General features: G+C 39.1%; 15 protein-coding genes across 22 annotated transcripts; 10 read left to right on the top strand and 5 right to left on the bottom strand.

Moving 5' to 3' along the window:
- Window positions 1-10449: 10449 nt before the first annotated feature.
- Window positions 10450-48600, top strand: grm3 (glutamate receptor, metabotropic 3). The gene is made up of 13 exons (XM_014998765.2): window positions 10450-10855; window positions 21432-21488; window positions 24935-25497; window positions 27093-27236; window positions 31162-31431; window positions 31792-32392; window positions 40260-40502; window positions 40607-40796; window positions 41596-41905; window positions 42023-42216; window positions 42329-42461; window positions 45410-45587; window positions 47481-48600. Exons 3-13 carry the CDS (start codon window positions 25186-25188, stop codon window positions 47555-47557), a joined length of 2652 nt encoding a protein of 883 aa, XP_014854251.1. The 5' UTR covers window positions 10450-10855; window positions 21432-21488; window positions 24935-25185; the 3' UTR covers window positions 47558-48600.
- A 6641-nt stretch (window positions 48601-55241) lies between these two features.
- elapor2a (endosome-lysosome associated apoptosis and autophagy regulator family member 2a) lies at window positions 55242-68361 on the bottom strand. Of its 2 annotated transcripts, XM_014998764.2 has the most exons (22): window positions 68047-68356; window positions 66030-66150; window positions 64212-64401; window positions 63977-64124; window positions 63760-63849; window positions 63142-63247; window positions 62855-63007; window positions 61600-61688; window positions 61328-61508; window positions 61105-61233; window positions 59758-59848; window positions 59575-59677; window positions 59337-59474; window positions 58767-59030; window positions 58494-58667; window positions 58206-58392; window positions 57621-57717; window positions 57423-57524; window positions 57167-57293; window positions 56829-57007; window positions 56035-56203; window positions 55242-55938 (listed from the first exon to the last, which is right to left on the bottom strand). In XM_014998764.2, exons 1-22 carry the CDS (start codon window positions 68140-68142, stop codon window positions 55870-55872), a joined length of 3003 nt encoding a protein of 1000 aa, XP_014854250.2. In that variant the 5' UTR covers window positions 68143-68356; the 3' UTR covers window positions 55242-55869. The 2 variants fall into 2 exon arrangements, with proteins under 2 accessions (XP_014854250.2, XP_087862421.1); XM_088006295.1 differs by lacking the exons at window positions 55242-55938; window positions 56035-56203; window positions 56829-57007 and having other exon boundaries at window positions 57215-57354; window positions 68047-68361.
- Window positions 68362-82067: 13706 nt separating this feature from the next.
- fam107b (family with sequence similarity 107 member B) lies at window positions 82068-99833 on the top strand. Of its 2 annotated transcripts, none has more exons than XM_014998773.2 (4): window positions 82068-82256; window positions 95756-95909; window positions 98631-98787; window positions 98899-99833. In XM_014998773.2, the coding sequence occupies exons 2-4, from the start codon at window positions 95782-95784 to the stop codon at window positions 99016-99018; spliced, it is 405 nt and encodes a 134-aa protein (XP_014854259.1). In that variant the 5' UTR covers window positions 82068-82256; window positions 95756-95781; the 3' UTR covers window positions 99019-99833. The 2 variants fall into 2 exon arrangements, with proteins under 2 accessions (XP_014854259.1, XP_014854258.1); XM_014998772.2 differs by lacking the exon at window positions 82068-82256 and adding an exon at window positions 94433-94605.
- A 2081-nt stretch (window positions 99834-101914) lies between these two features.
- Window positions 101915-104469, top strand: LOC106924861 (glycine cleavage system H protein, mitochondrial-like). Its single transcript, XM_014998776.2, has 5 exons — window positions 101915-102095; window positions 102255-102337; window positions 102416-102479; window positions 103119-103250; window positions 103924-104469. The coding sequence occupies exons 1-5, from the start codon at window positions 101945-101947 to the stop codon at window positions 104019-104021; spliced, it is 528 nt and encodes a 175-aa protein (XP_014854262.1). The 5' UTR covers window positions 101915-101944; the 3' UTR covers window positions 104022-104469.
- LOC106924860 (uncharacterized) lies at window positions 104466-113405 on the bottom strand. Its single transcript, XM_014998775.2, has 9 exons — window positions 111311-113405; window positions 109294-109942; window positions 108870-109181; window positions 108607-108779; window positions 107972-108056; window positions 107643-107875; window positions 107358-107552; window positions 106841-107066; window positions 104466-106754 (listed from the first exon to the last, which is right to left on the bottom strand). The coding sequence occupies exons 1-9, from the start codon at window positions 111530-111532 to the stop codon at window positions 106210-106212; spliced, it is 2640 nt and encodes an 879-aa protein (XP_014854261.2). The 5' UTR covers window positions 111533-113405; the 3' UTR covers window positions 104466-106209.
- Window positions 113406-121124: 7719 nt separating this feature from the next.
- On the bottom strand, window positions 121125-138904 carry LOC106924859 (zinc finger homeobox protein 3-like). Its single transcript, XM_014998774.2, has 10 exons — window positions 137215-138904; window positions 136586-137124; window positions 136238-136451; window positions 132981-133085; window positions 132732-132865; window positions 132426-132536; window positions 130801-130954; window positions 125963-130638; window positions 125212-125880; window positions 121125-125119 (listed from the first exon to the last, which is right to left on the bottom strand). Exons 1-10 carry the CDS (start codon window positions 138872-138874, stop codon window positions 125003-125005), a joined length of 8379 nt encoding a protein of 2792 aa, XP_014854260.2. The 5' UTR covers window positions 138875-138904; the 3' UTR covers window positions 121125-125002.
- An 8884-nt stretch (window positions 138905-147788) lies between these two features.
- gtf3c6 (general transcription factor IIIC, polypeptide 6, alpha) lies at window positions 147789-150665 on the top strand. Its single transcript, XM_014998777.2, has 6 exons — window positions 147789-147942; window positions 148664-148744; window positions 148870-148933; window positions 149397-149444; window positions 149547-149654; window positions 149820-150665. The coding sequence occupies exons 1-6, from the start codon at window positions 147919-147921 to the stop codon at window positions 149939-149941; spliced, it is 447 nt and encodes a 148-aa protein (XP_014854263.1). The 5' UTR covers window positions 147789-147918; the 3' UTR covers window positions 149942-150665.
- Window positions 150666-150899: 234 nt separating this feature from the next.
- On the top strand, window positions 150900-156270 carry calub (calumenin b). The gene is made up of 7 exons (XM_014998784.2): window positions 150900-151002; window positions 153134-153375; window positions 153493-153686; window positions 153804-153970; window positions 154054-154114; window positions 154525-154724; window positions 154920-156270. The coding sequence occupies exons 2-7, from the start codon at window positions 153155-153157 to the stop codon at window positions 155022-155024; spliced, it is 948 nt and encodes a 315-aa protein (XP_014854270.1). The 5' UTR covers window positions 150900-151002; window positions 153134-153154; the 3' UTR covers window positions 155025-156270.
- Window positions 156271-156864: 594 nt separating this feature from the next.
- Window positions 156865-165036, bottom strand: LOC106924865 (cadherin-related family member 5). Its single transcript, XM_014998780.2, has 16 exons — window positions 164936-165036; window positions 164635-164849; window positions 163632-163688; window positions 163454-163546; window positions 163281-163367; window positions 163087-163197; window positions 161624-161794; window positions 161400-161490; window positions 161219-161325; window positions 160927-161127; window positions 160335-160466; window positions 160079-160157; window positions 159795-159985; window positions 159165-159185; window positions 157682-158591; window positions 156865-157601 (listed from the first exon to the last, which is right to left on the bottom strand). Exons 1-16 carry the CDS (start codon window positions 164997-164999, stop codon window positions 157558-157560), a joined length of 2574 nt encoding a protein of 857 aa, XP_014854266.2. The 5' UTR covers window positions 165000-165036; the 3' UTR covers window positions 156865-157557.
- Window positions 165037-167440: 2404 nt separating this feature from the next.
- kcp (kielin cysteine rich BMP regulator) lies at window positions 167441-190210 on the top strand. The gene is made up of 46 exons (XM_014998786.2): window positions 167441-168666; window positions 169594-170120; window positions 170857-170929; window positions 171280-171584; window positions 171666-171840; window positions 173784-173857; window positions 174003-174096; window positions 174706-174788; window positions 174874-174967; window positions 175055-175134; window positions 175235-175320; window positions 175479-175569; window positions 176108-176207; window positions 176337-176422; window positions 176879-176972; window positions 177053-177202; window positions 177294-177400; window positions 177473-177566; window positions 177676-177849; window positions 177951-178033; window positions 178130-178223; window positions 179261-179443; window positions 179534-179704; window positions 179788-179961; window positions 180060-180142; window positions 180224-180314; window positions 180399-180481; window positions 180554-180727; window positions 181595-181774; window positions 181875-182139; window positions 182947-183029; window positions 183120-183213; window positions 183958-184131; window positions 184215-184297; window positions 184380-184500; window positions 184598-184680; window positions 185558-185657; window positions 185796-185884; window positions 186594-186696; window positions 186811-186953; window positions 187597-187769; window positions 188509-188620; window positions 188696-188797; window positions 188871-189035; window positions 189113-189407; window positions 189619-190210. Exons 1-46 carry the CDS (start codon window positions 168555-168557, stop codon window positions 189837-189839), a joined length of 6321 nt encoding a protein of 2106 aa, XP_014854272.2. The 5' UTR covers window positions 167441-168554; the 3' UTR covers window positions 189840-190210.
- A 987-nt stretch (window positions 190211-191197) lies between these two features.
- On the top strand, window positions 191198-198707 carry LOC106924868 (uncharacterized). The gene is made up of 18 exons (XM_088006776.1): window positions 191198-191302; window positions 192861-192953; window positions 193035-193187; window positions 193279-193367; window positions 193584-193759; window positions 193904-194042; window positions 194530-194640; window positions 194855-194974; window positions 195056-195158; window positions 195395-195518; window positions 196282-196529; window positions 196610-196904; window positions 196984-197277; window positions 197414-197673; window positions 197965-198147; window positions 198220-198324; window positions 198394-198485; window positions 198558-198707. Exons 1-18 carry the CDS (start codon window positions 191198-191200, stop codon window positions 198631-198633), a joined length of 2766 nt encoding a protein of 921 aa, XP_087862902.1. The 3' UTR covers window positions 198634-198707.
- A 968-nt stretch (window positions 198708-199675) lies between these two features.
- On the bottom strand, window positions 199676-206042 carry dnaja2b (DnaJ heat shock protein family (Hsp40) member A2b). Its single transcript, XM_014998788.2, has 9 exons — window positions 205846-206042; window positions 204091-204150; window positions 203561-203787; window positions 203390-203470; window positions 202789-202922; window positions 202490-202686; window positions 202216-202360; window positions 201324-201451; window positions 199676-201228 (listed from the first exon to the last, which is right to left on the bottom strand). Exons 1-9 carry the CDS (start codon window positions 205921-205923, stop codon window positions 201040-201042), a joined length of 1239 nt encoding a protein of 412 aa, XP_014854274.1. The 5' UTR covers window positions 205924-206042; the 3' UTR covers window positions 199676-201039.
- Window positions 206043-207922: 1880 nt separating this feature from the next.
- Window positions 207923-226200, top strand: ppp6r2b (protein phosphatase 6, regulatory subunit 2b). Of its 6 annotated transcripts, none has more exons than XM_088006293.1 (25): window positions 207923-208495; window positions 210997-211134; window positions 211249-211404; window positions 211511-211609; window positions 211885-212071; window positions 212995-213132; window positions 213213-213278; window positions 213431-213543; window positions 213615-213728; window positions 213886-214006; window positions 214110-214271; window positions 214847-215080; window positions 215193-215257; window positions 215337-215452; window positions 215537-215622; window positions 215697-215774; window positions 215857-215954; window positions 216037-216094; window positions 216227-216348; window positions 216773-216918; window positions 217010-217166; window positions 217552-217634; window positions 218928-219138; window positions 220272-220406; window positions 221291-226200. In XM_088006293.1, the coding sequence occupies exons 3-25, from the start codon at window positions 211277-211279 to the stop codon at window positions 221322-221324; spliced, it is 2751 nt and encodes a 916-aa protein (XP_087862419.1). In that variant the 5' UTR covers window positions 207923-208495; window positions 210997-211134; window positions 211249-211276; the 3' UTR covers window positions 221325-226200. The 6 variants fall into 6 exon arrangements, with proteins under 6 accessions (XP_087862419.1, XP_087862420.1, XP_087862417.1 ...); XM_088006291.1 differs by having other exon boundaries at window positions 207968-208495; window positions 211064-211134; window positions 216746-216918; XM_014998792.2 differs by having other exon boundaries at window positions 207968-208495; window positions 216746-216918.
- On the top strand, window positions 226059-231692 carry LOC106915229 (MOB kinase activator 2). Its single transcript, XM_014982697.2, has 5 exons — window positions 226059-226534; window positions 229016-229155; window positions 229238-229334; window positions 230125-230249; window positions 230339-231692. Exons 1-5 carry the CDS (start codon window positions 226452-226454, stop codon window positions 230575-230577), a joined length of 684 nt encoding a protein of 227 aa, XP_014838183.2. The 5' UTR covers window positions 226059-226451; the 3' UTR covers window positions 230578-231692.
- A 3159-nt stretch (window positions 231693-234851) lies between these two features.
- On the top strand, window positions 234852-243521 carry adm2b (adrenomedullin 2b). The gene is made up of 2 exons (XM_014982708.2): window positions 234852-235144; window positions 242205-243521. The coding sequence occupies exons 1-2, from the start codon at window positions 235053-235055 to the stop codon at window positions 242602-242604; spliced, it is 492 nt and encodes a 163-aa protein (XP_014838194.1). The 5' UTR covers window positions 234852-235052; the 3' UTR covers window positions 242605-243521.
- Window positions 243522-243972: the final 451 nt, after the last annotated feature.

Below are 243972 nucleotides of genomic sequence, written 5' to 3'. Positions count from 1 at the left end.
CAAATCTAGAAACAAACATGATAATAATGCTTTTCTGGCTTGCTGCCCAATGTTAAAGTTTTTCTTTACATTAAATGGCACAAATTGTAGTGTGTGCCGAAAAATTCCACAGTATGCAAAACCTATGCTAAGAGCAAGTTTAATAATCACAGGAGAGCCACATACACTTAAGCACAGATTAAATGCATTGTTTTATGACTGACTGACTGACTGACTGGGAGTTAGTGCATCATTTGTTCAGGGCTCTCCTTCAGCTCATCCATGCACTCTTATTGTCAGAATGTTGCTGCAGATCGCCTCATATCATTAATCAATTATTCACCAGTAGGCCGTTAATGTTTAATGAGTGAGGCTGCTGCGGTCAATTACTAATGAATTGTGGGCGTGGTGAGAAAGCTCAGAGAAGAAACCAAAAAACTACTCTGAATGGGTACATGTATACCTAAGTGAAAAAGGTAAACGCATTGTAAACAGACATAGATGATTCATGCTTTCAAAAAATTTACATATTTCATGCTACATAGATGTACGGCACTTGATATATTTTGTTAAACCAATACACTTCCACATGATTCTGTATAAATATACCTATAAAGACAAATATGAAAACACAAATTCAAAGCATTCCAGTCAGTAAAATTGTTTGCAATTTCAAGCAATTATGTGCTGTAATTTTGTAATTACAATCTTTTTTTTTATTCATCAAATAAATTGATAAATTACAAAGACCATCTAATTTCTCATAAGTTGGCAGCAAACAAAGTTCAAGTGTAACACACCCCAGACAGAAGGTCGTTCACATGAGTCATTGACAAAGTGTTTAATTTGTGTGTGCATGTAAGAGAGAGTGTGTGTGTGCATACATTTGTGTCTGTGTGGGACTGGTGAGCAGATGAACAGTAGACAGGTCAGTGCTTGTCCTGTGAAGTGTGTGTGGCCTGCAGTCTGTTGGCCATGCCTCCGTAACCAAGATAATTAGAGAGCAGCCCCCTGTTAGGAGCTATAAACAGCTTAAACACAATGCACCATCTCAGACACAAATTGTATTACTTTGTCATCTAAACTACATTAAGGACATTTAATAGAAAAATTTGTATATTTCTTTCAGCTTTTAGTAGAGCAATGAAAGACTTCCTCAAAGTACTAAAGTTATAACATCTTTAGTTCACTGTCGTCATGTACTCAAATGCACATAAAGAAACAAAAATAACCTGCTGACACTTTGAAACGTTATTAATTATTTTATTTATTCCATTTTTATTATAGAAAATCCCTCAAATCAGATAAAAGCGCTAATATTGATTATATACGGTAATTGACTTATATAACCAATTATATTTGATTGCATTTATCAAATATAATTTATTCTATTATCCATTTCCGTTTCCAACTTGGCCCAATCAGTTTGGATGGACAGCTGCTGAGAGGGAAGTTTTCAATCCTTCCATCAGATTCTCAATCAGATTTGGGTCTTGACTTGACAGCGCCATTCTAACACATCAGTAGACTTTAAGCTACTTCATTGTAACTCTGGCTGTATCCCTAAGAGTTGGAATCCTGCTGAAAGTTGTACCCCAGTCTAAATTTTTTTGTTAATCTTTTGCTTCCATTACTGCCCTCTGTCTATAGCCCCATTAACTCATTTGACCTTTATTGTCTTTACTGAAGAAAAAGAAGAAAACATCTTAATGATGTCATCACCATGGAGATGGCGTTGTTTGACCAAATAACTTTCTTCTGTACATTTGCTGTGGCCCCCAACATGGTGGCTTGTGGAAAACTGGAAATGGAACTTTGACAAATATATGTCCAGTAACCTATTCTAAAGCATTGATGATCACATTCTCCAGAGTTTTTGGTTGTAGCACAATCAAGTGATTATGTTGCCTTCAGTTGTCATATGTCAAGTCAAGTTTATTTGTTTTGGTTTATCATATAAAATGCCAAGAAGATTGAAGTTTAAACAAATGGGAAACCAATTAAACAGTCTAACTACTTTTGTGAGGCATTGTATTTTTTCTTTGGTCTCTAAAATAACAGACAAATTTACTGTTTGTTTGTAAAATAACAATTACGTCTTATGTCGGTGAAGAACTGAGGCAAGGGAATGTGTTCCATGCTGTTTTTCAGCAAGATTACCCAGAAATCCTCTTGCCAGATTTTGTGACACTTGATGGAGCCATGGGACAGATAAAAAAGGAAGCTATTTAACTTTGGAGCTAGTCCAGATAACCTTCTTAAAAACTCTGAGAGAGGATATTGGCTTTGATGGAAGCCACAGCCTCAGAGTGCACTTTTAATTAGGCTTTTCACAAAACAGGGAGGTATTTGTTTATAAAGAAGAATCATGCAGGAGTAACATTATGAAACCCATTCCTTTGCTATATTTCACACTTTGGGTTTTCTATTATTTCTAATTTTCAACCACATTCTTCCTCATCAAATACTATTAACTATAGTATTAGATTAAGGCCTTTGAAAAAGGGCTTGAAAAAAGGCTTAGGAAAAGTATTTTTATTTAAATTATCACAATATGTGTTTGTCTCTGCTGTAACTAGGGTGTTTTTTTCTGTTTTGGGATTTTCTCTGTTTCAGCTGTTTGCCTAAACAACAGGAAATTAAGTCAAGACCGATAGGAAGAGAGAAAACCAACAACAACTGATTACATTGCTTGAGCCGTACTGACAATACAGACAATAGGTTTTAAACTCCAGTTCAAAATTTCACGCATACCTTTGGAATGACTGTTTTTCTTTTTGTAAGATTATCCGCCAATTAGATCATATTTGTTTGTGAAGTTGTGTAAGTTGTCTCTTTACAAAACTTTGAGAGAGATAATTGTGTGTCATGCAGGATTTTTCCTAAATCTTGTACGGCAAGTAGGTTGTGGAGTTGGTAGAAGTTTAAAAAGTACAGTTCATTTATTGATTAACTGAACCAAGCTTCAGCTGGGTTGTTGATGGCCAGATCCTTCAGGAGCCTTCCACATATAGTACATATTTCTAGCACAATTAAAACCATTAAAAGGCGTGAATTATCTGTTTACAACTGTGCTAATCTGCTCCTGTGAAAATGTCAGTTCTCCTGGATTGAAAACCAAATGAATACACCTTAATTTTCTCATAAAATATTAAAGGACTATTTATTTATCCCTTAACCCTATTAGATAAAATTATTTGTGTAATTCAGAAGTAGGTACTTGGATTTTGTTCATATTTCGGCCAAACTGCGGCACAATTTCTCAAATCTCACATCAAATGCCCACAAGAGAACTCCCAAAATACAAGCGATGCTTATTAGCTCCTTATTTGTGTTTCTATCTAAACAACATGTAACGTCACCAGCCAAGTTAAATGCTTGTTGCTAAGCCTATTGTCTGACAGATACTCGGCACACTTCTGAGCATTCTCACTCCTCTGTTGCAAGTCTTCATCCGTCGTAAGGCCAGGACAGGACAGAGGACCATGGGAAATGAAGCGTGGTTAATTCTATTAATGCGAGGACACAAACAATCTGTGGGGAATCAAAGACTGAGGAAGCTAAATCCCAGAGGACCTTCTTCCTGTTGTTTGGGCTGGAGCAGTTCACCGTTATGAAGCAGACTGTTAAATTCCTCCGCAAGCCCAAAAATATACACGCATAACAACTCACCAGTGGAAATAGTTTCATGTTATTAGGATGTCCGTATTTATCTCGCTGATTTCTTTCTTTCTTTGATTTTTCCTTCATTTCTTCCTTTCCTTCTTTCTTTCATCCTTTCTTTCCTTTTTTCTTTTTTTCTTTTCTTTTCTCTCTCAGTATTTCTATGGGGAAAGGCACAAAGCTCTCTCGCTGAGCGACCCTTATGGGACAAAGCTGGTTTTCTGGGCTTTTTGCATATATGCATGCCATGCAGACAATGAGGCCTTTATTAGAGCGGCCAGCATATCCGAGCTGGAACGGCAGGGACCAGGGATGAGCTCCTAGAAAGCTGTGATTGACAGTGGGAACAGTGAGAAGTGTGCATGTCTGTGTGTCCGATTCCCACATCCACTTTCTCATATGTGTGTGTGAGAGTGTGTCACAGAGGTGTGAAGTGGAAGCTCTTACCCGTCTACTCCTTCAGTGAAGTAATCAATATCTTTCCCCGCAGTGTTTCTCCATACCATATGGTGTCCTGCAGGACATACATTGAAAACATCGCAGTCAAAACTTCCTGCCACAAGACATCTGCATACATAGCAGACAAAACGACACGCCAGGGTCTTTGAATGTAATCAAAAAGGGACCCTAAGCAAGTCCTCACATGGTGTATGTCTAAGCACTTGAGTAACTTTTACAATACATAAATCAGGCCTCTAGTCTGAGTGTTGGTCTGTATGTAGGTGTGTGTGTGCGTGTGTGTGTGTGTGTGTGTGGGGGGGGGGGGGGTGTGTGTGCGTGTGTGTGCGTGTGTCTGCGTGCGTGCATGTGTGTGTGTGTTTGAAATTGTGATGTGCATTTGTGTTGAGTAGAGAGAGAGAGAGAGAGAGAGAGAGAGAGAGAGAGGATGCTCTTTGACTCAGTCATGCGTGAAGAGGATTTTCTGTTCAATAGCAGCTTCAAACTTGCATACTTGCATCCTAATGAATCTTTGAGCATAATCATACAAACTGAGCATAGATGTGCAGATGTGTGTTTGCGCATGTACACACATTTACGTGCTTTTGCATATAACACCCACAAAGATCACTTGAGCTTCTTGTTTTGGTTCTGATGTTAGCCAAAATGTGGATGGAGAGAAGGGAGCCCTTAACATTGCTTTGCAAAATTTGTCAAACCACTTAAGCCTTTTCACATTTTGATATGTTACAAACACAGACTTCTCTTTATGTTAATTAAATTTTATTCTTTTTGCACTTCTGATCGTGCCATAACTGTGGAGTGGAGGGAAACTGCTATGAGGTTTTTAACATTAAAAAAGTCTGGCATACTTTGATACACTTAAAATGCCACATAGTGTTTAGAGGCCACTTGACTGGGCCTATGGTAGTTGTAGAAGAGCTGCAGAGATCAAGAGGTCAGATGGAAAAATTGACAAAACAATTTTACAATTTGTGCTCATATATGGAAGAGTGGCAAGAAGAAAATCATTGTTGAAAGAAAGAAACAAGAAGTTATGTTTGCAGGATGCCACACTCCAAACAGGGAAGTGGCCACACGAGACCAAACCCTTTTGACTTCTTCCATACCACTATATACAGTTGAAAGCTAACACTGTACATCAACTGGAACCTGCAGCATGCAAATAAAACACAATAGTTATAGCGTCATGCTTTGGAGGTACTTTTCTTTATCAGGAATTCTGGCTGGACCTTACAATTCCAGTATGTAACTTAGACAGTATGTCTTTTACATTATCATATAGTATTTCCTAAAACTGTTACCATGTTATGACAGCATAACATGAAACAGTTAATCTGTGGAAAAAAAACAGATCTTATGTTCCATGTCAGATCTTATGTTCAGAATGGCTCAGAATGGATTGACTACTTTGGCCTTAATACAGTTGAGAGTCGGAGGCTAGATCTGGTTACTGGGGTTCACAGAGCCTCTCCATCTAGTTTGACTGAGTTTCATCTATTTTTCTAAGAAAGATGGGAAGACATTTTGGTCTCTGGAAGTGCAAACGCTTCCATTTATTATAAAGGTGGTTTGACAAATCCTTGACTTGTGGGGGATGAATACAAAAGGACACAACTGCTTTCTTTGATAAGCAAAAAATAATTAAAAGCCATGCATGTTCTTCCGCTTTAAAATGTATTCTACTTTGTATTGGAGATCTCTGAATGTGATCAGCTCTAAAGCTGGATATTCCTCTCATCTGAGGAGCACAGCTGTGGTCTTGAAATGTGCTCGACTTAGTTGGAGCATGGACAGCATGCTTAGTGCAGTTTTCCCACTTATTTTTCTACTGACCCCAAAGAGTGTAATAATGTGTTAAAACATTAATGGAGCTTTTGCTTCAAGCAAAAAAAAAAAATTGAATACGAATTTCTGGTCTGCTAGATGTGCTTTGAGTAGGATGCAAGGACGCAGAGATGCTGTTGGATTCAGCACCTCACACACGCATGTAAGATATTCACCTGCGGGAGCATCTGTCTGACAACCCCACACCCCTCTTCCCTTACCTCTTTTCGCACTACATCAGTCTTGGACCTTACTCACTAAGGCTTGAGTTGTTGTTCTGAGAAGTAAACATGTGCTATGGGACGTGAATGGCTAAGTTATCTTTTTATCCAATAAAAATGTCTTCTCGCTGGATCGATTGTTGTTGCTAGGAGACTGAAGCATCCTTTGGCAAGGGGCTACATCTCTCCACGTCTGTTGTTTCCCTCCCGTCTCTCTTTCTCTCTCATTTTTTTCTCTCTCTCTCTATCTCTCACTCACTTTCTCTATAGACCTCGTGCACGCGCGTCCTCTTACACGTGCGCTTGCACATACACGCGCACGTCCACGGAGCTGGCGCGCTGAGCAGTGGCGCCCATCCTCTCCCTCAGTGCGACTCCTCCGAGGGATCAGGAGTAGACTAAGTCAAACTTCCAGAGGCTTAAGATTTGTGCGCAACCCTCGAAAAGGATTGAAGTCCTCAAGGTAGGTCCAACAATTTTACACATTGCTCACTGGCGGGCTGTTGTGAAGCAGTATAAGATTACAGGTTAGGGGCGACAGAGTGCAGAGGAAAAATTGACAGTCCGAGAGCGTTCAAGTGCGCGTCAGCCATCCGTTTGGTGGGGAGCAATTGCTTTGAACTTTGCGCAGGATTTGAACACCCAGTTGTTCTGCACGCACGTACTTCTTATGCTTTTCGTTTAATCAGATACAGATAGCGATCTAGGGGTTGTGATAGAGAGGTGGGGGGAAAAAACCCTCGGAGCTAATATCTGCAGGAGATGGAGGATAAAGATAAAAGGGGGGCTGAACAAAGAGTATCTGCAGTTGCGTATTTTAGTTACACCTTGAAGTTTTTTTGGGTTCAGAGAAACAGCTCTAAGGCATGTCCCTCAGCTTTAGGCGTCCCATAGGGAGACAGGGGAGGGGGAGTGCGCTTCTAAAGGCGTACAGGTGGATCAGAGAAGCGGATCAGCTAACTGTTTGTCAGCAGCATTACTCTCCCAACAGCCGCCCCGCACCTTGCGCCAGAGGACAGGCGCATGGACCAGGGCTTCAAAATGTGGCTGTCCTGATGTGATTTTACTGACTTTAGACAAGGACTCCTTAATGCCCGAGCAAATTCGTGGTTTCCATATGCAAATGTATTAATGTAGCAAATACGTGAACTTGAAAACACATGTGGTCCACAGTGATTACTCCCAAACCAACCTTATAATTTACCTGCAGTGGGGGCATAGGCGTAAATCCCGGGGGTCGGGGTGGGTCAGCCCCTCTCCCCCCCTCCCCAATCTTGGAAAAGTCTAGAATTTTATCTTTATCTTTATCTTTATCTTTATTATCCCCCTCGATATATAAAAAAGGCAATAGAAACAAAGACTGAAGTAAATCTGCCATTCATCTAAGAAAAAAAAAAAATTAATTTTTAGGTCCCCCCCTACTAATGTTGGAACAATGGTTCAGTCCAAAGTGAAGGAAGAGCAACAGCTGCGCTGCTGAATGGTACAGGCTCCGTTAGAGCCGCTGAAGTGAGGAGCTAGCTGTTGCTGTGGCTGTGTAGCACTAACAAAAAGCCCTCCAGTAAGTAAATAATTAAAGCAAAAGACATGTAACACTTTTTATTTACTTTCACTGCTCAATAGGAAGAAACACATTGGCAATAAACAGTTCGTTATTTCATTACTTTACCTGAATCATGATAGACTGCCACCTTATGCCTTGGAAATCAAAGCTAGCTAAACTGCTACATTGCTTTCATAGACTTAGCTCCTTTTCTGTCTAAGGTAGCCAATATTTAAATTATATTTAGCTCTCTAACTCTTACTTTAATAAGAAGAGTTTGAAACTGGAGGGAGCGGCTGAGCGTTAGCACTAGTCAACAGCTCCGTAATGGGAGCCGAGAGCAGAGGGGCTACTGCAGCTGACAGTAAAAAAAGAAAAAGTATGCCTTTATTTTTTAACATCTTCAACGTAGAGCCTTTAAAACCACAAAATAAATTCTGAATATTTTTCTAGAAAACGCTGGTGCTGACCTTTAAGTTTAAGTTATGATACTTCCCAAATATTCAGTTCCCACATATTTATAGGTCTTAACATGACCCCCCCAACCCCGAAATAAAAATAAAAGCTTAAAGCAACTCAAGTTATAATTTAAATAACGTATGACTTGTACTGATAACCACTGCAATAAATCAATATGTATAAGGAATTTTATTCAGTGGAGTTACTTATTAAAACTTACTTTTATTTAGAGCCTTAAGTTTTTGTAAAGGTGTAGCAGAGATGAGTTCTGTGACTCTGAACCAAACTCATATCTAAGCAACATTTGAATCTTAGTTTGAACAGAAAAATGTAAACCACATTTTACTGCAACTTTGCCAACCCCCCCCCCAAAAAAATTGCTCTCAAAAAATGTCCCTGTTTATGGTCTGCCCCTCGCCCCCAATAATGAGATGGGATCTACGCCCTTGAGTGGGGTTAATCCACTTTTATATGCTCAAATTTACCTGAAAGTATGTGACTGTTCTGGTTGAACCTATTTGTTTGCATTACACAACTGTCTTTAGATATGTTCCACCTTGTTCCACCCATTTAGATGCTAATATTTTGATCAGCTTCAGCTTTTCCTGAGTGAAGCTGCCAGCCCTTGGCTGAAATCACACCATTTTTGTTTTGCTTAAACAGTTTTGCAGTAAGACTTGATCACAGGAGTGGTGCAAATTGTTGGAGAAAAAGGTGGGGATTGACCTTTTTTAATTATAGCAAAAAAGGTTTGTAGTAGAAACAGATTTTTTTTTCTTTTTTGTGTTTGTTTATCTTTAGCAAAGTGTGAAATAAAGACATTTAATTAAACTTAATTTCTGAAGCTCATTTCAATAAGAAAAACATGTGTTAGTGTGTTTTGTAGCACTATGAATGAAATCTTTATATTTTCTGTTTGTATTTTAGGGATAGGATGAGCAAATTATGCATGTGTTACATAGACATGTACACCTTGCTTATATTAAATTAAAACTTTCCTTAAAACAATTTTAAAATACTCGTATTTCTAGTTTCATTTTATGCATTTAAATATTAGTTTATTGTTGTACCTCTGATTTCGTGCTTTGAGTCACACTGAAATACATTTTGGTGTGTGCAGGCAGCTGTTAAATGAATGTCCTTACCTGGTTGTGTAACTTGTTGAATAATCCATTATTTTTTTCTGAGCTTAAAAAAAAATATGTTTTTTTGTGTTTTTGTAAGGGCAGTGGTGTGGTGGGTGTTTATCTGCACTGTGTGGTCAAACATAGTGTAGCAGTCAGATAGTTGGAGCCATGGCTGGAAACCTGGTGGCCTTGTCAAAACTTGACGTCTTAGCGTGTTCAGTGATACATGTGGTGTTTGTGTTTGCGTGTGTGCACATACTCGCATATATGTCGGTGTGTGAGCTGAAAAAAAACAATCTGTTTTTTATTGGTAGCTATACGTACTTGCTTTTGAGATTATTCATCACTGTGTGTGTGTGTGTGTGTGTGTGTGTGTATGTCTGTGATTACATGAGCAGAAACGGCCTTGTAGGTTTGACACGGCTTCTTTCACTGGACTGCGTACAGCACAGTTCCCAGCATTTTACAGTATTAACACCATGCATGGAGTAGTACACGTTTTGTAACACTGTCACTTTTATTTTATAAGCTACTTTGTATAAAGAGGGTTTAGACATTATTTTGTAGGATATGCAGGATAAGTGAGGTAGCTTTACCTGAAAGGCTTTCTTCCATTACAGCTAGAATTGAAACATATTAGTAATGTCTCGATTCTATTAAGTATAATTAAATATGTGTTCTGACATTTCATTGTGTCATCTAAGTTTAAAATATTCTGGTAAAATGTCAAGGTCTCCCTTTTACCCCTGTACATGTCTTAAAGGGGGCTTAAATCCTAACAAAATTGTGTGGAAAAACTGAAGTCTTGCAGGGGCATGACTTCGTGAATTATTTTTTTGAGCTGCCTGAAATCATACGTTGGTCCAAAAACTAAAGTGTTTTTAATTTAAGAAAAAGAAAAACAACACATATTTGTTTTTAAATTATGATATGTGAATCACATTCTTTATTTGGTCAAATAAAAAAGTTGAAATAAGAAACGGAGGTAGTTTTTCTTGTATTTCTGTCGCCAGAGTTGTGTCGTCCACTGCAGACTCAAAAGTCACAAACTGTCATCTGTTTCTTTATATTAGGCTGCATATAGTTGAAAACCAGACCAAGTTTTTTCACATTTTATTTAATAACATATGTAATGAAAAGTGGGGTTTTTTATTATTTCAGCGGAGGATAATTGATTCTGTGTGATTTCTAAAGCCTTTTGTTAAACCTGCCATGACAACTGTGACAGAGAAAGGATAACAAATCTGAAAGCACATATACAATCAATCAGCAGCTGTGCCATTGTATGTATCATTCAGTAACAATCCAATTTAAAGGTTAAGTGCCACTGAGAACAACAGCTGAAGCTCTACAGGTGTATCAAAGGACTGATTTAGAAGCATTTTATGCCACTGTCTATTTTACTAACTTTATAAATGCAGATTTTTTTGAAGTATACGTAAAGACATGAATTGTCTAGAAATGTTTATGGAAACTTGTATGTCTTTTTTATTTCTTGTTTTTTTTTTTCCCAAAGATGAAAACATGGGGTCACACACCAGCTTAGCCAAAAGGACTCAAACACACTAAGAAAACAGGTAGGTGACCGTTTCACCTTTTCTAAAAACATGAACTGAACCAATTCTTGGAGGATTTCCTGATCCTTTTATCATTCAAAACAAACTTCTTCAACACTTTTAGGGGAAACAATTTAAGTGGATGTTTCAAAAAGGATTGCTGTTTTGATTGTAGTTCTGATGTTGACTGACTGCTTCGAATAGATATAGCTGCACTTACTTTTGAGAATGCTAAGCCGTAAAAGTGTAATCTTCATTTTTACTTACCAGAGAGAAAGATTAACATTTAAAATTTAATGTTAATTGTTCTGTAGCCTTAATTTAAGTTCATGCCTAAAAGGCAGTTGTACTCCGGGTCTCATTGCATGTCTTATTTTTTTCCTTGCCAAAGCCCTTTTCGTAGTTTTTTTTTCCCTTGACATTATGGGATTCTTCCAAAACTTGCAAGATTATGAGATTCACAAAACTACTTCTGAATTATTGCTCAATGATATTTGCAACATATCAAAGAAATAAAGGGAACATTTCACTTTAATTTTGTGTGTGGCTCCAAATCCAGGCCTCCATTGGTTAATAAATTTGATTTCCATTGATGATTTTTGTGTGATTTTGTTGTCAGCACATTCAACTTTGTACAGAACAAAGTATTCAATGAGAATATTTCATTCATTCAGATCTAGGATGTGTTATTTGAGTGTTCCCTTTATTTATTTTTTTAATCAAGCCAATTTTGACTCATCCATATCCTTGTATCGCCAGGGAGCCAATTCAAGCTATATCATAATTATGAGATAGCTATCTCATAATGATAGATATTAGCTCACTATTATGAGATTGTAGAGGCCTGTGTCGTAGGAGGCCTCAGAGAATGCTTTATGCAGACATTAGTCAGAGAAGAAGCTAAGAAGCCCCTGGTAACTCTGGAGGAGCTATAAAATGCACAGTTGAGAGTGACGAATTTGTTGAAGAGACATTTATGTTTTAGTCAAAAACCCAATTGCACTTTAGTTGTGATGTCACAAATCTGATTTGCTTTTTAAGGCAGCAAAAACAAAAGAAAAGAAAAAGAAATCATTTTCTTAAAAGGCATAAATTGTGACTGTAGTTTCATAGGACATACATGTGAAAATAAAGTGAAAGAAAAAAAGTGCTCTGACCAGATCAGACATTAAATTGACCTTATTGGCCTACACTCAAAATGCAATGTGTGCAAAACTTAAACTGTGCAAAACTTAAACTGTGCAGATGACCTTAAACACACTAGCCCCTCCTTGAAACACAGTGGTGGCAGCATCATCCTGTGGGGATGCTGTTGTTGGGTTGAAACAGGGAAGATGGTCAGTGCTGGTGAAAAGATGAACGGAGGAGGCTACATGGAAACCCTAAATGAAAACCTGGTAAAGGCTGCAAAAGTCTCGAGACTGTGGCAGAGGTTAATCTTTCAATAGGACAATATTACTCTAAAAACACAGCCACATCTATAATATAATGGTTTAATCAAAGCATGTCTGTTTGTTAGGGGGATTGGGCCAAGGTTCAAAGTTTAAAACTGTATCAGGACTTGAAGAATGTGATATTTTATGAATTGGAAAGGGACAAAATTTCAGTCTTGAGGTGGACATATTTCAGACAATTAGGAGTTCAACATCACTGAACGCTGGCTCTAAAAAGTGCTTGGAACTTCTTTTTACTCATTCCAGAAACTTAGAAAATAAATAAATAAAAACAAGACACTGGTTACTGGAGTCAAAAAAAAAAAAAAATATATATATATATATATATTTTGTATATATTTTAAAACACTCAATGGAAGATTTTCTTTTTGTTTAATCTTTTCCAACATTTTTCCATCTGCAGTAAAGGTATTGACATCAAAGAGACAAAACACACGCCATACATTTTTACATTTTATTTCAAAATATTTGAAAAACATCTGAGCTTTTCCATCTACTACACATAAAATCCCAATAAATACATTGACTGTTGTAATAGTGATATTGAGAAAGAGTGAATATCTTTGCAAAGCATGATAAGATAGAGATGAATACTTATTCTTTAGTTGAAGGGGAAGGATATTTTATTCTGAAAAAAAAAGTGTCTTTGAAGGCTTTTCCTTTGAAGGCCAAGTTGAAGTTCTTGGTTTGCCAAGTTTTTATTAAAACACTGTTGCTGCGCTCTACATGTTCCTTACACTGTTCTGCTCCAGTGAGGAAACAAGGAGGTGTCTGGAAATGACTGCTGTTTCCCACAGCTCGCCTCTCATCATCCACTACAGTCACAACATGCACTGAGCTGCACACGCAAACCCACACAAAACATTCACACATCCTGGTTTGCGTGCACACACACGCACACACGCACAGCATATGCATCACAATGTCTGTTCAGTGACACACTCCTGTTTCCTACAAGTACAGACACTCACACGTTCATACGTCCGCTCAGGGGATGAGGCAGTGAAAGGGCAGTGGGATGTACAGCTGTGATGGTGTGTGTCTACGACAGATCAGACTCTTTAATAAATGATGATCTGGAGGAGGAAAAATGTGTGAGTGTGTGTAAGAGTGTGTGCGATGGTGAGATGGATAGTGAAAGGTGCTTTTGTGGTCATGATTTGTTTATTCTCAAGACAAAAGCTTCCACTAAAAGTCAACGGGTGCATCTTTTAGCAATTTTAATCCCAGTTCTTAATAATGTCTCGCGGGACACTGATGAGACAAAGATCCTACAGTTGTCTAATATTTGGAAATTCGAAATACAACCAGCACCTAAAATTTCACTTTGTGGAATTAGAATTTTTTTATTTATTTATTTTCTTTCCTTCATAGTGTGACAGTTTGCTGCAGAGAAGAGCTCATATTGTTTTAGTAAGCACAACACCAACAGTGTGGGTGTCCACATCTTTCTCAGCAATGTCAGAGGTTACGCAGTTGCACATTACATGTTTGATTGTTTTATTCATTGACTGAGTTGGTTTATTTATGTCATAACTGATGAAATTACCTTTAACACGAGTGATTACATTGTACTCCATCAGCTCCAACTCTCTCCCCACTTTAGATTTGACAGAAATTCAAACCGCTGCAGCACACAAAGTAAGTGCCTGATCAACAAGTAGAAGATAATGGCTGCTGAATTTTCCACTAAAGTTCTAAGACCTTTTCTGTCCATTAAAATTTTCTAACAGTTTTTTTCCCCCATCTAAACACAAACACCCTTTTTCCCATGTGATTGATAGATTAAAAGCAACAATTGCCCTTTTAGTCCTCCTTCCCTGTTGCATCTGGTACAGTAAGTACCCTGGATATTCCCTGCTAATGAACAGGTCGAACCCTCTCCATCAGACCGCTCAGCTTTTCCTTGCTCACTGCTGTGTGGGCATCTGCTGCACACTCAGGAACTGCATGTGAGCTGTGAATGTCACTGGGAAGCAATCAATGTAGTTTACAGTATTTAGAGAAATGCTTAAACTGTAATTAGAACTTTTTATTGGGGCTGGACAGTTTATACAGTTTTATTTTCAATATGAAATTGTGTTTCTAACATGCTACAAGACACTGTTATGCTGGTTGAAATAAATACAATGATTGTGGGTTTTAATGTCCAGGGATGCCAAAGGTTATTGGAAGAAGAAATAGGCACATCACGTAACTAAAATCATAATCAAAATATTTACCAATACTATCACTGTCGCAAGATTTTCTAATATCATACTGCTTCCCACTCTTGTTAAATCATAAAGGAGCTGTGAATAATCGCACTTCTTTGAAAATTGGGGTGAGCCTCACTCAGATTAAAATACTGTCTGGCCTTTACAGTCAGGCAATCACTTCAACAGAACCAATGTACAATGTGAAGTAGACTAAGATCTCAAAAAATGAGACATCGTCCCCTGAACAGTAACCACAGAAACAAAGTTACTGACATCTCTCAGTTGGGTTAAACAATCAACAATAAATTTCTAACTTCCTGGAACATCAGTTAACAAATGGAGAAAACATGGAACAATGGAAAAGCTTCCTAGGACTAGCAAGCCTACCAAAAATAACTGCAAAAGTTCAACGATGACTCATCCTGCAGGCCATAAACAAACATCAAAATCTGAAGTACTCCAGGCCTGGTTTTAACTAAAATAACTACTCTCCACCAGAAAATCCTGCAGCTGTCAACTAATCTTAAGTGCTATAGGTTGTGCAGCAGCATAATTAATACAAACAGACACACATTTCCAATCTGAATTCCTTATTAAGGAACAGCCTAGTCAAAGTCTTTTGACTAGGCTTTTTTTGTCCAGTTAAGACACTGTTGCATGATTACTTTAGATAACTTACTTCTCTTAAGGAATTAAGTAATCGTTTAACTGTTGTATCCAGCATTTCAAAGGCATTTTTTAAAAGTTTGATACAGCCTTTCCTTGCCTTTTTGTTATTATTGGATATTTAGAACAAAATTCAAACCATTTTAAAATGTCACAAAGGTTTTCAAATGTGAATGTGGTTAAAAAAAAATCTATGTAAAAGCATTTTCTTTTATTTTTTTTTTTACAAAAAATATTTCTTTATTTCTTTGCTGCTTGATTACTTCTTGGGATTTCTGCATTGAATTTTCAGCATACAACCTCTGACATCTTAACCAGAAAAATATTTTTGTTAGAAGGAATAAAATAAGTAGTCCTGACTTTGGGATGACATTTTTAAAACCAGTTCTCTTGTTTGGCTTGGAACCAATAAAAGGCTTTCTTCTTTAGTTATAACCATCCAAGATTTTTTAGCAGTATAAAATTCTCTGTTGCAAAAGAAGACTTACAGCTGGTTGTTTCTCAGGATTTACCTTGAAGTAAAAGTACATTGACAAGGTTTCCCAATAAGAGCTGGTACCAGCAGTTGCACTTTGTCAGGTTGAAGGCAGTTGGTCACGACCTTACTGTCGGGACTGAAAATGATGCTGTGTTGGCTCCTTGTTTCGTCTAGATTAATTCCCGGCTCTTCACTTTATTCTGTCTTGAATCACCATGTTCTCCCAATGGCACATTTTCTTTTCAATTTCAACCCTAATGAAAAAAGATTGCTAAAATCATTCAAAGAATTTGCTTGTAAAACACAAAGCATTTGGAGAGAAATAGCTCACTTTTATTTCTCCTTTAAAGCTGCTGTCATATGAATCTTAAGTTGTAGATGTGGTGTTTGCTGCTTACTCTGTAATTAAGGAAAGTCAGTTTTCCCTTGACTGAATTTAACTTTTATGAAAATTATTAAAAAACATGCTGTCCCAAAACAAAGAAAATGTATTTTGTTCACAAATATTTGTTCAGCTAAATTGGCAGACATATTGATCAAACAAAAATCATTTATCTAGAGAAGGGTATTAAAAAATGACTTGCGCTTCAACATTAAGAGTTAACAGTAAGTAATGTACAGTTTTGTCTTCATTATTGTGTAAAGTGACTTGCGTAAATACAAAAATTACCACATTAATAAAACGAATAGATTTATAAAATGATTAAATGCTGTAACACATATTACAAAATCTGAGCTCTTTTCATCATAAATAAGAATTGTTTATATAAATGAAGAACTATTAATTACACTTCCTGACAAATGAAAAGGCTTAGGTTCAAATTAAAACTACAAGCCATTGTGTTGTGGCTTAAATATGAAAAAGTGAAATCCAGGAATAATGTGGAGTGCAAAACTGAAAATACATTATTTAAATTCTAATAATTACAGAGCAATGACTGCAGTAATTGGTTTTTACACATCACTACCTAACCTGAATCAACCCAAAACAACCAGCATTATTTCTAAGACGCTTTTGTGTCCGCACAAGCCGATTATATGCATCTGTGTAATTTCCTCAGATGACTGTGGTCGCCGTTCTCCATTTTCCCCTCCTTTGTAAGTGCTCACCCCCGTATATCAACCTGAGAGATGACAGACCAGCGTGTGTGTGTGTGAACATAATTTAAGTAGTATGCGGTGAGACCTGTAGCATGGCAAGGTTGACTGATGTGTCGCGATAACTCCCAGGGTCATTACATGACAGTTAAGTTGATAGATTCCATCCACAGAGGGGTAATTCTCCATCTGACAGGCTTGCCGTCTTTTACGATGATGAAATGTGGTCCTGATGAATGCTTCCATACATTTCACCACCACTGGTCTGTTTTTAGGCTGAACAGACATTCCTATCCAAGTCATGTCAAATGAGTTGTGGATCATCAAAACTTGGGGAATACACAGTGTGAGGAAAATGAAGACAGAAACTGTTCTCACTCAGAAAATCGTCAAGACAATGCCTCGTTATGCCACTGTGGCTGTACTGTGGTTATTCCTGTCGTAGCAAACATAGACAGGCTCTCGGATCAGAAATTTGTGGTGCAGAAATTTTACGCCCTTTTAATGAATTATGGAAATAGCAAGAAAATGAATGCAGAGTTCAAAGTTGTATACAATATATAAAAAATACCTGTATAATAAGTACAGGCCATGCTGTTTATTCCTAAGCTTTTCTTCTCCTATTTTCCACAGTATTTGTCACAATACTTGTTCTTCACATTTTGTGGCTTTGCTGTGATGCACTGCATTTCAAACTAACTCTGCCAAGTATGTAGCTATCAAATTGTTCAAGGATGTACAGAATGCCCTGATTGGTTGAGGGTATTTTTTTAGAGCAAATAACAGAGATGACCTATTGCAGAGAAACAGAAGATAACTCCTATTTTTATTTGAAAATACCCTTAGCAGAAAATTCCGATCTTGCCAAAATTGCAACTCTTGCGGAAGCTTGTAAAAGAAACAACAATTTTAGAAAGCATTCTGTTGACTCACAAGAAAATAAAAAAAGGTGAATATGCCTCCTATTAAATCTGCCATAAAACAAATTTCAGAAAAAAGCATCGTAAAGAGTGTAAAACATGGTTGTGGTAATGTTATGGTCTGGTGCTGCGTTGCTGCTTCAGAAGTTGAGCCACTTTCTGCAATCGTATAACTGTGAAATCCGATCTCCAACAGAAAATCCTGAAGAAGAATGTCCAGCCATCATTTCATGACCTTAAGCTCAAACACACTTTTGATCCAGGGCCATAGGTTCACCCCTGAACAGCTCAAACAAATATGACAGTTCGGGGGGAAAAAAACAGAGTCTCTATCTACATCACTGAATCGTCAAGGCGGCAGAGAATGCAGTGTTGTCCCAAGTTGACTGTATCATTTGCTGACCTGTTTGCCCACTAGTCAAATTGCTGTGGGTCCACCAGGGGGCCTGCCTTCACACATTTCAACACCAGTTGCTCAAAGGATTTCATGACCACAGAAGTCAATCCTGTAATCATTTAATCCTGTGATGGTGGGCTTTTTGGGGACTGGGAAAATGGTGGCATGCTTGAAGCAGGAGGGAACCTCCCAACAGCTCCAGAGACTTGTGGAGGATCTGAGTGAAGAAGAGGCTGTCAAGCAGAAGAGGGACATACTATCAGGTCCTGGAGCTTTCTTGGTCCTCTGTCGTTGAAAGAGCTTATTTATATCTTCCTCAGTGATCTTTAGTGTAGGCAGGGCGTCAGAGTGGAGGGTGTTTGGGAGTTGTAAGGGTTGCAGATAATTTTTCTTTCTAAAACAGGGTTATTGGTTTCAAAAACACCCGCGTACCCACAGGGAACCATTTTCAGATTTTTTTTTTTTTTTCATTCACACAGAAACACAGAGACCGGCCCACAACACTGTTCACTTCCCAAGACATTTAAGTGGCACCAAAGACGGAAAATGGGAAATGCGCATAAAGCAGTCGCACGAGGTACATGATAAGCATGACAAGAAAACAAGACTGGCAAATAACAAAGTGGGGCATTGAAGAACTTTTTGCAGTAGTTTTGCAGCAGCTGCAGCACAACCACGAATATGCAATCCACCACTGTTGTTGCTGTGCATAACGCGTAGGACACATTTGGGGTAAGAGGTCAGGTTCGATGTCAAAACGTCACAAACACGAGGGCAAAATGTTCACTCTGGAACCCGTTTTTTTCTATACCTGTTTAAAGGCCATTTCCATGGCAACGCAGGACAAAAATGTTTAAGATAGACATGTGGACTGTGTGGGAATGGGCTGTAGGATAATTGGTTGGAGGTGTGAGTTGCTGGGGTTTTTTTTTAAACCATACATCACAGTGTGGGTTTATGGGCATCTGTAACCAGCAATGTCATTCAAGCTTCTCCAAACTGCTGCTGGGTCGTTAGCTGAGAAGCTGTTTTTTTAATCATGATCAGAAAATTACCCAGTTGATTTGTTCATTTCTACTTTTGAGTGTATTCTTCAACAGTGTATTGGAGAATCACTAATAAAAGACTATATATATATATATATATATATATATATATATATATATATATATATATATATATATATATTTTTTTTTTTTTTTTTTTTTTTTTTTTTTTTTTTTCCAAATACTGCAATGTTAGCTCATCAAAAAGTTAATTTTTTCACAGGGCCATGAATGCAGCATAAGATGAGTTACTCCACGCTTGCTTCTTAAAAATAGTAATTAAGATATAAAAATAAGGTCTTAGAAAGAAATAGATGCACAAAATCTGTCTCCCTTCAAAGAGACATAAATCCCATCTCAAATGGAAATCAAACTTGTGCAGAGTATGTACTTCTAGCATAACATAACCCCATACCTGTTTATCGATGCATGTCTGGACATGCCAGCTCTTCTTCTCACCTTTTGTGAGGAGAAAAGACTTAACCCAAATGCTGCCTCATGCTTCTCCACGTCATATGCTGATTTCGGAGTTGTAAAATTACATTGGAAGTGTTTTCAGTCAAAACAGCTAATTGAACATTAGTGAGAACGTAAAGGTTGTGGGCATTTTGAAGTTAATCATTTCTTGTGTTCCAAAGCATTTTGAATGAGTTTTTTTGGGGTCAAAAGTGACGCGAATAATTCACTCTGGATGCTCCCGTGCAGTCTAAATTCTGGAGCACAAACTGCACATGAGAGCACAGTTTAGCCTCTGTGGCCCTGAAGCACAACACTTCTTGCGGGGGTTGATTATAATTCCATTTTAAAAGCCCTTCTTTATCTGTCCCAGCATGTGGATTGCACACTCTGCGGCGCGAAATTATGACCATGCAAAGCAAAAATGAATGCAATTTAATATTATGAATTTCAGTGGTGTGCGAAACGAAAGAGAGTCGATTTTTATGTTTCTAACATGGCATGGCTTTTAACCTTTGGACGTAATTCTGCTCACGGAGTAGACTGATTAATCAATAGAGGAAAGGCTGAGCTCGGAGAACCTGATTATTGACTTTGATTGGTAAATGAAAAGGGCTCCAACCTAAGTAAGCCAAGTACTAAAACATCCAGGGCACACACACACAGAGACCCCCTCACACACATACGCGCACACACATAATACATCTTTCTATCTTCACTAGGATTTTGCATTAACTTCCATTCATTTCAGTATCCTAACAGAATTTCTTCTTCTAATGGGGGCTGGGTTTTGGGCCTCATGAGGAGCAGTGGCTCCTCACAACGTAGTATTTATTTGCAAAATGGGCCTTACAAATTGCTGAAACACACACACAAAGCTACTTGCCAAAGCAAGTTGTTCTTTTTTTTTTCTTACTGGTGTGTGCTGTTACAAAAAGGGAAGAAAGGGTGTGCATTGTGTCTTGCTGCCCACTTATTTTTTTTGTAGTTTGTTGTATCCTTCTGTCCTATTTATGGATCATCAGGCTTTTCCCCCTTAAAGTGTACTTTGTGAATAATTAATGGTCACAGCCCATTGCACCCTTTAAACTGAGTGAAGTCTAGGACACCATGTAATTGTTTAGTGAGGGCTAAGCAAAGGTAGTCCTCTTTTCAGACATTTATCAAGAGGTAATAATGTGTTTATTTTCCTTTCCTTGCATTTAACCATACAAAGTGACAAAATTAAATATGTAAAGATCTAAAAAGTGTTTCACTTTACGAAAACATTTCCTTTTATATTCAGTCCTTTAACGGACAGTTGCACATACTGTATCTTCCCTTCCTGTCAGGTTTACGTTGCTGTTGCATCTGTGAGTTCTGTTGTATTCACAGTAGGCCAATAAACAAGCATACACACGTGCACACACTGTGGAAACAGACCAAATACACAAACACACATGAGATGCGGGACTGTCTCTCCTCTCAGTACCGCGGTCCATCGACCCTGTATAGCTGCTCTCAGCTGGATACATGTCATCCACAGCAGCCGTGCCTGTTAGGGGAGACTGAGAGCTGTGGAGGCTGCAAGGGAGGTGGAAATAAATAGAATGAGTAAAAAAAGAAGAAGAAGAAAGGACAGAAGAAAAAGCAAAAAGGGGATTCAGGGAGGAAACAAATGTGAGAACCCGAAGATGAGTGCCGTGCCCTGTACGAAGCTGACTCACTGACTTAGGGAGGTCAGAAGGGAAATGGGGTTTTCTGTCAGATGTTACTCTGCATAATAACTCCCTGGCAAAAGGGTCAGTAGTACATCCTGCACTTTCCTTGTTTTTTATTTTATTTTCAGTCATCCTTGCAGATCTGTTGCTAACCCACCATGTGTGTCCCACACATCTCTTTAAGGGGTCTGAGGTGATGCCATGTGCCAGCTGCGATCTTCTTCTAATCTTCTCAAATCTGGTAAGGCAACTAATCACTCACTGGAAACAGAAGTCTATGCACATTGTCCCAAAACAAAGCCCTCCTGTAAAATACAAAAAAAGCTCGATTAAAAAACGAGCTGAGGCATTTACCAATCGATACCAATTTCCAGCTTACATTGACATCTGATCTTGCTTTTTTTTTTTTTCCTCAAGACTGTAACTCAAAAAAGAAACAAGCTTGCTTCAGACTGCCTGACAGAGGAAGTAGTTTTGAATCAATTAAGGAACTTTCCCAATTTATGCATCAGAGCATGTCCTGAACTTTTACATTACCTTTGATTAAACTCAAGGAGTGTATCAAAGTACACTTTGTTTATTGATGTGTCTGTTGAACTAGAATGGTGGGTGTCCTCAGTTTTAATGCATGTAATGAATAGGGAAAAAAAAGAGATTATTCCGTATTTGACCTGCCTCTCACCAGTCAGAGTTGTTTATGGAAAAACTGTCCTATTCTAAACTCTGGTGGAGTGATCTTTGTATCCCTAATTAAAACTTGTAGGAAAGGGGGAAAAAAAGTATAAGACGTTTAAAATTTACTCTAAATTTTATTCCCTGTGATTTGTAATTTAGATAAACTACGATGGTACCAAGACATGTGGTAGGCAATGTTTCTACATCCAATATAGAAACATTTTGTAAAAATTCATAGTATCACAGTAATACATGCTTGCTACATACAAGCACATGCTTACTATGAAGGATTTGCTGAAAATTCCTTCTGCAAGCGATCGTCCACTGTTGCTACTTGCTCGTTCAGGAGGAGAGATGGCTGCAAGTTAATGACTCGTTGCAATCCGCTGGGAAAACGTTTTAAAATAATAAACGGAACTTCACTGAACTGCTTGATAAAAAGGATTAACTGGAATTTATTTTTGTTGAATTGAATTTACTTTTTGTAAAGCGAATGGAATGTAAAGAGTACATAGTTTCATGATTTTTAATATATTTGTTAATAATATATTTTAGTGATTTTTAGTGACCTGGAGAGAAGGCTACAAATTATATTTAAACCTTACGATAGTTTCAGATGGCCTTTAGTGCGTGAACTTAATTCTACACTGCATCCATAAAATAAAATTACTTATCAAACAAAAAATGATTTAGAAATGGTGCTCCATTCAGAGTAGCTTAGGAAGGAGAAAGTTTAATTGGAAAATGAGATCAGTCATTTTTATAGATTTCCTGGCTTAATAAAGACAAAGAAGTATTTGCAATTGAATAAAGAGGCTCACCCACACCAAAGCTGCTGTGATTTATATTCAGCGGTACAGTAGAGAGTAGTGAAAAAAATTTTTTGGTCTTTGAAATGGATTTCTGTTGATTTGATTTCATACAGTGTTGTTTCTCTCAACCCATTTGCCTTTGCACCTTCAATAAGGTAATAATGAAGCAAACATTCAATTTCCTTGAAAACCTTAGGGGCAATGATAAAAATAATGTTACATATTGTTTGGCAATCTTTTTAGGACATTACTTGTAGAAGATGCAATTTGGAATAATAATCATACTGTCGGTAAGGCATTAGAGGAAACACTTAATACAGATCCACCTTCCATGGAGAACATCATTTTTTTTATAAGTAAATATTTTCTCAATCCCTTGACTGCTCGTTTTGACTTGTTCTTCTCTTATAATACTTTTGGCCTCCCGTGTTTAATTGTACCCATTGTGAAAAATTTTTTTAAAAGGCCATTACAGCCAAAAGCCATTTCTTATTAGTTTTTTTTTCTTTTTTTTCAAGAGAAAGCATGACTGGTACTCTTGAGTGTGTTAGCATAGTTAGCTAATGTTAATTAATTAACAGAATGATGGTTCTTTGAGTTTTGAAAGTCATCCAATCAATATAATTATTAAAATAATTATCACTTTCAAAACGATCCCAAATTGTCTATTAGAAACATTATACTTTTCTCAAAAGAAGGTGAGAGAGTCTGTGTTCTTGTTTAATGAAATCCCAGTAATCATCCTGTAAAATGCTTCCTGTTCTGTATCTTAATGTAGACAGATCACTCATATTTAGATTAAAAAGAAACTCTGAAGGTCATGTCAAAACTGTAAAAGCTGCCATCTTCAGACACTGTGATATTTGCATCTTTTTTTTTGCTGGTATTTAAGTTAGACATTTCTTCCTCATAGTGAAATGTAATAGTGGAAGCCACAAGATCTGACTCATATCCAAAATTTGGTCATTCCAGCATCTTGTTTAGAAGTTTCTTTATCCTTTTTATCTTTCAGATTAACTTTGCTATGCACAGACAAAATGTCTCTTCATAAATTCTTCAGTCTGCTGCACTATGTTGTACTACAGACTTCTTCATAGTGATACATTTTCAAATGTTTTGTCAAAATCATTAGTGCCGGGTAAATGACCTAAATGCAGGACTGTAGGAAGTCAGGTATATCATCCTTTGAACTGAATTTTACAGGAAAACATCTAAAGTATTCAGGGACTCAGGGGAATAATTACAACTGGCTACAAGGGGGTTGATTGGAAGCAGAAACCCACCCTGTGTTTGAATTGTAGTGATCCTCCGTTCCCATTTGTGGCACCGTGTGCAGATTTCCGCTCCTCACTTTGAATCAAGGATTTACATGACTATGTAAAAAGAAACGGTGAACCATTTACAGGGGTAATATATTCTCGTCATATAATGAATTTGACAAATACTGTCAGTGGCATGGTAAAGTTAAAATACTTTTGTGTAATTGGATCTTTACAGTTGGGCTTACATATCAGATTTGTTTATATATATATCTTAGATTAACAGATTAAACAAGAGGTGGGAAATGATGGGCAGCAAAGCTGTTGAAACTCAGCCTTAATTGAGTCATAAGCTGTGCTCAGCAGCATCAGATTTTGTTGGCCGTATTGTTGTCAGATAGCATCTTTTATGGTAAAATCCATTCAGTCCTCACACTCTAATTATGCAGGGGAGAGTGGGAGTAATAAATATTACACACACACACACAGATACATGCACACATGAACTGTAAAACATAAAACTTCATGGGCAAGGAGAGAAATTTTCAGAGGGAGATCAGATTAGCGGAGCTTCTCTGATCTGTGGCATGAGAATACTGGGCTCATGTATCAACCAGCCATCTAAGCTGGCGTATCCTGTCACAACCAGAGGCGCACACACACAACTAAAATATGCAATCACATACACACGCCGTACAAAAAGTTTTTGTGAGTGATGCAATAGGGCAGGAGCTCGGGAGAACCTCTAAGCAATTTGATATCCCTACACGGCTGAGTTTTTGCTGTGAGGCACGAATGTCTTTGAGCCGTTGTTAACAATGTCCTCAAACCCCACCACAGGTCTGGTGCTTCATTGTACTAATAGCAATTTATTGTGAAGTCTGTGTAATAATTGGGATTTTTTTTTACCTCCTTTTCCTGCTCTCCCTTTTACCGTCAAGGAGACTTGATGGCCAGATGGTTTGCCCCTTCATGTGTAGTCCAGTTCAACACTTCCTGACCATTCCATGGGCCACGAGACAACGCCAACATCCACGGCCACAGCTTGACTCAAACCCTCTGCGTTTTCTGCTCCTCCTTTTTTGCCCCTCACCCCCAACATCAATCTCTGCCCTCTTGCTCTCCCCCGCTTCGACCTCTGCTTCTGCTCTCACCTCACATTTTGACAATCCAAGTCCTCCCTGAGCCCAACATGGTGTCCCACCTTCCCTCTTTAGTTTTTGTCATGATGTGTCAAGGCGCCCTGCTGGCAGACCCACCTCAGTCCCGCCGTGAGATCCGCATCGAGGGCGACCTGGTGCTCGGCGGCCTGTTTCCAGTGCACGAGAAAGGGGCTGGGATGGAAGAGTGTGGGCGCGTGAATGAAGACAGAGGGATCCAGAGGCTGGAGGCCATGCTGTTCGCCATAGACAGAATCAACATGGACAGCACCGTGCTGCCGGGCGTCTCCCTTGGGGTGCACATTCTTGACACCTGCTCAAGAGATACGTATGCGTTAGAGCAGGTGGGTGAGCTCAATTACTTAAAAAAAAAACCAAAAAACTGCATAAGTGGATGTTTCTGGGCATGGTTTGAACACAGGTTCTGCCTCTATGCTGATAAATAGTCAGCACGCATCCTGTGTGTAGACTCTGGCGTTTTCAGTTGCATCAGTTGACATCTACAGCTGAAAATAAACACACACAAAAAAAGAGAGATCTGCAAAACAGTGCAACAAATCCAATTTGAACTGAGAAAAACGGGGATAATTAGAACTACATATTCAAGTGTTCTATGACTCGCTTATTTGAAATTTCATCAGAAATGGGCCAAAGATCTTGTCTCTGAAGATAAACGTTAATGCTTGAAAGTGGCAGACTGAAGCTGTTTTCCGTTAGGAAAATGAACCAAATTACAAGAAAGATTACTGCACTTTGCCTCCAGGAACTGTTATCTTTTAATAAAAAGACTGTATATTATCTTGGCACATCCTCATGCATGTATTAAACAAGCTTCAGACTCATTCATGAAAAACGTGGATTCTTGACATTTAGTTGCTCGGATTTGGTGGCACATTCATAGCTAAACAAATATATTTCACCACACTACCTGTTCCTACTATTTTCACACCTCTTTAACTTTTTCAAAATGTGTTATGTTAAAGCCACATGGGAATTTTAAGTATAATCAATATTCAGATTTTCTTTACTGAGTCATGACATTCTAGCACATGTTTGCTTTGATCGTAAGCTATTCCCTTGTAGCGAAGGCTGTAATCTCAAGTATTTTACAGTCTCTAACAGATTTCTTCCAGAGTTTATATGTTTAGCTCAGTCCATCTACTTTTCAACTCATCGGCCGCCCTGTTCCTACTGCAGGGAAGCATCCCCAAAGCACATTGTTGCTGTCACTATGTTTCACAATGGGGGTGTTATGTTCAGGATGATTTACAGTGTTGCTTTTTTCATCATTGTTGTTTTTTTTTTTTTCCATTTTGGTCTCAACTGGTCAGAACAACTTATTTCACATTTTTGCCTCATTCTTTTCATTGCTTGTGAGAAACATTCAATAGGACTTTTTAGGACTATCTTTCAGTAATTGGCTTCTTCTTGTCACTCTTCTGTAATGGCTGGCTTGTGCACAACTAATAATTGTCCTGTTTGCTAATTTTTCAACCCTATAAACAAATAACATGAATGTAAGAGATGTATTGATTGCGAGTTGACCACTTTTTCATCAGTCATGTCTTTTATTAGAGTATAGACATCTCATCTGTTCTGTTAGTTTTCTGGATATGAGGTGTCCTTTGCATTTTTAATTCAAAAATACATTTTTGCAACTCTACCACTCTACATTTTCCTTTCACTTAACAAGGATACATTACATTGTGCTGGACCACAAAATCCCAATAAAATATATTGAAGTCTGTGGTTGTAATATGATAAAATGTGAAAAAGTTCAAGGGGTTCTTCTGCCAGGCACTTGTTCTGTTACTGTTATTCCAGAGGGATCTAATTTGAATCACGGACCTCTGTACTGAGGAAAACATTGAAAGCCCTGAACATATATTGATAATCGTTTGTTCAAAGAGATGAAAACCCATTTTTGAACGATTTCCAGGCTCTGGAATTTGTGAGAGCCTCCCTGACCAAGGTGGACGACACAGAGTTCATCTGTCCTGATGGGTCTTACGCGCTGCAGGACGAAAACCCTCTTGCCATCGCAGGAGTCATTGGAGGATCCTATAGCAGTGTTTCCATACAGGTATAACATTTACTAATATTAACAACATATTCAACACTTGGCCCCACATTACATCTTTATGAGCACCTTCCTGATTTTTTTTTTTTTTTTTGCATATCAACTTAAGGGTTTGGAAGCTGACATATTCCGGCTACCGTGGTCTGATTGTGTGTTAGTTAGCGTGCACATACATATTTCTTTGAATCAAGTTCAGTCAGCATGTTCGTCGGTGTTTCCCTAACTCCTGTTGCTCTTGTCACAGAGCTGGGTGATTTACATAGTTTAGCATAAAACCTTTTTCTCTCTTTCTCCTCTGTGACTGCACAAAAGCCTCCTCCTATCAGTTCTGAAATCCCTAATCTGAGCAACTGTCTTTCAGTCTCCTCAGCCTTTTCTTTTTCTATCCCTCTCTCTCTCTCTCTGCCTCTCTCTCTCTCTCTCTCTCTCTCTCTCTCTCTCTCTCTCTCTCCTGTTTTATGCATTGGTCTTTTCATGTACTTCAAATCTTTGCTTTGTTCTGTTTCATTGTGGGTTGTCTTTATGTGCATCCACAGGCATTCCCCTTGGCTATTAGGGAAGAGATCAGTGTATGCTGACCTCAGCCCCCTTCTCCTCCTCCGTCCTGGGGCAGTCATTGTCAACATTTTCGCTCTGCCTCTTGTCCTTCCTTACCCATTATTATACCTTGTCTCCTTTCACCTTATTCTTGTTCCCCCTTCTTTTTGCTTTTGCCATTTTTAACGTCTGCTTTTAGGTGTGAGTGTGATTCACAGGACCTTAACGCTGCCCTACTTTCTGATCTCCGTCCTTTAAAGATTAGCTAGCTACGCCTCTCTGCTTGGCCAGCGTGTCTCTTGCTTTTTAATGAAGTCGTATGGAATTATTTTATGTTGAACCATGCAGTTCAATGCCTGGAAGGTATTTACCGAGCAGTCATCGTTATTCCCCTTCATTTATGTGTGTGGATGCATCTTAGTTTGTGTGTGCTGATGTTTGTGTGCCCGTGCTGGAGTCTGAGCCACATCCAGGTATTACTCATTTTATGTTTCCCTAAATATATTTATACACAGTCACATCATGCATATTTTTACTGGCAGAAATAATTATGTCTACTTAGCCTAAAGTTACCCCATTTTTAGCATAAAGACATAATTCTTTTAAGTTCAAGTTTAGAACAAGGATTGGCAAGAATCGCTCAATGCTACATCTTCTGAAATCATAAGTGTGCCTATGTGTTTTGATGCTTTGTCACTCCACTGCTCTGTTTTTCCTCTTTCCATTTTTCTCAGTCAACCTGTTTCCACATTATTACTATCTTCCCTCCCTGCTTGCTCCCAAGAATAAAGCGAAGTGAACTCGCCGTGTCCCCTCAGATAAACCGTGTTGGTAGATGTTGTCGCTGTCTGGTGGCACCTCACAGAGCAATCCAGTTGCACTTCTAAGTGTGACCTTTAGTGACAATTAAGTCAACACCGTTCGTTGCTGTTAAACTCATAAAACCTTCCTAGATGGCTAAAAGCAGGCATCAGTGTGACTGTGGCAGTGTAAGAGTGTTTGCGTGGATTCCAACCTGTGTGCCGTCTACTGAGCTGTGTTATTAGTCTAATAGGATTTTGACATGTTGTCAAAACAGCTCATCAACTGCACCATGAATGAGATACAGAAAAACCTAGAGCAATGCACTCTGGAAGGATTAGACTGTAGAAAGTGCAACGTTTCTGTGTAGTTTGTTGATTTGTGCGTGCAGGTTTATGATGTATATTTATGAGTCTGTCAGGATGAGTGTGCGTAGCAACTGTGTTTGCATTGTTTGCGTTTGATCATGTCCTGGGATTTATGGAGAGAGCATGACTAGATTCCAATCATCATGAAAGGAATATGTTACGGACACCATAAACCTTTTAATGATCTCTGTGTCTGTTTTATGGATGCTGTACAGCACCGGTGCCAGTATCCTGCAACTTTTAGATGCATCTCTTTTCCAACATACCTTAGTCAAATGAATTAATTCCCTCATCAGCATGCCATTCAGCTCTGCAGAGGACTGGTAATGAACTATTGATTTGATTCAGGTGTGTTGGAGAAGGGACCCATCTAAAAGTTGCAGGATGGAAGCTCTCAGGGACTAGAGTTGGGCATCCCTGCTCTACAGTTTTGTTTAAGTTTCTGCATAAGACGGGAGTTTTGTGAACGGAATAAAATTTAATTTAATTTTGAAATTGGAAACAGTATTCAGTGGGTAACCCAAGTAACAACATAAAAAAAGAGAAAATAAAAGATAGAATAAAGCAAAAACACAAAGCAAACTGCACAAAAATATATTTTCAACTATTTAATTAACAGGTCAGGAGAGAATTAGGATTAAATGTGCTCTTATTCTCACCTCTTGGCCAGAGGACATCAGTTATACTATTGATTAAAGATTCATTTTGATTAATTCCAAAATTTGAATAACACAGAAGTAACAACCGAGTGACATTTACTGAATATCTAACATCGTCCTCTTCCCAAAGGAAATCCAGACCTTCTCCGGGAAGGTCTGGATTTCCACAGTTTTGACTCCACACGTAGAAATCAAAAACATTTTGAGTAATGCACACAAGAAGAGTTTTGAAGCTGGAAACGCCTCTTCAATTAGGATTCCGCTCCTCTACCAAAACCATGCTTTGAATATTTCACAGCAATTGATTATTTTCTTTGCTCTGAGCAAAACTTGTGCTGTTTAGAAGTTCACTAAATCAGCAAATTTTAATATTACAATATTTACCGCAATGCTTGTTTATGCTTAATGCTGCTGTCACACTATTACCTATCTTGCCATGTATGCTGGCATATTTAAAAACTGTATTAGCATGTATAAACATGAGGAAATGAAGGGGATTTTATAGAACAGCAAGTCCTGTTACCTCTTTGAAGTGTGTATTTCTCTTTTGAAATTCTCCTGTCATTGGCGCGTTATCATACGGGCGAAGAGGCTCATGACTCAGGGCAACAGAACTTGGTGGATGGGACTAGAAGGGGAAAAAGACTTATCCATCAAGAAGGATATTCATTATTTTATCAAATAATTGTTTTTCATTTTGCATTTTATTTAATCTACTACAGATCTGGATAAAAAAAAATCACATAGATTTTCTTTGTTCTTACTAGATCAATATGTTATATGATATTTTAGGCCATCTAAGAACAAAATTTCAGTACTTCATGCATGTCCCAAAAATATTAGATGAATTATTCTGAAAGTAGGTCAAGCCATCACTTTTATGTTCTGTTTCAAATGTTCTGCATGACGTGGTGAGTAAATCTTCATCAGCAGAGAGAGAATCTTCATTATGTAGTGTGAGATTAATATAAGTAATGTTATTACTAGGCCATTGCTGCAGTATTCAAGCAGAAGTTGTCTGAATGCTAAAGTGATGGTACATATGCCGAATGTGCGTCAAAGGTGGCTGTGCGAATTCAATACTCCTCAGCTCAGTTTTTTGTGAATACATCACAGTGGATTTATGCAAATGCCCCATGAACTTTGTGAATAACCTAAGTGTTCATACTTTATCTCCCATTTTAAAATACATCATACCTTTTTTAAATTTGATTCTAGTGTAATATATTGGCCCTCAGTGGAAAACACTTCACGGCTTTACAACAGTGCATAAAAACGTAAAATGCATTGAGTGAACTGTTTCTTTAGGTTAACAGAACAAAGCTGACTCAAAAAAAACTGGCTCCATTGTTGACACCTCACCAAGACATCTTTGTTGTAAATGAATTTTATTTAAAAAAAAAAAACTGTTTCCCTCATGGGTTTGCATTATCATTTGTTGGAAAAAAAAAAAAAATCATGGATAGAGAATGACAAAATGTGTGATTCATTTGGTAAATTTGTGTAGTACGTTATAAAAGGTTTCCTGTGATTTATACCTTATTCTACTGTCTATTCTTGCAGGTTGCCAATCTTCTCAGGCTCTTTCAGATCCCTCAGATAAGCTACGCTTCAACGAGTGCCAAGCTCAGCGACAAGACCCGCTATGATTACTTTGCCCGCACTGTGCCGCCTGACTTCTACCAGGCCAAAGCCATGGCAGAGATCCTCCGCTTCTTTAACTGGACATACGTGTCCACTGTGGCGTCAGAGGGAGATTACGGTGAAACTGGTATAGAGGCCTTCGAACAGGAAGCACGAATGAGGAACATCTGCATTGCCACTTCAGAGAAGGTAATGAAAGAAACAAAAATAGCTTAGAGTCCAAATCTTAAATCGTCACTGCACCAAAAAGACTCACTGAGGTGCTAGATTTATAAGTTTCTCGTATTTTTCCTTTATGGCTTATCTCCCGTTCTTCTGAATTGGGGTTAAAATTACTGTGTTATCAGTGCTTCCCAGTCAGTGCTTCCCAGTCCCATTTTCTTATGTCATTTACGACAGAAGTGAATAATAGCGTGAGACTGTTAAACACATTTTCTTGCTTGTTTTTCTCCATTAAATGATGATGATCACGGATTGCAAATAGCATTAGAATGGAAGAAGCATTTTGGGGGCTTTTTTACACTCCATAAATCCCCCGTTTTTCTCCAGGTGGGACGTTCGAATGCTAAGAAGTCTTACGAGGCCGTAATCCGTCAACTCTTCCAGAAGCCAAACGCCCACGTGGCCGTCCTTTTCCTGCGCAGTGATGATGCCAGAGAGCTGATTGCAGCTGCCGCCAGGCTTAACACCTCTTTCATTTGGGTGGCTAGTGATGGCTGGGGCGCACAGGAGAGCATTGTCAAGGGAAATGAAATAACTGCTGAAGGAGCTATCACACTTGAACTGGCGGCAAACCCTATACCAGATTTCAACCGCTACTTCCTGAGTCTGGACCCTGTCAAAAACCACCGGAATCCCTGGTTCAGGGACTTCTGGGAGCAGCGGTTCCAGTGCTCCTTGGGAGCTGGAGGCTTAGGCCTCGGGGGAACACCTCTTCCGCCGTGCGACAAAAACTTATCGATGGACCAGAGGTATTTCGAGCCAGAGTCCAAGATCATGTTTGTGGTGAATGCAGTGTACGCCATGGCCCATGCCCTCCACAACATGCAGCGGAGCCTGTGCTTGAACACCACCAAGCTGTGCGACAGCATGAAGGCCCTGGATGGGCGCAGACTCTACAGGGATTACATTCTTAATGTCAGCTTCACAGGTAAGTGAGCAAGAGCATGGGTGAAGAGAGTGTCGAGTTCCAGATAAGGTGGTGAGAGTGGATGAAGCGAAGAGAGAAGCAAATGTTGGAGAGGAAGGATACAAGATAAGAAGAAGTAGACAGGAATGCGAGTGTAGTGTCTGCTTAACGGTCGTCTAATGAACGCATGGCTGTTGTCCATCTTCTACGCCACAGAACATGAAAAGTACTGAAACAGATCCTCTTAATTGCTATGTATTGTCAGAGCCAGCTTGCCATTGACACCTTTTACCCATGCGTAATTGATACGACACTACAAAGTTGCTTTGAGGAATGAGAGCTGCAGTTAATCCATGAGCCATATTCTTCTCTCTTACACTAATGAGATTGTGTGTGTGTTATAATAGCTCCTATAGCATGCAGCTTGTCTGTCTGTCAGTCTCTGAAGAGTCGAGAGAGAGGAGACAGAGGATTGGCTTGACTGACAGATCACGCACAAAGGAAGTGTTATAAATAAACTGCTGCATCTCAGGGACTGACACAGGTTTAGAGGTGCTTATTCCCCCACCAACCGTGACCAGAAGCAGACTTCAAAACACCCTGGCAAACAACATTAACAGCGGCTTTGCCATGGGACATTGGGGAGAGTGAGCAGGAGGGATGGAAAGAGGACGAGGGAATGGCATCATCCATGAAGGTTTGGGGAGAGAGAGGGGCTTACAGATAAGACTGACAGGCAGACTAAAATGAGAAGAGAGAGTTTGGGGTAAGGTGAAAAGAAGTGAGAGGAGAAGTAGTGAGGAGAGAAGCGAGGAGTGAACAAACAAGAGCTGCAGCGGATCCCGAGTGGGAAATAATGCGTCAGCTGAAGAACACGGTTTTATTTGAAATGTTCCCATCATGAAAATGTGGGTAAGTAAAAAAATAAATAAAGTTGACCAAATCACATCAAAGTGAACAGTACTCTCCATTTTAGATAGTTGTGTATAATATTGATTGAAATGCCTCACATTACCTCCAGTAAAGCACAAGTGAAATATGAAATACCAAATTAAGGGCGATTTTTATTAGCTATCATACATTTATGCTATAAAGGTAGCATAAAGTAGTATAATGTGGCAAAGTAGTTGGAAAAAAATAACAGTGCACAAATAAATCAATCTCATTTTTGTTTAAGTTTTTCAAAAAGGTGAGAAAACAGTTCTTTTTATTTTATTTTTTTACAGTCTCTCATTTCATCTGGTGGTCCTCATGCAAATACAAAAATCTATGAAATTCCATCCTTTATGACTTTACAAACAAAATGAATGCTTCATGAATACATTTTTTATTGTTTTAAAATACAGTACTCCCTTTTCAGTTTAAAACAATTCAGCTCATGTTTGACCGGTCCAACTCTTTTAAAATTTTAACTGCGACCTTGTAGTTTGGCACCGATAGGCAGGTCCCTACTCCGTCCAGCAGCAGTGCAGGTTGCTCGTTATGCAAAGTATATTGAACTGTTTGTTTTTGCTACACTGTCGTCCTTAATTTTTCTTTTTTACAAGTTGCAAAATTTATATCAGACAATTGTTTAAAGAGTTGTCAAAGATTCATCTATATTTATTTAGTTTGTTGGTTCTTTTCTGGTTTATTTCACACCAGAAAAGAACCAGCAGCCAATGAAGTCATCCTAAAAAAAAAAAACAACTAAATACACATCCAAGAGTAACTACGGGTTTATAAGAAATGACAAAATAACTTTTAATGTGTAATCTTGTTAACAAAAAACATCAAAACAATGTTTCACTTTGTCTCACCGTTGAACAGCAAAAGAATATGTCATATACTTTATTCATATGAAGGATGTTTATGGCGTAGATCTGGAAGAAAATCAAGAAGATCATGTGATTTTCCTCACTTTTCTCTCTTTTCTGTGTTGCCGTCTCTTTCTCCCGTTACCTATCAAAACGTCTATGAGATGGATGTATTCATTCAGGGGTTCTATAGCTATAAGAGCTTGATTGTTATTCAGTTTAAGTGAGTTCAATATGACAGCACTTATTTTCAATTGTTGGTTTGGCCCTGAATGACTCATTCTCACTGCGCTGTATAGCAGATACAGTGAGTGGAAAAGAAGGTGAGGAGTGTTGAAGTTTTAGCTGCAGCATCACTATCCGCAGTGCTCTCAGTCAGAACTGGAGAACCAAACCTCCTCAGCGCACCATAGATCTAATGCACACACAGATTTTATATTGCATCAAAGTTTTATTCCACATGTGCTAAAGTGGTATCCTCTTTTAGTGGCTTTCCTTTCACAGCACAGTGGACAGTGTCTTTTACTGTAATGAGGTTGTTTTGTTGTGTTTCCCTGACACTTTATGTGACGCACTGATGCAGCATGTTGTTTGGTTAGGAGAGTGTTTTCAGTCGCAGCTCTCTTCATCTAGTCTCGTCGAGCTAGTTGCTATGGTAATAAAGCCGACTCCATTGCCAATTGTTGAGGTGATCTGGTAGATCACGAGAACCGCTCCGAAAGAACTAGCAGCAGACAGTGGGGCAGATTTGTGCATTTTGTGCATTTTTTATGAGTCCTTGTTACATGAGTCAACCACAAGAACACGGATAAACATGTGCCAAAAAGACACATAGACAGGAATCTGCGAAACAGTCAGCTTTTTTTTTTTTTTTTTTACAGAGGCAACTTGAAATGCTTGCTTTTTTTTCTGCCAGCATGGAATTGCAGACACCCCCAACCCACACACTTCTCAGAGCCATCATTCAACTCCCACCCACCTCCCCGATCTGCAGCAAACAGATCAGTATATACACACATGCATGCAGTCTCTGTTCAAATAGTGGTGATAGATGTGATATTCCCCCTTTTCTGCACTGTGTGTGTGTGTACATGCATGAGCGTGTGTGTGTGTGTGTGTGCGTGTGTGTGCGTGCGTGTGTGTGTGTGTGTGTGTGTGTGTGATATGTCTGTGTTAGCAGAGGCGGTGTGCCTTCAGGGCCATATTGAGCACAGAGCTTACTGCAACGTTCAGATGCAAGTGAACAACCTTCACTCATTCTCTGCCTTGTTTTCACTTGACTCTGTCTCTTAACCTCCATCCTTTTGTCGCTATTTCTTTGGCTTTTTAGTCCTTCTTTTCCCTCTATCTCTCCATCTCCTTTCCTGTTTCTCACCTAGAAAACATCCCACTTTTTCTACATTCAGAAACAGCTCAACCCACACAGACTTCACAAGGTTGCTCTCCTTCTTTCAGCTGTCTCTCCACACCGGTATGTTCCGCCACCCTTTCCTTTTACTTGTCCTTCCATCCTTCCTTCACCCATTCTTTATTGATTCTTACCTCTGAAGAATTTCCTCCTTCCACCTGTATCTCTACTAGCATGACAGTGGTTTTTGGTACTTCCACTGGTGTATTTCCTCTCTTTTACACTTGTATTCACCTGTCTCTCCTTCCTTGTCACTTTACTTCTTTTCTTGCGCTTATCTTGTCTCTCAGCCCATCCCCCACCCCAGAACCTCCTGTTTTTGGCTGAAGGTTTCTTTCTTTTGTCCCGTCTATCTCACCCATCTTTGTTTCACTCAGGCCTTAGGTCTCCTCTGCTTTCCTTCATCCCTTCCTCAATCCAGACTTCCTTTTCTCCTTCCTATCTGTCCTCTGGCATTCCCTTGTGGCCTTCTGCAGTGTGACCCAGGCAACATCTCCATCCTCTGGGATTGAATCTGCTGGGAGAACAAAAAGCTAATGGGATCTCGCTTTTGTTTTCACTTGTGACATACGAGTGCATCTTTGTGTATTTATGCACGAGTGCTGAGGGATGCTTCTGTGTCAGACACGCACTGTGAAATAAAAGAGGAAATCATTTCTCGACGAGACTCTGTAATTCTCTCTTCGCCCTTTTAAAAAGACTTCTTACTTATTCCTCCAAAGACCGCTTGCCTTCTCTGTCTCCCTGCCTTTAACACCAACATACCCCCTTGGGCCTTGCGTTAGCCCTTCATGGCTGAGGACATAATTAATTTCTCACCTTCTGAATGAAAAGTCTGTCTTCACCATGCTTCTAATTAAGCCAGAATAATAAGGTGTTTCTCAAGTTAGTAGAATTGCTAAAGTGTCTCACTTTAGAGATGTTTTCATGCAGAGGATTTCCAAACTAACTGCATTTGCTACTTTTTTTTTTAAATTGCCCATTTTGTTTTGTTCAATTTTTGGTCTTTATGGATTTTTTTGAATATCCTTCCATTAGCTTAGCTCAGTTATCCTAGCAGGGGTGCCTATCTCCAGCAATCAGCAGGTGATAGGTGGCGTACACCCTGGACTGTGGTAGGAAGCTGGAATTTTCTCTGGAAAGCTCCACGCTTAAAGATCCGAGTATGGGATTTGAACCCAGATCCTGCAAGGCAATGGTACAACCAACTGCTCCGGTGTGCAGTCCAGATTTTTAGATATTCTTGCAAAATTCTCACATTTTTCTTGTCAAAGCAGTGACTTTAATGTTTTGTTTATTCATTCTTGTCGTGTGGAGTTGATCTAGATTTTGTTTGCTTTTTTATGTGTTAGTCTCACTTTTTAAGTTTTGTTGAGTGTTTTCGTTGTTGTGGTACCCTGCAGTACGTGGTCATAAGTAATCAACGCGCCTTGATCCTCAGTTTGTGATTTCCTGCCTTATATATATTTGGCAGGAATATATGTTTGAGTTGACCTGATGCTCTTCTGAGCTTGTTTTACACTGTGTGTTCAGGGAACTGTGTAGATGAATAGTCTAAGCCAGATGTGTCCAACTCCAGTCCCCAAAGACTGGTGTCCTCCATGTTTTACATATATCCATACTCCAGCAAAACTGTTACAAAATAGTTGAATTTACTTTTGCTTTTTTAAGTACCTATAATGGTTAATTTGATTTCTTTCACGGGTTATTGGCCTCATACTGTCAGAACATAGTGTATTTTAACAAATACGTAAGATAACACATTTTCAAAATGTCATCTTTATTTAAATGCTAAAAACAGATACTGGTGTACATTTTTCATAATTGGTACACTTTTTACATTGTCTTCTGATATTTTGAGAGACGTTTGTCACATTTTCAGTCAGAAAATAGTGTCTTGGTAAAATAATTATAAAATTTCAAGCTCTAGTAGGGGTATGAGTCATTTTGGCTTAATTGTGTGTGGCAAATGAAAAAACTAAAATCCAAAAAAATAAAAACTACAAAAAGCAAACTACTTCAAAAGTAACAAATGGATATTTAACAATCTTACCAATCAACTGCTTTCATTTTCTCCTTTTGGCACCTGCCCTATCCATTTTCAGACATGCAACGTAACACAGACCTGTCCCACTTCATTCTGATTGGAAACTTTACAACATACTTAACAAACTTCACATACGCAAGCTCGGCGTCTGAGGCAGGACAACAGTCTGTAGTCTTACAGGCTGAAGTTGTTAGTGGATGTGTATCTATGTATTTTAGACAACCTGTATATGTTTAAAGGAACGGTATTGTGTATTTTCCAGGCATATTGCCATTTTGTAGCTTAATCAAGTATCTACATTACCTTCAGTTGTTATAAAAACGCACTATATATTAAACATAATTTAACAGAAGTTTGACTTTGTGATGTGACACTTTGGCCTTCTGTCTCTTTAAGAAGCTCATGCTCTTTCTGACACTGCCTTCAACATGTCATCACAACCATGTTTCTCATTATGCCATTTACAATGATTATGAGCAGTCTTAGACTCATGATAAGCTCAGCACCAGGTATTTGTTAACTGCTGTTTTAGATAAGAGAATAACATTATAACATGATGCATAGCTTAAAAAAGTTGATTTTATGTAATACCCCCCTTTAAAATTTTGATTATAGAAAACGTGGAACATATAATAAAAGTGCATTTAATGTACGTATGCAAACTTCTGACCTGCAATGTAGGTTTCTCTTCACTGTGGCATCTGGGTGGAGATTCAAAGAGAAAACATCTACCATCAGTCTCCAGTACATGTCTCTCCACTCTGAGGAGTCATAGAGAATTTCACTGGCTCAAACTTGCACTCGCAGACACTTTCTTGATAAGACATTCTGTGAACTCAGCATATCCACCTCCATGCAGTCAATAAGAAGTCGGGAGTCCTAACAATCTATTTACTCGCCGAACTTGATTTTTGGGTAATTCAAGGACAACGCTGAAAGGGACCATCAGAGGCATCTGTAATCTTTTAGGCTGCTTTACATGTAATTACCGACACACAGCTCATTTGGCTTCAGCACACATCCAAGGTCCTGGCAACACATATTTTTGATAATTGGCTGGCGGGAAAGTCTTACTGAAAGTGTGTTTGTGTGTCTCACTGGCAAATAGCCTGGTTTACCTATTACTCTGTGTTATTTTGAAGACTTTATTATATGGCAGCTGCTGGGATAATGATTGATATCTCTTCTTCATCTTTTGATATTATCGCCACATTCTTATTGCAATAATTTAGCTGTCAACTAACCATTTAGCCCCAAAATTCAAATAAGACTTGACGCTTTGTATTTCCTGTGACAGAGGGGAGGCAGGAGGAAGATAAAGGGTTTTGCTGTCTCTGTGATTTATGGATTTCATAAACGCTAACCCCCTCTGCTGCCATCTGACATGCCATTCTTCTCTGAACACACTGAGCTTGCACAACAATTGGATGGCTTTTGCTGCTGTCAGTGCCACCCATTTGTACGTGCTTGTGTACACGCATGCACGCGGAAGCTAACAGCAGGGTCAAGGCTTTGGTTCTGTCAGCACAGCCTCCCACTGAGCTCAGAGCAATACCTTAGCTATCACACTGGAAGTACAAGCTAATGGGGTTCCCACATGCATTTGTGTGCACATCCTCACAGAAAATCTGAAGGCTTATTTGCAATCTGTTCTGATTTATCCTACTGATCTCGTTCTGTATGTATAAAAATTGAATTTGACCTGCAAATTCTTCTGTCAGCCCAAGCACAGAGTGACACTAGGAAGGCGTTGCCATGTTATCAGTGCCTCTATCTACAGAGGGGCTGAGAGTCTTGTTATATGTTGAGGAATCAAAAACCTGGCATATCTTGCACTATCCCCAGTCGCATCATCATTTGACAGGCTGCACTGTATAACACATATCTCTATGTGTCAGCAACATAGATTTGATTGCTCCGCTATAGGGACAGATGTGGCATTGTGGGAGAGACACACTTTGTCTGAGTCAAAAGGACGAAGTGTCAGCACTATCAGGTCGGATACTGCCAACAATGCGTCAGGTTACTGTTTTCCCAGTCCAAAGTCATTTTCTCCTTCTTTTTATGGCTTCAGCATCATGCCAATTTTACAATCTCCTTTCTTCCCACATCCTCGGGGTAGATGGTAATCCTTTCATAACAACATGTATACAAACCAATTTGGCAGTTTCAGCAGTGTGCCTCCCTCGCAGAGGAGACACACAGGCTAATTCCATCAATGAGTGGGTACTTATTACATTGCCCAGGGTCTTTATTCCTGTGCCTTTATGACTATATGGTTTTATAGACAGAGGCTTAACGATGCCTTTGGTGATACACATGATCAGATAAGATATTAGGCCAGCGAATTTATCCCTATGGTACCTTGGAGAGGGATATGAAGCCAGTGACATGCATATCATCAAGCATCACTGGCTCTTGCAGCCTCTTTGCTAATATCTGAAACTGTCTGGTTCCCAACAATAAAAACATAATTTAAATGGCCTTTGTTTATTTCCGAACTCATAGGCCAAGGTAGCTATTGTTTATTATCTGGTGTCCACAGCTGCTTTTAAAAAGATTAGCTACAGCAAGCATTAATGCGTTTGTTTATTTGTTTGCAATTCCTTATCTTTTATCTCCTCTTCCCCACCACAGCCCCTTTCTCCCCTCCAGGAAGTGAGACGGTAGTGAAGTTTGATTCCCAGGGGGACGGCATGGGCAGATACAACATCTTCAGCTACCAGCGTTCTGGCGAACGTTACGGTTACGTGCCAGTAGGTGAGTGGGCAGAGAGTCTGAGTCTGAACAACGATCTGATTCGTTGGCCCAAAGAGGTGCTCCCAACGTCACAGTGCAGCGACCCCTGTGAGCGAAACGAAATGAAGAAAATGCAGGCAGGTAGGAGAGGGAATTCTAACTTCTTTTTTTTTTGTCAAAATGAAGCTTCATTGATTTTCTAGGTATGTTCCTACACACACATTTCTCATATTATTGTTCCCCAGGTGAGTACTGCTGCTGGATCTGTACGGCGTGTGAGCCTCACGAATACCTGGCTGATGAGTTCACCTGCTCACCTTGCGCTCCTGGCCAGTGGCCAACTGATGACCTCACATCCTGTTACGATCTTCCTGAGGACTACATTATGTGGGAAGATGCTTGGGCCATTGGTCCTATTACCATTGCATGTGTTGGGTCAGTGAAAAACACATTTTTTTCTTTTTAATCAAGGAAAAGATTTTTTTATTTTTTTTTAGAAATATATGCAAATCTGCCAACATATAGATACATGCAGATTTAAACAGAAGTTAAACAAAAATAATTGCAAATCAGTTTCTGAAATATTTCTCAAGTTTGGAGGGTGTTTCTTTTTATAAAAGTATGATCATATCTTTTTGAAACTTAAACATAGTAATAGTAGCTGGATTTTAATGTTTAATTAACATATAGATGAGTTTTTTCCCTTTTTTTATAACTTGAACTCAATATTTCATTTGATATTTAAGTTCTATGTAAAGACATAAAGTACAGTATATATCATGACACATGCTCACTACTTCACAGAGTGGCAGAAGAAAACAATGATAAAAGAAGTTCTGCCACAAGTTATACGTCATGATCAACAACATGTGAGTCATGCTGTTGATAAGAAGATGGATAGAAAAGAAAAACATATTTTTGCAACCGTGTGTCACCTTTTTGTCCACTTCATAATTACGCACAGCTTTGTTTTGCTCTGTCACATTAAATTTAAATAAAAGATATCAAAGTTTTAACATAACACAGTAGGACAAGTAATACTTTTTAAGGAAATATACATACTTTTTTCTTTCATTAAGCCAGTAGACAACAAGCATTCCTCCTCTAAATGCTGCCGACAGAATATTTTTGTCTTTATTATTTCTAACATTTCTAGTCAAGCAACACATACGCAACATAAGCTCTGCTGTATGTTCACACCATTGATTGTCTGATTCATGCCTCCCCTCTGCAGCTTTGTGTGCACTGGCTTGGTGGTTTGGGTGTTCGTCAGACATAACAACACGCCATTGGTGAAAGCATCAGGCAGAGAGCTCTGCTACATTCTCCTCTCCGGAGTCTTTATGTGCTATGCCATGACTTTCCTCTTTTTGGCCAAACCTTCTCCGGCCATATGTGCCCTGCGGCGCCTCGGCCTGGGCACGTCGTTTGCTGTGTGCTATGCTGCCCTGCTGACCAAAACCAACAGAATCGCCAGAATTTTCAATGGCGTGAAAGACGGCGCGGGCACAGTGAGGCCGCGCTTCATTAGCCCATCCTCTCAAGTGAGTGAATGCTGCATCCTGTCCATCAATCTGCATCAGCCAGAAGGATGGAGAGAGTAACTGAGACACAGAGAAACTCGGTGACCTTAATTCTCCTTTCTTCCCCCTCTTTGTCAGGTATTTATCTGCCTGAGTATGATTTCTGTCCAGCTAGTCATGGTCTCAGTGTGGCTGCTGCTGGAGGTTCCTGGGACTCGGCGCTTTACTTTACCGGAACGACGACAGACTGTCATCCTCAAGTGTAATGTGCGAGACTCCAGCATGCTGCTGTCGCTGGGATACGATGTGCTCCTGGTCATCTTGTGTACTGTGTAAGTTGTGTTGGAGTCTCAGAAAGTGACCAGCTGCTAAATTGATTGCCAATCCTTTCATTCTTTGTTTCAGACATGAGATATTGGGTTTGTGTTTTTGTTTTTTTTCTAGGTATGCCTTCAAGACCAGGAAGTGCCCTGAGAACTTCAATGAGGCCAAGTTTATTGGATTCACCATGTATACGACATGTATAATTTGGCTGGCCTTTCTTCCCATCTTCTATGTCACATCCAGTGACTACAGGGTATTTTCTGACACACGGAGAGGCATGCTAATGTGCTGAAAATTTAGATTCAAAACAAAACGGCTAATGTCTAAATCCAGAGTTACTCACCTGCAGTTTTTGAAACAAAAGGAAAAGGTTTTCAATCCAAAAAAGAATAATTTATCACACTTTTTGGCAAAATCATTTTCAATTATTCATATTTTTACATTTAACAAAATAATGTCTTCCCAGACCAATATTTGGTATTGAACTCTTAAAGATTTATTCAAAAATGTAAAAGATTTTAGGGCGTATTCACACAGGTAATTATTACAGTTAAATGTTGGCAAACCTGACTTTGTGCATTGTACAAGGGCAAGACTAATCCTAAATAAAATACCTTCAACAAGCAAACAGTGTTTCTCTGCACCGATGCAGTTTTTTCACTTTTAAGTGAGGTATTATGAATGCATCTAGAGGAAAGCCTACCCATGTCTATTTATTTATATCTATGTTCATAACAGCTAGAGCAAATTGCCTGATATTTTCCAAGACCATAACTGGTGAACATCTGCTGAAAGCTGGAGGTAATTTTGGTACGAAAGGGGAAAAAAAGAAAAAACTGACCTGCTGTGCTGCTGGATTTTCAAAAAGCATGATTAGGAATGTCACAAAAGTTAGAATGTATTATCCACCCTTGGAAGTATACCCAATATTTTTGCCCATTTTTTTGTAATCAAATAAATTGTTAATCAAATAAATCACAGATGATTCTTTTTGTTCCCACTTTCCTACAAGTTAGTGCAGTATACTTACTTTGACATGCAGCAATTTTAGAATCATACATTTTTGAGAACCAAATAAATTAAAGTGATGCGCTTATAACCTCTTTTTAAACCCATCTGCAAAATCACGTTAGATGTAGAAACATCATTCTGACATGATTTCTTTAGTCACATGTTAGGGTTTTGAGAAGCGCCTCATCAAGTCACCGTTTGGAGTTCTTTGTATTATTTTTTTAATAAAAACAGAAGTAAATTTCATCTATGATCACTTCTGCACCTTCTGTCTTTATGCATAAAAAGAGGGTAACTGTAACCTGTTTCAAAAATAGGTGCGATAGATTGATCCTCTCTGTCTTTATTACTACCAGTTTCCTCAATCCACAGAAAAAAAAGCTAACAGTGTCAGCAAAACAGCTGCAAAAAATTTAGGAAATTAGACTGCACATACGTTATACAAGAAGGATTAATTACCAGAGTCAATTTACAACAAAAAAAGAAGAAGAAGAAAAAAAAAAGTTAAAATTCTTCATGTTGAAATCTTTTGTAGTGTAACCTCAAAATAATACTGAGGGGATCTAACTTTAAAATTCTGTAAATATTGCAATGGACTGACGACCTGTCCAGGATTTACCCCGCCTCCTGACTGTTGACTGCAGGAGATACACACCGCCCCCCTCATGACCCTACAAGGACAAGCGTGTTACATAACGGAAGGAAGAATCTGTAAATAAAGATAGTTTTAAAGCTAAAAATAAATATTTTAAAAAATCACTACTTTCTAGCTATGCCTTATTGCAGTTCCTTTTCACTCAGCTTGATTGACAGAAACAGCCAGGAAGCACAGGGCACAAACAGGTGCAGTGGCAACTTTAATTTGTAGCTAATCCCATCCGCAGATGTCCCAATTCTGCTGTTCTGAGGTGACAAACAGGCTCCGCTAAACTGCTGACACATGTCCAGACTCACCATCAAAGGCGAATGAGTGTTCGTCTGAACAGCAAAAATCCTGAGTGTACACCTACACACCTTAAGTAGACGTGTTCACAAACACAGTCTGTTCCAAGGGGCATGAGAGAAGTGGTGCTGTCTGAGCTGCCCATTTGATCCCTGAATAAAAGTAATTTTTTATTATTTTGTTTTGGCCGTGTCTGTCCTTTTAAATTTGTCTTTCTCAGATTGAAAAAAGAAATATTTCTAAGAAATCTTTCTTAAAGATTAGTCTAGCGCAGACACAATGTCCTCCCACACTCATAAATATTTACATAAACAGAGGAGATGTTGAATTGTTGATTACTGACAAATGTGCTCAGCTGTGCTGTGATTTTACTTGCTGTAACACTTAGTGATTAGGGGAGCCTGAGCAGAGCTTGCAACAGACACCTCTGCAGACATGTGATCAAGAGACTGGGACAGTACTTAGCATCGATTTACACAATGAACCGCGTAGGACAAACTTAAAGTGAGCAGCAAGAGTCTATTAAGTTTGGCTTTTGTGTTCTGTGTTGATTAAGTCTTTATTGATCTATTCAGTAATTGTTATTCTCAGAACTGGTGTAAGGTAAAGAGATCTGAAGACAAGAGTAGAACTCTAGTGTCCTACTGGCTCTATTCATGATTAGGAGTCGGATGCACTTGTATCTGTTTAGCAGCATTTTAATGTTTCATTTTAGAGATCAGTAAACCATACTGATGGATTGGGTTTATCTACAATAGTTCAAAGTGCCAGAAGCTTCATTGTATTTACTGCAACAGACCAGCATTATTGTGAAATGGAAGGAACATGGTGGATTGTTTCCCCCATGATCTTCCTGCCACCATGGTTAACCTTGGTTATGGTGTGTTTAGAGTGATGTAGAGCAGGAGTTCTCAGAAGTACATTTTGTTTTGCATGTAAGCCAAAGACTTCAGTTTTGTTCTCCTCAGTAGATTTACTAGGGTCCTTTTGAGGCAAACTGTTTGCACTGGATTTTATTTTGGTACAAGGGCTGAATACAAATGCATGGCTTGGCTCACTTTTCAGATTTTGATTTGCCTCACAATTATGCACTATTTTGTGTTGGTGAAATCATAATATACCACACTCAACTTTCAAAGTGTCAATAATTTTTACACTGTGCAGTCAACAGCTACTTAAGTTGTTTAACTTAACAAGCATAAACTTTATTAACAATTCAAATGATACTTTTATCTTTTTTTTTCCAGGTTCAAACTACGACCATGTGTATCTCTGTCAGTCTAAGTGGCTTTGTAGTCCTGGGTTGTATGTTTGCGCCCAAGGTCAACATCATCATGTTTCAGCCCCAGAAGAATGTGACCAGCCACCATCTTAACCTCAACCGCTTCAGTGTCAGCGGGGCTGCCACTACGTACGCATCTCATGGTAGGTTGTTTTTATTGAGATGGCAGGTTTTCTGTGACAGATGGGCTTGTTTGGCATCCACTGTTCAAAAGGATTCCATGCACTGAATCCTGAATTACTGGCACGGTATGTTTACTTAAAGTTATTGGTTTTCTAACCAATGTTCTTTTTCAAAAAAAAGAAACGAAACCCCAAAGTTAAATGTAAACACAGATTTTTCATTATAGTATTCCTCTGTTTCACTGAAAATTGTACAACAACGAAATATTCCAATAGCAAACTTTTACATTTTATTGACAAATACCGTATGTTCTAGGGGAACGTCTTGCCAAACAGTGACAAAGTTGTCATTGTTTGGCCACACTGACAACAAGAGTGTTTGGAGGAGTCACTGGAAGGCTATTAAACCTAAGAGCAGCTGTCGGTCAAAGTGAAGGAGGCATTATGCTGAGCGTCTCCTTCACTGACAGTGATCCCAATCATGTATCTAAAATAGTTCTGGAAAACATAAAGCAGGTTAAAACTGAGCTTCTGGAGTAGCCCTCATCAACTTTTTGAACATCTCTCAACTGCTTAAGAGATAAAGAATGTAAAGAAACCAACTCTATGACTTTCTATTAAATTGATCAAGGCCAAAATAAATTTCACATTCACACCAATGACAGGTGCATTTAAATTTTTTGACTGTTCCTTTCAGAACAAAAATACAACATGTGGGTGTGGGTTTACAACTGTCTTAATTTGATCAAAGCCTTCTGTTAAAACAGAAATATTGATCACCAATTTCTGTTAAATTGGGAAATATCAAGTTTTGCCAACATGATTTAAAACACAGAAGGGAATAAATGGCTTTCACAAACATTTTTACTATTATCTTTTGTTCACACGAGAAGTAAAAAGATTAAAGTGGCAGCGTTTTCTCATGTGGCCACAGGGAACAAACAGTGCTGATGTGTAGGACATTAGAAAAGAGAGGAGAGATTGCGCCTTTTGCGCACTTGATGTACCTCAGGATGGAAGTGGCGCTTAAATTGATTGGTTCTGGTCTCAGAAGCAGTTCACTTTTTTTTTTTTTCCGATGGGTGTTTGTCCTAGTTTCTTTGTCAATCAGTTTGACACGCACTGCAGACAGAACTCACAGAACGAAGTACAGCTGATCAAACAGGCAGGAATAAAACAACAAGGCCTATAGTGAGGATGGTGCCAACAAACCTGAGTAGTTTATTAAAAAGGCGCTTGAGGTAGATGCATTTTCTTCCTCAAAACTGCAGAGTGATTATGAGACATGAATACGATCAGAAGCTTTCATGAGAAATTCAACGTGTTTGTAGAAATTTTACATTTTGAATGTTGTTCAAGTTTGAAGCCCAAGGAGCTGTTTTCATTTTTGTGTCAAAAGTTGATTGAAAAAGAAAAGTAAAAATAAGAAACCAAGTACAAGGCAGCCAAGAGTGGAGTCAAAACCCAAGGAAAACATTACATTTTTTAGAGCAGTTGTATGTTAATTTATAAGGACAAAATCTATATAGTGATTTGTCCAGGTTGCAGGGCAATGAATGAGAAGTAGTACAAGATAAGATAACTCTTTATTGCCATTTACCCACCTACAGTGTAGTAGCACAACAAAATTGGTCTACTGATCCATATAAGGTGCATCGTGGAATAAGTATGCTGGAAGCAAGCACTAAACTTTGATGTACAGTACTGGTTCTGTTTTCTTTAATCACTCAAATATAAAATAATAATTCTTTAAATTATTCTTTTATTATTATAAGAAGACAAGGACATGAATCCAACAGATCAAAATAGGAGTATGAATCGAAAAACAACATTTTCCTATCCAGTGAAATGTTTTCTTTACTTATTAATTATCAATCTTTGTGTTTTAATCAACTTGTTCCTTCTTGTTCGTAGCTTCTGTCAGCGCCCACTTCGTCCCAACAGTGTGCAATGGGAGAGAAATAGTTGACTCGACCACTTCCTCTCTGTGACAGCATCCAGTCTGCTCTCTAAACCCGCCCCTGCGACTGTTAGCCAAATAACGAACATTTTTCACCCCGGCTCTGTTTTACCCCCCCCTTTTTCACACAAACACTCTTTTACACACGCACAAACAAACACAACCACACATACTGAATACAAGCAAACGCCTTCCTTGTGGACTAGAACTGTGTTGTTTCACAAATGTAGAAAGTGTGTAACTATAATTAAATTATTTTCTAGGGATGTATATACATGAAATCAACATTGTTGTACGTAGAGAAACAAAAGAACAAAAAAAAAACCTGTTTTTAGGAGGAATTTTTTGGAACCTTTGTTTTTGATAGCTTTGTTTCAATGTAAATAGACATGAGCTTAAACATGGTAGGGGGACTGAGTCCTTCCATCTGGATGCACATTTGTGGCTCTGCTTGCCTCACTGCAATACCCACAGACTTTTGATTCTCATGCTTTTTTGTAGTACATCATTGTAATAACTAACTGTGTATGCATTTCTAATGTGGATCTGTACATTTGTATATTATACTACTGACGGTTCAAACAGCACAATGTCAAAGGTCTTGTGACACTAGAATGAATGTGGAAAAACAAAAAAAAAAAGCTAAAACTGGACAAACTAGAACAGCCAGAAAGGAAATTGAAAGGGAAAGAAAGGAGAGAGAGAGAAAAAAAGAGAGATTCATTAAATTTAGTGATATATTTCTGTTTGAGAATATATCATTTTGCATCTTGATAGATGTTTGTTGTATTCTGGATCTTTGTAAAAAAAAAAAAATCCTTCTGTGGCTGTTTTGGCAGAAAAACACATTTTGCTTTTGATACAAATGTTCCTATTTTCTAATTATGGAATCCCTTTATCTAAATGGCCATAATTCCAGACGTGTGTTCAGCAAAGCATCGCTTTTTCACTCCCACTCCTAAACTGCTGCGTCTTTTAAAGATTGCTGTGATGTATTACTAATAATAATGAATAGCTGCACTGAAAAGACAGTACTGCTAATGCTTTATATAAGCCCCAAAGAACAAAAATAAATCAGTTTTTCACCCAGTAATTGAAGTGCCTTGCAAAAGAATTCAGATCCCATGAACCTTTTCACATTTTGTCCTGTTACAACCACAGACTTCAGTGTATTTTAGTGGGACTTTATGGGATAGAGCAACAGAAAGTTGTGCAGTGAAAGGAAATTATGCTAGGTTTTAGCACTTTACAAGAGGTGTTGCTTTCATTTTCTGCTGAGTACTTGTAGATCTACGTTTAGTTGTATTCACGGCTGCATCAATCAAATTCTTTGGGGTATATCTTTACCAGCCTTGCTCATTTGGAAACTAAAATTGTTGCTCATTGCATCTTTGCAATGCAGCTCAAATTGAGTCAGACTGAATGGGTGTCATCAGTAAACTGCAATTGTCAAGTCTTCTGACTGTCATTGTAGCTCTAGCTATATGTTTAGTATTGCTGTCTGCTTGAGGATGAAGCTCAAACTAAGTCTAAAGTGTTTTGAAGTCTCTAACAAATTTTTATTCAAGATTCCCGTGAAATCACCTGCATTCATCTTCCCATTAAATTGACTCGCTTTCCCCAACAGTGCTTACTTTTACTTACGATAAGTAACAGCTGGATAAGTAACTGTTATCTCCTCTCTCCTCTAAAGATCCTCGGACCCAAGCAACACATATCTGGAGCTCTTCCACTGTCACTAATAGCTTCTTTGAACAGGGCTAAAGTTACTAATCATAACACTGAATTTTCACTGTAATTTTAAAATGACTGGCTGTATGTGTATGCCACACTTTTCAGATTTTTATTTTCAAAGGGGACCTATTATTTAAAATTCACATGTTTTTGTGCTTATATCTGAGTCAAAATGCTTAAAAAAACAACAACACCCAGCTGTTTTCAATTAACTTTAAGTTAATGTTTCTTGATGTCTGGAAAATGTGCTGTTTCAAAAAACTCCCGATTATTAAGTAACAATAAGTGAGCACTGCGCCGTTACAAAGCAAACTAAATGGAGCTCCAGCATGTTTGGTCAGCTGGTTTTACCGCTGTGTGTGTTGCACAATGGCTGCTGGACAAGACAGGTGTTTTGTTGTTGACATACCCTCTAGAAATGGTTCATCCTTGATGGTTATGCTGGAGTCTCCGCTTCGAATTCTGATTGGGGGGGGTCATAGATGTACGATTGCGCATCTGCTTTCAGCCATTTTTGTGTGTACAAAGTGTGAGTGTAAACGTACTAAGGAGTGCAGCCAGCAGCACCTTATTTGTATTTAAAGTGAGAGAAGACCCTAAAACAGCTGTGAACGGAGATCAAAATAGACAGAACTGAGAAGATAAACTGTCATTATCTGCGAATGATTTTGTGCAAGGAACGCGTTTCGTACAGCTCGTTGGTCTATCCCAGTGGTCCCCAAACTACGGCCCGCCTCCACATTTGGTCCGGCCCCCTGAACAATACCAGAGAGCATTCAGATTTTTTTTTTCATATACCGTATTTTCCGGACTATAAGCTGCTTATATGTGGAGTTTTCTTCAATCACCAGGGGGCTCTTTAGCACGAAGTGAATCATTGAAAGTCAAAATTGGAAATAAAAGAAGAAAGCGCCCATTAAAACGGAATTATGTTTTAATAGGGAATTGAAATTTGAGAATGTTGTTGATCAGTTAAATAACATTGAGGGGAAAAAGAAGATTTTTCTTTTTAAAAAAAATACTGGGATCATTGTGAGAATTTGAGGTATAGATATTAGGATCCAATAGATGGCAGTAGTGCAACAATAATGGACGCAAGCTGCTGTTGAAATCTGAAGAAGAAGAAGAAGAAAGCGCCCCTTTTCATTCAGCACATGCTAGTAGCAGACACGAAGGATCAGCACTTTTACTGTTACAGTTACCGTTCGGAAACTACCGTAATCAGTTCAGTTAAATCTAATCTTGGCAACTTTTTCTTTTACAACCGTAATAAATGTGATATTCAATTGACCTGTTATGATTCAAATTTTGGGTGTGTGCCCCCCCCCTCCCCCGCCCCCTCACTGCTGCTGCTGCTGCTGCATCGCTGTGGAAAACTTGGAGCAGCAGAGGTATCTGTGGCTTATATGTGTATGTTTACTGTTCTTTTTAAAAAAACTTTGGGGTTGCGGCTTATAATCCGGTGCGGCTCATAGCTCGGAAAATACGGACTATAATCCTTCCTAGATTTTTTCTGTGAAGAAGAGAGGGTTACTTGATTGTGCTTTCTGGAAAACAATAAATTTTTACATTTAGGCACTCCTGCAATCGTCACACTTTTTCTGTTACAAACTGACTCCGGCCCCCCACCAGAGAACGGAAAAGTTATGTGGCCCTCACAGGAAAAAGTTTGGGGACCCCTGGTCTATCTTAACTTGTTAAACAAAGAAAAGTATGTCCACTCTAAAACCTTTTTAAAACCTCATATCTTTATTCTTCCATTTCATAATAACATATATTTTTATGTTGCTCTATTACATAAAAACCCAATAAGGTATATATTACGTTTGTAAAGTCACAAGAATACTTTTGCAAACCACTGTATGAACATCGCGTTCTTAATTTGTAAAAAAAAAAAAAAAAAAAAAAAATCAACAAAGTAAAAGGGTGCATTTTGCTGAACACACATTGAATTTTTCCACCTATAGGGGAATAGTAGCTTAAGATTCATACCCCATAGATACCATCTGTGGTGATATTTTGAATATGGCTATGTGCCTTAATGTGTGTTTGATAGATTGATGTTGTTAGAGATCAGTTTTACACTACTAGCTCCAAGTCTTTGTTTGGTAAATGTAAAAAAAAAAAAAAAAAAGAAAAGAGAAAAAAAAAGTGGCCTCGGTATGAAGACCATGCCTCTCAGGCAACAGCTTTGTTTTCTGTGAAGCCCAGTGCCATTGATTGTTTGCCTAATGTAATGGACCAGTAACTCCGACAAAACACAAACTTAAACTGGCTTTCTCCAGTCTGACATAAAGAAAAACAGGAATATTTCAAAAATGTATATTCACTCCCATTCCACCCCCCTACCCCCCCCCCCTCCGCTTTTAACACTTTTAACACAGTAGTTTCAGGTAAGGAAAGCGAGGTGAGGGGTAGACAGATAGGCTACATCATTAGGAGGAATTCAGTGAGTATTTGACTTGTTGAAGTGTACGGTTTACAAGCTTGTGTTAAAATGTGTTTACGTTGGGAAGCACAGTGGAGCAGCTGGCTGTGGCAGTCCCACTGAGGCTCAGGAGAGGAAACAGAGCACATTCTGTCCAGCTGCTGGCTGATCGCTGCTAACAAAAGATGTTAAGAGTAGAACAGATATCCATAACATAGCATAAAAAAAAAGATGAGGTCATTCATGCAGATGCAAATGTGGCAAGAAAGACTGTGGCCTCTCTGTTGCTATTAATAAGATTGTTGAATAAATTCAATCAAAAATATGTATTAGGTCCTTAGGAGGAAACTTAAATAGCTGAAGATAGTGGAGTAATTTATTACAAATTTTATTTCAGTCGTTTGATTTTCCTGAAAATATTTGTTGGATTTAGGGATAGTAGTAATTTATTAACTGATCTTAAATGTTTACATATAATATGCTGTCTAAAATAAAGTGTGACTGTTACATTTGATGTTTTCAACAGAATGTGATCAGAATCACTTTTTAAAAGCTGTTTTGTCAAGATTAACGTCGACGAAAAGAAAAGAATAAAACAACAACATACGACGTAGATGTGGGGAGAACTTTTAGAGATTCCATCTTTTGACTGGTCAGCATGTTTGCACTGCCTCCTGCGACTACTACACTGAATGATAAATGGAAAGAAATTTCAAAGGATGTGTCAGGAGGAGGCGACCTACATTGGGGTGTGTTTGTTAGGTGCAGAGTGCAGCGGGAGAGAGCGATGTGGCAGAGGAGAGGGATGCTGCTGCCGCTGCTGGATTATGTAAAGCACTCCCACAGCCCAGAAGTCAGCAGCGCCTCTATGGAAGCTCAAAGCATCTCGGAGATTCACAGTGTTTGTTAGAAGAAGGTTTAGCCATTCACTCTGTGGTCCTGCTCTCACAAGATACACACCACATGACAGGTTGTTATGGGCAACCACAACCAACACATTCAATGCTGGAATGTCTTAGTTGTCAGCAGGGCTGGGAGAAAGGGTGATGAGTGGCTGAGTAAAGAGGAACAGAAGGAAGAGAGATATCTAAAAAAAAAAAAAAAAATGGCTCGGCGGTTCTGATCCAAGTTGGCAGAGCCCAATGAGATCGGGCTAAGTAAGGCCCTGTACTCACGGCTTTTTAATGGGCACACAAACAGAGCACTTAACCCTGATTCTCCACTCATTTAGTCCAGAGACCAGTCCAAGACAACAGTCTCACACTCTTCTCTGACCCTCTCGCTCACAGTCCCGCCTCACCCTTCAACCTTTCCCTCACCACCTTTTGTGCAGCCAAGTCGCCGCTCCGTGTGTGAAACTTGTGACTGATTCGGTCTCAGCCAGGACCACCAGAGCCAGAGCGACAGACTGGTGGCTCACACTTGAACTGGAGCGCTCTTCTGAAGCACATGTCGTGGAGGCTGCTTCGGCGAGGTTAGAAAAGCGATACAGGGGATGACGGACAAAAGGATCTGGGAAATGAATGTTGGGAAGTTAAAATTGAAAACTCAGATGCAAAGAAATAGCATTGCTTCAGTACTCATTACCTTGCGGAAATGATCATTTCATCTCCCCGATAAATTAATCTGGAGACTTCTTTAATTGGTTTTCCTCATGAATATCCTTTTGAAGCAGCCATCTATTAAGGACACTGTTCCTCTATTCAGACCTTGCCAACTGTCATGTGCTTTTACAAAGGTCTCCATGCTGTAGCCCCCCTCTATATAACAGAATGTGTCCCTGGCCTCTGGGCTTTGAAGCAAGAAGGGATCTCAGGAGACAAAATGAAGCGGATGCCGATCTGAACTCTGAAACTGGCTGGTCACAAAGCAATAGATCCTGCGTTTATGAAATGTGCAATAAAGAGGCTGTGATGACATCATAATAAATACCATGAAGCAAACATCTGCTGTTGCCTCTTCATCCCTCTCTCTGCAGTGTTGTGGTCAGCCACCTTTCTGAATGCTGAGAAATGTGTAGGTAGATTTGTCTCATCAGCAACACCATCACCTACACACACAAACACACATAGGCTCTATTCACAGAGTTTGCTGGCAAATGTTTAAAGACATCTCCAACACTCGGCTTCATCTGTTCCCACAAGTAATGGCACTCCAATTAAAACATCTACTGGAGAGCTCCCCAGTTTTGGAAAATGCATGCCAGTATTGAATACCAGTTTGTTAGAAAGGAGGACAGTAGTTTAAAAAAAAGAAGAGGAAGAAGTGGAATACAAGATGAAGCTGAAGATTTTTTTTTCTGTCCAGTTGTTGCAAAATCTGATTTTTATATTAAAACAAGTAATTTTAGGGAAAAAGTAGAGTGTTTTTATTTGTGTATTTTTACATTGGTTTAATTATAGTCCTTTCCTCAATAATCCTTTAGGGTTGCATCATAATTTTTAAAGTTCACATAAACAGACGAGGGTGAGGAGTCTGTCCATTTAGCTTTGTAGTGAGCTCCCTCTGCTGGTTGGCTTGGATCACTACACCATTCTTGTGCCTTCACTGGTCCCAGCTGCGTAACAAAAAAAAGGGAGCCAGTGCATTTTATGTATTTTTACTGGGATCTTATGTGATAGAACAACAAAAAGTGTTGCATGATTTAAAAAAATAAATACTAATTCAGATTAGTGTGCACAAAGACACAACACATGATTTTTTGTGAAATCTGTGGTTTTATGAAGCAAAAATATAAATGCTTGGCCATACTGACCTTTGTTACCTCTTAATTAAATAAGGAAAAGACTGACTCAGATACACCAAATTTTTCAGAAGAAATGGGCAAAACTCCAACCAATTTTTGTGAGAAGCTTGAGGAAGGATACCAGATATCTTTCTAAAGATTTTATTGGCTCTAGTGGCCTTTATTTGAGAATGCTTAGAGAGAGAAGTGGGTAATGAGAGAGGAGGAAGACAACAATGGTCATCAGGCCAGGACTTGAACCTGTGACAGTTGCATCAAGGACTACGGCCTCAATGTACGGGTCATGCTTTATCCCTGCACGCAAAGACAATTCATAAAGTGTTACCAAATATGCTGAAGGTTTTGTTCTCTCATTATTTTGCCACTTAATTCTTCTGGGTAATTTTAGCTAACAATATTAGTCCTGCAGTCAGTTCTGTATAACTGATTCTTAGATTTTGAATGCCCTGTACTTTTCCTAATCCACCAGATTAAAATCTTCTTAACCCCCTCCACCAAAAAAAACCAAAACAAACAAAAAAACATTTACATTTATCATTCTGTGAAGTAACCAGTTCAGCTTTTCTTTCCCCCGCAGTCCCACTGTGGATTACATTGTCACAGTTCCTTCCACTCAAAGGAAAGGCCTACCACATTTTAAATCAATGGAATATTGATCACCTCATTTGGAACAAATTGCTTACCAATGTAACTTCACAGCTGATTCACTATTCAGTTAAAACACACACACCATTGTCTGACAGACTTCTCTGTAGCCGAGGTCATAAAACGACTTTGAAACTTGGTAATTAAATGACACAGAGTCAATTTCTACATAAATATGTCTTTTATTTGAAGCACAATCTCAACAGCTTTATATAGCATGTTCATTTTCAGTCCTTTGTCTTATCTCTCTACTACAACGTCTTCAACAAAGCAAAATAATCAATAAACCAAACAAACAAAAGTGAGAGTCATTATTCTAGACCAAAGCAAACTGATGTGAGAGTCCATCTATGTGATATGGAAAGACACCAACAGTCATTGTGTGTCTTGACATCAGGATCTCCACAATAAAAAAACAAAAAAAACATTACAAACAATTAAATAAATGTACACAAAACTGAACAAGAACTCTCATAGGTCCTCGTATTACCCTGAGCTCTCCAAAACACATTTTCCAACTAAAGTTTGAGCCAGAAAATGCTAGAAGTGTCTTTACACACCTGTGTCACAGTACTATGGCTCTGTTGTACCAAGCAATAAGGCCGCCATGATGGTGTGACTTTTTTTTTAACCTGGCTTTACATGAAGAATGTAAAAAAAAAATTTTCCATCTGTGCATTTGTACACACAGGTTGTGTTCCAGGTACCAAAGCTTATAACGGGGACAGTTTTAAAGCGGACCACCCAGTGAAAAGTGTTTTCCCTCATTACAGCTTCTGCTCACACAGCTCTAACTCCAGACCAATGCCTTTGAGTGGGACGAGTTCAGCTGCACATTTTCATAACGCTCTCCGTTTCCCTGAAAGCAGAAGCAAAAGTGTTTATTCTGCAGCTGTCTGAAAGCTTTTATCACGGCGAGACAGCTCTCTGTGTGTGACGGTGCTGCGACTCTCACCTTGGACGCTATAGCTTTGAGTTTGCCGAACAGTGAAGGTTTGGTATACACAACTTCATCCTCCATGTCTCCTTCATTCTCTCCCTCCATCACAGCACAGCTGTCAGCGACCGGCATTTCACACTCCTTGTTGGCAGACATAACCAGCCGGGAGTACTTGTACTCCAACCTTCCGGAGACAAGCAAGAGAATAAATATCAGATAAGCAAGTGTGTCCAAAATGAGCAGCTAATGTGACAACAGGGAAATGAGGAACAAAAGAAAAAAAGAAACAAGAAGGAGCAAAAAGCACAAAAATGATTAATGAAAGCACGATGAAAAATAAACATGAAAACTAAATGACAAGGAAACAAAGGGAAGGAAGATGGGTCGAAGGAAGAGAGACGAAAAGAAAGTAGGAAACAAGAGTAAGCAGAAATTAGAAGATCTTTAAAAGAAAAAGGAAATGAAAACGGAAAAAAAAAACAATAGGAAAATGTCAAAGGACAAATGGATTATGAAGGAATGGTAAGCAGAAAGAACAAAAAGAGGAAAATGGAAAAATAGCAAGACGAAAGGCAAAAATATAAGATATAAGAAAGATGAAACATTAAAACAGAAATTGATAAAAGAAAAACTAAAAAGGGAAAGAAAGACAATCTAAGGGAAAGAAAACAGTTGAGTGAAGTCAATTTAGGAAAAAAAAAAGAACATGAGGGAACCGCAACGAACAAGGATGATGAATAATGAACAAAAGGGAAGAAAATACAGGAAAATAAAGATCGAAAGAATCTTGAGGGAACGTTGACAGGTACCGTTTATTCTTCTTCCAAAAGTAGCAAGTGAGGCAGACGAGCAACACGGCAGTAAAAATCCCCGTCCCCGCACCAAGATGAACCCAGAACTCCATACCCTGACATGGCACAGTTTTCTTATCAGGCAAGGTTACGCCACCTATACACAGCTTTGGCTCAGTCCACACATACAGCATGTCCTGAGGAAGAACAAATATATTTAAAGAATTACGGAAAGCCAGGACAGGACCCTAAAATGCACAGGCTTGGATTAAAACCCTTTCATTTTTCTGATGTAGATTCTTTAGTATCTAAAGTTGAATTTGTCTGACTAAAGACACACACACATGCACACACACCTGTTGTCCTCCTTTGCAGACTCCCTCTATCAGATGATAGTCTCTCATTGTGCATGTAGGACAAGCCCCTGAACTCTCCCAAAAGAAATGAAAGGTGCAGCCATCGCATGTTCCTTCAGGGCACCGGCTGAAATGGCCAAAAGAAGACCATGTTACTTCTCCAGCAGCATTACTCTTCAGTCTGTGACCTTAACAGCAATGATAAAGGTCAGAGGTATTGCTGGAAATAAACTGCAGCAGCAGAGAAAAGCAATACCTCGGAACAGACAGCACTCCTTTAGTGCTCATATCGGGATTACAGCGAAGAGTCACCACTGTGCTCCGACCTGATTCACAAGACGAAGTTCCCTCAAAAGATCTTAGGAGAAAAAAATAATACAGAAGAAGCATACTTTATATATATTGAGTTTTCGGAGAAAAAAAAAACAAAAAACATCTGATATGACAAAAATACCTGAAGAAGAAGTTGATATCAGGCACTTTCTTAGACTTCTGAGGAAACAAGTCTGGTCTTGCTTTTATTCCTTCAAGATTATCATCTACAGTTGCACCTGGGCAAAAAAAACAACAACAACTACAACATACATTTAGCCCTGCAGGCAGCAGGTCATGGTGTCTTTCTGCATGGAGTTTCTATGATGTTCCTGTGAATGTGTGGGTTCTCTCCAGGTATATTAGGTTAATTAGTTACGCTACATTTGTCTTAGATATTAGTGGATGTGTGAGAATGGTTGATTGTCCTGCGTTTCTGTGTTGCCCTGTCCAGGGTGAACGCCGCCTCTCACCAAATGACTGCTGTCGATACACACCAGTGGCTCCATGACATGGATAAACATGTACAGACAACAGGTGGATTGACATTATGTGCAGATTGAGTTTTCATTACACTTTCATTTGTATAGGGGCCTATATGCAAATGCATTTCTGTTGGCTTTTAAAGGGGGGGAAAAAAGGGCAGAAGGAAAAAAAGAAAAAACAGCAATTCTATTTATTCTGACTGCCGCTGGTTTTCACACTAAGTAATTCAATGTTCACTTACCAAGAAAGGTGTCAGCCAGGTTAATGGACTGCGAAGAGAGCGCCGCGTGGAATCCTTGTCTGCTTGCTGGGATTATTGTTGACTGACAGATGAAGGTCTTCACAGCGCTGGATCCCTCGGCTTTCTCACTCTGGGAGCTGGAAGCCGACACGTCGGTGGTGTTGTCTGTGCAAACCGCCATGCGATCCTTAAAAACAAGAGAAAAGGGCGAAAGGCATCCATCTGTGAACGAAAACCTTTAACTGATTGCGTTTATTTACACGTTGCGGGGGGCTTTTCTGTGCACACCTGTCCTCCGCACAGACTAATGTTGAACATGTGAAAATACTTGGTTCCCTTGGAGGTAAACTTTGGACCATTCATGAGCGATCCTGCTGAGCCAAGGGGACTGAAGTCAAAGCTTAGCGTGACATTGCCCTCTGTGTGGGTAAAGTGGCAGTCGCTGTAACACAGCCTGTGGTCCTGGGAAGCACAGACACGGTTTTTATGGTTAGTTTTTCCCCCTCTGGCGTCCTAAAATAGGGAAACAGCATGATCCATAAATCTGCACCGCTTACAAACCTTATCGCTGCGGCTCGCTGGCCCACAGGCTTTGCAGGCGTCAGAACCCGGCGTTGCGTGCGGCTCGAGGTAACTGTTGCGAGGACACTCTAAGCACTTGCTGGTGAGTGTGTCTATGTAATGTCCAGGTGGGCAGGGCACACATGCTGAGCTGGAGAGCTGGGTGCTGAGGGCACAAGCCCTGCAGCTGGAGGACACGCCATCAACCGCGTTAGTCACAGTGATGGAGAAGATGCGCGCCACATCATTGACATACCGACGTACCTGAGGGAGCAAAACAGTGTCAGAGGTCCTCCATTGAACCTTAGTTGTGAGACAAACCTGTATTATTAATTATTATTATTATTGTTGTTGTTGTTGACACCCATAAATATAATATCTTTCTTCATAGATTTTTGTGGAAACCAGGGTATATCTTTAGAAATAAAAGTATGTGATGACAATCTCCCTCCTTAATCTCCCTCCATATGTGGTGTCTTGAATATATCATGAAAAAAAGAGGACTTTAATTGTAAACCAGTAATATTATCCATATCGGTGTCCTGAGTAAAGCTGTGTATTCGTACTTACATCTGAAGGTTGGTTTGTCCTCTGGAAAGCCCACGTGTAGGAAACCGCTGCATTTTTTAACATGGTGTGTGTGTAGGTTTGTCTTTTTTGTGTTTTCTCCCACGACTGCACAACCGTAGTACTCTCCCTGTTGATATCCTTAAAAGTGAACATTAAAAAAAAATAAATAAAAATTACTCTGCAAGCATAAATTTATGCATTTACAGAGCAGCGAAGCTGTGTTGGGAGGCGCTCTCACCATCATGAAGTAGAACTCACAGTCTGCCATGCACGAAGTTTCAAATTCAAATGTGATGCGACCAAATTCTGTCACTGACTGGCTCGACTCTGATGTAGGCAGCCTGATGGTCAATGCGAACGGAAACGAGTGGAATCGGTCACAACGGACAGCTTTGGGACAACACAATATGACTGCACTCACTTGAAGCCGGGAACATGGATGTTAAGGATGAGATAATCATTATCAGAGCTGCCGGCTCCACTGTGAATATGATCTCTTGCTGCTTCCCAACCTGAAATAGTCATCAACAAGACATTAGTTTATCTTATCTGGTTTTAAATAAACAGCTGCAAGAATGTAGACGCTTGTCATTTTTCAAAAGGGTTTGGCTTGAAATGGTCACTTGGCTGTCTTGAGATTCTTTTAAAGGTTGTGACATTGTTTCGTTCCTGTCCCTGTACCTGACCATGAAATCATTTTGTGAGTGTTTTTGTGACAAAACACAAATAAAAACGTGGGCAAAGAAATAATAGTAAAAAAGACATAGCTTATTTCTCTTATCAGTTAAGCATTGTTGATTAACTATTGAGATCAAGTATCAAAAAGTTGCTAAAATCTCACCTGTAGTTAAATTGTGCATTATTTTCTGAAGATTTTAAAAGTACAGCATTTCCGTTTAGCTGGACTTCCCTACTTTGTCCAGCTGGCTCTTATAAAACATACTAGGACCCAAGATCTATCAAATGAACTCAACACAATGATCTGTAAAGAATCATTAATTGTTATGAAGCACACGTGTCGGAGTTAGCTCCTTTTCTATAACCTGCAAAGCACAACAGGAAATCACCAAAACAGGAAAAGTATGAAATGTCCAAAGGTTGAAATGACCAGCATCCCAATAAAAAACACAAATGTTAAAATGGTAAATGAAATAAATTTAAAAAAAACTAAGTTGACTACAATGGGAAACCTTAAAAGACCACAGCAAGTTTGATATTTGTATTGGACATATAATTATTATGATTTTTTCTTTTTCTTTAAATATTCCTAAAAGTTGCAGGTTTTATTCACTGGCATTGTTCGGCCATGTAAAAACCCAGAGATGATAGATTTAATTAGTTTGTAAGAAAATCCAAAACCAGGACACCATGGGATGGGTAATGTTGCTTTTCTTTCACATTGTCCAGCAGCTGAATCAGCTGATTCTGCTCTGCTTCACACCAGAGATGTCTGAGGTGGCAACAAAAAAACAAAAAACAAACATACAAGCCAAATCACAAAAAGCTGCCATTTCAAGATCAAGTAGATCTTAAAAAAAGGACTATTTTAAGAGAAATTCTAGAAAATTTGGATCAATAGAAGGCAAATCTGAAGAAATAAAGGAATATTTAGCCATTTGTAGAGCAATTAAACTTATAAGCTTGTACCAAAACAATAAACTACCAAATTCTACTAACCTAAATAAATTCAGAGGCTCAAACCATAGAAGGGGCGGAGTCTTTTTAAACACAAAACACTAGATTAAAGACAGCGTGTTAGACCACCCACCATTCATATGGTCACATTTAGTGTTGCCCACGTTGAAACAGGAGGTCTTCATGTTAGACGGAAGAACATTCCACCATTTATACTCGTAACCCAGGATGGGCTCAGTACCAGCTGGACACCGACTGCATGCTGGAAAACGAACAATGTTAAAAAGTACAGCTAAGATGACACGCACAGGATGACGGTGGGAAAAAAATAAATTAAAAAATACACAAGGTTTTACGTTTCAGTCCGTCAGAGTACGTCCCGGCTGGACAGGGGGAGCAAGTGGCCGTGTCGTTGTTATAGAAACCAGGGTTACAGGGGGGGCATTCCTCCTGTTCGCCACTCTCGGGCAGCGCTTCTGCTCCAGAGATGCCCTCTAGACAGATCTTGGGCTCAATCCACTTATATATGACCTGTGTCTAACGTTACGTAAAGTGACAAAGATCTCAAAGTGAGATAACGTAACACGCCCACTCAGCATGTTTTGACAGGTGTCATCTTCTCCCTCACCTTTCCTTCGTGGTCACATGGTGTGTGAATCTGGAAATAGTCCTTTTTGGAACATGGAGGTCTGTTCTTGCACTCAGACGATCCTTCCTCTGTCAGGTAAAATATGATTATCCAAAGCAGAAGCATTAGAATGGGGAAAAACTGAGAAAATATTTTCTACAAGGATATTATAAGTACAGAATAGTTTGCCATAAATTCCTGCCAAATAAAATTTGATTTATTTTTTAAAATTAGATTGATAATGAACTAATTAATCTCTATCCTCAAAATTCTACAATAAAAAGCCCATTATGACAATGTGGAATAATGTTTCTATGTTTTACACATTTGTTAAGAATAGAAAACCAAGAAATTACATTTACACAAGTATTCGCTGCCTTTGCTTAATACTCTGTTGATCCACTTTTGGCATACGGTGGCACGAGCTCAGCACAACTATGTTTAGGAAGTTTCACCCATTTTTCTGTGCAATACTGCTCAAGCTCCATGAGGTTGGATGAGAGACGTCTGTGCGGCAGTTTTCAGATCGCTTCAGAAATGTTCAATTGGACTCGAGGCTAAACTCTGACGTGGCCAGTTCAGGACCAAGTCACTCCTTTGAGACCTCGGCGACGCACTTCGGCTCATTGTCCTGCTGAAAAATGCTGAACTTCATGGCAAAGGCAGTAAATACCTTAATAAAGGTGATTTCTTAGTTTTCTATTTAATAAAAATAAAAAAAAGAAAGAAAAAAAAACTTGGTTATGGATTAAGGCAATGACATAATATGAAAAAAGTGAAGCAATGTGAATACTTTTCAGATGCACTGTACAATACAAAAACTCAATTATGTTGAGAGTCGTTTTGTGAAGCAAATCCCTCAGTCAAAATGATATCTTAGGTTTTTAAGCACTTTACATTCTGAAGCACAATGCTTACAGTTTCCAAGAACCTTACAATGTGGATACAAAGTGTAATTGCTGTGACAGAATCATGGTTGTAGATTTATTGTTTAAAATCCTGGCTTTCAATCTAGAGATTTCAGTAACTTGCACTGGCAAATGCTCTAAGTCAACTCAACACAGCTGCATTTGATGATCTAATGGCCCTGGTCTGCAGTGGAAAAAAAATGGCCAGTGAAGATAAAAATTCAGGGAAAATAAGAACTAAAAAAATGTGTCACAGTCAAAATGCATCTTCAGTCGTTTTCTGTTCATCATAACAGTGCAGTGATTGTCAAATACTGAAAGATTTGCGTGTGCCTAGCATGCCATACCTGCATACTCAGTGGTAGTGTTGCATGGGGTGCATGAACTGGCTCCGTGGCCAGAGTAGGTGTCCCGAGGACAGGATTCACATGTTGAGGAGCCCGGAATGCGACTGAAGCTCCCTGGCTTACAAGGAAAACACTCCGATGTGTATGCAACACCTTTTGGATAAAAAAAAAACGACAGGTTGGGGGGAAAAAAGGTAATATTGGATTTGTTTCTATAATTTTATTTAATTGACTTTTTCTACACAACCAAAGTGCAACCGACACGGACATTATCACTCTTCTCTGACCTTCAATTTGAATGTTTTTCAGCAGGACAGGCTTCACAACACTGGACCTCATAACAACACCTCCTGTCCTCCAGTACAAGATGTTGGTGCCAGATTTCAAGTTCACCTAGAATACATGTTATGTATGCATCATCAGCTTGCCATAAACAAAGTCTGTGTTTAGAGCAAATACTTTAGGTTTTCTTAACAAGGATGGTTAAATTGCTGAAATAGATTGACTTTTTCATGCAATACTTGTGGTATCAATTCAAATGGTTCGAAAGTGTCGACAAATTAGTAGAAGCAATGTAAATGACATGCTATGCTGCCACACAATCTTCTCGTAATGAATGCCTAACACCATATTCCAAAAAAAAAAAAAAAAACACTAGTTCAACAGATACATTTGAAACAGGTTTAAAATGCTTTTGCTCACACTCCACAATTTGAACTAAGCACTATGATCAACCCAAATGAATTATCTGGTTTTATAATCTGTGTGGAAAAATACTGCAAACAGCCTTTTGTAACTTTAGTATCCTCCTGTGTACCAGGAGGCTTCCTGCTTGTATCCACCCACGGTTTGCTACTCAGAGCATTTATTTTAGAAGAGCCGGGCAAGCGGCCAAAAACACCTACCGTGTGGGTTCCCCATTCTCCATGATTAGTGAGCTGGAGCCACTTTGTATTACTTGATTGATCCATCTCCTGACACTGGTCATTCTGAATCTGCACACACACACAAAAATCAGTAGATAATTCTCTGGTTCTGTTATTAGCAAAACGTCTTGCATAATTAATACCAATAAGATTGAGACACGCTTGTACTAAAAGAAAGAGCTTGTGGGTTACTCACAAAGAATTCAAACAGCAGACTTTTATCAGGATACTGATACTCAAAGCTGACATAGCCCTGCTTTTTCAAGTGAACAGCATAAATAAGAGAAACTGTACACTCGTCCCTGTTGGATTCAAGATAGTTTCCTTGAGGCACCCAGGAAGAACTGTAAGTAAAAGAACAATGTGAGTAAAAGTGCGGTATAGGTTGCAATGCAGTTTTTTTGTTTTGTTTTTTTGTTTTACTTAGTAACCTGTTGCAGGTAGGTTGGGCATCTCTTTTGGGATCGTTCCCCAGAGAAGTTGCCACGCTCCTGAATCCAGCAGGCATGGTATCCCATTGGTCAAAGCGGATACCGCTGCCGAGGGAGTAGCTTCCTGCCGCGCACTGGGTGCACTCCTGAGCAGACATCTCCAGGAACTCCCCAGCTCTGCATGAGAAGGCTGGGGACACGAAATGAGACGACGAGGAAGAAATGTTCAATAAATAAACCATTTCTCAGCCTTTTTCCCCTAAACTATGTTACATTCAGATACCCTGAGACAGACTAAAGCTGACAGACAAACAGCGGTGCAAATCACTGCTGCACTGCAGCGATGGAGGAACTTAATCCTTACATCCTGTTACACACTGTGTCTGTCTCTGCGCTATTTTCCCCAGAGCCATCAAGTCGTGGTGCCTGGGTTTGTTTGACAGTGTCAGCTTTTCCTCATACCTGATCTGGCTTACTGACAAAACAATGGAAGCCAACAGCGTTTTCGGGGAAGTGTGAGAAAGATATGCCTCCGACTAGCAAGAGTGAGTGAAAAGGCTTATAGGCGGCATGTTTCCACTTAATCAATCTGATGACATACCGGGTGAGAATTATGCCAGCTCATGTGGATCCTATGAACTGCTGTGAACACAAGAGACGGTTGATCTCTAAGTAAAAATAATAGAAAGCTGGAGAAGGGAGAAGGAAACAAAAACAAAACAAAACTAAAAGTAAGAGCCTCCCTGCACTGCAGAAACATCTGACACCATAAAGGCATCTCTTAGAAAATTTTGTTAGCTTCCATTTTGTGCAGCATGAAGAAAAAGAACTAACAAGGTTCATCTCTCCTTATCTGGCATTTGTCAATGCAACGTTACACAAGATTATGTTTGAGATAATTATCAAGACAGTAGTTAAGTTATGTAACAACACAGGATAAACAGGTTGTAGATGTATCTAAGACAATGCCTGCATTACTACCCTGCTCAACATCCACATTCATTGCATAGCTAAATCCAGGCTTCCTGGTTCCACTGTCAAACGCTTGTCACGAGGGCAACGTCCCAACAAAAAGGATTTCAGACTTTCTTAAATGTCAGGGCAGATTGAGAAAAGTTGTAACATTTCTTACACTTCTGTCTGTAACATGGAGCTATCTTTAACCATTTCGTTGAAAAAATTAAATGTAATGTTTCTGTTATGAAACAACCCAGCTTTTATCTCTGCTACACAAATACAAACATATGCTTTAGCGTCAAACACAGAGTAATATGTTACTCCGTAGCCAGTTGCCCGAGTTAATTGTAACATGTCTTGCGTTAAATTGCAACATTATGACATAACCTTGACCTTAACCTGCCAATAACCACTGGAGAAAGGCACCAGCTCCCCATCAACCTACAACAACAATAAGCTGGTATAGACAATGGACGGATAAACAGATGCTGCTAAACCATTAGCACTGATAACTTGCATTACATATAATTACTCTCACACAAAGGTAACATGATCTTAGTTTGATTAGCTTACCATCAAAACCTGAGATGGCGCCATAAATAGATACTAAATAGTAACAATACTAACTTGCTGGAGGCCAGGCGTTCTTCTATAAAGACACAATCTGGCCACATAGTAACATACAAAGCACAAATAATATAGTTATTTTTCTTGCAAATGCAACAGGGCTACTGTGTTACACTTTATGCAGTAAAGATGAGGGATGATAAATTGATAAAACTGTGGACTCCCTAATCAACCTCATACTAAAATATAGTCAAAAACAAGTGTTAGCATACACTCCACGTGATCCCAACTTACTGCACTCTGTGCCCCTCACGGGTTGTGGTAGTCCGGTGCAGAACCCGGGATTCTGCGGGATGGCCACTCTCCACCGAGATCCTGTGCTGTCACACTCTGTGTACTCATAATAATAGTCAGTCTGTAAAGAAAAAAAAAACAAACAAAAAAACCAGAAAGCATCTGCATAAGAGATCACACAACACAACATCAAACAAAGAACCAATCGGGGGCCAAGGCAGGTCATCACTGTGAGGTGGGCGGGGGAGGGAGGGGATTCACACCCAAAGGAGAGCGCTGAGTCACCTCACTGTAAATATCCGGCAAGAGAGTGCTGCTGCAGTCGCAACAAACACTGATATCACTTTCCATGTCCACTTGGCTTAGAAGAACCCTAACAAGACATGAGTGCCTGCTCTGGCTGCTATCTGTCCAGCTCTGACCCCTCCTCAGGCTGGGACACATAACATACTATCTCCATGCAGACGGCAGTGGGGACAACGGCATTTTACCAGGAACTGTTCTGTCTTTGCAAGAACAAAGAAGGGAGGCCTACTATTATAATTCACCACAGGAGATAAAGCTGGGAATAGCTTTGGTGCCGTGAACAGCACTAAAGTCAAATTACATTGACAATAAAGGAAATGTAGCACATATCTGAGGCAAGATACCAAGAAAGATAAAAAAAAAAAGTAAATCAGGATCATAGTTGCATTCTAATGACTTGTGCTACTGTGAACCCTAATCTTCTCTTTTTACTGTCAGTAGTTGTAAATAATCACAGATTTAGAAGTTTTTCTCTTTAAAAAAAAACAACAACTCGGGGTGCACCAATTGCAGTTTTCTGGTCAATTGCCGATTACCGATCTTTTAAGAAGCCTAACCTGCCGATTCCAATTTTATCCAATACCAATTTTTTTTGTCTGAAATGTTGATCAATATAGCCAGAAAGTCGGTGAACTGGCAACGGAGGGGTAAATATTGCTAACTGTGAAGATGCAGACATGACCTGGTAGGCCGATCTATCAGTCAAACAGTTCTCACAAGAGAGCAGAGGTTTATTTTAGACCTTTACCAATGTAGATAAGATCGGTGGATAAGATTGGCTTCACATGTATAAATTGGCCAATCACTGATCTCTCTAAAGCAAGAAAATCAACACAAACAAATCGGCTGACTGATAAATCAGTGCACCCCTAACAACTAGCTAGAATTTTGTATAAATTAATCAAGCTTACTTCAGATTAAGTTTGTCCCATATGAAACACTACATCATAGTCAGTGTTTCTTTTTATTCTATTTTATTATAAATGATGATTTCATTAAGAGAAAATCTATCCTCCCAGAAACAAGCTCCCATGCTAGTTTTTGTTCTTCTGATTTTAGCCTTTAGCCTTGTATTTTGTAAAAAATTAAAATTAAAATAAATTTAAGAAAAAGAATTATGGGAAATTCATGGAAGTTCAAAGTGTTTTCTTTTCAAAAAGACATTTGGATAGTGATATAATCTACATCATCCTTCAAAAATCAAGGTCACTTTAGAGAATTAAAGGCCATAGAGCAAAGGTTCATCTCCTCTGTTGGAGGAGCAACATTTGAGCCAATAATTTAGAAGAATGTTGCCCCTATCTGGTGCGCTTATGTGTGTCCGTGCTGCCAGCCTCCTCTGAGGAGGTGTTGAGGGAAACCAGAGGCACAGGGAAGGAAAGGCCAGTCCATGCAGGAAACTGATAACAGCCTGAACAGCTCTTACTGGTGAAGTTCAACACACCCCAGACCTCAAAGTAGATGCATGCTATGTTGAACAAAACCACTGCAATCAAAGCGGCACGGTTCCCCGGCCATCTGGTGTAAATCGACAGCAAGGGTCTTACCTTAAACACATCACCATAAACCAACCCGGAAATATGTCATCATCGTATTAATCGTTTTCGCTCATCACTTGATTTGTTTAGCCACCAGTCAGCGCGTCTTCATTTTTAAATGCCAGGTTTGGCATCACTATAAATGCCCAGAAGACAACCGCTGTTTTCCTCACCTCAGTACACTGCCGCTGTCCTTTGGATCCGTCAATGAAGAAGAGTGTGTAGAGGATGAGAGCGCATCGGGCGACGAACCGAGCCGAGGACCGCATTGTGGATCATGGAGAGAAGCATCAAATTTAATTTTTGAAATGAAAACAACGATCTCGATCCAGTAGGACTGCTTATAAATGAAATCAGAGGGATAAACGCTTGCTCAGCTACCCCTCGACACCTGCTTCTGTCGCCTGTCTAGATGGCAGATTGTCAGCCCGGCCTCTCCACCTGCGATTATCCTCAGATTGTGTGCGCTCCAGGGGCTGGCTCTCATCTGATCCGAGCAGGGCTCTGCAGAACACCACTTCCGCTCGTATGTCAAAATAAAAGCCGGATAAGTGCGCACAACAAGGATTACTCTTATTTTGCAAACTAATACCATACTGACCTGCCAATTTGAAGTATCACTAACCTTACAAACATTGATGTTGATGTTGACTCCACAATTTTCCTGAAGAACCAAAATTGTGATAATGTATTTTGAAAGGAAGATGTTGTACGAGGCGCGTTTGTGTTGACTTAATGAATCTGCATTTTCACATTGTGAGCGCTTTGGGTTGTTTTGGATAGTTGGTCTGTGACTCTGCAGTGGAAAGATAAACGCTCAAAAACGTAACACATTTAACTTGGCCATCTCTAATACTGAAAAAAAACTGTACGATTTTGGAATCTAAATAGAACGCTCGTAGGAGCGTCGGACTTCTAGTATCAAATTCTTATGTGATGTAGTTCATAAAAATGGGCACCAGAGGGCGATCAGACTTCACGCCAGCCGTTCAGTAAGTAGTAGAGCTCACACAGCTCACCGCACAGCTCAAGAAATTAGAATGTGTTCAGATGAGGCTCGTTTGTGATATTAAAATACTTCTTGAAAATGCCAACTTTTCAGAAAGAGTGATTGTGTATCTGTTGAGTTATTATTATTATTATTTTTATCCATTCAGATGCAGACTTGATTATGGGCTTTGGATCATTGCCTTGCTTCAAAACCTAAGTGAGCTCATCCATAGTTCTAACAATTACAGAATGCCAACAAATTCCTAAAGCATCAGAACATCCCAGGCCATCACATAAGCACCATTATGTATAACTATCTGTTTGGTGTTCATTTTCTCAATCTTGCAACTCTGCAATGGATGCCCGTTCTGCCCATTCCAGAGCGCATTCTTCCACGTGTTCCCTGGAGGAATTTTTTTGGTGTTAACTTTGTTTTTGCCAGAACAGATTAGTGACATATATGTTGCCTTGTTGACACTCTCTGCCACATGAGCTGTGTCTCTCCATCTGTCTTTTGGCTGCTTCTCTGATTAGTGTTCTCTTTGCCCAACCTGTCAGGTCATGTGAACAACCATATTTTGATAGGTTTTATTGTTGAGTCATACCCTTCTCATGTTCAAATGAAGGCTTCATGTGATGTTCGAAGCTTTGAATATTGGTTTGTAAACTAGCCCTGTTGTATGCGTCTCCAAATCTTTACTGCTGACCTGCCTGTTGTTTCTTCTTTACTTTACTGTTTACCACTGTTCTCTAGTAAATGTCTGAGCAACAGCTGCCCCCGTGAACTCTATTTACTAATTAACTGACCTCAGAAGGTAGTTGGTTACACTTGATTTTATTTAGGGGTATTAGACAAAAGAGGGGCATAATATAAAATGCATGCCACACTTTTTGACTTTTTAAAAAAAATCCTTGTAATGTTATAAATATGAAAAAATTGGTTTGCAAGTCACTGTATCTAAAGTAAAAGTGAAATGTTCTGTATTGAGCCATTATTATATTTAGTCATATATCTTATAAAAAAAATAGATATATGCCAGTAAACCAGGCTTGATAAACAATCGATGCAGAGCATTTGTATGAATATTTAAGTAGCAGTCACCCAATGGCAGACGAGTTCACCCTCTCTCACTCTTTTCTGTGAGGAGTGATGCCAGTCTGCCTATCTGCCCCTGTCGTTCTGCCTCATTCCTCCTTTCTCTTTATCATCTCAGGGCTATCACTTACAGCATTTGGCTGTAACCTGAGCTCTCATATTCAACCATCTGTAACAGCCCAGGCCACAGCTCTGTGATCAGATGAGCTCATTAATTAAGGCTGGTGGAGTGTAGGGCAACTGTATTAGTAACTGACCCTGAATCAGATGGTAACCAGAGTCTAAGCCTGGAACCATGTGGGCCCACCCCAGCTTTCAAGCTCACAGCAGCCCAGGAACTACCCATCAGGGTAATGAGACACCCAGCAGCTAACACATAAAAGCCTAAAGAAATTCAAATGTATTCAGGTAGTCAAGGCAGGACGGAAAAGAGGAGGGTACAAGAGGTGAGACGATTTCTTAACTCAAGGATAAGATTGGACTATGGCTGTGTCTGGACACCAGGGTAACCATATGTTTCTGAGGATATTAAGGCTAGAAGTGAGTCTTTATTGAAATAGATATTTGATGGACTCTACAAACTTACTATGTATTTTTTAATCCTCACATGAAGGTTTCAGGTTTTTCTTATTTGACAGAAGCTATTCCCGGATAACTAACTGTGCCTCAACATCCAATGTCTCTTGTATCCACCTCATGTCAGTGAAAGTAAGACTTACCTTTTTGTCTCTCGTGGTCATTTCTCATTCTGCAAGCATGCACGGACTTCCCTGCTCATCTTTAGGCCACTGTTTTGGTAACTCTTCTGATGTTAACACTGATTCAGCACCGTCTGCTGAGTCAAATGGCTCCGTGAACAACAGAAACAATAATGGACTTTCAGCAGCCAACCCGGTCACATCTCAACCAGCAGAAACCACACTCAGCAGCACACAGGAAGAGCAGCATAAACAGCTTCAGAGGACTTTCACTTGTATGTCCTCTAATTCTAGAAGAAGCAGGAACCTCAATGCAACCAAGTCAAACTCTGGCTGCTACTTGCAGGATAAAGGTGAAGATTCATATTTTGAGTCTCCTCCAGTGGGCACTAACCTCTCTGAGAGCTCAGAAGATGAGCTGGTGTTTGAGCGAAGTCCAGAATTGGGATACTCTCATATCCCAAGACCCTCCATAATTATCAGATGGCCACAGGTAAGAAAGTCATAAACTTTAAGTTGCCTTAGCAAAAAATAACAAGTTAAGTTCATAAACATTATGTAAAAATCGAGCCCCAGTTAAATAAATCGTACTTTTTATGATTATATTTGTGTTTCATATTCTGTGTGTAGCTTTTGCTTACTGCAACACCACATGTAACCACAAGATGGCATTTAAACTCTATATAAAGTTGGAGACTGCATGCTTTCTGAGGAAGTCTAACTGACAGAATCAAAGTCAGCCATTTTTTCACAAGAGTGAAACTGTGTAACTTACAGTTTCCATTCTGTGGTTAGAGAGTTCAGTGGCTGTAGACAAGATCTCACTAAAATATGTTCTGAGTCCATATTCAACATGATCTGAGTACCATAATCTCTCCTAACATCTGTTTTTTGTATGTATGTGTTAGTTTGCGGCTGCTATTACTATGTTGTCATTATCTCATATTCCATGGAAAATAAGTATGAAAAGCAAATTTAGAATTAAAAAAATGGCAAAACTTCTAAACAAACATTTACATAATATGAATTCATAAGGACCTTAAAGCACAAAAACCATCATATTTAGGTCCAGATTATGTATTTCAGTGATTCTTGAGAATAGGGACAAAACAGGTCCTGGATAAAGCACAAAATTTGAATAAAATATACACAAAATGTATTTTTTTCAAATATCTGACTCAACTAACCTGGGTCATGTGAGCACAACAATGTATATTTGCTTGGTATTTGCTGAATATTTTTATATTTTAAACATTGTAATTGGTGGATGATGCCTGTAAAAGCCTTTGTCCAGGAGCAGAACTCAATACATTATAATAGTTTAAAATAATTACAGAAATACTAAAATTATATATTGTGACAATTAAGTATAAGTAGTAATATAAATAATTATAGAGGTATCAATAAATTGAATTAAAAATCATTTTTATATATTTTCCAACTCCACTGATTTGTCCCTAGTTTTTGTCAACACCGTCAGAAATGAAAAGAATGTAAAAAAATCAGGCATTATTGGGGGGCACCAGAACTTCTGAGGACCCCATGACGTCGTCCTTTCTCTTCCTTTGCTAAGGGGGCTTGTTAGCTCTGGTTAGCTTAAGTTATTCTTTTGTTTTTTTCTTCTGTTTTATTCCTAAGTTGCTTGTCACAACCATGATGTGTCAACTCCATAACTGATAATTTACAAAACTTTGATGAAATTTTGTGAAATAAAAGCTTAATTTTGGTAAACTGTAAAGATTTCATGGACCTGACGAGCTACAATATGGCCTCCTTCAGAATAACATCCTATAAATTGAGGTAGTTTGGCTTTTTTTCAACTCCGTCAGATGTCAACTCCATCAGAGTTTTTCTGACTCTTTCAGTGAAATTGTTGTCAAATCTCACTTAATTGTGCAACTAATTCATTTTAATGTATTTTACATGAATTGCATTACTTCACATGTACCAAGTTTTTCATTTTATTCACTAGTTTGTCACCACCTTCAGTTCTGTGTCAACTCCGTCAGGCACTGTCAACTCCGTCACATGGACTTTTTGTTGTTTTTGGTTTTAAATAATATTTCTTTTGTTTCTTGAGAAGCATTGTCCGTAAAATGAGTAAAAATATCACTAATAGGGTCATTAAAAATTATTTTTAATTTATTTTTGTCAGATTGTGATGACAACGTACTAGGTCAGGTCGATTAAAAATGTAATTTTAAAAAAAAAAAAATGTTGCAACTGGGAGCCTGCACCTTAGCATCTTTACATTTCCTAAACATTATTTGTCATATTTGCATACATAAGGTTGAGAAATAACAAAAAAAATATGGGAAAATTAAAACCCATTTTGTCCCTATTCTCAAGAATCACTGATTTTTTATTTTAACACCTAGGTATCAATATATGCGATATTATTTGTTCTACAGATATATTAACCTCTGCCCCAGTCTCCTGTGCAACTCCGAGCTGGTTTCTTAACACAATAGTATAAAAGGTATGCTGCTGTACTTTTTAAAATTGCATAAAAAGACTTGTTTTATACTATTAAATTACACACAGGTTTAATTCACTAATTTGGTGACTTCTGAAGGTATTTTATTTTGCACTTGATTTTACTGAGAGGTGTCAGAGTAAAATGGATGAGTACAAAGACATCACGGTTTTAAGATCTTTCTTTAAAATGTATGGATACTTTTCTTTCTACTTTACTTCTATTATAAGTTGTTATGTGTAGTTCTGTCAGATAAAAACCCCAATAAAATACACTGAAATGTGTTGTTGGAACATGACAAAATGTGAAAAACTTGAAGGGATGTTGATACTTTTGCAAACCACTGCATATTTCAGAAAGAACATGACAAACAAAAAAAGTACTGACATTTAGAAAATAAAACAGGTTATTTTCTGTTTGTAGAAGGCAAACATCTACAAACTATTAATGTAAAAGCAAAAAACATCAACATCATTACCAGCCATAAGCACACTGTTATTTTGCTTTTATTTTTAAGCTTGTTGCATAATTTTAGTTTTTGCAAGTAGTGACAGAAAAGCCACTAGAGTTTCAAAATGTTAGGTGTTCCTTTTTCTTGCTCGGTTGTGTAACAGGTGGTTGAGATATTTTTGTTGTTTTGTAAGTCTGATCAACAATGGATAATAAAACAATTTTTGCTGTGAGTTTCATCTCTGGACCAATTAGTCCAGTTCCACCACAGTTTATTTATTTATCCAAGAGGGGGGTGACACATAATGCAAGCTGTATCCCCAGGCTATAATCAATAATGTTGATCAGCTTTTGAAACTCCAGGAGAATTAGATGTAGGAGGAGGGGCGGGTTTCAGATTGAACCAGGCTACTTAATCAGTGCAATCTGCTTAGTGCTTCTTCATTCAGAGGGGCATTTCTTATCAGCTGATGTTTGAACATGTGTTGGGCTATTCATCTCATTAGGTCATTATGCAATCAGCATAAACACAGTGCGCATTAATGGAGACGATCAAACAAAAGCTTAACTGTTTTCTAATTTTTAGACCCTGAACTACATTTTACCATAGCTAATCAGTTTTTATAAACAGGAACTTCAGTTCAAACTTTGAACGAAACTGCTAAGAGCCAGCTCCATTTAGTAACAAATGTGCTGAATTACAGTGAGTTACAGAAATGTTATTTAAGCATTTTTGTCACCTTCTGTGGTGTGAAAAGAAAAATGTCAGTATAGTTGTTACTTAAGTAAGCATGTGCAACATCCACACTGGCTTCCTCTTGATCTTAACGGCAGGTTTAAAGAAAGCAGATAAGTTCATTTGATCAAACCATATGCAGCAGCCTATATGAGCTGACAACACACAGCCTGACGCTTTACTAGCTCTAACCCGAGGGTGAAAATTAATGTCCAATCTGTCGCAGTGCTCAGAGGGCGGTGAATGTGACAATAATGGCATTTAGAGAAATGAGTAGAAAACCATGACACAGTAGGGCTTTTTTGAGTAGTAAAAGTTTCTGCAGTTTCTGATTCACTCATTGGAATTTCTTGTTTAGACATACAGTTTATTATAGCTTTGATCTTTGGGGCCTGTATCTCTGCTTGTGTGTCCTTATCAGTGAAGCGTATATTTACAGCACGCCTATCTCTTCACCCTGCTTTTGCACCCGGACAAGTTTTATAGAGCACTTCCTCTATCCAAATTTTGCTCCAGCATGATCAGTCAGATTATTATAGATGCACAGTAACAATGGTTTTATTGTTCCTCAAAATAAAACGTCCCTCTCGTAACAGTTATACACAGTGTTTGATGCTGTTCACACAAAGCTGAACTACTGTGGCTATTTTATCGTAGGGGAATAAAGGTGTTGTTCTTATGATTTTTAAAGTCTGCTTTTGAAAACAGTGGCAATCACAAAGTTTTGGCATAACAAAGTAACAGAATAAACTCACTTTACAGAATGATGCATGTTAAAATCTCAAAAATTACAAAAATACTCACCCCATTTCAATCAAGGATTTTAATATGCATTTTCAGTTGGTGATTAGTAATCATAAAATCTTTCAATGACTCGTAATGCCACTCACTGCATGCTCTTGTTATTAGTCATTGATTATAATGGGAAGGTGAGCAGGATTTTTTATTGCCATAACAGTATAAAGTTGTTTGATAAGATAATTTACTGGGTATTTCCCTTTTCTATCTTAATCATTTCTCATGCCAGTTCTCGTAGTTTTATAGATTGTTCTGTACAGAAAGCCAGACTTTTTTTTTTTTTTTTTTTTTTTTTACAATGATTTCACCTCTTTAGTAACACATTTTCACCCACCATTCCTACACAGTCCTTAAAAGTCTTATGCAATTTTCTTTTAGCATTTTCCAGATCTGGATAAGTATGGGAACAAGAAATGTGAGAGTGTAAAAATTTTTACATTATTATGTAATATTGTGTTATAAAAGAGGCATTTTCTCTGTTGGAGTCTAAATAACTTTAAATTCAAGTCCTACAGATCCTGTGAATCTTCGCATTATAAAAGATTAAAGGTAGCAAAGTTCACTAATTATTCAAATACAAGCTTCAGGGGCTGGTGTCCTGCAACTTTTAGATAGGTCTCTGCTTCAACACACCCGAGTCGATTAATGAGGTCATTTTTAGGACTCTTGAGAACTTGACCTCAACTAAGGAGCTAATTCAGCCATTTGATTCAAGCGTGTTGGACCAGGGACACAGGACACCAGACCTCAAGACCTGCATTGGAGGACTCCTGCTTTAGATCTGCAAAGCTATGAAGTGGCTCTACACTGTGTTCCACAAATTGAATGCCAATTTCAGAGATGTGCCGTTTCATTATATGTGAAACATACAGATCATGAAACTCATGAGACCCGACTCCTATTCAGCTGTTTTGCGTATTAAAAAAACTTTTATTCAAGTATCCCGAATGCTATAAAACCTGCAAAACAAACTTTAGAAATTGAGCGGAAACATTTGGAATTTAAAAATGAAATATGTGTAGGAACCCAGTATACATTTCATTTTATTTGAAGAGATCAAGTCAAGGACTTTTTGAGGTGTGATGTCCGTTAGATAAATATCTTTGTTATTCAGTGATGACCTTGCAATGACTGACAGCATCCCTTTTCATTCTCTTCCCACATACTTTTCTCAGGAACCAGAATTCCAGGAAGCCGAGTCTGACAGGTCGGATAACAGGGAGACAGAGGATGGGGGGTTATCAGGTATGGAAAACAATACAAGCTTCTTCCTTTTTACTTTCCACTCTCTTATCCAACTCTGTATCTCTCACACAGGAGCCGTGGGGTGCAAATTTGAAAATGGAAAAAGTTCCTGATAATGGAAGGGCAACTTAGATTTTCATGTGGAATGAAAATGTTGGAGTTCATGCAGTTATGCTCCCTGTGAGCCAACATATTATTATGGAAGATTTTTTTTTTCACTCCGCGACCTGACTGTTTATGAAAGACTCGGGAAATCTTTTTCCGTCTGTGTGTAAATCCTGGTCCAGAGGAAAGAGCAGATACTCTGTGTGGGTACAGCTTTTGCGAGTGTTTCTCTGTGTTGTGTGTGTTTGTGTGTGCATTCTCCCACCTTGCCTGGATGTCTGGGAGGAGTTGAGTGCTGGCGGTTACCTTGGGAATGAGTCTCGGGGCAGAGCAGTGGGCGGAATGGAGAACTATAAATGGGTAAAAAGATGGAGCTGAGTGGCCGATTAATAATTTGATTGAGTGTGTACATTGTGTGTCTGTGCAGATCTTCATATTGTTAGTGTGAATTTGAGGCTGTGGCTGAAGACGTCCAGTGAGTAATGAAAGCTTTGTAGGCCTTACATTTGCATCCATTTGACAAACATCATGATCAAGGGATATGGAGGTGGTGTTAGGAAGGTTTATCTATCACTGAAATCAAAGTAATCCACTTAAAACTTATTATAAACATACTGTAAAGCAGTACAGCATAAATGTTTCTCAGAATTTCAGATGCAAAGAAATGCATCTGTTTCATTAGTTTTCATAACGTTTGAAATATTCAAATTGGATCATGTTTAATATTTTCCTTCCGGTCTTCAAAATTGATATGTACATATGGAGTTTTATGCAAACAGTCAGTGGAGTAACCGTTTATCAGCATGAAAAAAGAGGAAAAAAACATCCAAAATAAAGTATGATAATCAAACCACACAACTGAGATTAGTGCTTTACTAACCTAGAACAGTGTATTAGATGCTTTTAAAGGATTAGCATATTTAACTGTCCCTCTGTGGTGGAGGCATACATACACAGGCACAGATATAGACAAAGATAAAACAGTAGAACATCTGTTACATCTGGCTCTCTGAGAGATGCTATAGTGATAAAATGAACTCAGGAAAACTGACTAACACCCCCCCCCCCCTTTATTCCAGTGAGAACATTTCAAACAATACAAGCAGGATTTTTGTCCCCCCCCACAACCTTCTGAGGATAAAGCAGGGGAGATTATGATGCACCGGGGGGAGCAGAAGCACAAAACCTCCTCTATGTCCCTCTCTCACATACGCAGAAACACACACAAGCACACAATTGTCACACTGACCTCAATTTCCTGCAGTCATGGTCTGTCCGTGTTGTTGGAAGGGTCTTCCTGCTCTCTGTGTTGGAAATCCTGCTTTTGCAGCTTATTCACACAAACACACAGAGCTCAGTGGACAATCACAGGGAGGTAAAAAAGTGTCTTGGGCTTTCCTCCAACATATTTTCACCAGTAGCATTTGATGTTTCTGCTTTGTTTACGGTTGACTTATGAAGTAACAGTGTCAATAAAAGAGCATGGCACACATTTCCCAACAGGACTAAAATCCCAATACTACATTATAAAAACAAATATTGTCTTAATATTATATATTAAGTTTTATGTAACGTAATATTTGGTGTATGATTTTCTTTGCATGCCTTTTTTTTTCTTTTTTTAAGAAAAAGTTATCTTTGTTATAATTTTATGGTTGGAAGGGCTCTCAGTCCAAAGTTTGGGCTTGAGACAACGGACTCATTTAAAAATAAATCTGAATGATTTGACATGCAACAGTTAGAATTATGCAAAGATCTGTAATTGTTAACTTTACTGTATCCTAATGTTTGCATATGATCTCTGGCTTGACACTCGAACACATGCAAACCCTGGCGGATGAGCGAGCATGCAAATGCAAGAAGCGGTATTTGCTCATCCATGACTGAAACAGTTTTTGTTTCAATGCGATGAAAATATGTTCATTCTTGTGTGACATCATTGATAAAATTGTGTGCAAAAGAAAAACACATGCTTATGAGGTGAACTTCAATAACGCCGTACAATTACACAAAGAACATTTTTAAAAAAATTGTCTTGAAAACAACGCATCGCCAATTTTGAAGCTGTTGTAGTCAACTAATCTCAAGCAGCTGTGAGGTGTCATCATCTCCATTTGGTCCAAAACATCCAATAAATTTTTCTGACATCTTGAATTGCTGGCAAACGTTACCCAAAAATGTGGTCAACGAGTAAAGTTATTCCACTAACCATCCATATAAAGTGAACAAAGTAGCAATGTGTATCTCAAGTAGCACAGAGTAAAAAGGGAATGCAGACAACTATGCCTGCAGAATGAAAAAGCATCTATGCACATCAGTTTATAAAAGAGAACCAGAAGGGAAGTGGCTAATGAATCTGGAGAAGAAATCGCTTCACAAGTATACAGAGAGGCTGACGCAGCATTGACCTCACAAACCACTTGGAGCAAGCGATGTTGGGTGTGTATGGGTGTATGTGTGTGTGTTAGTCTATCCCTATTCTTATGTGTCTATGGGGAAAGGGACATTGGTGTGAGTCATCCAGCAGTGATTGAATTATCTGAACTTTGGCTGAACACTCACGGGGAAGTAAGGGAAAAGCAGCAATGGCTGAATACATTACCTCAAGCATTGGAAAGCTCTAAAACAGACAGATTAAGAATGGGAGGGTCATTCAGTTTTAATATTAAAAACTTTATTAACTGTATTAAAGCAACATGCAATGCTTCTTCGCAACACACACCAATGCAGACTCACAGATGAGCTCAGAAAGACATGACCTAACTTGTAGGGAACTAATTGGAAATTTCTATTAAATCATATGGACCATTACTTAAGTCCAGAGTATCTTGCGGTTTTCTCTTTTGTGTCCATGTTCCCTTGGCTGTTTTTCTGTCATACATCAGGGAGGAAATGGTAGAAAAACGAAAAGTGTTTTTCACTTTTTCAACTATAGATAGTCTCAGATTCAGCAAAGAACTTTTTTGGTCAGATAGACATATGTGGTGACTACACCACTGCTATAAACACCCAGTCATTCATAAGTAGGTCAAACAAGCTGGGGTGGTGTTTACGCTCACCACAATTACACGCAAATATTTACAACAGCTCCTTTGTTTAACTGTGTGCTTATCAGCATTGACTACCTACAAGATTGCTCTGAGATGTTTTTCATAAATTTCTTGGGTATTTTCTATTGATTTTAATTAGTTTTACTGGAAAAAACATAACATAGAAATTGGTTTGCCTTTGGGCTTGCTTGTGTTTACAGAATGATCTCTCTGTCACCATAGTAATAAGATAACAACAATATCCTATTTGAAGTCGTAAAACAGAAAGAAAAATAAGGGCACTTGTGCATACACTGCGCAAACATTTGCTCAAACCCTGAGAAAACATGGAACAATGAAAAAAATATCTGTGTTAGAAAATTGTGCAAAGATATTTGTACTGGTAGAGAGCAAGAAGAAAGCAATCAGAACTCATTCTTGTTACATTTTTTCCTCAAAATTTTTCAAAAATCACTCTTTAGAAATATTTTTGCCGACCAAGCACTAGGAGCAGAAGTCCCTAAAGCCAGCCAGAATATTGTTTACAATAAATAGGGGATAATGTGCTCAAACACTGTCCCTCAAACAAACTTTTTTTTTTCACTTACTCAAATCAGTCTTTTGGTGTGTCACTGCCAGGCTGCTGTGGTTCAGAGGAAACACAGTGAAACTTCCCTGAATCTTCAATGAAACCTTTATGAAACCTTTTCTGGAAACAAAAGAAAACTGAGAAAAGCAACGTCTCTGCTGATCAACTTGTTCCGCTTTATTTCAAACTTGTTCCACTTCACTCCACTTCAAAAGGAGCTTGTTGCCATTGCATTGTGGAAGTGGTTTATGACACCTGTAGCAATAGTTTAATCTGTATCACAATCTGATATAGCTTTTAAAACAACCTTTAGACGAGCTATTGTCAGTTACTTGGGGAAAAAAAACTCACTTTTACCTATAAAGGACTGATGAGAATAGTATAACATGAAGTACTCTAAGTTTCAACAGCCGACAAACGTCCTCACATTTTGTCACAGTACAACAGACCCTAATATATGTTACGACAGAGTAGCACACAGTCCTAAAGTGGAAAGAAGGCGCAATTTATTTCAAATATCACTGCATACTTTGGTTCAACAAGTAAGTCTGAGTAAGGGCTCTATCAGAAGTTTCCATAGTTTATCATCTGCTGTGTAGCTGCTTGTTTATTGTCCAAAACTGAAAGCAGCAATCAAACTCTTTCCAAAACAATAAAACCTGTGATCTTCTCCAAGTACATTCCCCAAAACACCAGTATGTTTACGATGCCTGTACTTTCTCACACAAATTGCAATAAGCAAACTTCCTCACACATGACACAGTGTTTATTAGAAATACAGGGGAACAGCATTAAGAAACGGCCATGTTGACAGTTGTTTGTTGTAAGTTTGTAATTTTCTAGTAATCGTTTTGATTCTAGAACACAACTATCTGCATGCACACACATCCCTAAATTTTGCACATCTGTTTCCTGCTTGAGAGTAGTTCTTAGCATGGTGGCCACTATAGGGAGTATCCTCTGTGACGATGATGACCCTTTCCATGACTCATGCTATTGTCTCAGCACAACTCTCTTAGTCAGCCCTCTCCAGAGTTATGAGAAGTTACATAGGAATGCTTTACGTCTGTCTTGCCCATTTTTCTCGCTCAGTGTAAAGTTCCCTTGGGTTGTTTCGTGCTTCTTTTCATTCCAGTAAACTTGCCATTATAGTTGAGCAGAAAGTTCCTCAGTTCCCCCAATAGAGACTGAAACAAAAGCAAATGCCTTCTAGGAGCATTTTCTTGTCAGTTTGCCCCTAAAATAAGCAAAGCAATCTGAGGTGACAGCTCATGATAAAAACTAGGGGTTTCAGTGAGCTGATTTAACAGAAGGATGGTGGATAAGCAGATCCACAGACCCCAGAGTGGTAAGAAGATTATTCCTTATCACACAGAATGGATATTCAGTTAATGGCAACAACAAGCAGTAGTCTGATCTGCTGTAATCAAAGAAAAGTGCAAACAAATAACTCAAATGCAGAAAAAATCTCAAACCAGATTGCAGAAGACAATGCTGGGTTGCAGTCAAGTGTTGGAATAAAGCAACCAAGAGAACTTTAGGAGAATGTTATAGAATGATATATAACCTAAGCAAAACATAAAAAATGCATTATTTTTTTCAAATATGATCTATTCGATTTTTGGAACTATACCTCAATAATTCACACAGACGTACACAATGGGACAAAATAGCAGCCCAGAGCTATGAAATGAGGTAATGAATTCACAAATCAAAACAAAACGTCTGTCAGCTTTATAATGTCACACTTTAACTTTTAGGTGGAAATTTAGCTTCACACAGAAAATGTGTTATGGCATACTGTAAAGAGTTATAGCTGCATGTTTGAGCTGCACGCGCTACATCTCCGCCCCGCCCTGAGCTCGTGGGGTCCCCCCTCTGATCTAAACCCGCGAGCAGATGAAAGAAAAAAAAGCGGTTAAAGGAGGCGGGGTCAGCTGATTGCGTCACAGAACCCCTCCCTCTCACTTTAAATTTACAATTTCTATGGGCTCTGCCTGAGAGTCCGTGTGTGCGGTGCGCGCTCGAGCTATTGAACAGTTTTCGCTGAAGGAGACACACCTCGACCCGCAGAAGTGTACCGGAGACGCACTAATGGTGCTCGAACCACTTTGTCATTTTAAATAATAAACGAGCAGAGTTGGGAAAGTCGCGTCGGGTTCTACTTTGAGGTAGGTGTACGTGTGTGTGTGTGTGTGTGGGTGGCTCTTATTTTTTACCCCCTCTATCGTGAGGGGTTGTTTTACAAGCGCACTAACAAAAGCAGCACGTTTCAGCTGCCTGTCCCACCCCGTCTCTATACAGAGTAAGACGCCCGAGATTTTGGGGGGAAGATTAAAAACCAAAAAGTAACGAGTTTGGATGGAGTAGAGGTAGAATGAGACGGCAAAACACAAACTCTTGCTTCATTGTCTGCTATTGTTGCGGCACGGGACTGTAGACCCGGGACAGTAGAGCACAAACACGTTGGGCTGTTATTGTTCAGCTCATACAGACAGTAAGATATTTCTCAAAACCGGATGGCAATCTAATCTTTAGGGGGGGAAATGAATGGAGGAAAAGGGACTTGTTTACTATCTCTATTAGGCAGATGCATAGAGATTACATTAATAAACATAACAGAATCATAGTTTAGCTCAGTTCCATATATTGAGGAATCTTTTAGTTGGAGGCAAGTCATAAAGCCATATCCAGAAAAATATGCAGCATTCATAAAAGGTTTATTTTTGATTCACCTTAGTCAAGTGGAGTGTGTGTTTCACAAAGCAATGAGTACTGCTCCCTGACAGAGTTGACAAGCATGTGCTGTCGTCATGCAGGCTGACCAACTGTCAGTTGCTGTTTCTGCGTTGTCTTGAAGTTGTGAAATTTCTATATGCTTTCTGTCAAACTTTAACACTGAGCAAACAAGGGGGTGGAGAGGGGAACCCAACTGGTGCCAGAGTCTGTGTGTTTTCTGGGTGGAGACTTTAGGGCATTACATTCTTGCAAACACTGGTAAACTTACTGTCAGGTGAAGTAGTTTTAAATCTGGATTATAAGGGGAGAAGTGGTAAAAGAAGAGGGTATGAGTAAGCTTTGAGCAGCGTGGTTGCACTTCGTCTGTGTGTTTAAAAAGAGGGGGGAAATTCTCGCACATGTGTTAGTCATTTGGAGAGGAGTTTGCTGAACGATTTACATCTGTTTTCTGATCTTTGAACCCCCTCCTTCCTTCTCCTTTCTCTTGTTTCTCTCGGCGAGCGTATCTTGCTTGTCCTGCGTTTCCAGTAAAGGCAGATGCTGTCACCTTGTGATAGGTGGGCGTTTTCAGCCGAATTTTCTTGTCTGCTCCGTCATTATTATTGCACTCCAAGGAATTTAAATATGTGAATGAAACTGAATAGTTTCCTAGCTGAAAATGGAAAGCATTCATTTGTGGTTCTGGTGAATGTGTTTGCACAGAATTAGGGTTTAGGTTAGGGAATGTGACCTCGAGAAAAAAGTAGAAGTTTTAAGGTAGTGAATAGGTAGGTGTTTGTGTTTGTGTGTGTGTGTGCGCGCGCGGGCATAAGAGCTGTATTTCCAGCAGCCACACGTGTTGATGCTGTCCACCATAGCCCAGCTGATCTGTGTGAGGGCATAACATTTCCATTGCTCAGCAGAAGGCCCTTATCCTTACAACCTGCAATGCAATGTTTAGGATGAAGCTATGAACTTAGATTTTTGTTGACATTTTACATGCTGGCAGTGAAAACTACCTTATTTGTGTGTGTGTGTGTGTTCTCTCATTAGTGAGCGTGTAAATGTGGTTTTGATGTTACCCCACATCTTCTGCCTGTTGGTTTGAGTTGGTACAGAAATACTTTGTGTTCAGACATTTGTTCCTCTTTCATCTGTTAAAACTGAGAACTAAAAGCCTGTTTTTTATTGATACCAAACTTGCATGGTTGATGCCACACCTTTGCATAGTTTCTGCATAAAAATACGAATTTAAACTTGTCTGCTGATCAGCTACTAGATTTTGCAGAGACTGTGTGACAACACCATGTCATTAATTATCAAACTATTGATTTTTTTCTACAACAGATTGCTCGTCATTGCTCGTTTTCCCCCAAACCAGGCAAGCAAGTTTAGTTTAGTTTAAAAATGGAAGTCTTCTCCTTCTATACTGTTAAGTTACGGGTTTTGCATAGAACATTAAAACACCTTTTTATTTCTTCTGTTATTATGACATAATTTTGGTATGTCTTTCTAGTTTCCTTCAGCTGTACTATGTCTGCATCGTTTGGTATTAGAAAAACCTGGCTCTTTCCTGTCTCTGGCTTATTTACTGGTGCATCTCTACTTTGTATGTCAGTTGACTGAGACATGATGCAACACAAACACAATTGATGCAATCTCTGAGACCTCCGGCAAGCCAAAGAATCTATTTACTTTAGCGCAGTTTTGTTGCTATGGCGCAAGATGATCACAATCCAGGAATTGATTGATGGCCAGCTGATCACAGGCTTCTCTGTGTGTTTGTTTGAATGCCTAAGCAGGGAGTGGGGTTAAACAATTCATGTAAAAGCCAGGCATGCAGTGACTTGTTTAGTTGATTAACTTATTGAGTAGATACTCAGCATGCATACAAAGTACTGAAGCCCAGGCATGGATGTGCGCACCTAAAGACAGTGATCTTTCCAAGAGAACTGCATTGATTTTCCTGCTCTTATGTCAGAGCTTCAATCACAATAAAGCGCCATTACTGCACTTGCTGGTTTTGCATCATGCCCACACGTGGACTCTAAATGCTTCCTTCTTTGAGGCTTGTTAGGCTGAAGGGAGGTTCGGGGTGAATGCAGCTTGTATTGACGTAAGTACTGTGAGAAAGAATCAAAATTTATGACTTCATGTACAAGCAGGAACATGCAACTAGATAAGAAAGTGCTCTCTTTCTTACTCAGAAGGCAGGAGTCTGACGTTTTCTGTTTTTATGTTCTATTCACAGTAAGCAAAAGTTGAATGCGGATTAAAGAAAAAACTACATCATTAATTTCTCTTTTAACTACTATTATAATTGTTCATATCCTTTATGTTGTATTTTATAAGGCACCAAATCTGAGTGAACAAAGAATCTTGATTTTTTTGGCTTCTTTGTTACTTCACAGTCTGTGTGCACGTGCCCACTTCTTGCACCCCTGTATGTTTGCATGTGTGTGTGTGTCTGTGGGGTTTGTCTGGTTGCTCAAGGTAACAGTTGTTATTGGGGTTTTCTCTGCTGGCATGTAAACAAAGGAGAACCTTCCTACCACTCCCCGTTGTGCCCAACAGCCAATGAGATTTGAGGTCCCAGCTGGGTTCAGCCAGTAGGCAGCCAGGATGGGCGGGACTCTGCTCCATGAGGAGAAAAACAGCAGTTAAGCACAAAGCTTTGAATCTGGAACTGGAAGACACAGCCATAACAAAGAGTCTTTCCTTACAAATAAACAACCCTTCACACTCCTAAGCAACACACAACAGTATTCTACCTATCAGAAGTATTCACACACCTTGAGCTTTTCACTGGAATTATTTGTATTTATCTATATATCAATCTTTAGGACAGGCAGCTGAAGTGGCTGCAAGAGGAGGTTAAAAAAATTATTTGGCAATATGGCTAAAAAACTTATCACAATATAAACATTTCTTATCAATTTATCAGTTGATAATTGATTTGTTTTGAACATCCAAAATACTGCCAAACTACAGTAGTTACGTGACCTTTTGTTTTTTTATACACAATTTCCTCGTGAGCTGTTGTACTCATTTTCTCCTTTCGCTCCACCCTGTTCTTTTTTTTTTATTTGTAAGCAGTTGTGGGGCACGGTGGCAAAACATGATATTGCTCCAACATACTGAGGAATACTGCATGCATTCTGTGAATCGCACAGACTCTGTGCACTGTCGGCGGATGGTTGAAATTTCATAGTCGAGCGTCTTTATTACACAGATTTTTCATGACAAATTCCTTCATTTCCCGCAACATGAATGGATGGGAAGTTTGATGAGCTAGTTGGGTGCCTAGCCCTGTTTCTTTTCACCTGGGGTAGATGCCACACACCTTTGACTATATTCCCCAGAATTCTATGCAACTCTAGATCAGAGTTCCTTGATCACGTCTATCACAATAGATATTATTGTTTTGCCCCCCAGCCCTTCCTTTGGAGGGCTTAAGACAAATGTAAATATATGTTTAAAGCCTAATATTTTCCTTCTGATACATAGTTATGTGCTACTTTGTGTTGATCCTTTACTTACCATGTAAATGGCATGCATGAAAGCTTGTGGTTGTAACATGACAAGATGTGAAAAAGTTCAAGTGGCATAACTACTTTTTTCATTACAGTTCATTAGTATTGCAGTTAGAAGCCTTATATGAAATATTTAAGCAAATGTTTACATCAAAGTCCACCTGGTTTTGTACTGTTGTTCCCGTTTGTCTGGATTCAATACAGTTGTCATGCTCATTTGTCTTCTGATGAATCCACCTGCTCTCAATAAATCTAAATATATATATTATATATATATATATATATATATATATATATACACACACACACACACACACACAGGAGCATGTGTCAGGGCCAGCTGCGAACTGGTACAGAACAGCTTTTTGTATTTAAGTCACAGTTGTGACCTCAGCCATCCTCCCCTCTTCCCAACTGTGACCCTTCACCAGTTATTCAGGACAAGTGTTTAAGCTAGTAGTTTGACTCCCACGACTAGATCTGTGCGGGTGCTACTGTTTCTGTTCATGCTTACTGTTGTGTGCCCACAGCAACAATCAGTGTGCCGGCTCATCACATTCCTTCTGTGACTCAAAGTCATGTCTGTGCCTTTTGAATCCATCCCATTCTCTCCATAATCTGCCTGACCGGGGGGCTTATACAGTCTTCACACAAGCCATTGCGTGAAATGACTTAAGTCAGCAATGAACTGAACTGAAATGCCTAACAGTTTTATTTTCAACTTTTAAAAAAGCTGTGATTAAGTTATGTTTGCCTGTGAAACATTTGAACAACAGGAGGTAAAACTGTGGCATGTGATCATATCTGACTAGACCTGCATATTTGAACTTATATCATCTGCACAAAAGAAGTCTTGCTAAAGAAAAGGGACAAAAGAAAAGTATCTTTTGCAGATCAATAAAAAAAAAATCAAAGCACTGTGTTTTGTTGACTAAAATGTGGGTTTAAAAAAGGAAGGTGGGCAAAATTTGCTTATAGGGCAGTAAAACAGTGCTGCGGTTGACCTTTAAAAAAAAAAGAAGTCGTTAGCTTAAACAAAAACGGGAACAAAAGAGTCACATTGAAGTCTCTGCAGTTATTGTTTAATTCTTCCTAATTTTCAATGGCCCTTTGTGTATGAAACTCATGTAAAGTTTACCTTTGAGTTTGGAAGTATGACACGTCTCAAATTCTAGTATTACTCAGTGACCAGAAACAAAATGATCTGCATCAAGTCTAGTCTTTGCACTGATGAGATAATGAAAATTGTTATTCTCCTAATAGAAATTGATAACGTTTTTCCCCCTAAATGAGCTTTCTGATATTTGAAATAGGTCATTTCTTCAGCTTTACAATTAAGAGCCGAAGCATTATACAGGGATGCAGAAAGGTGTTTCCTTGCTTCAGCCCAGGTGATTTCAATTGACAGGTGTTTGCTGAACTGCAATTAACTAAACCCAATGTGCAGGGAAACATCTGAAACATGCTAAGCAGTCTGCCTTGAGGACCAGGGTTGGGAAACACTGATTTAGAGAACATCTGTTGATGTTGGTTCTCAAGTCATAAGCAATCCCACTAAAGAGAGCATTATTAAGGCAAACCATCTACTAAGTTAGCATTTAAAAGCTTTGTTGTCAAGTCCAAACAGCACATCTTGTAAGGAATGATGCACTGGCATGAAGATTTAAGACCAGATCCAGTAGAAAAACTAAAATTACATGTGAAGTCTGACGCAACAGTTTGCTGTCTAAGATTAGTCCAAGAATCACAGAACTTTGCATGCTTTGACTGAATGCTCTTCACCAGCAGGCCAGAATGTGGCTGGGTTCCATAGCTCGCTATAAAGCTGCCTTATTGCCCCTTAAATACTTTATGTATCCCCAGACATAAACATACTGCACAGCTGGAAACTGAACTGTCACATGACGCAATGAATTATTGTGGGTGTTGCAGCGCATTTGCTTGTCAGTGCTCAGTGAACCCTAAAACATCGGACTGTAAATTTCCCACACCCCATTCATCTCCCCGGTGACATTGTTGCATTGTGGGAGAAGAGATGGCTGTTCTGTAGAGGTCAGTACATGACGAAGCCCACAGAATTCCCCTGCTCTTCTTCTCCGTTGCTGCATACCCCCAACTCTAAGGCAGGAAATGCAAAACAGATCTCAACCCCCAAACTCCCAAGCATGCTTTTGAAGAGACATATTTCTCTCACTACCCCACCGCCCCTTAATTTTCAACACTCTATAGCCAAATCCAAATCTATGACTTTTAATACATTAGACAGAGAGATAACGCTATATTTTGAAGAACCACTCCTAAACTTAAAGTAATCTCTAGTAGAGTAGTGATCACATGTTATAAACAGCCAGCCACGTTTCTTCTGGGATGTGTTTTCACAGTCTTGTGAATGAGCATGTATGAACACAGGATTCTTGGAAATGATCTCATTGTTATGGCTCAGCCTTCAAATCTCAGTCACTCGTTGAGTTTTTACAGGACTCTAACTCGCATACACTCTTGCTCTCCTTCCTCGTGTCCCTCCTGAACTGTCAATTAAAAGGCCATCTATCTGTGCATTTTAACTCGGGCCTCTTCTTATTTATGGCTCATTGGCCGCTTCATTAACGGACAGGCTGGGAGATGTGTAGCCAGATCCGTCCAGTTTGTAGCACGCAGCAAGAGGGAGGGCAGTTTGTATGTGACACCTCAGGGAGAGAAAGAATAAGGGGTGGGGGTTGTTTTATGGGGGGGTTTGATGACGCATTTTCCCCCGAGGGGGTGGACTTCCCATCTGTGAGTGGGTAGGCGGATAGATTAGGGGAAGACGGAGAAGGGATAAGAAGCAAGGGACTGAGAAAGTATAGATAATAGAAAACATATGTAAAACGTGTTCTAACCTGATTTACCACTAAGTGTACTGTCACAGAAGTGTTTCTTCCTCATAAAACCTCTATAAACAAATGCTTTGGTTGTTAAAATCTTCACGGTTGACTACGTGGGTGTGGTCTCCCATGTGTTCATGACCAATGACAGCTGACTGCCCAACCCCACCCTTTGCTGTTCTGTTTGTCCCTGTATCCTTGAAGACAACTGTGGGCTCAGATGGTGAAGAGGGGCACAAACTGCTCTCATTACCCTGATCTTCTCTGTTCTGGAAATCTGTAGAAGGAAGAAAAAAGGGGTCATTTTTGACTGAGAGACAAATATAAGGCCAATATTGGCCTTGTATTTTCCTTTTTCCCCGTCTGCCTACCCTGGCAGAGATCTTAACATAATTCCCTCATATAATTTAAATTCTCTTGCTTCTTCTTCCTATTGGTCGACTTTTGAAACTTTCTTTCCATGTGTCTCCATAGTTTTTATATGGCCAGTCTAGATTCTCATCTCCATCCTTTTTTTTTTAGCCTTCCTTCCAATCACGGATAATCTGTGAGAGCAAAGAGTGGCTTTTTGTATGTGTCATTCATCCGTTTCAGAATGGACATAGAAATACAAAAGACTTAAATGAAAATTATATCACTCACCTCTGCCACCCTGTAAAACTTTCTGTTTAGCAGGTTGAATTGGATCTCAGTGCAACTCTAAATGCGTTATGGATACAGACTTAAGCAGCCATGATTTGCTCACGATGTGCATTATCCCAACTTAACAGTTTACTTTCCAAAGTGATTTAAAGTTTTACAACTAAGCATGGCATCAATTAGAGTTGCACAATATAATAAACTGCAAATTAAATTTACTAGGAAGTGACGTTTGAAAAGTTCTATTTCAAATGCTATGCATTAAAATTGTGCTTTTCTGTTAGATTTTTGAATTTGCGTGATCTTTTGCATCTATTGATGTCATCGTTGCACAATGTAATAACACAATGATAATGCTATATTTGCCTTATGTCATGCAGCACTCTTATCAATGTACTTGCAGAGCTCAAGATGGATCCTATAGTTTCTGTTTTTGGTGAAGATGCCGCAAACAGGCAGATAATGATGTCCGGTTTTCTTTGACATCTGACTTACTGATTCATTTCCCCTGAGGTCTACAGCACTTAAAAGACAAAGATGTACTGTAGGTACTTTGATACAGTTTTCAATTCAATTTAAAAAATTAAGAAATGGTTTGTTGTTGATTGATGTCAACAAGCTGAAAATGTTGTGAGTTCCCACTTTTTGCTACTTAAGTAAAAGGGACATTGTACATAGAGGAATATTCTCAGTGGATGATGAACAGGTGAGACTCCTGTTCAGTTAAAAATTTAGACAGAAAATCATGAGATACTTTATTGATTTAGTTTTGTTTTCATTCTTTTAAGTCATACATGATCTTACAGGGAGATACAGAGAGGATCAATTGCGATTAAAAAAGCAGTATGTCCAAAAAATATACATATATATATATATATATATATATATATATATATATATATATATATATATATAACATTTATATTTACATTTTTTGTATCGCTTCACTGCTGAAACACAATCAGAAGTGTCGATACCAATGCATAAAAGTGTGGGAAGGTGCTACATTGGTAGATTTTCAATGAGTCAATGCCGAGTCGCTTTGCTTCCCTAAGCATGCTGTTATTATCCTTGAAGCAGTTTAAAATCACTTTTTTTCACACAGCTTACTCAACTATATAATGTTCTCACTTCCCAGAGGAAATGTTAGTAAGTCTTGTTAAAAAAAAAGTTTTGGTTGAGGCATGAAAAGTTATAAGGACTTTTTTGGCCTACTCCAAGAAGCTGAACACTCCAGGGTATTTTATAAGCTAAAAGATTACATCAGCTCAGAACCTTTTGTATTTTGCACTGACGTTTAATCTGTGGGGTAGATTAGGCAAATTAAGTCTTCCACAGTGTCTGCTATGGCCCTCGCTGAAGTGTTGGAGCTGCACTGATCAGACGGTAGTCTTCAAAGGAGTCAATTAAGGAAGTGTGCTTAAACTGCATGGAAGTAAAAAGACAGTTCGTATTACATGTTTTATAAGTATTTTAAAATAATCTTGAAAGTACTGTATTGCTTCATAACTATTTTATTTTCTCACATTGGTTTAAAATTGTGGACCAAGTCCTCCCATCTGATTGAATCAAACATCAGTCACTGAGTTTGGATCCGGTGTGCAAATGGCAACGTTTCACTTTAAAGTGAACTCATTTTATGAGCTGCTACTCAGAATAAAAATAAACTGAAATGATCAGAGCTGTAACAGTTACTTAAAAAGTTAGTGTAAGCTGTAGCTGTTCTAGGGTCATTTCTGGTGGTGCTTTTTCTATATATTCATTCATTTATTTCTTTATTTTTAGTGGTTAATCTTTTTTGTTGATTGACCACTAGAATTAAAACGCTTTAAGCTAATAATATAGCCATTTTAAAAACTTTTTTTTTAAAGACACTTATTTCAGTTTAACATTTATTAAGTCATACATTGCAGCTGACTCAGTTGCTATCACTCATTCTTCTTTAGCGCTGTGAAATCGAATGAAAATATTAACAGTACCGTATTTCTACCGCTACTTTAAGAAGCACAGAAATTAGCTTGTATGATAAATGTACGCTGCTGTTGGCTCATGCAGCTGAGCTAACCACAAGTGATGCAATCAGTTGGCACAGCACAGGCACTCTGCCCCTCTAAGATCGCTCCCTTCTATTAGCTCTAATGCAGGCTGCAATCATTGGGTATATTTTCACACAACCACAAATGCAAAACCGACTGTTGATTTACTTCATTTTCTATCAAACAACCTTGCTTTTTATTTTAATTTTATGCAGAAAAAACAGAAGAATTGTGTTATTTAACCAACACGCCTGGATGAACGTTTTGTAACCGTTTTTTTCCACTTCTACTTCTGTTTGCGGTATTCAAAATAGGATATTTTCTATCATTAATCTCTAAAGTTTTAAACAAGATCTCAGTCAAGCATTTGGAGGACTGAAGGGAGGGTTTGACATTAAACTTCCTTTTCTGGACTCACTGACCCACTTTTTCTTCTTGGTTTCTATTGGTTTAACCTACAAATCATTTCGTCTTATCTCTGAATGCTCGAGCATAGTAAATTATCCAAATTATCTTCTTCGTGGATATCTTGGAGATGGTCCCCTTGAAAGCCTCATTATCTGTTTTTGTCTGTCTCTGTAGTTAGGGTGTGTCTTCAGAACTAATAAACAATCTATTTTAATGGAATCCTGGAAACTGAAACAATCTTTCACCCACAACGTCTGCAGTTTTATGTAGATCATAAATTGCTTTATTTAATGCATGGATTGAGTTCCAGAGAAGTGGAATGAAATTATATTTTCCAAATATAAATTTTTCTGGGACATGTTGCCGTTCAAAACATCACAAAGCATAAAAAAACTGTACGCCTTAAGAAGCCATCAAAAATTGTCTGCATGGACTTTGCTGTGTCTAGCGGCTAAGGGGCACCAACAGGGACATAAAATAAAACATGTTAAACATCTAATTATAAGTCTGGCTTTAAGCATCGCTCCAATTTGAGGGTGCATGTTCCTTTTGAACTCCCTATGTTACTTCCTCTCTCTTCCTGGGGCACAGAGGAAGTAGCAGCAGATGTGTTACGCTATAACAGACACCGTGACAACACTACTGGTCTTTAAGTTCCCTCTGCATTTGCACAAACCACCCAGCATGTACTTCACAGCTTAATGAACTGCTCCTACAAATCCTCACCATCTCAGTTTATCCTGTGACCACAATGTCTCATAATACAAAGAGGCAGTCATGTTTATTTTATTAATTACAGAGTTGAGATGTCTGGTTTTTATTACTATGTTCTAAACATAGTAATACAAGTGGAGAGTCACACTGTTATGATTTAAAGCCGTGGTTCCCAAAGTTTTATTACAAGTGTTGCATTGGTAAAGAGCATGTTTTTTTTTGTTTTTTTTTCTAAGTTGTGCCGTCCTGTCAAACATTTTTAAAACCTTGTCATTTTTTTATTTTTTATTTTTTATTTTGGATGCATTCTCTAGTCCTGTCTTCAGATGTAAACTTAACACACAGCATAAGTAGTTGCTCTCATTTGTTCTTGCTTTACCAATATCTGTCTCCATACATGCTGGGAATCATAGACATTTTCTACACTTTATTTATTTATTGAAGTTAACATCAGTTTGCTTGAACATCTGATTTATTTTGGCTTTTTGTTGTCCATTAAATAAACTAAGCCATTAGCTGAAGCCTGAGGTCCATCTGAGGAGTGATGAAGCTCAGGTTCCACCACTTCTACTTCTATTATATAGTTTCTAAAAACTTTATGTAATGAATTTGCTGAAAATGCATCAGAAGATTTCTGACTGAGGCATTTAAAAGACATTTCATAGAAACCACAAAATCATCATGACCAACTGAAACAACATGTTGTTTTTCCTCGCAGCATAAATTCAGTCCAGAATAATGATATTATAATTTACCTTGCTTTGTTCATGTTGGGCTTTTTTTGTTATGTAACCAACATGATTTAGCTGCAGTGATGCAGTGACACTGACCTCTAGTGGTTTCTGTGTATCAATACACTTTTCTTCTAAATGTAGGCCATGTTTTGAATTTGTGGATACACTCCCCCCTCATGCTTGTTATCAGCACGTGCAGTGAAACGCGTTATCGGTTGAAACTGGCTGTGATTGGCCCGCTCACTGTTTGTTTTCAGTCTGTCCTTATCGGTCACAGACTGTGACCTATCAGAAGCTGCATGACGAGGCAACATCTTGAAATCACAAGCACTGGCAACAAGGATGCTGTTGGTTTTCAATGATTCCTCAGCCAGCCTGGGAACAGAAATGTGCATCACTTTGCACTGCTAATGAAAGATGGCTCCATCTGACTAAATGTTCTTTTAAAAGGTTTTTTTTTTTAATCATACCATATCCGGTATTGTGCTCACCAACAGTTCTTTGTTCTATAAATCAATGACTCATTCATCAATAAGGAAACAGAAATGGTTTCCTTATAGATTGGTAGCGATATCTATTGAAAGTGAAGGGGACAGAACAAATGAGGGCGGGAGCGGAGACGGAGTGTGTGTTGGTGTGTGTATGTGTGAGAGAGAGACGGAGAGAGAGAGAACTAGCTATAAAACAGACTTTGGACTCCAAGCAGCTCAGTCAGAGACAGCTGTGCAGGACGAAGCTCTGCTTCTACGCGAGGCTCATAACATTCTGACAAGCACAACGTGCTTTAATTCCTTTTCCTGGAAAACAGATTTTTAATCAGAATAAGCCAGGATGGCGACCATGTTCAGATATCCTGTCTTCCCTCATCTGCAGGGTGAGTTACTTGAGAAATCCGTTCTGTACAGTTTGTACACTTTGTTTTTGTGGTATTTATTAGTGGATTTCTTAAATCTTTTGTGACGCTTTAATACATTTTAAAGGAGGAAATTGACTTTTATGCTGTTTCATAAGCATCTTTGAACCATCGGTCCAGATTTAAAATGTGTAAACAGTAGCTTCGATAAAAAGTTATATATTGGGAGGTTAAGTACACTCTGATAAGGACAGCAATCCAACTTGCAGTAAAACTTACCCTTGCTTGTTTATACCATGTTTCGTGAATAAATTAATGAGAAACAATTTCCCACACGCCAGCTGTGTCGGTAACTGTTAAATTGCATAACTTCCTCCTGAAAGTGGACAAAAAACTTTTATTTTAAATGATTTTTTTTTTAAAGAATAAAACTGTTAATTATGGATCCTCGGCAAATCTTTATATTTTAATATTTATGTATATTTGGGAAATAAATAGCCCTTATTTTGTATAGTTTAATTAACGTTTTGGCCAAAGGTCCGTAAGCCACATCTGGAGTGTTTAAAACCTGCATCAAAATGTATGTGTATCTGATTCTGTGCTGTCTGGGTAAATCTGTTGTGTTGCAGATGTTTCTTTTACCACATGACAGGAGAATGAAATGTTCAACCTCACTCAGTCTGGAACAATTATGTAATGTCATCACCGAGTCCCCTGATGTCAATTCAGAAACTTATGTCAGAGTTTTCGGAGCAGTTTTCCATTAGGATTTGAAAAGATTGTTGATTTTTAAAAAAAGGGGGTTTCTCTCCGATATTTATACACAATGGTTGCTATGATGTGGTTGCAGGATTCTGGTTTGTTAGAGAGCATGATTATTGAATACTCATTTCATTTATATAGGTCTATGTTTATTGTATTAAATGAACAAAAATGAAAGCTCAACTTTAAAAATGTAAACTAAAAAAAGTCTGTATATTTTAAAATAAAAGTATTATTATTATTATCAGTATAAATTAAATCTTATTATCAGTTTATATTATAATCACACTAAGTCTTAATGTCCAAAAATTGCTAATATGAGTTTGCTTTTTTTATTCTGTATCTAAATCCGTATCCCAGCTAGACTTGTCACAACGTGTCATTTTCTCATTGTCCTCTGTCTCTGCAGATCCGTGTGGTCCTGGAAGGAGTGTCATGGCAGAACCAGACTACCTGGAGGGAGACTGTGATGAGCTCATCCAACCCAAAAAGCTGAATAATCCAGTCAAGAGCTCCCGAAACCACCAGGACCTACACAGAGAGCTTATTATGAACCAAAAGAGGTCAGGAGATAAATAAATAATCTTCCAGTCCCTTTTTTTTTTCTAATGCCCTCATTCTTATCTGTTTGCTTGTGGGTAGGAACAGTTTTTATCAGTTTGTGACTGCAATAAAATATATCAAAGTGTGAGTCCCATGCATTTTAAAGATAGTGATTTAGTCATTTATGGCTCAGTAAAACTTTCTAGCTGGTCGTTACCTTGATAATATCATAACAATCACAAAACGGGGGGAAAAAAAAAACAAAAAACATTAGACTGCATCCAGATCCTCACTAATTTAGTTTCATCTTTACTAATGGAGGAGTAAAGATGAAGCAGGGACGTTAACTGAATCCAGTTAACGTCCCTGCTGGTGTTCTAATCATCTGCAGACAGAGCTGATGCTTTTGCTGTGTCACTTTGGCTGAGCTCACTGATTCAACCTCCAGCAGCATCATTAATTGGCTTAGTATGCAAAACTTTCACCAGAAGTATTACATAAAAAAAAAAAGTATTGTCAAAAATGGTTATGTAAAAGTCCCACGCAAATGCAAAAGCACCTGATTGCTTGTTGTTTGAAGGCGATATGAGCGCCCATCTGTGTGGATGTAAATGCACAAGTTCCAGCGGCAGTGATCATCCTATCAGCACTGAATGTTTGTCTTTTTTTTTTTTCTCTCTCACCGTGCAGCAGTGGCCACTTTGTGCCTGAGCTATAAATAGCAGTGTAAATACTCATGATGCTGACAGCTGCTCCATCACAGCATCCCTGCTCTGTCTTTGAACAGGTCAAAGACTGGGATCCAATTTGTAACAATGAAATCACATCAAGATTTAGTGGGGGGGAAAAAAATAGTAATACTAAGCTGACTTTCTAAATGGTGCAGAATATTGTTTCTATGGGTCTAGACAGGCTGAAGCGTGATTTCTGGGGGAGTTGAAATGGTTTGATTGAGCTTTTAGCACATTCTGATATAAAGAAATGTTGCTTTCACAGTGGATTAGTCATAGTGATGATGGTGTGGAGGAGAGGCAGGGAGGGGTGCGTGGATGGATGGATGGATGGATGCATGGCTGGATAAATGGATAAAAAAGAAAAGAAAAAACATGTTATGTAATCAAGATTACAAAACAGTCTCCAGCTGAGAGCCTTTCTCTGCCTCTGCTACCTTGGCGACAGTGACCCTACCCCACGGAAACCCTTAAAGAGCAATGTGTGAGAATGTCAGAAATCGTGTCTCTTTTTGTTAGGAGATGTGCATGTGGATGAGGGTGTGGGTGGGAAAGGGGGGGGTTGAACAGCTACTGATTATGTAAAAGCAGAGTGATGTAAGCATCGTTACAGTCTGTACTGGAAACCTTAAAGCTGCCCAGTCACGTCTCTTTATCGTCTGCTTCGCCGCAGCGTTGCTAAGTGCTTTCATAAGACATAAAAAAAACAAACAAAAAAAAAAAAACAGGCAGATTAACTGCAGCAGTGACTCTACAGAAACTGACGTCTTTTTGTAATTTAACTCCCGTTGCATCTTGGAACATTTTGAGCCCAGTTATGTAATCCGTAGGATCTAATCATGCATTTAATTAAGATGCTGCTGGTGCTGTACTGTGGGGCAGGTAGGAAGACTTTCAGTCAGGATTCAGTTCAGAAAGCAAACGGTCACGAGAGAAGTCCGATCATCTGAATCAGAAAGTTTTTAAATTAAAATGACGGGTGGAGTGTGATGAAGCACAGCCTGTCACAGTAAGAAGTGACTTTGCTGTGGGAGCTTTGTGTGTTGTTTTACTCTTTTCCAGTCAGTCTCTCTCCTTATTCTTCTGTTTAACAATCTCAGCTCTCCTCCCCCACGTATTCTTTAACTTGGAGAAGTTTGGTAGATTACATAACTTTGTTCCTCTTGGCAAAACGATCTCACATTTTCTTAAGATGACTCTATCTTCTGTCTTAGTCATGCACCAATCCCTCTAGTTTCCCTTCAGCTTATTTGAGAGAATGGGAGGATAGTTTACAGTATGCAAGCAAGCAACTACAGTGCCTTGCAGAACTATTCATACCCCTTGAACCTTTGAGTGTTTTGTTACTTTTCAACCTGAAGACTTTCAGGTATTACGTCAGGATTTATTGTGACGACACAAAGTAATGCCTAGTTGTAAAGCTGAAGAAAAAGAATGCACATTAAAAAAAAATTATTGATAGGAGTAAAATGTTGAAAATTATAGTGTGTGTAAATGTTTACCTCCACCACTTTCTACATTTGTAGAGCTGATGAAGACATACTGCAAAAACGTGATTCATGGGAGTAAATATGAACCTCATATTTTTTAGATTTAATTTGTCAGAGATTCTGAAAAACAATATATTGTCTTTATTCATGTCAATTATATGCTACTTTTTTTAATGCATATAATCCCTCTAAGACACATTGAAGTTAGTGGAATAAAATGTGAAAGAGTTGAATGGGTGTGGATACTTTTGTTTCTCGGACACAATCTCCAATTGCCTTAAAATCAGAATTTTTTTGGAAACATGATCGTCATGTAATCCAGATGATGTAACACAGATATAGTTTGCTAACTAGAACGAGGTCATGATGTTCATCTGTTCTGAATAAATCTCCCAGAAAATCGCCCCCTGAACGCGTTCCGGAAATTCCATAAGCTTGTAGTGCCACAGATTTGTTTAAGCTTGTTTCGTGAAACATGTTGTCTCTTACTGATTTGCTGCTCTCTCTGTCTGTTGTAAAGGGGCCTTGCTCCTCAGAACAAGCCAGAGCTCCAGAAGGTTCTAGAGAAGAGGAAGAGAGAACAAGTTATCAAGGCCCAAAAGGAGGAGCAGGAGGCTCACAAGAAGAGAAGCGACCTGGAAATAGAGCTCATGAAAAGACAACAGAAACTAGAGCAGGTAAATCTTCTAACATATCACTCTTTTTTTTTTTTTTTTTTTTTTCTACCACTTCAAGTTCACTTTTAATGGTACACTGATTTATTTGCTTTCTTCATTTCCGTCGCCCAGCTTGAACTGGAGCAGCAGAAAATTCAGGAGGAGCAGGAAAACACCCCTGAGTTTGTGAAGATGAAGGGCAACCTGCGCCGCACCAAGCAGGAAGCCGGCGGTGAAGAGCAAGCCACCTAAAATCCAGCCGGGGTGTCTGGTTCTGGCTGACTGAGAAGCCAAGGAGTGTGTGTTGTGTCTGTGGTAACACGGTGGTGACCTGACCAAGATGATCTTGGCGTTCCCTTACCCAGCTGTTCCTTCCTGCAGCGAGGAGAGAGACTTTAGAGACTAAAGACCCCCACCCCCTACCCCAACCCCTTCTTTCTCCCTGCAATGGACCGCCAGCACTCGCACCTGTCCAGCAGTACTCAACACCCCCACTCACAGGAGGCACCAAACACAGACATGTTACACGCTTTTCAATATGGGCCAGCAAGCTTCCAATGAGCTCTAGTGGAGGAAATGAACCAAACCCAATCTGTCTTTGCTCTTTTTCTCCTCTGCGAGCTGTCGTTTCTATTTCCTGTTATCAGTGTTGTCATTATTGTTTTTGTTGCTCATATTCACAATCATAGAAAAAAAATCAAAAAGTGGACACTGGATGGACTCTTAAAGCTGTGTAAAATAAAAGCCAAACAAATGTGCTTTTTGTTATTTATGTTGGTAGCTTTTAGCCCAGGTGTAGGGGGAGGACACTTTTAGTCATTCTGTGTTTTATTTTGTTTTACAGCATAGCATATAAAGCCAGAACAGGACAAAGGGAGTGTGAGGTTGTGTGAAAATATGCTTTATGGTTTTATTTTTATTTTATTTTTTTAATGTACGTGATATTTCCTCAGCTAATGCAATTGTAAGCAATAGTAGAACTCCCAGGCATGAGAGGGATTTTTTCTTTATATATTCTATTGTTTTGTATGAAAAAATGTCTTACTTAATAAATAATTTACATTTTATTTGGCTAACATGCATGTTTGTGTTCTGTGGGTAAAACCATGTAAGCCAAAGACTCTGAGTTGACACTCTTGTCTGTTCACTTTGAAATAAGACACCAATCTCTTGTAATCCTGCAAGGAATAAGCGAGTATAGAAAATGGTTAGTTCTAAAATAAGCATCCCTAACAACAGCCTGATGAACGCTGCTGGTTTTCCATTTGATTTCACACACAACTGTTCATTACAGTGGAAATGGAGATGTTTTCAAAACTTATCGCAACTATCAACTATAAGATTTGAATCCATTATGTTCACAATAAAATTGTGTGTATGTATGTATATATATATATATGTATATATGTATTAGGGATGTGCCGATCAGGTTTTTTCCTGCCGATACCGATCACCCATGAGGGCCGATACCGATACCGATCACATAATTATTATTATTATTATTATTTTTATCATAAACCCTACCAGTTACATTATGTGGAAAAAGGAACCATGAATTCACCTTAATTTAGACAAAAACTTGTTTTTAATAACTTTTTTCAAGAAGAAAACTAAACAAAACAGGCATTGTGCAAATTGTACTGCTATTGATAATACTATCTTTAACAGACTGATAACATATGAAGGCTCTGAAGAGGCTAAATAATACAAAGAGTCAAAATAAAACCTCTCAACATTGCCAAAAAAAATTCAAGTATAAAACTTAACATTCAAAGGCAAAAACAGGTTCCATTACAATAAACAATCCAGAGTTACTGAATGAAAACTTCCTGTTAGCATGGCGGCTAGCTGATTACTGCTAGCTCTGATTGGCTGTTTCTGACTGAGCGGAGTAATTATACAGATCAGGGAGGAGATCAATAATTTTTTTTAGAGATTATCTGTCTCATGTTAGGACAGCAAAGTTTTAGTATGTAAAATGTATTTTTTTAGGTTAGATGCTGCAGCTTTAAGCAGGTTCGGTGTGAGTCACTACCAGGTGGAGCAGAAGCGGCGCTCCGTCTGTGAAATATTACTACCTGTAGCGTAGCAGCGGTTCAACAGGAGAGCAGAACCAGCGTCTGACATCGCAGCTCAAAGACTTAAATAATTTTGCGGGTTATTTGTTTAGCTTTCTGACCGTCATGCTAATCCGGGTGAGTGTTTGTAGCTGTGCGCTGCTTTACCTGCTATCTGATCCTCCATATGTCTTTTTTTACTGCAGTGAGCCTCGATGTAGCCAAACTCCGTCAAGTATGGCATTGTTTTTATGTCGTATTAGCTTCGTTGTGTTGATGCATTTTGACATGCTTCAATTTTCCGCCGCAGCACGCAAACTTCTCCATTCACTCAGGGCGTTATAGTTCCACATCTCTTAGGATTTGTTGCTGCGCGTTTGCGCAGAGTGAAGGAAAGAGGAGACCAGCTGCACAGGCAGGCTGGAAATGAGATGATCGGTATCGGCAACAAGAGCCAATGATCGCCGATCACCGATCATGCACTTTTTCACGAAAATCGACCCGATTATGATCGGTGACCGATCGATCGGCACACCTCTAATATATATATATATATGTGTGTGTGTGTAAAATAATAAAATTTCTGTTTACTAACATGGAATTTCAAATCTGAAGAATTGCATTAAGGTTGGATTTGGGAATTTGAAATGGGAAAAAAAATACCTTTCTATGAAATTGGAATTAAATCTAAGATTTTGATACAAAGTCTCAAATAAAACAAGAGTAATCAACTAAATATTTGCAATGAAACTAGATTTTAATTTTAAAAAAGCATTTCAAATCCAATTTGCAGTAATGAGGAGTGTAAAATAAGTTCTGAAATCGTGTTTCAAATCTTTAATCAACCACCTATGTTTTCATCATAGGTGGTCGCAATATTTTAAGGTAAAATTTACACTTGTAACTGCAGATATATGGCACCATTTAATACATCAGTATAAAAAAATACAATTATCTACTTTAGGTATTTTTTTGTTTCCATAAAGAAACCTTAGAACTGCTTTAAAAAAATGTTTACTTGTATCTCAACCATGGCCAGTGGATGGCAGCAAAGCGCCTTTGACGCCTCTAAACACACCGCAGAGTAAGTAGAGTACCTCGCTCATCAGATAGCGGCAGAGATGGCCGCCTGTGGTTTGTTCCGCTCATTTTCTTCCAACTTTTCCACAGTTTGGCCCTTACTTACCCGCTCACCGCTGCTCTCTCCTCTGAGACTGGCACCTACAGCTTATAATGGGAGAACACTAGCTTCTTCAAGCCGATTATCAGCAGGTATTTGTCCCTGGATTTGTTTAGACTAGCACGTTAGCCCACAGTCTACACAGCAGCACCAACAGGAGGGGGGGAAGGACATGCTAGAATGTCAGCTCTGCTACATGTGTGGTTAACACATGCACCAAAGACTACAGAGTCTGTTGTTTTGTCTTACAGCACTTAAATTCACAGACAAACACGAATGGATTCGAGTAGAAGATAACGGAACAGGTACAGTCGGCATCAGCAACTTTGCACAAGTAAGTTTCCAATCTCCCACATGCCCTGAAGTAAATGATTTCAGAGTGATCTTTGACCGTGTTGTCGATCACTTGCAGGAGGCGTTGGGAGATGTAGTCTACTGTGGGCTACCAGAGGTGGGAACACAGCTTGCCCAGCAGGGTATGAAGTTTTCTACATGGTTTTGTGAACCCAGTTGCAAACGCTGGATAGTCTTAGCGGTGATTTTTTTTTTTTATTTAAACATCACATGTTACTGCTTCATAGGAAACACCAGCTAAATGCCAGAAAAATTCAAATTTTATGTTGCAGGGAGAATTTTCTGGTAAATGGTTAAAATGACTGGTTGCTATCAGCCATGTTTATGATACTGGTTCTTAAAAGAGCCATTTTAGTTTAGATATGTCAATTATCTAAACCCGACATATTGCTTTTAAACTATATCAATGAGCTTCAGTGGCACAGTTTAATGAATAAATCATTAATATATGTATAACTTACATAAACTCAGAAATGTCTCTTAAATAGAACCATTTATCCTTTTAAATTTACTGTGCAAATAATTCAGAATAGAAAACAAAGTTAAACTTTATTTAAAATTATTTATTTGCATTTATATTCATGTTCCATTCATTTAAATAGTTTTGTTTTAACTTATTAGAGTAAGACCATTTTATTTGTGCTATGCTTTAGCATGTGGTTTACAAAATGGGCTACTGGATAGGGATTTCCCTACAGCTAAGATATGGAAATAATTCTAAAAAAACCCCAAAAAAAACAAATATGTGCATATTTTCTCAGATGAGTTTGGAGCTCTGGAAAGTGTCAAGGCAGCAAGTGAACTTTATTCGCCCTTGACTGGAGAAGTTGTAGAGGTCAACACACTACTGGCAGACAACCCGGGTTTGGTCAACAAATCCTGCTACAAAGATGGTGAGTTTGCTCACAGACTGATACTGCACTTCTGTCTAGCTGACGCATTAAGCTCTGTAAAAAAGGAGACAGTTCTTGTGTTCAATGAAAAAGTATGTTGAGTTGCACAGTTTCTTTTCAATGTGTGTAATTCCTAAATTGTTAGCTCTAGATGTGAAACACACCAGTCCATAACACTGGAGCATTTAGTTAAAGAATAGCTCAGCTGAACAGATGAATGTGTTTTCTGAAACACAAGCCTGACAGTTTAGCTTTAGGTAATACTGCTGCATGTGTTCAGGTAAAGAAAAAAAACATATTTCATATGCATCTCAAGAAAGCAAATGTTGCTTTTAGTAAATACTGTTTTTCTCGAGGCCACATGATTCTTTTGTTGGTCAATAGATGGCAGCATTGTACAAGTATATCATTATACTACTAATAATAAAAACTTTCCTTTTTTACTCCTAAAAAGAGCCTAAATGAAGCCAGTTTGATATAAAAACAATGCAGTGAAGTTATATAATTAACTATAATTTTTAAAATGTGATGCCAACTAAAACAACTCTTGGGTTTCTTAATTTCTTGAAATATATTCTAAGAACTTTATTGTTTTGCACAGTGAAAGGATATTTTTTAACTCATGTCTCAGCTCGTTCATTGTTAAATCACATCTTACCCTGATTTCCTTTAGGTTGGCTGATGAAGATGACGATTGCAAAACCCGCTGAGCTCGACGCCCTAATGGACGAGGCAGCATACGAGAGATACATCCACTCCATCGAGGACTAACCTTTGGTTGTTTAACGATTATTATGCTCCTGCTTTATTTCCATCATTACTGGCAGGGAGGAGCATTTGATGTGCCTCTCAGTTCCATCACAATGCTTAGCATCCAGCAGCAAAGGTTTACAGCTCTGTACTGTTGATCTGCCGGGGCTGTAGAAATGTGAACTTTAGAAAGTCTTTACCTACTGAAAACGACTGACTTTAGGGGACCTCTCAGTCTGCACTGACTAAAAAAAACCTGACTTCTTACAGCTACACAATCTTTAAGCCGACGAAAAGAAATCAAGTCATTAAAAAAAAAGCTTCCAAGCATTTCAGTCAAACCTGAAATTCAGCCTTTGTATACGTAGACTTAAAATGCACTTTGGTCTTTATGGTATTAATTTGGTTTGTGGACACTGTGGATATGGGACCTGTGTAATAGAAAAATAAACATTTCCTTACATGTTCAGTTTGTGTGAAGTTTACTTCCGAACTTTCAGACGGTATCTTAAAAACAAAATCGGTTTGCAGTTTGTACGTCTTTGGTTGTCGTCGTGGCTGCACCAGGTCATACAGAGAAACATCCAGCTTCCAGCATCATGTAAGACACATACAAAATGTTTAAAATGCAGCAATACAGGAAAATGATAACCACCTCAAACTAGACCTATGGCAACCAGCATGCCCTGACAGCAGATAATGGGTGGAGAAACACGGCAGCTTTGGCTTTAACAATTGATGTGACAACAGAATAAACTGTTGAGGCTTTAACGCCACATTAGGAAGAGATGCATCTGTTGGTTAAAGGTTTATATTATGTGATTTTATATAATAGCTTAGTGAAGCTTTGCTAGATAAAACAAAATGCAGCTTTTCCACCAATGGGGGTAGGAAACAAGTTCTCAATATTTTATCACATTTTTATGCGAAGAATCCGCACAAAGCAGCAGGTATTTATAGAATGAAAGAGAAATGATGCACATTTGATTTTTGGGGGGTGTTTCCAGATGAAATTCAATCTGCCTTCAGTAGTCGTGTAAATGCTAAATAGAGTCCATCTGTGTTCAATCTTGGTATAAATACAGTTGTTCTGATAAGGTCTCAGAGGTTTGTTAGAGAAATAACATCATCATGAAGAACAAATATCAAATTGGAATACTTAAGGACAATGTAGAAGATTTTACAGAGCATTGTTCACACTGTGGCACACCATCAAACCTATCCAGACATCTCCATCCCCCTGAACTGACTGGCCAGGTAGGAGCAGAATTGAACAGGGAAGCAACAAAAGAGGCTCTTATTAACATTAATGGAGCAGCAGAGATCCGTAAGTCAGGTGGGAAAATGGTTGTACATTTCAAAGATACAACCTTTGTAGAAGAGAGGTGAGACACCAGGTGGGAGAAGATGACACCGAAACTGGACTTTCTGGCCAACATGTACATTATGCATGGTTGAAACGTAATATTGGGCATCACCATCCACCCATCCTCAGGGTGGATGGTGGTGGCATCTTCATTTTGCAGATGCAGGGACAGGGAAACTGGTTAGAGTTGATGGGGAAAGTGAATGGAGCCAAAAGCAATCACTGTTTTCCAGGAAGAAAAGCTATGGGAAGCTAAAAATATCCTGAGGTTTACAAGAACAACAACCACAAAAGCAGCATGCGCTGCAGTGGAATGGATTCAATCAAAGCATATACATGTCTGAATGGCCCAGTCAAAGTTCAAACCTAAATCCAACTAAGAATGTGTGGAAACCTAAAAATTGGTCCTCAGAAAAATTGGTCACAGACTCTCTTCATTGTAACTACTTTGAGATTAAATTTCCAAATCCAAGGACTATGCATCAGTTTCCTTCGACTTCATAGTTGTGCACTACATTGTATTGATGTGCTATATAAAATCCTAATGAAGTACATTGTGGTTATAATGTAGAAAAATTAGAAAAAGTTTAAGAAGACTTAATTTTCCAAGTCGCTGTATGTACAGGAATTTGCAATACAATAAAGTACACTGCTGTCTGAACCAACGTTGTAGTGTGCATGTAGAGGGATGGAAGCTGCTTGTGGAGACAGCTGCTCACTTTAAAAAATACACCAGCAATGTTTTAAAACCCAACCAAGACAAGTAAATTTCTTAACTTGCACTTTTTTAACATTACAATTTTGTAACTTCGATCCTTGAAGTATTTCCTGTTCATCTCCGCTTCAGTTCCTTGAAGCGATGGCGCCACCGGGTATGACAGAGAACTTGTCCTTGGCTGTTGGAGTCCTTCTGGCCCTTCCGCGGTTTGATGGAGCCGGAGGGAGCCCCTCCATTCTGCGGTAATCCCTCTCTAGTCTCTCCTGTCTCTGTGCTCCCTCGTACATCACACTAGCTGTAAAGTCTGTCTCATTTAGGAACGCTATGGTCTCGTCCCTCTTGCGGCTCACGTATCCTTTCAGGACAGCGTTGTAAGGGTTTGAGGCAGCATCTGCGTCCGGGTCTTCCAGCTGGTGTTTGAATTCCATGCGGGTGATGACAGGCAGCAGGAACTGTTTGCCCTCTGTCACCACAGCCCCGTCCCAGTGAGACAAACCTAGAGCCTCAGACACAAGGCGTTTGGGCAAAGGCACCAAATCACAGCCTGAGCACTTGTCAACATACTGTTGAAACTGCTTGCGCACCAGAGCCACATCTTGTAGAGATTTGCTTCTCTGCTCCTCTAGATTAGTAACTATTCGTTCAGGATACGTCTGGCCAAACACCACACCTAAGAGGCAACAGATGTGCAGAAAGTGAGTTAGGGCCCCTGAATCAGAAGGTGTTGAACCTGAAAACATTTGATAAATTTCTCACCTGCTCGCCGCAGCATGGATGCAGGACACTTCCAGGGTTTGTGTATGAGCTCGTCTGGCAAATCAGCAAGCTCAGGACACCATTTCCTGACATAGCTGCCGTATGGGTCACAGGTCATTGCTGCATCAACTGGATGCATCACGAAGTTCCAGTGATCCAGGCCACACATACCACCGTTCTGCCACATCATAGCATCGATAGCAACATCTGCGTCCACGAGGGTGTCCTGAACATGAATAAATACTTGATGCGGTTCAGTAAGTTTTAGGTAGGTTTGACTTTGTAATGTTTTACATATTTCTCCCAGTCAAAGGTAGGGAGAATAAAAGTTTCTTAAAGCTGAGTTCTGGAGGTTTGAAGATTTCTAAATATTAAGCATTTTAGATAAAACCAGATATGATCAAATGCAGTTCAAGTTTATGACAAACCAATGAAATAGCCCTTTAGATACAAAGTTGTAAGCTACAAATCAAGTTCCCAAAATAAGAAAACGCTTTTGTACCTGCAAGATTCTTACCTGGAACCAGCGATAGCCCTCTTGCCAAGGCAGATGGAGATACGCAATGAGAAAAGATGCTACCACATGTCGCATGTAGTTGTTCATCCAGCCTGTCAGCCACAGCTGCCTCATGGCTGCGTCAACCAGAGGGTAGCCGGTTTTACCTTTCTGCCAAGCCTTTAGGTGGTGGCAATCAGTGCTCCAACGTAAAGCCTGCAAGTAACAGAAAATTTATAATACTTTGTAATTAATACAAAGAATTACATACATTGATAATGTGCTAATATAACAGTGTATCTTAACCTTGTATGGAGGTCTGAGTGATTCCCAGGGTAGATCAGGAAACAGTGTTAGCTGCCAGTAAGCCAAATCCCTCCAGGCCAGCTTCCGCTGGAACTTTGGGGGTCGACACTTGGCTCCTTTGGCATCCCATAGAAGCCAGCGTGGACTGAGCTGACCGAAGTGCAGGTAGGGAGACAGACAGCTGGTGTTCGGAGCATCTGCCCTGCCTGACTCTTTTTCATATCTATACACACCTAGAAATTGAAGGAATAAACATACGCAACTATTTAATGGCTTTCCAAGTAAAACTGCAATGCAATTTATGTTTAATAGACACTGAGACGTCTCACCATCATGAAGAAAGGCTTCCAGTTGGGCATGTGCGCCATCTTCACTAAAGTCCCAGGACTTGCGAATGTTTGCTGCCCAGTCAATCTGCAGGCAAAAATAAGACACCACCATCACATTACAACTGCAAACCTCAATGTATTTCATTAAGATATTAGGTGATAAACCAACACTAAGTGGGTTTTTTTATTAATCAGTAGGAAAATGGAACAGGCTTCTCCATTTTTTTCAGAAATAACTAAATAAAATCTAAAATTGTGATGTGTATCATGTCTTGCTATAATACCTCCAGATAAAATCCACTACTGCCTTCTGAAGTCACTAAAATCAGGAGAGTTGTCCTCTGTGTATTCATCATAGCTGTTTGATAAGGTTTCAGAGGTTTGTTGGAATACATTAATGTTCAAACAGCATCATAAAAACCAATACAGATTTGAAGGACAGCTTAGTATTTTAAAAAAGTGCCAACCTTTGAAAATCTCAGCAATTCAATTTATCATCTGCAAATGCAAGCACTGTGGCTCATTTGTAAAGCTACAAAGACATAGATTCCAGCTAAAAGGAGAGACTGGGCAAGGAAGCAGCAAAGAGGCTTTTTAATTTTTGAATTGTTAAGTTATTTAGTTTCTCGGCTCACAATCGTGCCGTCCTTCCTGCGTGGCATGCGTGCGAGTCCAAGCATATCCAATGGGACACCTTGTGGCCAACGGGTAGGTGAAGGAAGAGACTCTGGTGGGTCCAGAGGAACACCTATAGAAGCTCCTGGGTTTTGTCTGCAGCAGTTCATGAAATGAGACACTGAACCTATGCCTACATCACAGAGGAAAAAAAGAACAACCTGATCAAAATGTTCACATTTCATTTTAGCTTTAATATAAAGTGAATTTTGTCAGTACAAACCTCTGAGCCCCACACCCTCTGTGCTGACAGAAAACGGATCTCTGAGACAGTACGAGTGGAACATTTTACATTCAACGCCTTCTTTGTGCAGGGCTGAGAAGACCACATCATCCCTCTCCTTCAGCCACGGTTCGTACAAAGCATTAGCCATCACAGTTTGTGCCCCGGTCTCCTTTACTAATGTTTTCAGCGTATGCAGAGAAGATCCGTCTTTGTTCCCGTCTCCACTGGCGTTGAGAAAGATGAGATGACTGCCAATCCGTTCCAGGGATGCACAAAAGCAAGACAAAGCCTGATGAAGCCAGTATTTACCTGTTAAATAAAGGACATTTAGTCAGTGAATACATTGGAGATTAAGATTGTATCAACTTTCAGCTGCGTGAAAGCTTTACGAATAAAATGTCTCAGTCTTAAGGCAACTTACAAGCTCCCCCCATAGCAACGGTGACCCCTGGACCCTCCTCCTCCTCAGGACTCCAAATAAAGACAGGAATGACAGGTGCACCCAGCTCAAGACATCTGATAAGAGCAGGGTTATCACAGAGTCTAAGGTCTCTCCTGAACCAAAGTAAAACAGGTGGTGGCGCTGATGGAGAACGGGCTAAACCTACAATCTGCTGGGCAGCTGCTTTTCGCCGTTGCCGCCTATTTTTAGAACGTCTCGGTTTCTTTGATAGATTCAAATCTCCCTCCTTCATAACTTGGCCACTTATGGATGCTGTGTTTGGAATAGAAAACGAGGCAGAGGTATCTGGAACATAAAGAGCCTGGCTTGTTCCAAGTGATTTGTTAACACCTTCAACATGTGTACTTTTATAAGTTTGGTTTTCTCTGAAGTTCTCCTTACAACCGGACATCGACTGCGCCACAAAGGCACTCTTTTCTCTGCCAGGTACATCTTCTTGTTGGGTGCAACTGTTTCCCTGAGACTTTGCGCTTGAATTACGTAGAACGCTGCTTGCATTGACGCCGACTGCAGGGTGCAGGGATAATTGGTTAGGGGTTGATATCTGTTGATCCTTCATTTCCAGAAGCGAGAGAGCCAGAGCAAGCTCCAGCTCATCATCCTCCATCTAGAAAAAATACAAAAGAATGTGGGTTTTTAATGAAAACAAAAAGATTTCAAATATATTTGCACAAACAACTAATTTTCTTTTTGAGGGACTACATCAGAAGTGTTTGACTCCGATCATTAAGGGTCACTGATATGTACGTTGTAGGTGTTTTATGGTTCCGACACAGTTAATTCAAGTGACTAAAATACCTCCTCAAGTTATCCAGAGGCCTGGTAATGAGCCTATCATTAGTCAGGTGTGTTGATCAAGAATGATATCTGCCATTAAGGCCCAAATGTGGAGACTTTGGGCTTCAAAGTCTCAGATACAGTGTCCTAAATACACTGTGCCTTAATTGAGCAAATTAAAAGTAACAATTTTAGCACAAACAGGTTTTAATTTAGGCATGTTCCAAATTCAACCCTGACATCTCAAATCCTCAAGAGATACTGCTTGCAACTTTTAGATACATCTCTGCTCAATCAAATGGTTGAAAAGTCTCTTCTGCATGCCATCAAGTTTAGCAGAGGCCCGGTAACGACACATTCATTTGATTTAGATGTCATGGAGCAGGGATACATCTAAAAGTTGCAGGGCAGTAGCTCTTGAGAACTGTAGTTGGTGACCTCTGACCCCAGACCATTCTGCTGTCAAATCCAACAGATGTTTTGAGTGATCAGAGACGTCTGAGAAAAAAAATTTTCAAAAAGAAAATTTAGGAAAAACTGACTATAGATGCTGACAGAAAAAAAAATAAAGTAATGGAAAAGTTTCACAATACACACATTTAGTTAAACACAAAAATAAGTAAGCTGTGTGATGCTGTTTATGATGAAATGCACCTCATGGGAGAATCTGAATTAACCTTTTGATATGTACATACCATGAAACAGGTTCTACGACATACTGACTGATTAGGACTGAATACAAAGACACGCCACACTTTTTAGATTTTTATTATTTAAAAATAATGCATAACTTACTTTACACTTCACAATTATTCACTGCTTTGTGTTGAAATAATACTTGAAAAAAAAAACATTTTGTACAGGTGTTATTGACAAGCCTAGATTAGTGTTAACTTTTTTCTAGCTAGCAAGAATAGCAATAATTATGAAACAAAATTGATGACATAGATAAAAACTTACAAAACAGCTTGATGTAACTTAGTTGTAAATTTGTAAACTATAGTTGGAACGTTTTAAACTTACCTGTTGCTATTTTGCTCCAAGGTTAATTATCACTACAACCCATTTATTAACTATGTGGCTTTTGAGTAACTGCTTTTATGTTGCTGCTTTTTAAACCCACATTATAACCCATTAGCTGCTTCCATTTAAAAAGTGGACACACGTTTTTAATGTAGTCTTTTTTTTCCTCACTGACCTTTGAGAAATATTCCTGGTAGATGGAACTGAGGACAGAGTGCAGCCGGATGTTGGCCGTGGACAGTGGCTTGATGATGGACAGAAACTGTGAGCGGGTCTCTTGGTGCCCCAGGACGGAGACACACATCGCGAAGAAGACCTCCGGATCTTCTCGTCCCACCAGCACCTCCCTCAACATCTGTCTCACCGCAGCTTGGTCACCGGCGGCTGAGTGAGGCATCTTAAATGTGAAAAGTGACGGTATAGTACAAGTAAAAGTGTGTTAAACTGGCGAACATTACGTTCTCTGCCACCAGTACTCGTTACCAAACACCAGCTGACTAGTAGTTACAAAAGCCGTGTGTGTGTGTGTTTTATAACCTATGTAATAAGTTGACCCTACCAGTAGGGGGAGCAAAAACGTAACGAAAAGCAGACCAAAAAAAAAAAAAACGAGTGCCGGTTCTAACCATGTGAGTAACCGAAGGAACTCCTTGTTTACATTTCATTAATTAGATAGAAGGTAGAGCCACATAGATGAATTCATGGTTTAGAAAAGTCATTGTCTGCAGCATCGAGGCTTCCTCTGCTTCAGTTTTTTTTTTATTTTGATTTTAACAAATCAGGCAGAAAGTTCATCCGGGGGCTCCAGACGTCTAAACAGAATCAAACATAGTGGTGATAGATGTAATGTTGCTGTGAAGTCATGTCCTTTGTGTTTTATTTTATTTTATTTTTTGCAAAGCTTTAATCTTGACAAGGGTTTGTTCCTTTTTCGCTGTGCACACTGTGATGAGAAAGCAAGAAACAAAAAAAAAAGAGAAAAAAAACAACAAAGCCAGGAGACAGTGTACCCAGCAGTGAATTTTTAATCATGGTCTGCATTCCCTGCTGTTTAAGGGTCGCTAAGTAATTGATTTTTTCTAATGAGACAACGTGCAAATTTTGAACATAAGCAGCAGGGGGTGGTGCTTTGCCAGACTTGTGGACCAACTTGCAAAACGAAGAAAAAAAAAAAGAAGATTAGAAGCAGTATCAAAAATGTGACTTTAGACTTCAGCGCCAAGGGCCTGCTTTTTTTTTTTTTTTCTAACTTCCATGTGAAGAGCAGTGACAAGAGCACTGGTATGTGAGGAAGGCAACCCAGAAAGAGAGGAAGAAGGGAAAAAGATTGAGAGAGAGGGAGAATCAATAGTGTTTAGACAGAGAAGTGGAGTCTAAGTGTGTGATCAATAGAGAGCAGAGAGGAGAGATTAGCTGCTTTTCTCCCTCAAACTAACACTGACAAATTGGTGAATTGGTGTATCGGCCCTTGGGCTAAACGGATTGACCTGCTGTTTCCATGTTCCACCGTGTACTGTCAATAAAGATCTGTGTTCGTTGCGACTCTCAATGAAGAGAGTGAATGAAGCACCAGAGGAGAGGAAAAGGCGAAGGGACAGCAGGAAACAAAATGTAAGAAGTGCAACCTCAGGTAAGGCTGGATACACACAAAATGTCCTCACCTCTGTCTCATTAACAAACACGCGCATTCACACGTGCATCCTCGTGCACAGCGTTATAAAACCATAATAACATCTCCAGGAAAATTAATGGAAAGACAGATTAAAAACTAAGTGAGGAGAAACGGGGCAGTGGTGTAGCTATTTGCAACTCATAAATCATCCTGACACACCCACGCGCATGTCGACACACACACACACACACACACACACACACACGCATACACACACACTCACACACGTACTGTAATTAACCACAGGCTATTTACTCTCTCCTGCTGTAAATTAGACATGCAGACACAGTTATTACATTAGGGGAATCTGCCATGCAGAATGCTAACAGGAAGAGGAGGGTGGCGGGACACACAGGTACACAACACAAGCAGCTCATATAAAAATAAACACACACACACTTGCATGTACACAAGAAAGAAGCTATGGAAGAATCATAGACTGACAGGAGTGAAAATGAAGCTGCAGCACAGAGAATAGGGGCCCCCAGCTCTTTGTTCCCTGCTGCATTTCATTATCTGAAACGCCAGCCGACACACACACGACTCACGCTCATACAGACACACACAAACGCACCTCCCCCTCCCCTAAAGCTGTCTGCCTTCCACTCTATGCACACCGCATACACACATAAAAAAAGAAGAGGAAAATAGAGATACTGCGTCAGTGCCATTCACTGGCATCTGGAGTCGGTCATGACAAGCATGTCTGCATGGTCATCTTTAAATCAGCAAGTGCAGAAGCTGCTGCTCTGAGTCTTCCTCATCTGTTCCTTAAAGAAAGCACTGTCCCATAACTTCCATTTTTAAATACAACAAAAAGATATGTGGGTTTGATTGAAGAAAGTATTGGTATTCTATCCGGGGGAGCTTTTAACAGTTTTTCTTTTTTTCTTCTTGCAGCCTCTCTGTATGTCCTCTTGTTTCCCCTGCCTCCCTCACCCCTCTCTGTCCCTCTGTTTTCCCACGGTGATCGATAGCTCATTACAATCATTGACTGCAGCTCATCAGCACCTGTTAGAACTGGAGAGACGGAAAAAGGCGCACAAGGCGTCTCGAGATTATCGATAAGTAGTCGGATCTACGTTGAATTTGGCTTATAGTTTCGAATTGGGTATTTTCTATTGCACATCCATCGCTGCAGGTGTCTAGTTTGCCTCTGCTTTATGGTCCGTGGTCTTGGGGAACATCTTATTATGCAACTCACGTGAGTACCGTGGTTTGTTGCTATGGTGATTGCCAGGGGAGCTGGAGTATTATAGGTGTTTATCCTAGACAGGAGAAGGCTACTCTCTGTCTATCAGGACATGCCACACAGTTTGGACCACACAATAAGATCAACACATGCAGTCACATGAGGGCAAATGAAAGACATATTCAAATGCAGATGTGAGCAAAAACACAATTTTGTTGCTTTGTTCATTTCAAACATTGATATTCCAAGGAAAAAGTAACTTTGTATAAACACAAAGCTGTTGGTTTAATGCGTTGCTCCAAATGTTTGTTTTTGGAGAGGATAGATTGTGAGCTAAAAGAGGGAAACAGAGAAAAATGGGTCGAGTCAGAGAAGCTATTAGAAACTGCACACCATAGTTAAAAGCAATGAAAAATGTGTTAAAAACAGAATAAAACCTCCAGAGGTCCCCCATGGATTCACGCTCAGGATGTGGTCTAAAGAAAAAAAGAATATTGGCGTGAGTGTGAATTTTTAAGGAAAAGTGGATATAAATGGGGGAACACAATGGCGGCTAGAAAAAAGCAGAAGTGTCTCCCTTCATGCATAAATTACACACATCATTTACATATTCATTATGTTTTGTGTTATAATGAGAGTATTTGCTTAATAGCTTCACCACCACTGGCAGCTTTTGTTTGACACAACAGAATTTAAAGAGTGGGGGGGAGAAAAAAGAGGAAAAACAAAGGATCATAGGTCATCTCCGTAAAGTGGGTGAGGTCAATGGTACACAATCAATTTTACTGATAATCGCATCAATCATAATGCTGTATGGTGAGAACAAGCACAACCTGCTCAGGGCTCTTAGAGATGTGAAATGAAGCAAGGAGAGAGAGGGGGGTTGGTAAAAGTTAATTAAAACAACACAGCTTTCTCCAAACTCAGGGCTTTGGTCGTCCTTCTCTTGTCTCAGTGGAATAAGTAACCGCAGCTGTAATTACCTGCAGGGCAGCCACCGAGATCATTCCTTCAGGTGCTAAAATAGTCCTCCAGATGACAATCGAGACAGACAATTTGTGTCGGTCCTATGAGGGAGAAAAAAAAAGTTCCAAATGTGTCAGTGAATTGATGTTGGCTGTGTGGGCAATGATATGTAATAAACTGAGAGAGTTAACGATTTAAAAAGTGAATAAATGAAATTAGCGGAAGAAAGTGGGACGGAAATGTAGAGACAGGGGGAAGGGCAATGGAAGAATGAACTACAAATGAGAGCGATGGCGGTGGCAGGTTGGCACAGTGCCATCCAGTCAGGACTGAAGCAGGGGCGGGCATGGGCATGGGCGAAGGGGCGAGGAGAATAAGAGTGAAAGACGAAGAGAAACAGACCTCCACAGTGCTTCTATGATGCCACCTTGGCACAGGCAGAGTGGGGCGTCATGAACGGGAAACCGGGCAGGGAAAAGGACGATATGGAAAAGACCCGGGTAAAGCGGAGCTTTGAAGTAAGTGAGATACCATCTTGCAGAGAATGACTCAGACGTGAATGAATGACGAAGACATACAAGGATGCTGAAGATGTAAATGAATGATTCTTTTAAAGTGACCATCTGCTTTGAATGTACTATGGATTCTGAAAATGCGATGATCATTTTGACTTTTCGTCCCGTCTCTCTACCAGCCACAGCGTGCCAGCCAGCGGGTAGTGTGCCAGTTTGTCCTCATGGCATACCCGAAGCACTTAAAGCAGATGGCGGAGAATTGTTGCAGTCAAAAACAAAGGGACTCACCTCAGAGGATTTGCCTCTAATCACTGTTTGCTCGGACAAAGCCAAGAGGAAGTGCCCGGGCAACGGTTGCCAGTGGTTGTGATGGCATCTTTTGACGGTTTCGGGGCAAAGGAAGGTGGCATGCTGCCAAGGCAACGCATTTGTAAACAGAAACATCCATATGTTGAGCGGAACATTTCAAGCGCCTTGGATATTTTTGGCAAAAACATTACTTCAAGGGAAAGGCTAAAAAGATAAATGGCATCACGCCAAAGAAAAACCACGAGGCATTTACAGGCGCTGTCGAAAGCTGTACTAGCAGGTGGAGAATTGCAGCCCAAAAATAGTAACAACGTGGTACAACTACAGTCACAAATGGAGCTTTTGTGAGTGCGTGGCTCAAGAAGCCCATTGCCTTGCTGCCAACTCGACCTTGTGCCAGCTGCTGCACTGAAGGGAAGGTTGCTGGACATTACATGGAATGAAGAGAAGTGAATCTTCCATTTTTACTTAGAGAGGAAGAGAAATAATGAGCAAAAGAAGTAAAGGATGTGGAAGGAATTTGTGCTTAACGAAGAACAGTGGGAGTGGGTGGACGGAGATGATGAAGAGCATCTTTCCTGCTCTTGCACACCTGGGATGTTCTTAAAGGGAAATCCCCTCAGACTGCTATATGTGTAAAAGGGAGGGATGTGTTGGCATCATCTCCAGGGTGTCAAGCTGTGTTTCTCCACTGCCATCCAGGGAGGGTGCTGCTGGAGTCATCAAGGGCGGGCAACAGCCTGGGCATCTCATCTGCAGCTAATTAACAGCCACACACTAATTCTAACAGCCGATCATAATTAGTGATTTAATCGCTCGTCAGCGCTCTCCCCCCGCCCCCCTTAAATTGCGCCTCCTATTTGGACACGTGCGGATAAGCCAAGGAACGCTTGATCCCAGCCCCCACCTCCCTCCACTCTTCCTCGATCCGTCTTTTCTTCATCCTTGGCTCCAGACTCCAGTGGGATCTTAATTAAGCCTGGGCTTCATTATGCAAATGGAGTACAATAAGCGACAGCAGAGGTGGAGTTGGATATGGACTGAAAAGGAGTGATGGTAGTGGAAAGCTGGAAATGGAAAACATGTGAAAACCTACAAAAATGTTCTTCTCATGTTACTGTGTTGCAGCAATTGTGTGTCGTTCTAACATGGATTTCTTCAGTGCTTGCGCTACTACCACATGTTGTCTGAGAGCAAACACCTCACGCGATGAAGCTCCATAGCTGCTGCCAAGGGGAAAACTTCCCTGAAACAACACTGGATATTCAGAATGTCATCTCTCACAAAGAAAACTCTCAAGGGAATCATGACAATGAACCTCTTAATATCACCAGTTGGCTGGATACGGAGAGAGATGGTAGAGATAGGGGGAAAGAAAAGGAGGCAGACAGAAACACTGACAGTGGCAGCAGCATGGCAGCTAATGTCATCTCAGTTTAATCATCGCATAGGATCATGGGGTTCATGAAAATTCATTTGCATATCATTAAATGGAGAGAGGTTATTTGGTGCGGGCCAACAAAATGGGATTGGAAGAAGGAAGGGGGTGAAAAAAAAGGAATAGTCGGGCTCGTTATTAAACTGCAATGTTTTATAGTCTGCCAGCCGATTCATTTAATTTGAACGTAATTAAAATGTGTCAGGCTCAATCAATCATGCCAACAGGGATACTATCAATGTATCAGTCTGAAAAAGGACTAATCAGAGGATATGCACTTGGACACTTTCCAATAACAGTCATTGAGAGTGGGCCATAATCCTCTGGAAGCTTGACCAGTCTCCTTCTTCAGTCGACTATGCAAAAGTGCAAATACTGTGTATTATGCAAAAGCTGTGAAAGATTGTGACATGTTGTGCATTGCTTAATGAGAGGGTGTGCCACTTTGTTCAATGTTGTCATATTGCCCTTCATGTTTTCCTACTGTTGTATTTTTGGTGGAAGAATTTCTCAGGCATGAAATGGAGCCGTCTGCACCTGGACATTTCATACAAAACATGCATCTATTTGGAACCACCAGGCGGACATTTCGCATAACTATTTTGACAACAGATGATTTAAACTACATTTCTAGTCTCTACTAATACTCTACCACTGTGAAATATGGTCATTGTGACTGCAGTAATTAAAATATACAAGCATTATTGCTTAGGCTTTTGGTTTTGTCAGTGGCTCCAGGTCAACTCACCCCTTTCCCAAGTCACATCCCCATTTCTTACACACATTGCCATTTTGCACTCTCTTATTTCTGTAACAAATTAATATATGGAAACTATGTTGTGTAATACATTTTAAAGCTGTAAAGTATTTTGTTAAATTATGATTAGAAATGGTCATAAAAAATACTCATATTTCACATTATCTCATACACTTTTATTTTTAAAATGGAATAAGATAATATTGACACCACTCTTTCTGTTTCCTGTGGTTTTCACCGCAGTGTTCCCTGTTGAATCTGATGAAATATGACAGATTATGACCACTAATCAAACCAAAGGAGGTTTAGGCAAGCTCCTGCTAGTAAATATTCTTAATTGGACTCATGTCATTATTTTACTACAGTTTGAGTTGAAAAGACATAATATTTTGACTGTATATTTATTGGTTGTCAAAGGGAGTACAAATCACCTCCTATATAGGTACACACTGATGTGTTGTTGATGGAAAACTTTCCTCAGAAGATGACTATATTTCATATCTAATAAGTTGGGTTTGAAATGGTCAAAACTACCAAAATATGAAATATTTTAGAAGAATGATGTGCCCCAAGTGGGAATCGCAATCCAAATAAGCCAAAATATTGTGTAATAGGCATTTTTTCAGAAAATTAACATGTAAGTTATACAGTAAATTTGAGATTTTCTTATACATTTCATAATTAAAATGCCAAACTACAAAGAGAAATAAACTCACGCTGCATGGTTTGAGTACATGAGTATAAAATGGTTTGTTTACAGGTGTGAAACAGAAGTAGAAAAGGACAAGAAATGTTAAGCATGTACAAAATGGGGAGTACACATTCGCAAAGGAGGAAATTCATCCTAAGCTCGCAGTTTCTTTTTGTCCAAGGTGTCCAAGATGTCCATGTTTGGCTTGTATGCGGATGCCAGTGTGCATTCCTCATTTGCATAAGTGATATAATTAGGCCGCCCTTTTTGAATGGAGATCAGTTTGGCAACCTGGCAATCACTCTCACATACATACAGTCATGCACACACATAAACACACTGCAACATGCGCTCACTGGCAAGACCACCCCACACCTCATTCCCAATATCACAGAGGGTCTGTTGTCTGTGAGCAAAGAGTGTAAAGATTAACATAATCCAGCTAATAAGTGTGAGTAATATTCACACAGAGACGCGTGGCATAGACACTCTCCTGCTGATGCGTATTTGTATCTCATTATACATGTAAAGTTCTGTGGCCGCCTGCCAGTGGGGTAATGGGGGGCTGGTTTAGCGTAGTGGGAGGCATGGAAAAGGGTCGCCAAGTGTGGGTCACAACAAACATGTGTAAGTTGTCCTCTCCTACTTTTGAGAAGAACCAGTATAGTTTTTATAGAACTAACAGGTAAGTAAAAGAGAAGCAGAAATAATAATAATAAAAAAAAACTGCTATTCCTTTTTTATTTCTACAAAGGTGCAGTGTCAGTTTTTAAGCAGAATGGAGGAATTATAAATAGTGTATTTGCGCTTACAGGCTAGCTCTACAACATGATTGATTGGGATGGTGTGACGACCATTAAAAAGTCATTTAAAAGATGGATAGGGACCACATTTCCAAATAAAAACCACTTTATACCTGATGAAGTGCTGAACAAACTCTTCTGCAGAGACATTTACTGATTACTATTGAGGTATGAGTGAGTGTAATGTGGGAAGCGATGTATCAGCTGTGGGAGACACCAGGGCGACAGTCTGCAACACAGTTAGGCAGTGAATGGTGACACTGACTTTTATTAAAGCTAAATTTGAATTTTGTTTCAATTAAAAGAAGGACAGATATGTAAAAAGAAAAAAAAGCATGGATTGAAAAAAATGGCACAAACAACCTTACCGCTGCATGCTTATTAAATTCTATCTGATAGTGCCATGGCTTCAAATGAAAGCTTATCCTCAGAGGCAGAAGGTGTGTCTGCATTTGAGCTCTGTCTCTTTAAGTCGGGGCTCCACCACCGCAGCATGCTTTGGGATTCATGCATAAACATGAGCTGGCCTTTCAAGCTCTCTCCTCACATAACCAATCTAAATCTAAATGAGCCCCCACTACAGATACACCAGCAGGCAATGACATTACCCCCCCCCCTTCCTCACCCCCATCCCCAACCCCCTACTCTACTCCACTACCCCCAGCGACACATATACACCAGCAGGCAATAATTTCACGCCGTCCCTCAAAGCCCCCCCATCCCACCACCTTCCACCTACGCTCCATACACACACATTGCACTTGTACCCCCTTTTTGCCGCAACCCCACCAGCTGCACAGTGCTCATTTGATTAAGAGGGGAGGACAGGGAGAAGGAGAAATGGTGGGGGATCACTTTATCATGATGACTTTCTAAGATGGCTATCATCCAATACGAAGCTATCTCAAAGCCCTCTTGTGTGTTTACTTTGCTTTTGTTCTCCACATGTATCTGTTTTCTCTTCCCTCCTTGCCGCCACAATCAGATCATAACAGCTTCACGGTTACATTTTCCGCTGTTGCATTTCTGTATAGCAGCTAAATGAACATCCCTCTTTCAAGAGAATATGAGGCAGATACCAGTTAGGATTTGACTTGTGACTGAGAGAAAAGCAGCATTCCAGTGCTGCTGCTTCAACCAGATGGAAAGTTTGTTTGTCCTTTTCAAGAGAAAAAAAAAAACAGAATAAAATCCACTGACTTACACCGTGCTTTTTGAAATGTTTCATATGAATATCAGTTTGTCCTAAAGGTGCTGCAGTATGCAATTTTTCCTCCCCTTTCTCCCAGAGTCGTAAAACACATTATCATCATCAGCAGCAGGAGCAGCAATGTAATTCATCCGAGGTCGTTAATATTCATCATATCATTTAGTCACAAAGGAAACTCATCTGGCTGAATGTCAGAGATGTAATTAATGAAGTGACCCTAGAGGTCAAGGCTCCATTCACGAAATGCCTTCCACACTGAGCACACACACTCTCTCACACACACACACAGAGAATTGCACACCAAATGCTTTTCAGCCAGATGTACCCCAATACCAAACACAGCACCAGAGACCCATAAGAGAGCTGATGCCGTTACATAGAACAACATTCATAAAATGACTTTTCAAAGTGAGACTAAAGGGATGACACCAGAGCGTGCACCAAAGCAGACTTTATTTAGCTCAGTGGAGTAAGGAGGGGAGGGGAAGAGGGAAACACACAGCAACATGGGAAAACTGGGGTGGGGGTAGAATAGAGACACACTAAACCACTGGAGCAGGACATAAGGACAGGTGCACATCACAGGTATCTTTTTGGTCATCACTATGGCAACAACATATCCAGAAACAAAATTTAAAGAACTGTTTTACCTACAGCAAGGTTAACAGAGTCTCTTCATCATTAAAGGACTCCAATATGTACATCTTACAGTCACTACGATCAAGAGAATACGAGAAAAATTAAATCTGAAATCATCGGTATAGAACAAAAAAACTGCCTTGGTGGTATTTGGAATGCACATTTCTGCACAGAAGAAAGCTCATTGGTATTGTCGTAAACATTGGTTAGTTTAAGAACAAAAACATGACAGAGATTTTCAGTCCATATCCTTTGGAAACTTGGCTGTGAAGTCAGTCGGAGTCAGCAAAACTGTTTGAGCTGGACTTACTGACCAAAGACTTTGCAACACAGAAAGACACCATACAAATGGAGGTTTTGGGGCTTAACTCCTTCAAACATCTACGCAGTATCTTCATATTCACTGAGAAGTTAATGCCCAAATAAAGTTTATCTTAAACTGGAGGCCTGAAAAAAAAAAATCCTAATAACATGAAATCTATTTTTGTCTTATGAGTTATACGATACTGATCAAGAAAACCTGATGGAATTGAGCCCCACAAATCTACAGTTGAAACCAGATGTTTGCATATGCTGTATAAAAAGATGCCTGACCTTTTTTTCTTTCTCAGTGTCTGACATTTAATCAGACTAAATCTGTGCTGCTTTAAGTTCAGCGGGATTACAAAAATTGCTTGGATTTGCCAAATGCCAGAGTAATGAGAAATAATTTGTTTGCTTCATGGAAAAAAACTAAAGGAATCATTCAGGATATAAAGAAAATAATTGGGAGCTCCAGAAGTCTGGTTCATTCAAGGGTACAAGATCCATGTATTATGCATTCTGTGGTCTGATAAGACTAACATTGCTTAAAAGTGTTTAGTTATAATGGCCATAAATGCACTGTGAGGAAAAAAGGAGGAGGCTTGTAAGACTAAGAATACCCTTAAAAATGTGAAGTCCGAGATGGCATTGTCCGTTTATGTGGTTGTTTTGTTGCAGGAGAGACTGGTGTGCTTAAAAAAGAAGGCATTATGAGGAAATAACATTATGTGAACATTTTTGAAGCAACATGTCAAGACAAAGTTAAAGCTTGGACATAAATAGGTCTCCCAAGCAGAAAATGACCACAGTTGTGCAGACAAATTAATTACTAAGTAGCGTAAGGACAAATCAGTGTTTTTAAACTGGCCGCCACAAAGCCCTGATTTCAGGGACAGAAAGATTCTGGGCAGAAAAGGTGGAAATAAGCAGGGCGACCTAATAATCTGACAGAGTTATAGAAGTTCCATAAGGAGGAATGGGTCCAGATGTCAGCTGACTATTGTGAAAAGCTTGTGGAAAGAAGCCAAAAACATTCGGCCCATATAATTCAGTTTTAAGGCAGGTACTATGGAAATGTATGAGACCTTCTAATTTTGAAGAAAAAAAAAAGTTTAGTCTGATGGAATCTCAGAAACTTTAAAACTATGTTTTATTTTATAGTGTTTGGGGGAAAAAGAAAACATCTGGTTTCGACTGCATTGCATTTGAACAGAATGACAGAGGAGCATTTTATCAACAGCATCACAGGTATTACAGTTTGTAGTCATTAAAGCCTAGTGGTAAAGCGATCAGAGCATGCATCTTTCTACAATATCATTAGAAACTACAGTACATTAGCAGCAAACTGGACATCCTTAAGGGCTGAAGTTCAACACTATGGTATAAAAGAAAAATAAATGCAACATTTCTTAAGAGAAGTAAAACTCTTCAACCGCTATATTACAGACTGCCATGGCTCTAGTTTGGGGTTTTGGTTACAGTCTCCAGTGTGCTTATGAGAGGCAGAAAACAGTAGCTTAGATACAGGGACTCCTTCCTTCTTTAAAAACAGCAGTACATCATCAAGTAAACAGTAGCGCTTATTTTTGTAGTTCATATGGTTAAAGTATTATCACGTCTTTGGATTTTTGTCTTAAAGCATTAATTATTGTTTAGCTATTATTGTTATATTATCATTATTACAGGTAGAATAAGGACTGGTAGAAAATAAACAGAGAGAAAAAACAAAAAATATCAGGCATGAAGGGAGGAGACGAATAAATTAAGAGTACAAAAATAACATTAATAACATCCAAAGTGGGTTTTTTCCCCCCTCAACTTTGCAGAAAAGCTCAGTACATGTGGAAAAGAGAGCTACGTGTCAAACATCCAATGAAGTCTCGAGTCAACCATACAAAAGCTAAATACTGTACATTTACCCCTCACATTATTAAACACTTTAGTTTTAATAGTTTTTTGTTTTTTTTGTAACAATCTATCACCCATAGGTGAAAAGCTCAGATCTTTGAAATGCACAGATGTTTGTGAAAATTTCCTGACATGGTTTGTCCCAAGTTATAACTATAGGTGTCTTTTGTTTTAGAAACAGATCATTACAGTTTGAAGATCACATCTAAGGAGGAGCCATGTTGATCTGAGCATAGAAAGCTTTACATTAATCATATAACATTGTTAAGCCATTGGTATATTCAAATAAAATGGAAAGGCATTAATTTACCTTACCTGAACATATGAAAGCTTGTCTTAATCTTTTCATTATCATGACACAGTTATATTGAAGCAAGACAGTTTGTGTCAATCCATAAGATTTTATATTAAGAAACTATTACTAAACACACACAATGTAAATTCGAGTTTGGTTAGAGTTTTCATATACAGTATAATGGTTGAGTGCTATAAAAAATAGTTTACCCCTTTTTGGGACAAACTGGCCTTTACATACTGTGCTATTTGGGCTGTTATCCACTAAAGGAACATACAAGGAGCCACATGTACAACAGAAGACTTATCATTGGCTTTTGGGAGGGTGAAGTGGTATTATAGCACCACATCAGTCTGTTGGTACTCACATTACCTCGGACAGCTGCAGATCTCACCCCTCACCATACAGACGTCCGCTCTGCAGTTTGTTACTGAAAACAAACATGTTTAAACTAAATAAACAGACATATAAAATTTTGGTTATGAGCTTTGGAATCTGAGACAGTCTTTACAAAAGCTCTATGCAAAATACCCATAGGTATTTCAAGGATATTATTCAGTTATTTTTCCTTCTTCCATTTCCACTGCTTTGTTTTCTTCAAGTCTTTTTTTTTTTTTTTTTTTTTTTTTTTTGGAGTTCGCTATTTACACTAAAATCTCTTCAACAATTTATTTTCCAACCTTGACCAGACTGGAACTACATGCTACACAGCTAGTTATCTAGCAATGTCCGGTGGAGGGCCCACTGTGAGTCTGTCATGCAGACTGAGAGGTAGACTGCAGGTCTAGCTGGGCAGTGAGGTCACATACTTGAAGAATGCTCTTTGGCCTCTGTGGCATGGTGTTTTTTTCTTTTTTTTTCATATAAAGATGGAGTTTGGTGTAAGAAGGATACTGGAGAAGAGCTTGTTTCAACAAGAAAGGACAGACTGGGAAATAGTTAAGGAGTAATATGAAAAGAGGAAAGCTCTGGTAAAGAGGACTTGGTTTGGGCTCTCCTGTACTAGTTAAGAGAGTTTCTCTTTGGGCCACTGTGGCTCTGCATCTTTGGGGTGTTCAGGTTATTGGTTTGGCAGCAAGTAGACAGTAGACTCAATGCGGTATCTCTGGAGTCAGAAGTTGGAGGAGGGCTTTTACTGGGAACATATTTGAAAGAAGCAGTCTGCCTTTCTAAGCCCTGTCTCTCTCCTCTGCTCTGGCTGAAAGCTCAGCTTGTTCCCTCTCAGCAGTCTCAGAGGTCAAGCTCCTGGCTCTCTTCTCCTTCGCTCTGGCATTCTGGAACCACACCTGTGAAATTATTTTCATTACTATGTATCACATGCTGAACTTCACAAGCTTGATTGTCAATCTTTAATATCATTTGGTTGCTTTTTACTTACCTGGACCACACGTGGGGGCAATCCCAACTCTTGGCCCAACGTCTCACACTCAATACGGTTTGGTGTGCGGTGGTTACTGTAGAAGTTTTTTAGCTGAAGTACCTGGAAGTGACTCATCTGTGTCCTTTGGCGCTGCTGCTGATGGTGGTGGTGCTGTTGCTGACTTTGTGTCTCACTCCAATCTGAGCCTTGATCCCCGGATATTTCAGGGCTTGAAGAACCTTGGTCAACCATACTGCAACTCTCCTCACATGGGTAGTCGTCATCATCATCCTCATATTCATCCTCTTCTTCTGCATTTTTCAGGTTGGCGGAAGAAGAAAAAGAAGCCATTGGTGGCTTCAAGCTAAACTCTTTGTTAATCATGTCATAGCCAGGGTTGTGGATAGGGGTGGAGGAGATAGACGGACCTGGTCTTTCTGTGGCAGATGTCATCGCCATCACAGTCTGTCCACTGGATCCATTGCCTATTGACAGGTTGTAGCCTGCTCTTTCAGCCTCCGCCCAGTGGCGTGATCTCATATGAGCATCAAGAGCACTCTTAACTTTGAAAAGAGCCCTACAGAATGGGCAACGCAGGTGGTTCAAACCAAAGGTGAAACTTGATCCTGGCCCCACTGACCGAAACTGTCCTTTTCTTTCTCTTGCCCGTGTGTTCTGAAACCATACCTGTGAAAAAACATTGGATTTCTTAATGTTCGGCATAGTCAACAAAGCAAAACGATTTACCTACTCATCACTTAAATCATACCTGAACTACGCGTCTTGTGAGACCCACATCTCGTGCAATACTCTCAAGGACTCCTCTGGTGGGGTTAGAGTCCAAACTGTACCTCTGGTATAACACTTCAAGCTGTTCTGGAGTGATGGTAGTTCTCTGACGTTTATCCCTCCTGTGCTCATCTTCGACCTCCCTATTGCCTCTTTGGCCTTCAAAACTAGACTCTGATATATGTTTTGAACTCTGCTTTGTGGGGCTCAAAGAATTGCTAAGAGTGTTGCTAGAATGATCAGAGAATGTGTTCTTAATTTGGATATTGTTCAAGTGTGAAATCATGGGATGTGTGGGACTGGGGTGTATCTGGGACATGGCCCCTGAAAGCATTTGACTTGCCATTAAAGTTGGGTTTGGATGAAGCATCATGTAAGGCATGGGTCGGTCTGTGAATCCAGAGTGTAAAAGTTGTACCTGGGACTGAGCTGCCAGGAGATGCCTAGTCTGATGTTCTTGCCACAGCTGAAAGGATGGCAAAGCCATTGGGCAGAGACTACACTGGAATTTTGCTGGGGGTTGAGGCTGGGTTTCAGTTGATAGGCAAGCTGTTGTATCAGGTGCCCAAGGCTGAATTGTTTCTGATTCTGGAGCAGAGGAGGGGCTTGGTGATGGGTCAGCAACCTTTTCACAAGGTTGGGTTCTTGAAGGACTGCATGTAATTTCCTGGTTTGATTTAGAGTTAGTCAAGATTTGTGTTGTACTATTTTGTAAAGTGGATGCAGCACAATTCTGGGGCATTTCTGCCAGATTTCCAGGCGGTGAATCAGATACTGTTTTTAAAGTCTGAAGGACTTCTTTGTGTTGTGCGTCTGCATCTAAAAGTGTACTTTGACTGTTCCTAGAAACTGGGCTCATGTTAGCCTGAGTAGAGGTTATTTTGTCTTCATGTTTTTTTGTAGCAGATGTTTGCTCACTTTTGGTTGTGTGAGGCTCATTGTCGGAGCAGTGAATGGAAGAATCAAGGGAAGGTGAATCAGGGTGGGAGTAATACTCGTAGGTCAAATCCATTGAATTTTCATCATGAGGGTTTACTTGTCCTTCATCTTCATAGCTGTTATCCTGATGATCAGCATCAGTCGTGTAACAACCATCTCTTTGTTTGTTGATGTTGTCAAGATTGCTCTTTCCCTCTGCTCCGTCATCTGATCCACGGTCTTGATTCTTGCGAGCTCTCTGTCTTGCATTTTGGAACCATACAACAATAACTCTGTTAGGAAGGGACAAGATAGCAGACAACCTATCGTATTCTTCCTCTCTAGGGTAAGGGGTGGCCTCAAACACCCCCTGCAAAGTCTCCAGCTGTTTTTCTGTAAAACGAGTTCGGGAAGAGCGTCTGCCTCTCTGGGGCTCTTCTATCATCTGGTGTTGTGGGGAAGGGTTGGTGGAAAGGGCTGGGGAAAGTGAACATGGAGAAAGGGTCAAACACTGCTTTTTGGTTGTATCTTCTCTGGAATCATCCAGTGCTGTGGTTGGGGGATTGTTAAAATTGTAAGGAGAATCCTTGTCTCGCTGGCGCTCTTTAAATAGTGTGTTGCGAAACCAGTGTTTAATTACTTTGTGAGGCAGACCTGACAGACTAGACATCTGGTTGATCTCTTCATCACTGGGAAGACTATTAATATCAAAGTGTTTCTTTAAAACAGACAATTGATCTTCAGATATTCTTGTCCTGGTTCTTTTAGCCTGCTGTTGTTCTGGTGTGCATGGGCTGACCTGGCTTTGCTGTCCCGTTTGACTATGCTGTGGTTGACCAAGCAAACTTGTGTTAAGCTGTGGAGAATGGCTTAGCAAAGCTGAGCTGGGTTGAGGTTGCTGGGCAAGCAAAGCTGGGCTTAGCTGTGGCTGTTGCCCTATGAGTGCTGGGTTAAGCTGAGATTGGTAAAGTTTAGCCAGCTCAGGGTTAATGGTTGAGTCTAACCACGGTTGAGTTTGGAGAGCCATAGACTGCATCACAACAGGCGGTATGAGTGGTAGCTCCATGGGAAAAGGAATTGGTGGAAGAGGAAGCTTCGGTATGGACAATGGGGGTATGGAAAGCTGAGACAAGGAAAGAGGAAGCATGGGTATTTTAGGCAATGATAGAGTTATTGGAGTTGTAGAATGGGATGTAGCTGTACCAGATGTATCAGGGATTGGAACCTCCTGCTGTTTAGGCTCTTGTGACTGAGAAGGGGAAGACTGAGTTGTTACAACAGAGACAGTTGTTTTCTGATCTTTTGTTGTGGCACTTGCTTTATTTATTGGATCTGAAAATGGTGGAGTTGGTGAAGATTCCAGTTTTTTCACATGAGTCTTAGTGTCTGTTGGGGTTTCTGGTTCTTTAGCTATGGTAGAAGATGCAGCTTGGGTGGAAACAGCTGAATTCTCTACCAATTTGTGCTCGGTAAGGGGGTACATCTGGTCATACTGTAGTCTATATTCTTTGGAAAATTTCTCCAGAGCATCTGTGGGAACCAACATTCTGTGAAGATACTCCTGGTGGCTTTTTAAAATCAAGGCATTAGAAAACAGCTTGCCACAGTTTCTGCACTTTTCTCCAGTTTCACAGCATTTTTGCTTTGTGTTTGGAAATAAATTATCTTTATTTTGTATTTTCAAATCTATGTCTTTGTTGCTTTCTATCCCTTGACAATTGTTATTCCATCCTTCCATTTTCTCAGTCTGTGCAAGAGTAAATTCATTTTTTTCCTGGTCTGAATACTCTTCCACCTTGCTTATGTCAGCATGTTGTATAACCTGCAACTGGTGTCTGTGTCTGCTTTGTAAATACTGAAGGGCCAGCTCATAGCCATAACTCTGGAGCAGAGCTCGTAGAGGCTCCCCATTCACTGCAGCATAGGGCACTCTTGGAGGGGGACATTCTGATCCAAGATGAGTAAATGAGGAACGAGCCACTTCCTGCTTCTGATTCTCCTTTTCCACATGTAGCTCATCTGTTTCTTCCTTAACAATGGAACCATCTTGTTCCATTTCCATTTTATTCTGCTTGTTGGAGGACCCACTGTAGATCACATCAACTTTTGCTTTGCTTAGTGAATGGTCAGTTGACTGGTTAACAGTAGTATTTGAACTTTGTTTTGGGTTGGGTTTCTGCTCTGACTCAGACTCCCTTTTAGAATCTGTCTTAGTCTGTTCTTCTGGAATGACTTTAGAAGATACTTCGAGACCAAGATCTTGGTTCTTCATACTTAACTCTGGGTTAAGCTTCACGTCTGACAAGTAAAATGGTAGGAGTAGTTGTTGTTGAAGGGAAAGCAGGTTATCTGGTGCCAGTGAAAAGTGCTGTTTAAAGAGATTATCTGGTCCTAAGGGAAGGTGATGGATTGCCTGGGACTGAAGGAGTGCTGTTTGCTGTTGTAGTTGAGCCTGGACCTGTGCCTGAGCTAGCTGTTGCTGCTGTAGTAACATCAATTGATTTCTTGATGCAAGAAGCTCTGCCACTCTCTTTTTTGCTTGCTGAGACTCTGCTGGGTCAGAGAGGGTGGGTTGAGTATCAGTGAATAAGCTAGAGCCTACTAAAGATGACGTTGAAACACTTATCCCATCTGGCTTTTTGGCAATAGGCAAACTTTTGGATGTTTCCTCTCTGGTAGCGGCAACCTGGGCAGTGGAAGAAGGGACTGACCCTGGAAGAGCTAAGCTTGACTCTGAAGTCTGTGTTGTTGAGTTCTGGGCAGCACGAGCTCGAGTCTGATGAAGAACAGAGCGAAGATGGATGTCCAGTGTAGAACTCTGGCTATAGCCTACTCCACATAATCGGCAGCGATAAGGTCTAGGATCTGGGCCACGAGGGGCTTCAGGAGCTGTAGAATTTGTGCCAGAGTCTTGCAGGGCTCTTCTGGCACGATGGAGATGAGATACAGAATTATAGTGCACCAGAAGAATTGTTTTCTGAGTAAAAGATTCAGAGCATATGGTGCATTTATAAGGCCTGGATGGGTCTAGATAACGATCCATTGTTGGGTTTGAGCTTTTCTTGACAAGAAGGCTAGAACTAGGTTCTGATACAACCTCCTCTGGTGATCCTTTCTCAACCTCAGTTGAATTCTCCTCAACTCCATTAGCTTCATGGACAACCTCCTTCTCTTTAGCTTTATCTTCCTTTTGTTCTTCCCTCACCTCAATGCCAAGGGTTTCTTCATCTATCTTGTTATCATCACCCTCTCCTGCTTCTTCCCCAACTTCAGGTGATAAACTGCAATCTTGCTGTACTGAATTTATGTTATGTTCCGTATATGGCACAGTGTGTGGTGCTAAGAGAGCATTCTGTCCCTGTGTGCTGTCCTGTTGCGAGTGCGTGTTTTGAATGTGTCTTTGCAGGGCCTCCTGACTACGGCATTGTCTAGAACAAAGGGGGCACTCTGTCGCCGCCCTCATGGCATGGTACTGCCAGTGCAGCTGGAGCTTCTCCTGAGTGGGAAATGCCAAGCTGCACCTGCTGCAACGAAACCGGTAACCATGACGATCCGAAAGGGGAGAGGGGTCGCTGAGAGGGGAGATGGGTGGAGAGGAAGGAGGTGTCTGAGTTGGGGACTGAGGAGCCAGAGTGCCGCTTGAGGGGTGACTGGCGTTGTCTTCTAGGGGTGGGGTGAGCAGTGCTGTGACATCTTTGGGTGCGGCAACATCTCCCTCAGTGTTCTCTACTAAGATACCTGCAAAATACATCAGAAAAGATTATTGTAAAAATTTAGTCCAGAAGAAAGTTTTGAGAATAAGCAAGCAACATATTTTTTTTTCTTTTTCAAGAAAAAACTGTGTTATATAAATAATGTTCTGTAAGAGTTCTAAACAGCTCTACACATTGTTTTACCAACCTTTATTTTGTTGTGAACAAACAATAGACCCTGCAGTATGGGAGCACTTTGCATCATTGCTCTTCTTGGTTTTAGTGTTCTGAATGTTGTTCGTAATCAAATCCTGTGGTTCTGACTCCAGCAGAGGCTCAAGCTGTTCCGTGGATGGTGTCACCTGGAAAAAAGTAACACATTATCAGTTGTCATTGCTTCTAATTTCCAGGCATTCTAAGAGGCCATTTACCGACTGAAAATAAAATGAATGTCTGGCATTGCTGTGCTTTTTTAATCTAGCAATATGAATAAAACATGTCTCATTGTAGAGTAAAATAGCAAGCAAATACCGAGTTGTACAAAGACAGACGCATGAGATTACTGTAACAATATCATAAAACATTCAAACGTATTGTTAAATTTTGCACCTCCCTCTATAGCAGTGCAAGAAGCAAGACGCATCAGTTTGTTAATAAAAATACATGGTTGAGATATGTGTCTCTGCCCTTCAGTTCCATTGCCACATGCCCCAAGGGTTTAATAAAACTTTACTGAGCTGAATAATTAATTTATTTAAAATAATTCGTCATATAGGAAACCCCATCCTCTCTGCTTCAAGCAGTGAGGGTAAATAGTATATCTATGCAAACAGCTAGCCACCCTGAGGAAAGGACAGAGAGCCAAAGATGAGATTTACATGACAAGTCTTCACTGCGTAACAGCTTCATAGCTGCAAAAGAGAAGAACAACCACACATACACACTGCAGAGAAAACTGAAGGTCAGACTTAATCTAGAGAGCGTAATTGGAAAGCAAGGTACATAATGGCCATCATCACCTCAGTCTGAATTAATGAACCTCAATTACTATCAGAGAGAGTGAGGGAGGGGAAGGTGTGGAGGGATGGAGGATTGGGGGGGCCAAGGGGTGTAGAATATGAAAAAGCGATAGACCAAGGAGAGGGAGAAAGTTAGGGGGCAAAGAACACAAAAAAAAAACGCTCTGGAGAAAGACAGTGAGCAAGGGAGGGGGTAATGCATAAAAAATTGAGAGAGGGCTTGGGAGAGACAGCAGGAAAGGGGCAGGACAGAAATTGCAGAAAAAGAGTGATTTGTGAAGCCGGGTGTGAGGGGGGGGGGGTACGGCAGAGGGGAGAAAGGGTGAAAAAAGCAGTCATGAAGAGGAGGGAAGAGAGCAAGAGACAAAGGCCACTTAGCATACAGGCCAGGGAGATGGAGGATGGTGATGTGGATAGATGACCGGTCATTGTTAGTTGGAGAGACACAGTAAAAAGCATGGGGGCCCCTTTTTAGCTTGACTGCACTTCTGGTAATAGAGGGCTACTTAAACATGCATTATAGAAAGACTGGCTTTTCCTACACTCACTCACTCAAACCTACTCTCTTTCCACTCTGCAAGACGCACACACACACACATCCACAGAGAACACGCGGCTGCATCAAAGATGATAGCGAGGAGCTACTTAAACATGCATTAAAAAAAGCGCCTGCCTTTCTCTCTGGTGCCTTCTTAATGGAATTGTCTCCCTACATTTCAATCGTCCCCCACCATCCCCCATTGCCTCAGCTTCTCGTTTTATTTTACTTCCTGATGAATGAAAGCAAAACACATACACAGTTGCACACGCTTACCGTGCTGATGAGCTTGTCTACGCAGTCTTGCGCCACACTGTGCACGTGTGTTAGATGAGGTCGAAGGTGTGAGCACGGGAGTCTAACCTGGCACAATGGGCACTGGACAGTCTGAAGGAGAAAAATAGGAAAATTTAACAGGCACAAAAAATGTATCTATTTTATCAGAATTAGTAACAAAAAAGGCATCATATTAAGTGTCAATGAAGTGTTATAATTTAGCACTGCATTTATTTTGTACTTTATTTCATGCTATATTTACTTGCATGAGCACTTTCAAATTATTAAACTATTTCAACTGCTTGCCTGCTGGTTCTCGTTTTGCTGGTGTATTCTGGGGCGTTTGGTTGGGATGGAGGTTTCCATTTCTTCATATACAGGGGACGACCGCTTTGCTGGAGGCATTGGATCTCTTCTTTCTTGTTCTTCTTTTGTTTTTGCTTCAAGTAAAAGTATACACATTTACAGTGGCTTCAATTTGCTATGGACTGTATAACTGTTCTATAAGTTGAGTTATGTGTGAAAGCTTTGAAGAATTTGTAAGAGCAGCAATACCTGCTTCCTCAGAATTTTTTGCCCCTAAATTACTTGTGTCTTTGGTTGTGTCCAAGGGGTCAGTGCTGGTCTCACTGAAACTCTCCATGTCCTCGATAAGCTCTCCTAGGACAGGACAAGTAATTATGATATGCAAACATAAGACCTTATGTAATACACTACAATAAACAGGCTAATTGCATGTATATTATTCTCCTGGCAGCACCTTTCAAAAAGACCAATGTATTTGAACCACACTTCATTCCTCTTGCTTGACTGCAAACTCTATTGATCACAAATTGATTCTGCATTAGATTCTCTCAGAGGTGGAGTAGACCTAAAATGGACTGGCAACACACAATCTCGTCTCAATGAGTCTTAATTTGCAGCAAATCAAATTTAAGGATAGATTCATTTTGCAAATGAAGCGTTGAACTACTTATTTCAGGGGTTACGCAGTCCACACACTCCAGACAATATAAATACAGCATTTCATCTTAAGCAGTCTGTAGAGTAACGACTAATCTCCGCCTCCCACAGTCTTTTTCCAGCTGATCTGTTTTAGTCCATTGATTAGCAGGTGCTAGTTAGCTGTTGTCAGGGGTGATTGGGGATATAACAAGGATGTGTATTGACTAATCGCTTTGTTTGATCAATATCCCAGCAACAGCCATTGCTCATTTTCTCACTGTTTTCATCTCAATCCTCTGTTTACCCTCTGGAGTCAGCAATGGTTCAGAGCATTAAATCAAAGACACCCTCAAATAGGCATGGGCAGGTTATCAGTATCCAGGTACACCAAAATAAAAATAAAAAAAAACTAGGATTTCAAACCCTCTTCAGTGACACAATTTTCTCTGGATATAAGGTCTTTTGATTAGAAGTCATAAAAAAAAAAGCTGGATCAACTGGAGGACTGCAGATCAGCTTGCTGAAAGAGGGATACTGCATGTCTCCATTGCTTACAAGAAAAACAAATTTCTTCTTTTGAAAATATATGTATATAAGCATCTATATAGAACTTCAAACTTTACCAGAGCCCAACTAATTAACCTGGTAATATTGAAAAATGGCAAGTAGGTAGAATACTCTGCACTATCTGCATGTTTACTTTAAAAACTACTACCAAATTTACCTAGTGATCATTTTGTAGTTTTCTTTAAGTCTGTTTAGAGAATCAATCAATCAAATTTTATTTGTATAGCACATTTCAGCAGCAAGGCATTTCAAAGTGCTTTACATAATTAAAATAAAAACAGAAAGAGATTTAAAGAAATCAAAATGACAATAAATAAATGTCACACATAACATTATGATGCCAACTATGATAAAAATCTGTTAATACTTTTGCATAACCACGATTAATTGTAGCTTTCTTGTTTTAAAAATACTTAATCATATTGTGTTACACTTTAGTTGTTTTTTTTCTTCTTTTTTTGTTACTGTGATAGGGTGGCTAAGTTATAGAATTTTGAAGGTAGGAAGATTTCCTTGGAAATTTATGTGAATTTAAATTAATACATTTCTGGGACTAATTGGAAATAAACATGGGATTTAAATCATTAAAGGAGGTCCTAGGGTTTTATATATTGCTGGGGAAAATATATTACAGCATAATCTTGACTAAACATCTGGATTTCAGGCAAGTACACTTGAGAATATCTGTGCTATTTACACACACCCTACTCGGGGCAACTGAGGCAACACATTTGGACTCAATCATAGAGTGAAGTAATTAAATTACTCATAGAGTGAGTAATTTAATTACTCATAGACAATTACATGTAATTACATGACAATTACAATTGTCATGTAATTGTATCATATAGTATATATATTATCCATATATTGACATATAGTACAAATGTGTACCTTGAAAATATCCCAATTAACCTGCAAATACCACATGATAATGTATTAATAAAGTAGATGGCTATATGATAACTATGGTGGTAACTGTAAACTGCAATTTCTAGCGTATGTGTGTGTTTAAAGGTTTATTTCTATTTCTTATAATTGTTATTCAATTTGCCCATAATTCACCAAGAACTTTTGGAATTATAATATTTCCAAAATTTTCCACCTTATAGCTGCAGTATATAACTTTTATAAAAAAATGTTTTCTATAGTTTAAAAATTGTCACCATGTAATGATAGCATGAGGTAAATGATCTGTGAAAAATGAAGCTCCTCTGCCTTCTTCCTGTGGTAACAGCTCCAGGTGAAAAACAACCAATCACAATCAGGAGGAACGTCTCAGTGCTGTCAGTCATGGTGGTGTATTCGCTGTTCAATGTGGTAATGACCGGAAAACTGTTTATCCATCGCCATTGAGGGCAATGCCAGTTAGCTTGAGCATTCATGGCAGGCTCTGCTATTGGGAAGAAGCTGTCGTGTAGCAGAGAGCAATTGGGAAGATGTGAGTAGCACCTACACAGGCGTGATTAACAGAGCTGAGATCCTCCTGGCTCTGATTAGTTGATTTTGACCAGGTGCATTTCTGCAGTTACCACCGGGAACACTAGGAAAAGGCAGAGGAATTGTATTTTTCCACAGATCATCTGCCTCATACCATACTGTAATGCCGTAAATAAAAAAAAAACATTTTTTTTTAAAGTTACATACTGCAGTTTTAACTTCCAATGGAAATTTGCCTTAAATTTACCAGCCTTTTGCAACTCTTTGAAATTAGGTAACACTTTATTTGAAGAGAGGTGAATAAGACTGTCATGACACTTTCATAAACATGACATAACACCTGTCATGAACATGAATAAGCCTTCATGAATATTTATGACTGTTGTCATAAAGCGTCATTCGGTAAATTATGACACTTTTAATACAAAGTTGACATTATTCAAAATGTCTTTGTTACGACAACTTGACATTAACCAAGAAATCATTACTAATATAAATTTGTTATAAAAGTATTATTGATTGCACTTTAATAATTAGGTAACTTTATGTTATTAAAGGTAAAGTTTAAACAGTAATGATTTCCTGGTTAATGTCAAGTTGTCATAACAAAGACATTTTGAATTATGTCAACTTTGTATTAAAAGTGTCATAATTTACTAAATGACGCTTTATGACAACAGTCATAAATATTCATGAAGGCTTATTCATGTTCATGACAGGTGTTATGTCATGTTTATGAAAGTGTCATGACAGTCTTATTCACCCCCCTTCAAATAAAGTGTTACCTGAAATTATTACGTTTTTACTGAAAGTTAAAGTGAGTATCTCAGCATGACTACCCACACATCTCATAGTCTCACCTGTGATGCCACGTTGGCATTTTCTGATGGTAAAAATGGCTGCCAGCTCTTCCCCACCCATTGGCTGCAGCTGAAGTAGCCCTTCTCTTTGTTGATGAGCTGACGTTTGACTGTGTTTAAGTACTTGAAGTTTAGAAGAGGAGGAGTGGTTGCATAGAAGACAATGGAACAGCCATGAACCTCCATCAACCTCACCATCATACTGCTGCAGGAACTAAAATTTAGATTGAAAGAAAACATGGATTTTTTTTTATTGTGATTATTATTATTATTTAAATGCAAGATTTGCTAATTCTACTGCACAAGGATTCTGGAAGGAATACAATCAAATGTGTTTTTGTGCCTTACTTTGTATACTCGAAAGCTCGCTCCGTGTTGTGAAGTGAGAGAATGTCCCTGTAGCTTCTCCAGACTGCTTGTTACAAAGTCACATAGGTTGCACCGTAGCTGGATGGGGTTGCCCTTAGCAATGAGGGAGGCTCCCTCCTGACCCCTGTCTCCGCCCTCCTGGAGGTGAGCAGCAAGCTGGTAGCGGGTGCGATGTCTGTCAGTCTGGCAGTGTAAGGAGAAGTTGGCCCTCAAAGGGGTGGTATAGCCACACAGTCTGCAGTGGCAACCACCTGCAACAAGGGAGCACCACTCAGACTGAGGCAAAGAGCGGGGAGCATTCAGGTGTTTCTCTACAGACTCTAAGCTGTCGGAAGAAAAGCACAAGCAGACAAGGCATTGGAACACGCCCTGGGAGAGGGGTGCAGTAGGAGACATAGACGGGGCTGGAGGAGGAGATGGGGAGGGAGAGGGTGATGGAGTGAGCGTAGACCCAAGTGTTACTGGTTGTTCTGGAACCTGCTGACCAGTCAGTCGCATGTTCAAGGTAAGCTCAGCACCTAAAAGGAAGTAAAACAATTACCCCGCTTTATAGAATCTTGTGTTTAAAGTAAGTTATGTTAGGATATATGAAGCAACACATTCCTCACCTGTGTTTTGTAGGTGTTTGAGATGTGGGGCCAAACCCCTGCAGTGAGACAGGTAGTACCCTCTCTGGAGCCGCAGCATATTGTGCGTGTGTTTCTCGCTAGTGGTGTGTATGCGGAGGTTGCGAGCGATGCTGGTTTCATAGTCGCATACATCACATCGCCACCGCTTACCATGAGAGTGGGAGTGAGCAGGTGATGGGATTTTAGCAGGCTGGGCTGTGGGTGTTGGAATAGCGAGTGTGAGCTTGCTGTAAGGTTGCTCATCTACTGGGTGACCACTGGATGAGTTGCTGTTGTTGGTACTGAGAGTGCTTTGCATTTGACTATTTGCATGTCCCCCATTTTGAACATTATTTAGATGTTTATCAGATTGCATGTGAATGCTAAGGTTGCCCTTCGATGAAGTAGCATAGTCACAGACCTCACAGCGGTAGGGCTTGTAGCCGCAGGCATATGTTTCACCTCGGGCCAAACGAGGATGGGGTTTTCCCGAAGTGCAGTACCCACATAGACCTTGTGATCCGCCACCACAGACACACTTTCCCCCAGAGGTGCCACACACACACTGGCCTCCTGTCTCTGGATGTTTCTCCTTCATGTGAACTTGTAGTGTATGCTGAGACTTGTAGTGCCAGTTACACTTTGGGCATTTGAGAGTCTTGCAAGAATTGCGTGAGTGCATTATTGTCATGTGACTGGTCAGGGAGTTATTAGAAATGTCTTGGTTGAGGCTTTTAGGGACACCTTCTTTTTGTTCTTCTTTGTCTTTTTCATCATCCATCCCTGTGTCTAACTGACTGTCGTTTGGTTCTGGAGCTTTGGCACCATTTCCATTAGAAATGGAAGAGTGAGGAACCCCTGCCAGCACATCATCCTCTGTGGGTGCACCGACAGGATCTGTACCTGCTAGTGGAAAAGCCATAGAAGACTGCTGGGATCTAAAGCTCTGTGGAAACCCAGAAATCCAGCCCTGATCTCCCTTAATGTCTTTTACCTCTGTCTCGCTCAGCAGGGCAGAAGAGGATGATGGACAACTGAAGTGCTTTGGAGAGACTGAAGAAAAAGGGAAGGGCTTTGGACAAGAGGAGGGAGTATGGGAGGACTTTGGAGAGGCGGCTGTTTTGCTGTCGAGTGTGCCACTGGCCTTTGCAGTGCTGGAAGAAGAGCTGTACTGGCTCTGTTGAGGTAATAAAGAACATTTGGATTTGGTTTGACTTTGGTTTGAAATGGCCTCCTCCTTTTCCTCCCTCTCCTCCATGCCTCTGCTGCTGACTGCCGCTGGGAGGTCCCATGTATGTGACGTCTCTACCACACCTTCATGCACCTTTTCTTCTTCTTCCCTTTGCCCTGACGAATATCCATCCCCAAAGTCTTCTTTAAACCCATGCTTTTGATGCACTCCTGTCTCCGGCGGATGTCGACATTCTTCTTTCTGCTCACCTCCCTCTCCAGCCTTGGACCCCTCTGCGCCCTTCTTCCCCTGTTGAGGCGGGGTCAGGGATTCTTTGGCAGGGGCCCTGGCTGAGGTATGAGAGGATGACCCCTGCTCAGGAATGACTGCCAGTGTCAGAAGAGGAAGAGATATAGCCTGGGGACTGAGGTCAGCATCTCTCTCTTCTCCCCCCCCTCCATCCCCTCCTCCTCCCTCATCGGTGTCCATACCAGAGGCTACAGCTCCCGCACATTACCAGACCACCTGTGTATTTTGGATAGATAGAAGATAGACAGAAAGATTGGAAAAAAGAGAATACATGAGTCATCTAAATAAAATTGCATAACTGTGAAGTCATTGATTAGATTCCTTGGATAGCATCTGTTCAATACAACATTCACAGTGCGCAATCCAAAGGCTGGTTACCCAGGGGTTAGCGTTAGCCCTTAATGGGAAAATCAATAGCATGAGTGCTAAACTGGGTAGAGGAATGCGGGTAAAGGCTACACAGGAGGTCTATAATATTCCTCAGAGGATAGGATTAAATAAAGAACAGTATGCTTCAGAGCTAGAGGGCTTCCATGGAATTGCCACACAAGATAGACGAACAGTTTTTAAAGCCATTATATTAGTCTTTGAATCTTTAGAGTGCATCAATGAACACGTACTGTAAGACAACAGAATCTTTTAGAATTAATTAGTTAACTCTTTATGCTTTTCTTGCCAATAGGCTTGCTTTTGCTAAAATTGACCAGGTTTTCCAATTGTTCAAATAAAATAGAAGATTGCATGTGGTCATCCAATTTAATGACTTTTTTTTTTGTTGCATTTTTTATGTAACATTATGCTTTTTTTTCACAATATGTATTCATGCACATAAATACCATGTCCTGGACTTCATCAGGAAAATCATTCATTTTCACCTAATTTATATATTTGTGATACATAATAGAACATCTCATAAGAAAGGTAAAACAACAACAACATAAAACCCCCGGCATAATGTAGAACAGCTTTCCTTCCAGTTAATAACTACTGACATTGACATGTTTTCAATACATGATGCTAAATAAGTTTTTGGCCTTCATTAAGGTTTTAAAACAATTGAACTAAATCTTTTTTTTTTTACTTCATAGATGCCCTAAAAATAGATGAGGACTCCTCCCTCTTAGGTTCCTGACTGACAGCTGAAATGCCATTTGACACAGATCCATCTCTGTTAGTCTATGTGTGTCTTACAATCTCATCACTGACCTTTTTCTAATCAAGGTGAGACCTTCATCTACCCTTTCACCTTCTCCTTCAACCAACCATCCCCCCTCGTCCTCCTTCTTAAGCACCCCCAGTCCTCTCTTCTGTGTCCAGCCCCCACCCCCTCATTTCTTTCTGCAGCTCCAAGATATATGGCTCATATCGGTACCCTGATAGTGCTTTAATGCACTGTGTTTATGTCACAGGCCACAGACCCTTGCCCACTGCAGCTGTCCACTGTCCTGCCCAGCGATCACTGAGGGGGCCGAGCTGGGCCTGCCAGCAGCTGAGAACAGCCTCTAATCTGATAAAGATTTTCATTTACACTGTAATCAATAACCCGGGGTCTATCGGCAATGTAACTATTTATACAAGCATTCCTGGCTCTGTATTGATCACAAGTGCGGGAAACCATCATTTAGCGATGGGTGTATGTGTGTGTGTGACTCTATGATGGTGTGTGTTAATGAGTGCTCATCCTTTTGTGCTTCTGATTCTGATTATGTCAATTAAGTACACTCACCTGAAATTAAACATGCATGAGCTTATTACAACCCCATTAAAGTTGTTTTATATCAGTGTTCAAATATTAATGCATATTGCAGGTTAGTTATTGCTTAATAATCCAACAATGATGCCAAAACATGCAACAAAAAAATAATATGCCTAGGTTCCCTAGTTGGTGTGTGTGGGTGCGTGTGCGCGTGTGTGTGGGAGAGAGAGAGAGAGACTGTGTGTGTGTGTGTGTGTGTGTGTGTGTGTGTGTGTGTGTGTGTGTGTGTGTGTGTGTGTGTGTGTGTGTGTGTGTGTGCGTGCGTGTGGTAGTGTGCAGCATAGAAAGGAGAGGCAGGGGTGTGAGGGGCGATGAGAACCAGACAGAAGAGTTGTGTGGATTTACTTTATTTTATTATAGGACATGGACTCAAAGCTGGAAAATTACTTTTGTAAAGACTCGGTGGATCACATTTAAACACCAGCCTCAAGGTAAACTACTAAAATGTATTCTGATTTTTCTTTTATTTCCCCCCCCCCCCCCCCCCCGGAACCTTGGTTGCAAAAGGGGTGTCTGGTACAAGAAAAACCGGACAGGCAGCATGCATAGTTCACGGACCGACTATCCGAGTCTTTTACTTCTGCTTTTGTTTACGCTGTGTCCTACACCATAGTAGCACTTTCTGATGCAACTGAATTGAGACCGATCGCGTTCAGTGGCCGGTAACAGGTGATTTGATTTGCAAACACAACAACTAAACCCTGATCTGTGAGAATTACTGGCTGCATTGACCGAACGCCTCCCCTCCTTCTCTTCCCCACTCGGCCGGCTCGCTTCCCTCAGCTTCCCCGGAACATCGTAAACAAACGACACACTTACATTTCTGCAGCTACTCCGGCACAAAGCTCCGCGCGCTGAATATGTAGTAGTCCAGAAAGCAGTCTCATGGAGTCTCCGCTCATTCCTTATGAATGATCCTTTGCTGTGTTTTAACGGAGCCAAGAAGAGAAAAATCGGGAAAAAGAAAGGTGGGGGAGAGAGAGAGAGGGAGCAGCGGGGTCCAAGTTGTTTCCAAACAACAGTGTAATTAAAGCTACATACAGAGGTTGTAGTAAACAGAAGAGATGGGGACGGAGGGGTTTGTGCGAGCTCCAGAGGTAGAATGAGTTCTGATCACTGAGGGGAGGAAAAAACACTTGGCTCTTTATTCCTGCTAATTAGTTTCCTTCAAAAAATGGCTGAGATTATGCGCAGTGCGCATGTGCGTAATTGCGCAGACACCGCTAATTAGCCCGTTTGGATCAATAGGATTCCGCGAGAGAGAGAGAGAGAGAGAGAGAGAGAGAGAGAGAGAGAGGCGGAGAACCACACCGGAGACTGCCTGGAAAGACGAAAAAATATGGAAAGTATTAGATTTTACAGCTTAAATTATGACTTTTATTTTTATTTATTTTTTTATCTGCGGATGAAAATTCAGCTTTAGATTCCTCAAACGACGCGAACATGAAATGTTAAATATTTTATATATTTTATGGGGAATAAAATCTTTATTTCTCACAAAAACGAATATAGAACACGGTAAGACAATAGAATTTACAATGTAAAGTCGAGGGGGAAAAAATACCACATTCTTCAAAAGTAAAAATCCGACCTGCAACAAAATGTTACAAAAACACTCACAAGCCCCGTAGGACGTTTTTGTAGGATGTCATATTGACACTTATACTCCAGACGCGACGCAATATTCAAAGGATGGCCCATGTTTATAGACATACAATAAACCTAATTATTTTTTAACAGTGCCATATCTAGATTTTCAAAGTGATTTCTAAAAAAAAAAGAAAATTAGACGTATTAAAATTACTTGATTACATTTTTTTTCAAAAGTAACGTTTTTATATAAAACAGAATCAAAAGAAGACAGTGATTGTCTAAAACGTGCTGCTGTTTATCTTTTTTTTTTTTTTTTTTTTTTTTTTGCTTGAGCTGATTGCGCAGGCTACATTTCTGATTTAAGTTCCATGCATGTGCCTGAAAATAAAATAATTAAACGTAAAAAGTGGGTGTCCTTTCCAATGTTTGTCCTCAAACAAGACCTTTAGGCGTTTTTTCACCCTTCTTCTCCGATCGTCAGTCCTCGCTGCTCAGCTTCATTGTTATGATAATGCTATTGTGAATTTCACGCTGGATGTGCAATCTGTCGATCGTCCATATATTTAAGTGGCACAAATATAAGATCAGATCGTATGCTCTGTCTCTTTTTTCTTTCTTTTTCTTTTTTACTTTATCTTTTCTTTATTCCTAAAGTTATTGTTATTTAAAAAAAAACGTAAAGGAGACTAGGTAAAATGTCCTATGCGGAAACATAATGCGTAATATTTAGTATTATCATATCACAGTACTTTAAAAAAACACACAGCAATGCAAGGTCATATATTAGACAAGGAAATAGTCTAATATATAAATATGTTTGCATATTTTATTCGTAACTTAAATGTTCTACTGTAATTGTGTAAAAACTCAGCTTCTCCCTTTCTCCCCAATTAATTTAGCGCCAAATGATTTGTCTTGTGCGTCTGTGAAACATCATATAAATATTTCACGATTCGACTATGTTTGAAGTGATGATCTGGCAGAGGCCTCTATCAAAGACTGCAGGTTATCAAAACCATAAATCACTGCCTGCACTGTTGTCTTTAGGCATACATGGATTTTTCTCTTGTTATGGCTGCCGTTAAATCGGAGACAATTTGTCATTTTTCGGGACAGAAGACCACGACAGTGAATGGTGGCGCGACTTTCAACGTTCTGCTCCTTATGCTGGCTCTGCGCGTCAGTCTAGCGAGGGGGGTCATATATAATGAGGATATGGTACTTTCTCAATTTTAATTGAAAAGTAAATAAATAAAACTGCAAAAAAAAAAAAGATGTCATTAAAGAAACCCAGATGTTTAGAAGCTTATTCTATGTGTATTACTATATAGGCTGTGATATTTTTTTGCTTGTAAAAGATTTGGCTTTATGCAGTTGGTTTATTAGAATTTCACTAAAACATATCACGTTATTCTGAAAATAATCATGCATATTTCTTAGCCCTTTTTTATGCCAAAACGCAGCTGGACATATTTAAGTGTGGAATATGTGGCAGACATGGTTCTTACTCATAAATATGCAAAGTAGTTTATGCATTTGAGACACTTTTCACAGATATTTTCTTTATTGGTTTACATTTGAGTTTGTAAATTCAGGACACACGAGTAAAGATCTGTTTTCAGTACAAACACAGTGTTGTGCTATTTTACTTAAATTAAAAGTATTACAGCTATTACTGCACCTTGCAAAAATATCCTTGGAACTAAACTCAGTTTGGTCTCATTACAACAAATTTCATATTTCATTTCAGTTTTATGTTACAATCAATACAACTAGGTGCAGTTAGGTGGATTGAAAGGAAATTATATATTATTTTTTATATATTTTTTTTCAAATATAAATCTTATTCCGATACTCCTCAGTGAAATTCCTATAAAGTAAATCCTGATGTGGCAGCATGATGCTGTGGGAAGTCTTCTTTTTTTTTTACCCAAAAGGGAGGGAAGTTAGTCAGAATTTACTGGTAGGTATAGATGAAGTTAAATACAGGTCAATATTGAAATAAAAACAATTGGAGCAAATTCTCCCCCTCCAGCACCTACTCTGAACTTAAAGCCTTAGCTACAGGGGAACAGCTTAAAATAATGGTTCAGTCAAAGTCCAGACCTAACTGGAATTGAGAATCTATAGAAATAGCTGCTGTTCACAGACATTCCCCAACAACTTTTCCTGAAAGTGAGATACTTTCCAAAGAATATGCTAAATATAAATTTTTAGACATGCAAAGTTGGGAGAGGCATGTTCCCAACTTCCAAAATTGCAGAAAAAGTTGATGCAACAAAGAATTGACTCAGAGAGACTGAACACAAGGGCACACTACTCTTCCATTCACATTTTTATCGCAAGGCAGTTTTAGAATAATTTCTTATTTTTCTACCATTTCACAACTATGCACTACTTTTTGTTGGTCTGTCACATAAAATCCCAATGAAACATTGAAGTTTCTGTTGTAATGTGACCGAATTTGAAGAAGTTTGAAGTTTGTGAATATGCTGTGTTCGCATACATATTGTTCACACAAGCAGATTGTGCTGTAACAGGCACTGGGTTGCCGTGCCCTTAGGTGTGTGCCAGGGGTTTGTTGTTTTCACTGTAATATATAGTTAGCCCTTCCACCAATTTACCCTGTCAGTGCTAATGGGGCAATTAACCATTGTGATACCCCCCAGGCAGAGCCGAAAAGCTTCCCAACTCCAAACTTGTCTTTATGACATTTATATGACAAAAAGTGGGGGAAACTGGGGACCCATCTGACACCTTGGAGGGTCCTTAATGTCACTCCCTCCCTTGCTCCAACCCCCCCTAACTGCCCCTGGGTATGGCACCACGCTGGAAGTGTAATACATCATGTACAGTAAGAGGCACAGGCTGTCTCCAGCAGGGAGAAACTTTTGTACTACTGCAGACTTACACGCCGAGTCGTGTTCTGCATTGTTCTAATTGTTAACACCCAAACTCACAGTTAACATCCTCAAGCCTGACCTCTCCCTTCATTTAACGGCTCTTCGGTGTCTGTAGGTCCTTTTGTCTGAGCTCACATTCCACCTGTCCTTCTTGCTTCCCCAAGGAGGCAATAACCTCACTAGCAAGAGCTTCCCCCTCGAGCCGTTGTCATAGTAACTTGTGGGCTGGTCGACATGACAACCCCACCATGGTCCAGAGATAGATGATAGGGCAGAAATGGGGAGGGAGCATGCACATGGGGGATTTGCACCCAATTTAATTTGGTTTCCCTGATTCTGATTTTAAATGGAATTTTTTTTCTCTCCCTGTTTCTCTTTGAAGGCGCATCAACCTGCGCTACATTCACACAGGTATTTATAGGCCGCAAAAGCATACGCTTGCTAAGGCTTACGGCACCTGGATGGCCATTGCCAGAGAAATACTAATAGTTTATGTTTTAGTTACATAGAATATCATAGAAAGTGCCATCATATTGTGCTTTACATTTTTTGTTTCGTAAAAATACATGAAGGAGTGTTACTTTTTACTGCCGTGGCTTTTAAGTATAGGGTCTTGCAAATTTGTTGCTATTTCATATTTTGTCAGATTATAGCTGCAAACTGCTGTGTATTTAATTGAGATTTTATATCACAAGGAATGACAACTTCTTTCTGAGAACTAATTACTACTTCAATTAAAGCTGAAAGTCTTTTGGGGTGTGTTCCTACCGGCTTTGCAGCGTTCTTCTTTACCAAATTTTCCAAGCTCAGTCGGTTTTGTTTAAGACGTGGGCAAATAACAATTTGTAAAAATAAGAAAAAGCATCCCCATAGAACGACATGGGGATGCTTATCTAAGTTTCAACTTATGTTGTGTTCAGTGTGATGTACACAGTTAGTTTTGCACTCCCAGCGTTTTGTTTTGGTCCTAAGGTCACATTTTTATTGTACCTGGTTACAGGACCTTGCTCCTCATGTCCTCTAAATATCTGGAATCAAAATGCAGGCAGGTTTGCTTGTTGCTATCTATTTACTTAAGTGAATTGTGAACCTAAACATTGGCAAATGTGGAGAGATTTTCATTAATGCAAAAATAACTATATCCTTTTCGTTTCGCTTGACTGTCATGCACTGTCGGTCTATCACAGTAAAATAATGACAATAATATACACTGAAGGTTGTTGTAATTTGACAAAATATTAGAAAACTCAGGAAATATGCAATATGTTGAAGTTCTCTCATTTGAGTAATAAATCCAGTGTTGGTTCTTTCACTGTTTCAGATCATTTCAGAAGAGGAACGTGCCGATGCACAGCAGCAGCAGCAGGAAGGCTCTCCTGTTAAACCTCAGCGTCAGCACCTGGTGATATGCTGAATTTGTCATAGGCTGTCAAAAACAGATCCAATGTTACTGCAGTCTGTTCTGTCAATATGTCAGTCTTGCTTGAAAATTAATTTTAATGGTTGGAATAGGCATTGAAATGCCTCAAATGTTAAAGAAACATCAGAAGGCCTGACGCTAGCTCAGCTAACTGGCTATTCCTTTCAGCTTTCCCCTAATAAAGTTGTTTCTGAACAGGCTTGTTATTATCAACCGGTTTTCCATCAGATGAAGGACTACAAATAAACTTTTGAAAACATTCTGATTGGAATGGAATGATATTATCCAGCCAATATTTACTTGATTCTGTAAATGATGTTTAAATTGGGAATGTGTGTATTTCCTTTCAAATTATTACTTGTAACAGTTTTGTTTATATTCAGAGAATCATTTTTGAAAAAAAACATATCATATTCCATTAATATATTTCTACAGGTATTGGCTTGTATTTGTTCACAAGAACAATTATCCCTCTTTGAACTTTGTTTCTGATTTGATTTGATCAGACCCCCTCTTGTTTGTGTGACGGTTTCCCTTTTATTGTTATCATGATTCATTTGCTTATTTTCAAATATGTTTGATATGTTATTCATTTTATTTTTTGTAGCCCCTGCCTTGGACAGATGAATTTCCCCTTGGGGATCAATAAGGAGTATCATCTTATTTCATTTCATCTCATCTCATCTCATATCATCTCATCTCCATGGCTGTGGCTTACTGCAGTACGGCATTTATAATAATAATGTTGGATGTACATGAGAGTGCCTACAGCTAGCCAATATTTAGAATCAAATTTTAAAGATAGATAGATAGATAGATAGATAGATAGATAGATAGATAGATAGATAGATAGATAGATAGATAGATAGATAGATAGATAGATAGATAGATAGATAGATAGATAGATAGATAGATAGATTGATTGATTGATTGATTGATTGATTGACCACATGTAAAACTAGTCCACTCATAGTCCATACCTAAATCTCAATAAGAATACCTGGCAATATATGAAAAATAATTATTACAGATAATCCCCATCCAATCGGACTGAACTTGAGCTATTTCATAAAGAAGAAAAGGCAAACGTTTAAATCACTAGTTCTTTAAAGACATAAACATACCCCAAAAGACTTGTAGCCGTTATAGATATATTACGTATTTACTCAGGGTGGCTTGTCATACTTTTTTTTTTTTTTGCATAAAATGCACCATTTTCCCCTCAATTCACAATTATGCCTTATTTTATGTCATAGAATTGTATGCCAATAATTTGCATTAAAGTTTGTTTCTGTAATCTCAAAAAATGTGAGAAGAATGCTTCTGCAAGGCACTATACATAGATTTTGAATACATTTGGCTGTTATCAGATCATTCTAAAAACTAAGCAACAGTGTCCTCTCGTGAGTTAAAGCGGAACTGACAGGAGCCAGCCTAAAGTCTTCTCCCGGCCACCGTACATATGACAAAATTAAGATTGTGGTTGTGAATAATAATGAAGGCGTTTGAACTGTAATCTGTGACACTATTGCTCATTTTTAGGTGTTTGGAGATGGAAGATGAATGGGAAGAAGAGGTAGTAAAAACAACGATTGTGCTCGCGTTTAGTTTAGACAATAGCCACACTGTTAGCTTCACATAGCTAACCAGTTAGCCAAAGGAAATTGTTAAGTATGTGAGATTTTCAGAATTAATTATTATGTTATTGATGGAATTTAGATGATGATATTCAACATTATGTAGTTTCAACATAAAGAAGTCTTCTGCCGTCTGTTGTAACCAAACAAATAATGTTTTTTAGCATGTTTTTTATAACACGATGCCGAAGTTGGTATCCCATTCTTCATTTGCAATTTCACTGTATTTAACAAAACGTAATCCGCTAAAAATGTTAAATATTTGAAATGCTTGAGAGTGAACTTAATTGTTATAAACGCATTTCATATTCTATCAAATATTTAATGTAAGGGGCTGAAAGGTGCCCTATTTTTGTTTTCACAAATTCAAAAATGTTTTTCCAAGTCATGTACTGTGTTTTACAGAAAGTGCAGAGTTTAAATTATTCAGATCAGTATTTTTAGACTTTGGACTAAAAACAATCAAAGACTGGAATGACTGTTTGATAGATGCCAAATCTGAAGCTGCAAATCAGACTCAGGTGTTGTTTTAGGACTTGATCCCCAAACTGCATGTCTCCTTGGTTTCATTCTATATGTGGGATTTTTAAAATGTGCAGTTATTGTTAACTAAAAGTTTGTACATCCCAGCATCATTGACTGATTTTGTGTTGCCTTCAGGAGCAGCTTGTTGTGGTGGAGCTCTCTGGAATAATCAACAATGACTTTCTGTCCAAGTGTCGGACCACTTGTAAGATACTGGTGAGTTTTTGGTTATTAATTGTGTGGATTATGAACCTAAATTTTAATTTCAACCAACTTTGGATCACTGTGCATTGCCGCTGTTTGATCTTTGTCTTTTATATATATATATGTATGTGACACAGGATATAGATAGTGAAAGACCCATGATGCAAGTTGGACAATATGTGTTTGCAGGCGAATATGAAGGTAAGAGCAAATGTTGATTTGTTCTCTTCCTGGAAATATTTTCAGACATCTTTTCAGTGTTTTTAATCCATTATTCTAAATCTAATGTTTAGTCAATATAAAAGAAAGTAGATTATGTAGATTCTTTAATTTCTTAAGTGGCCTCAATTTCCATTTGGACAGTCTTTAACTGTGAAAAAATATTTCAGTTTCTTTTATAAAAATCACAACTCTTGCTTTAATTCCTTTTTAGTTTAAACCAAAATGCTACTCCCATTACCGTAAGGTGTTACATAGCTTATGTGTGTGTGTGTGTGTGTGTGTGTGTGTGTGTGTATATATATATATATATATATATATATATAATAGACAGCAATGCTTGATTTTGTTTTCTAATGAAAACATGTTGAATCTTGTCAAATATTTTATCTTCTAAAAATATAAGGTAAAGTAAAATTCACACAAAATCTTATCTTTTTTTTAGATGCATTGGGAACTTGTGTACTTTTTGAAGAAGCAGCACCAAGAAAAGGTGAGAGTCAGCTCAAAGGATTTAATTGCTTTGCAGTTTTACTGTGAATCAGATATGCTCAATGTGTTGTTGCTTTTTTTTGTTGTTGTTTTGTGCCTGCAGGACAAGCACACAGTGGCCCTGGCCTCAAATACATGTGCCACACTGTTAAGAAGTTGACGATGCAGCGAATCTTTCTCACTGAAAAGATGGAGGATGAAACAAGTGCAGGTCAGATAGAATATCTTGAAAAAATATCTGCGTTGATTTCTCTTTTATACAAATGTTTCTGCTTATCTTTTGCACAATAGAGCTTATATTATCTGTTTTGTATTAGTTGAATGACCCAACTTAACGTCTCATCTTTGCATAACAAAAGTATTATTTGTGTTCCAGCAGGGGGATATGATGACAAACAGGACACATCCTGCATGTCTAATGAAAGCGAAACTGACAAGACGCATGGCATGGTAGAAGAAATTTTGAACACAGATTTGGAAGACTCTACAGTTGACTGAGATAGACATTTCATATTATGGCTTCCATGTGTGAGGATAAGAAATTTGTCTTTGATTTATTGGTTTTTGCACTTCTACAGCAAAACAAGGACATATTTTTGTTCTGTGTAATAAAATTAATTACTTAATTTTGGAAGACACAGTTATGCCACCTCCTCATTGAGCTTCAAAAATATCCCAAATCTAGTAGTTGTTACAGAGTGTAAATGGCTGAATACTTTTTGGTTGATATTGGATGTTTTTGATTTTCTTTCATGATTTTTTTTTTCTGGTGTCAGGATTTGGTGTAAGAGGCCTCACAGTGGGATTCACATATTATCCTTGCACCCTTGCGAAGGAAGCTCATTGCCACATACTAATATCTCTATTTTCTATTGTTAATGCCTCTGGAAGAATGGTAACAAATAAATAGCAACAAATAGGGTAGTGTGAATGGAGGTCCTTCTAACTTTTTATTTCCAATTGTGATAATTAAAATTTACTAGACTTAAATAGTTTTGTTTTGCTCTTTGTGCTTAAGTTGTTCCAACTTGGTAAAAAAAAAAAAAAACATATATATATACTACTTTACTTACTTTAAGCACGACAAAATTCAATTGTTCATTTTAATTAAATTATTTTGAATGTGAATATCTTTGGTGCATCAATGTTTTTATTTTTATAGAGTTTTGTACTTATTTGTAAAGTTTACAAATTGAATTGATTAATAAAATTTGTATGCCAACTTCGGAACTATTAAAATTTTATTTTAATTATTTTGTGTTATTGTTATTTATTTATTATTTATTAATTATCAAGTAATAAGTTTATTTTCAGACAGTCGTCCCCCCAGTAGTGTCAGTTTATGAATGAACTAAATGTTATTGACTTTGAGGACGTGGCGGTTTTCGTCCAATCCAATCAACGGTGCTCTCCTGAAGTGGACCAATCAGCCGGCGACATCACATTCGCTTTCTCGAAGCCTGATTGGTCAGGGTTTCGCTTGTTCACAGGAAGTGCACGGGTGTGTTTCCTAGGGGAGGGCCTAAAGCGTCAACGACGAACTTCCCTGGAAGACACCGGTGAGTTTTCCTGATCACATATGGAATAAGATAACGAACGTTTGGAGAAGTTAAATTATGTAGTTACGGTTTTTAAAAGATTGCATGAGTTATAATATGGAGGCTCATTGTCTTGAGTTTTAAGAGGAAAACTGCAGGACAGAGGATGAAACTGTCTGTATTCTGCGTTAGCCAGATTGGGTCAACATACATAATGTTGGAACTGTTGCTTTGATTGAAAATAACGGTCCGCAGTTAACTACTCTTATTATGGTAGAGACTAAAAGCGATCAGAAGTGCACGAATGAGAACGATTTAAGCATTATGTTGGCACTGAAGGCTAATCTATAATCGCCACAATGAAGAGCAGTTAGAGGAAAAAATACGTATTTTTCACCTTTAATTTATTAATGCTTTTACAGGTACATATCTCAAGTAACTCAAAACTTTTGCTAATATTGTGAGAAAATGGCAGATGCTATTTTTTGTTACTTAAATTAAAATCCCTTTGAAATATTTATTAAGCAAACAAGTAGATGAAAAATATGTGTTGCTCTAAATTCACTATGCTCGATGCTGTAGAAACACAGCTGGCTTGGAAACACCAGAGTAAACGGTAGAAAAGTGCAGCCTGTTCTGAATTGATTCTAAAGGGCGATTTCTTACCGACAGTTCCCCATTAATATATTTCACATAAATGTGACAGGTTCTTTTTCTGAACTTCGTTCTACTTTGAATTTCTTGTGCTTAACTGTAGTCACAGTGGCTAGTAATGTTTGTCTCTTGCGGTCAGAGGTGCTGAGTTCTTGACACGTTTTGTGTTACTACAGTACTGAACATGATCTGAATTAGACGTCTCTAAAATCAATAGCATTTGTCCCCACCACCAGAAAAAGTTAGATCAACTATTTGTTGAAAATATACAAATAATGGGAATATTTGCTGTTTTAGAGTACAAGTTCTATGTTAACATTTAGTTTTATGTTTAAACGAAGCAGCAATGATTTATCCAAGTTTGTCAGTAGTTTAAATGGTATATCTTTTTTGTTTTTAATCTACATACATGAACTTTGTATCATTTAAAATTCTTTTAAGGATTTTTTTTTATTTTTTATAATCGTCCCAATTTCCCTAATCTAATTTCCATCTCAGTTGCATTTTTAAAGTAACTTAAAGCTTTTACTGTTGATATACATTTGAAGTAATTAAAAGGTAGGTTTCTTAGTTTGAAGCTATGTGCTTCACCACACAATGCTCAGATGCTATACAAGTCTTTCAGTGTAGCTGATACTTTAAGTTGTATTGCTCAGTTTCAGTATTTAGACATGAGAGTTATTTTCGTATTTTTGAATGTAACCCATCAGCTGTTAGCTTTGCCTTTCTTGCACTTAGTTATCTGATTTCGGAGCTAGTTTTCTTATAGTGTTAATGTGTGTTGTAGTCAGACGCACAGGACACAATTAGTGTTTATGCTTTTGTATTATTTATTTTCCATTTTGTTTTACTTTCAGTAGCAGTATTGTTTCTGTATTTATTTCCCCATACATTACAATTTTTTCACGTTGATGCAAATCCTGTATTAGGCTTCATACTCATTCAAAACTTTTATAATAAAATCACTCAGACTCACTTTAGATATAGTTTGTGACCTCAAAAACTTCTCATTGTCAGTTTTTCAATGTATTTGGTTTTAAATGGTTATATGATACCGAAAACCAGCTTCCACATGAATGTATCTCTGGTGACATCATAAAAGGCAGCTTAAATGTACGCTGAATGCTGCAGAATCTCCATCTTATAGTCCCAAAGGTTGCTTGTTTGCAAAAACATTTACTAAGGCCAGATGATCAGCTCAGTTGTGTGTGCTGAATTTATTTGGGTTATGCGTCTAATATTACGTCCGATACACTAAAAGTACTAAAAGTAGAACAACTGGGGCTTGCATCAGCTTAAAAAGATTTGCAATAGCTTTGGTATTTATCTGCAGTCTGAGTCATAAACTTCTGCTTTATGCAGTGTTGGGCTAACGGCTGTGATCAGTGAGGACAGAGTGTGTATCATCTTTTAAAAGTACAACGTGAACCAAGATAAGCATGACACAGGACAATGACTACAGCTTATGTTGTGACTTCCGCTTCATTTTCTGGCATAGTTCTGTTCGAACAAACTCAAAATGGAGCTGCGGCCGCTTGTGATGTGCTTCGCACTCTGCGTGGTTTACGCCACCAGCAAACCAACAGAGAAGAAGGACCGCGTCCACCACGATGACCCTCTGAGCAACAAGGAGCACGATGATGCCGATAACTTTGACTATGACCACGAAGCCTTTCTGGGACAAGAAGAGGCAAAGACCTTTGACCAACTCACGCCTGAAGAAAGCAAAGAGAGGCTTGGGTAAGATCATCACAAACGTACATTTTTTTAGCAGTCATCATTAACCTTTTACGCTGTTCCTTGCTCTTAGCAATGACTTTTGTAATAATTTTTCTGAAAAAATGTGTTTTTCTGTAGCATGTTGGTAGAGCGCATCGATGAGGATAAAGATGGCTTTGTGACCGTTGAGGAGATGAAGAGGTGGATTAAACATGCACAGAAGAGGTGGATCTATGACGACGTGGATCGTCAGTGGAAGAGCCACGACCTCAATGGCGATGGAATGGTGTCCTGGGAAGAGTACAAGAATGCTACCTACGGATATGTTCTTGGTACGATTCCATGTATTATTCATTTCACTAGTTTCATGTATACGTGATATTTTACATGGAAACTCATTTAATTAACAGTTTAAAAAATAAAATAAAATCGCGGCTTTTGATCTGCAGATGATTCCGATCCTGAAGATGGCTTCAGCTACAGGCAGATGATGGCTCGAGATGAAAGGAGATTCAAGATGGCCGACCTCGACAAAGACACGAAAGCCAACAAGGAGGAGTTCACAGCTTTCCTTCACCCCGAGGAGTATGATCACATGAAAGACATTGTGGTGCTGGTGAGTGATTTACTTTAACAGCTCTTAGCAGATGATTAATGATATATTATCTATATGCTTAGATGTCTTTAATTTTTCTGCAGGAAACTATGGAAGACATTGATAAGAACGGCGATGGTTTGATTGACTTGGATGAATATATAGGTGAGTTCTTACAGCTTGCTAATATCATTGAATTGCCCAAAAAAACATTTTTACAGATCCCTAAAATAGAATGTATACCCTTGAACTTGAATCTATTTACGTAAAAAATCAACACAATGTTGCTGATCATTATAAAGATCAGTGAGGACAGAGTGTGTCTTATCTTTCAAAAGTGCAATGTGAACCAAGATAAGCATGACACACAGATGCTTTTATCAGACAGGACAACGACTACAGCTTATGTTGTGACTTTTGTTTCATTTTCTGGCATAGCGACAAACTCGGAATGGAGCTGCGGCCGCTTGTGATGTGCGTCGCTCTCTACGAAGGGAGAGAATTCAGAGTGTTTTCCACACTATCGCCTCTAATTTCTTGTATTTGTCTTCTTTTTCTGTTGCGTGGGATCCTAGGTGACATGTATAACCAGGATGGAGACAACACAGAACCCGAGTGGGTGAAGACCGAGAGGGAACAGTTCACTGAATTCAGAGACAAAAACAAGGACGGAAAGATGGACAAGGAGGAGACCAGAGACTGGATCCTACCCAGTGACTACGACCATGCTGAGGCCGAGGCCAAGCATCTCGTATACGAGTCGGACGGAGACAAAGTACGGAAAACAGTATAGGAATGGCTCAGAAAAAGACGAGTAGAACTGTTAGAATGATCTAGCTTGTATATTAAAAAATGAAATTTTATTTATGATTTTAACAATCTCTAAAAAGGCATTCTGTTGTAGCTAAACGTACTTATGTGATAAAATACAAAAGAAAAAACTAACTGTATGACTGTTGCTCTTCCACAGGATGGCCGTCTGACAAAGGAAGAGATTGTCGATAAGTACGATCTGTTCGTTGGCAGCCAGGCGACCGACTTCGGGGAGGCTCTGACTCGACACGACGAGTTCTAACACCCAGCTGCCTCCACAGACTGTGTGCTCATCTTGTGTTTTCGCCACACCGATGACTCCTTCCACCCAGCGTTGAAGCAGGATGAGCTCACCTAATCCTACGCCACGGACAATAATTTATTTAATTTTCTGAATGTGTCTCATCGTGCACACACTAACATTCTACATATATAAGTTTGGTCAGTGCATTGCGCTTCCTCGATTTGCTTGATTATGCTGTTTTATTTTGTTTTTTTTGTAGAGACTTGGCGAGTGATAGATCTTCGCTGCTGGGCTTGCAGTTTTCTACAACCCGTTTATCCTTTTTTTTTTTTTTTTACAAACCACCAAAGTTTAAGTTTTCAGTCTGCAGAGGAGTTTATTTTTTCGAATGCACTGGGCCTATTGCTTGGCCTAAACTGATATACTAATTTCCCGTTCAGATGTCCTTCATCGCTTCACATTATTTGAAAACGTGGTTATCTGTAATGCGGCTGCTTAGAACCAGAACTACACATGAAATTCCAGTTGCTGCACCGACCCATTGGCCTTAGTGCAATACAACATTTTAGTGATTGTAATTTTTTACTTTCTGGTTCACATTGACAAACTCTATACTTTTGTAATAGATGAAGGATTCAAGCTGAATTTGAGGGACAGTTGGTTCTGGATCGGATCACCTTTGTTGTTTTACCTCAGAACCTAAAAGAAAATAGGATGTACTCCTGGCTGATCCAATCTGAAACTGGCTTTATATAGACTGTTGGTTAAATCATCAAAAGCTGCTTCCCGTCTTGTTTTTTTTTTTGTTGTTTTTTTGTTCATAGCCATTTCAGTTGTGTGCGCATGTGAGTGTGTGTACATATGTTACTTGTATTTTTGATGACTGATTTTGCTGAACGTTTTTATGGTAGTTTTATTTGATTTAGCTGAATTACTAACTCACTTGTGTGCCAAGTAAAACAAAAAAAAATCTTTGAACAGTTAAGGGAAAAGTACTCTTCCCTCAAAGTTTTCCTTTCTCACTTTTGTTATGCTTATATCATCACTATCAACATCTATAACCACTGGTAATAACTTCTTTGTTTGCATCGTTTCTGTGATGTTTGAAAATTTGTTCTATTTTTTACACTGCTCACTGCAGCGACAGGCAATTGACTTGTGAATTTACTGAAAATAAGTCAATGGCCTGCAATCTGAGCACTCTAACAATCAGGTTAAAGTTTTTTGACTGAGAACAAAGTCTCAATAAAAAAACATAAAATTGGTTGACTTCTGTTTATTTCTTTTATCCTGCTTAATTACTCGGTTGCATAAGGTATAGTATTTGCGTTTGGGTTTTCCACTTTCGGACACTTCTATATTTCTGTCATCTAAAAACCTAAAGGTAACTTCAGAATTTCTGTTAAGAAAATGCTTTTTTATGTTTAACAACATAGAAACAATGTCCGGCTTCAGATCATCCGCATTTAACTCAAACAATCTTGAGTTAAATTTTCTATTCGTCGTCGTATTGCTTTTTGAGTGACAAAGAGCAGAAACTTTTCATTTAATTTGTGTGAATGACAAAACAATTAGTGAACTTTCCTAAGTTTAAAGAGTCACAAGTTCAGATAATTTTCTTCATGTTGCAGCTCTAAAGCTCGCACAGTTTTGTCTTATAGTGGGAACTTTTCAGCTTTAGGTAATGGGTTGGATCCATCCATCCAAGCACACTCAAGATACACATCTGTGGTTGTTAACTACTATTCATGTGTAATTATACATCTCTTTAAGCAGGTTAAAGTGCAACCATTGATGTGTTGATTAAAACCTACAAATGTCACAAACTTCCTTTCGTCGGTGTAAAGTAAACACTTCCTTAGACTGAAAGCCTTTATTATTGCCCTGAAATTTAATGTTTCATACAAATTATTTTACAGCCGCGATGAAATGGTAACCATAGTTTGCAGATTATATTAAAGAGGACAAATTGTTTTAATTTATGCAAATAATAAAATGAAACATATAAAATATGTATTTTATATGTTTCATTTTAACATATTTTTTGCTCAGAAAAGAAATCTTATGATTACATTAAAATAAAACAAACCTTGAGGTAAATAATAAAGTTGAAAAACAAATATTACATTTACATGTATGCTTAGTTTAGAGCTTTGAACAACGCAGAATAAATTTGGCTTTACTTTCCCATGTGGCTTTAAATGTAGAGATTTTCCTGACTTCATAAACGCAAAGTTTGGAAATCAACCAGCATGGAAACGGGTCAGTAGTCATTGACTGGCAAGTATGGATATTTGGTGAAGCTTTAAAAAAAATCGGCCACAAAAACAAATAAAAATTCTTTAAACACCTCCTGTCAACTGCATTAGGTTTTCATTAGTTAATGTTATCTAAACAAGCTGAAATATGTAGAGTAAGCATTGTGCATTTTCTCCACTTGATTGTATATTGCTGGGTGTTTTTTCTTCTTGCACTGACTGTGTTGTAATCCATTCCTCAGCAGAACCTGTCCGGTGTTTCTTGATGCTCAGCTCAGCGGTCCATATTCATTTCACCTGCTCCATCTTCTGAACTCTGTTCGGTCACTCTCGGCATCTGTAATAAAATCAACAAGTGACTTCTAACTCTAAACATAAAGGGCCTACAATAAGAACAGACGCCCAGCAGCTTCTCACCTTCGCTGTTTTTGTCCACATCATCATCACCTAGAAAACCGTCCTCATCCTCATCCTCCTCTCCACGACTGTTGAAGGTATTTCCTGAGTTTGTCGAGGGCCTCCGGTCCGGAGACGGGCTTTCGACGTCTTCTGTTGGATATATGTGGTCCAGGGAGGTGGAGGGTTGGTCTGCCTCAACATTTAGAGTCTGTCCTGCTCCCGCTGGTGAATCTGGAGGGGTGTCAGTTGGGGATGTGTCTATGTGCACCAAAGTGGCTTTTAAAGGGCCATGCTCCGGGGTGGGAGGAGGCGTACCTGTCTCCTTGGGGAGTGGTGGTGACAGTGGCGGCGAATGCGAGAGGGTCTGCTCATTAGTTTTTGGAAGTGTGTCGTCCATTTTTGCTGAAGTCGTTTCATTGCTGGATGGGGAGGAGGGGCAGGGTGCTGACTCAGCAAGGTTGTTTGAGGCGCTTGTTTCCACATCCTGCTCATTTAAAGGAGAAGGGTTGGTGTCTTCCTTTGTTGCTGGGTCTAAATTAGTGTTAGACTGTTCTTCTGAAGGCCCTGAGGTCACGTCACACGGTAGGTCAGCGTTTGCCTTTGGCGGCCTGCCAGCATCTATCACATGTGTTGGGCTCATATCCTCCTTGGGAGGGGGACAGTCGGGTGAGCCACAGGAAATTTTGGTTGCCGTAGAAGCGTTGTTATTTAGGATCACAGGACTTTGCAAGCTTTCAGTGGGAAGTGGGGCAGGGGCCTCAGTAACACCAGCTGCTGTTGGTGAAGTGGGCCCTGTGCAGATAGGAATGTCCTTTGTGGTATCACTGTCTGGTTTGTCTGGGAAGCTAAAGGAAAGATTGCAGGTACCACATTCCTCATTTTGGAAGGATACCTCCTCCATATGTGGCATACCAGTACGATGATTCACCTGAGGAGGAACCGACAGGGGGAGAGCCAGCCGCTTGAGTTTACATTAAGCAGTTTAATTTATTCCTGCCAGTGGAGCGATTCATGCATGCTATGACAATCAATGACATAAAGTTTTGCTAAAATCATCTGCTGATATGAAATATGATTTTCTGAGTTCAATAACTAACATCTACCAGTGAGGGATGGCTATTTTGGGATCATAATCTCTTATGTGTCATAAGAATGTAAAGGCTCAATGTGGACCTGAATAAAAACAAATGAAAAAGGGGTTAACTTTTTGAGCTTCAGAAAAATAATGTTATCAAATACTTCAGCATTCTTCATTTGTATTTATTGCCATAATTTATGAAAATACCTGACTGAAAAGACAAAAAATGGATTTGTAGTAAGTGTATATGTACAAAAATAGAAATAGGAAAGCTCAAAATTGTGTAAACTAAGGAATGGATGTGTTGCAATGAATTATGACACATATAGGTATTATTTACGGATTGTGAAAGGAATGAAAAGAAAGGGGAAAAGGAAGGAAAGAAAGGAAAAGAGTTAGGACTAGTTTTAATTAAAAACTTACCAACTGGAACCAGCGTAAGCTCTGTGGGAGCGTAGTACAACAAATTTTCAGAACATACGTATATTTCAATTGAATTTAACAATAATATGTCACTGATATAGTTGTCAACTTCACTGGACTGGAGAGCTCAAATTCAGTTGACTGTATTATTCTGTAGAAAGTTTTGGATTAGCAATAAAGTGACTAAAGTCTTTAACTCTGAATATCATGGTCCAATTACCAGAATCAGTTCCACTGGCCTCATGAAGGCCTTTCATAGTTTTCACTTTGTCTTTTCAAGCTTTTGCTTTTGTCTTTTCAAGATTTTGTCCATTATAGTTGACGGCTTAGAAGACTCAATGCAAATTGAGTTGTGTAAGCTTTTAGTCACTTTGACCCAACAGACCATTTCTATCCTCCTGCAAGCAACCTTTCCAGATGCTGGTGCTGCTTCAGATGAGAGATGGATGATTCAGTTTATGGCCTCACACTGTGAGTGCATGTAGCTGTGATTCTGATGCCAAGGAATGCTTTCTAGCACCTTAGCTATAGTATTTAATGAATGATAACATGTGCCAGGTTGGCATCCCTTTCTTCCGCAGCCATTCTGTTACTCATCACTCAGGCAACGGGAAAATAAAAGCATCTCACCACATTGGGGTGCTTGCCCTGGGCTACACAGCCTCTCTCCAGCGGGTCTCTCATTCCTTTGCGTTTCCTCTTCAACCACATCAACACAGACAGGATACATCCGATTGCACCCATGAACGCCATGCTCAGGAAAAGTGCTTTGCCCACAGTGCAGCCTGTCAGGCGTTCATTTACCAGAGGACTGTGAGGGACTGCAGGGCACATAGAGAAACTTTTTGTAGTTTGTTTGTGGCCTGCAGACTCATCAGAAAAGTTGCTACTGCTGCGTCAGCGTGGGAGCTTACTCAGTTGTCCTTCAGGTAACACTTCCACTACTACAGTAGAATAAGCAGAGTCACCGGATTCCTGGTCAACAGCCATAACCTGGAAATGTGTTTAAAATTTGTAAAACATCAATGTTGTCGATACATTTGTGAAATCCCGATTGAGAGATTTACGTTGAGCTGTGCAAAACACAGGAAACTGTTATTTGGTTGTGAAATAAAAATGGTATCTAAGCTTATTTAAGAGTTTGCGACATCAAAGTTAAGCAAGGCTCACCTCCAGAACGTGCTTCTGCTTCGGCTTGAGATGACTGGTCTTTGCGATCAGGAGTCCGCTCTGTGTGACTTGGTAAATATCAGTGTGGTTGGATGTAGCGCCAAGGCTAAAGTAGATCATTGGATTGAAACCCTATGAGTGTTTTTTTGTAAAAAAAAAAAAAAAAAAAAAAAAAAAATCTCAATTGTCAAAGAAACAAAAAGACAATTTCATCAAGAATTTTTGCACAAGTTGTATGGTGCTTTGCAAAAGTAGTAAAACTCCAGGACGCATTTTGTCCTGTAACAACCAAACCTGTGATCAATTTAATTGGAATATTTTGTGATAAACCAACATAAAGTAATGTGGACTTGTGAAGATTCAAGCGTACATTTTCCATGATAACCTCTTGCCAAAAATCTTCATATGGTTTGCATGGTAATAACATGCAAACATGTTATTACCAACATGTTTGCATGTTGGTAATAAATAAATTTAGAACCATATTGGTCTATCAGAAAATATAATAAAAACATTTTGTATTTTTAATGTGAAAATGTTTAAGGGATATGAGTGCATTTACAAAGCATTGAGGGCATGCTTTAGAGCTCACATCATCAAAGTCTTGGTCCTGGACATTTAAAATCAGAGCTCTGCTTCCGTACGTGTTGACCAGAGAGGCTGCACTCTTTCCAGCAGTGACGAAGCCGCAGTATTCGGGCAGCTCAAACTCTGGATGAAACTGGTTCACTGCCAGAAGCCTGACCAGCACTGTTGCAACAGAGTACTTCCTGGGATCGTCGTCCTGGTACGCCTGCACACAATGTTGAAAACCGTGGAAGAGCGATGCGGGGCTTGGCGAATCTTTAACAAATTGTCAATTTCCAGGGGGAAACAAATCTTACCATGACTTGAAGATGCACAACAGGAGTTAGGAGTCTGTCCTTTAAACCCTTCATCAGTCTCAACTCACCGGTCTCTCTGTTGATACTGAAATGCCCACCTTCATCTTCTGACAGAATTACAGAATCGCTTATGTGACATCTGCACACCTCAGACTTAAACCTATTTTATCATGTGCTGTACCTGAGAGAATGGCATAGCTGATGGAGGAATTGATGCCTCTATCTCCATCCACCGCATGAATGGGACCCGGAGAAAATTCCAGCACAATATCCTGTAACGTGATATACATTTGTGGCACTGTGAATCAGATATATCTGAAGTCTATCACTCGGTTATCAGATGTTTGAATATGTAACATTAACTAAGGTAAAAGTGCATTTCAAGAAGGGTAAAGAGAAGCTGACCTCTTCTCCCTCTGTGACATTGACCATGTACGTGGGGCTGGTGCAGATTCGACTGGTCTCATCTTGGAACAGCAACACACAGGGCACAAACCGTGGGTACTGGTCATCTCCATCCTGAACCATGATGGTGACGTTGGTGCTGGTGTTGTAGTGCTCAGCAGTGTTCATTTCCTGCCACAACGACAAACTAGTGAGATACATTGTTCAAAGAAAACATATGGTCAAACCTAGTTTACATATACATATTATTGGCAGGAATGTCATATTCTTTTGTGGCTTTTAATGGTATTTTGAAACTGTTTCGAGGTGAACTAATATCTTAGTTAAGCACAAATCTGGCTGTACAAATTTGAATTTATTCTGAATTTTCTATAACTTATCCAGGATATGGATAAGGAAAAATATGCAGACTCAAATATGACAAGCTAAAAAAAAAAAGTAGAGATGTTTGTGTTTGCTCAGTTTTTCTTTGCTGTAGAAATTCTTCTTGGCAATAAAACTTACACTATTCAGAAAACTTGTTCATTTGCCCTTGAATCGCATCACATCTGTAAAGAAAATGGTTCTCTGGGTTTAGTTGTATAGTTAAGCATGTAGGTGCGATGGTGTGTGGTGGTATTTCAGCACAAGGAGTAATTTCAGTGCAGAGCTATCGAGATGAAATTCTGCAACTAGTGTCAAACCCACTCTTAGAGACAGAACTGCTAAGATGTTGCTGCTCGCTAACACAGGGGGGGATTTGTCAGAGACTACCTCCAGAAATTAGGAGGTGGAGAGGATGGACTGGCCTGCCGGCAGTCCTGACCTCAACTCCACATACTTGTGGGTTTCATTTTGATGTGGTGCTCATGCGAGGGAGACCAACAGAACCACACTGGCTGTACAACGTGTAAACAATCTGGTGGTTGTGTGTTCAGGTTGTGTGCAGTTGTTCCTGGCAACTTCTGGCTCCATTGTTTGTTAAATGATTAAACAGCTGAATTAAGTCTTTTGTCTTTTTACTTCAAATACCCAATCCAATGAAAGACATCAAATGAGGGTCAAAGTCAGAATAAGCTATTTTGCACTGGCAACGAGTGATTTAGATATTTTTCCATAAATGACATGAAGTATTTTGGGAGGAGTCAAACTGTGGAAATGTTAACTGTCAAGCTTAGTGGTGGTACTGTAATAATGGTGATGGTTTGTTTTTATGCCACTGCTACTGCTGCTGCTTAGCCCATAGTTCTCTTAAAACAATCATAAAGGTTGTTTTTGTATAATTGGTCAACGTGAAGAACAGAATGTCTCAAATGTACAATTAAAAGACCCAAATGAGTTTGATCTTTGTGTTGACCATGGCTGTCAGAGCATGTGTAAGTCAAACTCCATCATCGTTTGAGTGGGATAAGAAGCCTATACTGCTTTGAATCAACTAAAGCCATTCATTAAGAAAGAAAAATAGTAGTAGTAATGTTACGAACAGAAGCGTAGATGGTGACAGTGAGCTGAGTTTTAGTCTCGTAATCCAACGGTTTGGAAAGGATCACCTCACCACTGTTTGGCCGATCAATCTTGAAGTACTCGGCGTCAGGCTGTAACACAGAAACATAATCTACAGTCAACGACTGGTTTCTCTTGTATTTATTTATTTTAGTGGTTCGAATGTCAAACTTACGCTTGTTTGGTCAATTGAGTAAAGTATCTTATCATCATCAGCGTCCAAGGCTTGGACAGTAAAAGCCACAGCATTTACTGGAGTGAGCTCGATAAAACAGAGACAGATAAGCAGATAAACACCCTTCACCTGAGAGATCGATTTAAATCTCAAGGTTAAATTTGTGCTCATACCTCGTTCAACCTAAGTGACTGTACACTTTTTTCTGAAAACATGGGTAAATTGTCATTCTCATTAAGAATCTCCACCATGACTCTGTAAACTTTCTACAAGAAAACCAAAACACATTCAAGTTTTAATTTGCATTATCATAAGGAGAATCACAAAATAGAAAAATGTTTTAAAATGAACCTGAAACATGTCTTCCTCATAACATGATAGCTCCGCCATTAAGACTGGACCAAGAGTCTGGAAGAGAAAGGACAAATGTGGAAGTTGAAATATATTTCAATGCCTGTGACACTTTCAACATTGACAAGGAGTTTAAATCCTTGTGGAAAATGAAACGTAACTATTAACTTTAACCTTATGTCAACTGAAAACAATCAGAGGATCGAATCAGACACAAACACATTAAAGGACCAACAAAATAAGCCGTGCTTAATTTCTACAAAATAAAAAAAGAACATGTAAAAATAGAAAAATGTGTGGAACCCTGAAATAACACCTTTTGATTCAATTTCAGCATTCACTGTTCTTAAGTTTACACACGTTATTAGCTACAAAGAATAATAACCTAAAATAAATAAATATCAGTTAAGATTGGCTCATTTGTCACCTTCAGCTAAAGCCATAGCTGGTAAAAGGTTAAAAGGGATGAAAAGAATCTTATTTTACAAAGGTAACTGTCAGGAGAAGGTCAGAACAAAGATCAAAAGTAATATATTTACACCAATGCACCCTGAAGACAGACAGGCGTCAAAAGTTGAAAACTACAGTGACATTATGACAACAGAACTTTTCTCCATAAAAGATTAAGAGACAGAAACTGTTCAGGGAACCTATAACTTTTATTTTATCATGCATTTTTGAGATAAATTGTCAGGTGTAAAGAGAGTGAAAGCCAGAGGGAGAAACAGCTAATCTGGTTGACCTTCAACTGGGACCACTTCAAGGCAGCTTGTCTGGGAGCAATTTGACAAGATAAAACGTGAGGCCTGAGGACAAGGTTGAAGGAATTTTTCTTTGTAAGTTTACTCCAAAATTCCATACAACTCCTTCATTATGATGCCAATCTATTATAAATATCATGATTAAGATTGCAAAAATAACAAATATCACAATTTAATTGTATTTTCTGTTAAGGTAGTCGCAAAACTGCTTGAATACTGTTAATGGAAACACATCTAATTACCTCTTGGTCAAGAACTTTTTCAGCTGACGTGTTCAGCCGGATGTTTCTTCCGTCTAAGTAGAACCAGTCAGCATCCCTCCCAGACAGACTCCACCGAACCCCTTTCAGGTCCATGTTTGCCACAAACTCGGCGACAGTGTCTCCCATGAGGCTGTTTTCTTTGATTTTTGCTAACACATCCTGGCCATCTGAGCATTCAGACCAGCCAGACATACCTAACAAAACAGACACAAAAGCAGTGAATTAGGAGATGCGTCGTCATGAGATGCTCTCAGAAATCTTGACTGCAAAGTGGCCATACCTGCAACTGTGTGCAGACTAAGCAGGACCAGCAGACTTGAAAGAGTCGCCTCCGCCAGGGCCATTCCTCAGGAGCTTCTTCTCGTTGTGTAAAGAGAGCAGAGACTGCAAACACAATTAACTAAGCAATGGCATGTGTCCATCTTTTGTCAACAAACTTTACTAAATACACTCATGGATGTGTTTTAAGAATCATCTTCAGATTAGGAGTCCAAAAGAAAAAAAACACAGACTTCTCTGTTATGTAATTATCTCAAATCCTCTCTAAGTGGGTTTCTGTTGTTTCTATTTTGCTCTGACTTCACAACTCTTGCTGATTCCCTTTTGCTCAGAACTTTTAATTTATATATACTGACTAGGCACAATATCTGTTGATGATTTCTAAAAAAACAAACAAACAATTTCTTGGTATTTATTTCTCACACTTCATGTCTTAATGCTCTGCCCAGTTTCATTGACTTTATCAGGAATTTATGTTGCGTACTTATCTGTATTCTTTTTTTATCCAGCTTGATGGAGTAAAACTGTAATCACATTCAGATCGTCTATAAAACACCTCCGCAGCAGGAGTGAGATAAACGTCCAGTTGCCTGCCACTACTGGCCCAACTTATCTGCATCTGATGCGCTACCGTCTACACTGTTAAAACACTTGAGCTGACTGACCTGTTCTTGTCAAATCCCTTGCGGCTTCCCTGTCAGCCTCCACCTTCTTCTGACTTGTGACGGACCCAACATCTTTGATCCCTGAAATGCTCAAAAGTCAGTATAGACAGGGAGCAAAGGTACCAAGATGCTTTCAGGAATAAACAATGGCCAGTGGAAGATTAAACTGCATGTCACAATCACACAAGCTAAGTCCCCCCCACTAGGCTCCCTACACATTAAAGAGCAGACGACAGCTTATGCTGTGTGACCTGGGATAAACGTCAGCTCAGAGGCTGAAAACTGAAGGTGGGGCTTTATCTGGTGAAGACTCCAATCAGATTAGAGGTGGCAAGAACCTGACTGCAGGTTCAAAGATCAGGCCAGGGGTGAATGTAGGGGATTTGCCTATCACTTGACCTCTTAAAGCCAAGAAACTCTTTACATCTCGCTCCACAACAAAGCATCGTTTCTTTTTATTTACAATTAATGCCTATTTCAAGGTGCTGTTCACAATAACAAACATCTTTGTACTTCGCATAGCCTTTGCCTGCTGGATTTATTCAATTAGCAGCATGTGACAAACTAATGGAGCCTGACAAGGGATTAGCTATCAAATGGCGGCTGTTTATCTTGTGAAGATTAACCTACATCCCTTTACACTCTTGTCACAGCATGCACAGGCATGCAAACACAAAGACACAAAACACATGTCTGCGCATATCTTTAAAGAACCCTGTGATAAATGGCTGTCATCTGGCTCCATGGAAATATTTTGGTTAGTGGAGACTTGTGAGAGGGGAAAACTGAAGTGTCTGAAGATTTCTAGTTATAGGAGGGAAAATGGTTGAATTGACTGTGTATGTCTTTTTTTCCAGACATGGATTTCCCAGATTGGTCCTTTTTTAATTATCCATCACTTTTGGTGACTGCATCATACGAGTAAAAAGAAATGCATATCGATCTACTGTGACCAGACTTGACCACTGGATGTCAGCAGAGATGTGGCTGAAGGATGAGAGAGATGCTTGACCCCTTGAACTTATTCACATTTAGTCACATTAAGCTTCAAACATTAATATATTTATTGTGATAAATGAATTAATTTCACAAACTGCCATTAAAGTGTGAGTAATAGAGACATGGGCATTTGGATACATGTATGTATTATAAAAATACATTCTTGTCATATTTATTTACGAATCCAGTTGTTCTGGGAAGGCTTCAGAAAACTGCTGGAGAACATCAGTGAAAAAAACAAGATAAGGAAGATCAATGAACACACCTCATAGGACATGAATAAAGTTATAAATAAATAAAATAAAAATCATCACTTCTTCCAGTATAACTATCAGCATCAATATACAACTAGAGCCGAAATGGAGGGATTTAGATCAAATAAGAATCAAAGTCCAACCCTAAATGCAGCTTAGAGTCTGTGGCAACATTTTGAATTTCCTGTTTTTCTAACCTTGAGATATTCTGTAAATAAGAACCATCAAAACATACAATTTCTAAATATGCACAAGGGGAGCAGATATATCCAGTGGGACTTGAAGCTGTAGTTGCACTAAAAGATGACTATAAAGTAAGGACTCCATCACACACACCACACTTTTCAGATTTCTAATTTCAAGAATCACAACTCTGCACTTCTTTATGTTGATCAATTTCAGGAATTTGAAGGCTGCGGTCGTATCATGATAAAACATGAACAAATTCAAGGGGAATGAATGTTTTTGCAAAATACTGAAAATATTTTTTTCTTAGTTTCTCAGTGATTCTACGGTAGGTTCCAGCATTATCTCTAGTCTACCTTTTTATCTAAATTCTCAATCAGCCCCCATAGGCTAAAAGCTTTAAGCACTTCAAAGGATCTATGTTGGAAAACATGCAACCTCTGGAGCCCATGTGGGGAAGGGGGTGAATTGTGTTATTACAGACCAAGAGGCATGAGTCACAGATGAGGTTTTGTTTGGTATGTGGAAAGAGAGTGGGAAGATCTTAGATCGGGTCCAACCATATTGTATAGATCTCCTGCAGTGGATGTTGTGAGAAAACAATCTGACATCAGAGCGATGACAGAACCTCTGCTCTTGGGAATCCAAGAGGAAACACCTGGCTGTTTTTGAAGTGCTATCCCTTACACAACACTTAATCAAGATATATGGCCACATTTCTACCAGTAAAGTGTAACATTTGCTGCTGGAGGGCTCCTAATCATCAAGAAGATCTGGGAGAATTGTTGTGGAGACCGAAGAGGTTTGGTGCACAGTGGGATGCATTCAGGGACTGCTTCCAAAAGCAGTGAGACCAGGCTGTGTTTATCTCCGCCCTCTGTCTTGTCTCTGCCTGTGCACACATTCACTCAACATATTCTTCTTCAGCATGACTCCCCTCCAGTCTCCAGACCAGGTTTTAGCTGATTTCCAGAACTGGGGTCTTATAGGAAATCAACACCACTGAATGGTACAGACTCAAGTTATTTTCCCCTCCTGCAAAAAAAAAAAAAAAAAAAAAAAAAAATAGGCGAAAACAAGAAAAAAAAACTAGGGAACAAAAAATGTACTCAGAGACATCCCTGTTTGAGCACAGAGAAAATAACTTAGTGACCTCCCACAGATTAAGCACCTGAACATTTTTTACCTAAACGTCTACATTTTGACACCCCCATTCCTTCGTTTTATAAGAACACATGCACAAAAAGTTGTTATTGTGCTTCAATTTACTGCAAATGGTGAAACAAAGGCCCCGAGGGGGATTCAGAGTGAGACTGCAGAAAAGTGACGCCCTGCCTGTATCCAGATGTTTTATGTTTCCCTCCGCGCGCTCTCTGGAGAGCTCTGACCGCCGCGGAGGAGCGCTGAGAAGTGCCAGCTTGCACTTTGTGGCATCCGATCGGGCTAAAAGGACAATGAGCGCCAGACTCTTCATATGAACTGGTCGGGTTTTGATCCATGTTCTCGGTCCTGAAGAATGGAGAGCAGCAAACTGAGGACGGTGCTGCTGCTGCTGCTGCTCAACTTGCATTTGCTGTGGACGTTTGTGATGTCTTTGCGGGGACACTCTGCCCCGAACCGGGAAGATGGTGAGATTCTGCATGAGTCGCAATCAAATAGAGGAATTTTTAATATCTAAGTCAGTGTACGTGTGAAAGTTTAACATTTAACGCAATTTAAAGCACGCGCTGAGGAAATAAGTAAAACCTTTGCAATCACATAAGAAGTATTTTATCTTTATAACGCTTGATTTAATTGACAGTGCAAGGCAAATTCATCCAAAGAACGGATCATTGTAATTTATATTGAAATAAATCATAGATATATTTTGTAAAATGCATCAGGCGTTACATCCAAGTCATTACTTGCAATATAGATGTAAAGGTCAACATTTCCTACTGAGTCAGTAATATTTTATAATAAGACACGCACTATTGAGATATATCATTATGTCCACTGCTGTATGTGACAGACTGCTGTCAGTGCACAGGTTCACATTTCTATCTTTTTGGCTTAATTTGTTTCAATAATTCAATTCAAACAGTGAAACTTATCTTCATAGATTGATTGCAAACAGATAGATGCATGCATGTAGGTATTTCTTTAAATTTTACCAATTAGAATTTAGTCTATCATAAATTTAAATGGCCTTTTAACTGAGACCATTTTAAATAAATATTTCAACACCAAATTATATATTTATTTCCCTCAAGGGATAGACTGCTGACAAGACAACTGTCAGAGCTTTGTAAAGTGCAAGACATGTTCATCTGCTTCCAACCCAACTGTTCCTGCTTATTAAATAGGAACAGCTTTTGACAGTGGAAATGTTTTCTTACATGGTGTTTATGGTCCTCCAAGCGTACAGATCAGACTGATAGATGTCTATGAAGCAGACATGAGACTGTCATAATACTCATTGACATCCTCATCCAGAATCCACTGGGTCTTCATTCACATGCCCTGATGCTGTGTAGATTAATATTTTTTTTCCTCTCTCCTTTCTCTCTTTGTAGCAATTGACCTTCTGTCAGCACTAAACCTATCTCAGCACAGAAGCGGTGTTTCCAGACTGCAGAGTCCAAACGGCTTGATGTATAAAATACGTCACAGAGCAGCTTACCTGATCCTCCCTCAGGAATACTCTGGCTTCCTGCACTCCAACTTTCAGGGCAGCATCGGAGTGCATTTGGTTGGACGTCAGGCATCAGGATCCAGTGCTACCCTCTTTTCTCTCTCCTCAGCGACCTCGCCTATACTCCAAATCATCTCCTCCACCATCAATAACTCTCTGCATTTGGACTACCACTCTGCTGGAGTATCACTCGCCAGATTTTATTTTCCAAAGAGAAATCCCGTCCGTGGCGGCGAATGGGTGCAGTTGGCCGTGAGCCTGGAGCCGGATAGATTGGTATTTTACGCCGATTGCCAAGAACCTGTTGTTATAGGAATAAAGAGCGAAAACAGGATCCGCTTGGACGTTTCGCGTGATGTTGTCATTGCTCTTGGGAGCACACCGGGGAAAAAAGACAGCAAATTTATTGTGAGTTTCATTCACATATAGCAGAGAACCTTTCAGTAATATATTCCCTTCAAATTTTGTCACATTTTTGTCCATCACATCCATTCACAGACCAACACAAAGTGAAGAGTATTACTTGGATTTAGGTCTGGACTTTGTCTAGACCATTGCATACATGGATGGACTTTGATATAAACAATGCTGTTCTAGCTTTGGCTTTATTTTTAGTGTTATTGTCTTGCTAGATGAACCTCCTCACAAATCTCGAGTTTTTGCATGGCTGTTTTCTTCTAGAAATGTCCTGCATGTCACGCTCCTTACATGCAGGTACCAATGCTCCTAGTCCTATGTCTATTACTAGGAGCTCGTCTTAGTCCTAGACATAGGACTAGCTGTATTTCCTACCTGATGTGGCGAAACTCTCACAGATTTCTTTCAACAATAGTTCCTTGTCGTCACACTTCTTCAGTTAAACACATTGTTTGGGCTCATGACACAACATGATTTTCCATGCCTATTGGTTTAAAGGAAATAACAAAATATAACTGAATTAATTCTATGTTATTTTTACATTTTTAATTTTACTTTGTTGGCCTGTCTTCAGTGTTCCAGGAGTTCTGATACTGAGTGATTGAAGACACATGCTGCAAGCATAAATATTAAAGATGTCGTAAAACTTTAAAAAAATAAAAATAAAAAAAATCACAGGAAGAGGTTGTAAAATACAACATTTAAAATGGTTTCTGTGTCTATGCAGGGATATCTGAAGACAGCTGAATTATCACTGGAAGCATATGTAAGACGTCCATGGAGCTGTGACAACATTACAGGTGAAACATTTAAAAAAGCCTGAATGTAAATCTGTTTCCTGACAGGATTTGGTACGTAGTTTGCCTTTGGCTGCTGTGGGATCCCCCTGATATTTTTTTATAGCATATTTTTTTCTCTCTCACTTTTTCAGCCTGTTAATTTGCTGTACTTGTATTGTCATACCAGCATTTCAACTAAAAAGTTCCACAGCCAGTCTGTTTGTTATTCCTGTGTGGGTCTTCATTTTGTGGTCTCCAGGATGTTTGTTTAGGGTTCAGAGTTGTCATACTGTTCATTAAAAAAAAAAGTAGAAAAAAAAGTAATCCTTTGCTTTCCTTTTCTCCCACACATGGCCCATTTCCTCTTCAAGATGACCTGCCTCTGCCTCATTACAAAGACACACATGGTCCAAATTCCATAACTGACACCAGTCAAATGTTCCAGCATGATGGTTCACCCAGTAAACATCAAACGAACAACAGGCCGTGGGAGGAAATCGACCATTATCCCGGGGACGTCCAGGCAGACCAGCAGCAGAGGGCTGCAGCTCTGGGGCCTCCAGGATCTCCTCGTGGGGTAAAATCTGACTCTCCGGAGCAGAGAGTGGACAGGCTGGGGGTACTGGAGAACAGGCTGGAAGAGATGGCCCGTATGCTGGATATGGTCAAAGCTCAGGTGATCAATAGAGCCAAAAATATTTTTACTTTTTCAAAAGTATTAAACCTAATACAATTTTCTTTTCTTGGTCTGTACCAGAACCAAGATCTACAAACCCGTGTAAACCACCTGGAGGGATGTGAGTGCGTGAGGCGGCGATGCGTATGGGAGGGACATGAAGTGGAGGAGGGCCGGCGCTGGCAGGCTGACCCCAACACTGTGTGTTTGTGTTCGTCTGGAAAGGTCACATGCCAAACAAGCAAAAGAGATGGAGGTAATTTAAATCTGTTCATCACCTTATTTATCATTTCCAGCCAAGGATGCACATTGAAGTTTTATTATAGTGGTCCAGATTAAAAACGCTGTTGAGTTTCAGAGGATTGGCTCTTTAAAATAGTTATAACGCTGTTAGAATTGAAACGCATGTTTTGTATTGACCTTTTAACACCAAACCAAGTTTCATTGCACCTATCCCCCCCAAACCCAGGACACTTAAACACAAAAAACTCCCAAAGTTATCCAATTTCTTATGACTCGGTGATTTATATACCTACATATAAGTATATGGCCTTGATTGTACTGGTTAGCACCCACCCCAGACAGTATTTAAGCCAGTATTTCAGTCTGGATAGTTGATTTGGTTTAAAATCATATGAATCAGGTCATCCTCTGGCTAAACAAATTGTTATGGGTCAATGCATCATACATATATGATGTACTGGCCCACTTCAGTATGTTATAAAGGTTACTGTTAACAATTTTACAGTGTTAGAACAGTGTTCATCTGGGTTTAACTGGGGTGAAGCAGAACTGCTCGGAGCTACTCACCACTGTAGATCCATACTGGAAACATGTTATGCTTAAATCTGAATCTTACATAAGGAGTTTGAAAAAAAAACCTTCAGATGACTAAATCTAAAATGAGAGAATCTGAAAACAACAGAGCAACGTTCTTCAGCGATTAAATGGTTTAACTATTAGACCCAGACGAGTTGTCAGAATAATAAACTGCTGCTTTGTTGTAAAAATGTGCCTGAACTGGGCTTTTGTGAGCGCAGTGAAATTCTACACAAAATGTGAGAGGCGGAAACACTGATAAGAGGTCAAATTTAACTACTTTATGGTAACAAAAAGATTATTTTGAGAGAGACTGATTGCACGGCGAAGATAAAACACTGCTGCATTGTCATCAAAATGTACAAGCACAGTGTAAATTATTCTTGAGTAAATTGTGTTAGCTGATTTAAATTGAACTTTTAACATTAAGAACAACTTAAAGCATCCTTTACGTGCTTCAAACACTATTTGAATATTCCATAATTGATATTCCTTCTTAGGATATGGATTAGAAAAACTTAAACCTTAAAAGTTAATGGACAGTTTATTTAGATGATCCAGCATTGGATCCCTACACATTTACCGATGGGGCATGTAAAATCTGATTTCAGCAGGAGTCCTGATGATGTTCGCTGTTCAGAATAAAAGTCTTTTTCTAGCTCTGCTGGTTATGTGGAGATTAGGATCTGGATGGGAGATTATCACTGCTCTATGGAGTTAAACAGACTGTATATCTCTATCTCTCACCCTTAATCTTTTTCCTAAATGTCCTCCTCTTGGAGGTTAGAGGAGCCAGTGGCATCAAAATGATAGACAGCACACACATACACACATGCACACATACTTTGATCTCACGCATGTTTTTGCCGAGGAAATGTCTTTTGGCTACTGGCACAGTAGGCAGTCCCACCAGCCCATGCCTTACTCTGTGGTTCTTGCTCTCACATAAACAAACACATTGTTTCTGTCCTCTGGAGTGCTGTCATTAAAGTAATTAACTGCTGAAATGTCGTAGATGAGTGAAAATGACATTTGATGAGGGCTTTGATGTGCTGCAATATTTTTTTGTTGTTTTTACAAGATTTTCTCAGCGCCCTTATTAGAGCGATGGACTTCTCTTTTTATAAGGAAACCTCTAGAAATGTCTTCTTGGGCCCGTTTCACCTCTAGCAACTTTATGGTCCTAATAGAGCTTTACAACCTGTCTCTGGTATGCTTGAACATAAGGAGAACAAAATCTGTGGAGGCAGATGAGGACAAAGTGCCAGGCGGCTATATTATTTTACCCAGTTGTGCAGTCATACTCTTTACCTTTGCATAATCGAACAGCTGGAATTTTCAGTTGGACCCTCAAACATTAAAAGTGTGTGTCATCTTTAGGATGCGAGACAGACAGTCAAGTTCACAATGTATCCTATGAGGTTCTCGATGGCTGCCAGACATGCACATGTAAGGTAAGACTTTCACACATGGCATTCACAAAAAAAAAAAAAAAGAAAAAAAAATTTGTACAGTCTGTTCTGTTTTTGGGTCAATGCATCGTACAAATATGATATACTGGCCTACTTTAGTCTGTTATAAATGTCTTGTTGGTACCAGGGAGATAACAGGGAGTGCCCTCCGCTGCCGTGCCCCTCAGTAGACTGCACAGTGCAGGAGACGGTGCCTGGAGACTGTTGCCAACAGTGCAGAGGTGACTGTGCTTAAAATGGATACAAAAATCAACACAAATTCGACACTTTAGTTTCTATTATGATGTGATTTTTATTTTTGAAGCAAACCTTTGGTACAAAATAAATACTGTAACAGCAATTAGCTTTTAGCTCCATGAATTATATGTTATACTTTACGGGTTTAAGAGTCAATGGGTTTCATCTCATTCTCCAATTCTCTAAAGAAATAGACATCACAAAACCATCTGTAGCATTTTAGTTTATCTCATAAAATTCCAGGAAAATATATTCAAATTTGTAGTTTAACGTAAGAAGATGTGGAAATGTAAAAAAATAAATAAATATAAAACTGACATAGTGTAATTATGCTGTGTACATAATTCATTGTGTGAATGTTTGTATAAGCGGGTCAGTGACAGATTGTTGTGTAAAGTACTTTGGAGTCCTCAGACTTGATAAAGCACGACACAATAAAGGCCATTTACTGAATACATAGTTTCTCATAATCTAGCATTTAAAAATATCTTTCTATTATGAAACACAGCGCTAATCTCAGGATTTGCATATTATTTTTAACTAACTTAATGCTTGGACGCAGAAGAACCATAACCTTAAGTGTGTCTTTGCAGGCTGTACCCACTCTGGCGTCAGACATGACCACGGAGCCAGATGGAGGTCAGCAGAGAATCCCTGTGATCTGTGCTCCTGTTTGGTGAGGTTGAAAAGTAACTATCTGCTTGGCGTTAGCTTACTTCCAGTCTTTATCTTTATGTAATTCTGTTTCCTTCTGGGATTAGGAAGGTCATGTTCACTGTGAGAGGGAGCAGTGCAGCACCCCTTGTGAGCACCCCTCTGCTCCTCCTCCTAATAGCTGCTGTCCAGTTTGTCAAGGTGAGTTTTTTGTTTGTTTGTTTGTTTGTTTACCTGTAACTGTAATATAGAAAGGATGGTCTATATTTGTGTGTGTGTTTCATGTAGGCTGTGGTGTGAATGGACATGAGTTCCCTAATAAAGCTGTAATTCCTACTGGAGACCGCTGTCAGGAATGTACATGTGAGGTATGCGGTATCTGTGTTAATGAACAGTTTTTCTTCTTTACATGAAAATATTAAATGAGGAGCAAGACTACAAGGTGCACATGTTCCCTTTCTCTGCTAGAATGGAAATGTAGTGTGTTCAGCTCTTCAGTGCCCTACGTTGACTTGTCGCAGCCCCGTGCATCCTCCTGGTGACTGTTGCCCTCGGTAACAAGCATTCATAAATTTAAGCACATTACTTAAAGTTGATTTGTGTCAGCTCATCTATTGATTTCAAATGTCCAGGTAATAAGTTTGTAGCAATTCGTCTCACTTTTTTTTTTTTTAATTCTTATATCTAAAAATGACTGCTGTGTGATCTGTAGATGTGAACAGTGTGAATATGAATCAGAGGTCTACGTGAATGGTCAAAAGTTCTCATCCCTGACCGATCCCTGCCTACATTGCCACTGTTCTGTAAGTGGAAATATGTTTTCTCTTTGTTATGTGATGCTTATGAAACTGGATTTAAAAAAATTGCTGATGCTCTAGAACAATGATATTCCAACACTGTTGCTTCCAATCTGCAAAAAGATCAGAGGTAGAGGTCAGAGACAGATTTTTTTTTTTCTTGTGAAATAATTTATCTTTGCAGTTTTGTGTTATGGTAGTAAACAGATTTTCAAATTGTTTTCGAGCCAAATTCTTTGTATAGATATGTGAGTAAATGTTCAATATATTTTAATATAAACACTCTTGATAAGATTACTGCTCATACAGAAACAAATGAAATATGAGCTGCTCCGCTTTTGTTCTTGAATTTAGTCAAAAGAATTTGCTTTAAAAATTGTTACATTTGGGTTTTGTTTACATTTGGCAGAGTATTTTATCTTCTAAAGAGTTTAAGTGAACCAGATGCTGTAAGTTGATCTGTCATGCATTTTTAGATAACAGATATGTGACAGCGTGCAGCAGCATGTGCAACATTTGATCCCATCTCTAATGTGTTTCTTAGGAAGGTGAGGTGTCTTGTGAACGAATGGAGGCCTCTTGTCCCACAGTACACTGCAGTCATCCAGTCAGGAGAAAGGGAGAGTGCTGTCCCATATGCAAAGGTCAGAATAAAAAAAATCTGTCATATTATGTCTTTCCTGCAGGTATGTAAACACTCACTTTATCTGGTTTAAACCTCAGGAAAAAATAAATAAATAAAAACTACCATGGATTTGTGGTTGTTTCTGCAGAGTGTGAGTTTGACAGGAGAGTGTATGCTGATGGAAAAGTGTTTGTCCCGCCTGGGAGTGGACCCTGCCTGCAGTGCAGGTGTAAGGCAAGTCTGTGCAGCATGCACCAGAGGAAATTACACAATTTGGAATTTTTGCCAAAATTCGTAATTTATGAAAGACTTTTTAAACTGACTTTATGTGCATTTCCTTAAAAATATAAAATGCACATTTTGTATATTCTGTGTATTATGTAAACTTTATACTATTTATATAATTCTCAACAGAAGTTTACATTTAGTCATCGACATGCTTTCAGCTAGACACCTGACCAATCTTCTTATCAAAATGCTGTAGTTCATTTAGAGCTGTTGGTTTCTTTGCAGTGCCTTGGCTTTTAGACGCAGTCCACACATTCTCAACCGTGTTGGGGGTTGCAGCAATTACCAAACTGGTTTATTCAAAGTCTTAAGTATATGTATGGAAGAGCTGCCACAAACAAATATGCTGTATAAAACTATATAAAACAAAGGATATGTGGAATTTATGTGTTTTTGATCCAGACCGGAAACGTAATTTGCTATGAAGAAAAATGTCCTCCAGTCCGGTGCTCTAATCCCACCATCGATCCTCATCTTTGCTGTCCAGTCTGCAAAGGTAATTCCACACAAGCGCGCAGTGTCTCACGCACTAACAGAGCTACAACTCATCAGTGAGCACCTTGCTCTGTGTTGTAGCATGCGTGCTGGAGGGGGTAGAATATGAAGACGGCTCCAATTGGCAACCAGAGGGTCCGTGTTCCAGTTGCACCTGTGTGAACGGGGAGACATTATGTTCAAACACACAGTGCCCGTCCGCTGAGTGTTTACATCCCAGCAAGATCCCGGGTGAGACTTGGCGTGTCAGAGACTGTTTTCTTTGGATGTGTGCAAATGTTTCATAGAGAATCTTAAACCTTCAAACATCTCCTTGTCTCAGGTTCCTGTTGTGAATTTTGTGACAGCTGCACTTTCAACCATCGAATTTACAGCAACGGACAGAGATTTACGACCCCTGACCAGCCCTGCCACATATGCACTTGTTTGGTTAGTACTTAACCACAGAACAGAACAATTTCTTCCTTTACTCCTGCTGACAAATTCCCGTCTTCTCCTCAGCATGGGAGCGTTCGCTGTGAACGACAAGGCTGCCCTCCACTAAACTGCACCAATTCCTACACTCCTCCTGGAGAGTGCTGTCCTAAATGTCCAGGTATTTATTTTAGATGGTGGTGAATGTTTTTAAAAAAAAAAAAAAAAAAAACTTGACCTGCAGCTGCGTCTGAGTCATCGGAATTACCTTCTTTGTTGTTAATTGCCAGACTGCTCCTTTGAAAATCGTGTGTTTGTGAACGGAGAGGCTTTTCCTAACCCTGTGAGTGAGTGTGAGGAGTGTACCTGTGTGAGCGGAAGGATTGACTGCCATCAAACACGCTGCCCTCATGCTCGATGTAACGCCCCTCTGCCTGGAACATGCTGCCAGAATAACTGCAATGGTGAAAAAAAAAAAAAAAGTTACATTCTTTTTCTCAAAGTAAATTAAAAAAAAAAAAAAAAGATTAAATAAGATTTCATCCACTTACTTTCTACTTTCTAGGTTGCAGCTACGCTGGGAAGGAGTATCCCAATGGACAAGACTTTCCCCATCCAACGGACAAATGCAGGACATGCAGTTGCATAGTACAAATTAGCGCGCGCACACACGCACACACACACGCACACACAATTCTCACTTAGAGCCAATCTTAGAACTGAACTATCTGTCTTGTGCTTCAGAATGGAAATGTCCAATGTCTAATGAGGAGGTGTCCTCCACTGCAATGCTCCAATCCTAATATGATCCCTGGAGACTGCTGCCCACAGTGTCCTGGTAAGGATGTGAAATAACCAGAGTTGCGAATGTGTTGTTATTATCATCAGCCACAACATTACAACACCTGTCTACTTTAACCGTCAGACATTAATTTTAAGGACAAACTAGCAGATTCAGAGAAACATTTCAGGACCTACAATGATGGGAAACTCTGGGAAAGAATGGTTATGATTTTACTTTTCATCATCTCATGCATTTGAGTACTTGAGTCTATTATTCAGTGAGAAACAAATCCTCCCATTGAGAAAACTATTCCTGTATAGTAAATGTAACTGAAGTAACTTTATGCCTGGGTAAAATAAATATTGAACACCTCACAATTTTTGTTGGCAAACATATTTCTGAAGGCACTATTTACTTGAACAACCCAAAACAAATGAGTTCAGAAATTAAGTTATATGCAATAATGTGAAATGACAGACAAAAATGTTGAATACACTGATATTTATTTAATCCTTTGTAAAAAAAAAATAAATAAATTAAAAAAAAAGCCATTTTTGATAATAACCACTTTAAGATTCTTTCTGTGTTGAGATAAAAGAGAAAAAAGGTAAAACCTCAGGTGTGATTTTGGCCTATATATGCATACATATATAAGAATATATACATTTCTTAATATGGCATTTTTGCTTTTCAATGGGAAATTATCAAATTAAAGGTTTGATTATTTTTTTCTTAAAGGGGTCTCAAATGTCTTTACAAACTTAAAATTGTGGAAGACAGCTGACTGAATACTTGAGACCAGATCAAAACGCAACAAGAAAGTCTGTTGCTCCTGAGTGATTGCATTAAAAAAAAACATTTTGAGTGGTTTAAAACATTTGCACAATGCCATTCACACCAAGTGTGTTTGCTATGTTGACTGATCAATTTGCTTAATAGGTGCAAATTGATGGACATCCTTACAGCAAATATACATTTTAATTTGATCATAATTCGTTTTCTTTTGGCTCATCTTTGCATGTTGTGATTCACATTAAGTACATGAAGTGAGAAGGTTTATGCTATTTGTTTTTATATATATGTTGCTTCAGATCCTCCATCAGACTGCCTTTTTGAGCAAAGGTCCTTTAGACACACAGAACGTTTCTACCACCCGGCTGACAGCTGCCGAACATGCACCTGCAACAACGGGACAGTTCGGTGTCACCGTAAGCCCTGCCCCTCCGCTCCATGCTCTCAGCCCATTACACGGGACTGCTGCCGGACGTGCGAAGGTACACATTCACCATCTCCTGAGGTTGCAAGATAGAAACAAACCTCTGTTTATGCCAGCTTTGTTTATCTGCGATATCCTTCCCGGCAAGGCTGCTTGCACCAGGGTCAAGAGCGAGCCAATGGAGAGACTTGGGAGGATCCCTCGGATCCGTGCGCTGTCTGCGTCTGTCACGAAGGTTCTGTGCAGTGTGAAAGAAAGCGCTGTCCACCGTCCAACTGCAACCACCCAGTAGAGACAGACTGCTGCAGGTCCTGTGACGGTAAGAGAATAAAACCTCTAACGGCACTGACACTCTGCAGAGGGAGCAGCTTTTGGAGCAACGTCTCAATTTTCTTCTTGCAGGATGCACATTTCGCGGTAAAGAATATCCTGATGGCACCGAGTTTGCTGATGGCCAAGACCCCTGTGGTGTGTGTTATTGTTATGGAGGAGACATCACCTGCACTAAGTTACCTTGTTATGGAGATTGCAGCCACCCTTACAAACCACCTGGGCAGTGCTGCGGAGAATGTGAAAGTGTGTTTTTTTTTTCATCCAAATTCCCCTATTTTTTAATTCTACATCTGTTCTCTTGGTCATAAGTGTGACCGAGTCTGCATGCTTTTATTTGCCAGGATGCTTCTATAACGGCGTGGTCCTCGTCAATGGACAGTCCGTTGCTGATCCAGGAAACCCTTGCTCTGAATGTGCATGCCAGGTACCAACCTCGCTAAAAGAAAATTGTGTTGTATTTTATTTCTTATTAATACATTGTGGGGTGGGGGGATTCAACCTAAAGAGTGGTTCAGTGAGATGTTCGAGGATACCGTGTCCAGCAGCTCCCTGTCCTCATCCTGTCACCAGCCCATGTGGATGCCCCGTCTGTGACGGTAACCATCTTATAAAAAACTCAGAGCTCAGGTTCTGTAGCACAACTCAGTGACTGACTGAAGCATCACTTTGTGTGCATGGAGGTTGTCATTTCCAGGGTGTTACCTATGCTGATGGCCAGGTCTTCCCAGGGGGAGAACAGGAGTGCCAGGACTGCACGTGCTCAGTGCGTGAGAGAATGTCGTCTGTTCGACTGATGCAAAACACTCTGGGCTGTTTTTACGTTTTGTTTTTGCAGAGAGGAGAGGTGGTGTGCACGGCCCGAAGATGCCCTTCTGCACCATGTGCACACCCGGCTCTGGATGGTTGTGCGTGTGGAGTGTGTGATGGATGTAACTTCAATGGCCGGGGCTGCTACAATGGAGAGCAATTCCCACATCCTGAAGACCACTGTCAGAGCTGCTTCTGTCTGGTAACACAGGCGTATACTTTCACCTGTCTGTGCGTTTTCAATTGGGCTTTTGATGGAATTCACATAAAGAGCAATTGCATCATTTTGACCATGTTTCATCCATTTTCACTTTATTTAATAAACTACTAAAATTGCTTGCATGATGCATCATTCACATCACTACTTTAGGAGTCATTCTCTATACATCTCCATCATCCATTTCTTCTTACTTTTTACAGGATGAAGAAGTATTAGTGAATGTATCTAACTAATGAGCTGATTGTGATTATATTGGGAATGTAATAGAACGGCTGTGATTGAGCCAACCCGTCACATTACTGTGTGTGGTGCCAGTCGGCTTCCCCAGAGTTCAGGCCACATCTTCAGTGTCTTCAATGTTATTCAACCACGTTTTTTAGAGCTTCCTTCTTGATGTTTGGCCGTTTGGATTGGGGTTTTACCACAAGGTCTTTTCCAGTCAGCAGCTTTCTGAAAAACTGAGAGGATGGCACTTGTGAGTTTTCTGGGAGAACAAGATGAGCTTCTCCTGAACTCTCCTCAGTGGGTTATGGACCCACTGTTGGATAGCTGGATGATGGGTCTGCCATCCTAACAACTTACGACTTGCCTACAAGTCACTGTTGGTGATCTGATCTTAGTTTTGCATTGTCTTTTAAGCTTACATTGCTTTGGGGTTGTTGTTGTTTTTTGTTTTTTTTTACTTTAACATCTGGCATATTTCCTGCAATTCAAAATGTTTTGTTGATGTATATAAAGCTAGATTCTCAGTTACCTTACAACAAAGAAACGGTACCACTTCAGGCACCATTTCAAAATTTGAATGTATTATAATTAAGAATATTTACTATTCTTTATTTATTTGTGCAGAATGGTGGTGTGGTGTGTGCTCAGACATCTTGTCCAAGCACTACCTGCAGAGACCCAGTGATGCCTCCAGGGGGGTGCTGTCCTGTCTGCACAGGGAGGTGTTTCCATCAGGGTGCAGAGCACGAGTCTGGCTCCACCTTCACATCACCATCTGATCCCTGCTCGACGTGCACCTGTCTGGTCAGTCTGACATTTTCTGCATAAAACAATCAAACCGTCTGTTTTATTGAACAAGTTCCTCTTGTTGTCACCTTCCTCTTTCGCCCTTTCTTCTGATCAGAATGAAGTGGTGACCTGTCAGAGAAGACCCTGTCCAGTTCACTGCTTACATCCCATGCCCTCTGATACTTGTTGTCCTGTTTGTGACGACTGCTTCTATGAGGGTGTTGTGCACACTCAAGGTCACACCTTCGCATCCGTGTCCAGTCCCTGTGAGCGCTGCACTTGTGTCAGAGGAACAGTTTCTTGTGTTCCTGTCGTCTGTCCACCGACACCATGTGATCAGCCCGTTACCGAGCCAGGACAGTGCTGCCCGGAGTGCACAGGTGATTTTGGACATGTCTTTAGAAACAAAACACACTGAGTTATTTCTGTATAGCTTTTCGACCTGGAAATAAATCACCAAATCTATGGCATCGGGTGAGAGACTTGGAATTTCCTCGAGAAAACTTGAGAAGTTAGGATCTGTTGTTTATGGTTTCATAAGTCTGGATTTTTTTTAAATGTTCCTACATTTCAATCAAATACTTTTGGTTAATTTTAATATACTTTTATGTACTAGACAGACCAACACTGAGGGCCTGAACTTTAAAAGATTTGCTTGAACAAAAACAGTTGCAAACTCGGTAGCTATCTCAAACTGTACTAGCTTTGTTCAGTCTCAAAGTGCAAGGAGTCTATCTGTGAATTTTCAATCTTGCCTTCGTGAGTATACAATATAGATACTGATCGCCTGGAAGTGTGAAATTCTAGGAGGAGGATATTCAAATGTAATGACTCACCACCCGCAATGCCATTTTTATGTGTTCTGTCTTTGGCATTTTAGGCATTCCATATGGAGGAGATGGTTGTCTAGATGTGTCAGAACAGATTTACGCTACATAAAGGATGTCAGTCAATTGTGTCCTAATTGTGTGATTGGCTTTACTAAATTAAGACTACAATGTAGAAAGCCCATATTGATATAACTGATATATTTTTTCCATATGGTGTTTGCCAGAATGATAATACAGATTATTTGCAAAAGCTTAGTTCAAAGCCAGAAGTTTATGTTAATTCCCTAAGTATTTAATAAGTAAATTTTAATGCTCGTTAGGAAGTGATTTTTGTCTCCTTTATGTTTGTGATCTCAGTGTGTGAGCTGAATGGACACAAGTATACTGACGGACAAACATGGGCCCTGAGTTCAAATCATTGCTCCACCTGCAACTGCAAGGTTTCTACTTTGAGTTTGGCTTCTAATTCTTTATCTTCCTTGTAAGTCGATATCATTTCTTTTAAATACTTTTCTGTCTTAATCTTGCAGAAAGGTGAAGTTCAGTGTGCACCTCTGGAGTGCCCCAAGCTGTCTTGTCCTCACCTGGTGACAGATCCAGGTTCCTGCTGTCCCCACTGTAGAGGTAAACAAACCAGTATAAATCACAAAGATAATGGGTATTGTAAATCAGAAAGAGTTTTTGGTGAAATTTCAGAATACAGTCCAGGCTTTTGCAAAGCTTAGAGGTTACGTTTCTAGAATTTACCAGGTCATTTCCTGGTTCTAATTTGATTCTTTTCCTAACCAAGCACTTACTTCCCTGGGGTTGTTTCTAGAAATCATCCAGTCATTTGTCATAATCTAGCTGGTATTGTCTGGACCTTTGAGGTTACTTTCTGGAACTTCTTAAGTACTTTCTACAACTTACCAGGTATTTCCCAGTGTCTTAAAACTTATCAAGTACTTTCATGAAACTTTTATAAAACTTGCTAGTTATTTTTCAAGAATTAACCAGCCACTTTCTGGAACATGAAGGGTACTTTCAGGACATTGGAGGCTCTTTTCTTATAGAGTTTATCTTTTTTGGGGGAAGTTTAACTTTCTCAGAATTTATCAGGTGCCTTCTCAGACCGAACTTGGGACTTTAATTGAAATTAGAAGTTGCCTTCTAGGAGCTTATCAGGTACTTTCCCAAAACTCAGGTTACCTTCTGAAACTAAATAAAAGTGCCTGGTAAACAGAAACCTTATTTCCTGAAAAAAAAAAAAAAAAAAAAAAATCTGTAAGTTTCATAAAAGTACAAGAACATTTCCTGGCAGACCTCAGAAGGTGGTATATTTTTAAAATTACATTTTTAAATTGTGCTACAAAGGTTTTTATTTTTCAGGTTGTATGTATGGAGGTGAGCAGCATGCGGAGGGTAGCAGCTGGTTTGCAGATTCCACCCCCTGTATGACTTGTATGTGTGTGAATGGAGTGACCACCTGCTCTGAAGTACATTGCGTATCGCCATGTGTCAACTTCATGACGGTGCCTGGGGAGTGCTGCCCAGTGTGTGCTGGTGAGCAAATTCACTTGATTTCTTTGCTTGTCACATGTTTTATCTTTTTTTGGGGTAATGTTATCTTGTTTGTTTGGGAGAAGACTGCATATTTGAGGGCAGAGTGTACGGTCCAGGGGACAGTTTCCATCCTGCCAGTGATCCCTGTCAGATCTGCACGTGTGAGGTAGGAAATTATTTTGGGATGTTGACGTTATGGTCATATCCATCCATCCATCTAGTTGTGATTCAATCTATTTCTTCCTTAGGTGATGCCTGATGGACAGCAACACCTGAAGTGTTACAGGAAGCAGTGTCCCAGCCTAGTAGACTGTCCCAAGAGCAACATCTTATTTTCAGGACCAGATTCCTGCTGTCCCGTCTGCGCACGTAAGTACTAACATTTTGTAAAAGAAACTGTTGTTTCACTGTTGATCAGAGCCTCTGACACGTTGTTTTTTTTGTTTTGTTTTGTTTTTGTGCTTAGAGCCTCTCACTAATTGTACAAGCAGACTGATTGGCAACGAGGTGCTAGCAACAGATGACCCCTGCTTCACCTGCCAGTGCAAGGTAATATAGCTGCAGCACTTTAGTCTGCTGTGTTACAGGTACAATATGGAGATAATGGTACACAGTGCTACACATTTTTTTTTATGTGACAACCATGAAGTTTTTTTAATTGACGTCTTTATGACAAATCCACAAAAGGAACATAAAATTGTGAAGTGAAAATTCTGCAAAGTGTGGCAGCATTTGAATCCAGTTTCTCTGCCGCTACTGAAGACAAGCATCCCCACACCATAATGCCACTACAATTATGTTTCACTATGGGAGGGAGGCTCAGGATGATGTGCTTTATTGTTTTTCCATCCCAGATCATGTTTTCTTTGCTGGGCAACTTGTTCAGTTTTGGACTCGTCTGTTGGCTATGTCCATAGCAGCAAACTGAATTTATTTTCATTTTCCAACTACAATGAGGCACCATGTTTCCCTGTGAACAAATTCTCCCTAATTCTGCATCTCTCCACATCTCCTCCACAGTTACCATTAGCCTCTTTGCTGCTTCTCTGATTAATACATATTGGGCTGGTGGCCATCTATGGCAAAATTTTGCAGTTATGACGTTCTCTTCCTATTTTCAGTAGATCGACTCCAGTGCTCTTTCAGATGTCCAAAACTTGAGATGCTGTTTTGCAACCCTACTCTTTGTAACACTACTAAATACATTTAAGTTTGAAGTTGTAATGTGACACCATAGGAAAACATTCCACAGGAGGGGATGTTTTTGCAAGTTACTGCACATTGTTTGAACTTACAGTAGAATATAATGTGACATTTTCTTGTAACCTTGAAGAGGGCGTTAATATCAGAGTAATTAAAAAAAGATTTTTTTTAAAACAAGTATTTGTCACAGTCAAAGCATTGAACTAACACCTTTTCTGTGCAGGACCTGACGTGGACATGCCTGCACCAAACATGTCCAACGCTAAGTTGCCCTAATGATGAACATTTCACTCCCCCAGATTCCTGCTGCCCTGTGTGCAACGGTGAGAGCTCATGTTATAAACTGATCACACCAAGCACGCATTATAGCTGAACACAAAATGATGTATGTATTTGTAATATATTTCAGGTATCAAATAATTTTGTATCTTGTTTTTTTTTTGTTTTGTTTTTTTCTGCAGAATGTTTGATTGAGGGTCAGGATAAGCGCTTCGCTAACGGCGCCAGCTGGAAGGACTGTGACAATGATTGTGTCACATGTGTTTGTAATGTAAGTCAGGCACAACACGTAAGCTAACATCTGCGTAGAAATATAATTGGCTGCAGAGAACATCAAGACAATAATTGATACAAGAACATATTCAGAATGGCGGTTCTACTAAAGAAATCATTGAATGTAGGATTGAGCGACTTCGATGTTGGTTCCTTCTTGAATTTCAGTGTTGTGATCTGTGTTTTTCTGTGTAGTTATTTTGAGATTTTCTGTGTTAAGTCCTGTTTCCCTGTGAGTCTCTGTCCTGTCCTCCCCGTTGATTGCTTCCCAGGTGTGTCTCATTCCTTGATTACCCCGTGTGCATTTAAACCCACCTGTTGTCTTTGTCTCTTGTCGGATCCTCGTTGTGTTGTGTCGTATGTCAAGCGTTACCTGTTTCCTTGTGCCGTCAGTTGTTCCTCCGTGCTGTTCTCCGTTGTTCCGTGCTTGGACTATTATCATTAAATTCATCATTCTTCATCTTACCTGGGTCTCCGCGTCCTCATCCTCACCACCTTAACCACACATCATGACATTCAGAGCATGAAAGAAATTCAGTACAACCATGTATAGATTTATAACACAGGGAAAACAACGTTGGTATATTGAATCGTTATTTTTCTTACAATGTATTTAAGTTTTCATAGAGCTCATCTGTGTTCATTTGATAATTGTAATGATTATTGTAATGACCCAGATACCTTGTTGTTTTTACATGTATCGCCAGTTGGGCCATGTTGAGTGCAGCACTGAAGAGTGTCCCCCTGTAGTTTGTGTGAATGGACAAACACAAGTAACGCTCCCAGGAAAATGCTGCGACGAATGCCAAGGTGTCTGAGGGAGCGAACAAAAAAGGCTGCTGCTGTACTGCATGCTGGATGTCTCATTTTAGTCCTCTGTGTGTATGTTTGTAAAACCTTTTTTAATGTGTGCTTATGCTTCAGATTCAAGGGAGTCTTGTTTGTATCAAGGAACCCAGTATCTCTCTGATGAACACTGGCAGGTGGATGAATGCACCAACTGCATGTGTGTGTCTGGAGACGTCCACTGTCGGAGTGAACGCTGTCCTCCTCTCACCTGTGCAGCAGTGAGTTGAACCCAATCAGAATATATATGTAGTATCCAATTCTGCCACAAATGTTGCCATAAGACTTATATTGCAAAATCAGATACATTTGTTAACAGTTTGCATTGAATGCTTTAACTTGAATGTGTTTTTTCAAGGTCTCAAAAATGCAATAATTTTTGTAAAAAAAAAATGTTTTGATGTAACTGATCCCGCTATCAAATTTGTTGCCACCCTGAGATGATCTGTCGTCTTTTTGTACAGCTGTACTGATAAAACAAACAGCATATATATATATATTAATTAATGATGTAATGTTAGCAGCTAAAAGACACACAAATGAGTCACATTTCAATCAATTAAAAAAATGTAAAGCATGCTTTCTAATCAAACTGAATTGATTTCTGCCAACAAAGACCATTTTACTCAATTTTATTTTTGAGGCAAAGCAGCTCCTGACATTTCTTTTTATATTCACCTGAACTTTAGACATAGCATGCAACATGTCACAATTTATATAGTAAACATCAAATGGACGTGCACATCATCCTTGAAAGTCGCCTTAAAATGACAGGAAAAGTGTAAACGTGTTTCACTTCTGATGCTTTCCTTTCCTGTCAAAGTTTGATCACTGGTGAAACCCAATCTATCTGTTTGCTGACAGGATGAGAAGCCTGCAGTAATTCCAGGTTTGTGCTGTCCACACTGCCTTCCTCGTCCAGCTACCTGCATCGCCTTTGGTGACCCTCACTACCGCACCTTCGATGGACGCATGTTTCACTTCCAGGGGACATGCACGTATATCCTGACAAAGGACTGTAAAGATGAAGACTTCAGGTGAGAGGATGATGAGTTTTTTTTTTTTATTCATAGACCCATATCCCAAGCTTTGAATATCCCACAAAGAGCAGTATGCAATTAATTTTTTGAGAATTCGATAAAAACATGACAAACCTTCAGAGACTCGGCTGTACACTCACACTGACAGGCTGGGCAAAAATGAGCAGAATCAGAAATATATTAAGAGAATGGTAGCACTTTATTTGAAGGGGGGTGAATAAGACTGTCATGACACTGTCATAAACATGACCTAACACCTGTCATGAACATGAATAAGCCTTCGTGAATATTTATGACTGTTGTCATAAAGTGTCATTCGTTAAATAATGACACTTTTAATACAAAGTTGACATTATTCAAAATGTCTTTGTTATGACAACTTGACATTAACCAAGAAATCATTACTGTTTAAACTTTACCTTTAATAACATAAAGTTACCTAATTTTAAAGTGCAATCAGTAATTCTTTTATAACAAATTTATATCAGTAATGATTTCTTGGTTAATGTCAAGTTGTCATAACGAAGACATTTTGAATAATGTCAACTTTGTATTAAAAGTGTCATAATTTACCCAATGACGCTTTATGACAACAGTCATAAATATTCATGAAGGCTTATTCATGTTCATGACAGGTGTTTATGACAGTGTCATGTCAGTCTTATTCAACCCCCTTCAAATAAAGTGTTACCAAGAGAATTAATAGAATATCAGTGACTCATTCTTTTTTGTGCAGTGTTCATGTTACAAATGATGATCGTGGGCGTAAAGGAGTGTCCTGGACTAAGGAGGTGGCCGTCTTTATAAGTGACGTTGCTGTGCAGTTGCTCCAAGAATTTGTCGTGAAGGTTTGTGTTTTCAAAAAGCCGAAAGTTGACAACTTTTGTGAAACATGTTGACTCAACGGTGTTTCTGTTCTTCAGGTGAATGAAGAGGTTGTGACTTTGCCTTTTCTAAAAGAGCCGTATATCTTTATAGAGCGGCAAGCCAACACCGTCCTACTCAACACTAACATTGGATTAAAGGTACAGTTGTACCTCAAATCTACTGTAAACGTTCAATAAGAGGACACAGTTATATATCTGTTGGTCCTTCTAGGTGCTGTGGAGTCCCCGTTCACACCTGGAAGTGAGCGTGCCAGGCTCCTACAAGGAACGCACCTGTGGTCTCTGTGGAAATTTCAACAAGTATCCCCAGGATGACCTCCAAATGTCCACCGGCAAACTCACCACCTCAGAGTCTGACTTTGGCAACAGCTGGAGGGTATGTTTAATAGACTAACAAAAGACTGTCATATAAAATCACGTTGTCTAACTTGCGTATAAAACGTCTCATTTAAGATGACAAACGGAAACCATTCACTTTCATCCTGTCGACCCGGAGAAGATGTCGATCCCTGTGCTGGATACCAGGCCAGGAAAGGGGCCAACGCCCGCTGTAAAGTTCTCAAGTCTACAGTCTTCAAGCCCTGTCACCGTGTCGTTCCGCCTGAACAGTGGTACGCCGCCTGCGTCTACGACCTCTGTGCGTGTGGGGCCAGTACTGACGAGTGTCTGTGCGACGCACTGGAGGCCTACGCCAGTCAGTGCAGAGAAGCAGGAGTCATCCTGCAGTGGAGGAGCACATCACTCTGTGGTGAGTAAAATGTAATCTTTTAATCATGCTTACTAAGTCATAAAAATGGTTTGGGACAGCTTTCAGGGCCTTTAGACAGTCACTGTTTGACTGCAAATCAATAAATTAGGTGTCCATAAGATACGGTAGATACGTCGATCCCTTAAAACGACAGACATCACATTGTTCCCTGTTTCTCATTATTTTGTTTCTTTCCCTCTTTCTTCACTAGCTGTGGGCTGTCCTGTGGAGCGGGGCTTTGTGTTTGACGAATGCGGGCCACCTTGTCCCGTAACATGCTTTAATGTTGACGTACCACTGGGAGTGATAGAGAGCCACTGCTTCAAGCCCTGCGTCCCTGGCTGCCAGTGTCCTGCTGGTCTGGTTCTCCATAACAACTACTGCATCCAGCCAGAAAAATGCCCCAAGATCATTCATGGTGGCGCTTTGTGATGCTGCAACTGTTGGTACCAGATGCAGGCCCACTCAGATGCACAAAGGCACACTCCGCTGCCTCTTTGTTGACCCCAAAATGTATCTGAACTATATATATATGGGTGTTTTGTCTAAAGATGTAATTGACTGATGATAAATGTGTTTTTATAACTAGCACTGAGTACTTACACCACAGATATTTTGCCTACTTATGGTTACACTTTTGCGAGGCATTTTCTATAAATATTCAAAAGTGTTAACATTAATTAAAAGCACTTGTTTACTATACAGATTAAAATGTGCAATGTCTGACTGTATGTACGACAGGCTACATAATCTCAGGTTCACTTCATTTTGCAATTTTAAAATAAACAAAATTCCAACCATTATTTTTGTTTCCTTTTCAAATTAATTTGCTGTTTGAGGATCAATTTGTCCCTGATATTCTGCATCTCTCATCATTGAGGAAAGATGCAATTCAGGTAATTAAATGAAATGTTTCATCTGTAAAGGTTTGCAAAGGTATTTAGAGGAAGTTACATTAATGAGACCAATAGGAATCAGTGTTTTGCTGCAAAAGTATTAATTTTTATGTCCTTTCATTTCCTTCTTCGTTTCTTTCTTTCATTGGGATCTCCATTAGTTGCAGTTCTCTGCATCTACCCTTCCTGGGTCCACACAGTCACATTAACAACCAAAAATACATAACATAAAACGAGCCTGGAAACGACAAATTAACAGTAACACATATTTTTGAATTATTGTTACTATTTATTTTGTTATAATTCTTTTTACAAGCGTTCAATCTTGTCTTACAGGCATATAAAGAGTACCTGGTTGTGTACGTGTCTCAGGAGAGTTTTGCTTGACAAAAACGATATCTTAAGATGATATTAAGATATGAAAAAATATTTTTAAAAAAAGATAAATGATTATTTTTTGATTAGATATCAAAAAAGATATCTTAAGATGATAAACTTTTCTTATTATTACTTAAACTCTGCCAGAAAAGTTCTTTTCTCTTCTATGTTGCATTTTTATGAAATGAATTTGTGTTTAATATTGATGTTACAGATGAAGCTCAACACTCTTTTTGTCACTAGAGAATTGAACAGCCTTTGGTTTGTTTTCTGTGTTTTTGTGTCACATTTCACTCTCCCTCTGCCATAAACATGGGCACTTTTGTTTCTTGGCGAACTGATCCGGCTGCTGTAACCTTAGCGATATTCTGTATAATTCATTAGCCTGTCGTGCGGAAAACATGGAGGAGGTAAGATGTGTCATCACTGTGCTGGTGCTATGTTTGTTTTTTCCTGCAAATGTCTAAGCTTGTACTCTTGCAGGATATTATTCCCGCTCTTCACCAGTGTCTCGGCATGTCTGCTGGAGCAGAGTTTTCCACTGAAGACATTAGTCTTCTCTTCTGCAAAGTGTTTCATGTGCCCTCGAGCAAAAGTGAAGCTGATGCAGCCATGAAAAAGGTAACAATTCTTACATTTCATAGCAAACTTTGAGCAGCAGCGTTTTACTCATTTATCCCAACAGAATACTATAGACTTGGGGCAGAAAAACTAAAATCATCATTGAAAATAATTCAAGCATTTTTATCATGCAGCAGAAAATGAAGAACGAATATAGAAAACAATACAGAATTACTTATTCATAAAGAGTAACTTCAGGGATTAACCCTTTCATGCATTAATTATGATAACTTCACTTGATTTGTTTCCTACTAAAATGTTCTCAATCATCTTTAGGCTTTGACGACTTTTTTTTTTTTAAGTTTTCAGTTACTTTTCATAGGGGTTTCCACATATCAGGCAGACAACATGTATTTAGGAGTAGAAATATGTAAGTGACAGACAAAATTACAATGAAGCATATAGATTGAAAATTATGCAGTGAAATCCAAGTTTGTTGCTAACAAACATTTTTATTAGGAAAAAAAAATCTAGAAAAATTACTCTTCACCCTGTCCTGTCCACATGCTCCTCTCATTTGTGTCCTTTAGGTCTTTGTAATCCAGATATTCCCAACCCCGGTCCTCAGACCCCTCTGTCCTGCAGTTTTTAGGTGTTTTCTTGTTTCACCCACCTGGTTTCAATTGATGGCTGATTGACAGGCGTTTGTTTTATTATTCCCAGCGAATCTGTCTTTACATTTATCGCTATCCTTCTTCTCTGAGACAGTCATTTGCACCGTCACCTTCATTACTTTCATTTGACATTTATTGTAGCTCAGCCACACCACATGTTGTTTTTTAGTAATTTGCTGCACTTCATTGTTAAATATAAATACCCTAACATTACACGTAACTGAATTAATTGCAAAAAATAAACATAACTTTTGGGTAAGAATGTTAATCTACTGAAAACAAACATTTTTTTTTCTGTAGAAAAAAAAAAATCACACATCTGCATTTGGGCAAAGAGTATGTGTTGGAACTGCTGTTTGGTATTTACTGTATCCAAGAAATATTAAACCAGATCGATGCAGCTGCTTAATGAACACAGGCACATAAAAACAGACATTGATGAAGTGAGATCACAGTCAGGTAAAAATCCAATCGAGATTCCAGAAGTTATAAAATTCTTGATAGAAATCTTAAACACTTTTTTGTTTCTAACCATGAGAAGTGAACTAATATGTCTTTTTTTTCAAGTTACAACACAAGCTGACACAAAACAAAAAGGATTCAGATGTTTCTTTAAATATTTCAATTTTTAAGTAATACAATTAGTATAATCTGGGTGAAAAAGTGCAAATAATACATCAGTGACTGATCTTTGTCAAATTTACCCAGACTGACCAAGCAAAAAAGTTACAACTATGAAAGATTTTATTTTATTTTTTCTTTCATGATCTTATTATCTGTTATCAACAAGAACATTTTTATTGATGTTTATTTATGATACACATAGCTTAAATGTTCCATTAAATATCCTATGTTGCAGTTGATTACTTATAATTACTGGGCCATTATTTTTACCTTTTATAACATGCAACAATACTTTTTTGTCAGAACTGTTTGTGTTTTAGGTTGCAGGAGGAGACAAAAGCTGGTCCTGTGCAGGTGCAAATGTTTTGGATGTGCTCCTTGAAATGGAAAGGGCAAAGGAAAAGAATGAAATGGTACAATAGTTCTGCTTTCTTTGTATAGATCCGTTTCTTGATCTTTTCATTTAGTGCTGAGAAGAGCTGCCATTTCTGCAGGTTTACTGGGACTGCCAGCTTCTTAATAGTGGAAATCTTCATCAGTTGCTGCAAAAGTTGCCCCAAAGAAATGACTCAGAGTTTTTAAGAAATGCTTTCAACTCTGTGTCAGGACTCCCACAGCCACAAACAGCTGAAATAGACATTTTCCGGGTAAGTGGTTGGCTGCTACTTACTAGAAAACCAACGCTTTCTTTTTTTCTTTTTGCTCTACTATTTCTCAAGTTTTACATTCGATACACAGAGTGAGAAAGTGCTGGAAAAAAAGCAGCTCTGCCAAACAGCAGCAAGATTGAAGAGGCTAAAAAAAGCCGTCAAGCAGTGCTGGGCCAGGTGAGCATGCCTCAGCACGCTTTAAAAGTGATTCTCTTCTGCAATGACAGTATGGGCATGATGCAATATAGACATTGCAAATTTTACATTTAGGGACATTGCTGAGTATTCTAGCCTAACAAGGTTTAAGTAACATCAAAGATATTTAACCCTTTTTGTCTATAATGTAACGATGTGCTTCTTTTATGTATTTTTGTTGTCTTTGTTCCTCCTCAGACTGGCATCAGAGGGCATTAGCAGCATTTTGCCCTCCCCCTTGTGTAGCCACAGGTTGGGCCTCAGGGGTCAGACATGGGGCTCTGTCTCCTTGTCGGATGTCATCCTTCTGGTGGAAGTGAAATATGATGTGGTGACTCACTTGCTTTACACAGAAATGCTTCAGGAGCACTACAGTAAGGGCATGTCACTCTGACCTGTGCTCACAATAACCCCGGATAATGTCTGCGACTTCCCAGTCCTGACAATGACTTTGTCAGCATTGTGCATGGTGCTCCAAATCTGTTGCTGTTTCACATCTGTTTCTGGTGATTCCTCAGCCCAGAGTGTTTGGGAGATGCTGCTTCCCTGGCAACAGAGAAAGGAAGTGGAGGCACTGGAAACTATAGCGGAGGACGTTTTGCAGTCTGCTGACATGCTGGGCTTGGTTTTCCTCCCTGGAGCGTTCAGGATATACAAGTAACCCACAACCACAAAGTTTGTAAATACACCAGTGTTCACTGGAGGGTTCTCTCCCTCCAGTTTCACGAATTGAAACCATGTTTCCCCTCAGAAATCAAACAAAATCATTAGAAATCTGACCCGCGAGGATAACGTTAAAATTCAACGCTGATGGCACACCATGCATATGTCTATCCATGATTGTGACAAATATCACAATTATTCTGATTGGCATATATTAAAAATACTGGTTTAAATACTAGTTTTTATGGGGTTTAAGGGAAATTCTTATTTTTTAGGATTTATTTTTTTAATAAGGTGAAATGTTAAAATTTTGTAATTAATTGAATTATAGTCTTTTATGTCAGAAAATATGTTTTGGGTAATTTTTTAGAACATTAAAAAGGAATAGAATATGATAAAATTTTAAGTTAAACCCTGTTGGACCCATTTTTAAGGAACACAATTTTAGCTACATTTATTATATGTATATATTTCCCTGCAGAACAAGATGTTCAGAGTTAAGGGAAGAATCCTGTTCAGCTGTTGCTCTCCTGAATGAGTTACACACTTTTTGTCAACAAGAACAAAATCAGCTGACAGTCCTGGGTCAAAGGTGATTACAGACTGTTTATCCATACGCTTCTATTTTGAGAAGGAGTTGTTTAAAAATGCGTTTCACTCACATGCAGCACATTACAAAAGTATTCATAGAGCTTGTAACAAAATGTAAAAAAATAAAAACTCAAATTATATCGCTTGCATAGTCTTGGACATAGATCTTGCCCGAACAGGAATTAATTAACTTTTCTTTTCTTTTTTTTTTCCAGACTTTGTGACAAAAGTTTGAGGCTTTTGTGTCTCCATGTCCTTCTGGCGATTTACAGAGCTCAGAGGGAAAAACAACCTCACAGCGCTCTGCTGGCATCTCATCAATCCTGGGAGTCATGGTGAGTTTACAAAACCTACAGGATGCGCATCGTCTCCAGCCTTTTGTGCATGCGCCGTTAAAGCTCGTCCTTATTTTTTAGGCCACAGGTTCTCAGTCCGTGTAGAGCAGAATATGCCACTCTGCTGCTACAGAATGAAGACAAAGGAGAGGAAGGAAAGGAGGACTTTGAGACAACACAGCGGGTATTCCAAACTATAGACAACAGATGTCTTCTCTCTATTGTTTACCTCAAGCAACATATGGACGACAATTGTCACTTTATTTGCACCTTTAACATCAGTTAGAGATCCATGTTTGTATGGATTAGCTCTAGACATCATCATACAGAATGTTATGCTTTGTGCAGGGTGCAAGATCTTTGTAAAAGAGAGCACTGCAGATTGTTTTCTTATCAGTAACAAAACTAAAACTTTGCCAGAGGACAGAGCTACAGCTACTTGTGCTGACTCAGGAAAAGGAGAGGAAGCATCTGCTCACGTTGCTGCACAGGATCTCCCTAGAGGATTTACAAGAGGCAGGCTGCGCAATACCGCCAAAAGATAGTAGGTATTGTTTTTTCCAGCATTTTTTTTTTCCTCCTCTGATGCCTGCTCATTGCTACAACTAGCTAGAATCCTCATCGTTTACTTTCACTCCTCATTTACGTGAATCAGTTTAAGGCTTTTAATAATGAATGATAACCATCTTCCACAGTAATTTGGTGCACAACTTGAAATACTTTGTGGATTTCGTCCACCTTTTCCAAGATCAAAGCTTTAAATACAGGTTCAAATGCATGTAGTAAGTATTCCCGACTTCTTTGACACATTTCAGAGGAACCAGACAGTTTTACAGTCGTCAAGGAAGTCTTATTCTCTCCTATATCTTATCCTTTCTTTTATCTGAAATGTAAGCACTCATCTCCATACATTGGTTTTATGGGACTTTCTGAAAAAAAAGAAAAAACTTTCTCCAGAAGGCAACTGATGTTTTGATTAAATTAGCTACACATTTTGCTCACATTCTGCACTGCTTTTTCATAAGCAGTGCTTCCTTCTTGGATTAAATCATTTCAATTCATGCTGACTTGCTTCAGCATCTTCCAGCTTATAACTGACTTGAGCCTTTATAGTTCCTGGGTTGCTACTGAACATTGTAACCCGATGAAAGAAAGATTAAGTTCTCCTTAATCTTTGGGTGATAGTTTGGGTCACATGGTTACATATATGTTCTGGCAGGAAAATGATACCAAATAAACATTGAAACTAGTGTTGAAGTTCTTCAATGGGCTTCCTAAAGCTCTGACGTCTTATTTATGGCTTCCAGATGGTGGCTTTGATGCTGATCGAACCTCCTTGAGGGCTGGATGTATAAAAAGACTGAAACAAATCCATGCTCAGCTCCAGACACAGAATGGAAGCGAGAACAACTCAAAGCAACCCAGCATTCAGATGGACATGCAGGGAAAATGGTCACAATCTCTGCTGGAGGACTGCAAGCTGCTCCTTCTGATGCATCTGACAGAGTTGCAGGAGGGCCAAGCTTTAGCGTTGCTGCAAGTGCTCCTACACCGGGTGAGTGTAGCTTCTGTCCAGTGCAAAAGACAAATATTAAGGCATGATATTTGACATAATAACAGTGTCTGTTTTGTTAGGATTCACAGGCTGCCCAAGCTCTGAGAGAAAAATATGAAGCTGAATTACAAACCCAACGCTTCCCCAACCTGCTCAATCTCCTGATGTCAGACGATCCTCTAATCCCCGGCTCTATGTTGGTTGAAAACATCAACGATGAGCAGGTCACGCCTGAATCATCCTGCACAGGAGAAGTTAAAAACATTTATGCGCCACCAGTTCCCACTGCAACTACTGACTTAACTAATGAGTCCAGCAGGGAACGTGTAGAAGTCCCAACTGCTGGAGGTTCTGCTAAACAGGAAGTCTGCTCAGGTATCTGCATTGCAAGCACAATCTAAACCGGAAAGCACACTCCCACAACTGAGGCTATGATCTGTTTGGATACATTCAGGTTGTGGGGCGATCATGGAGGAGCTACCCTATTTGGAGATCCTGTGTGTGCCTGATGCACAGGCCAATGCTCCAACTCCAGAGGCTGGAGCAGGTAGGGAAGAAGAAATAAATGCAAACCTGGAGAGTTTTGATAAGCAGGGATCCTTGATCCCCCTCGCCTGGAGCAAACCTCCTGAGGACGATGCGGAGGGAGATGGAAAAGCTGAAAAGCATCAGGACACCCTGAGCAGGCTAGGAACCCAAGGCCAGTCCACACAATGTGAAGAGGCGGATCAGAAGAGAGACGGCAAAGAGGTGGACACTCTGGCTCAGTATGATGCACAGTTTGCAGATCAGCAGTTGAAGAAAGTAGAGGTACTGCATTAGCAGCATGCCAAATTACATTGTCACTGTTGTGTAATTTGATTTTCTCCTCCTTTGTTTTAATTAATTGGCCTTGAACCAGAATCCAATCCCAGACCAACCAAGTGAAGGAGAAGCTGCAACTGAAATTGATCCACGCTCACTTGCAGAAAACCTGCTGGAGCTGCAGCCGCGTGTTTCTAGTGATTCCTTCGGCTGTATTGCTGATGGAGCATCTGGTCACACAATCAGCACCAGCAGAGAGATGACCGAGTCTGAACTCTGGGACATCAGAGGGTCGGAACTCTCTGATAATGAGGAAATGATTCATTCTCAAGAATCAACAGTAATTCATTTTTTGTTTGTTTTTGTCAACAGTGCATAACTTTGTCACTGCCGCAAATATTTTTGTGGCAGGTCCAAATATATACTTATACTCATTAAAATTTGGTTAAACGTTTGGTAAATTGCAGATAAAGCACACACGCCAACTAAATAAATTAGGAAATTACTAAGTTAACTTACTTTAGTCACTAAGTGAAGCACATTATAATTACACCAAAATTCATATTTTCAAGTCTTTATGTCGGCTAATGTGGATTCCATGCCGACTGTAAATAAATATCTGTTTATGTAGCAGATAGCATCCAGTCTCTCTGGAAGAACCACATTGTTGGGAACGGATCAACTGGAACGGGAAGAACTGATGAGAGATCAAGTGTCAGCAGTGGAAAGAGAGAGAACAATGCGCAGCCTGGTGGACATGCAGAGAAAGTTTGAACAGAAACACCAAAGAGACAAAGAGAGACAGATGTTTAGGGTGAGAACCGTGAACAGAAAAGACACTAAATGTGCCCTTCAGACAAAATGTGCACCAATATTGTTTTTTCAGGTTCAGGAGCGTCTCTCCATCATCCTCAACAGAAAAGCAGAAGAAGACTTGCTTGGCCTTAAACACTCAGACAGGCTAAAGCATCTCACACAAGATCTACTGCTGGTAAGATGAAAGCTTACCGTTACATCTGATATGTTATGTATAATTACAGTGTGACATGTTGTGTTGAAGGAGGACAAGACTCAGCAGAAGACTGTTGTTAAAGAGCGACTGGAGCAACTCAGAAGAGAGCGCTCCTATATCATGCAGTCAAAAAGAGACAGGTAAATAGCACTGCTTTGAAGTAAAAAATAAACAAGAGTAATTTTAAACGGCTGTGCTCTTGTATCCTTCAGGAATACGACAGGATTTAAGGAACTTCTAGCTCCTGTTGCTCTGAACAACAATGAGACGGAAGATGAAGCAAGCTGAGATACAGATGGTTTAAGTTGTTTGGTCCTATTGTTGTCACTGTTAATGCAAAGTATTAAATATTTTCCTCACAATGTCACTTTTGTTTTGCTTTTATATAGCAGTTGCATGGCTCAAATTATCATATTTTAATATCAGACAAAGATAACCTGGGTAAAATTCAAAATGCACTGTTCAATAGATTTTTTTTTTTTTACTAAGAGTAAAATCATGAAAATGTGCCCCTATAAAGCCCTTAGTTTTAAAGGCTGCTTGCTTAAAAATCCATAAAATGACAAGTACATGAATGTTAAATCTCTTTAAAGAAATGTTGGCTCTCTGTTCTTTCCAGAATCATTTTATTTAGGCCACATTGGAGGGGTTTTGAGTACGCTTCCAGGCATACTTCACTTCCAATTTCCAATTATTGCTGTTTTTTAACAATTCAGAGGTGGACTTGCTGGTGTGCTTTGAATCCTTTACCTGGGTTAAGTGGGGTTGAACTTTGGGTCACAAAAGTATGTTATTTTGTAGAACAGAATTCATTGCCTGACAGGTTACAGCCAATCGTTAAGGCAGCCACACACCACGGCTATGTTTAACTGTTGGGATGAGCTTTTTCTAAAATGATGTGTTCAGGTAAGCCACATTCCAAAAGGTTCCACTTTTTGATTCGTCAATCCACAGATTTTCACGCAAGTCTCAAGGATCATCCAGATGTTTTTTTTTTGCTAAATATGAGACAGGACTTTGTGTTCTTTTTAGAGAAAAGGGTAACCGAGGTTACCTTTTTCTCCAGTAAAGAAAATATCTGATGTTGTGTATTCAGATTATCTTTGAGGATAAATTCAGTTTAAAGATCTGATGCACTTAAGTTTTACCAAAGAAACAAGGAAAAAAAAAATCTGTATGGGGCAAAACATTTTCATTTAACTTCATAAACATTTTCAAAGTTCACACCTCATTTGGGCGTAATTACTGATTTCATTCGAGACTTGTCTCCCTTTCTTTGTGAAACTAATTAAGTCAGTAGGCTGTGACTGAATAGACTGAGATTCACATATGCAGTTGTTTAATATACATTTTAATTATCACTTTGACAACCATAAGCATTAACAATAATGAAATTTCACTAGAACCCCCTTCACCTGTGCACAATATCCCAAGAAGCCAAAGTTACATACACAATGAGTCACAGAGGTGCATGTAAACATCCAAGAGTGGCTCCAGTTAACCTTCTTCATGAGAACATTTACATTTATAAATTGACCATTGCTCAATTCTGTGAGAAAGTGTAGCTGCAGAATGACGCCTCGGTAAACGTTGAATGCACCCATTGACTGGTACTGTTTTTATATACAGATATGAGAATGAAAATGTTGCATTATGTGAGGGGACGTTGGTTTGGCTAGTAACCGTACAATAGGAAGATGTCTATACAGAAGGTTGAGCGTGTGCCAAGCAGTTTTCCTACAATGCAGTCCAAGTAAGAAGAGGGAAAGGAGTACATTTGAGATTTTCTACAAACACTTAAATTTTTCATCCTCCTCTCACTTTATTTGGTATCCAATCTCACTGCAGTTCACCGCAAAGCAGCAACACCAACCAGAGTAATAAGCTAGAATATTCTGAAAAAGCTCCAACACTGAGCCACCGCATTTAAAACAAAAGTGTCAAGTCTAATAATACACATAACTGCAAGGTTTGTCGTTTCAAACACACAAACATTCATAAAGAAGTTTATACTCCACTCAAAGGGAAAGAACAATATTGGTGTGTCAGGTGCTCAGGGCTTTCAAATCGTTTGTAACGGCTACAAACCTAAAAAAAAAAAATAATAAAAAAATACAGCACAAGCAAATTAGTTTCAGCACACGATAGTACAACCTAAAGTTTAACTATCATATTAAATAGAGGCTGGTTAAATATTTAGAAGTCTAATCAGATTAGATTATGTAACAGCGGGGCTCTTGAATATAATTTTAAAAAGTGAGGTGATTTCTTTTGTCACTCTGGAAACGCATGGTCATGCTAATTGGCAAGAACTGTCATCCAATCCTTTATGACTGAATCACACCTCGACTCAAAATAGTCAATATTTGGAGCTTGTAGACTGTTGTGCACAGAAAAAAACAATAAAGCTTAGGATTGAAGACTGACTTCCTTGCTGGAAACATTTACAAACTCAAAAAACGTTCATCACTCAACTGCGATCTCTCTGGGGAGGTGCTGGAACCATGGAACTGAGGGGGGAGACTTATTTACTTTTTATAAGGGATTTTGTGCATCACCTTGTCACTGGAGGCATGAAAAGAGAAGTGAGAAGTGTGTATGTGCGTGTGTGTGTGTGCGTGTGCATCAGGTCTCAAGTAGTGCTAGCAATGGAACTTGAAGGGTGTTTATGTGAAAGTCTATGTATGAGTCTTTCTACTGGTGCGCGCACTGCACCCCGGGGCCGTGATGGCCCCCTTCATCATCAGAACTATCATTATACACCTCTCTCCTGCCTCCACTGCCAGACCCTTGACTTCTGTCAAATTCTGCAAGATCAACTTCTTCAGCATCTGCAGCGATGTCAGGATTGTCAGCTCGGGCTGGAAGAAGGTTCTCCAAGTCCTTAAAGAGACATCAAAACCACAAATAAGTGACAGTTCTAAACACCATTTCATTATAAAGTGCATAAATGTAGAGGTTCTTCTACGGAAGCTCACATTGAGTTTTTCAGGGCTGATCCAGTTGCTTTCTGGGAACTGAACGTCAAACTTGATGTAAAGATCTCCTTTTTCAAATGGATTTCTGTACTGAGGCATTCCCTCTCCTTTCACCACTCGAATACAACCTGCAACAAAAAAAAGTGATTTAAAATCAATGAGAAGGTAAATATAAAGATTTAGAATCTTCGATACTGTATAAACTTGTAATTTAAGAGCTACACAACACATACAAAGCTTTGGGTTAAGGATTGAATATATAAGAAACACGATCTTCTCAAAAATGCCACTTCCAACTTTTTAAAAAAGCTTTACTGTAGGAAAGGACAATAAATTAGTAATATATATCACAATACACACATAATTAAATAAGAAGAGAGATAATATATCTGACAGAATATTCAACAATTTCACTGAACTCCCAAACTGCACATAATTCTGGGGGATGTAGGCAGAGTTTAAACCTCTCAACCTGTCTAGGCCAGCCAAGCAAGGTTGGTGGCATCAACTCAGTCACTCATTCTTTGGTTTCCTAGCAACAACCTGTTGAGTAACTTGCTCAGCAGCAGTTTAAGGTTTCGTCAACGTCTCTCATAACTGCTTAAAAAGGAACAACAACGATGTGGAGTAAAAACTGTGGAAAGGTAACGCCACCCATTAGGTAGCATTTCATATATGTAAAAAAAAAAAAAAATTGTCAATTTCAGATGATATGTAAACCTTATAGTAATATGTCTTAACGCCTCTGATCTTTTAATTAACTGGGCAGCTTCCCCCGTCTTGCTGAAGCATCACCAGAACATTAGACTGCCACCACCCCACCCTGGCTGTGGTGTGTTCAGGGTTATATGAATCATTGCAGATGAGATTAATTTTTTTTTTTTTTTTTTACCTGGCTCAATGACCTTGCCAGGTGGATATTTGACCAGCAGCTGACGTCCATCCAAGTGTGTGATGGTGATCTGGAAGCCACACAGAGCTTCAACAAGGCCAATGCGCTGGACCATGTGAAGGTCACTCCCATCACGTCGGAACTCCTGTTTAGATTAAAACCCAATGTTTTTCAATTTGATTTATTGGCAAAGATTTATCAAATAAAGCAATGATGATTTAATTTCAAAACCTTTAGCAGTATCAAAGGTCAATTATAAATGTTTTGAGTTTACCTCATGGTCTTTCTCTTGAAGCACCAGAACGATATCTCCTGGTTCAACACCTGGTGCTTGGTCAGCTTCCCCAGAGAATGTGATCTTCTGGCCGTGCTTCATGCCTTTGTCCACATGAACTTCCAGAAGTTTTGTCTCCTTGCAAACCTTCTGACCCTCGCACTTTCTGCAGCGGTCCTTCTCATTTATCACCTCACCTGGACAAAAATATGCACTCATACTTTAAAAAAAAAAAAAAAAAAAAAAAAAAAAAAAGTATGGCTCCGGTATCGGGGTGTGTGTTTGTGTCGAAGTGTTACCCTCTCCGTTGCAGTCGGTGCAGACAGACTGCATTTGCTGCACCATCCCTGGGGCCAGCTGTCTGATCATGATTTTCATTCCTCTTCCTCTGCATGCCACACACTTCTGTACTGCTCCTGCCTTACCCCCTTGACTACAAGTCAAAAGGTACAAATAAGCAGCATTATTATCAGTACTCCACACATTACACAATCTTAAAAATAAACTAAGAAAACTGAAATTGTACATTATAAAGAGAATGGCAAATATGTATATTATTCTGTATAAACAGACCACTTGATGTAGAAATGAGCTGGTGATTATTCTGTTTTTGCTGTAGTATCTGTGTATCTAATTAATTCATATAAAAATACATGTTAATCATTATATCATCACATCATTATAGAGGTAATAATGTAATATGATCATCATGCTATCTCTATAGTGAAACTGTTTGAAAAACTGATGAGTGAAAAATGTGGAGGAAGAAAAACAAATTACTGTCCTAAACTCAGAAAAACCTCTGATTAAAACTGTGGAACTTTGTATTTATTACTTAGATGTTGAGAAAGGTTTTAAAACAGTCAGGTTTAAAATGTAAAATAAAACAGATGAACTTACCCATTGCAGGCGCTACATAACACATTCTTACTGAGCTGCAGCTTTGTAGTTTTTCCATTGTACAGGTCTTCGAGAGACACTCTGAGAGATGAGGGTTTTCAGACAATATCATGTTATTATGGAACAACTTACTGGAGCGGTCAAAATACTTGGAAAATGTGAAATACGCACTTCAGAGGATGCACCATGTCGTCTCCTCTCCTCTTGCCTCCATTGCTTCGACTTCCCCGGCCGCCCATGAAGCCGAAGAGTCCTCCGCCAAAAATGTGGGAGAAGATATCATCCATGCCGGGGCCGCCGCCGCCTCCCTCCCGAAGGCCCTGCTCTCCATAGCGATCATAAAGCTCCTTCTTCTCAGGGTTTGTCAACACTTCATAAGCAAAACTTATTTCTTTGAACTGCAAAAAGAATAAAGAAAATTCTATATTTCAATAAATTAAACATATCAGAACTTCAGGTGCTCTTTATAAAAGTAAAAACGATCTAAGTACACTTGCGTTTTAATTATTTTGTGCTTTTTTACTTAAAATTTGTATTTTTGTAGCGATCATCTGCACCTAGAATTATAATTTGAAATTATGTGTAATCTTGAATATTTAGGTGAAGTTTTACATATTGGTCACAGTTTTTAGATGACTACTTTAAAACTGAGTCTTGTGGCCACACCTAAACATAGTGTTAAATGTTTTGCAGGTTCATACCTTGTCACCAGCATCAGGATTCTTGTCAGGATGATACTCTTTAGCCAATTTCCGATAAGCCTGGAACAAAGGGAAAAATTCAAAGATTAAGAAAATGTGTGACTTGGCTTTGTTGATCAAGGGACTTAACAGTTTGTTTCATTTCAATGAACTAACTGCTCATATTGCTAATGTTGTCAAATCTCAAATATGCTCTATGTGTTCCTACATAGAGCTATGTTGAGTGAGCCTGCTGAATTTGCCAGATCATCTCCGACTCATCAAACTGCTCTAGCTTCACCAATAATAGAGTAGCACATTTGGATTTGTGTCAGACTCCCTGTTTTGCAACAGTGTCAAAGATATATGTTCTTGTGCTTTTCAGGTGCTGTAGTTGTTGGGGGGAAAAAAAATTATCTGGGCATTAAAAGTCAGCTGATGAAGTGGATTAAAATGGCTACGTCCAGCTACCTTATTAGCTTTCACAACTCTAAGAATTTATTTACTTTATCCACCAGCTCAAGGTGACATAACATCTTTGTTTTTATAAGTGTAGAAATTAATACTGATTAAAAAAAACAGCTTTTTATTACCCTAATTTTCTAATTATCTTTTGAGAAGATAAGATAAAATAAATAAAAAAAACAATGGTGTAATTACAACAGCTCCTTCCAATGGTAATTGTAAACTATTTTAGATAAGAATTTTTTTTTTTTGTCGTGTAGAATAATGAACAGCCATATCAAATGTAATATGTCAAATACTTAAAAGTAGAGGTAAATTTGACATTAAAATTATGTAAAAAAAAAAAAAAAAAAAAGTCTATCTACATTTGTGTGTGAATATACTGTGATCCAAAATTCTGTTCTTAAGAGGCTAGGAAGCTATGCCCCTATTTTGCATAAATAATTAGGACAACCCACCTTAAGAATGAGTGGCAAGGGATCAAAACAAAATTCAGCAATGTGCTATTTTTGACGCAACAGGCAAAAAAAAAAACCTGATATCTTAGCCAGAGTTCATCGTTTGAAAACTGGCAGACTTTGAAAACAGGTCACTCTGGGAAAGGGAATTTCAAAGCCTCATATTAAAATATCTTTATTAGTTATTGAAAAAGGAAAATACCGAAAGAGTTCTGACTAAACCTCTGGTTTTTATCATCTAAATTTATGTCAATTAGTATCTAGCCATTAGACCAATAACGTGTAAAAGGAAAGTACACAATGTATGTTTTGGTTGCTACAGTTACACGAGGTTTTTCTAGAAGGCCGTGGAGTAACCACAGTTACATGCTCATATCTATTTACAGAACCTGCATTTGTCCCAACACAAGTTTTTCTACAGCATTAACTTAAGTTGAATATTGGTGAAAAAAATTAAAGTGAATATAATTTATACACAATTGGCAGGATTAGCAAAACAACCATAGCTAGGTTAACTGGTTTAACCGGCAACCTCTATCAGTGTAGAGCATTCCTCTGGTTTAAAATAAAGGACCTACAACCTTAAAATGCAACTGCGAATGATAACATTAACAATTTTATAGGTAATTCTCTAGCATCGTCAGAGTTTATGCTTAAAAACGCGATGCAGATGAGCATTTCAGCTGGCTAGCATGCTAGGAACCTTCGAGACTAGCTTCAAATCAGTAAACTAACTAGCTTACTCCCACACTGGTTTTTGTTCTTTTTAGGCCAAAACAACACTTTTAACTCGTCAACTTCACCTTTCCTCCTGAGTCCGAGTTATTTGTTTTTCGTTTTAGAAGAGACGTACCTTTTTTAGTTCGTTTTCAGAGGCAGAAGGTGAAACTCCGAGGATGTCGTATAGCCTAGTGTCCGCAACGTTCGCCATGGTGCTAACCGGCTACCAGAGTGAGAGCTTCTGCGGAGAATCAGACGAGCTACACAAGGTTCACCGGTTGGGGCTGTTCGTTCATTCTAATCCACACACTACGCTTCTTCGCAGTTTTATCCAGGGTTGGGAACCATTTTAACCCATTCATGTATGAATTATGACAAACTTACTGAGAACTTTTAAAGTTTTTTTTTTAATTACCTTTAGCATTTTTTTTCTCCAAAACGTATACATTTAAAATATTTCTACGTAGACTGAAATGTAACTGATAATGTACAGTAGTTATAGATTTGTCAAAATGCCAGGTTTGTGTGATGTAAGAAGAATAAGAAAAAAACAAACTATTTAAAAGCTATTTGCACTTTTATTGCGACCTACAACTGCACAAAGACTCTCAGCTAAAATCGTACTTTTGAGGCTCCCATATGGAGTTACTCCCAAAAGTTTTTTTTTTTTTGTTTTTTTTTTTGGTGATTTTTTTTCTTTGTGAGCATTGTGATGGCACCATCATGTTTGATGCTTTATTTCTTCAGCAGGAGCAAACCCTTAGCAATTGTGGATGAAGATATAAACAGTTTCAAATGCTTGCACAAAGCATTTAAGCTTCTCATTAAAAGCTGAAGATGAAGAGGAACTCTTTCCACACAAATTAATTTAAGAGTATGCACACTTTGGGGCATACTATTTTATTCTTCATAAGATATTTTAGTTTGTTTCACAGTTGAGTTGTATATTGGTCACATTTAGAGCTGCACAATATAACAATTTGTTATTGCAATGTCAGTGTTTGCAAAATCACCATTCTACAATATTGGATGTAGAATGGTGATATTTTGAAGGAATAACAAGGTAATGGTCAATAAAAATAGCCAGTGATACATGATGTTCTTAACAAATTTCAATCTTTTTTTTCCCATCATAAACTCAATATATACAATTTACATTTTAGTACTTAGTTAATTGACGTTACCTCTATTGTTGTCATAATGTAAAAGAAATAGTTTACTGCAGTGTGAGCTGCTCTGTATTGTATACTTACACAGACTGACCAGATGGTGGCAGAATATGTAGTAACAAGCAGAAACCGGTGAAGCCTAAGTGTAAATTTACCTTCAGCATCCACACATTTTAAAGACAACCTCTTTGCAAAGCTGTCTATTGTATTAAATGATTAAACAAATGGCAGAAGGTAACAGTGATGGTGGTTCTAAATTACTTATCAAGATAAACTGGAAAAAAGTAGTTTTTGGAAACCTATCAAAGGTTGTGTTGTTAAAAATATCCCTTATAGCTAAACCACAGTCATAGAATATTTCCCAAATTATCTAACTTTATGTTTTGTCAAAGTAGTGATGCAAGAGAAACAAAATGTTAATTTCTCTCATTTAATATCTACATGACTCAAAATAAAGTTGTGGCAAGTTGTTAATTGAAATCTGTGGTTGAAGTAACACTCTTTTCATTGTTATGTATAGACAAAAACTTGATATTAACCAGATGAGGCTGAAGACAATGAACACTGAGCAAGGACTGAATTGTAAACTGGAGTAAAAATATAAGCCCAGTCCTTCAATATAAATGTAGGTTTTCATTGTGAAACATGTTACAATCTAAAAAAAAACACACACCTTTGGCTAGATTTTAGATTATTGTGCATGAAGATCAAATGTTCAGACATTTTTTTTAAATTGTAAATAGCATAAATAGCAAAAGAAATACAATTCATGTTTGCCCTGATACAAAATTATGAACTTATTTTTTTCCAGTGTTAATATCAAAAGCACTGGAGATGATGGGAAATGGTAACAGAGATCAAGTAGACTGACTGCTAAAGAAAGTGCAGATATGCTTAAGCTCGTTATTTTCATATATTAACTCAAAGAAAGCATTAAAAACTCAGGTGTGAGCAAGAGTGCAAAAACTTGATCTTCAAAATCGTCATAAGGTTTATTTGCAGTAAAGATGGCTTTAGGACTCCTAAAAGTGTTGACCAAATGCATCATTCTGAATTAATTGTCTACGTTATCATTGTGCCACCAGTGCACCAATTTCTATTTTGTTTTTAATTAATGGTTTGGTTTCTGATTATAAGTATAACTACTTATTTCAAAGTTTAATCGTTTGTTTACTTTTTGTTTGTTGTTTTTTTTTTTTTTTTCTGCATTGCTGCTTAAAAAAGGAAGGGGGCGTTCTCCGATGCACTTAGCTACTAGCAACGCCTCTGGAGATATAAAAAAAAAATAATAGTAATAATAAAATACACTTATGTTTACACAGTTGATTTACAGCCAACCATTTGATGACATCTTAGTCAGTCGCCATTTTTAAATTTCAAACAGCTTTTCTGCTTCGCTTTTCTGGCCGCCGTGTGTCAACACATCCTCTTGGCTGCTCAGCCGCCGTGTAACGGAGTGTAAATGACATTGCAGCCAGGAAAGGGGTAGTAGGATGTTAGGCTAACAACGCAGTTTACAGGCTGCTATGGGCCTTACAGTCATCTGACAGCCGAAGTCGCCAATTCCTGTTGTTCAGCCCTGCATATAACGACCGGTGAAAAGATGATACAGAGGTAAGAACCGGTTGCGTTTCGGAAGAAACAGCGTCCGCTATATAAACAAAAAAAAAACAAGACTGTTCGAGCTACCCCGCTGCGTTAACTTGGCGGAGGAAGACACTGAAGCTAGGTCTGAACGAGGAGGACGTTGTCTCACAACACACTGTAGCCCGCAGCTGTGATAAATAACAGCTCTATCTTAGCTGAGGATCTAAATGCACCATGTCTCCACCGTATTAAATTAGTTTGCAGCGTCGGCAGAGCGAAGGAGGCTGTGCTAGCGGGCTACTTTATTATGTGCACGAACGGTAAGTGTGAAAAGACACCGGGGCTAAACGATGGGTCACACTGAAAAAGATAAGTTGTATGATTAGCTGAGGAACATTTTCCCTGATATTGTTGTTACTCAGATTTAGTTAAATATTTCAGGGAATGCTTAACAGTTTACAGCTGCATTCAGTGTGCTTGAAAGGCCTCCGAAAGCTGACCACGGTCCGGCTTTTTCTCGTTTTAGCTTCATTTAAAAATGCCTTTTGCACCTTTGGGAAAAGCTCTATTTCTCATATCAGATCACAGACACACTTGTTAAAACTACCAAGCTATAAGTAAAATCAACCAGGCTGTTTTTTCATATAGAACAACATGGGATGGTCAGTTTTACTATTTGTTTTGGTATTTATTTGGAACTTGTTGGCTAAAAATTACACTCATAAAACAACAATGACATCACATTAAGCAACTAATCAAGAGTTCTTTAGAGTGCATCCGTTTGTGGCAGATTAAATGTTTATTTTAATGCAAATTCTTAAACACATTGTTGTAGAATAAAAATGGGATCAAATTCAAATAGAAGCAAAACTACTCGGTATTCTGTTTAAGTTTGCAATACTTTGCAAAAAGCATTATCATCATGTGACAGTCTGTGTTTGTGATGATTTTGAGGAGGTATATGCTCTGATGGCTACATGTAGGGAGGATTTTCTTATGTAGTGCATCAAGGCAGAATCAGTCCTTTGCTCAACAATCAACAAGCTCAGACTGTGCGTGGCCAGTACATCATTCAGATAACGCATATTGTCCTTTACTTGGACATCATCTTTCTCTCTGACATGACCTTCATTGTTACATCACAGGATTACACTAGACTTGTAAAACATGTTGATGTTTTATGAGTTAAAATAGATCTTCAGTAGATCTTCAATCATTTGTTATAAAACAACAAAAATTTATATAGTTTGGTTAATAAAGTCCATAAGGATTATGTTCTTCCCAACAGTTTCTTACAGCACTTGGGGATCATCTGCTACTTCAACAAAAAAGGTCAACAGGCAGACAGACATAGATTTAGCCAAATCTGATTAGTTTATCCCAAAGTGTGTGTGCCTTCTTCCTATTTCACCACTGTTGCAGTCAACATCAGCTAGACACAGAGAGAAAAAATAAATTCAGTCGCTCTTCAGCCAGAAAGAGAGACGTTGTTTTGGTAAGTTAAAGCATAATGACATCAGACTGGATTCTGTGCTGTAGTCAAAGGTGAGTAGTAATGAGTTACATTTACAACAGTATTACTTGGAGTTTTACTTGTTTTTTTCTTTTCTTCTTATGCTTGAATAATAATATTTTTGAAGTAACCTTACTACTTGAGCACAATTTTTTGCCTACTCTACCAGCTTCTCATTACTGTGCTGGAAAATTATGACTATTTAAAGTTGTAAACTAATTTTACAACTGGATGAATATGCACAGAAACCATTTAGATGAGAAATTCAAATATAAATAAGAGCGTTTTTGTCTCGGCTCAAAGGTTGATGGTTGTCATTGTCAGCTTTTTATTTCAGGTCTTCCATCCACATCGTCAGAGCTCTGGCTCAAATGCAGCAAGATAAAATCTTGTGTTTGAAAGGGTTAGCTATTTGCAACTTAACTAGTTGAGAATACATGTTTGATTTTGTAAAACAAAAAAAGCTCACTTCTTCCATGCTGCTTGCCACATAACAGAATTATAATTCTATACGTTATTATCTATGTAGCTCTGTTTTTATTGTTGCCTAAAGGCAAATACAGCCTTAGATAGTTGTTTTAAGCCTCAGTTTGTATGTAGTAGACATCTCTGATGATTGCATTTAAAGGTGTTGGCTATTTGTGGTTGTAAAATTCTTGTGGTTGTAAAAGGTACCAAGTTCTTGTCAGTTTTATTAAGATCAATCCCACGAGGTGAATAAGTGAGTCTTCTCCCTAATTCAGATTTTTATCTGACCTCTCTTGTTTTCTTCCAAGAGTTCTCAGTAACCATCTCTATCAGTCTTGAAGCCAGTTGACGTTTGCTGATGGGTCTTCAGAGAAACCTCAAAGTAAACTATGATATTAATACACAAGTAGGCACTGATAGTTCAGTTGCAGAATCAGTGCTTCCTGCTCCTCCCTCAGAAGAATGCTCAGCCTTGGTTCAGCTTAAAGACAGAGAGAATATCTTTCTGACTTTATTTCCTGTCTTCTAAATTCCCTTTCCTCACCAGGTCAAAGGCAGTTTCCTGGGCTTGTGTGTTTGCTGCTGCTGAGTGACTTGAGTGTGTGAATCTGCAGATGTCGATTGATGACCGGGCTCTGATCATAAGGCAGATGGCTGTTTAGTGAGAGCTCCTCCTTGTTCATCTGTAAGACAATTTATACCATTTGTTTGTTTCTAAAATGTATTCAAGTGCGGGACTTTGTGCTTGCCAATAATCTATGTTCCTAAGCTTTGTACCTCATCCCTCTCTGTTCGGCAGCCAAATTTTAGATCTGCTAACGCCAACAATGTTTTGGAAGTTTGACTTGCACACATCCTCTCATCTGGAGGCTTTGCTAGACAAGGAGGATGTCACCCTCACTGAGCTCATGGACGAGGAAGACGTGCTGCAGGAGTGCAAGGCCCAAAACAGGAGGTATATTTATTGATCCCCTATACGCATTAGCACTCTAAAGTGACTTTTAAGCCGACAGTCTCTGCCTCTGCTGTCTTGAGCATATTGTTCTGTGATGGATTCACAGACTCCTCCAGTTCTTCTGCCAGGACCAATGCATGCAAGAGCTAGTTCGTTTGATTACAACAGAACCCCCTGCTGGCGCAGAAGAGACCAAACGCTTCAAGTGAGTGTTTTCATGTGAAGCAGGGAAAAGCAAAGTTTTTCTGGCTTTACACAGTAATGGATTACTTACTTGCCTCTTTATCCTAGAGTTTATTAGGGTTGAATAAAAAAAAATATCACAACTAAACTTTTCACATGCATTTAAGAAGGCAAAATAGTTCAAATTAATCAAAGTCATATTTATTTAAGCATACCTTGTGCACTAAAGTGCTCAACATTAGCACTCATTTCTGATTGATTTTGTCTTGATTGATTTTATTGAAAACATTTTTTCAGGTATCCAAACATAGCATGTGAGCTGCTGACATGTGATGTAGGGGTGATCAATGATAAGCTTGGAAATGAGGAGCCTCTGCTGGAAAACCTGTATGCTTTCCTGGAGCAGCCGTCCCCGCTTAACCCCCTCCTGGCCTCCTTCTTCAGCAAGACAATTGGGAATCTAATAGCACGGAAGACTGAGCAGGTAATACACACACGCCTACTGCAACAATAATGCAGATAATCATAGACAGAGATGGCTACATTCTGTGTCCCTGTGATTGAATTCAGATTGGATTTAAATGAAAATGCTCACAGGGAGATTAAGCGTCACCTGCGATGGCTTTCAAGTTTTGCCGCTGTTGAAATGTGAACATCCAGATTGGCCAGCCTTCAAATTATTTTGTCATTCTAAAAGCCAAGATTTGCTTGGTTAAATTATCCAGCAGTTCCAACAAGTAAAACATTCCTAAAGAAACTGTTGAAAAAAAAAGTCGTATTTCACATGGAGACTTGTGTTTACATGAATAAATTTACTTTAGAAATCACTGTTTACTGCATTGGCTGTAAAACCTTTTCACATCTTGGCACATTTACAACCACACACTTCCTTATATCTTAAGATTTTATAAGATAGACCAAGTCACTCATAACTTCAAAGTTATGTGAATACATGGTTTACAAATAAAAGTGCTTTCCATGTGTATTCAGCTCCCCTGGAGCAATACCTGGCTGAAACATTTTTTTGCTGCAGTAGTGCTGGAAGTCATTTTGGATATGTCGCTTGCAACTTTGCACGTCTAAGCTAAGGTTTTTTTGTTAAGCTCTGACAAGCTTTCTTGTAGCTGGTGCTAAATTTAAACGCTTAGTACAGTTTGGGGGAAAAAAATTAAAACTATATAGATTTTTCCTGCCAACTTGCAATCATGCAATACTTTGTTCTAGTGTATTAGGTTCTCAAGTAGCATTTTTTTTTTCAAAGGCTTTTACAACTGCACCGTTGTGCGTTTCTTGAAAATGCAGCTCTAATGCAGCGTGTTCACTTTTTATGTGCTTAGAGCAACTCTGCACATCTGTACGTCATCAAAACGTTGTCACATCAGTTTGTTCGATGTCTGTGCTGTGCAGGTCATCAGTTTCCTGCGAAAAAAGGAAGGATTCCTTTCATTGGTCCTGAAACATATAGATACGTCTGCCATGATGGATGTGCTGCTACGCCTTATCAGCTGTGTGGAGCCACCTCCACTTCGGCTCGAGACCCTCACTGTAAGCAAAGCTTCCTGTTTAATGTTTTTAATCCAAATATTCTCTGCTGTGTCATTCATTGTAATATTTGCCCCTTTTAGTGGTTGAATGAACAGAAACTGGCCCAGAGACTCATAGAGCTCATTCACCCTGAGAGAGATGAAGAGGTAGATGAGAAAAGTTTTTTGTTGGTTTTTTTTTTTTTTTTTTTTTTAAATAAAAGTTAAAATTGTTTTTTAGGACAGAAAAATGTTAAAAGGCTAATATCTTTGCCTCGTTTTTTTTCCCTTCTTTCTCTTTTTGTTCTTTTTCTACACAGAGGCAGACAAACGCTTCTCAGACACTGTGTGACATCATTCGTCTCAGCAGAGATCAGGCCAGTCAGCTGCAAGAGATTTCCCAGCCTGACCCGCTGCTCGCTGTGCTGGAATCGTAAGTCGCAGACTTTTCCTCTCGCCGACCTGATTGTGGAGATGATAACATGCTTCGGTGTGTCTTTACAGGCAGGAGTGTGTCGAGCAGCTGCTTCAGAATATGTTTTCAGGAGAGAGGGCTGAAAGCTGCATTGTCAGTGGGATTCAAGTTCTTCTGACCCTGTTGGAGATCCGTAGGCCTGTGTAAGAGACTCTGATTTCATTTTAAGCATTTTCACATATTTTCAAATGATTACTTATACTTTAATCGATCTCTACTGATTGTTTCATCTGTGTTTTATGCACCATTTTTATTTTGTTTTCATTTATAAATCTGTTTAAACTTCCGTTTTTATGACAGGGTGGATGGTGTCATGGATGCTCAGGGGTTTGAGAGAAGTTACACCATTAACAGCAGCATTTTGTTGGCTATTCAACCACACCTAATTCACTTTCACCAGCTACTTCTGGAACCACCTAAGGTACAGAAACACAGAAAAGATCATTCATAGGTCATTCAGGTAACCAAAAACATTCACGCCATGTATAGGATCTGAAAGTCTCTGCCGTTTATGGATTTTATAGCGAGATCCCATGCTGACTACTCTGGGTGTGCTGGAGGAACCGCTGGGGAACACACGCCTGCATGTGGCCAGACTCGTGGCCTCTCTGCTTTACACCAGCTCTGCCAGCCATGCAGTCGTAGCTCAGGAGCTCTGCAGGCTCAATACCATGGATCTCCTTCTGGTGAGACACACTGTAGTTGCACAGTATCCTCAAATTGTGGAGATTACGCATGAGCTGCTAGGAGAGTCTTGCAGTTGGATGACCTCCAGTAAAAACATGAGGCTTTAACAACTTCATGACTTATACATAAACATTTTTAATAAAAGTACCTGATCTGATTGTTTTTGTTTAAAACAGAAAACCTACAATTATCCCTGTTCCTTCTAAATTACATGATTATCACATTTAGACTAATGTTTATATATATATATATATTAAAGAAAAAACACGTATTTGTTGTTCTTTTGATATTTAGACCCAAACAAGAACTATGGACTTAACAATTCATGAATTTAGTGGTAGTTTTTAGGTGCTTATTGGGCAGAATGTTATGACTTCAGCATCATGGTTCAAACGTGTCACAGTTAAATACTTTGTATCAATGAATTAATATGTGTCTGTGACAATTTAAATAGAAATGATTCAGTTAATTAAAAAAAAATGTCGAGAATTATTTTGTTGTGTTAATATATTAAAAAGTATAATTAAACAAAGGCAGGTGTTTTTGTAATGTGTAAAATGTCTGCCATTTTCAGGACTTATTCTTTAAGTACAACTGGAACAACTTCCTGCACCTTCAAGCGGAGCTTTGTGTTGCTGCCATCGTCCGGCCGTGTGCCCATGAAATGAGACTGCAGACCGGCTTCAGTTCCCAGGATAAGTCCAAGCCTTCTCCAGACGCACCTCAAGAGCAGAATACAAGTGAATCCCCAACCTCTGAACCTTCAGTCACCTCCGACAACTCTGCCCACAACTTAATGGTGACTCATGTAAGTCTCTTTGTTTCCAGATATCTTTTAGTCAACCTACATGACATGACCTTTTTTTTTTCTTTTTTTTTTTTTTGAGTTTTATTACCTAAATGTTTCTTTCTCTTGAAAGTTGTTCCAACATTGCCACCTTATCGAGAGGATTCTGGAGGCTTGGGAGGAGAATGATAAAATCCAGTAAGGACCTTTGGCGTCGTAATCAAATTTTGCATCATGAGCATAAAACCAGATTTAAAAGTATAATGTGTTCGGTCAGGTCAGAAGGCGGCATGAGAAGAGGATACATGGGACATTTGACAAGGATTGCCAACACTGTGGTGCACAACCTGGAAAAAGGCCCAGTTCACACTCAAATCAGTAACCTTATCGCAGGTACGATTGATAGTAATGCAAACAAAGCTTTAATTGTACACATTCACGCAGAAATGTTAAAATTATTTGTTCTGTTGGATGCAGAGCTGCCAGAGGACTACAGAGGGCGCTGGGAAACCTTTGTGGAACACACACTGTCAGAAACCAATAGAAAAAACACCATAGACCTGGTAAGTTCGACAGTATGTAGTAGGTGTTTTTATTCAAATGCAGAAAGTTAAATTATCCATGTTGATGCGTTTAGGTCGGAACCGGAAACCCTCGATCTTCTTCAGAGGATGACATGGAGAGCCCCTTCCCTAAAGAGCTGACAATGCAGCAGGTATACATGAATGAGCTGACTAAATAATCTGGTTTTGTTGCATAATCCATTGTGCTCTGACTGTTGCGGTTTTGTCTTTAAGGCCTTTTCAGACTATCAGATCCAGCAGATGACGGCTAACTTTGTAGATCAGTTTGGCTTTAATGACGATGAGTTCACGGATCATGACGACAACATTGGGTAAATGAACTGACGCCTGTCCTCTTTGCTCCAATCAGCTCAGTAGTTTCTGTGCTGACTGGGTGATTCTTTTTCATTTCAGTGCAACGTTTGACCGGATTGCTGAGATCAATATCAACATTGATGCAGGCCATGACACCGTGAGTGTATTTATATCGTTCATACCTTTTGATCTTTCTTGCTTTTTTTTTTTTTTTTCTCCAAACTTCTTGGGATCAAAGAGAATACTTACTCCTGATACTGTATTGAAAATGTAGCCCTATTTTTTGCAGGCCAACACAGCTGTGTTTGAGGCCTGTTCTAAAGAAAGGATTCAGCCTTTTGATGATGATGAAGAAGACATATGGGAGGAAAAAGAAATCAACTATGCAGCACAAACAAAGTCAAGAAACAGGTTGACAGAATCCTCTATTAATTTCAGTACAATGCTTGATATTTGCATTCCCTTAGTCACAAACATCATAGTGTTTTATAATGGTTAAATAAGATGTGTATAAATTTGGAGTGGAAGAAAAAAAAGATGCAAAACTCTGTGTGGTAGAAAACTGATTCTAAATTTATATTTGCAAACAAAGATAAAAAAATAAAAAAAACTTGCATAGTTTTTTGACTCCCCTTATTTGCTATTTTGTGGCGATAAATCACATAAAATTCCCTCAAAATACATTGAAGCTTGTTGTCGTAAACTTAGAAAAAAATGGGAAAACCTTCAAATGCTTTATTCTAAATATGAAATTTCTGTATTAGCTTGCATAGACATATTAAAGTGGTATAGTTTTGTTTTTGATAAGGTTCGGTGGCTCCCCTTCCTCCCAAAGCCAAGCAGCCAGTCAGACGTGTGAGAGGACAGCAGCTTCCAGCACCGACGCTCCTGACAGACCTGCAGACTCTGATTCTGAGGAGGAAGACAATAAAGACGAATTTGATCCGTTTTCAAGCCAGGGCCAGACAGGTGCACCTCCAAGTAAGATATATGTTCATGTTGCAACATTTGTACAGTGTAAGATAGTATCAGAGTTAGTGTCTTTTACTCTTTTTTTTTTTTTTTTTATCAGGTTCTGACTGGGTTGCAGACTTTGGAGAGGTGAACTCCACAGCTCCTGCGGCTGGAGCAGCGTTTTCCCCCTGGGACGCTCCGGTCTCCCAGCCAGCTGCAACAGAGACGGAAGATAAAGGGTGGGCCAAGTTCACAGATTTTCAGCCTTTCTGTTGGTGAGTTTTCTTAGTTTAAAATATAGTTGGAGTAATTTTTTTTTAAAATGCCTTCATTTTGCTTGTCACCTGTACTGAATTATTAATTTTACCTTAGCCTTTAATTCTGAAAAAATATTGTATGTCATTAATTTTGGTTAGATAGAATAATCTAATTTCAACTATCTTTTTGCGATATCACAAACTGACACCAGTAATATTAGTTCCCTCACATTAGTGATAACTGATGGTATTGAGAAAATTTTGCTGTTAAAAAAATTACTTTCCTTTACAAATATATGCACTTCAACAAGGTTATGAAGGACACAAATTAACTCTGACTTTTAAATTTTGTCTGAGTTATGCATGTGAGTTAAGCTTTTATGTTTGATGATTAAATGTCCAGCAGCTCTGAAACGGGCCCCAGATGCAGCTCTCCTGTGGACTCGGACCTCAGCGGTTCAGACGGCACCAAACCAAACCCCAACCGTGAGTTGATGCAGAATGGCTGTTCAAATGATAAATTGAGTTATATAATCCCTGACAGGTACCTGGCATGTGCAGCACTTTTTACAACTATGCATGTGGCTATGCACTTACTGGCTCCAGCATTACAACATCTTAAGAACCATCTGCACAACCACATAGCGTCATGCATACACCAATGCAGAGGTTCCCAAATTGTGGGGCGCACCCCCTAGGGGGGGCACGGGAAGCCGTCTGGATGAAAAAAAAAAAAAAAAAAACATTAACGCCGTATGCGCTGGGTTTTTACCTTAGAATGGCCAACTCTCTGTTATTCCTCTGTCAATTTGATACAATAGGGGCTTCCACACTTCCCATATCTGTGTCCTCTGTCACTTTTATCAGCAGTTAAAACTGTTTAATCCGTTGTTAACATGTGGTAACCTGTTTTTCCGAGCCGCCTTTAAACGCAACATGAGCGCTACGCTCGCGCTAGGTTTCCACCTGTGCAGCAGTGAATGAGACCTGCTGCTGTGCAGAGCTACGCAGGTGTGTTAGAATTATGGCAGCAAACCAGCAAAACGCAAAGAACTTTTCACAGTTTTCCCCCCAAACTAACCGACTGTTGAGTAAAGCTGTTGGATGCAGGTAATGTTAGCTAAAAGATGACTAGCTAATATCAAAACAGCACCTTAAGCTTGTTAACAAGTAGCTTGTAGGCTACTGGTGTTGTTGTCTATGTTCAGCTACAATTCATTTTGCCCCCCCAAAAGTTGATTCCCCCCCTTGTTCATCTGGAGTATACTCTGCCCCGGCAGACCCCCACCCCCTTTTTTGGGGGTTGGGGGGTCTCTAAGAATCCACCCCCCACCCCCTTCGCTCACACACATCGTTCAACCAGACAGCGGTTTGTATCCCATGGGGGGGGGGGCCCAGAAATAGTTTGGAAACCACTAGGGGGCCCAGGAGAAAAAGTTTGGGAACCACTGCACCAATGCATGATATTAAGAAACTTCAGCAGCGCTTTACTGGTTGCTACATGCTCCGAAAACCTGCTCTTACTCTGCAGTTGTGGCCAAAGGTCTAGAGATTGACAAATGTTTACTTTCATGAAAGAAAGATGAAACCATCCTTAAGGAGCGATAAACCACTCTGGTTTTACAACATGATGAAGCATGTGGATGCCATGCATTGGTTGATGCCATGTAGTTTTATCTGAATTATGTTAACTATGTTTTTTTGTGTTTTGTTTTAAATGACAATCTTAGTTTAAGACAGACTTTTTTTTTTTTTTTTTTTTTTGTCTTTCCTTCGCAGCATGTGTGTGGAGTGCTTGTGTGGCAAGAAAAGCTCCTCTTGTGGCATCGGACAGTTCCTCCTCCAGCAGCTCAGACAGCGATGAAGAGGAAGGAAAGACAGAGTCCACTTCCAGTGAGACGGTCACCACGGAGACCATCACCACAGGTGCAGGGAAGGAGACTATCCGGCTGACTGTGGATGCCAAAAATGAGAGGGCAGTCTTCACAAGGTACTCATTCTCATGCACAGAGAACAAGCAGCTGCTCTGTCTGGTGTGTCCACCTTGTCTTGCTGTTTTCCACCCAGAGACTTTTTTGCCCTCTATTCTAAAATTTCTTTTCTTCACAATTTTTACCTCTTCATCCTCCCTGTTATCATTCTCCTACCTTGTGTCCCCTCCTTTCTCGTGTCCCCTTCGTTCCAGAGTTTTCCGACCGGCATTCAAACGGTATGTTGTACTGTAGGTGCCTGTGCGACGTATGGAATGTCGTCCTGATGGATTTAAAATGCTCTTATTTGCTCGTTGCATTTCCCAGGACGTGGAGTGATATTTCCATTTTGGCATTCTTGTTAATTCTAACTCACACAGAACATGCACTAACCTACGACTTTTTATCCAGGACACTTCTTATTTGAGGATTTCTCCAGAACATGAAGCTTACTGCTGGAACAGATTATGAGATTGTATTCGATTTATGAACTTTGTGTTTTTTGTGTAGAGCTGCATTCAACTAACAGTCTGTCAGATAGCATGCTATCAGCAAAGTGCCACCATTTCAGTTGATTGACCTTCTAACAGATTGGTTCATTAGGAAATGACTAACAGTGCACCAAAGAGCATGCTACAATTCATTAGATGCTACTTTAAACTAAAGAACATCAACACACACCCTCTCCTAGCTGACTGATTATTTTGAGCCCTGTGTGTGTTGCAGAATCACTTTAGTGGGTTGCTATGAGCACATTAGAGACAAATGCCCAGAGAAGATGATAAATGCATTCATAACCCTTAAGCTTTTCCACATTTTTTAAGATCACAATTGCAAACCTTGATGTATTTTATGTGATAGGCTAACAAAATAGTGCATTATTGTGAATCAAAAGAAATTACATGTTTTTTGGTTTGTTTTTTTTTTTTTTTTTTTACATTTTACAAAATCTCAATCCAAGCAGTGTAGCAAACCTTCAAAGACACATGCATCCATCTAAAAAGATTAGGAGATATTAATACTTTCTTGCATCACTGTAAGACGAGGGGAAAAAAGTAAAACAATCTATGTACAAGAGACTTTCTTGACAGTGTTTTGATTTTTTTTTTTTTTTTTTTTTATTTCACCTACACATTGTTTTGTTGTTTTTCAGTGAAGGAGATAAGGTGCCTATAGATGGACTATCAATCAAGGAAAAAGACAAAGAAGATGAAAAAGAAAAGAAACATGGAAACGGCTCTAGCACAGTTGCCGCCAGTCCAACCAACCAGTCGGCCGATGTCAAACAGTGAGTGTTTGCTCTTTATACATATTTCTCAGGGAGAGGTGAGATCAACAAACACAAGGTTACATTCTGTTAAATGCAGGAGTAGAGCCGCTGTCTGTCTGTCATGCCAGTCAGCTTTATCTCGATGTGGTGGTATGTCAACCTGACTCATCCTTGTCTCTTCTTGATAGGCTATTAAAAACATTAACACAGTAATAATTAAAAAAAAACAATCAGTTAAATTAATTAAAAAAAAAAAATCAGTTCATAGACTTGAGTCCTGATTTGTGCTTTGTCCTGATGTTGGAAATTCGGCTTTGAGGTATTTATCAACTGGAATAAATATGAACAATATGCTCTATGAATGCCTATGTCTAATGAAAGCTTTTAGCATTTTATCAGCATCTACACCAAGTCTGTGGTCACGGCAGCAGCCGTCCTCTCTGTTTGAAACCATCTTCTACCATGTTGTGCAAAACAATTTGTGCTGCTCAGTGAAACTCAGCAATGCACCGATCTGTGGGAACACAGTCCTTCAGAAACAGGAGTGGTGCATAGTTCCATAATCGGTAATTGTTTGTCTTAATGGATGAATTATTGTGTGTAATTTAATCACTTCGGTCTGGCCACATTTCTTGGCTGCATTTTGCTTACCATAAAGGAGAAATTACTGTGCTTATAACATGGCCTTTTCAAAAGCAAAAGCTTAAGTTATCAAAATAAATAAATTTAATTTATTTTATAAATAAATAAATAAAATTTCATTCATTTTTTTCCCCTCTTCTTGTCGGTGCAAAGTTTCAGCAGTTTAAATGTTTCTTTTTAGGAACTGACATGTTGTAAGCCAGCAGCACATTAGAAAAAATATCTTCAAATTCATGTTCTCTCTGCTTTTTGCGTTACAGAGAGATGCAGTCCCCTGCTAATGGACCGGCCTAGCACCGCAGCACAGGCCCACTTTTCCCACTTTTTTTGTTCAACGCGCAGCCATGCCCCCTTTTTTTGCTTCCGGTTAGCAGAACCCCAAAGCCCTTTTGTTGTCTGAAGACATGTAAGTGAATAAAGATCGTCTGTTCTGGGATCAAACAGCACTGATGCTGGAAAGTAGACATCCACCCATGGGTAGTATTGATGTCTCGAATGCGCCTTCATGACATAATTACAACTAAAAAGCTTCGAGGAGGCGACCTGGGTACTGTAGAGCATTTCATTGTGTCAGGCAGCCAAATTCAACTTCTTTTAACTCAGAATCTTAGATTATTTGGATCTGTCTATTTGTTGCTCTTGAAATCAAGCCACAATGATTGTTTTTTTTTTTTTGTTTTTTTTTGTAGCACAGGATTTGACTGTTTACACTTTAGTAATGAGAGCTACATTTGTAATAATCAGCCAAGATGCTTGGCTAGTTGCCAATTTCACCACCTCTGACTTTAGAAAATTAAACGCAGACATTTTATTATAAGAAATTTTTTTTTTTTTTGCTGCTTCAATTGTTCTCAGTCTGTTTTCATTAGCTGTAATCACTTGAGAAACAAATGGTCTTTGCATTTAAAGTATTGGATTTTGAGAGAATCACGATTCACTTCTGAAAAACCCATAATTTAGAAATGTGTGTGTGTGTGTGTGTGTGTGTGCGTGTGCGTGCGTGCGCGCGCTTTGCATACATGTGTCTGTAGCCATGTGTTTGTGTGTGTGTGTCGAGCTCTGTCTGTTACGGAGCGTAATCTCAGGTTTAAGGAAGAGGTATGCAGATACAAAGAAAGCACACCTGTGTAACACACACTTACACACAGTTCCATACACACATGTATCAACAACCATATCCACTAACACATGCAAAAAAAAAAAAAAAAAAAAAAAAGAAAAGCCAAACAAAAAAAGAACACATGGTGATGATGTGCACATACCTGTTCATGCCACCCTTCAGAGGTGTTTCAATGTAATATTGTGAATTTTGAACCTGTATTAGGTTGTGGCTATACTTGGTATTATGTAAACGTAACATAAATGTAAACATTATATATAAACATTATTATATCTATTTTTGGAATAAATCCGGTGTATGGAAATGAGGTTGTTTTGCAGGTTGCAGTGTGCGCGAGTGTATTTATGTGTGTGTGTTCTGTTGAAAGGCAATAATGACGTCTGTTTTTTGTTGACGGGCCAGCATCAGTTCCTGTTTCTTTGCTACTTGCTTCCTATATAGAAGCATAGGACCGAGCATGATGTGAATGCATGTCGGTAGTCTGCAGGATGTCTTCCGCAAAAATGTTACATAAAAGATGATTCTGGTTACTTACAACTCAAGTTTGTTTTTTTGTTGTTTTTTTTCCATTATCATTTCTCAGAGTGAAACATTTGCTTTAACTTTTCACTTGAAAGATTTATATAGAGTGGAAAATGAGTTATTCGGAACTCGAAAACAACAAAAAGTGTTATTTGAACTGACTTTCCCCAGTTAAATTTTTTTTTTTTTTTTTTGGCTACTTTACTAAAAATAAGGTTTTGATCTTTGCCAGTTAGACATTTTGTAATGAAATATTGCCTTCGCTTCATTCCCATCGCTGGGTGTCTTGAATCCCTTTTAACAACTCGCAACTTAAAATAGTCTACAGCAAGGAAAAAGATTTTATAGTTCAAAATAATTTTTATTTTTGTTTTTCTTTCATCATGCATCGTAATCAGTAATCATTGGTGGCCAATGAGTAACCAAAAAAAAAGTTTAAAAAAATACAACGGAGTTGAGTAAGTTTTCATAAACTGATGAGATTTGAACATATTTTTCTCACTTATCCAAATATTTCTTCCAAAAACTTACAACAAAAAGTAAACTTATTTGCCATGGCTTAAATACATGAGTAGTAATTTCTGATACACAGTTGCAGTATAAAAGGACGAAATTTCAATGCGTCTGTTCAAAATAGAAATTTGAATTGATAATGAAGCAAAGTGACAGGGAGTAGAGGTTTAAGTTTCTTGAAAGCCTTACGAGTGTAACATGTTTTTGATCAATCGCATACATAAAATGATTCCTCGATCAAGAGAACTAGGGGTGTCTTAGTCTAAATCTTTTATCTCAAAAACAGTTATTTTAAGATGAGCTCCAGTCCAGTGCTTGATAAAAACTTTATAAAATTAATACAAAAACTTGACCTGAGTCGTTATAAACCAGAATAATCCATTCAGTTTTTTTTTTTTCCTCTTTCTCAGGGTAGGAGTTGACTTTAATTGCATACATGTCTCCTGAGTGATTGCTATATTTATTTTTGGAAAAAAAAACACTTTTTTTAAGGGACTTGCCTGAGTTGTACTTGAGGTGCCACCTTGTTATTCCCTGCTCAAAGAGGCAGGGGGAGTTGGACTTGAAAAAGCAAACCATGTAGATACTGTAGTTTTTTTTTGTTTGTTTTGTTTAGTTTTTTCCTTCATTGCTCTCTGCCAAAGTGCGTCTTCCCTCCAGTGGCATAGCTGAGCCTCATATCTGCTTTCTTGCAGTGGTCTTACACATCTAGATTTATCAAACGCAACCTCTTCTTGATCCTCCCTCTTCGTTCCCCTCTCCCTCCCGCCAAAGTCATACGGTATCGTTAAGAGCAGAAGAAGCGTATAGACTGAGTCAAAAAGAAAGTATTTGAAGAATCGACTTCAATTACAACTTTTCACTTTCATCTGTCCAGGACATTTGGGCTGTTTGAAGTTCTCAGAAATTGAGGTTTGCGTCATGTCAGGGTTAAAGGCAAATAGCTGTGTACAGGGTCGGAATATTCCAAACCTTCTTTAATCAAAGTTAAAAACCACGTCGGACCCAAAGTGTTTGTATGTGTTGGAGTATAACGGGTATGTTGCAATGTGGTAGGATATGGTTCGATTTTGAGTGCCATTAAATTTGCACATTAGCCTCATTTACCTCCGTGGGTTCATGTCCTAAAATTTAATTAAAAAAAAAAATCTAAATCTTTAAATCCATGATCTAGTATAAACAGTGCCTTGCAAAGTATTCATACCCACTGATCTTTTTCATTAGCACGTTTTACAAACATTAGTGTATTTTACTTGGATTTCATGACAGATGAATTTGTTGAATACATGTAAAGCAGAAGGAAAATTATGCTTTCTGTTCTTTTAGCTAAGAAAAATCTGAAAATTGTGGAGTTCATTTACATTCAGCGCATCTGAATCTTTACTTTGCAGAACTACTTTTTGCTTCCATTACAGCTTTTGTTTTTGGGGGGGTATGTCTCTTCTAGCTTTGCAAATCTATTGACTGAATTTCTTGTCCTTTTTTCCCTCAACAAATTTCAAGTCTAGCCACTGTTTCTCAGTTTTATTTAGGTCTAAACATAAAGATCTTTTGCTTTATGTCTTGAGTTGTTATCCTGTTGGAAAACAAACATCCGCCTCCGTTTCAAGTCTTCATCTCCCCCAAAAAGTGTATTTACATTCATCCATCTTCTTATTTCCTTTGACCAACTTTTCTGTTCCCAAGAAAGGCAAACATCCACACAGCATGACACTGCCACCACCATAGTTTAAGATGGTGATGTTGTGTTCAGTGACAGTTTTCTATCACACGGTTTTGCATATTGGCCTATGAGTTCAGCTTTTTTCCTCTCCTCATGTTTGCTGTGTGCCCTTTATGGCATGTGGCAAACAAGAAGCAAGACTTTTAACAGTGGCTTTCTTTAAGGCAGCATTTGTTGAGTTTGCAACTAATAGTTGACGTCTCGCAGTTTACAAGTTGGAAAAAAGTAAAGGAGGATGAGAACCAATGCCTTCTATGGTTTTCAGATTTTTACAGCATGATAAAAGTTCAAGAAATATGAACACTTTTGCAAGGCATTATATAGTTGGAGGCCATTTTAGAGTTTTTCTCGCACTCTAGCTTATTTTTGAATCTGTGTGTGTGTGTGTGTGTGTGCGTGCGTGTATATGTTGGGGAAAGTGTTGGCAAAGACAGCTGTGTTGTTTAAATGCCTTTTTTTTGTAGAGTGAACTGATGCTGGTGGGGTTTTTCTTTTCTTCTTTATTTTCCTTTGGGAGTATCGTGTCTGTTACCTGTCGTCTATTTAGCCTGTACATTCAGATATGAACCTAATAAACATGTCAAAAAAAAAAGGAAGAAACTTGAGCGTCTGTTTGTCTCGCTCACCACTCGGGGCCTGTTGTCTCATTCACAAAACAAATAAAGCCAGGATGTGGAGAACAGGACTCCCATGTTCTTGTTTACATCAGGTTCAGGTGGATTAGGTTGCGTCTCATCCACATTTGTGCTACACCCTCATATCATCTCCATCATAAAGCTGCCTCTCATTTATTTCAAGCTGTGCTTCAGACCCCTTTCCTGTGCTCCTGCACGTCTCGTATTAGCTATTTTCATCTTGTAATCTTATCTAGATATCATTCGCGGGTGTGTGTCTCCATTCCACTGCTTGTCATCGCATTCCTACATAACTCTCGCAAATATACCAATCCCACATCCAGCTTCCCCCGCTGCTTCTTTACCCTCTCCTTCTCTCCCGCAGTTTTCCAAAGATTTTTTTTTTTTTTTTTGGCAAAACTTTTGCACCATTAGTTTGTCATCTGTACCTGGCTGTTCCATCTGTGAAGCGTCCGCTCATGTGAAGCGAGTGGGTGGGAAGGAAGGGGAGGAAGGCGGAGTTGTTTTGTACTTTTATGGGTTGTAGAGAAACCTGCCTGTCTGCTTCGAACGGAGAGAGGAGAGAAGGAGGAGCCTGCTGGGTGTGGGACTCCAGACAAAGGAGACATAAACACACTGACACTGGAGAAGTGGAGCAAAAAAAAAAGAAAAAAACAACTGAAAGAGACAGCTGGAAAGTGTCATTTTGCCTGAACTCCAACTGTAATTTGGGAAACATCTTGAAGAAGGGATTTATTTGGAGTGTGTGAGAGTTTTGTGAGCCTGTTTGCAAAGCTACTGAGGTATGTTTGTGTTGGAGCTGGACTTTACGTATCCTGCCCACAGTGTGCAGAAGTGTGTGGGTTAGTGTGTTTGGGATGGAAAAGTGGGGCTGGCTCAGCAAACAGCTCTGCTCTTAGCTTTACGCCATGGGGGGCTGCCACAGTTACCCCTCGGCTACAAAGGTGGACACCAAGACTCCTCATCCGTCTGACATCCACAATGAGAAACTGTAAGTTGCATTTCCTCTTACCTTCTTCTTGGTTTGCATTTAAATAAATGTCATTTCTTGCGTTCTCTCTCTTTCTCTTTCTGCTGTCGTCTTGGTCTTCTCTAATGAATCCAAATGTTGAACAAACTGAAACTATTACAGAAACCCGACTACACATGGTTCAGAGGAATGCCCTCCAGACAAAAACTAAATGTCTGTGTGTGTGCGCGTGTTTGTGTGTTACATATTTGTGTGATGCCATCAGTGATTGTGGGTTTCTCTTACACCAGTAACACATGTTGGTGAGAAGATGATTGCTCCTAATTTTCCAGCTTACCACCTATGCTGAAGAACATTAACTTCAGCCCCACGGCTGACGGAAAGGTGACCAGATGGCCAAAAGCAAGTCTGTTTACACACAAACATAACGCTACGAATGGCCTCCGGGTTCATTGTGCTTGTGTGCGCTGCCAAGAGGCTGGTAATTGAGTTAATGCCGTGAAGCTGCAGAAGAGCAGGATGTTAGTATAAGAAGTTCCTGTGGACATTAGAGGAGTTTGGCCTGGATTTGTGCTACTGTGCCGCGCATAACAAATGTTTACATTCTTCGCTGTCGCTGTTCACCCCAGTGCTTGTACCTTTTTAGACAAAGACCTCCTGTTCAAACCATTAAACAAATTGTCTCTCCCCAGCCACCTCTCTCTCACACATATTTACACCGGACCGGAGGGAGGGAGGAGTGAAACCTCATCCAGAGAACAGTCTTTTCCTTATCAGAATAGGCAAGGTCACTCTGTGTAAACCTTCAGCTGCTGCGTGTGTGGACGTTTGAAAACTGCATGGCAGCTGCGTTGTTCGCTGTACTTTAGAAATACTAAAGTTTTTAAGCTGAACTTTTCCCACGTTTTGTCACTTTACAACCACAGATCTTCAATATACTTTTGAAGGATTTGATGGAAGAGACCAACACAATGTATTATTGTGAAGTGGAGGAAAGACTAAAAACACTTTTTTTTTACAATTAAAATCAGAAAATGTAGTATTGTATTTATTTAGCCACCATTACTTTGATACCTTTAAATAAATTGAACTTAAATAAATTGCTAACAGGAGTCACTTAATTAAACATAATTCAGGGCTCCTATATAGTCTAGGAATGTTACTGGTAGATAGTTTCTGTTTCCCTCCTTTTCTATATTTTATTTCTTCCTACTATACTCCATTCTTCCTGCTATTGTTCTTCCTACCCATCTTGTTGCCTTTAGTAGGTCTTGTTGTGGTGGGCCTCCTTTCATTCTTAATGTCTCTGTCTCATTTCCTTTCATCCTACTTCCCTTATTATCCTTTTGTGTGTTTTTCCTGTGATTCCTTCCTGTCTTCCTTGCGCGCGTCCTCCTGTTATTTCACTCCTTGCATCCTTATTTTTGTCCTTTGTTTCATTCCTCCCTAACCTTGTGTTTCTTCTCTCCCTATTGTGATTTCTTTCCTTTTCTTATGCCACATCTCCTTTTCACTACCCTTCCTTTGTTACTTGTTTTCAGTTGGCAAATACATTTATTTCAGCCCTGCCCACTGCAGAAATATCTCCGACAATTTAGTGGTGAATTTTAATGTTATGTCAATATGAATGTAAAATACCTAAAACCTGGAAAATTGAGAAAAACATCTGTTTTTGAGATCTCGCTGCTCATTTATTGTCTGAAAATGAGTGTAATGCAACTGCAAAGAGACCTCTGGTGAGGAAATCAGTTGCAAGATAATCAGAAATCATGCATTCCAAAAACCTGTCCTTATATTAGAATGCTCCAGTCAAAGTTCAGCCTTAAATCCATTTAATCTGTGACATGACTTCAAATTGTAATTTACAGATGCTCTGCATCCAATCTGAGTTTGAGACACACTTTTTTGGATTATTGTTGGTCAAAAAAATAAAATAAAATAAAATTTTTTTTAAATACTTAAATTCCCCACTAATGTTTCAGGGAAAAGTGTTGACTTTCAACAGAGCACTCAAACCTATCACCCTGTTTTAAATAGTCAAATCACGTTGCCATGTTTGACTTTCCAGAATACGTTGGCATTTGCATAAAGCATTCCCTGCAGTCACTCCAAACATGTCCCAATATCATCCTCGACACATGTAACTGGGAAGCGGTGCATGGTGCAAAGCCTCACAGCTTTACCCCGTCCACTTGTTTTCTCTGCAGCCTTGACCACTGCAGCAGTCGGCCTCATTAGCAGTAATTACCGCAGCCCTGATTTGATTGGCTTTATTGCATTAACTGCTGAAGTATTGCTGTTTTTGCAGTATTTTTTATGTTTTTCCTGATGTGTGAGCCAGCAACAAAAGGCTCAAGACGGACGAGAGCATTATCTCCAAACTGCAGTAGGAATAATTAATCCACCAGGCCCATTGGTTGTTTTACGGGGCTGTATTTCCCCATTCTGCAGCCTTTCTAATTTTGTTCCTTCGCTTCATTAACTTTATGCTGTCTTCCCAAGCGGAATCAACAACAATAACCAGGAGGAGTGCCCGTATCTGCAGCGGCAAAACGCTTGCCAGAGGATCACAGACGCCAACATGTTTGCCCTCATATCATTGCCGCCTGGCATGGACAAAGCAGAGTGGCTGGCCAGCAACAGTGAGTATCAGCTGATGTTTGTGTTCCACAATAGAAACCAGGAAAAACATGGCTACTGGTATTCATGTCTGTTGTGTTTCAGCTGTGGCTTTTTTCAAGCACATAAACCTGTTCTCCAGCGCTCTGTCAGAGTTCTGCACTCCCAGCACCTGCCCAACTGCCTGTGGACCAGGCAACATGTAAGTTGCTGAGCATTACACTGCAGCCATGCCGGGCGGCTAAAGGTGAAAATTACATGATAAGGCGCATACAAAGATAGTTATGTTCCAATTCTAGAGGTTTTAAGGGCAAAATAACACAAGAGTAGAAATAATTAGCTATGAAGTATGGTAACAAATTAAGGAAGAAAAAAAAAACATTTTGAAATGCATCTTAAACTGTAGCTATACAGATAAAGGGAATATCCTTCCCTTTATAGTATGTCTATTTTTGCTTAAAGTGAATGTTTGATTCTTTCGAAGAATCAGAAGGTGTGAAGCATTCTACCTTGTTCTCATTACGATTGAACAGCATTTATTTAAATACCAGAGAGTTAAAGATGTTAGCGCCTAGCGGCTCCAACATGTTGTTTGTAGTGGTTGTGAATATTCTCTGGGGACAGAATAATGAGCCATGTGCGTATAAAATGACCAGAAGAAAATGGTTTACAAAAAGGTATCCAGCAAAAAGTTCTGTAAGCTCTTACAGGATGAACTTTAATCACAACAAAGCAACCCCCAGTGTTTTAATCAATTTAACATTAACTTGTCTAATTGTCCAAAAACAACACTTGAAACGTGATCTAGGGAACAAACCAATAATGCCTGGATTTAGAGGTCTTCAGTTCAGACAGCAGTCGTCTGAACTGAATGGAGTATTTAGATGCTGTGATTCAATATATTGTGTAGCTTAGCATCATTTCGATGGGAAGAAGGAGACATCTGACTCAATATGTCACTTCCTCATGAGGGTCTTTGTTCCCTTTTCCAGGGTCTACTTTTGGACCGATGACCACGGCAGGAAACTGAAATGCTCTGCTCCACTTTACTTTGACTACGCCATGTCGTACATTCAAGAGCTTCTGACTGACGAAGACGTGTTCCCCACTAAAGCAGGTAGCTCGCACTGACATCTTTATGTTGCTCTGCCACACGTCTTCATCCAGCTGGAACTTAAAAATCGCTGCTTCTTTTCTTTACTTCAGGTGCAACGTTTCCGACGGGATTCATCTTCCTTGTCCAGAAGGTCTTCCTGCTGCTTTTAAGGACCTTGGCTCACATTTACTGGTCTCACTACAGCGAGGTCCTCGCTCTGGACCTGCACCCACACCTCAACACTCTTTTCTCCCACCTGACTCTTTTCTGCCAGCAGCACTCGCTCCTGGAGCCTGAAGACATGAAGCCTTTGCAGGACCTTATTACCGCTCTGGAGCGGCACGGATGAAACGCTCAGATTTTCCCTACTGTTGCTTATTTATTGGTTTCAGTCTGTAATATCAGACTCTTCTTTGTAGAACTCCAATATGTCATAGCTTAGATTTTTTTTTTTTTTAAGACAAGTCTGGAAGATGTAAAATGCCAAGATGATATGAGAGTTATGCTTCCAGTTGGGAGCTCAGTTATTCAGTTATTGTATGTTTTTTTATCATTAAATCTATATTGCATGTTGGTTTTTAGCATAACTGTTCATTTTATTGTCGTCATCCATACCTTCTTTCATGTAAGATTCAACTTAAATGTTATTTCAAGAGTTAATCTTAGCCAGCCAAATGGAGATGTTGCTGCACTAGGATTTTTGAGGTCCGCACAAGAGTGAGGTGTGGATGTAGTTCCTATAAACGTTCATCTCTGCAGATTAAGATTTTGCTCAGTCTTTGTATAAAGATTTGTGAGAAAAGATTGTGACATGATGAGCGACTGAATGCTTTTTATTAAAAGAAATTCTTATATGAAATTCTGGACTTATAACAGTTTGGTGTTGTAAACTGGAGGATACCTGATTTTTTTTTTCTGCTCCCTTTTTGTTTCTTTAATTTCAGATTTTGGATTTTAGCATAAAAACAATGCAAAGTGGTGCCATCCATCTTTTATGTAACTGCACAAACCACTTTATCCTAGGTTTATTGAGACATTTCAGTATCCAACCCTGATTCATTACCAAGATCCCATAAAATAAAATAGAAATTCCTTTATTGCCCCACAGTGTGGGGAATCTTTCAAGCCCTTACCAACTTTTTCAACAATTTTTTTTCTCTTTTGTGATGGAGCTTAAAGAAATTATTTATGACCACCATGCATATTTTTAACCCGTCTGTGCCACTAAAAAAATAAGGATTTTGAAAAAATATGTTGTTTCTTAGTTATCTTGCAAAATAAACTTTATAAGCATAACTGTAAGTTAAATACATTTAAGTTGTATATCTTATCTGTGGTAAATCGTTATTCATAGACTGTAACTGTTTGCCACAGGTAAGATGTTGATTCCTTGCATGAATTGAGTTTATGAAAAAAATACTTTGTATGAATGCAAAATAAAAGAAATGTTATTTCTGGAAACAAGTTATTGTCATCATATCAAAGAAAGAAAAGCTTAAGTTCACTGTACTCCGTTGAGGTTCTCAGTCACCAGATCTCTTAACCCAGTAGATTTGGAGAATGGTGAAATGGAAATTTCACATTATGAATGCGCAGCTGACAAGTCTGCTGCAATTTCTTGATAATTGTTGCACCTTGTTGAATTTGTACCATGAAGATGTAAATCAGTTATAAAGGGAAAATGAGTAACAACGAAGTATACCTAGTAAAGAGGCCACTAAGTGTATTAACTAATACTTCATTCCAAACGACCCTTTACAATGTTATTACATCAGTGTTGTAAGCTGTGCAATACTACCAGGGATATTATAATTTTAGTATTTTTAATTAATTTACCGCAGCCTTTTTAAAAATGTAACGTAGCCATTTCTAACAGTATAACAATTTTAGTTGTAACTATGGTGTTTTTTGTTTGTTTTTACATATAACTCTTGCAGTTGATCATCCGACCAATAGAAATGCATCAGTTTTCTTTTCTAACAATATATTTTTTAATCACAACACTTTCAAACACGTGGAAAGTTAAAAAAAAATATTGCAAAAAGGTGAACATGAGCAGCATGAGTCCTCTTTTAACAATAAAAGACAAGAGTTTGCACATCTTTTAGCTGATCATCTTGTAATTCCTTATATTACCACTTAGGGGCGACCAAAACCATGCAGCTGTAACCTCCAAAACGAGTCATCGCTGAAATGGATAAATTAAACCAAGCAGTCATATTTTTGTTTAGCAGCTGGCCTACCATCAATTTAAGTTAGAAAAAAAATCACATTTTTAATTTTTTTTTTCCCCACAAAGTTTCCAGATGCACAACAATTAGTACCCCCAACAATCAGAGCAACCAGAATTTCTGTTAACTTTTAGTGACATGACTTTCTGTTTCTCTGAGATATAAATATGATGTGACATACAGAGCATTTCTTTTAGCCATTGGTCACAAGTCGATCGGTCTTGTAACTCAAATGGTTAAGTGTAACACATTATATTGATTAATGACATAAAGATTCATGTTTCAACCCCTTATTTACATTAGTCATGATGATTTTAAACACACAACACATTACAGCCTACATGGTGGCTTATGGCTGGTTTATAGTCCACAAAAATCATCGCATCAGAGGCACTTTAGCAGCAACTAGTGGTCAGAGTTGTTCATAGTTTTGTCTATTTATTAAAATATTATTTTCAGAGTTGCTGTGGTGATGCAGGGGTTAAGCAAAATCCACATGGCTTTAATTTATTAAGTTTCTTTTTCATCCTATCTTAGGGGTAAAACGTCGCTGGTATTATAGGCATCAGAAGGAAATCAGGACAAAAACAGTGAAAAGGTTAAATTAAAAATGGAGCGAACAGAGATATCTAAAGCACAGTCTGTGATTTCAGTCTGAGTTGTCGAGCAGACACAAGTAATGAAAACTGAGGTGTTTTATCTCCAAAGGACTCGGAGAGGGAGAGAGGGTACATGTGGGCTGCCTGGAGTTTGTGTGACCGCACACACCTGCAGTCACACACACTCCGAGGCTTGTTCTCTAGGCAGGTTGAAGATGTGTTAATGCACATGCTGGACTGAGTCGAGGCTGCAAACTGAGCTCAGACTTTAATACCGCAAACTGCTGAGTCACAGACAGGAGCGCTCTCACCGTACAGTCCTTTAATTAAGAACTGAAGCCACCTCAAAAATACAGAAGAGTCCTTTAATTAGACTCAGATTCTGATGTCCTCATCTGTGTCCTCCTTCACAGAAAAGAAAAGTTCTTTCATGGTAAAAAAAAAAAAATAATAATCTGAGAACAGTTTCACTGAAGTGGATGCTTGGACTACCGTAGTACCTCTACAGATCCCTTACTTTCTTTACTTCTTTACTAATTCTGAATCTCTTCAGACCTTTCATGTCTGGAGCTCATAAAACAAAAATCGCAGGTTGCCTCAGAGCCGAACTCTTTGTTCATCACAATGAGTTCATGCAGAGCTAAAACCTTCTTTGCTGTTCTAATGTGTAAGAGCATGTTTTCCTTAGTTGCACGTGAGTCTGCAGGTTAGGTGCATGTGAGTTACAAACAGATCATCTGAAAACATCATCAGCTGAGAGCCGGTCTTACCAAACTAAATCCCAGTGCTGCTGGACTTACGTTGCTCAGCAGGAGAAAGTTACAAAGCAGTAATATAAATATTTCTAAAATATTGCAAATGTTTTAAATGAAGAGGTTTCAGAAATGGATTTGCTTGAAATAACTTCATCCATTTTTATTTGCTCTGAAGCACACTGCGGACAGAAATTAAATGTCAACTTTTGCTGCTGACCTTATAAATGTCAAAATGTCTGTCCTCTACGGAAAAAAACATTGTAAAAAGGCAAGAAGGTGTACGAACATCTTACTTTTTTTTTACACTTGTGGTACAACATGTTATTTATTAGAGAATTAATTCCAGATATGTATTCATAACAATTAAGACAATTAAGATTGAGTTATATCTTAATTGTCTTGAGATAAAAAAGGCAGTTTTCAACAATCCTCAGAAGATTTTAAGCCTTTCTTTCTATGAATAGACTTTAATTTTTAACTCTATCCTTCTGCAGCACTTTAGTTACATTGTCCATATTTTTTATTTTATTCTTCATTTTGTTTGATTTTGAAAAAGGTCTTGCATGCGTTTAGTTGTCAGAATATGAAGGATATATAAGCAGTAGCCCTGACTTTAAAATGGAATAGTTTAGTTGAAGCACATCTGACGAGTTTTTCCATCACACTATTATCTTCCCGTTGCATTATGCCGCCAAAAGAGTTATGACATAAAATCTAACTTTAGATCCCCTAAGCAATCTTCAGGGGTCCTGTTACTCAGGCTTACACATTTACACACAATGCAATACACGGTTTTCTGCTCTAACCACTATCACATGAGAAGACTGGAGCTTTAAGGGGAGTTTAATTAGGTTATTGGAGGTTTTGGTTGTTGAGGAGGAAAGAGAATAAGCTTCCCTCCTCCCTCCTCCTCCTCCTGCTTCTCCAGGGTGGATTTATAAATGAGAAACCCTCCAGTTGTTCCCAAAGAGCACTCCAATCAAGTACTGACTTCTCACGTCAGATAAACAGGTCAGTGCTCAGAGGACGCAGCAGACACGCCTGATGATGCTGGCCTTCGTTAAAGCCAATCCGGAACTCTTTGCCTGTTAGATTGTAGACTTACAATCTACAATTTTGTTTTGACTCAGCTGTTGCTCACAGCTGTTATTTAAAAAAAAAAAAAAAATCAAATTTTTGATCCTACCTGGCTCTGCTGAGATCTGCCTCCTACAGGAAGGTTCGCCCCTCTCTGCTGCCATGAGAGGCCTCCCTCTGGTGTGGCTGTGCTTGCTGCTCAGCCTCCTGCCTCTGGAGATCCAGTCCCGGGGTCTGAGAGTTCACAGGCACAGGTAACCCTCTGCTTTCTTCAATCACAAGCTCTTAGAACAATTCAGATTACTGTTTTGGCACTCACACAAAAACAGCAAATACACACAAATCATGCTTTTTTTTTATTTGTTTGCTGAAATCTTGTTTTGTGTTCAACACAAAGCTAATTATAATGGAATTGGACTTTGGAAAAGAACAGATCTTATGTAACAAGATTACTATGTACTTTTAACACCAGCAAAAGAAGCAGGACATTCAACATAAGATGAATGGTGTTGCTTAATAATAGTAATAATAATAATAATAAAATAATAATAAAATGATAACATATTTAAAAATTCACTTGTTTTCATTTTGACAAATGAAATGAGGTATTATGTCAAATAGTCTTTTTTGAGCTTTACATCATGCTTTAATATTATTCCTTTGTCAAAAACATACCCAAAGAGTGTTGCTTTGATTTTTTTCATGCATGATTGATGAATGCTTCAGTCTCCCCTGGCAGCCATTAAGGCGGTGCCTAAATGCTTGCTAAACACCACCTATTTGTACAAAGCTCCTCTTTGGAGCTGCAGTCTGTAAACATGCTGTTATCTCACAGAGCTTCCCTTCCCTGCTTCACTCGACCTCAGCACCATCAGACTAGCGGCAGCAGCAATTAGCAAACACCTGGTGGAGCTGAGCGTCTGCTGAGCTCATCATGCGAACTTCTCAGTTCAACGTTCCTAAGAGCGATTGTTAATGACATAATGAGAAGCATGGTCGTCATGACATGCTCAAAGCAGAATGTCGGAAAGAGTAGCAGCTTCTTAAAGAGACAGAGACCCAATTTCAAGTAATCAAATTAGGAAGTCATGTTTGCACAACATTTTTATGAGAAATTTAGGTGACAAAGTTACTTGATTTCTGATTGAAAATGGTACTATCTACCTGGAAAATACATAAAATGGCCCCTTGAAAAGGTAAAACACTCATGATTGTAGTTTAGAGCAGCAGTTGGTGAAAAACGAAGTCCATTAGTGCTCTTTGGCATTCATTTATGTGGGAAAAGGGTCCACCAGTAGAACGAGGTTATTCGTCTCTGCAGCGGGAGGCTGAGATGGAGGTGAGGGTGATTTAGTGGGATTTGGGGCAAGAATACATTCACATACCGAGGGGCCAAGCTTCACCCTGGCAGTAGCAATGAGGGAATCTACAACAATATAAACACAAAGAGCAGGATAATGTGGAAGTCAGGCAGGACAATTCAAAGTAAATTAGTTTAACCTTAGCAGCAAAACCCCTGGGTGTAGAGGAGAAAAAAAAACATTTGACAGTTATTCAACTCAGGCTGATATTGCATCACACTGCCACTTATCCAAAATGCCAAAAGAGAACAAAGAAGCTGGTAAAGAGAGAGAGAAAAGGAGGACCTTATTGTGAAACAGCGGGAATCTGATGGAGACTCAAAGTTTTGCCTGTGCAAAAAGAGTTTCGAGGAGTTGAAGAAGGGAGGTGTGTGAGCATGCTGATGTGTGCTCGTTTTGTGGACAATCTCTTGCTGTGTTGGACCATGGGAGAAATTTTGGTGAAGCTCATTTTGATCTCTGTCTCTTCACCGGTTCACATAATTTGTCGCAAAATGCACACAGAAAGGAGAGGAAGTAAGATTATTTTTTGATAATTCAAAGTGGTGGAGTGGTGGATGTTTTTTATTTTTAACAGGGAAGAGGATATGCCTTTACAACAAGCTAAACTTATTCAGTGATTTTCTAGTTGTCATGAACTTCATCGTTTAGCCCTGAGGAGTCTCAAATATATCCCATCTGCTTCACTTGGTTTCTATTTCTACATGTAGGGTGTGTCATGAAAGTCAATGTGCTAAACTTGCAGAAATCATTGGCAACTGGCTTGAGTCTTTTCCACTACAATATGCTGAATCATTTCATTTTCTGACTTTCCTGAGATTGATGTGTCTCAAATAAATGCTTCCCAAATAAAATGCTGCTCTGAGAGTCAAGCAGGAATTTAAAACTTATTTAGTTTTTATTTTATTTTAATCATTTGCCATGGTGCTGTTTACATGTGGGACATATTAGAAAACCAAAGAGTTATAACATTACCGTATGTTTGGAATGCCAAACTTGTATAGCACCACATCCACCTGAGGTGGAAAAACTGGTGTTAGCAAAGTCGTCATCTAATGTTTTAAATTCACAAAGTGGAGATTTGTACAGTGATTAGTCCTGGATGAGGAAGTCAGGAAAAGTGCTTAGTGACACAAACGAGGGACATAAAAGTCTTACGTTCTAAATCCAATCCCCACAGTAGTGAATGGTTGCTATTGTGACAATAACTGTAACTCAAAACCTGTATAAATCTGACAACATTCACATTGACTTTCTGCTGTGGTTCTAACCAGTAATGTTACACTGCAGATCTAGGTGAGACACCTGATGCTCACTTCCTTTTTTTCCAAGTGGCAAGTTCTTAATGGACATTTAAAATCATGAACACTTGCATTATTACATTTGTGTGTGGCTTGTTTTGCCTTTTGTTCAACAGCTTCAGTTCTCCTAAACACCCCAGTTCCGTATCATTTTGCACTTCAAAGAAAGTTTCTTACACCCTGTCAACTCAGTTTGTTTTATGCCCCAAACAAAATAATGTTTCTAGACAAAAAAGAATAAATAGAACTTATGATGTGCGTAGATAGATCAAAGGATCAAGACGATGTGTTCATCAAAAATAATGATGTCAAACTCATGACGTTAATAGCGCTTCACTTATCCAGGAGAACACAATGTTTCCCACAAACTCAAAAGTCGTGAACATTCAGAAACTAATTTTTCTTTCATTTGTTTGTGGTAAAATCATTACCTTTCATTTCTTTTGGCTAACTTTATTCTTTTACAACTAATGCATAACTCTGTACACATAACAAATTTGAACCAACTTTATTTAATTTTAACTTACATAACTCCAAAGAACAAATGGAACTCCCATGATACACAGACAAGTGATTGCTTAACCACATAATTGCTCTGGGTGGATGAGTGTTTCAGATGGGTGGAAAGAAAATATACAGATTTCTGATACATTTAAATAATACCATAGTTTGTGTAAAGCGAGGGTATTTTTTACATTTATGTGCAATTTAACAATGTAATCAATTAATAAGAAATGGAATTGGGTGTGTATTATCCATTGAGCACCCATTAAGACAATTTAAAACTGCTTTTACCAGTAAAACACACAGTGCTGGCAGTGATGGGCCTGGTGTCCAGCCAGAGGAGTGATCAGAAAACCAGTTAGGATTAGTTGTTGGGGCTGCACAGTGGCGCAGTTGGTCGAGCTGTTGCCTTGCAGCAAGAATGTTCTGGGTTCGATTCCTGGCCCTGGTCTTTCTGCATGGAGTTTGCATGTTCTCCCTGTGCATGCATGGGTTTTCTCCAGGTACTCCGGTTTCCTCCCACAGTCCAAAAACATGTCAGGTTATTTGGCCTCTCCAAATTGCCCCTCTGTGTGTGTGTGTGTGTGTGTGTGTGTGTGCACGGTTGTTTGTCTCTGTGTTGCTCTGCAACAGACTGGCGACCTGTCCCCGCCTCTCACCCGGAACGATAGCTGGAGATAGGCACCAGCAACCCTCCCAACTCCACCAAGGGACAAGGGTGTGAAGAAAATGGATGGATGGATTAGTTGTTGGATAACATAACTGTTTTCTAGCCCACTTTTCACAGCAAACAAAAAAAAATAAAATCTTTAGCAATCAATTTTAAATTTTGTTAAAAATAATTTGGTTAAAAATAATTGGATAAACAAGCATTTACTCATTTGTAATAAAAAAAATTGTAGTGCCCCCCCCCAACAAAATAAAAAAATAAGCAAGGTGATTAAGTAATGGGTTTTACCAGATACACGCATATTTTATATGTTTTCACTGTCGCTACACACTACTACAACCCAAGTCACTGTCTACTGTCGCTACGTGTTCGTCCAGGAGAAATGAATGCTGCTATAATGACTTGATGCAATCTGCTGGGGATCCTCAGAAAACATTTTAAAATAATTTTAATGATAAACTGAGCTTAGTGCACTTTAAAAACCAGGACTGATTATAATGCATATGTGATTGGGTTGAAATTCCATTTTTGTAAACTCTCCTGAAATGCTTGCTGTGAAATTGAGCTGTATATTTAAAATGAAATGAATTGTATGCGTATTTTACCAATACACATGAATTCCACTATCTTGGTTCAAAGGCACATAACTTTTGTAACGATAATCAACTTTGCTTTGTCATTACAATGAGACCTGCTACTTTTCCTCATGTACAGGTGCTGGTCATAAAATTAGAATATTGTGATAAAGTTCATTATTTTCCATAATGTCATGATAAAAATTAAATTGTCATATATTTTAGATTCATTGCACACCAACTGAAATATTTCAGGTCTTTTATTGTTTTAATTTTGATGATTTTGGCAAACAGCTCATGAAAACCCAAAATCCCTGTCTCAAAAAATTAGAATATTATGAAAAGGTTCTCTGAACGAGCAATAAAAATAATCATCTGAATCAACAAAGTAACTCTAAACACCTGAAAAAGATTCCTGAGGCCTTTAAAAACTCCCAGCCTGGTTCATTACTCAAAACCGCAATCATGGGTCAGACTGCTGACCTGACTGCTGTCCAGAAGGCCATCACTGACATCCTCAAGCAAGAGGGTGAGAAACAGAAAGAAATTTCTGAACAAATCAGCTGTTTGCAGAGTGTTATATCAAGGCACCTCAGTGGGAAGTCAGTAGGAAGGAAAAAGTGTGGCAGAAAACGCTACACAACGAGAAGAGGAGACCGGACCCTGAGGAAGATTGTGGAGAAGGGCCGATTCCAGACCTTGGGGGAAGCAGTGGACTGAGTCTAGAGTAGAAACATCCAGAGCCACTGTGCACAGGCGTGTGCAGGAAATGGGCTACAGGTGCCGCATTCCCCAGGTCAAAGGTCAAGCCACTTTTGAACCAGAAACAGCGGTAGAAGCGCCTGACCTGGGCTACAGAGAAGCAGTACTTTGGAGCACTGTTGTTCAGTGGTCCAAAGTACTTTTTTCGGATGAAAGCAAACTTTGCATGTCATTCGGAAATCAAAGTGCCAGACTCTGGAGGAAGACTGGGGAGAAGGAAATGCCAAAATGCCAGAAGTCCAGTGTCAAGTACCCACAGTCAGTGATGGTCTGGGTGTCATGTCAGCTGCTGGTGTTGGTCCACTGGGTTTTATCAAGGACAGGATCAATGCAGCAGCTATCAGAAGATTTTGGAGCACTTCATGCTTCCATCTGCTGAAAAGTTTTATGGAGATGAAAATTTAATTTGGTCTGGAATCGGCCCTTCTCCACAATCTTCCTCAGGGTCCGGTCACCTCTTCTCGTGCAGCGTTTTCTGCCACACTTTTTCCTTCCTACTGACTTCCCACTGAGGTGCCTTGATATAACACTCTGCAAACAGCCGATTAGTTCAGAAATTTCTTTCTGTTTCTCACCCTCTTGCTTGAGGATGTCAGTGATGGCCTTCTGGACAGCAGTCAGGTCAGCAGTCTGACCCATGATTGCGGTTTTGAGTAACGAACCAGGCTGGGAGTTTTTAAAGGCCTCAGGAATCTTTTTCAGGTGTTTAGAGTTACTTTGTTGATTCAGATGATTATTTTTATTGCTCGTTCAGAGAACCTTTTCATAATATTCTAATTTTTTGAGACAGGGATTTTGGGTTTTCATGAGCTGTTTGCCAAAATCATCAAAATTAAAACAATAAAAGACCTGAAATATTTCAGTTGGTGTGCAATGAATCTAAAATATATGACAATTTAATTTTTATCATGACATTATGGAAAATAATGAACTTTATCACAATATTCTAATTTTATGACCAGCACCTGTATACTGGATGTTGCATAATCTCTAAAGGGTCATATGACTTTTATGCATTTGAACTCTTGAACATCTAAAGAAAAAGAAAAAAGGGGCCATTGTGATGACTGAAGACAAAAACTTTGCAAGTCAGCATGGAGATGGAAAAATGAGCGCTTTAAAGACACACGTGGGGAACATTGTTGGAGCCTCTCTGCAACGTCTATAACGTCTATTCATGGCTGTAACTTCCCTGTCCTCTCCCTCTGTGCTCCCCTGAGATGCATCAGCTGCATGCTGTCGTTGATTAACTCGAAATAATATTTTCTTTAAGCTGTGTTGATGACAAAGCAAACAGTAGCGTCAGCTGCTTCTCAGGTCTGTCGGTTTGAACCACTCCAGTCTGGTTGGGTGCAGCAAAGAGAGCAAACGTCAGGGGTTGCTGGCCCATATTTGAGACTCAGGGAAATTTCAATTAACTAAGAAATTACAAAGGAAACAAAAAAAAAAAGATCATTATTTAGCAGGTCTGCTCTGCAGGGTCAAAAGTGTAGGCACTGAAAGGGGTTTTAAAGAACACAACAATCACAAAGCGATTACTCTGCGAGGCAAGTCTGAAACGAGTCAAGGTCCTTTTGATATTTCCTCCACTATTTTTATGTTTCACTGCCTGGAGAAAAAGATCAAATTTACAATCTCATGATGGAAACCATAGCTGTCTTTCACGTTTATGGTAATGTGCAGTACATACATAAGTCAAAAAATGCCACAGCAGAAAGTTAGGAAGAGAAATGGCATCACTTATGGAGAACTGAAATCAGGCATCAGCGCAAAACACAATGTACAACCAAGGAGAGAGTGGTGACAACAAAGACTTCTGCTTGAATGCGAGGTGCAAGTTTTTGGGAAATCTGACTAAATGAAGGAGGAAGTCTGAAATAAATGTTGTCTTAGAGCAACAATTTAGAGACCTAGTTGACCAGCATACTGGACATGTGATATGGCAAGCTTAGTCAACAATATTATTCTCAATTGTGAATTATTTTTGTTGGCTCTCTCTCTCTCTCTCTCTCTATATATATATATATATATATATATATATATATTTAATATAAAAGGATTGCAAAAAATTAATTTCCCATTTGTAAAAAAAACAAACAATATATTTAAAACATCTTCTGTATTATTTCCTCTTTTTTCAGGTTAGGTGAACCCAGAATCAATAAAGCGTCTTACCCCAACTCCCCACCTGGTGTGTCTGATCTTTCTGCTGCCAGCAGTAATCAAACCCCACAGGAAGACACACAACACACTGGGAGGGCCCCACTGCACAGAGACCCATCATCAAAGTTGTCTGACATGCTTCTTCGTGGAAACAGTAATGCGCTGCCGGTGGAACAGGTGTGGCAGCGGGGGTCTCGGGGTCGTCGTCATGCCAACAGTGGAAGCTCAAGGGGCCACGGCCATCTGATGAGGGTGGGGTGCGTTCTTGGGACCTGTCAGGTGCAGAACCTGAGCCACCGACTCTACCAGCTAATTGGACAGAACGGCAGGGAGGACTTCTCCCCCATCAACCCCCGCAGCCCCCACAGCTACGGCTAGCATCACACCTCCAACCAGAGGCGTACTGGGACAGTCAACCTTTCCAAATCATTCATTTCCATTGGACCACAGATGGAAAACTATCCATTTAGAGTTTTATTTTATAGTTGTAACGGTAATTTTCATTGACTTTTTGATAGAACTGTACTCACCGAGGAATTTCTTTAGATCTGTGCCTGTTACAGCATTTATAAAGAAAATAAAAATGCTGTGAGAGAGTTAGATGTCAAACGAACAAAGGGTAAATATGGCCTAAGGACTAAATCTGTAAATTCTTAAAATGTTCCTGAGAGAAAAAGAGCCAACTGGTGGCGTGCCACATATGCTTTGTGATTTTTCTTTCTCAATGATGAGGGGAAGTGACAGGAAATCATTGATGAGATAGGAAACCCCAGCTTCCTGTAATTTTAGGATTTAGCAGCTAAAGAAAGGAGAAATTGGAGAGGCAATGCCTGATCCAGCCAGAAGTGTCCAGTCTTGATTCAAAGACCGGGGGCACTCACAGTTTATTGTTCCGTTTTATAATAAATTGTGCTTTTCATGACAAGTTGAGACAGATTTATGGTTTCTAAATCAGCCGTTGCATGCGATGGCAAGTCGAGACTCCTCCATGCAGATGTCCCAATCAGGATTTTTTGTGATACCGATCAGTCATTTGGGATTAAGCATTTGCAGAAATCCAAAATCCCCACCCTGCAAGAGAGGTCCAATGACAAAACTCTAACTTAAGTTTGAGTGTTTGGTCTAAACACAGTAAACAAGAACAGTTTTAATAAACTAATGTAAACTAATAATACAGAGATTTTATTCAAATTGAACACCTCTGCTTTCAGAGCAGAACTCCTACCTCAAAAAAATGTAAATGACGGAAAGGATATTCTCCAAAATCAAAGATCTGCAGATCTCAACTTTTTTCCCAACAAAATCTTTTGTGCACATTTGTACAATGAGTTAAGAGTCTTATCTTTTAATTCAGCATAATGTTCAATTGACAAAGTATGGTTCCAATTTTAGTGATGCCTGAAATATAAAACGGCAATAATCATTCACTATTTTATGAATTCATAGATTTAGTTTGTCTGTTTTGAAGCTTGAGGTAATCCAATGACATTGAACTGTGATAACTACAGATTTCCCAGAACTTATCAGATGTTCACAATCATTGACTATATTTGGAACAGAAAACACTCGGAGCATACATTATAATCAATTAGATGACAAAACTTGCCTTATCTTAATGTCCTTTTAGAGTAAATATAAATACATCAAGTACATATAGTATATACAAATATAAATACTACAATTGTGTGGGTTTTGTTTAACAAACATTTTGTCAGCAGACTATTTTCTCAAACTTAGCTGTCTGCT

This window comes from Poecilia mexicana, unplaced genomic scaffold (assembly GCF_051168715.1).
Source record: "Poecilia mexicana isolate PSO_F unplaced genomic scaffold, ASM5116871v1 scaffold_6, whole genome shotgun sequence".
NCBI lineage: Eukaryota > Metazoa > Chordata > Actinopteri > Cyprinodontiformes > Poeciliidae > Poecilia > Poecilia mexicana.
This window is presented reverse-complemented; position numbering and strand designations above follow the sequence as displayed.

Bases quoted from the DNA above. Each gene is read 5' to 3' on its own strand.
- LOC106924860 (XM_014998775.2), bottom strand. From the start codon at position 111,532: ATGCCTCACTCAGCCGCCGGTGACCAAGCTGCGGTGAGACAGATGTTG. The intron at 108,780-108,869 runs GTTTGTACTGAC...TCTGTGATGTAG, and splicing joins AGAGGGTGTGGGGCTCAGAG to GCATAGGTTCAGTGTCTCAT. The intron at 107,876-107,971 runs GTGAGACGTCTC...TTCAATTTCTAG, and splicing joins GGAAGCCTTTCTTCATGATG to GTGTGTATAGATATGAAAAA.
- fam107b (XM_014998772.2), top strand. From the start codon at position 94,563: ATGGCGACCATGTTCAGATATCCTGTCTTCCCTCATCTGCAGG. The intron at 94,606-95,755 runs GTGAGTTACTTG...CTGTCTCTGCAG, and splicing joins TGTCTTCCCTCATCTGCAGG to ATCCGTGTGGTCCTGGAAGG. The intron at 98,788-98,898 runs GTAAATCTTCTA...TCCGTCGCCCAG, and splicing joins GACAACAGAAACTAGAGCAG to CTTGAACTGGAGCAGCAGAA.
- LOC106924859 (XM_014998774.2), bottom strand. From the start codon at position 138,874: ATGGACACCGATGAGGGAGGAGGAGGGGATGGAGGGGGGGGAGAAGAG. The intron at 136,452-136,585 runs GTAAGGCACAAA...TCTAAATTTTAG, and splicing joins CGAGCTTTCGAGTATACAAA to TTCCTGCAGCAGTATGATGG. The intron at 132,537-132,731 runs GCAAGCAGTTGA...TTTCTCCTTCAG, and splicing joins AGCAAAACGAGAACCAGCAG to ACTGTCCAGTGCCCATTGTG.
- kcp (XM_014998786.2), top strand. From the start codon at position 168,555: ATGGAGAGCAGCAAACTGAGGACGGTGCTGCTGCTGCTGCTGCTCAAC. The intron at 177,567-177,675 runs GTATTTATTTTA...GTTAATTGCCAG, and splicing joins GTGCTGTCCTAAATGTCCAG to ACTGCTCCTTTGAAAATCGT. The intron at 186,697-186,810 runs GTGTCTGAGGGA...CTTATGCTTCAG, and splicing joins ATGCTGCGACGAATGCCAAG to ATTCAAGGGAGTCTTGTTTG.
- ppp6r2b (XM_088006291.1), top strand. From the start codon at position 211,277: ATGTTTTGGAAGTTTGACTTGCACACATCCTCTCATCTGGAGGCTTTG. The intron at 213,279-213,430 runs GTAGATGAGAAA...TTTTCTACACAG, and splicing joins ACCCTGAGAGAGATGAAGAG to AGGCAGACAAACGCTTCTCA. The intron at 213,729-213,885 runs GTAAGAGACTCT...TTTTTATGACAG, and splicing joins TTGGAGATCCGTAGGCCTGT to GGTGGATGGTGTCATGGATG.
- gtf3c6 (XM_014998777.2), top strand. From the start codon at position 147,919: ATGGAAGATGAATGGGAAGAAGAG. The intron at 148,934-149,396 runs GTAAGAGCAAAT...TCTTTTTTTTAG, and splicing joins GTTTGCAGGCGAATATGAAG to ATGCATTGGGAACTTGTGTA. The intron at 149,655-149,819 runs GTCAGATAGAAT...TTTGTGTTCCAG, and splicing joins GGAGGATGAAACAAGTGCAG to CAGGGGGATATGATGACAAA.
- LOC106924868 (XM_088006776.1), top strand. From the start codon at position 191,198: ATGTCTGCTGGAGCAGAGTTTTCCACTGAAGACATTAGTCTTCTCTTC. The intron at 197,278-197,413 runs AGGTGGACACTC...TTTGTTTTAATT, and splicing joins TCAGAAGAGAGACGGCAAAG to AATTGGCCTTGAACCAGAAT. The intron at 198,325-198,393 runs GTAAGATGAAAG...GTTGTGTTGAAG, and splicing joins TCACACAAGATCTACTGCTG to GAGGACAAGACTCAGCAGAA.
- calub (XM_014998784.2), top strand. From the start codon at position 153,155: ATGGAGCTGCGGCCGCTTGTGATGTGCTTCGCACTCTGCGTGGTTTAC. The intron at 153,376-153,492 runs GTAAGATCATCA...GTTTTTCTGTAG, and splicing joins GAAAGCAAAGAGAGGCTTGG to CATGTTGGTAGAGCGCATCG. The intron at 154,725-154,919 runs GTACGGAAAACA...GCTCTTCCACAG, and splicing joins ACGAGTCGGACGGAGACAAA to GATGGCCGTCTGACAAAGGA.
- LOC106924861 (XM_014998776.2), top strand. From the start codon at position 101,945: ATGGCCGCCTGTGGTTTGTTCCGCTCATTTTCTTCCAACTTTTCCACA. The intron at 102,096-102,254 runs GTATTTGTCCCT...TTTGTCTTACAG, and splicing joins TTCAAGCCGATTATCAGCAG to CACTTAAATTCACAGACAAA. The intron at 103,251-103,923 runs GTGAGTTTGCTC...GATTTCCTTTAG, and splicing joins CAAATCCTGCTACAAAGATG to GTTGGCTGATGAAGATGACG.
- elapor2a (XM_014998764.2), bottom strand. From the start codon at position 68,142: ATGCGGTCCTCGGCTCGGTTCGTCGCCCGATGCGCTCTCATCCTCTAC. The intron at 63,248-63,759 runs GTAGGTGTTTTT...CATGTATTCTAG, and splicing joins GAGAATGGGGAACCCACACG to GTGAACTTGAAATCTGGCAC. The intron at 61,689-62,854 runs GTATGGCATGCT...TTTACCTGACAG, and splicing joins CACTACCACTGAGTATGCAG to AGGAAGGATCGTCTGAGTGC.
- LOC106924865 (XM_014998780.2), bottom strand. From the start codon at position 164,999: ATGGCCCTGGCGGAGGCGACTCTTTCAAGTCTGCTGGTCCTGCTTAGT. The intron at 161,128-161,218 runs GTAAGATTTGTT...CATTGTGTGCAG, and splicing joins TTGTGCATCTTCAAGTCATG to GCGTACCAGGACGACGATCC. The intron at 159,986-160,078 runs GTAAGCTCCCAC...TGTGCCCTGCAG, and splicing joins GTTACCTGAAGGACAACTGA to TCCCTCACAGTCCTCTGGTA.
- grm3 (XM_014998765.2), top strand. From the start codon at position 25,186: ATGGTGTCCCACCTTCCCTCTTTAGTTTTTGTCATGATGTGTCAAGGC. The intron at 31,432-31,791 runs GTAATGAAAGAA...GTTTTTCTCCAG, and splicing joins GCATTGCCACTTCAGAGAAG to GTGGGACGTTCGAATGCTAA. The intron at 45,588-47,480 runs GTAGGTTGTTTT...TCTTGTTCGTAG, and splicing joins CACTACGTACGCATCTCATG to CTTCTGTCAGCGCCCACTTC.
- LOC106915229 (XM_014982697.2), top strand. From the start codon at position 226,452: ATGGGGGGCTGCCACAGTTACCCCTCGGCTACAAAGGTGGACACCAAG. The intron at 229,156-229,237 runs GTGAGTATCAGC...GTTGTGTTTCAG, and splicing joins AGAGTGGCTGGCCAGCAACA to CTGTGGCTTTTTTCAAGCAC. The intron at 230,250-230,338 runs GTAGCTCGCACT...TCTTTACTTCAG, and splicing joins CGTGTTCCCCACTAAAGCAG to GTGCAACGTTTCCGACGGGA.
- adm2b (XM_014982708.2), top strand. From the start codon at position 235,053: ATGAGAGGCCTCCCTCTGGTGTGGCTGTGCTTGCTGCTCAGCCTCCTG. The intron at 235,145-242,204 runs GTAACCCTCTGC...CTCTTTTTTCAG, and splicing joins CTGAGAGTTCACAGGCACAG to GTTAGGTGAACCCAGAATCA.
- dnaja2b (XM_014998788.2), bottom strand. From the start codon at position 205,923: ATGGCGAACGTTGCGGACACTAGGCTATACGACATCCTCGGAGTTTCA. The intron at 203,471-203,560 runs GTGCGTATTTCA...CTCATCTCTCAG, and splicing joins GACATGGTGCATCCTCTGAA to AGTGTCTCTCGAAGACCTGT. The intron at 202,687-202,788 runs GTAACACTTCGA...ATTTTTGTCCAG, and splicing joins CACCGACTGCAACGGAGAGG to GTGAGGTGATAAATGAGAAG.